Genomic DNA, 288,358 nt, shown 5'->3' on the forward strand with positions numbered 1-288,358 from the left:
GTATGGCATCAAAGTCCTGCCCAGTGTTCGTGTTGCATATGGGTGCCATGAGGTTCTCCTCAGTCAGCCCTCTTCCCTTAACTACACAATTTCAACGTCTTTGCTGTGAAGCTAAGGATAATAGCAAAAATGTTTAGTGTACACTCAACTATAATGATTTAAGAAGACCCACTGGATAGATAATTCATGTGATAGAACAGACCTTTACCGTCTGCAGTTGGTCCTCCAACCCTCATCCCTGGATTCAGACAGCCACACAGCACGAGTATTTCCATAAAATTCCCTCTTACTGAACACGTACAGGCCTTTTTGTTGTTGTTTCCTAACAGCACAGTGTGACGACCACTTGCACAGCCTTTACATTGTGCTGTGTGTCATAAATCATGAGGGGGGGGCGGGGACTTAAAGCATCCAGGAGCATGCGTGCACCTTCTGTTCAAATCCTATACCAGATAATGTAGGCACTTGAGCATTGAGGGTTTGGGTACCTTCGGGGGTTCATGGAACCAATTCCCCAAGGATAACAAAGTATGTGATGATTGTACTTTAAAATTAAGGTTAGCCGGAGTTCAAGGTTGATGGGAAAAAATGAAAGTTAACTCTGATAATAATTCCAACAATTACCTCCATAAATAAATACAATCACAAGTTCTTAAACAGCAATCACAAACGACATCAAAACCACAACACAGAAAATAACCATATTCTCCATGTTAAAAATACACACCCAGTATTTCTAGAATGACTAAAACATCTTGCATTGAATACTTTCTCCCAGGGGCCAGAATTTCTGATGTAACAATTATATTCTAACACATTATTGTAACTTCTCAAAAAGAAATGAAATTTTAAGAATCTATCCTCTACTTTGCAAAGAACACAGAAGTCATCATTCTTTTCTACTTTGTAGACAAATCCCTGGTACGGCAAGATCAAAACTGGTAAAATATCACCTGGGGCTTTTTCAGGGGTATCTCTCAGTAATCTGTGTTTTTTAAGAATAGCTAGAGGAAGCTTCAGGCATTAGTTTATGAAATATGTGCTCAGGACGAGGACACAATACCAGGTGAGATTTGCAGATCACACATGCTGGCCGTGTACAAGGAGCAATCATCCGTAAATCAGTTCCTGATTTTCAATAGCACAAGGAGAAAGGAGATCGTCACAGCAGAGACAGGCTTCATGCCCAATCTGTGAACTTTGGAGATGCAATTTGCACAGAGCCATTGAGAAGCATTTAACCTCAGCCCCAAAGTTTCAGAAAGGAGGAGGTCAAGGAGGGCAGAGTTAAAGCAGGAATAAAGAAGCACTGATGTGATTTTGACAGACAATTACCTGCAAAATGTCCTCAGCCATTGTTGACACTGGCTGTTAGTGTTAAAATACAACCGTCAATTTGGTACCAACCAACTTCCTTCTATATTCAGCTTTTCCTAATGACGGGAAGTCACTGGTTTTCATCTGCATTCTGATTCCCTAACAAACTGAACGCACAGCCACACATAACTATTTCCAGTTTATCCCTGTGAAGAAGAGATCTGGTTCAGCCAGGGTAATGAAATCGCCTGCAGAGGGGCTGTGGATGAACTCACCGCAGCACGAGCTCGCCTGGCGCCCCACGGGGAAGACAGCTTACCTGCCAGGCCGCGCCAGGCAGCAAGCTGGGGCAGGCCAAGGGGGGCAGACCAAGGGGGACAGGCCCATGGGGACAGGCCAAGGGGACAGGCCCATGGGGACAGGCCAAGGGGGACAGGCCCATGGGGACAGGCCAAGGGGGACAGGCCAAGGGGACAGGCAGTGCTTTTCTCTGAGCAGTCCCTGCCCTTTCCTTCACCCCCCGCCACCACGGTGCTTGATGCTATAGTTAAAACAAATCTCAGGAGGAAACAAAGTCGGGGCACCCCTCCCTGTCAGAAGCAGCCACCAGACCCCTTGAGCCTGGTGTCCACACTAGGAAGGCCTTGTCCTTGCCCCAGGTGCCCTCCCCTTTGACCCAAGGCCAGCCCCGCTGAGTGGTCAGGGGTCACAGGTGACCATGACTCCATGGGAGCGTCTTGGGGTGGGGAATTGGTTCCCTTTCTTCAGGGAGCCCAAGAAGCCCCAGTTCCCTTTGGTCCCCACAGCAGGCAGGAGCCCAGAGGTGGCAGTAGGCGTCGGACCTGACGGCCTCCAGACAGGCGAGCCTTGGACCAGAGAGGGTGCGATGCTGCAGAGCACGGGCTGTCAGCAGCAGAGCTGGAACAGAAGCCACCAGCACCAGGAGAGCTCCTGGTCACCTGCAGGTCCCGGACAACCCTACTTGTCAGCGCACACCATGTCCCCAGCCAAGCCACATCCCTTTGTACCCCAACCTGTTGGTGTGTCCTCCCTGCCCCCAAGCCATGTCATGTCCCCTCGTGTCCCAATCTCTGCCTGCTAGTGTGTCTTCCATGTCCCCAAACACATCATGATCCTAAGCCATGGCATGTCCACTTGTGTCCCCCCAGCCCATTGGTGTGCACCATGTCCCCAAGCCCTTCCATCCCCTTGTCTCCATGTCATCATGTCCCCATACCACAACATATCTCCTTGTGTCCCCACGTCCTCAGGTCATATCGTTCATGTTCATACCCCAGCACTGTGGGGACTGGAGTCTCTCAGTAAAAAAGGGCAGCTCCCTGTCTCCCTGCAGAGATGGTCACCGACGTGCCCAGCTGCCCGGGAGACCGCCTTCCTCACCAGGGTGAGGCCAGGGTGTGAGCAGGGACTGGTCCTCAGTGGCCAGCAGGGAGGACAGGAAGAGACCTTCACGGTCTTTAAGGTCACAGAGCCCAGTGGTGAGTCCTTGCCAACAAGTGCGAGGTCCCAGGCTACATGCCCAGCGCCAAAAACATCCCACCAGCAACCGCTGTGTCCATCTTGTGGACGAGGCTCACCTTACATGTGATGCCGTCTTCGACTTCCAGTCTGAAGGCCACCAGGGTCAAATGCCCCCACAGTCTAAACTCCCGTCTGTGCAGAGGAAGGTGGTGTCCTGACCAGGTGACCATGAGGCCATCGCCTAAGCACAGGGCTTACTCTGAGGAGGACGGGGAGGCACCTGGCCCTCGAGAACGAGGCGGCGGGCATGGCTGGCGCTCTCTCTTCTCAGGGACTGGAGCGAGGGCCAGGGTCCTCCTGCCTGATGGGCTCAGCTGCCTGGCTTAGCATGGGTGTCAGGACGCAGCTCCCTCATGCCCCAGGGGGAGCAAGCAGGGCTCTCACGCAGCCTGCGGTGGAGGGGCTCGCTCGACACCCAGGCCCCCGAGGAGTGGGGAAGAAGAAAGTGTGATTTCCAGGGGAAGCTGGGCTGTGCTACCCGATCCACAATTCCCATGTTGAATGAAATCTGTTTTCATCACTTCTCCCCAAGAAAAAATGCTCCGCGAACTTTGCAGTTTCCATTACGTGAAGTTGAAAGGTAATTCTTTGACAATTAGCAATCTTTTCTTTTGAATCATGAGAATAAAGCTGCCATGCACGCAGCTCTGTCAGCAGGAGAGGGAACTTGTGGGGGGTTTTGACAAAGTGCATAATGAAAGCCAAATGAATCCTGGGTTTTCCTCCAAGATGAACTTGAGATAGCTTTGAAATCAGAATTTATTAAGGTGCTCGTGATACTGAAAAGCACAGAATAATAACTGCAGCAGAGTAAAATATATACAATTAGAATCCTCATTTTGAGAGACTTCAATGCAGGTAGCGTTGGTGGCGCTGGGAACCCGAGGTAGTTAAGCAGAGCCTGGAACGTGAGGCTCACGTTCATTAATTGGGTAATGACAGCCGTTGCCGCGACTGTCGGCCTCCCCTGAGCCGCAGAAGTTCCCTTTGCCAAGCATGTAATTTCATTATTAAACACCAAAACACCTCAAAAACGCCTCCAAGCCAGCATTCCACGCTGCACACCCTCCACCGCGTCAGTGAGCGAACACACAGCCCTGCTCTGGCCTCATTCCCACTTTTTTGCCCATTTCCACCAGGCAGGCCCACCCCACCCTGTCCACTGCCCCAGAAGCTGTCAAAGTTTACCAGCTTAACACTGCACCATGCGGTCTTCACGTCCATTCCTCCATCCCTCAGTTCTGAGCCAAGAGTGGAGTTTGCTAAGCTGGGAAAGTGCTCGTTCCATGGACCTCAGCAAGAATGAACTCAGCAAAGCCGGCAGCGGCCGAGGGGAGTCCTCCACCCCACACGGCACGCCCAGCAGGAGCGACTGGCACCCGGGCATGCCAGCCATACCCCCAGCACCCACGCCGAGTTTTCGGCTCAGTCTTCCTCTTTTGTTTGTCCATGGAACTAAATTCAGAGCCAGAAAATGGAACTTAGAACAGCAACGAGGGTGGCTGGCAGGAGCAGGGAGCCCTCGGCAGAAGAAAGCCTGCCTTCTCTGGCTCCCCACGTCCACGGCCGGCCTGGGGCAATCAGGCTCCAGCAGCCTGCTACCTGGGGACAGAACATGACCCTGGAGGAAGCCCCCTTTACAGACTGGCCCCAGCACGGGGCTACGGGCACAGGAATGATGAGGTTGTTTTTATAGTCTGACCTAGGGTGGGACGGCACACATTTTACAATCCCCTGAATGTAACTTTCAGCCAACTTGAGGGAGAATCCAAGTTGCTTTTACCCAAGTAGCAGTTGGTGAGACATCTGTAGGGTCACGTCTACCCCACCTGAATCCCCCTGGCACATTACCCTGCACACAGAACTTCCAAGCTAAGTTCGGCAAACAGATTTCACCAAAAGAAGCCATCTGTGCCTAGCACCAGCAGGCACCTCCCCATCCTCTAGGACTCCAGAGCCCAGCTGCAAGGGCAAACGCAGCCCCCGTGGCCAGCAGACACCACAGAACATCCCCTCAAAACATCTTGCCATGTTGGCTTAGCACCTGTGCTTGACCACTTGTGGTCCAGTCCGAGTCCCTGCAGTTCACAGCGAGACACGCTCTTCCTCAATGCCCCAGGTCTGGCTCTCTCTCTCCCCTCACCACCACCCCCAGGACAGGGCAGATTCACTGCAAGTGTCCCCTCAGCACTTGGCGCTGCCCTGGCCCAGCCCAAGGATGCCTTCCCGAGACTCCTGGGAGCCGCCAGCCTACCTGCCAGGCTCTGCGTCCAGGCACCTCCCTGGCCCGCCGGACCTCCTGTCCTCAGCAGCGCTCCGCCGCTCCTGCGAACGCCGCTGCGTACCCTGTGGCCGCAGGCTGGCTGGCAGCAGCCGCAGCAGCCTTCCCAGCGATGAGCACAGCTTGAGACCATCCACAATTAACCAAATATTGTGTGGCAGCAGCAAATCAACAAGGAAAGCAGCCTAGAGATAAAGCAGAGTGCCTTTCCAAGGGGTGCAGGACGGAGAGCTCCGAACGCTCCACTTCTTCAAGATCCTTCCAGCCAGCCCCTCTGCTATTTTTACTGTACCATAATGCACTAGGTCTGGCTTTTACCCTATTGAAAGAACATGAATATATTATTATCCACACAAAAGAGCAGGTTATTGTTTATGAATTACCAGCCTTCCCAGCAACAAAGGCTATTTTCATAAGAAAACTCAATTTCATTTTAGCTCCAATTTGATTACCAGCTGAAGAAAAGAAGCTCTGCTCCTAACCCTCAAAGGATTTTTATTCATACCATTGAATGGGCTTTATTGCTTCCTTTTCAAAACTGACGTAGAAAGCTTTTAGAGTAAAACATTGACAAAAAATTATTGCGCTGCTATTTTGTGCAATAACAGAGCTGAAGAGGGGCAATGATTTCTCAGTCATCCTTCACTGTACTTCAGGATGGCAGAGGCTGGAATTAATGACAGAGCAGAGAGAGGAGGCAAGCTAAGGTCTCACAATGCACGTCAAATCTAAATGATCACCATACATTGAAAAGACCCCAAAAGCCCACAGCTGATTGATTCGTGGCTTTCACAAGGAAGACAGGCTTGAAGAGTTTATTGCTCCACAATTTGCTCGGAATTATCATAAAAATGAATGTGGAGGCTGAATGTCACCCAGCTCGCTCCAAACACACACCGGGGACAAAGTTCACGCAGGAATTCTCACTGCACACCGCATGCGGCAGAGCCAGGGCTGGGTGGCCGCTGCCCAGCTTCACGGTCACACCGAGCCCCAGGCTCCCTGGGCTCTGAGACTCCTTCCCGCCCACGGGAACGTGGTGGGTCGTCCCATTTTTGAAGTGAGAAAAGCCCACAGCGGTGAACAATGGCCCCCAACGGCCACTCACCCTGGCACCTGGGGCGCCTCAGGCTGGTTGGCCTTCCCAGAGGACAGCGTGGGGAGGGTTGAAGTGGCTGTGGTGGAAATGCTCTTGCTGCGTGCACGCCACTCCTCCTTCCATTACAGTTTTGAGCAATAACGGCTCAGCTCCCGGGTTGCCAGAGAAACCCGCGCTTGGCATTGTGTAAATAGGGTCTGCAGCATAATGACACGGTGCTCGGTGGCCTGGCCTCTCCACGCTCCAGCCTCAGGCCAGAGGGGCCTGTCAGCCAGCCTGGGCTGAGGACCCTCAATCCATGTGGCAGGCGCCAGTCCTCCCGACTCCTTTATGAGGCACGGTTGGGACCCATAAGTGAAGAATTTGTGATCTTTGGGGTTCCATGGTAACGCCTGTATTCAAAAACAAACTCACCGAGCAAAGCTGGAAGTAGCAGTGCCCTCACTCAGGGCCGGACAGACGGCCTCGCGTGCCGGCTCTCCTTCTGCCAGGCCTCTGCCGCCCCTCGCTCCAAACGAGCCTCGCTGCGTGGAGGTGAGCGCTGCTGTCCAGGCTGTGCTGGTGCCGAGTGGCTGCATGTTTCTCAGGAGGCCACACACCTCAGGCCAGGCTGGCCCAGCTCAAGCCTATGCCTGCCTCAGCCCCAACAGCTGTGCACGGGGCCCAGGTGCACCGAGGCTTCTGGGGGTCTCAGGTGGCCACGTGCAGCTCAGTGAGCAGGTATGCTCGTGGCTCAGCGGCCCCTGAAGACAACAAGTCCCAGCTGGAACACCATCTTTGGTGGCCTCCCCTTGCCATAGCTCAGGAGCCCCTGCTTCATAACCACTAGCTCCAGGTCTCAACAACGTCACCACTCATGTTTTTTAAAAGGTAAGTTCCGTCAAGCATCAGGATGCTCTGGATATTCCAGGGCTCAGCTCCTGCATGACCACTCAAGCCAACGGCTAGTGTGTAGTCCACCCAGGGTCCTGGTGCTCCCCACACCCAACCCGGTCACTCAACGGCAGACAGGCCTAGGGTGCAGTACTCAGGGCACTGATGTTCTTACGTCACCGTCAGAACCGAGCTAGCAAACGCCAGCCTTTGTCCAGGAGAGTCCCTGGTCACAGCGTTTGTGCCAACTGCTGCCGGGTAGCCTTGACTCCTACCTCAAGGCACCCTGTGATACCTTAACTCAGCTCAGAGCTCAAAGCACCATAGCCCTCATCTGAATGAACTCATGTTGTACAGACTTGCTCCACGAGGCACACCCTGGCCTTGCCCTCAGGACACAGGAGGGTGCCTCAGCACTGTGTCGGGGCCACCTGACATAGGAAATCAGCAAAAAGCACAAAAAAATGGAAAAGAAAAAATGTGGCACTCAGGAGACTGAAAAGGACATGGCTTCCAGAGCTGAAGGCTGCAGCGTCCCGTGTCACCCCAGCTGGACAGACATGGCCAGCAGTCCCTGTTCTTCACCCTGAGCACATCTGCAAGCAGACACGGGAGCTCTGCAAGGATTAAGTCTGAGGTCACAAATGACTGCTGGCAATTAGGCAGAAGCACAAATACAGGAACCACGAATAGCCAGGGTCAGCCTTTGTAAACATAAGGCTGTGCTGGACTGAAGTCCAGCTGAAGCCCTAAGTCCAGGGTGTGCATTGAAAGGTAGGTAGGGTCAGAGGTCATAGGTGTGTCCTGACCCCCCGGGTCTGAGGCTGTACAGAGGAGGACGTCCACGCGCACAGACACAGTGAGAAGGTGGCCGTCTTCAGGCCAGGATGAGACCATGCCAGGAGCTGGCACGATGACCATGGACACCCAACCTCCCAAACTGTGAGAAAACAGACGTCCCCGGGCAAACCCCTCGGATGAGGCATGGTTCCTGCAGCCCTAGAGCACCAGGTGCAGCAGAGGTGAGGCCCTGAGGGCAGGGGCACCCGCTAGCACCCCTGCTTCTCAGCTGTACCACCGCTCAGCGAGCACAGGCACGCACACACCGGGGGTGCACGGCCTGCATTTGGGGGTGAGGTGAGGTGCTCGGCTGCACAAAGGGTGGGTGGACCATGGGAAGGGAAGCCCACTCCCCAGGCTGGGGAACAGAGTCTGACCAGAACAGCATCCATCTCAGGTAGCTGAGGTCAGCTGCCGGTGTCACTGGGGCTGGGAGGTGGGGACCAGGGGCCCACCCTGGGCGACTATTCCCAGCACGTGCCCTGGGACCTGAGTTTGCAGTCACAGGGGCATGTATGAGCACTAGAGGTCCCGGGGCTTGCCTGTGTGGGCAGGGTTGGACCTTGTTGTAGAGCCCTGCAAGTCTGCTTTTCTAAATCATTACCCCAGAGGGTCCCTAAGAGGGTACCCTCAGCCTTTAAAGGTCAGAACTTCATGCGACAAAAGAATGCACAAAATAGGAAAAACGCTCCCCCGCAATTACTTTATGCTGAAGATAGATGCAAAAGGAACCTCAAAAACAGAGCGAACATTTTCTCCAGGTGGGTTTCCAGAGCCCAAAGAGGCTTCAAAATGGTTGGGTTGTAGGGTCGCGGGCCAGGGTCTGTGTGAGACCACGTGCTGGGCCTCCCAGACGGGGCTCCTCAGCCAGGACCACCTGGACTTGTCTTTGGATTCCCAGTGCCAACCACACAATAGGGCACAACAGAAATGTGAGAACGAGACGGCCTCAGACGTCGTGGACCAGCGAGGGACCTGGCACAGATAAACCTGACTATTGGCTCACAGGTCGATGGAGGCTGATGCTCCGTCAATATGACCATGAGAGATCATGAACTCGGGTGCTATATGGTACCTCTACCTGAAACAGGACAAAACAAAAAAGAGACTTTTAAAGTCATGAGACGCACCTCCATTCTCAAGCAACCTGATGCTTGACCACCATTCAACACCCGGAGCCTGAAGACCACGTCTACTACCTGAGGGTGGAAGAAACACACAGAGATCCTGTGCAACAAGAAGACTTCACCGGTAGGCGACCTCGTCCATCCTCGAGATCAAGGACGTAACTTGGGTTCCGGAAAGTCGGTCTGACCCTCCGGGTGTCAGACTTTCTCATCACTCTCAACTCATGAACGTCAACCCCACAGGAGGACCAGGTCCCATGAAACCCAGGCTTTGCACAGTGACAGCCAAGGTGACAAGGAGGTGGGGGAGTCTCATGCTCCAAAGAGACAGCAGAGCCCATCCCAGGGTGGCCTCCCTGTACTCTCCTACACACACACACACAGCCTGTCCTGGGGTGGCCTGCTCCCCTGCCCTCTCCTACACAGACACACAGCCTGTCCTGGGGTGGCCTGCTCCCCTGTCCTCTCCTACACAGACACAGCCTGTCCTGGGGTGGCCTGCTCCCCTGTCCTCTCCTACACACACACACAGCCTGTCCTGGGGTGGCCTGCTCCCCTGTCCTCTCCTACACACACACACAGCCTGTCCTGGGGTGGCCTGCTCCCCTGACCTCTCCTACACAGACACACAGCCTGTCCTGGGGTGGCCTGCTCCCCTGTCCTCTCCTACACACACACACAGCCTGTCCTGGGGTGGCCTGCTCCCCTGTCCTCTCCTACACACACACACAGCCTGTCCTGGGGTGGCCTGCTCCCCTGCCCTCTCCTACACACACACAGCCTGTCCTGGGGTGGCCTGCTCCCCTGTCCTCTCCTACACACACACACAGCCTGTCCTGGGGTGGCCTGCTCCCCTGTCCTCTCCTACACAAACACAGCCTGTCCTGGGGTGGCCTGCTCCCCTGTCCTCTCCTACACACACACACAGCCTGTCCTGGGGTGGCCTGCTCCCCTGTCCTCTCCTAAACACACACACAGCCTGTCCTGGAGTGGCCTGCTCCCCTGCCCTCTCCTACACAGACACAGAGCCTGTCCTGGGGTGGCCTGCTCCCCTGTCCTCTCCTACACAGACACACAGCCTGTCCTGGGGTGGCCTGCTCCCCTGTCCTCTCCTACACACACACACAGCCTGTCCTGGAGTGGCATGCTCCCCTGCCCTCTCCTACACACACACAGCCTGTCCTGGGGTGGCCTGCTCCCCTGCCCTCTCCTACACAGACACACAGCCTGTCCTGGGGTGGCCTGCTCCCCTGTCCTCTCCTACACAGACACAGCCTGTCCTGGGGTGGCCTGCTCCCCTGCCCTCTCCTACACACACACAGCCTGTCCTGGGGTGGCCTGCTCCCCTGTCCTCTCCTACACACACACACAGCCTGTCCTGGGGTGGCCTGCTCCCCTGCCCTCTCCTACACACACACACAGCCTGTTCTGGGGTGGCCTGTTCCCCTGCCCTCTCTAACACAGACACACAGCCTGTCCTGGGGTGGCCTGCTCCCCTGCCCTCTCCTACACACACACACAGCCTGTCCTGGGGTGGCCTGCTCCCCTGACCTCTCCTACACACACACACAGCCTGTCCTGGGGTGGCCTGCTCCCCTGTCCTCTCCTACACAGACACACAGCCTGTCCTGGGGTGGCCTCTCCCCTGCCCTCTCCGACACACACACACAGCCTGTCCTGGGGTGGCCTGCTCCCCTGTCCTCTCCTACACACAGACACAGCCTGTCCTGGGGTGGCCTGCTCCCCTGACCTCTCCTACACAGACACAGAGCCTGTCCTGGGGTGGCCTGCTCCCCTGTCCTCTCCTACACACACACACAGCCTGTCCTGGGGTGGCCTGCTCCCCTGCCCTCTCCTACACACACACACAGCCTGTCCTGGGGTGGCCTGCTCCCCTGCCCTCTCCTACACACACACACAGCCTGTCCTGGGGTGGCCTGCTCCCCCGCCCTCTCCTACACACACACACAGCCTGTCCTGGGGTGGCCTGCTCCCCTGCCCTCTCCTACACAGACACACAGCCTGTCCTGGGGTGGCCTGCTCCCCTGCACTCTCCTAAACACACACACAGCCTGTCCTGGGGTGGCCTGCTCCCCTGCCCTCTCCTACACAGACACACAGCCTGTCCTGTGGTGGCCTGCTCCCCTGCCCTCTCCTACACAGACACACAGCCTGTCCTGGGGTGGCCTGCTCCCATGTCCTCTCCTACACACAGACACAGCCTGTCCTGGGGTGGCCTGCTCCCCTGCCCTCTCCTACACAGACACAGAGCCTGTCCTGGGGTGGCCTGCTCCCCTGCCCTCTCCTACACAGACACACAGCCTGTCCTGGGGTGGCCTGCTCCCCTGCACTCTCCTAAACACACACAGCCTGTCCTGGGGTGGCCTGCTCCCCTGCCCTCTCCTACACAGACACAGAGCCTGTCCTGGGGTGGCCTGCTCCCCTGTCCTCTCCTACACACACACACAGCCTGTCCTGGGGTGGCCTGCTCCCCTGCCCTCTCCTACACACACACACAGCCTGTCCTGGGGTGGCCTGCTCCCCTGCCCTCTCCTACACACACACACAGCCTGTCCTGGGGTGGCCTGCTCCCCTGCCCTCTCCTACACAGACACACAGCCTGTCCTGGGGTGGCCTGCTCCCCTGCCCTCTCCTACACACAGACACAGCCTGTCCTGGGGTGGCCTGCTCCCCTGTCCTCTCCTACACAGACACACAGCCTGTCCTGGGGTGGCCTGCTCCCCTGTCCTCTCCTACACACACACACAGCCTGTCCTGGGGTGGCCTGCTCCCCTGCCCTCTCCTACACACACACACAGCCTGTCCTGGGGTGGCCTGCTCCCCTGTCCTCTCCTACACACACACAGCCTGTCCTGGGGTGGCCTGCTCCCCTGTCCTCTCCTACACACACACACAGCCTGTCCTGGGGTGGCCTGCTCCCCTGTCCTCTCCTAAACACACACACAGCCTGTCCTGGAGTGGCCTGCTCCCCTGCCCTCTCCTACACAGACACAGAGCCTGTCCTGGGGTGGCCTGCTCCCCTGTCCTCTCCTACACAGACACACAGCCTGTCCTGGGGTGGCCTGCTCCCCTGTCCTCTCCTACACACACACACAGCCTGTCCTGGAGTGGCCTGCTCCCCTGCCCTCTCCTACACACACACAGCCTGTCCTGGGGTGGCCTGCTCCCCTGCCCTCTCCTACACAGACACACAGCCTGTCCTGGGGTGGCCTGCTCCCCTGCCCTCTCCTACACACACACAGCCTGTCCTGGGGTGGCCTGCTCCCCTGTCCTCTCCTACACACACACACAGCCTGTCCTGGGGTGGCCTGCTCCCCTGCCCTCTCCTACACACACACACAGCCTGTCCTGGGGTGGCCTGCTCCCCTGCCCTCTCCTACACAGACACACAGCCTGTCCTGGGGTGGCCTGCTCCCCTGCCCTCTCCTAAACACACACACAGCCTGTCCTGGGGTGGCCTGCTCCCCTGCCCTCTCCTACACAGACACACAGCCTGTCCTGGGGTGGCCTGCTCCCCTGTCCTCTCCTACACAAACACACAGCCTGTCCTGGGGTGGCCTGCTCCCCTGCCCTCTCCTACACACACACACAGCCTGTCCTGGGGTGGCCTGCTCCCCTGCCCTCTCCTACACACACACAGCCTGTCCTGGGGTGGCCTGCTCCCCTGCCCTCTCCTACACAGACACACAGCCTGTCCTGGGGTGGCCTGCTCCCCTGCCCTCTCCTACACACACACAGCCTGTCCTGGGGTGGCCTGCTCCCCTGTCCTCTCCTACACACACACACAGCCTGTCCTGGGGTGGCCTGCTCCCCTGCCCTCTCCTACACACACACACAGCCTGTCCTGGGGTGGCCTGCTCCCCTGTCCTCTCCTACACAGACACACAGCCTGTCCTGGGGTGGCCTGCTCCCCTGCCCTCTCCGACACACACACACAGCCTGTCCTGGGGTGGCCTGCTCCCCTGTCCTCTCCTACACACAGACACAGCCTGTCCTGGGGTGTCCTGCTCCCCTGACCTCTCCTACACAGAAGAAGAGCCTGTCCTGGGGTGGCCTGCTCCCCTGTCCTCTCCTACACACACACACAGCCTGTCCTGGGGTGGCCTGCTCCCCTGCCCTCTCCTACACACACACAGCCTGTCCTGGGGTGACCTGCTCCCCTGCCCTCTCCTACACACACACACAGCCTGTCCTGGGGTGGCCTGCTCCCCTGCCCTCTCCTACACACACACACAGCCTGTCCTGGGGTGGCCTGCTCCCCAGTCCTCTCCTACACACACACACAGCCTGTCCTGGGGTGGCCTGCTCCCCTGCACTCTCCTAAACACACACACAGCCTGTCCTGGGGTGGCCTGCTCCCCTGCCCTCTCCTACACACACACACAGCCTGTCCTGGGGTGGCCTGCTCCCCTGCCCTCTCCTACACACACACACAGCCTGTCCTGGGGTGGCCTGCTCCCCTGTCCTCTCCTACACACACACACAGCCTGTCCTGGGGTGGCCTGCTCCCCTGCCCTCTCCTACACACACACACAGCCTGTCCTGGGGTGGCCTGCTCCCCTGCCCTCTCCTACACACACACACAGCCTGTCCTGGGGTGGCCTGCTCCCCTGCCCTCTCCTCCACACACACACAGCCTGTCCTGGGGTGGCCTGCTCCCCTGCCCTCTCCTACACACACACACAGCCTGTCCTGGGGTGGCCTGCTCCCCTGCCCTCTCCTACACACACACACAGCCTGTCCTGGGGTGGCCTGCTCCCCTGCCCTCTCCTACACAGACACACAGCCTGTCCTGGGGTGGCCTGCTCCCCTGCCCTCTCCTACACAGACACACAGCCTGTCCTGGGGTGGCCTGCTCCCCTGCCCTCTCCTACACACACACACAGCCTGTCCTGGGGTGGCCTGCTCCCCTGTCCTCTCCTACACACACACACAGCCTGTCCTGGGGTGGCCTGCTCCCCTGTCCTCTCCTACACAAACACACAGCCTGTCCTGGGGTGGCCTGCTCCCCTGCCCTCTCCTACACACACACACAGCCTGTCCTGGGGTGGCCTGCTCCCCTGCACTCTCCTAAACACACACAGCCTGTCCTGGGGTGGCCTGCTCCCCTGCCCTCTCCTACACAGACACACAGCCTGTCCTGGGGTGGCCTGCTCCCCTGCCCTCTCCTACACAGACACACAGCCTGTCCTGGGGTGGCCTGCTCCCCTGCCCTCTCCTACACACACACACAGCCTGTCCTGGGGTGGCCTGCTCCCCTGTCCTCTCCTACACACACACACAGCCTGTCCTGGGGTGGCCTGCTCCCCTGCCCTCTCCTACACACACACACAGCCTGTCCTGGGGTGGCCTGCTCCCCTGCACTCTCCTAAACACACACACAGCCTGTCCTGGGGTGGCCTGCTCCCCTGTCCTCTCCTACACACACACACAGCCTGTCCTGGGGTGGCCTGCTCCCCTGCCCTCTCCTACACACACACACAGCCTGTCCTGGGGTGGCCTGCTCCCCTGCACTCTCCTAAACACACACACAGCCTGTCCTGGGGTGGCCTGCTCCCCTGCCCTCTCCTACACACACACACAGCCTGTCCTGGGGTGGCCTGCTCCCCTGCCCTCTCCTACACACACACACAGCCTGTCCTGGGGTGGCCTGCTCCCCTGTCCTCTCCTACACACACACACAGCCTGTCCTGGGGTGGCCTGCTCCCCTGCCCTCTCCTACACACACACACAGCCTGTCCTGGGGTGGCCTGCTCCCCTGCACTCTCCTAAACACACACACAGCCTGTCCTGGGGTGGCCTGCTCCCCTGTCCTCTCCTACACACACACACAGCCTGTCCTGGGGTGGCCTGCTCCCCTGCCCTCTCCTACACACACACACAGCCTGTCCTGGGGTGGCCTGCTCCCCTGCACTCTCCTAAACACACACACAGCCTGTCCTGGGGTGGCCTGCTCCCCTGCCCTCTCCTACACACACAGCCTGTCCTGGGGTGGCCTGCTCCCCTGTCCTCTCCTACACACACACACAGCCTGTCCTGGGGTGGCCTGCTCCCCTGTCCTCTCCTAAACACAGACACAGCCTGTCCTGGGGTGGCCTGCTCCCCTGCCCTCTCCTACACACACAGCCTGTCCTGGGGTGGCCTGCTCCCCTGTCCTCTCCTACACACACACACAGCCTGTCCTGGGGTGGCCTGCTCCCCTGTCCTCTCCTAAACACAGACACAGCCTGTCCTGGGGTGGCCTGCTCCCCTGTCCTCTCCTACAAACACACACAGCCTGTCCTGGGGTGGCCTGCTCCCCTGCCCTCTCCGACACAGACACAGCCTGTCCTGGGGTGGCCTGCTCCCCTGCCCTCTCCGACACAGACACACAGCCTGTCCTGGGGTGGCCTGCTCCCCTGTCCTCTCCTACACACACACACAGCCTGTCCTGGGGTGGCCTGCTCCCCTGCCCTCTCCTACACAGACACACAGCCTGTCCTGGGGTGGCCTGCTCCCCTGCCCTCTCCTACACACACACACAGCCTGTCCTGGGGTGGCCTGCTCCCCTGCCCTCTCCTACACACACACAGCCTGTCCTGGGGTGGCCTGCTCCCCTGCCCTCTCCTACACACACACACAGCCTGTCCTGGGGTGGCCTGCTCCCCTGCCCTCTCCTACACAGACACACAGCCTGTCCTGGGCTGGCCTGCTCCCCTGACCTCTCCTACACAGACACACAGCCTGTCCTGGGGTGGCCTGCTCCCCTGCTCTCTCCTACACAGACACACAGCCTGTCCTGGGGTGGCCTGCTCCCCTGACCTCTCCTACACAGACACACAGCCTGTCCTGGGGTGGCCTGCTCCCCTGCCCTCTCCTACACAGACACACAGCCTGTCCTGGGGTGGCCTGCTCCCCTGCCCTCTCCTACACACACACACAGCCTGTCCTGGGGTGGCCTGCTCCCCTGCCCTCTCCTACACAGACACACAGCCTGTCCTGGGGTGGCCTGCTCCCCTGACCTCTCCTACACAGACACACAGCCTGTCCTGGGGTGGCCTGCTCCCCTGCCCTCTCCTACACAGACACACAGCCTGTCCTGGGGTGGCCTGCTCCCCTGACCTCTCCTACACAGACACACAGCCTGTCCTGGGGTGGCCTGCTCCCCTGCCCTCTCCTACACAGACACACAGCCTGTCCTGGGGTGGCCTGCTCCCCTGCCCTCTCCTACACACACACAGCCTGTCCTGGGGTGGCCTGCTCCCCTGCCCTCTCCTACACACACACACAGCCTGTCCTGGGGTGGCCTGCTCCCCTGCCCTCTCCTACACAGACACACAGCCTGTCCTGGGGTGGCCTGCTCCCCTGTCCTCTCCTACACACACACACAGCCTGTCCTGGGGTGGCCTGCTCCCCTGTCCTCTCCTACACACACACACAGCCTGTCCTGGGGTGGCCTGCTCCCCTGCCCTCTCCTACACACACACACAGCCTGTCCTGGGGTGGCCTGCTCCCCTGCACTCTCCTAAACACACACACAGCCTGTCCTGGGGTGGCCTGCTCCCCTGCCCTCTCCTACACAGACACACAGCCTGTCCTGGGGTGGCCTGCTCCCCTGCCCTCTCCTACACAGACACACAGCCTGTCCTGGGGTGGCCTGCTCCCCTGCCCTCTCCTACACAGACACACAGCCTGTCCTGGGGTGGCCTGCTCCCCTGTCCTCTCCTACACACACACACAGCCTGTCCTGGGGTGGCCTGCTCCCCTGCCCTCTCCTACACACACACACAGCCTGTCCTGGGGTGGCCTGCTCCCCTGCACTCTCCTAAACACACACACAGCCTGTCCTGGGGTGGCCTGCTCCCCTGTCCTCTCCTACACACACACACAGCCTGTCCTGGGGTGGCCTGCTCCCCTGCCCTCTCCTACACACACACACAGCCTGTCCTGGGGTGGCCTGCTCCCCTGCACTCTCCTAAACACACACACAGCCTGTCCTGGGGTGGCCTGCTCCCCTGCCCTCTCCTACACACACACACAGCCTGTCCTGGGGTGGCCTGCTCCCCTGCCTTCTCCGACACACACACACAGCCTGTCCTGGGGTGGCCTGCTCCCCTGACCTCTCCTACACACACACACAGCCTGTCCTGGGGTGGCCTGCTCCCCTGTCCTCTCCTAAACACAGACACAGCCTGTCCTGGGGTGGCCTGCTCCCCTGTCCTCTCCTACAAACACACACAGCCTGTCCTGGGGTGGCCTGCTCCCCTGCCCTCTCCGACACAGACACAGCCTGTCCTGGGGTGGCCTGCTCCCCTGCCCTCTCCGACACAGACACACAGCCTGTCCTGGGGTGGCCTGCTCCCCTGCCCTCTCCTACACAGACACAGCATGTCCTGGGGTGGCCTGCTCTCCTGCCCTCTCCTACACACACACAGCCTGTCCTGGGGTGGCCTGCTCCCCTGTCCTCTCCTACACAGACACACAGCCTGTCCTGGGGTGGCCTGCTCCCCTGTCCTCTCCTACACACACACACAGCCTGTCCTGGGGTGGCCTGCTCCCCTGTCCTCTCCTACACAGACACACAGCCTGTCCTGGGGTGGCCTGCTCCCCTGTCCTCTCCTACACACACACACAGCCTGTCCTGGGGTGGCCTGCTCCCCTGCCCTCTCCGACACAGACACAGCCTGTCCTGGGGTGGCCTGCTCCCCTGCCCTCTCCGACACAGACACACAGCCTGTCCTGGGCTGGCCTGCTCCCCTGCCCTCTCCGACACAGACACACAGCCTGTCCTGGGGTGGCCTGCTCCCCTGCCCTCTCCGACACACACACACAGCCTGTCCTGGGGTGGCCTGCTCCCCTGCCCTCTCCGACACAGACACACAGCCTGTCCTGGGGTGGCCTGCTCCCCTGCCCTCTCCTACACAGACACACAGCCTGTCCTGGGGTGGCCTGCTCCCCTGTCCTCTCCTACACACACACACAGCCTGTCCTGGGGTGGCCTGCTCCCCTGCCCTCTCCTACACAGACACACAGCCTGTCCTGGGGTGGCCTGCTCCCCTGCCCTCTCCTACACACACACACAGCCTGTCCTGGGGTGTCCTGCTCCCCTGCCCTCTCCTACACACACACAGCCTGTCCTGGGGTGGCCTGCTCCCCTGCCCTCTCCTACACACACACAGAGCCTGTCCTGGGGTGGCCTGCTCCCCTGCCCTCTCCTACACACACACAGCCTGTCCTGGGGTGGCCTGCTCCCCTGTCCTCTCCTACACACACACACAGCCTGTCCTGGGGTGGCCTGCTCCCCTGTCCTCTCCTACACACACACACAGCCTGTCCTGGGGTGGCCTGCTCCCCTGTCCTCTCCTACACACACACACAGCCTGTCCTGGGGTGGCCTGCTCCCCTGCCCTCTCCTACACACACACACAGCCTGTCCTGGGGTGGCCTGCTCCCCTGCCCTCTCCTACACACACACACAGCCTGTCCTGGGGTGGCCTGCTCCCCTGCCCTCTCCTACACACACACACAGCCTGTCCTGGGGTGGCCTGCTCCCCTGCCCTCTCCTACACACACACACAGCCTGTCCTGGGGTGGCCTGCTCCCCTGCCCTCTCCTACACAGACACACAGCCTGTCCTGGGGTGGCCTGCTCCCCTGCCCTCTCCTACACAGACACACAGCCTGTCCTGGGGTGGCCTGCTCCCCTGCCCTCTCCTACACAGACACACAGCCTGTCCTGGGGTGGCCTGCTCCCCTGCCCTCTCCTACACACACACACACAGCCTGTCCTGGGGTGGCCTGCTCCCCTGTCCTCTCCTACACACACACACAGCCTGTCCTGGGGTGGCCTGCTCCCCTGCCCTCTCCTACACACACACACAGCCTGTCCTGGCTTGGCCTGCTCCCCTGCACTCTCCTAAACACACACACAGCCTGTCCTGGGGTGGCCTGCTCCCCTGCCCTCTCCTACACAGACACACAGCCTGTCCTGGGGTGGCCTGCTCCCCTGCCCTCTCCTACACAGACACACAGCCTGTACTGGGGTGGCCTGCTCCCCTGCCCTCTCCTACACACACACAGCCTGTCCTGGGGTGGCCTGCTCCCCTGTCCTCTCCTACACACACACACAGCCTGTCCTGGGGTGGCCTGCTCCCCTGTCCTCTCCTACACACACACACAGCCTGTCCTGGGGTGGCCTGCTCCCCTGTCCTCTCCTACACACAGACACAGCCTGTCCTGGGGTGGCCTGCTCCCCTGTCCTCTCCTACACACACACACAGCCTGTCCTGGGGTGGCCTGCTCCCCTGCCCTCTCCTACACACACACACAGCCTGTCCTGGGGTGGCCTGCTCCCCTGCCTTCTCCGACACACACACACAGCCTGTCCTGGGGTGGCCTGCTCCCCTGTCCTCTCCTACACACACACACAGCCTGTCCTGGGGTGGCCTGCTCCCCTGCCCTCTCCTACACACACACACAGCCTGTCCTGGGGTGGCCTGCTCCCCTGCACTCTCCTAAACACACACACAGCCTGTCCTGGGGTGGCCTGCTCCCCTGCCCTCTCCTACACACACACACAGCCTGTCCTGGGGTGGCCTGCTCCCCTGCCTTCTCTGACACACACACACAGCCTGTCCTGGGGTGGCCTGCTCCCCTGCCCTCTCCTACACACACACACAGCCTGTCCTGGGGTGGCCTGCTCCCCTGTCCTCTCCTAAACACAGACACAGCCTGTCCTGGGGTGGCCTGCTCCCCTGTCCTCTCCTACACACACACACAGCCTGTCCTGGGGTGGCCTGCTCCCCTGCCCTCTCCGACACAGACACAGCCTGTCCTGGGGTGGCCTGCTCCCCTGCCCTCTCCGACACAGACACACAGCCTGTCCTGGGGTGGCCTGCTCCCCTGCCCTCTCCTACACAGACACAGCATGTCCTGGGGTGGCCTGCTCCCCTGCCCTCTCCTACACACACACACAGCCTGTCCTGGGGTGGCCTGCTCCCCTGTCCTCTCCTACACAGACACACAGCCTGTCCTGGGGTGGCCTGCTCCCCTGTCCTCTCCTACACACACACACAGCCTGTCCTGGGGTGGCCTGCTCCCCTGCCCTCTCCTACACAGACACACAGCCTGTCCTGGGGTGGCCTGCTCCCCTGTCCTCTCCTACACACACACACAGCCTGTCCTGGGGTGGCCTGCTCCCCTGCCCTCTCCGACACAGACACAGCCTGTCCTGGGGTGGCCTGCTCCCCTGCCCTCTCCGACACAGACACACAGCCTGTCCTGGGGTGGCCTGCTCCCCTGCCCTCTCCGACACAGACACACAGCCTGTCCTGGGGTGGCCTGCTCCCCTGCCCTCTCCGACACAGACACACAGCCTGTCCTGGGGTGGCCTGCTCCCCTGCCCTCTCCGACACAGACACACAGCCTGTCCTGGGGTGGCCTGCTCCCCTGTCCTCTCCTACACACAGACACACAGCCTGTCCTGGGGTGGCCTGCTCCCCTGTCCTCTCCTACACACACACACAGCCTGTCCTGGGGTGGCCTGCTCCCCTGTCCTCTCCTACACACACACAGCCTGTCCTGGGGTGGCCTGCTCCCCTGTCCTCTCCTAAACACAGACACAGCCTGTCCTGCGGTGGCCTGCTCCCCTGTCCTCTCCTACACAGACAAACAGCCTGTCCTGGGGTGGCCTGCTCCCCTGTCCTCTCCTAAACACACACACAGCATGTCCTGGGGTGGCCTGCTCCCCTGCCCTCTCCTACACACAGACACAGCCTGTCCTGGGGTGGCCTGCTCCCCTGTCCTCTCCTACACACACACAGCCTGTCCTGGGGTGGCCTGCTCCCCTGTCCTCTCCTACACACACACACAGCCTGTCCTGGGGTGGCCTGCTCCCCTGTCCTCTCCTACACACAGACACACAGCCTGTCCTGGGGTGGCCTGCTCCCCTGCCCTCTCCTACACAGACACACAGCCTGTCCTGGGGTGGCCTGCTCCCCTGCCCTCTCCGACACAGTGCAGGGGACACCCTTCCTGGAGTCAGCAGCTGCCTGCAGGCTGTCCTCTGAGCTCCCTGGTGTCATGGGCAGCTTCTCTGGACCCTGGAGACACAGGAGAAGCTCCGTGTCACCTGTCCCCGTGACTGTGGGGAAGAACACTGGAGACACAGCCACGCGAACTCCCTCCTGCTTCCCTTGTCCCCTTCATGGTGTTCCACCTGTTTCCATTTATCATCCAGAGGCCTGTGATCTCCACAGGGGACATGTGCTTCTGCCCTCCCCAGCTGCCCGGGCAGGAGGGCCGGCCCCACCCTGCAGCCGTGGGCTCCCCCTCAGTGAGAATCCAGCTGGCAGGAGCTATGCTCGCCTCCAGTGCCAGGAAGACAGTGAGCCGGTTTCCACCCGAGGTGCAGCCTACCTCCTTCAGGAGACTTCATCTAAAGCCCTTCTGGGTTCTAGCAGAACGTTCTGATCTTGGCCAAGTGAAACTGCTCTGGTGGTGGGCAGGAATGGCCCCCGTCTTCTCATGCCGTCCTGAGTTTCCGACAGAGGACAGAGTCCGTCTGTACCTGCCGCCCTGCTCAGACACTGACCAGGAGTCAGTGCGGGCCCCACGGGCTCAGGGGCTCACCCACAGCACGCTCCCATCCCAGACTCCAGCCTGGAGTTCCGGATCCCAGACCACCAGCTCTTCTTTCAGTCTCGGGTTCAGGGCCTCCACTGACCCTTCAGGTCAGCAGTTGTGGAATGACTTGGGACTTGGGGAACGCTACATTAGGGCTGATATTCAAGAGTACAGGTGGGCACATGGGGGTGCCTGGGCTGCAAGGTTGGCCTGCAGGGGTGGGAGGTGCGCTCCTGGGCCTGACCCCCCACCTGGCAGTGTTCCCCATGGGAAGCTCTGACCGCACTGCTGCAAGGGTTCCGTGATTGTGGGTGTCCGGCAGCAGTCCTGGTCAAGTGAGGCGCAGGCAAGCCGTTCCAAGGACTCCCTCATCCATACAGGGGCTGCAGTGGGACCTGTCCTTGACCAGCGGCCTCTCTGTGCTTCAGGCAGCATCACCTGCTTCTGGCCAGGCGGCAGGTCTTTCCCCTAGCAGGGTGTATGGCGGAGGAGCCGGGCCACAGGACTGCAGCTCGTCCTGAACCAGGCCGGCCGCTCTCAAGGGTGAAATTATGCCCGGGGTCTCCCACAGGCTCGCGCACCTCCCAGCCCAGGGACGGATTCCCACTGGGCCTCCTTCAGTTCCCTACTATTTGCATCTGCTTCCACGGCAGCAGTTGGCTTCTCCACCGCCCTGCAGCCTCTCACTCTTGGGGGCTCCGTCGACCTCCAGAAACACGAATGTCAGGCCCAATCACTTGGCAGCTGGCGTCACATCCAAGCCTTAGAATCTCCTTACGTCAGGGGACAAATCAATCGGAAGGTGATCACTTAGTACATCAGGTTCTCTCACTAAGGAAATGAGAATAGAAAAATCTAGAAAAGAAATCTAAAGATGACAACATGCACACAGACAGACAGACACACAGACACACGGCGTAGGAAGTGCCAGGATGGCTTCTGTGCTGCCTGTCACAGCAAGGAAGTAGATACTGCTGAGGGTTTCAGGGTTAAATGGCAGAAGCGCGAAGTCCATTCACAATGTAGGAGAGTAGCTGTCGGTGGGAGGAGGAGTCTAAAGAAAAGGGGAGTGAAGAGGAGGGAGGAGGAGCTGGCTCAGGAAGGCCACGCCAAGTGCTCCGTGGAGGTGCAGAGGCTGCCGGAGGAGAGGTCTGCGTCCTGCCAGGACCCACAGTGCTGACCATGCAGCGGGTCCGGCAGGCTGGGGGAGGCGGCCTCTGCACCCCGGAGCTTCTCCTCACTGAAGCCTTCCACGCCAGGCTCCCTCCCTGCCGTCCACTCAGTGGGGTCACAGTGGGTTCTGCAGAGCCCTCAGCTGACCCACAAGACTGTACCCACTGTGTGACGAGGAACTAGCAGCCCCAGGCCCCCTGGCTGCCTGCACTTCAGTGGCCGGACTCCATGTCACCTCCCAGCTCCAGGTCCCCTAAGAAGCCCCCCTCTGGCCCCAGGAAATGTGAGGGGCTCCTCTGGAGCTGTGGGACCATGGCCTTCGTGTCTAGGCTGGGGCGTGTTAGAGAATGGAGAGGGCCTCCTCATAATCACACCAGGGCCGCAGGCCTGAACCAAACAGGCCAGCACCTCAGCCCTCGCAGAAACCGGCCCTTCCCCAGCTGGCCTCTGGGTGAGCCGGGCAAGACACAGGGAGAGAGGGGCTGGGGTGCACCCGCAGTGTCTGTGACCCCAGCACGACCTGCCCAGCCCACCCTGCAGGCCTCCTGAGTTGAAGGATTGAAGTGTTCAACAGCCACATGGTGTGGCACCGATCACCAGATGAGAAGGACGTGGTGCCACACGGACTCTGAGAGCCCAGACATGGGGGTGCTGCCCATCCGGCTGTTGACCACTGGCCCCAGGAAGTGTGGCAGCAGAGCTGGGGCTCAGCAGCGTGCGGAGGTTTGGGTGGACCGACCCACTCAGGAGAGCTTTCCCTGTTCTAACAACTGATTCAACTGCCCTTGACCACAGCCCTGCAATGAGTCAGGAAGTAGAGAAGGTGACACTTTTGTGGCCTGAGAAACCACACACAACTCAGCAGCTAATTCAGCGCATGCATCTGAGAGCAGTCGTGCACCCGCAGCCCAGCCAGGTCACGTGTTACCCTCAGTGGACTCTGGGGCATGGTCAGCGGACAGCAGCTGAGGGCGGCCGGCGGGCAGCTGGTTCAGTCTCCAGGTAGGGAGGAAGACGCAGGGCCTCTTTGGACTGGGCTCAGAGCAGGACAGTAACACTCCCACCACATTCTTCAGCTGCCTGGGACGCGAGGACTAGAGACAGAGCACTCTTGGTGGGAAAGCACTGCGGCCATCTTGCCTTCTACCAAAACTCAGTGACGAAACCAGGCCCGCAGCCCCCAACCACAGTGGGGCCCGGGAAAGGGGCGGGGGCCTTCTCTTGGGATCTAACTTTCCATCTACAGATTGGAAGGGCTGGAAAGGATGGCTCTTCTGGAAATTGTTGTCTGCCACCAAGAAGGAGAACTTAGGCCAGTGGGGAAGACTTCGATTGTGATTTAAGGTGCTTACTTATGAAATTAACGGAGCCCAGGTGTCGTCTTCCTTCCTGCTTTCAGAGGTGGCTTTGAGAGTTTGTGCCCTGGGCTTGTGTGGGCCTGACTAGCCACTGAGCCCAGTTTTGCAGACAATCAGAGAGGTTGTGTGTTGATTTGACACAGTCACAACTGACGGGCATCTGGGAGATGGGGCTCTTTAACAGAAAAAAGGACTGGGTGGGCAAGAGACCGCGTCCCCAGTGTAGCAAAAGCCGGCAACCTGCAAAGGACGCGTGGGCTCCACTTATTCTTCAGGTCATTAGACCTCTTACAGCAAAATGCAGCCCCTTCATTGCTTTCTGAATCCAGCCTTGTGAAGCCAGAATCTCACTGTCCTGCCGCCTGAGTGTTCTGAGGGGGGAAGAACCCTTCCCAAACTCCCTCTCTTTCCCTTTCATGGCTGCCCAGACCGCTACTGTTGGCCCCCATCTTCCTCCCGGGAGACAGAGGCCTCATTTGCAGGCCAAATCAAGGAGAAAATAAAAGGACCAGGCTCCAAGTGAGAGCTCAGAACCGATGTCCCTGTGTGGAGCAGCAGACCCAGTTGGGGAACTCCACCTGCCTCCCAGACCTTGCAGGCAGACAGAGCCACTTGTAAGCTAGTGTCCAGCCCAAGAGCTGGGAGTGGACCTGGGCCACAGCAATGCCCATCTCCAGGGGAGGGGCAGGGGGAGGGGCTCTGGTGGCAGGGACTGGTCCTGCCTCAGACACCCTGGCTCAGACTGTACCACTACTCAGGCCCAGGCCTGGGGAGGCCACACAGGACGAGAGGAGAGGGCCGGAAGGGCGGGAGCAGGGAGCAGGGGAGGCTTTGAGCAGCAGGTCCTCCAGCGCCCGAGGGCCTCTGCCCGCCATGCGGGGAGCAGGCGGGGGCTCCTCGATGCGCAAGGCCCTCCCGTGCTGTGCTGTCCCCGGGTCCTGTCACCCACACCAAGACTTTAAAGTTTGGGATTCAGGGGTTCCGGTCTGAAGCTCGGCTTCAGGGGGCTGTGGCCCTGCTTCTGGGCTGCAGACCTGGGATCTAGCCTGAGCACGAAGAGGGGCCAAGCCACGGTCCTGACTCCCTCTGTCTGAGAGACGGAGTTGGAAACGGGCATCGGGCACCGCTGTTCACCAGCAGCAGCACTCAGGACCGACAAACAAGGAAGCAGGAGTGGCACTGCCCTCGGGCCAGCGGCCGCCCCATCACGGCCAGAGCCCGCCTGGGCCTTCTCCTGCAGCACCCCCAGGAGAGCAGCACCCAGACTCCATCCCCTTCCTCTCCCTCACTGGCTCCAGCACCAGGCTCTCACAGGGCACCCAGGCGCTTTAGAGTGGGAGGCTCAGGTGCCCTGAGCCACACACAGCAGACAGTCCTCACATTCCAGAAGCTTCTCTGTGAACGCTGCTCCTCAGACCTATGATGCTTGAGAGCAGATTCTGCCGGGTGGCCCCTGAGAGAGCCTTTGCTGTCCTCTGGGAGCATCACTTCCCACCGCACACACAGGCACAGGGACCTTTAAGAAAATCAGGTTATTTGTGTATTTTTTCCAAAAGCTGACCTGCCTGAAGGTGATCCTGTGGCCAGGGCGGCCCACAAGCTCCCCGCTCTCCCCTCCACTCCCCCAGTTCACAATCTCCTTTCTCCCAGGACACAGGCTGAAGCACCAGTGCCAGGAGGTGTTTCCAATGAAGTCCCCACAAAAGAGCAATATCAACATGCTGAGAGCGACTACGTCTGAGAACATCATACTTCCTCTGCCTAGCGACTGTGTGGGCCAGTTACACACAATTAAATCACATACCAACTCAGATGGGGGTGGTAACTCATGGTACCGTCAGTAAAATTAGTATCCAACACACAAGTATTTTAATTGCAGGAAAATATAATTGGGGGTCAAGAAATATTTCAGATCCTACATTAAATATTGCATGAAGATAAAACTGAGGGCAAAATGTAATGGCAAAGGGAACAGGGTCAAATTTGTCTATTAAGGAAGAACTTGTTTGTAGGTATTTTTAAGTGGATGATAGTGACTAGTAGATTGTCACGGTGTTTACATAGTACTGGACATATTTAAAAGAGTGATGTTTTATCTTAAAATGCCAATATTTATGATATTTCAGCAATTAAGTCCTTTGCAACTATTGACAATTAGTATTTCTAGATGTGTGCTCACAACAGAGTGGGGTACTATGGCTGGGGTCCCCAGAGGGGGACGTTGTGGCGTTTCTCCATAAAGGGAGCTATTGGGAGGCAGTGGACCTTTAAGAGGCGGAGCCTAAGGGAAGGTTTTTAGGCCATGGGGGCGTGCCCTTGAAGGGGATTATGGGACCCTGGTCTCTTCCTCTTCAGCTTTCTGGCCAAAGTAAGCCATTTGCTCTGCTAGGGCTCCCCACCATTGCCATCTGGCACCTCCATGAGATGCCCAAGCAATAGGTCTGCCTGGGCTTAGACTGGAATCTCCAAAACTGTGAGCCAGAATAAACCTTTTCTCTTTATAAATTAACCATCTCAGGTGTTTTGTTGTTGTAAGGGAAGCTGACTAACACCAAGGGAAGCTCAGCTTGCCGTGGATCTTCCACAAAGGGGTACAGAGCACAGGTGTCGGGGTTTTTAGCCCCCCGTCTCCTCCTGACCAGCAGGAGAAGCAGGGAAAGCACGCCCCGACCAAGACGAGCCAAGAAAGGTAAAGGTCGACTGGCGGCCCGCACCCAGACCTCCCTCGCCGAGGACAATCAGACTCGCCAGGGAGACGGAAGCAGGATCTCGTTTATTGAGGAAGTACTCACAACTTCAGACCGGAAACCCTAACCCTAACCCTGACTGATCGCCAGGAGCCATCCCAGCCACATGTGCGGCCCCAAGACCAGGAAGCGGGCAGCAAGCCACGCCCTACATCTCCCCCTTTTCGTTTTATTAGCAGGTGTTTGCCTTACTCGAGAGTGTGCCTGTCTTAGGTTGTCCCCCTCTGGGGATCTTACCCGTCATTGACTACCACTCTAGCTCTTCGGACAATCCTACCTGCAGGGCCTGCAGGCCCAATGGGAAGCCTCAAGGAAGGGAGATGGCTCTGCTCCCGGCTTACATCTGCACATCCCGGTAGGGGCCGTGGCCAACCTCAAAGGGTTCACAGTCAGTATCTTGTAAGACGGCGTGTTGCTGCCCGACCACCATCAGTTGAACAGCTCTGGCTGGATCCTTGAGAAACTGGAGGAGCCCAGCAGAAACAGCGCTCCTCCTGTAGGAACAGACACAGTCCTCCTCCTCCGGCGGTAAGCAGGTTTGGAGGACTACCGCAGCCAAGGTGTCGAGCTGAGATTGGAGGTAGTGCTGACAACATGGTGCACTGAGGCCAGCAAGTCCAGTTCCCATCCCCGTGGCCACAATGAATGCCACGAGGGAGACAATGAGGAGTCTGGTCACAACCAGGCAAAGCATCCAGAATGTCTTTTCATTTTCACAATCAAAGAATCACATCTCAGTGCAAAAAGCAACACAATACTTTACACATCCCACCCATAACAGGTCCTTCCATAGAACATCAAATGACATAAAAAAATCTCCAATATGTTCTTTAAGCCTAAAATTACCATATACAACTTTAGAACACCAGATTGATATCATGCTCTTTTAAAGCTTCTACCTTACACACCGTATACCTGAAAGATATGAACATATTAATAGCATCACAATTACATTGATGTTTTTATATTAACCAAATTTAGCTTTTAAAGAAATTACATATTTGGATCCATTTTTTTTAATTTTTCACGAGCACTCCTCATATATCTGCCAATCTTCATACCATGTGTATGACATATGGACATACGCACACACAGACATACAACACATAACACAATAGTAAAGGCCTTGTAGCTTTTCACAGGTAAAATCTCTATTGCAATGTTTAAAAACTCCACAGTTGATAAAAAAAAATAGAACTGGTCAGAAAAACATTAACCTAGACCTGTAAGATCAAAATCATGAGCTCAAAAAATGCAGAATCTAAGAAAAAGCAAGGGTCCTAGAAAAAATGATTGGCCAGTAATTAGTAAATACCATACAATTTACTTTTTGGTTTAATCTAGTTTGAGTTCAGGTAAAAAGACAACTTTACCCACCCACCCCCTTTTTTTTTTCTTGATCCTCAGATCGGTCTCCTACTGAGCTTGCAGGCTTCTCCCATTTGTATTTTAGCTTAAGTCCTGGCTGAGGTCTGGAAGGAGCAGTGAAAACTGCTATTCTGAGCAGAAGCCTCAGGCCTAAGGCCGTCTTTTAGACACACATTCAGCCAACATCATTCCCAAGAAACAATCTATAATATCAACACATTACTGCTGGACAGAGGTGGGGTGATCCTTACAGAGCAGGGAAGGAAGGCGGGAGTTCCCCAAAGCCAAAGGGCTGGAGGGCTTTGGCAGCTGCTGGGAGTCCCTCAGTCCCTCCTTTTACTTACAGGATCAGTTTCTCTGGTTTCTTCCCACCCCAGGCACCAGGTACGCTCCATATCTCCTAACTTTTCAGGAGTCACAAGATGGCGGAGAATTTCCATGGGGGGGTGACAATATGGCGGAGGCGGTTCTCCGTCCTGGCCATCTACCACGTGTCCCAGGAGGTGAGGGGCCAGGGGAGAAACAGGCTTTGAGGGCAGATAATCTCCCTCTTCCTCACCAACTGTTCTGTGTGGTCCCAGGTGGTCCAATGCCCGAGGGCGGAGTGGGACGGGACGGGGGACGCAGATGTCCAGGCGCAGGCGGGGCGCAGGGTGGGCCTCCAGACGGCTGGCTTGGCTCCCTCCCGCAAACTTCTCCCTCCTCCTCCCCTCACCATGCTTAGTGTGAGGTTGCCCCACCTTTCCAGGGACACCCTTACCTCGAAACTCACTTGGCTTGGCTCGCTGATACTTTCTTGTGTCCCTGTTCCGCGTCCGTGTTCGGCGTCCCTGTTCAGGCATCAGATGTTGGGATTTTTAGCCCCCTCCCCGTCTCCTCCTGACTAGCGGAAGAAGTGGAAAAGCATGCCCGACCAGGATGAGCCAAGAAAGATAAAAGTCCCTCCCTCGCTGGAGGACAATCAGACTCGCCAGGGAGACCAAAGCAGGATCTCGCTTATTGAGGAAGGACTCACAGCTTATATACTGCACAGCAGCCAATCAGGATAAAGGTCAGGGGGTGGAGCAAGTTCACGTGTACACCCTCCCATGGTCCATAAGGGAAGACAAAAGCTGTCCACGAGGGCAGAAGAGTCCTGGACCTATCCTGGAGATGGTCTGCCTTTTCCCATCCCCACCTGATCGCTGGTCGCTGATCGCCAGGAGCCATCCCAGCCACACGTGCGGCCCCAAGACCAGGAAGCAGGCAGCAAGTCACGCCCTACACACAGGACCAAGGAGACTTCCCAGCATTTCTGTTATTGATGGACCTCCCGCTCACGCGGCATCTGAGAGGGTGCCACTCTGCTCTGTGCTGACACGGAGTGCGGGAGCTTTCAACGCACCAGGCCAAGAAAGAGGCACCTCATAAGTGTGCTCCCTCGTGATCTTTCCTGGTCACAGTGGCTCTGGGGGTGGGTCCCAGGGACCTCTTCCCCCAGGGTTCAGCTGGTGGTCCCCCAGAACAGGCATCTTGCAACCTGTGGGACTCCCAGGACAGAAAGCCATCCGTAGGCATCGGCCATGTTCCTGACAAGCCAAACAAAGGAGGTGTGAGCCCAGGTGAGGACCTCCTGAGGGTCACAGGCAGAGGACACACCGAGACTTCGCCAGCAGAGGAGGGACCCAGGTGCATCACGGCAGGCCAGAGCTAAAGGATGACCAAGGGCTGTCCCAAAGGCCTTGGGCACTCATCCAACACAGACAGGGCAAGAGCGCCTGAGCTGGAGGCCCAGTCAGACGGCATCGTGAGGGCCCCGGGCAGAGCTAGTGCGCTCCTCAACACCTCGGGAGGCACCAGGCAAGCCCCATGGGGCAGAAGGGCCGGCTCGCCTAGGCCTGGTCCCCAAGAGCCTCTCCCCCGGTGCCACTTCTGCTCCGCGAGGCCTCCCAGCCACGACCCTTCCTCGAGCCAGCGACAGGGCCCCCCATGTCCCTTAAGACCCCCTGCCTCATCCGCCGCTGGTCCTCAGAACCCCCGAGGGTGTGGATAAAGCATGGCCCAGGCTGCCTCTTTGCTCAGGCTTCCTAGGGTCAGTTTGCCTGGGCATTGTGAGGAATCCGAGAGGGACACGTCCTCGTCCCGTTTCAACCTGGGGAACAGTAAGTTCCAGGTCTTCTCCCCCTCAGCAGACTCCCAGGTGCCAGGGCAGGACTGAAGAACTAGGAAGCTCTCCACTGACCCTTCTGCTGGGCGCCCACAGCTTTACCACGTCCTCACTGGACTGATGGACAGAGGCCACTGGGAAGGACGCGCAGGGGGGGGGGGGCAGTGAGCGTGGAGAACATCTCTCCATGAGGCTCCTTGCCATGTGCAGACACGACTTCCAAGGAAAACGAGGGGACACGGCCCCCAAAGTCTGGGTGGCTTTTTAAAAAGCACTTTATTTTCTCAAAGCACTTTTTAAGTGAAACAGGCAGAGTCTACTGTGGGGTGCAGCGGCCTTGGAGAAGAGGAGAGTGGGTTGGAGGGGGCTGCGGGTAGGACCGGCTGAGCCCCGCAGCTCTGCAGGCAGGGGGAGCGACCAGGCGTCCGAGCTCCTGCACACGCGTGCTGTCACCTGGGGACACGCACACACGTCTGCACACGCACGTCACATACATCCTTGCCACTCAGCTCGCCCGCTGTGGCCCGTGTCCCCACATGTCTCCGCCGTGGCCAGCGAGCCTGATGTCAGCCCCTGGAAGGAGGAAGAGTCATCTTGGCCCGGGGTTCCAATCCATGGTCACCTGCCTCCAGGGGTGAGGGACAAGACTCCCTCTCCACGGGCAGCCCATGGCCTGCTTCCTCCAGCTGGACCCTGCCCCCGACGGTCTCCACTGCCTCTATTAACATCATCGTGGAGGAACCCACTGAGGAGGTCGGAGACCCCCAACCAGCCACTCCCTCCAGGCTCACCTCGGCATTGACCAAGCCTCAACAGGAGCCTCCAGGGTACACTGCATATCCAGACCACAGCATGGCCAAGCAAGGACATGCCCAGGGAAGGGAGTGGCTTTCCCAGGAGCACACAGCTCCTCCGTGGCCATGCAGAGACCCAAACACCCCTCGGCCCCCTCCAAACCACAGTCTGGCCTTCACTGCTGCTGCCGGCAACCCTGGAGAGGGCCAGGCCGGTGGATTCCCACAGTGGGTCTGGGTTTAGTACTACAGCCGTCCCTCAGACCCGTGGGGATGGGTTCCAGGAGCCCTTGGATACCCGAGTCTGTGGGACTGCAGTCCCTTACATTGAAGGCCTGGTATTCACAGGGAGTCCCCACGGCCCTCCCTACGCTCCACGGCAGTATGACAGTCCTTCTGTGGTTCAGGGGAAACGGCGAGAAAGCGCCTGTGCGCGGCCATCGTGTATGCGACTTTTTTCCACTATTTTCAACCCATGGTTGGTTGAATCTGTGAGTACAGAACCCACCAAATGGAGGGCCATCTGTACGTTTTATTGTATCATTTCACATTGCAAAAATAACACACGCTTATTGCAAAAGCATTACAATGAGAAAATGCAAAGAAGGTCACCCAAAGAGAAGCGCAGTGAGCAAGGGCAGAGCCTCCTGGCCAAGGGCAGAGCCTCCTGGCCGAGGGCAGTGCCTCCTCGCCGTCTCCTGCAGTTGTCCCTGGCCAGCACTCAGGTCCCTGGTTCCTGTAACCCATGGTCCATCGTACAGTGCAGCAAGATCATTTTAGAGGGAAACTGCATTCACGTGTCTCATCATCATATATTGCTACAACTGTTCTATTTTATTATTATGGTTGGGAATTTTTGCCTGATTTATAAATTAAACATCCTCACAGGTGTGAATGTACAGGGAAACCACGGTGCACATAGGGTTTAGTCCTGCCCACAGATTCAGGCATCCACTGTGGTCTCAGACATGTCCCTGTGGAGGCAGAGTGACTACTGACTGCACAACATCAGTTAGTTCAGTGTGTCGACGTGGCTACACCACGGAGCCCAGACACTTGGCCAAACACCCGTCTGGATGTTGCTAGGAAGCATTATTTAGATTAAACCAACTTTGAAGTCAGTGGACTTCTAGTTCAGCACATGACCCTCCATACTGTAGGCAGGCCTCGCCCATCAGTGGAGGCCCTGAAGTCTGAAGCCCCCGAGAAAGAAGGGTGTGCTTCCAGACCACCTGGGGTCTCAGAACTGCAGCATCCCCTTCCCTGGTCCCCAGCCCGAGGCTCCTTCAGGTCAGTCACGTGAGCGACCTCCTTCACATACACAGTTACACACACACACACACACACACACACACACACACACACGGCCTGCGGCTCTCTCTGGAGAACCTGCTACACATGTACATACGTGACCTCTAGAGAGGCCCAGCCAACGTCGCTCATGGACACCATCCTTTGCTCTGCAACAAACACTCCCCTCCTCCCACCCCTTCAGTGGCTCCACAGAATTCAGCTGCAGGTGGCCAGGGCAGCTGGGCCAGGGCGGTGATGTCCCAGATGGGGCAGCTCCCCGGCTCTTCTGTGTTTCCTACAAACTCCCTTCCGAAGCACTAACAGGCACAGGCACAGGCCCAGCCGGCGGAGTGCCCTGGGCCAGGAGGAGAGTCCGCGGCGGCCCTGAGGTCCAGCTCACTGCCCCAGGAGCCCTGAGCCGCACTGCTGGGCGCGAGAGCAGGGAGCACCCCAACTCTGTCTGCTTCCGGCTGCTCCCTAATTGATGATGTAACTCTCAGGACAGGCATATTGCTGCACACACAGCGCTTTCAACCGTTTATCACAATGTTGATCTTTATTTTAAATATAAATCAGGCAATCATTTATGTCTTTTATGCTCTTTGTATTTATTCAAGAATATTTAACTGTAGACAAAAAGTGACTTATTCATTATTCATCCCCAACAAGGCAAGTGTGGCATTTGAAAAGGCTGACATTTGAGCTTTTTGCCAACACTAGCAAAATTATATCCTTCCCATTGTAAATCAATGAAGTAGAATCATCGTGCACAAAGGAATTAAATTGCCTTGTCACTTTAATAAGGCCACCTTACACACAGCCTTCAACCAGGCCATTGTGCAGAGAGACGGTGAATCCTCCGCCCGGCCGCCTCGCGCAGTTGGATTTCCAATTAAATGAGTCTCCAGGACTTCCACACCACCCCTGTCCTCCCCGAGAGACAGTCCAGATGTCCCCACGCGACTCGGTATCGGCGGCACACACACCTCGGGCGGACAGGCACTCTGCCTTGCATGGCTCTTCCCAGCGCTGCCCACCCGGCTCCACCTGTGCCCGTCCCCACCCTGTCTCAGCGCCTCTCTGGCTCCACGTGACGGAGGTGCGCCCAGGCACACACCAGCACCACCCGCACCTCAGGCAGTGATTCTCTGCCAGTTTTGCTTTCACTGAGGAGCATCTGTGTAGCAACAAAGGACGACGCCTGAATTAAACACCTTGGGTGGACGGTCGGGAGGACCAGGAGAGTGGGAACAGAGAGCCTGGCTGGACAGCAGCACAGAAAGCAGCTCCCAGTGCAGGCCACCGCGCCCGCACCTGCCCCTCTGCCAGCCTTATCACACAGAGGAAGGAGGGGGGCCAGGACAGATGGCAGGACATGAGCACGTCTCCAGAAGGCAGAGCAGACACGGGAGCATGGTAGAGCAGGTGCCTGCCGGGAAGGGAGGAGGGCAGACGCAGAGCAGCCCAGGCCACGGGGACCAGGGCCCTGCACCTCCAGGTGAGGACTGGGGGGCTGGGGAGGGCAGAAGTTGCTGAAATCCCGATGAGAACGTCTTCTGATGTCCCCTTCTCTGAGCCCCCAGGGACAGATGGCACCCCCTCCACCTGTGTCAGTCCCTCTCCGGCACTGTGACAGAACACCCGAGGAAATCAGCGTGAAGGAGGAAAGAGGTCCTGTGGCCTCTGCTCTCAGAGCTTTCAGCCACAGTGGCCTGGCCCTGGTTTCTGGGCCCATGTGAGGCAGAGCCTCGTGGCAGCACCAGTGGTGGAGCAGAGCTGCCCACCTCGTGGTGGCCAGGAAGCAGAGAGCGCTCGCTGTTCTACCACAGCCCTGCCCCAATCCCAGTCAGCTAGGAACCACCGATGAGTTAGCCCTTCATGGGGTCAGAGTCCCCGTGACCTGGTCACACATCCCAGAGGCCACACACCTCTGCACCGCTGTGTGGAGGGCCAGCCTTCAGCACATCATCTTTCAGGGACACTCCTGACCCAGCCACAATAGTTCTCTCTGAAAAGAGGAATTTCACGATGGCCAAGACCAAACATGCTCAGAGCCAAAGGAAGTGATTCTCTTTTGGCTGGGCCAGGTCAGCCAAAGGGCAAGCAGAGCTGGGCTCTTCCCAAGGCTGTGTGAAGCCCAGTGCTCACCCAGCCCTGGGACACGGCCTGTCCTGCAGGCCCGGCCCCTGCCACACCTCCAGCCCAGGTGTTCGCAGCCGGCTTCTGTGGCCCCAGGCTTCCTCCAGCCTTTGGAACGACGCGCTTTCCCTACAGAAGAGAGAGCAGGTCTCACGAGCATTCCTGAGGCCGACTGCCAGCAGAGGGGCAAGACCAGCAGATGAGGGGCTGGGGGCCGACCACCACCTCACACCTGCACACAGCACACGGCTGGCCACTCCACAGGGACCCCTGTCCTTCACCACCAGTGAGGGGTGATAGCCAGGAAGACGGGAGGGTCCTCGGGCTGCAGGTCCTCTCAGGCTCTTCAAAGTGAAGCCAGATTGAAAGTTAGGTAGTCAGTGTAGTTAGGTAAATCAGGGTCTAATACCGAGTGAAATCTAAAATGGAGACCATGCTGGGAATGACTCAGGGAAACGCAGGACAATTCTTGGAATGTTAATGAAGTCCCGAAAAGGCCCTAGGCCAAAGTCCACCTCATAGTCCACCCCGGCCATCGTCATTGTGCCGACACACCTGGCACTGCTCATGAAGAGGGCATACAGAGCTCGGGGACGGCGGGGTGGGGCTCAGGAGACCCCTGCCCAGCACGCCGAAGCCCTGGACTCCACAACCGCATCACAGAGAAACTCACAAGGACCATGTTGCACAACTCCGCAAGCAATTTTAAAACCTAGGTGAAAAGAACAATTTCCTGAGATTTCTAAAATCGTCCCGAATAAAGATAAAAAGCTTAAACAGATCTACTTTCACAGACCAAATAATATCACTGATGAACCCTCTCAGAAGGTGAAGCTAGACAGTGGCATGGGGACCCACTAAGAAACCACAAGGATCTCAGGGTTACAGAAGTGGCTCTAGAGTGTGGAAGGAGGGGACTCCAAATGCAGTCTTGGAGCAAGTGCGACATGGATATCCAAGCCAATAAAAACCTCAAAAGGGAAACTACAGATTTATATTTGTAAGAATATCCATGCAAGAAAAATAAAGTAAGATGTCAGCAAACAGAATCATCATGTCCAAGTAGACCATTCTGCGAATGAGAGGCCGGGTACACAGTAGAAAATCGATACGATTTACCATATCAGTAACAGGTTTAAGGAAAGAATTATCAAACATTATCCATTAGATTAAAAATATACATATGCACAGATATACCACATACACACCTATGTATAGACCACTGTGTTACCTAAATACACACACGACATCTCCAGGTACATCTTGTATAGACACGAGGAAGCACTGGTTTTGTAGTCTCACTACACATGGGTGTGTATGTAGTGATGGCACAAGTATACAATCAATCCCTCAGTCACATGGTTCCCAACAGGGAACAAAGAGGCGCTTCTCACTGAGGTCACAACAAGGCAAGGACCCCTGCCACCTGAGTCCCGACTCAGCTGTGCAGACACGGGATGAAGTGTTTCCTGGGTGAGGAGGGGCCATGAAATGGACATAATCTTGGAAAGAGACAAAACTTGATTTGCAGATGACGTAACAATAGACCTGGAAAAACCAAAGAGGTTCAATTCTGAAAATAACAAACAATTCAAAAATCGGCACATCATAAAATGAACCCACGAAAATCAGTGTCCTGAGGGCAAGCACACACAAACTGAAGACTCGAAGGAGGAGACACTTACCTGGGAGAGGAGCTACAGCAGGTGAGGCACTTAGCAATTTCAGCCAAATGAACGTGAAGGTGATTACGAGCAGAGCTCAGAAGCCCAGGTGAGGTGTGCTCCACAGACAGCTCCCCACCAGGACCTCAGTCTTCCTGGAGAGGATGCGTGGGCTGAACGGAGTTTCCACAGGTGCTCGTCCTGCTCCTAAATAAGTTGGCTTTGAAGTTTAAATGACTAATTAGACTTGATAACAGCCAGAAAAACTGAGGGGCAAGGCAGGCGACACACCAGATGTTCAAATTTAAGAAGCCTCGACCATCAAAACCAGGCGCTGGACAGACCAACCAAGAGCACAGAATCCAAAGTCCAGGGACAAACTCAAGGTGGCTGGAAACACAGGGCCTGACCCAGGCGGCACCCCAACCACTGGGAAAGGCAGGCCTCTGACGGTCCCGCCTGCCGGGGTGACCGCGTAGCCCCCGGCAAGCAGGACGGTCCACGGCTCACACCAGTTCCCGGAATAAGCACCAGGCCAGGGGTCTGAGTGGGAGAGTACTGGAAGGAACAGGGTGAGGCCTGAGATCTGCAGGTGAAGGGCACGAGGAACATCATTCATGATTTAAATCCGTGATTCAAACGTCGCTTAGTCTGACAGTAGAAATGTCTCTTAACTTCTGAAAACACCAGCATCAGATCAAAACACAGGAGAGACCCTGGTAGAAATCACATGCAACACATCTCGGAGGAGGGGCTGATCGCCCCGATGTAGAAATGCCCTTAAGTGAAGGAGACCAGCAAGATCAAACGCCGAGCAGACGCACAGCTGCGGCTCCTGGACACAGCACACGGAGGCCTGTGCCATGGGACAGGACGCTCGGCCCCACGCATACCTGCAGACCACACCACATGAGGAGGCCCCCCTACTCCCCATGCCGGCAAAACCCAGGCAAGGCCACACCCTGATGGGCAAGGGAGTGGACGCTGCACCTCACAGAGCCAGTGCCCAGTCGGCTGCGGAACCTTGGCCTCCTCCTCCCCCGGGGAGTCCTGCCGCTCAGGCGAGCCCATGAAGTGCGCAGTCAGATACAGTGATTTGCTCCGTGTGGCATTACGTGCAATCGCAAACCTCAGTTTCCCAAGTGCCCATCGTGGGCAGAGTCACAGATGACGGTGCAGCCAGAGAAGGAGGACTTTGAGCTACAGAAGGGAACCTATCCATAAAATAATGAAGAGAGATTTCCAGAATGCATTTTTATGTTAAAGCAAAATACAAAAGAGTGCGTGTAGTGTAGTACCTTTGTGCCTGCCAGGTTAAATAAGAAAGACAAACATAGTTTTAAAAAGCGATTGCACACACAGACACAGTAGACTACACACCCACGCGCATTCAGAGAGGAGCAGGGTAAACAAAAGATCATCGCAGCCTCGGGGCTGACTGGGAAATAAAAGGAAAGGAAGGCCCGAGGCCCGTGGATTCTCTGAGGACACTTTTGTCATGTGCTTTTGTCTTCTGAGCATCTACAAGATCAACATTTAAAAATAAGTCAAGAGGGATGTTGAAAGGCACCTCCTAAAACCAAAGAAAGCAGAAGCAGGTGACCCTGAGGCATGACCCCCTCACCACACGGTCACCTAGGAGCAAAACCAATGCCAGCCATCCGGAACCCAGCGCTCTGGCTGCACACACTGTGGTCGGTATCCAAGGACAATGATCACTGCAAAGAAGTCTTGAATTTGCTGAACCTGGTTGTCGCCTCGGGGCGTGGTGAAGTGCCCCTGGTGCCATCCTCAGTACCACAAGAACCTATCTGCAGTTGTGGAGGTGTACTGTGGTGCCTCTGGAGTCACCCTGTGCAGGCTGCAGCCCGAGGAACAGCACAGTGTGGGAGGCCGGAGACCCAGATGCTCCCTGCAGAGGAGGGGCCTCTGCAGGAGGAGCTGGCCGTGGTGCTGCACATGGATTGGGGGGTCAGGAAAGAAGAGTGGCTCCCAGCACCGTCCATCCACGGGCAGGAGCGGCCACACTGCAGTGGACACAACACCCAGGGCCCAGCCCTTACAAATGCCTCTCCAGGCTCAAGTAGGGAAGCCGTCTTGGAAAATCAGCTTGTTCCAGACCTGGGGCAGGATGGACGCAGAGAGAGCGTGGACTGTTTCACGTCCAAGGCAGAGAACACAAAGGTCTCCCGGGCACATCGGAAAGATGCCAGATCTCCACCAAGAGGTTCCCTGGCCACACGTGAAGCACGTGGCCTCAGAAAGAACAAGAGGGCACGAGGCTACACACTGAATTAGAAGAACCCGAGAATTCAGAGAGGGACGGCTCCTCCTCCCAGAAAGGGCCAGGCAGACTGGGAGGGAAGGGTCCGCAGCCCCCTTCTGCAGGCCCTGGGGGACACTGCAGGGACAGGACATCCCTCAGCCCACTTCCACCCCTCCCTTGCTCCAGAGGGGAAAGGCAGTCAGGCCCATCTGGCCCAGCGATCGAGGGGCAGTGGTCTCTGTCCGAGGTACAGGAGCAGGCAGCATCCCCAGGCAGTGTCCTCTGACCCAAGCCTGCCCACAGGAGGGCGAGACGGACACCCTGGACACTTGGCAGGACAGCTGCCTGGCCCCCTGGGAAGAAAAGGTAGAGGCTGTTTTAGGTCAAAGGAAGCAGAGACGCATCTGAGCGAGCAAAGTGTGTGGCCATTATGGCCCCCAGGGTGAATAAAAGGCCCCTTGTGGCAATCGGGCAGGGCAGTGCCACGCACACCTGGCTCGCTGGGTGGCCAGAGTGTCACAGTGAAACTGGACAACGCCCGCTCCTGGAAGACAGAGGCCCGAGTGCTGGCTGATGAACTGTCCCAGGCCCAGTGGAGCCTGCGTGTGCGTGAGCAGCAGGGACATCCAAGGGGGGTGGAGAGAGCTGCTGTGGTCAGCCATCTGGGACACAGGGAGAGGGCCCGAGGCGGGAAGGGCGTCAGCCCGACTGTCGGTAACCAGCACACAACACACAACCTGTGGATGGAGATCGCCCAAGCCAGGGTGCCCGGTTCAAGCCCCGACTCTGCTGGCTGTGTCCAGCCTCTCTGGGCCTCTATGTCCTCCCATGGTGGCAGCAATGATTCCCCCACGGAGGGGGCGGCACAGGGGCATGGTGGTGCACACTGTGGTCCCAGCTCCAGAGGCTGCAGCGGGAGGAGCACTTGAGCCCAGGAGACCAAGACCAGCCCGGACAACATGGGGAGACCCCGCCCCAAAACAAAGCAAAGGCCTGTAGGAAAGGTGCCCGACACAGAGAGTAGGTGGAGGGAGGCACCTGAGCAGGTCAGAGTGCAGGTGGAGGGAGGCACCTGAGCAGGTCAGAGTGCAGGTGGAGGGAGGCACCTGAGCAGGTCAGAGTGCAGGTGGAGGGAGGCACCTGAGCAGGTCAGAGTGCAGGTGGAGGGAGGCACCTGAGCAGGTCAGAGTGCAGGTGGAGGGAGGCACCTGAGCAGGTCAGAGTGCAGGTGGAGGGAGGCACCTGAGCAGGTCAGAGTGCAGGTGGAGGGAGGCCACCCGAGGAGGTCACGGTCCTCTTGTGAGCTCCCTGAAATGAGTGGCCAAACACTCTCAGGGTAGCATGTGGCGACAGGCTCGGCATGGCTGGCGCTGCGTGTGTCGGGGGAGACAGAACACCCAAGGACCTTCCTCTGAAGGGCATTTTAAGGAGACAGCAAATCTCTGTAACGCGGTTACCATAGAGACTGGCCCTTTAAGAAGGTGGGGAGAAGAGATGAGCATCTGCAATCAAGGGCCAGCAGAAATGGGTTGATAGAGGACGTTTGGGGATTAATTTGAAGCAGAATAGATAAGCAGGTTTAAAAAAACCAACTAAAGAAAAGAAAGAAAAGAGCCGGGCGCCGCAGAACAGAGCCACGGTGACGGGCTCTGTGGGAGGGAGGCCGCCTGTCCATGCCCAGGCAGAGCCGGCTGCCCCCAGAGGAGCTGAAACAAGGTGCCCAGCAGGTGGGCAGCAGCAGCCCAGGGCGGGAGGAAGGAGCTCCACGGGGCCCCCCCACTGCCCAGCCCAAGGGAATGGCACCACTGGAAAACTCAGGAGGCAGCCGCCCAGGAAGGGAGCCGTGGGTGAGGCCCGAGGGCGTGGAGGATGCTCCCCAGGTCCCCTGAGTTCCCACCACCGAGTAGGAATTAGGAGAGAGAGGAACTGTCTACAGAGGATTGCTCTGTCCCCTAAAAATACCCTTCAGAAACCGGGCGTCCATACCCTCCTCTCCAACACAGCCGTACCCGCAGCACTGAGTCCCTGCCCCAGACCCTGTTCTGTGTGCCTTTGGTCATGTAATCTCAGGGACGTCACAACATACGGTGTCGATTTAAGAATCATACACTTATGTCAGGTCAGCCTGGCAGATGTCACCTGAGTCACATGAGGCAGCTTCATGGACCCCTGAGAGGTAGAGGTGGGACGTGGCACCTCTTCCGTGATTTCTGTCACATGGGTGTGCAGCCTGGATCTGCTCGTGTGGACGCATCGGTGCCCACCTGGGAACGGGCCTGTGGTCTTCAAAAGGGACCCTCTCAGGCAGCCAGGGGAGTCTGCAGAGCCACCCTGGAGGGGCAGCCCCAGAGCCACGAGCAGGGCATTCCGACCCGGGTTCTCTGGGCAGGAAGGCGCTATCAGGAGACCTGGCGAAGTCTGGATTTCAGGGAGGAGGCAGCCAACGTCCAGGCCAACCTGCTGGTGTGGGCAGGCCAGCTGTGGCCCTGGAAGGGCCCCCTCCTGAGGAAGGACACGCTGTGGCGTCCTTGGGGAAAGGCATGTGGCCACAGCTTCTTCTGAAATGGCCCAGTGGGGAGAAACTTTGTTTTCTGCGAGCTTGAGAGTGCTTCAAAAGCAGATTGTGAGAAGGAGCAGGACTGGGGTGGTGGGTGGGGGCAGGGGACCACCTCTAACAGGTCCCCCTGCCAGCTGACCGTGGGAGGACCCTCCAAGCCAGGCCAGCACAGCCGGGTCCCCAGGAGCAGCAGGGCAGCGCCTCGTAGCACCTAGGGTAGAAAGCTTGTCATTGATTAAGACCACTCAGTGAAAAACCAGAGGACACAGTGTGCCGAAAGCAAGCCCCGAGAGCATGCATCTTTCAAGATGAATGTGCCTGATGCCACTTAGAAATATCAGAGTTGACCTCTTCCCCTTGTCCTTGGCCACCAGGAAGCTCTGCATGAAAGTGTGTGCCTGACTGCCACCCCACACCCACCCCAGGCCACTGTCCCCGATGTCTCGGGCCACTCTTGTTCTGCTCATCCCCACCCAACACAGACTGGCCAGGTCATAATGGTGGTGTGCTCACCCATATTTTCTTTCTTGGTGACTCATCCTTAAAGACACCACATCCTGAACACCCCTTCCTAATCCCAGGGCCAGCCACACCCAGGGAACAATGAGAGTGGGCCTGGACCACAGTGTCCAGACGAGTGTCACCTTGAAGGACACTGGCCCTCTCCACACACAGAGAGAAACGGGGCAACCCAGGCTCAGCAGTAGTAGCTGCCTTCTGACGGAGGCCAAGACGGCGGCTCCTCAGGACGGCGGCCACCCAGTAGGACAAAGCTAGCCAGTGATGATGTCTCTGTGTTTGTCACTGACCCACAAACTCTGCTGGCTCTGACGGGGGAGGAGCAGGGCCTGTGGAGTCCTCACTGCCACTCGTCCCCTCAGCCACCACTGGACACTCTGGGGACACGCCAAGAGAGAGACAGCAGGGCGACTTGTCCAGTCAGCTGCCGCTGGGCCTTCCCCAGAGCAAGTCTCAATAAGCCCCGTCCAGCGCTCCATCTAAAGCCGGTGTCTCCTCCGTCCCTACATCCTGCCTCATTGCCCAAGCACAGCCAGGCTGTGGCCTGTTGCTCAGGTTGCTGACATCGATCTTATGACTTTAAGTCGTGTTGGTACTAGGCCAAATAAACGGCACGGACGTTGATTGTGATGTGCCGAGAGACAAAGACTCTCACAAGGAGTTCAGAAGTTAGATAGATAAAAAAAAAAAAAATCGCCCTCCATGCCTGCACCCAGGGTAAACGCTGACTGGGACTGTATGCCACCTCCTGCATTTACTTCATGGGACTACAACAGGCTGATGCATTCTGTAGAGTTGCACCCCCCTCTTTTGAGTAGACAGGACATCGGAGGATTTTCCATACCATTTCTTGAAAAACGTGGTTTGGGATGACTGCCGCGTCCATTGGCTGTGGCCAACGCCGACTTTCAATGGCGGTTGGCTCTGGTGAGCAGGGCTTTGGAGCACCCTGAACACACACCCAGGTTTGCCCCTCCTGGGACTGTCCCAAGGGGAGTGTCACCTTCTGTTGGAGGTTCACTTTGGAACTGGAACCAGGTGGCCAGGAGTCCTGCTCAAAACAATGACGGGACGGCTCCTGACATGTCATTAAGGTGACAAACAGCTATTACCTGGAGCCATTGCTGAGCATGGTCTGCAAGGTGGCCCCCATACTCAGCGTCTGCAGCAACTTGAAGGCTCCAGGGAGCTGATGACACAGCCTTTGGCTCCCAGGCAAGGCTGCGCCGCCTCCCGTCCTCCCCGCCCTCGGCTGTCTGTGCTCTGGCAGGGAGTTGGTGGTGTGGCCATGCCGTGTCCCACCCCAACAGGCCCCCGAAGAACAAGTGCAGAGTGCTTTGTCCACCCTGTGTTTACAAAGTTCAGGTTTTAATGGCAGCGTGAGTATCCCAGGGAGGGGGGACGATGCCCAGGAGGGCAGCTGGCCACCGAACTGCAAGCTGCACACAGGAGGCGCCAACCACTGGTGTGGAGCCCCACCCCATCCAGAGCCAGGCCCACGTGCTGCTGTAGAGGGCAGCCCCACAGGGCAGGCCAGGAAAGCCAGATGAGGGCTGCGGTCTGAGGTGAGTGGTCAGCACAGAGCTCTCTTGGGGCCTGTCATGAGGAGATGAGGAGAGGGCCACCCTTGGAAGTGGAAGGAGACTCCCGTGGTTGCTGCTGCCGGACACTCTAACAATCCACCCCAAAACGCAGCAGCTGCACACAACCCCATTTCGTCCACTCACAGGCCTGCAGCCTGGGCAGGGCCCAGTGCCCACAGCTCACGTCTGCCCTACACAGCTCGGGTCTCACAAGCCTCCTGGTGGCCCCTCTCCCTGACCAGTGAGGTCTCTCCAAGTGTCTCCAACAGGGAGGCAGCGGGCAGTGGGGGACACCCTCCACCCTGGCTTAGGGCTCTGAGCAGGTCATGACCTTGCCACAGGGTGGGCTGAAAGGTGGGCACATGCGGAGAAGGAAGGACCCAGGGACAAAGCCTCCACAGTCAGAAGAGGCTCAAGGCATTTTTTCAGGAAGTCACCAGGGCCAGGTGCCTGGGGCCTGCACCAGCGGCAGTGGGTGGCTCTAGGGGAGCTTGTCTGCCCAGAGCCTTGGGCTGCTGCACCCTGAAGGGACAGCACCAGGTGCCCCAGTGCTGTTGGAAAGCAGACCCGAGGCGGGTGGGTGGCTTTTCCAAATGGTGTGTCACGTGGACGGGTAGATCCCGGACCCCAGGAGGAACCCTGACGAGGCAGCAGAGCATTTTAGCAAACCTGACACAGGTTCTTCCGGTCGTTCTGTGAGGGTCCATTCTGCCTGGGCACTTGGCCTCACGCTGCAGAATGAAGACCCACAGGTCCCGGGGATGGAGGCATGGGCTCCCGCACAGTCTAGCCACCATCCAGCTGTGCAGCCGGCCACGCGCCTCAGCCCCTCTGAAGTGGCACGTCCAGGAAGTGAGACCTCGGTGCTGCGGCGGCACATGGCTCCAGGAGAGAAAGGCTGCCTCAGCTTAAAGCCGAGCAGGACGCAGCGCACGGGCTTCTCAAGCCAGGCCTGGCCTTCCACACGGCCCGCCTTAGACCGCCCGCACCCTCTTCCTTCCTTCCTTCCTTCCTTCCTTCCTTCCTTCCTTCCTTCCTTCCTTCCTTCCTCCCTCCCTCCCTCCCTCCCTCCTTTCCTCCTTCCCTCCCTCCCTCCATCCCTTCCTCCCTCCCTCCCTCCATCCCTCCCTTCCTCCCTCCCTCCCTCCCTTCCTCCCTCCCTCCTTCCCTCCCTCCCTCCCTCCCTCCCTCTCTTCCTCCCTCCCTTCCTCCCTCCCTTCCTCCCTCCCTTCCTCCCTCCCTTCCTTCCTCCCTCCCTCCCTTCCTTCCTCCCTCCCTCCCTCCCTCCCTCTCTCCCTCTCTCCCTCCCTTCCTCCCTCCCTCTCTTCCTCCCCCTCCTCCCTCCCTTCCTCCCTCCCCTCCCTCCCTCCCTCCCTCCCTCCCTTCCTCCCTCCTTCCTTCCTTCCTCCCTCCCTCCCTTCCTCCCTCCCTCCCTCCCTCCTTCCTCCCTCCCTTCCTCCCTCCCTTCCTCCCTTCCTCCCTCCCTCCCTCCCTCCCTTCCTCCCTCCCTCCCTCCCTCCCTCCCTCCCCTTCCTTCCTTCCTCCCTCCCCCCCTTCCTTCCTTCCTTCCCTCCCTCCCTCCCTCCCTTCCTTCCTTCCTTTCTCCCTCCCTCCCTCTCTCCCTTCCTCCCTCCCTCCCTCCCTCCCTTCCTTCCTCCCTCCCTCCCTCCCTTCCTTCCTCCCTTCCTCCCTCCCTCCCTCCCTTCCTTCCTCCCTTCCTCCCTCCCTCCCTTCCTCCCTCCCTCCCTCCCTCCCTTCCTCCCTCCCTCCCTTCCTTCCTCCTTCCTCCCTCCCTCCCTCCCTTCCTCCCTCCCTCCCTTCCTTCCTCCCTTCCTCCCTCCCTCCCTTCCTTCCTCCCTTCCTCCCTCCCTCCCTCTCTCCCTTCCTCCCTCCCTCCCTCTCTCCCTTCCTCCCTCCCTCCCTCCCTCCCTTCCTTCCTTCCTTCCTCCCTTCCTCCCTCCCTCCCTCCCTTCCTCCCTCCCTCCCTTCCTCCCTCCCTTCCCTCCCTCCCTCCCTCTCTCCCTTCCTCCCTCCCTCCCTCTCTCCCTTCCTCCCTCCCTCCCTCCCTCCCTTCCTTCCTTCCTTCCTCCCTTCCTCCCTCCCTCCCTCTCTCCCTTCCTCCCTCCCTCCCTCCCTTCCTTCCTTCCTTCCTCCCTTCCTCCCTCCCTCCCTCCCTTCCTCCCTCCCTCCCTTCCTCCCTCCCTTCCTCCCTCCCTCCCTCTCTCCCTTCCTCCCTCCCTCCCTCTCTCCCTTCCTCCCTCCCTCCCTCCCTCCCTTCCTTCCTTCCTTCCTCCCTTCCTCCCTCCCTTCCTTCCTCCCTTCCTCCCTTCCTCCCTCCCTCCCTTCCTTCCTTCCTCCCTCCCTCCCTCCCTTCCACCCTCCCTTCCTTCTTTCCTTCCTTCCGTCCATCCTTCCCAGCTCTCGCTCTCAGGACCACAGCACCCCTGCTTCCGCCTCCTCCCATCCCCCGCTCACCTGTCACCGTCCCTCCCTCGCCCGTCCTCCCCACACAGGCCATTGTCCACCATCCTTGCATTAGAACGTCCTCCTGCTCCTCAATGCCCCGTCTGCCTCCTGTCACCGGGCTTGACAGGTGAGCCCTTTCCCGATGATGTCCACTGCTCCATCTGCCCCACCTGCACCCACGCAGCTGCTCGAGGGACAGAAGGGACAACTGTCCTGGCTGGTCTCAGTGACACATGTGACCACTCTCCTTGCCAGTGCTAGAGCTACCTGCTGACGCTGCTGCCCATCCACCCACTGCCTGCCTTCCTGGACCAGGGCAGGCCACTGCCTGCACACCGCTGGGTGGAGACCCTGAAGCAGCCTCTCTGAACTGGGCCTATCGTCCGTTGCCCATGGTGGGCACCGGGGTGCCGCCTCCCAGCAAGATCCTCCGTCAGGAGCGTGTCTGTCTCCCTCGGGCCCTGTCACCTGGGATGCCCTCTGCTACGTCACCACCCAGCAAGCAGGCCCCTGCCTGACGTGGGGAGTCCCAGCTCCAGAGCTTCCCGAAATGAATCTCCCTGTGGACCATCGCACCTGCCTACTGTCCCAGCTGCAGAAAGTGGGCAGTCAGCACCGAGTGTGAGCTGTGGGAACACAAAGGACTTATTTTCACCTTTTCCTTTTCTAGATTTTTCAGATGTCCTCTGGTGGAATTTTTAGGAGGAGGTAACACCTAAGAAGCCGCAGAGCCCCATAAACTGAGTGTGTGCTGCTCAGTTTTGACTGATTGGCGCTCTTTCCCAGAGAAGGTAAGGGCAACGTGTCCTTCTTCAAAGAGGAGGAGAAATAAGGACAGAAATGTGTCCCCAGAGAAGGCCAGCCCAGCACAGTGACGCTGTGCATGCAGCTTGCTCCACAGGGCACACGGAACGCCACCAGTGTGACCCGAGACACCAACAGAACAGCACATCTCATTAGCCCCTGCAGGTCCTGATGCACCACGACGATGCCGTTCTGGATGCACCAGGCTAACAGACGTACTGCTGCACTGTTCCCGATTTCCTTCCCTCGTGTGGCTGCTGCTACCTCTCTGCCCAGTGCTGGTCTGCAACTGAGGGGCTGGGGAGGCCCCTCTCTGGGCACAGCCCTCATGTCCCCTTGCCTGAGTTCAACCCCTCCAGACAGGGTCCCAAGCAGCCTCTGGTCAGCTCTTACCAGGAAGCCCGAGAGCAGGCCCTGTGGGAGCAGCCTGGGGACCTCACAGCCAGCAGCGTCCTGCCTGCCTGGCCACCTTTGGGCTAGGCCTGGGGACCTGAAGAGCCTGGCAGTCAGTGCCCCTGAGCGGTCATCTCTGTGCCAAGCCAGGAGAGAGGGGCGGCCTAAGTCCCCCACAGCCCCCCACTGCCCACCACACACAGCACAACGCACAGCACCCACACAAGCGCCCCATCCACAGGGCCTCCCTGCACCCAGAGGACGCGCCCTGGTTTACCAAGGCGGAAGCCAGCTTGCTGCTTGGCAGAGATGCTGCCAGGGCAGACTGGGCTGACCAAGGAGGGCCCCATGCCCTGGGGACCAGGCTCGTGTGACTTGGGGACCCTTTAAGGGACAGAAAACACCATGGCCAGGGTCATTCCCAGCTCCTTAGCCCACTGGACAAGAGCTCATTAGCAAGTGCCCCAGGCAAGGGCCAAGGGTGAGCTCACATGCACCCGTCCTGTGCTCAGGGGCGCTGACTGCCAGGCTCGTCAGGTGTCCACGCAGCCCACATGCGGCCACCTAAATGTAGCACCCTTCCTTCCACGCTGCGCCGGTCCACACCTGTCACAGCGAGGTCACGTTAGGATCCCAACCTCCTCGAGTCTCTGTCCTCCTCCCGGCTCGTGAGCTCAGAGCAGGGGGGCACTTTACCCTCTCCCGTCCATCCCTGGGCTCGGCCGCTGCTCCCTCTCCTCACCACTGGAACACAGACCATTTGGATTTGTAAAGCCTCAGAAATAATCTAACCCTCATTACAACAGGAAATCTGCTTTTAAATCATGGACACACCCCAGATCAAAAGAATTGATTCCTTCCCCCATCAGGGGGCACCTGTGCTCCTGAGTGCTTCCTGGCCACTCGTCGTTTGCCACTCTCTCTGGCCTGTGCCACGTTGCTCTACAGACGAGGGTCCAGCAGGGGCCACCGTGCAGTCCAGCCATGGCCCTGCTCAGAGTGCAGGGGTTCACATTGGAAAGGGCACCTTGAGGATTTGGAGGTGACCTGCAGGGTCCCCATCACATACTACAGCCAAACTGACCTCGTTTTCCCTCGTTACACCCAAGATAGACAAGAGCACAGGCTACTGTCCTCCACCAGTGTCACCTCCCTCACCCTCCCCAGCCTGAAGCCTTCATAGGCTCAATATGCTCCAGGCAAAGCCTCAGGGGAAAGGTCACGCCCCAGGGAGCTTCCAGCCTTCCAGAGGAACCAGGGGTTCCCATCCTAGTGGAGAACCAGCGTGGCCTCAGGGCTTCTGCCATCGGCCAACAGCCCAGAACTGAGTGTGAACATGGCCCATAAACTGGACATCTGAGAAGTCAAGCTTTGAACCAGGTTGATGCCCAGGGCCAACCCACCTGCCTCCTAAAGTCTCGCTGTCCCACACCCAGACTCTCAGGCACAGTATCCTGGCTGGAGACGGCCACCATCATAAGCCCAAGAAAGCTCCAGCTCACACCTTCCACTCCCAGAAGCCCCAGAGTCAGTCCACACAGCTGCTGTCCTCTCTGGCCCTGACTCCCCAGTTCCCACAGGAAGGGTCAGTTCCCTTAGGAAGGGTCAGTTCCCTTGTTCATGATTCTGCACGGCAGACTTCCAGTCTCAGGACTTTACATGATGCCTGCCTCTGCTGTCCTGGAGGGCGGCCTACCCAGTGCGTCTTAGGACCACTGCTCTTGGTAAGTAAGTAGGTGTCCACCACACCCTCACAGGTACTAGTTTGCACTTACATGCTTCATTAGTAAACTTCCCAAAGCAAGGTCTTCATAAAGGATTCACTGGAAAATTGCACTTACTCTCAATTATTTGGGAATAATTTTGGAAACTGGGCAATGGACACCAGGGGTCCAGAGGCAACATGTGGGGAGGGGGAGGTCAGCCTGCACAGGGTCAGGACAGAGTTCCCCATCCAAGGAAGAATGGAATAGTGGCATTCTCAGCACCCAGCAGAGATTGATATTTCAACGCAGATTTAGTGACAGCAGAGTCAAGGGAGGGACAGAGGTGACATGGAAGGAAATAAGGAGAGCTGGGGGAAAGGGTATACACAATCTTCTGTCCTTGGGAGTGAAGACAGAGCCTGAGTTCAGGAGCACATGGCAGAGAAAGGCCCAGGGCCACAGGATCTCTGCACCGGAGGCCTCCAGTCTTTGATATAAGAGTCTTTTAGGTTTTCTATTTTTATCAGCCTCATCAATATGAAAAGTTACTTGAACATAATTCGTACAACAGTCATAAGTGTGGAAAGCTTTTCTGTTTCTCAAAATTGGATTGTACTGAAAAGAAAACACCAAGAAAGGATGCAGGATGATTAAGAACCTGGAGCTAGTGGTGGAGCCAGTCGTGTCCTGAAGATTTCACGGTTGATCCAAAACATAACAAGAAAGGTTCATTGGGCAGGGAGAAAACAGCACCTGTTGCAGGAGGCAGAGGACCCGCGAGGCCCACCGTGCACGTCTGCCTAACCTGGTGAAATCGTAGGTCCTCAGAGGCCTGCTGCCCATTCCAGAGGGCCACAGAAGAAGGGAGGACCAGGAACGGGACACCTGAGCGCTTGGGTCTGCTAGGCCCAGGAGCACAGCCTCACTGTAGTCCACTGGCGAGAGTGGGGACTCACACAGACCCAGCTGGAGCCTGGGCTTGAGTCTGTCACACCAGGTCCACTAAGATCCCAGAACCATCCTCTGGCAGCATGCTCACAGTGAGTCCCCAGCTCATGGTGTCAAAGTGCCTAGAGTAGGAAAGGCCCATCCCAACTTCAGGGCGGTAAACCAAAATCAGTGCCGTAGCCCAGGCAGGGTCCCCATCCCAGTGCCTCCACCAGAGGCTGGAAACGCACAGCGGTTATGCTCCCATTAACTCACCTCTTGGAAAGTACACGCCAAGTGGGTCGCGGAGAACGATACTACGTTGTTATTACAACTACAGTCAGGTTCTGATGCCAGATAGCTACTTACTAGGACAGGGCTTTTTTTTTTTTTTGGTACCAGGGAGCCGCATTTTTTATTTTGAGACAGGGTCTTGATAAGCTGCTAGGGCTCGCTAAGTTGCTGAGGCTGGCCTGAACTCTCAATCCTCCAGACACGGCGTCTTCCTGGAGAAGCTTTCATTAGCATGTATCAATTGTACACATGAAGGGGTTCCATGAGACAGTACCTATGTGCATACAGTGTACACAGGTTAATTTAATCCCATGCCCAGTGTCACTATGGTGTCTCTACTGAGCAAATTAGCTGGTAGTCACCAGTGACAGAGCTTAAAAACACATGAGAACAGACTGCAAAGCAAATGTTTCTAAACTCATGTAGCCAAAGATGTCAACAGCATTTCCCACACACGAAAACACTACTGTGATCTTCCAGGAAGAGAGTGGCAGATTGTGGGGACTGACTTGCAGAACCGTGGGACTTGCCGGGCAAAGCCACTTCCCGACTTCCGGCAAACTAATTTACAGACTCTGGTCACACCTGCAGGACGCCTTCCCAGGGACATCTGGGTCCTGCTGCACAGTGGGAGGTGTGGCTGTGGAGGAAGAAGCAGCAGTGTCATCAGGGAGGCAGGTAGGTGCTGAGGAGGAGGAAAGCAGACCAGCCAGAGGGGCAGGAGGAGGCGCAGACGTGGAGTCGGGCCCACAGCGGGCGGGGGGATCCACGTGGGCACACCTGGGAAGGAGCCACTGCGGGCAGGGCCGGTGCGAGGCCTGAGGCCCGAGCACCCCTGGAAAGTCCAGGTGACAGCCAGGAGGCCACAGCGAGGCAGGGGAGAAGGAGGGGACAAGGTCCGTCCAGGAGGGGCCGCGGGGCAGGGCCGTGGGGCGCTGGGAGAAGAGCCACGCTAGCCCTGGACCAGGTGGAGGGGGTCAGTAAGCGTGGAGGGCTTCAGCCTCCTGAGTCCAATCAACACTTCAGAGAATGTCTCTCCAGTGACGTTCATTGAAGTCCACACGGAACATGCACCAGAATGTTATGCATTTAATTATTAGAATAAAAATTAATATTACTTAGAAGATTGTTACCTCTTCTAAGTCTTCAAATATGTCAATAAAAGGATCCACACCACACAAAGCATGTTGCATGACAACATGGGGTTAAATCAGAAGTCAGTCTCCAGCATGCATCTGAAAAATCATCAAATAGTTCAAACTAAACAGCACACCTCTACACAGTCCCAGGGCCTGGACAGAACTTGGAAGGGTCCACTAGCAAGTATTTGGACTGAGAGGAAGTAAGACAGTGTGTCCCCCCGAAGAACAGCCTTGCTCACAGGGGATTTCATGGCACCAGTTCTCATGTTAGGAAAGAAGAAAGGTTTCAAACGACCAACTTTAGTTTTCACCTGAAGAAATAAGAAGAAAGGGGCTGTGGCTGTGGCTGTGGCTGTGGCTCAGCGGGAGCGCACTTGCCTGGCAAGTGGTTCAATTCTCAGCACCACATATAAATCAATAAAAGGTCTATCGACAACTAAAAAAATAAAAATAAAAGAAATAAGAAAGAAAAACAAAATAAATCTCCACTAAAAACAAAAGCAAAGTTAAAGATCAGAAGGAAATTCATGAAATTGGAAAAACAGAAAAAAAACATGACCAAAAGCTGATTCTTTGAGAAAATTAATTAAATTAATAGATCTCCATCCAGGCTGATTAAGAAAAGGTCTGAGTAACCCTGGGCGGGCAGGAGACGGGCCTCACCATCTGCGCTGCACATGGAGAAGCCGAGGGAAGTGGCTGAGCAGTCGTGTGCCAATGGATCTGCAGCCAAGGCAGGTTCCTCGCAAGACAAAGTTCCCTCGAGCCCTGAAGGTAGTCCACCTGGGTACTACACACCTGACTCACAACTCCACCTGCGGTTCAAAGTCTTCCTGTGAGCAAAGCCACAGCTCAGATGGCCTCAGGGCGAGTTCCGACAAACACTGAAGGAAGAAACTACAATTCTGTGTGTGCTACTTCAGGGACCTGACAGGGACCTGACCTGCCTTTTGACTCTGTGAGGCCAGCATCACAAGACAGAGACGTCCTTGGAAAGGGAAATTACCGTCCAATGTCCTTCACAAACATGGCTGCAAGAGGTTCATGTACAGCTATAGCAGAATTCCACAGACTGGGTGATTTATAAGGAGAAGGAATTGATTTCTCCCGGTTCCAGGGGGTCCAGGAGCCAGCATCTGGTGAGGGTCTTCTGGTTGGGTCCCCTAGGGGGAAGGAGTGCCATGTGCTCCATGGTGGACAGCAGAAAACCGGCACACTCCCCCTACTGAGCCAGCTCCACAATAGCACTAATTCTTTAGGCAGAGTCCTCGGGCCTGACACCTCCCACTGAGCCCCACCTCCCTTCACCATGGCCTTAGGGACCAAGTTTCCAACACCCAGATTTCTAGGGGACACATCAACCGTATCAGGTTCCAACAGTGTGTAAAAAGCATGATGCGGTGAGACCGATGGACTGAGCCCCAGGAATGGAGGGCTGGTGAACACTTGGAAATCAGCGTCATTCACCCTGAAGCTTCCATCTCCACTGACACAGAGATAGGATCCAACACTGTTTCTGATATTGGACACCTGGTAAACTAGAACAGGAAGGAGCATCCTCAGCCTGGAAAAGAGCATCTGAACCCATAGCTCACAGTGTACTTCATGGCCCAAAAGTGGTCTCCCACTGAGAAGAAGGCCAAAGGTCCACTCTTGCCACTCCACCCCACACCGACCTGGAGGCCCCTGCAGTGCCGAGGCCTGAAGAGGAAGTAAGGACTCCCCACTCAGAAGGCGCAGCCTCTGTGTGCACAGGCGCATGCTGACCCTGGCAGAGCAGCACAGCGGGGGGCAGAGCTGACATCTGCAATCCCAGCTGCCCAGGAGATTGAGGCAGATCCGGGGTGTGCGGCCAGGCTGGGCAACACAGTGAGGCCTTTCTCAAAAAATAAAAAGAAAATCTAGTAAAATCTACTCATGCACACAACACAGTAGCTGCTAGAATGAATAAGTGAAGTTAGCAAGTTTGCAAGTTCAAGAGCATTAAATGATATCAGTTGCATTTCTATTAGCAATAAAAAATGAGAAACTTGAAAGATAACACAATTTCCAATAGTATCAAAGATATAAGCCACTTATGGTTAAATAGGCATTGAAGATAAGTACACCAAAGGCCATAAAACATTGCTGACACAAATTAAAGAGAACCTTGATGAACAGAGGCCCACGCTGGGTCACAGGTCAGAAGACTTGGCATGGTTGGACGTCAGCTCTCTCCAAATCGATGCACAGTGCAATCGATTCAGTGCAAACTCAATCAAGAGATCTCAGCAGGACTGTCGTCAGCACTGACAAGCTGATTCTAAACTTCATGGGAGAACACAAAAACCTCCAGGAACCAAGCACTTTGAAAAACAGCCACAAAGACATGACCTGACTTCAAGATTAGCAAAAAGCCACTGTGTGGGGGACCGTGTCAAGATAATAAGTACGGAAACAAGAGGCAGAAGAGTGTGCAGAAACAGACCAGCTCTGTGTGTTGCCCAGGTTTCAACACAGGGGCAAAGCAACTGCGTGAACAAGAGCTAAGCTCTCCACGGAACACCTGGACACCTGCAGGAAAGGCCTGGTCCACCCACCCATGGTAAAGGTGGGCACAGACCCAAGCACCAAACTATAAAGTATCTAGGAGCATCCTTGTGACTTTGGATTAGAAAAGAAAGATAGCAAGAGAGATAAGTGTGATCCATAAAATTGAAAATTGATGTATTAGATTTCATCCAAATTATGAACTTCTCTTTGTAAGATACCGCTCAAAGAAAAACTGCATACTCACTGGGAGAAAATATTTGTGAATCACATCTCTGAAAAAAAAAAAACGACAGAGTCATTCTCAAAACTCAATAAGAAAAAAACCCAATAAAACAGTGGACAAAAGATTCCAACATACACGTCACTAACAAAGATAAACAAACTTTGTACAAACAATACACCCAACACTGTGGGTAGTTAGGGAACTGAAAGTTAATCCGAATTAGATGACTGGGGTGTGGTGCACACCTGGCTAACGTTGAACCCATCTGTGGTGCCAGGGCTTGGCCAGGATGTGGAGCACCTAACTCTCGGACACTACTGATGGGAACAGAGAATGAGAAACAGGTTGTCAGTTTCTTAAAAAGTTAAATATGCACCTACCATATGGCCCAGCTAACCCATTCCTGGGGATTTACCCAGAAGAAATGAGACCATATATCCACACACAAAGATGACCACAGACGGTCATAGCAGCTTTGTTCTGAGAACCCAATGCTGGAAACAACCCCTGGCAGTCGCCTGGTGGATGAATGAACAAACTCTGGTGTACTCACCTACAGAAACCCACAGTCCAGAGGAGCAAGCCATCGATAAACACATCAAGGGGTGGGTTTCCAAATCCTTACACTGAGGGAAAAAAATCACACAGGAACAGCCGGGTGCTGACAGCCACGGGCGCGATCCACATGGCACCTTTACTAACACAGACCAGCAGCTGGACCACTGGTTTGCAGCTGTCCACCTGGGAAAGTCTTTTTCCAAAGCCTCAGTAGAGCAAGAGGAACCCAGCAGGCAGCAGGCAGCAGGCAGCCGCCCACAGGCCTGCACTACTCCTGGGCCCAGCCTCACCCGGCTATACCCACTGCTCTGTGCCGTCTTTCACTCTTAGAGAGGATAGGATGGTAATTCACCTCCTTTGAAGCCAGTCCGCCTCTTCTGCCATCTTCCATAATGCTGTCCAGAGGGTCTCTGGATTATCTTCAAACTCCCTGCCTACCACTTGGTCCACGGCACTTAATAGCACAGTGAGTGGGAAAGGCCCTGGGGAGTGGGCAGCTCCCTCTACCTCCGCACACCTTGCACAGAAGGGGGTGAACAATGTGGAATCCTGGGGTCCTGACGGGTCAGTGAGTACCAGGCCAGTGGGTAGGCCATGCTGCCATGCCCTAGGCAGCAGAAGCTGTTGCTCCCCGTGTGACTCCTGGAAGTCCCCTGACAGGTGGGTGCCCACCTCCCTGCCTGCCTGAACTCTGCAGGCCATTCACACCTGCCACCTTCCCCGAGGTCTGTTCTTGGGAGGGGAGCCCCTGGCCCAGGGGGCCTATGAAGTCAAGTCCTCCTTGCCCAGATGGCCCACAGCCCATGGCTCACGGCACAGGAGTCCAGACAGCTCCCTTTCTGGAAGCGGGCAGCAGTTCCACTTCAGCCTGGGCCCCGTTGGGGCTGCGGCTCTGTGAGGCAGCTAGCCCTGAAGAGCGCTCCCTCCACGCTCCCACACCCCAGGGTCCTTCTCCCTCCTGAGCCCAAGGTAGCAGGTGGCTCTGCCTAAGGATAGAAATGCCCCTTAGACCTGGAAGTCATGGCTGGTTCCTCCCTCTGCGTCTGCTAAGTCCCTGGGAATAGGGTGTGGACACAAACAGGCCTGCCTCACAAATGACTCACACAATAGCCACAAACGGTCAGCTCCAAGGTCCATCAACTTAAATAGTCGAATATTCTCTAACTTCTTCCTGTGCTCCCTGCTCCGTGAGGTGTCCCTGGGTTTGTCCCTGTGGAACTACATGGACCCTCCACACCTTCCCCAGCATCGTACTCATCCCAGGGAGGCGGTGAGAGAGACTTCAGGCCCCTCACAGCACCCAGGGGACTTTAATGTGAAGCTACAGCTCTACAGAATTCATCTGAATCCTGCTGCTTCAAAGATGGCACCTGAAGGATACAGCTTTCTAGACCACTGTACCGATCAGAATTCTCCAGAAAAACAAAGCTAAGAAGCATTTTTTTTTAAATCAGTGCTGGGGATTGACCCAGGACCTTGCATATTCTTGGAAAGTACTTCCTGCCCAATGGGGCATATTTTATATATATATATAGACAATATTGTACCTGCCTATAATCCCTGCAATGGAGAGGCAGAGACAGGAGGATCATGAATTTGAGGCCATCTTCCATAATGCTGTCCAGAAGGGTCTCCGCCCTTCTGGATGGGGGAGACCACATCACAAAAAAAGTGGAGAGAGCCATTCCTTGTAACAAGTCTTTGTGTTTAGGAAACCACACACAAAGAAGAGACTGCTCATAAGAACTGGCTCAGGAGCCATGGAGGGGCAGTCCCAGGATCTGCCATGACAAGATGGGGGCCAAGGAGAGTCGGTGATGTAAACTCCAGTTCATGTCCAGAGGCCAGCCACCCAGGGAGCCTGGTCAAGTTCTAGTCCTGGGCCAAGTGCAGAGGCAGGAGGCAACCTCTGTCCCAGCTGTGTTGGTCAGCTTCTAGTCACTGTGACCAGAATACCTGGAAGAACAACTGAGAGGAGAAAAGTCTCTTCTGGCTCAGGCCTTCAGAAGTTCAGTCCACGGCTGGCCACTCCATTGCTCTGGGGCCAAGGTGAGGCAGAACGTCATGGAGGAGGAGGGTGCTCCACTCACAGGGGCCAGGAAGCAGAGAGAGAAGAGGAAGGGGCCGCAGGCAAGATGTCCCCCCCACACACACACCTGGGACCCATCTCTTCAGCTACATCCCACCTGCCTGCAGTTATACCCAGTCGGTCCATTCACACCCTGAGGTCACTACCCTCATGATCCAATCATTCTATCTTGCAATAGTCCTGCGTTCACAGGAGCTTTGTGTAAACCATAACAGGCATATCCAGACCAAGTGAGGCAAAGAGAGGAAGTCCTTATCAGCTGTTGGCTGTAGTCAGGCATTCAGCTGATTGGGCAAGACCCACCCACCTCAGGCAGGGCATCTGCTCTGCTCAATCTGTCTATCTAAATGTTCATCTCTTTTGGAAAGCCCTCACAGGCACACCAGAATACTATTTACCAAATATCTGGCAGCCCAGACAAGTGGACACATGACAATGACCATCACTCTCTGCTCCTCTGCAATGTCCAGGCCCCAAGGAGAACTTGGATGGTTTGACATCGGGAACTCTCAGTGACTGGTGCTTCTCAAGGCACAAGTCACCGAGAGCCCCCGATGTCAGTGCCCAGGGTCCTCCTCCAGGGTCCAGCTGGGACCACATGGTCCTCAGGAGCCTCTGGCCAGTGCCTGAGTGCGGCAGGGTCCTGGGGCAGCCCTGTTTCACCCATGTGGGACCCCTACCACGTACAGTCTCTACTCCAGAGCCCCCTGGGCCCAGCAGGGACCTGGAGACCTGGCTCAGCCTGGCGTGCCCCCTGCCCAGCTTCCTCCCGTTTCTGCTCACACAGGGGTCAGCTCCTATCAGAGTGGGGCCTGACCCTCAAAACCCTGCTTTCCTCCTCCTCGGCCCAGACATGTGCTCCAGAGACGCCCAGCACTGCAGCCCAGTGCCGTTTCCTGGGGAGCCATCCCTGGTTCCCTGCTCGCCGTGACAAATAGGAGTGGGATCCGCACATCAAACCCCTCCCTCGGCTCCGAGTCAAGTGCCACCCCCAGGTGGAGGGGGGGTCTCTCCCCCAGCACCAGGTGCCTCCAGGACCACGAGCAGCCTCAGGAGCTCCAGGGTTGGAATCCTGAACTCCTCCTTACTCCTGGTGGGAGCCACACCCAGTCCTCCCGAGCGCAGCCCAGTCTGGCAGCTGCACTACCTCAGGAAACACACAGGGCTCTTCTCAGAGGACCCCAGATGTGGCTCTGGGGCTGCAGGACTTGCCACATGGGTGGCTGAACGTTTTCCGTGTCACCTGATGGTGAGGGTGCAGTGCTGCCGCTGCTGCCCACCATCCCTGGCAGGTCCCCAGGTCCACCAGCCTCCAATGGACAAGATGCTGAGCTGCGTTCACGTAGCCTCCCTCCTCTGCAGTGCCTTCCAGGGCCCCAGAGAGCCTGCTGGCTGCAGAGCCTCCCTGGGCAGCAGCACACGGGGAAGAGTCTGCTCAGGCCACCACGTCTGCAGACCACAGCTGGGCTGGGCCTGAGAGACGGGCACTGACCTGCTTCTGCACGTGGCCACTGCAGGGTCCCTGGCAGGTCAGTTCCTGGGCCCTCCTCTGCCCAGCTCCACCATAACCTTCCTGTCCTTCTTCTTGTCCCACACCCTCAACACATCCAACCCCAAAAGTCCTAGAGGAGGGGCCGGTGGGCTTTCTGGGAACCTAAAATGGGAAGCCCTTCCCTACACTCACCACCACCAGAACAGGGATTTCCCCAACCGTGGATACCATTCCTTGGTCCCCCACAGGAAGTCAACGCTTGCAGACCAGGTCAGAGCCTGGTGGGAGTCACAGCCAGGAGGGAGGGACTTCCCGGGATTCTGTGTGCTGGTCTGGTGCACGGATGAGTCGCACTGTTTACTGCACATCTTATTGAAGCTACCACCACTCTGGAGACGCACGCTCCCAGGGGACAAGCCGCTCCTGTTCAGGAGCTGCCCAGGAGGCTCCTTCTTGCCCCTGGCGGGACGTCAGGCTGCAGCAGACGGCTGGCCCTGCCCAATCCCCCCAGGCCTCAGCACCTCACAGTGCGGGTCGCAGACTGTGAGGCTGCGTGGTAGCCTGGGAAAGGGAGCCTCGGCCACCCCCTTGGCCTCCACATTCGTGATGAGCAGTGAATTCAGGAGTGAGCCGTCCGTGTCCTCCACCCCTCCTGAGATGAGCCACAGCAGGCCTAAGGCCACCACAGTAAGACACAACTTCAAAAAATACCTTTATTCTTTCCCACGGGGATGGCTCCACACACACCCCAGGAGAGGTCACCTGCTGCGTCCCAAGCACCACTTTCTGCCACTTTCCTTCCTCTCTGTGCACGTCAGTCAACTGCTTCGGCTTCTTCAGCTTCTGAGACTGTCATTGTCCCTGGATGGAAAAAAGAAACAGTTCTGTGCCTCAGAATGTCTGGCCACCCCAGAGGCTTGCCAGGGGTATAGAGCGCATCTCCTCAGCAGCCACTGGGCAGTCCTTTACTCAAATGCCCGCCAGCAGGTGGCCTGCGCTGCCCACTGGGCAGAAGCCTCTGCCTCCAGCAGTGGAAGGGTCTGCATCCCTGGGCAAGGTGGGCATGTGTCCTGCAGAGCAGCCACAGGCCCAGCGTGGTGCTGGACGGGGCAGGCAGGAGGTCTCAGTCAAGCCATGTGGGGCAACTGGGGGAGAAGACTGCACACCTCACTCCACAGGAGGCCATGATTTGGGACACCCCTTCTCTAAAGTGCCAGGCTGACAACCTGTGAAAACGGACACACAGCCACACAGGCCTCCTGAGAGTCGGCAACAGGCACGGGGCTGCCTCCCGGAAACCTGGGCCCGTGGTGGCCACAGTCCACACCAAGGGCGGCCACATGGCTCTGCAGTGCCCCTGGGCACCCTGGACCCTGCAGGTATGCCGGGTCCTGCCCAGCGCCTCACTCTGCCACGGCCACCTGCAGTGCTGGCGGCCAGAGCGAGGGGTGCAGAGGAGGACAGTGCCCGCTGTAGAGGCCACTCCAACCCGGGTGGCAGAGGCAGCGCTGCCCCACTCATAACCATGGGGCGCTGAGGTGTCCCCAGAGCGGCCTGGGAGGCGGGCTGGGGTGCGGGGTGCAGGCTGCGGGGTGCGGGGTACCCCCGCTGGGCGCCTACCTTCCCCCTCCTGGGGCTCGGTCTCCCCGCTCTTCCGGGAGGTCTCGCTTTTCGAGGCCTTTGTGGCTGTGTCCCCACCTTGGCCATCGTCACCGCCAGCCGTGCCCTCCTCGGAGCTCCTTATTCTCCTGACCTCTTGAACAATTCTGATGGGAAGAGTTTGGTCACAGCCAGAGAAGGGAGGGATGGAAGCGGCCCCTCCTCACACGGCGCCCCGGTGGAGCGCGGGGGACCGCGGTCAGGCCTGGCCTCGGCCACGTGTTTTGGCTCTAATGTGTGCTTCAAACAGAAGGCTTGCGCGGCCTCCAGACTCCCAAAGGCAACCCGGAGGAGGAGGCGGACATCAGGCAGCGTGGCACTGTCAGGTCCTCTGCGCCAGAGGCTCGCAGCTCCGCTCACCTGGGAGAGCCTCTGCTGCCTCTGCTGGACCAGGCAGACAGCCCACAGAGCACAGCAGCCCCTGCACTCCCTCCACAGAGATGGGAGGAGGGACTCACACACACGTCCCACAGACAGGGGGCACGCCATGGGACAGACACTTGGTCCAGGGGTTCAGTGCCTGCACCAGCCCTGGAGACAACAGGGGCCAGACTATTCCCACTGACCCCCTGGTGCAAACCACAGGACCTCCCTGGTGGGAGGGTAAGGGTCCCAGAGGGGGACAGTCCTGGCTGCAGAGGCTGGGAGGGCACACACGGGAGGTGGAGTACCTGGAGTCCCAGGTGCCCTCTAGGTGCTGGATGTCACCTGTGTCAACAGGAGCTCTAGAGGACACCAGGGGAGTGGGTGGGAGAGGGAGCCAGCCTGAAAGGCACCCCAGACATCCTGTCCATCCCCATGAAAGACACACAAGACTCACTTGTAAATAACGGCAGCGATGAAGGCAACAGCAATGATCACAATCAAGGCAGAGAATACCTGCACATACGCTGCAAAACAAGTGCAGGTGAGCGTGCGGCCTGGGGCCGCCGTGGCCACCACAGGGAGTGTGGGCAGAGCATCCGGGCTCAGCTGGTGAACAGCCAGTCCTGGGCAGAACGCTCAGGCCCAAGTTCGTTAAGAAATAGTCCTTGATACAGCATCGGGATCCAGTGGGCTCACAAGGAGCCCGGCAGAGCCTCCCAGCAAGGGTCAAAGGCAGGAAAGGTGGCCCCCGCCCAGAGCAGCCCAGGCCTGGGGACTGTGCTCCCCTGCTGCTCCCATCAGCCCTCTCTCCAGGGTTCAGGCCTGAGCAGACTGAAGGCTTTGCCCGCTGGGTGCCTGCAGCCCTGACACCCACAGGAGGCCCCTGCAGTCATGTCCTACAAGTAGGTAGGACTCCCGTGCTTCAAACCTGCTACCTTCTCTTCATCAGGGTGAAGTGAGGGTTCTTGGAAGATAACTGCAGATGAAGTTCTTAGCATGGCGGGTGGCAGGCGGCGTGTGCATAGCAATCTCCATTGCTATTATTCTCATTACCATTCATTCTCTAATTGCTTTTTCCCTCTCTCGAGGGAAAGAAATTGGCTTACTCACAAATGCCTAACTCAAGTGACAGATTTGCTCCAACCCCTCACCAGTTACTCTGAGTTGTTTCTGAGTGTCCCTGACAGGAGTAAACAAGGCCAACAGATGTGACTTCCCTGGAAGGTGCATTAGTTTCCAAGGCTGCCCTGAGAAAGTACAGCTCACAAGTCTTAAAACCACAGGAGCGTACTGTGGCCCTGCCCAGGAGGCCCCCCCACTGAGGCGTAGGCCTGGCAGGGCCGCCTTCTCTCAAGGGCCCAGAGATGCCTGTCCTTGCTTCTTCAGGGCTCTGTGAGGTTGCCGGTCGTCTTTGGCATTCCTAGTTTGTAGCTGCACCACACCTGTCTCTTCCTAGGACGCCAGTCCGATTGGATTAGAGGCCTGCTCCAGGGTGACATCATCTCAATTAATCACATCCACAAAGATCCTCTTTCCAAATAAGTTCACAGTCACAGGTCCCAGGAATTTGGATCTCCACGTGGGCTTTGTGTGGACACACTCGGTCCACAGAAGGTGAGCCACAGTGGCAGAAAGCAGCCTCCCGGCAGGTGATCTAGATTCCAGCAGCTCCACCACCCTTGACAGCTTCACAGAATGGATGAGGCCCAGGGAGCCTTTAGGTGGGGGCTGAAGTCAGAAAGCTGAAGGGGGTTAAAACCAACCTGCTAGGGATGGCAGCCCAGAGCCTTGATCCCCCCATGTGGGCGTGACCTCAGGAAGCAATGGGTAGGAATACAGCAGGTGCTCAATGACTGAGAGGTCATCAGGGAGAGGGTGAGGAGAGAACGAGACTCGGAGTCATGTGGTTGTTGGCTAACAGGATCCAACGCTGGGCAGTGGACAGTTAGGAGGCTGCCTGTGCAGACTCAGCCCCGTCAGTCGGTTTATCCCTTTAAATAAAGGCCTTTCTCGGGAATTTGCCTGTGGGTCTCCAGCTCCTCAATCAGCTTGGCCCCCAGTGCGCTCCTCTTCCAGGCTTCACACCCCAGAGAAATGTCCTCCCATGACCAAGGCGGTCCTCTGACTCTAGGAGGCACTGTGGGGTGGAGCTTCGGAAGCTGGCCAGGGAGATCCTGCAGCATCCACCCTGCTTCCTTAAAGCCTGGAGAAAGACAGTGGCCAGGCCATGAGCACTCAAGTGGCCTTCATGACCAGGAAAAGGGGATCGCTGCGACACTCTGACACCCGGACCACCACCAGCAGAGCCAGTCTTCCTGGAAATAACCTGCAGCCCCCACCGAGCAGCAAGTCACGCAGCCTGGGGGCATCCTGAGGCAGTCTCCCTACCAACCAAGTGCAAGTTCACCAGACACCAGGTGCTGTGATGGATCTCTCAGAAGTAATAGCCACTGAAGAACAATCCTTCTCTTGAAGAAATTTCTCAAGAGCTTTCCCCAAATACAGTTAAACAAGAGTTTTGAAATCATCTCAGCAAGTCCAACACCTGCGGTCAAGGTCCTGAAGTCAAACACTTAGGAGAAATGTCACATTAAATAATGGGCCCCCCATTAAGACTGAGGAATGAAGGAAGTCTTTCTCTTTGAATCCCCAGTTCTTTCTGAGAGATCTCATGCTAATTCCCCCAAGTTCGTATTTTTAATAATACAGATTATGCCCTAGCACAATGTGCACTTCAAACCAGCCAATTTAAGAAGTTGGTGAAAGGTTTTCATAACATGGAATTATGTGCACAAAGAACTCATAATACCCTGTCACTGAATACTACAACTTACCCAGCACAAAGGTTCAGTCGCCGTCTTGAATGAGAAAGATGTCAAAGAAATGAAAAATAATTTGAGGGCACAGTGAGAACCCAAGTGCAGGGCCCGCTGCCCAGACTCTTCCCACAGATGGCCCACCCTCCACTGGAGAGACAGCAGAGCTGAGAGAAAGCACGGCCCACACGACCTTTATTACAAGTGGAAGGGTGGAAGGAGGCTAGGACCTGCTCTCCTGCAAACATGATGCACCCACTTGCAAAAGAGGGGCCTCTTGAGCACAAATTCCCGAGAGCCTAAGCTGTTTCCTGAGTTCGTTAAGGACACCAGCAACTAGGTGCAGCGGAAGACACAGTTCACCTTTCCACAGAGTGATAGGCACCCAGTGATCTTTCTGATTCAAGCCATGTGGGAAACAACATTCACAAAATGATCAACATCTGCATGAAACGCAGATGAAGAAACAGGCTGAGACAGCTTGGATTGTGCGTCCTGCCGGCAGGGACCTGCCTCGCATGGGCATTCTATCACACTACGGGCTCCCTGCCTCGTCAGGATATTAGGGAATGGGATGATCAGTTGTCAAAGGTATGAGCTGCTCTGTGACCCAGCCTGGGAACCCAACATCTTCCATATCTTTATTCGGAGAAGGGTTGGGGCTAAAAGAACAAACCTGATACCTCTAGGATGTCCCTGTTTTTACTTTGAGAGCTCCAAGTGGTGAATCTCAGAAAACCTAAGCTGCATAAGCATCCAGGACTCTGGAATCCTACAGGAAGCACAGCTTCATGGTGGAAGGAGGCAGCTAGATTCCACCCACCTGCTGCTCCTCACATGTTGAGATGGGAACATCAGACCCACAAGGCCACAAACTACAAAAGATGACAAGTGAAATGCAGCCGATTATCCAGAACCCCTCTGGAGCCACAGACCCAGCCTCAGGAGAGCCTGCCACATGCTCCAGAGAACATATATTGGGACGCCACATGTGGCCAGACCGCGCTGGGAGGCCAGGACTCAGAAGACCCCCCATTGGCTAGAGCTGGAGAACACCCTGCTAAGTGAAATAAGCCAGACCCAGAAAACCAAGGGTGCACTGTCTTCTCTCGTATCTGGAAGTTAAAGTAAAATAAGTGAGGAAATGGGAGGGGGGCACGGACAGCATAGATATATAGGGAAGATCAGTGGCGTAGAGGAGGAGATGGAGAGGGAGGGAGGAGGACTGGAAGCGGGGTACTAGGGACTGAAATGGAGTAGATCAGATTCTATGCATGTAGGATTTTATCAGAACAAACCCAACTATTATGTACGACTATAATGCCCTCATAAAAGAAAAAGGGAAAAGGTCTCCTGCATACGCCCCTGGCTAAAGGTGGAGGCCCTGAGTCAAGACAGGTGGAGAAGGATGGTTCCTCCAGGAAGTAGAGCTACACCTGGGCCTGGCCCTCAGAGGTTCAGCAAAGCCAGCTATCATTCAGGATGGGATCCACATTGCTGGCAGAGCAAGGAACCCCACCAGTCCTTCCTCCACAGCAGCAAGGAGAAGACTGGCACACACTTTTGCAGAAGCCTGGACATTAGCCACAAGCTTGCAGAAACCTGTTTGCTATAAACGAACAGCTGAATCGCTAAAGGAACAAGCAAGCTTTGAGCATTTAAACTTGCCTTGTTCCCGCCTCTCCTGCCCACTCTCTAGTATCATGGTGGCCTTGAAAATCAACTGTACAGCAGCCACTGGAGGGCAGAGCAGGGTCAGGGCCCTCCAAAGTCCCACTGCCAGAGGACAGCCTTCACTGGATCTGTCTGACGCAGCCCCTGGAGGATTCAGCCTGAAAGGCCTTTATCTGACTTGACCCGCAGCTCCGTTGGTGAGGGCACCTTCCCCAGGCAGTCACTGAAAACTATCCGAGGCAACTTTTTGAGTCCAGGGGCACTGATGGTCAGTTGTGCTGGGCTGAATCGGTGACCCGCAGTGGGACAACAACAGGCCAACCACAGCCTGAGAGAGGAATCCGGGGAGTGTGGACTCCATAGGGAGCTACAGAAAGCCCTGACACCATCCTGGGGACCCCGAGGGTCACCCACGTGATCAGAAGGCCTGAGAAGGCCCTGAGCCTCAACAGTGGCTGACCTTGAGGCTGTAGGTCAGCAGGAAGTGGAGCCCTCTGGCTGGAAACTGGCTGGCCGGACACCCACTTGTAGCCCTTGGCAGGCGGTAAGGCTACGTTTCCAGGCAACCAGGAACTTTCTGTCCAGTCATTAGCTGACCACTAGCCAACCAAGCAGAGCCTTCAGTGTCCACACACCACAAAGGATACAGATTTTGCAGAAGTTGTAAAAAAAAATCAAATAATCACTACAATAAAAGCAGCAATAACAATAAGCCTGAGGAGGGAGGAGAGCCTGATTTCAGAATTGTTGTGTAATATTCCTTTAAGTATCCAGTTGTTAACAACAACAGAAACCATGGAACACGCAAAGAAATAGTAAGGTATGGTCTTACACATGAGAAATGCCATCTATGGTACCTGAGGAAACTGAGGCATTGGGCTTACTAGATGAATACTTTAAGCCCACTATTTAAAATATGCTCAATATGCTCAAAGAACTCAAAAAATCATCTCTAAAGGACTGGAGTATGAGTATAATATTTCATTAAATAGAGAATATCAATAAAGAGATTAAAATGATTAAGAAAAGGATCAACTAGCCAGGCACAGTGGCACATGCCTGTAATCCTAGCAACTCAGGAGGCTAAGGCAGGAAGATCACCAGTTTAAGTTCAGCCTCAGCAACTTACCAAGGTCCTAAGCAACTTAGCAAGACTCTGTCTCAAAATAAAAAATGAGGGTCTGGGGACATAGCTCAGTGGCAGAGCACCTGCCTAGCATGTGTGAGACACTGAGGCCCTGGGTTCAATCCTCAGCACCCACATAAAAATAAGAAAATAAATACAATAAAGAGCCATCAACAACCACAACTAAAACTATTTTAAAAATAAAAAGGGCTAAGGCTTTAGCTCACGGGTAAATTGCCCCTGAATTCAATTATCAATACAGAACAAAAGAAAGAAAAGGAAGGAAGGGAGGGAGGGAGGGAGGAAGGAGAAATTCTGGAGTTGGAGTTGGGGATGTAGCTCTGTGGAAGAGTTCTTGCCTAGTATGTATGAGGCTTTGGGTTTGATCCCAGCACACACACACACACACACACACACACACACACACACAGAGAGAGAGAGAGAGAGAGAGAGAGAGAGAGAGAGAAATTCTGGAGTTGAAAGTACAATAACAGAAATGAAAATTTCATTAAAGGGTTCAACAGCAGATTTGAACAGGCAAAAGAATCCACACACTTCAAGATAGGTCAATTAAGATTATCCAGTTTGAATAACAGCAAGGAAAAAATCAATAAAACAACCGCCATAATGACAACCGTTTCAGAGATCTGTGGGACACCATCAAGTGTACCGAATAGACGAAATAGAGTCCCAAATGGAGAGGAGAGAGACAAAGGAAGTGAAAGATGAATTTCAAGAATAATGGTGAAGACTTTCTAAATTTAATTAGCATTAATGTCCACACACTAGAAGCTCAGCACATTGCGAGGAGTCTGAGTTCAAAGCAATCCAACGTAGACATATGACAAGGGACCAGAAGGCAAGGAGACTCTCAGAGGTGGCACGATGGAAGTGACAGGCACATACAGAGAAGCTGGAGGCTCAGAGGCAGCTCAGCATAAACCACCCAGGCCAAGGCAGAGAGCAAGCGCCGGCATTCCTCACCCAGCAGCTCTACCTGCACATTCCAGAGGAACCAAGGCTGGGGACCAGTGCTCGCAGCTCTGCCTTACAAGGAAGAGTAAGTCAATTCTGCAGGCTGGGGTGAAAGGAAAGGAAGAGAGTACAGCTGAGTTACCAACACACCCCATGTGAAACGCCGGACCCTGCCCCTGTGATGGAGGACAATCAGAGCTAGACAAAGGAGTGGTCAGTTCTTACCTCTGGTCACCACTGTTCTGAGGGTCCAGTTAGAAAAACTAGGCAAGAAAGTGAAAGGTGTCCAGACTGGAAAGGAAGAAGTTCAACTAGCTCTCTCTGCAGATGACATTGAGCTTATATAGAAAGTCCTAAGGACTCACCTAAAGAAACAGGCAGAACTGATCAGCAAATTCAACAAGTTGCCAGACACTAGATCAATATACAAAAATCAATTGTATTTCCATATACCGGCAATGGACAATCTGAAAGTGAAATTAAAACAATTCTGTTTATTATAATGTCAAAAGGATAAAATACTTAGAAGTAAATTTAACAAAAAAAGTTCAAGATTGGTACATTGAAAAATAATAAATGTTGTTGAAAGAAATTGAAGGCCTAAATATATGGAAAGACATCCCTTGATCATGGGTTACGAGAACCGGTATTGTTAAGATGGCAATATGCCCCAAATTATCTACAGACTCAATTTAATCCCTATCAAAATGCTGCATGGCTTTGGGGCTTTTTCCTTGTTGTTGGTTTTTTTGCAGAAATTAATAGGCTGATCTGAAAATCAATACAGAAAAGCAAGGGACCTATAATAGCCAAATTAATTTCAAAAAAGAAAAAGTTGAAGGTCTCACACTTTCTGACTTTGAAATTCACTACAAAGCTACAGTCATCAAACTGTGTAGGGATGGTTAGGGACAGAAATGCAGGTCAGTGGGATGAGCTAGCGTCCAGCAATGACGTTTCCACAGCGAGGGTGTCGACCCAGGGGAGAAAGATGAGCCAACAGTTGATTCTGCTCAGTGGAGAAGTGGCGGTGGACAGCTGGATATCCACAGGCAAGAGAGTGGAGTTAGAAGCCTTCCCGGTCCCAAATGCCAAAATCAACTCCAAATGCGTCCAAGACCTAAATGGAAGAGCTGCAGCTGTCACCTCTGAAGATAGAGATCTTGGTGACCTCGGATTAGGCACTGGCTTCTAGATGTGATGTCAAAGCAAAATAGCCAAAGTAAAATCAGACAGAGGGACGCCATCGCCACTTAAAATGCTGTGCCTGGAAGGACACCACCCAGAAGTGGGAAGACCCCCACGAGGAAAGCTGCGGTTCCCATGTCTGACGGGATCCGAATACAGACTCTAGAGAGAACCCCAACGCCATGGTGAGAAGACAGTCGAGCCAGTCCCACACTGAGCCAAGACCTGCCTGGAATTCCGCCACAGAAGACAGACCAGTGGCCGGCAGCATGTGTAAAGATGTTCTATCATCAGGAAATGCCAACCCAAAGCTCCATGAAGATAGAGGGGCACCATTTCAGTGGCCACCAACAGAAGAACAAGTGGTCTGAGGACGCAGGAGGCTAGAGCCCTGGACCAGGACATGGGGCTGAAGGGCGTGGCCCCGGAGGGCAGGCTGGAAGTCCCTCAGCATCTGCACATGGCGTCAGTTTGTGACCCTCCAATCCCATTCCTAGATAACATTTCCGAGAGAATTGAGAATGTATGTTTGCACGGAAATTCGGCCACAGTGTCAAAGCAGTCTTGTTCCTAAGAGCCAAGGAAGAGAATCCGCCAAACGTTGGCCAATGGATGACTGGATGAGGACACGGCCTCTCAACACAGCGGGGTCGTTCATCCACAGAAGGATGAGGCCCCACCAGTGCTGCACCGTGGATTTGAAAAGCATGGAGAAGGGCACCTGCCATGCGACTCCAAGGTCCAGACGAGAGGCCCCAGAGGCAGAGTGCTGCTGCGGGCAGGGCCAGGAGGGACCGCTGACCGCTGGGGGCCTCCTGATGTGATGAATCGGCAGAGATGGTTGCAGGAGTTTGTGAATTTACTAAAGCCACTGAGGCGTGTTCCTGAGAAGAGTGGAAGTTATGGTACACAGTCTCATCTCAATAAAAACTTAGTAAAAGAGGGAAGTTCCGGTGGCTTCTGTCCACAGAAGTGGGGAGGTGCTGGCAACAGAAGACCCTCTCAGCCACCGAGGGTGTCCACTGTGACCAGTTTTCTCCTTTTCTGGAGGAGCCATGGGTCACCTTCTTTTGCCTGAGCACTAGATCTTCACGGTGAAGCGGATGGTCACCACCCCCGCAAGCTTCATCCTGCCCACTTTCTCCTTGAACTCACTCTGAGGAGCTGGCGTGGGCAGCCCCGACAGGTCACTCTCGCCCCTAACTTCCTGAGCCACAGGGAGCAGGAGGAGGACACACAGGGCCTTGCCTCTGGGGTGCAGGAGGAGAAAGGCAGACAAAGGTTTGGAATCCTCCACTCCTCCAGCGTGCTTTCCCTCACGGCCAGACAGGGAGGGTCCTGAGCGGCTTCCTGAGCCCTGGAGCGGGTAAGCAGTGCCGCAGGTGGCCAGCCTTCCTGGCCTGCAGGGCTCACATCCCCCCTCTCTGAGGGGCTGGAGGGTAGGCTGTCCCAGGAGCTCTAGGGGCCTTCCCCCAGCCTCTGACAGGCTGTAAGCAGGGCAGGGAACACCCACGTCTTTATGTGGAGTTGTGAGGGTTTGGGAATACAGACTTACAACATTTCAGAAGCACAGAAGGCCAGGCTCTGATATGTGAGAGTGCGTCCAGGAGTAGTGGACCTCACCAGCAGCACTTGGCTTACATAGCTCCCCACACCTGCACTCCCACCACGGCTGGTCACCTGAAGTGGCTCTCTAGGGACACTCTTCCTCCTGGAGACTCATGGCAAGTGGGGGACAGGCTTCCCTACAGCTCCCTCGCCAGGCTGGCCAAGGCACCCCTGCCATGCTAACAGCTCCTTGGCATCCCAGGCTGGACCTCAGGACTGGATCTGTTTCCCGTATTATGCTCAAGCCATTCTGGAGAATCCCAGCTGGGTCAGGTCCCTCCACGGTCCTCACAGCCTGTGGCTGGGTGCCAACCCTGCCTGGTCAGACCCTCCCCTGACTATGGCCAGCAGCTGCCTGCCCCTACCTCCCTCGGAGCCAACTTCTGCAAACCCTAGAATGACCAGACTCTTCCAAGGAGGGACATGGGCAGTCCCCTCCCACAGCAAGTCCTCTGGCCTGGGAGTGGGATTTCTCACCCTCCAGGCCACCCCCTGGAAGTCTGCTGCCCTTGCTAATGCACTGAGCAGAGTGCCATGACCTGCGAGCAGGGAGAGGAGGGCCCCTCAGTGGGGACTGGGGGACGACACAGCCCCACACTCACTCGGAACCGCCTTCTCGTAGCAGACGCCCTTGTAGAAGCAGCACCCAAGGTCCTTGCAGCGGTCCCTGGAGACGTTGTAGTCGCAGATATCATACAAAGGAATGTCGCACACTGCAGAGGCACAGACACAGCACTGAGGACTGAGGCCACGGGCGGCGGAGGCAGAGGACGAGCCACTGTGGACTTAGGTGGCCACTTCTCTTGCTCTTTAAATTACATTTCATGTGAATCCCACTTTGAAACTAAGATCTGTAATGAATTAAATGTCTGAACAAAATAATGCCAGTTAATCCCAGCACAATGCAGGGGCCTGGGGGATTGGGAAGATAACACAACTCAGCGCAGCACACATGGGGCCCAGGCTCGGCAAGACCCCGGAGGCCTGTTGTGGAGGTCTGGCTCCCACCCTTCAGCATTCAGGGGTTGAAACCACCAACATGGGCTGAGAATTATGTCAGAGTTTAAAAGTCAATCCAAAGGACAGAAACTTCAAATCCTGTTGTGAATCCCCAAAAGGAGAAAAATGAACACTCGGTGCCGTACTGATTCAAGCAGCGACCTCTAGTTCCTGGCAAGGCACCATCCGCAGCTGTGAGCAACGCAGGCCTCAGCTGGCACAAGGCACCTGAGGGATCACACTGGACGGGTCACAGCTGTAAAGGGATTTCACATAAGCCCAGGAAAGGGGGCCTCTGCAAGCCGAGGCCAGAGTGGGAGCAGGAACCCTGCTGCGAGCCATGCTTCTATGAGGCCAGGCTTGTGTGCTCCCGGCCATGGGGTCTCTGCCATTTCCCCTGCAGACTGTCAGGAGGAGACAGGGAAGCCACCCCACCTTCTGGACCTCTGATGACTTTGCTTTCCTTCTCCTCCCTTTCCCAAGATACCCCACTCTGGGTTTACAAAAACTGTTGCCAGAGTATTGCCCTTGGCCAGAAACCACAGACTCAGGAGGGCCTCTGCACATCCCCAGCAGCAGCTGGCCCAAAGACACCAGCCAGCCAAGAGGGCCACTTGGGTCCTGCAAGCCAGCCTCCCTGCAGGCTACATGGCTGGCACTGCTCTGCGCTCCGTGGCCTGGCACTGTGCTGTGGCATTGGGGATCTATCCGCTGACCCTGTTTCTGGCATGGTCGGACTACTCCCAAAGACCTGGGGACAGAGGGGCAGTTACACTGTGAATGGATGCTGCATCCTGTGCTCACTTTCTCCAGGAAGGTGTGTTTGCAGAGGGGACTCTGCGCTGATCCAGCTTCCAGGAAGTCCAGACATGGGAACCTGCCTCAGGGAGCAACAATCCCTCTGTAATGGAGCACTGTTCCAGGGCAGGCAGTGCCAGGAGCATCCAAACACCACGTCCATACGTGGCTCTCACCAGAACTTCCATCAGCCGGTGCCGATGACAGTGGTGGCAGACCTGTAGCTCCCCTGCAGGCAGAGACCCACGGCCACACGGAGCAGGGAGCCGCATTGGCATAGACTGGCTTCAGACTTGAGTTCTACTTTCTCCACACTGTAAAGCGCCTCCCCTGCCCCACCAATGCATGGGAGAAGTCCCCCACCTTCAGCAGGTACCTCCCCAAAGCATTGGGGATCTATGCGCTGGCCCTGTTTCAGAGAAGCAGGGGGGCCAACGCCTCACTCCAGACACCTGACTCCAGCAGAGCATGGGCAGGAAGTGCCCCGTCGAGGAGGGGAAATAGCCACATGGGGGCTGATTTGTTCTCTTCACCCTCGGCACAGGGTGCACAACACCCAGACATGATTTCTCATCTTGGCCATTTCCGTATCTTTACGCAGCGCTGGCTCCCTGGCTGGTTGTAAAATCCTGTCCTCACCAAGTCTGTCCTCACTTTCCTCTTCAATCCAGCCAGTGGCATCCCGGGCCTCTTGCTTCATGGTTTTCCTTCTCTGGGACTGCTGGGTTTTCAGGTACCTCCCATGTGTTCACACATGTCTTAAAGGCACTGGACCCTGCAGGATCTCTCAAACGTTCCACTCCTGCCGTGACCCTCTGCCCTGCTCCACCGCCCAGGAAGACTTTGGGTTAGGTAAGCTGAGCATCCTGGGCACAAGGCCACTGCAGGGTCATCTTTGTTGGAGATACATCCCGTCTCCACCGTCCCCAGGTCATATCTCTGCCTGAAAGCTCTGAATGGCAGCTTGCTAAGGAGCCTTGGAGGTCACTCATGAGCTCTGGCAGTGGTGGTGTCAGGGCCACCACGTCAGACTCAGGCTGGGGCAGACCCAGGTTATGGGCTCCACCTGAGCTGCCGCCTCACAGAGCCAGGGAGCCAGGAAGGCAGGCCACCCTGCTCTGTGGAGGAGGAGAGCTGAGCCTCAAGACAGCCCCAGGGCTTCCACCTGCTCCGGAGAAATAGAGGCCCACAGGCTTGTGCGTGCCGCAAAAGAAGCTTGCGAGCTCCCCAGGTGGAGCTTGAGGGCCAGGTGGGCAATGTTGTCCCTTGTCCCCTGAGAGTTGTCATGCACCTATGGGAATGAAACAGCAAGTCTCTGCTGCTGCTGCTGCTGCCACCAACGTTATAGAGACCCCTCAAGGACAGGAAAGGGCAGGGGTTACCAGGTGCTCAGAGGTGGCATGGAATGGTCAGTTTTCCAGCCCCCTTGGGGATTCCGTCACTGTGTTTAAATGTGGCTATCCAGGAGGATGGGGTGTTCCCACACATCCCTTTCCGCCACCCCCCTCTCCTTTCTTCTGATCAAGTTACTCTTGCATGACTACTCGGAGAGGAGATGGTAAGATCAGGGACTTCCCGTGATGTGGCACCTCAAATGTCACATGCCAGGTGGGGGATGTTCCCCTGACTCTCCCCCAGATGTCTTCCCTCCTGTCTTAGGAAGGGTTTGACAAGGAACCGAGCCGTAGGAGACTGAAGCACACCTCCTCCCTGCAGAGGAGCAAGAGAGGCTATCCCCCTCCCCGCAGACTGCCTGTGCCCCCCCTCCCTGTCAGCTCTCGTGCACCAGAGGCTGGCCGTGGGAGACCCCCAGTGGAGCATGTCCCAGCATCGCCACAGACACAAGGCTGGTCACAGAGTCTCCACAGCAGGGACAGTAACCATAGGAGACGTGCAGGGGCGGGGCTTCCCCATGAAAGCACAGCCCCTCACTTTGAGGAGGAGAAAAGTGTCCTGAGGAAACTTCTCTGAGAGCTCAGATCTTCCCCACCTTATCCACCGTGAAACCAGGCCAGTTCCAGCAGATTATTGCTGGGCAAGCTGCGAAGGCCTCAGGGCCAAGCCTGTGCCCTCAAGGGACTCGGGCCACCACTGGGCACCCTATGCCCGCCCATGGTACCATCATCATGGAATTCAGCCAGATGTGTTGGAAATGACACTGTGAGTTCTAAACTTCCCACATCAGCTGTCCTGGAACAAGGACACCAGCTCTCTGTGGAGCTCAGGAACCAGAGAAGCGAGGAACAGGGAGACACCTGGGGATCCCACTGGGATGGTTGAGGCCAAGACCCATTCTGTGCACAGAGGCCTGCATCAGCCCAGCCAAAGCCTAGAGTCCTTCAGAGATTCTGAAGTCAGGGCATGCAAAGCGCAGGGCCATAATCCACATGGCTCCAAACAGAGAATTCAGATAAGGGTCTCTTAACAGGCACTTCCGACCAGAGGAGGGGAGCCAGCCGCAGCTGAGTGTCTCCAGGGTCCTGCACATTCCTCAGGAGCCTCCAAGGACAGCAGTGGGCATGTGCAGAGTGTGTTTGCACAGCATTCTGCAGAGACAATTTTAGTTACTTTTCACAGACACATTATGAAGGAATTGACACAAATTCAGGCAGACAGACAGATAGTAGGCAGGTGACTTGTCATAAGCCAAAAGGAAGGCTAAGTGCACAGAGGGGACTCCCGGCTCCTCAGCCTTGCCTCCAGCCAGGGCCGACACCCCATGTGAATGGAGGCTGGTCGTAGCCTCCACACCTGGCCCTGTTCCTGGGAGGCTCTTGCCCTTCGGCTGCTCGTCCTTCCTTAGTTTGGACATTCACACAGACTTCCTACCACACTGCCTGGACAGGGCCTGTCACCTGCATGATGAGAGCCCTGGGGAACGAGGTGGGCAGCCATGGGGCCACTGCAAGCTGGCTGGGCTTTGCCCTGCCCTGGTGATACCACTGCAGCCTCCATCCCTTCCAGCTGCCTGCCAGGGCTCAACACTGCACACTCCTGAGCTAGCCTGACACAGGCCAGGCAGCACTGCCAAAGCCCAGCCTAGGTGCCACGCAGTTCAACAAGCCTAAGACCAACACGGCAGTCACAACAGCATCTATAAGGGATCACTGGGACAGCACAGTCCTGCTCCAACATCACCCGCCCAGTCCCAACAGCAGCAACCAGGAAACAAATGAAGCTTCCAGAAGCACTTGGAAGCAGGGCTTGCTACAGGTCAATGTCAAAAGTGACAATGACCTCCTGCCCCAGGAAGCAGTTCAGGCAGTGCCCTGGCTTTCCTGTGCACCTGAGGCGACCACTTCCCCTGGCCCTACACCCCTTAGAGGGTTTCGGGAGCCAGCCCCAGCACCCCAGGTCCCCTCACAGAGGAACGTGGACAGTGGCCTCTAGCCTTTCTTCAGAGAAGGAGGCCAGGCCTCCAGTTCGTGTCCACACCAGTCGCTGGTTGTCGTGATCCTGAGTGGATATCAAGAAGAGATGCCCATAAGGCCTTGGGAACAGACTTCTTCTTGTCTGTCCTTGTCACTGACTGTCTCCCTAAAATACTAGAAGGCCACAACAGTGTTGGCTTCCAACCATCCCTGCTGCTCTCTGTGGCCCTCCCAGATAGAGGACCCACTTTGCCTGTTTTGTTGTCCTGGATCAGAAACCATAAACAGCCCCTGGGGGCATCTGTCCAAGGAAAGGCCTGCCTCCCTAGATGATGGAGCCTCCTGGGGCCTCCTGGCCTTGAAGGCAGTCCAGAGCGGCAGAGCCCTGGAGTGGGAGGCGGTTTCCTACCTGGCCGGCCTGGGAAATGCTCCCTCACCTACCTTCTAAGCAAATCAAACACAAGAAAACCAAATTCCTTTTCTTTTCCTTCCATTTCCTTTTATTTATTTTAATGGTAATATGTGAATTCAAGAAGTTCAATAACATCCAAATCTGAGCAAGGGAAGGTAGCATTTCCTCTTCTTGCCAATTCCCAGTGGTCATGCACTTCTAGAAGGTCCCCTGGCCTGATCTTAAATGCAATCATACCACATACGCACACAATGTGCTTCCAGCACTCAGGGGCCAGGGTCTGGTGCCAGTGCACAGGTCCCTGTGGGAAGGAAGGTGAGCTTCATCACTGTGAAATGCTTTCCTTAAAGAAGTCACAGACCTAAAGAAGTCACTCCTGAAATCGTTGCCAAGTAGGTACAGCATGTTTGGCACCTGCTGGGGAAATGGCCTTCGCCTGCAGCATCCTGGGGAACACTGGGCATTGCTCTCTCTTAACGCCACATGGGAGCCCAGGTACATCTGCTTTTGTAATGAAATTTAAGAAAACAGATCCTTCCCAGTGTTTTCCCAGGTCATTTTAAAAACTCAGTGTCCTTGCCCCCCTTGCCCAGCTAAGCCTGGTTCAAAACAGGCCCCCAGATGGTCTCTTCTTTGTTACCTGCAAATTTCTTCAGGACATGTGGTGGGGACTTCTTGACTTCTGGCGCATATCTCATTGTAACTTCTGACAAGGGACGCAGGGGTCAAGCGTGCCTAGAAGACAGGTTGGCTCAAAACAGGTGGGCCCCACAGTGTCCACACCTGAAAGGCAGGATGGCTCAGCTCAGTGGGCACTGTGGCCTCCACTGGGGACGTGCATGTGGTGCCAGGGAACGGATGGGTCAAGCCTGCAGGGCTCCACCTGCCCCCCAGTGCGATGATGCTATGACCCACCTGTCTATCATGTCCTGAGGCTGTGTCCTCCAGGCGCCCTGTCTCTCCCAGTTATACTCCAAGTGGGGAACAATTTTCTGATAAAAGAAGGAATCAACCGCCTCCTTCCGTCTGCTGCTCACGACCAGTGGAGTGTGAACCAGACGCAGACCCACCCCTGCCTGCTATGCCATCACATGGAACCATGAGGTCATGTGATGTCACATAGGACTTTATTAGGCTGAGATCAGCGCGTTCAGGTGGAGTGGCCATAGAAGGACTTTATTCAGAGAGGCATGGGATGCCCACCCTGAGCTGTCTGTGCAGAGCAGTGTCAACCACTCTGATTAGCAGCCTGGGTGTGAGGCACTGCTGGACCCCAAGGCCCCGAGTGCCCCTGCGGGGCCAGATCGGCCACAGTCTCCTTGGAGAGACCATTTTTCCTAGGCACTACTGGAATGCAGAAGTGAACAAAAAGGTCCTTTCCTTCCAGGGAAGTGGACAGGAAGCTGTGCAGAGCAGACTGCTGCTCGAGAGAGCCAGCACGAGGCCGCAGGCACCGGGAGCAGGCAGTGGAGACTGACTTTTCACAGGGAGACAGGTGCCCCTGATGAGCCCGGAGTGCCCAAGGCTGCAGGGCCAAGGCCCTGGGGAGAGGCGGGGTGCCGATTTCCTCCTTCCCTCTCGGGGGACCACCAGTTCAGTGCACCCGGCTTCGCCTGCCTCTGCACTGAAGGGCAGCAGACTACTAACTTCATGGCAGGTCCTCACACACCGTTGTCATGGAGCAGGGGCTTCCCTGCATAATTAATTCCCTCACTCTGTGCAGCCGCCAGCTTTTAATTTTGTGATGTTACCACATTTGGAAGAGTTGCCACTTACATACCCACTCTCCGTTATTAAATGTCAACCACTTTTGTTTACAAATAAAGCCACTTAATTAAATGGCACATCTAAGTCAGAAATTAAAACAGCACCAGTGCCAGCTCAGCAGAGCCCGGGTGGTCGGCATGCAGCACGGTGCTGTGGGAAAGCTCCCTGCAGAGCTCCAGGGGCCCAGCTCCAGGGGCCCCAAGCTCCGGCTCCCAGGGACGTGTCCAGCAGCATGCTGCAGTGCGCGTCTCCCACTGGGGGACTCCAGAAACACCCAGAAGCACCCAGCTGCCTGGCGCTTTCTGACCTGGAGAGGACAGTCCTGGCTCCTTCAGAGAAAGCGCCAGGTAACGGCCAGCCTGAGACTCGGGGGCCAACAGCCAGGCCACCGGGGCCCTGACGCCACAAGAGCCAGGGGCATGCTCTGTGCCTTCAGCCCAGCTGATCGCCCCCAAACTTCCTGTGTTCGTTCAACACGTATTTATCGAGAATTGATTTCCTCTTCTATATGACAGGGCCGTGGAAAGGGATGGAACTGGATCTAGTTATTATGGGTTGTGTCCCCCAAGAGGGTCTGTTCAGGTCCTAATTCCCAGTACCTCAGAATGTGACCTTATTTTGAAATATGGTGACTGCAAGTGTAAAATTAGATGAGGTCATACTAGAGTAGGGTGGGCCTGAATCAATGACTTGTGTCTTTCTGAAAGGGGGACATTTCAACCTAGCGAGACACAGGGAAAGCACCACATGACCATGGAGGAGTAACCACCAGCCAGGAACCCTGAAGTCAGCAGCCAACACCGGCATCCTCCCTCACAGATCCTCTCCACATGTGCCCAGACCCTGGACTTCGGGAACTGAAACAATAAATGGTTGTTGGCGCCCAGAGCGGGGTGCTGTGTTCAGCCACACAGGTTTCCAGGCTGGAAAGCATGAGTCTGAGGCCCTTGGGAGGGAGCAGGAAGCCCTGGCCGCCAGCCCTCTGCTGGGGAGAACACACAGGCCCTGCCAGGGAGGCCCAGAGCTCAGCACTGGGGCTGCAAGGGTAGCGATTCAGCTGGGAGGTATCTGAGAGGAGGGTGGGCCTTGGACCAGGCACCACCTCCCACCCCACCCCCGCCAGGCGGCCTGGCCTAGTGAGGAAAGGGAGGCCTGTGCTCCTGCCCGCTGCAGCTATGGCAGGCAGGGAAGCCACAGTGCACCGACCTTCCCACTGTCCCAGGGCGACCCTGGTGTGACAGCCCCGTGCAGTCTGTGAACCGGGCCGTGCCCCCAGCTGCGGGCCAGCCAGGGAAAGCTTCCCACTCTGCTGTTCCTGGTGAGCTTCCTACACTCTGGACATGTTTCATTTTTACACAAACTGCAGAAATTATTTTCAAGATCTAGAAAAGAGGAGGGGAAAAGCAGAGGGTTTTATCAGCACGTCATGGAATCCATGAAACAACTGGGACAACTGAGACCTTTATCCCTTTACCGCGTCCCGCCTCTGTGCGCGAATACACCCATTCCTTTAGGCGTGCGGTTTCTTTCAGTGATGTTTTGTAGTTCTCTACATTAAGGGCCTACATGCTTTCCATTTTATTCATTCCTATTTGATTTTTTTTGTTATTGAGAGATCACATTCCATTTGTTCCTGACTTATAGAAAATCACTTTCTGTATAGATCTTGTAATGGAACACCACTAATTCTGTTCAGTTGTAGATGCTCCTTTGCATTTTCCACACAGAACTGTGTAACAGAAAACAACTTCAGTTTCCTCTTCAGCTGGCGCACCCCTTCTTCCTTCCTGCCTCGTGACACTCGCGCTGGGGTGAATGGCCATCCTCACCCCTCCTCGGGCGGAGGCCAGTATTTGCCTTTAACGTGACGCTTGTATGCTGACGGGCTTTGTGTGTTCGTGTGTTCTCAGACTAAGGAGACCTTTGTTCCCAGTTTGCTCTTACTTTCACCCCCACAAACAGATGCTTAATTTCACCAAATGTATTTTCTGAATCTAATCATACAATCATAGCCTTTTTGATTTTGAAAATGTGGTACTTAATTTTTTTCTCTTAAGCCAACTCGGGGTCCTTGAAATCAATCCACTTTGGTTATCTTCTTCATATGCTGAAAGGTTCAATTTGACATTTTATTTAGCATTTTTCTGCATGTGATTGGCCCTGCTCTATTTGGCATTGTTCTGTCCTGGTCATGTTGGTATCGCATGGCGAATTTCATGAATTTGCAGAGTCAACTCCACTTCTGTCCTCTGGAGTGGGTCTTCTTGCGTGTGCTCCAGTCCACAGCTAGGAACGGCATTTTCACAGGGCCATTTCCCTCACAGTGAACACTGCTATTTTCTGCTGTTCTCCTCATGGGAGTTTTCAGGCATTTTTTCCAGAAACGGGCCCACCTCACCTTCCCGTGCAGGTTCAGTGCATAAGGACCCGAGTCTCCTTGGGCTGCGTTTTCATGTCTGAAGCATGTGTGGCTAAGGCTGGCTCTTCTTTCTGACAAGTTAGGTGTGACCTGCCTTCCTTGCCTGCCTTGCCAGCAGTTCATCACTATTGACAAAGAACAAGTTCTATCTGTATGAACCCGTCTCGCCCCCCTAAGTGCGTGCTGACCACTCACCTGCCATCCATTTCCAGGGGGGTCCTCTTAAAGAACCTCCTATGGGCTGAGGATGTGGCTCAAGCGGTAGCGCGCTCGCCTGGCATGCATGCGGCCCGGGTTCGATCCTCAGCACCACATACCAACAAAGATGTTGTGTCTGCCGAGAACTAAAAAATAAATATTAAAAAAAAAATTTAAAAAAAAAAAAAGAACCTCCTATGAATGGGGCTGCCTCCTGTGACTCATCAGCCCAGCCTGGAGGTGCCCGCCAGCTGGGAACAGGGCCGCCTACTGACCCCAGATGACTGTGGGCTCCTCCTGGGTTCATGCTCAAGCATGTCATGAACTGGTCTCCATGTGGGCATCCATGGACAGCTACCTTTGTAACATCAAGGGCAGGGCACTAGACAGGCATGTAATGTGCGGGTTTCTTCTGAACTGCCAGTGATCTGTTTCGTGTATACATTGATTGGGGGAAAAAGGCGTCTCCACAGGACTGAGTACACTACTGAGATCCATGGTGTACGTCTACATTGAGTGCTTTCTCAGCTCAGTGATGGTCCAGTTTTTAGTATATGCCTTTAATCTCTTATCAAATTCATCCTGAATCCACTCATGTCTTGATGCTATTATAAATGCTAATTTTAATTTATCAATGTCCAGCTATTCACTGTTCACAGATGGTCTTACTCATCAACCTTGTGTGTGGTTTCCCAAGGCTGCTGGGGTACACCACCTCAAACCCAGGGTTTTCAAACATCATGCCTGCTCATCTTCCAGTTCTGGAGGCCAGCCCCAACACCAGGTGTCCACAGAGCCACACTACTCCCTGTGGCCCAGAGCAAACCACCTCCTCACCCCTCCAACCGCCATAGCCCACCTGCATTCACCTCACCATCTTGAGGCCCCTTCCTCATGTCAATCAACCTGTTCCCATCACCACATCCCCACCTGTGACTCTGACCAACCCTGGTGCTTCTGTAGCCCAGGGCCACTGCCTCGCACCCAGGTCCTTGCTCACAACATTAGCAAGACCCCTCTGTCCTACAAAGTGACTACAGGTTTTGGGGATGGGGACTGACATCTTTGGGGTCACTTCTGCCCAGAGGTCAGCTCAGCATGTGGGGTGCAGACCTGACACTTGCACCAGGGCTGGGCAGTGGCAGGAGCAGCCTGAAGGCAAGGGCTGACCTCTCAAGAGAAGAGCGTCACCAGCATTCCTCCAGGGGCAGGTGCTGGTGGCTGCAGGAGGGTGGAGGAGAGGAAATGGTCGAGGACCAGAAGATGCCAGCAGTGATCTGTGCTGGGAAAGAGGGACAGGTTTGGGGCGGGACATCTGGACATTAAAGCCACGAGTGCCTTGAAAGACAAAAGTGCAGTTCTCTCTGTCACAGAAAGGATGCCAGAACCCTGCACCTGGGGACCACGAGGCTATGGGTGGTGGCCTCGACTGCAACTCCTGGATCAGGGCCCTCAGGCCTGTGGCCGAGTTGTGACTGCAGTGTTGTCTTCACTGGTCCTCCTGGGATGTGCAGGGCCACACTGTGTGGGGTGCAGGATCTGGGAGAATGACCGTCACTCCATTTTCTGCATTTCACATGAGCTTGACACTTTACATAATAAAACGTTAAGGAAGAGAAGAAAAGGGCAGCAGCAAGGGAAGGTGTGGCTAAGAGGCTCGTGTTGAGGAGTGGGGGCCGCAGTCAGCAGGTGCAAGTGGCCTGGGCGCAAGAACAGTCCCGGCTCCTCTCCTGGGCTTCCATCTTCCTCGTGACTGTTGGAAACACGCGGAGGGGGAGGGGAGAGGGGAAGGGTTACAGTGAAGGACTTTAAAAGCCACTGTGGAGACTTGGGGGCCAAACTAACTGATCCAAAGAGCTGTGGGGTCATGTCCTCTCCTCCTGCACTCAGAAACCACAGGCCCCATTGAGATGAGCTGGGAATGGAGGACATACTTCCCAAGGGACCTGTGATTAGAGTAGCCTGGAGAGGCTGCAGACCTGCCCGGGGCATCATCTCTGAATGCCCGCTCCCCAGGGCGTCATCCCTAAACATCCTCTTAGAACTAGGCAAGTTACACCCAAATTAAACAGGCCCAGAACGGCTAGTCAGGGCCACACTCAGCTGCACAGCTATGCCCAGGATGCCCACAGCACCTTACAACAGCGCCTGCCTCTCCCACGTCTCTTCAGAGGTGACTAAAGCAAGCTGCAGTGTGGCCAGCCAAGGGGTTTTGTCAAAAACAATGGTATGGTCTGTACCTGCCCACGTGGAAAGGGATCTTAAGAGGCCAACAGAGGCAAGCTGGGGAAGAGAATACCCCACACCACCTTGTTGTAGGAAAAGTCGCACACAGAATGCCACCTGCTGGCCTTTGCTCAAGTGAGGACACAACACTGGCCTGGCCTGTGACTGTGCAAGGTGGAGGCCCAGTGTGTTCTTACTGTTCCTATATGTGGCTTATATTTTCCTCATAAGCAGGTATTTTTATAATTTTAAAAAATTACAAAGGCCTCAACCCGTCTAGTAAGAATGATTCGGATAGGAGACATTGGATGTGCACACGTGTCACCGTGACAACCAACAGAGGTGGTTCCAGGATGCCTACTCACTCTAGTCTGGGGCTCTAGCCCGGCTTCACTCCTGTGCTTGCAGCACGCTGGCTGCTGTGCATCCTGGGTGGCTGAGATGCCAGCTGCAGTGCTGTCCCACCGAGCCAGGCCCTGCACCGCCGGATGCAACTGCCTTTCCACACTGACATCTTCAGCACCGCCCTGTCCAGACAAGCACACCCTGGCTGGGAGCTTGGACCGCAGCGCTGCACAGTGCTGCAGCACAACGGGGCTCCATCTGCCCAACCTGGGCTCTCAACAGGCTGAGCGGCCTCGGAGCCTAAGGAATTCATCATACAGTCTTCAACTCTGCAGGCTTGCCTTCTGAATGACCAGAGAGCCAGGTGCCAGAGCACAGGCACCAGCAACGTCCAGAGAGACCTGTTGCTGGTGGCACGCACACACCTCTTGCCATCCTGAAGTCTGACATTAGGAATTCAAAGTAATAGTTCCAAGTTACCTAACACATTCTTTTAAATCAACGTCAGACACCAGGCAATCAGCTCCATCACCAGGCTCAGGGCCAAGTTTCCAAGGTGATCCACCACTGCAGTTAGATCTAGAATGTCCCCAAAGGCCCTGTGCAGAAGGCATTACCAGGAGGTGGTGGGACTTTAGAAGGTGGGTCCTGGTGGGAAGAAGTCAGGTCACTCAAAGGGGACACTGGGGCCCCAGCCCCTCCCCTGCCTCCCAGCCTCCATCACGCATTCCCCACCGGGACGCACTGTGCCTCTCCTCCTTTTGAGTATCTCAAGTATACTGTCACAGTAAGGGAGGGCCAACTCACACAGCCACCAAATGATCCACCAGTAGTTAGCCACTGTAACCCGTGGCTTTTCTCCCCCTATTCACTGGAGGAAGCAGGCCTCTCCCAGGGAGCACTGGACACTCCTGAGGACACTGCAGGTGGTACTGTAACAGAAAAGCACAAGCAAATTTTTTCTCTTACGGCAATTCCTAGGGAACCCCATGGACACCTTTAAACATGTTTCCATTTATTCGGCTCCATAAAAGGCACAGGGAGCATCTTCTACCATGGAGGACACTCTTCTGGTACAGCGGGCAGGGTGGAGGCCTTGCGCCATAGTGTGAGCATCACTCTAGTTTTCTTTCCTTAAAACATTACTTTCCTAACCCTATGATCTTTAGCTAACCTTGGCTAGATTTTAAAGGCCAATATGACATTTTTCAGAATAAAAACACACTGGAGTTTTAAAATCTAAAAAGCCAAAAGAAAGACGCACACAGTAAATGCATCAAATAAAATAAAGTGACACATTTTGTGAAGTAAGAAAAATAATCCGTTTAATAATTACAACGATGCAGCACAAACGTCCCAGTAGTCAACAGCAGGACACCGTTTGTGATGCTGCAGGACTCCTGCGGTTGTCAGTGTGCCCTGGGTGGTTTGCATGATGGAGGCATGCATGGACCACGCAGGTGTTCAAGGTACCAGTGCCCAGTGCACGCAGACAGCAGACGTGCCCAGGCACACGGAGTTTCAGATGCGACACCGCACGGTCATCTGAGCTGAAAGTGCTTCTCATCTACAGGACAGGAGAGGCTTCGTCTCCTCACCCCTCACAGACAAGCGTGAAGGAGTCAGCAGCCCCAGAGAGCGGTAACCCTTTGTCATTCACATCAGAACCCACCCTCCTCCAGGTCACACAGGGAATGGTACAGTGGTGCACAACAGGCAGGTTTCAGAAAGATTGCTCTCAGACGCAAGGTCTCTGCTCCCTGGAAAGCCTGGGAAAATGCTGCGTCCACATAAAAGGCAGGCATGTGGAGACACTGCCTCGGTGGCACCCAGCCTGGGGCAGGGTGTTAAAAACATGAGAATTCTCACAAAATACTTCAAGCTGAGTATTAAGGCAGGTCTGTAAAAGCATCCCAGGACACAGGCGGCCCATGAGCAGCCATCCCGGGACACAGGACGGCCTTCAGTTAATTCCCAGCAGAGTGGCATCGCAACGTCTCGGGTTGCCACGGCAGAGAAATCGAGGAGAGTTGTTCCTGAGTTAAAATCTGCTACGACAGCAAATGCACTCACCAAAAACACTTGTAAAAACAGGGCTTATGAAAAACAAAACTGATCTTTTCTTTCTCAGCATGGATGGATAAAATGCCAAGTCCTGGAAGTTGGCAATTCTAGCGAGCAGCTCATAGTGAGTGGTCCATGGGAGACGGCTCGGTGTCCAGGTCTGTGCAGGGCGCCGGCAGGGGCAGTGGGGAAGAAAAGGAAGCCCGCCAGCTCAAAGGGGCCTGGCACCAAGCATCCAAAGGCAGGGGATCTGCTGCAGTTACAGGGCAGCCCGGCCACCAGAACATAATCAGTCACGCGTGATACAAACAGGCTGCTTGTGGGGTATGTGACGTGTGTGATGCTACAACCGTGGTTTGGGCGTGGGGCGCATGCCTGTAATCCCAGAGACTGGGGAGGCTGAGGCAGCAGGGTCACAAGTTCCAGGCCAGCCTGGGTAACTTTGCGAGACCCTGTCTCAAAATGAAAGGGCTGGGGTGGTAGAACTCAGTGGTAGAACACTTGCCTAGCATGCACAAGGCTCTGGGGTCAGTTCCCAGCACCACCAAAAAAAAAAAAAAATAAAAATAAAAAATAAAAATGATATAACACTTTCTATGTTAGAGTTTACCTTATTTCAAAACTGACTCAGAGGAAGCAAAAAGACAGCTCAGTTTCTATGGTCATTGTCACTTTCTGCTGGGTTATTCATTCTCCCAAGTCTGCAGGGCCCAGGGAGGCAGCCTGCTGGGTGAGAACAGCCCTCCTCCCTGGTCTCCTGCAGGCGGGCTCCGGTCCTTCCTGTTGCCAGCAGCTTGGGCATTTCTAACGAGCACTGCTCATACAGGCAGACCGATAGCGAAGGGTATCTCAGGGTGAGGCTGGCCTACGGTGAAGCCTGCCCTGAATGTGAGTCTCCAGCAGGCTCCACCTGTTGTCCACTGGCTGCAGAAACTGGCGATCTAGAGCACACGCATGGGAAGGTTCTAGTTCCGTCTCTCAGGGGAGAACGGAATGGCGCACCCTGTCACATCTCCGAACAAGCCTAAGAAAAGTCTGAGCTGCCTCCCAAATGCCGGAGCACACTCCCGTGATTCCAGGATCTGGAGAGATGGCAAGGGCGAACATCCACATGAGGACAGGGATGTGGATGTACCCAGGTTAGGGCTGGTCTCATTCTGCTGAGTGCTGCCCTCCACAGGACCACCAGCCAAGGCTGGAATCCGGCTTGAGGGGAGACATCTGACTGGCGTGGAGTCCCCTTACAGACATAAGGAGCTTTAATCTGCCCAACACACTGAGGTGGGACATCTGCTGGCGCAGGATAATCCAACACCTGCCAAAGGCGTCTCCCCACACTTCTGCTGTTAAGCGAGTGTGGTGGGACCTCTAACCCCACGACCAGAAAGGTCAGAGGGAAACAAGTCCTGGCAGAAGGGCGAGCCCAGACACCGTCACAAATGTGCATTCGATGTGGACTATTTACAAAAAGTACATGAACATGATATTTATGTATCAACTACAAGTCTGAAGAGCCAGGGCTTCAGTCTGTCACCGCACTCACTGCAAAATGAGGTAACTGAGATGTTAGCAGAGGTTAATGCAGCCTGGGTCCTCAGTGTCTATGCATGTGTGGATTCTTCAGTGACAATTTGATCATTTCTATTCACATGATGAAGACAATGTCCTCAGTCCTGAATGTCATCCAAGCTGGGGCCGGGGACCTGGTTTGGCCTGATAACTGGTCTTCAACAACAAGAAATAAGGTCGTCCTTTATAGATTGGTCTCATCCCAGGCAGGATCATTCATGTTCTTTAGCACCTTCCTCACCAGCTTTTCCAGGTCCTTGCGGGCCCTCTGTTCCTCCTCTAAAGACTTCTTCATCTTTTTGTTATCCTGCAAGTCAAGCAGACCACAGCATGTTCACTATCCGTGGCACTCAGCAGAGCCTCTTTCCTCTAAATTACACCCTTGGGGTGACTATGGTAGGGTGGGGGTTAGCAAAGCCGAAAGATCTAAGCACGCACTGCAGCGTGGTGCTCAGTAGAGTCCTTCCTGGGAGCCAGACGGTTCACAGCGGAAGGAACAGCCCCAGTGGCCCTTCCCGTAAGTGCCTAGTGACCGCCTTGATGAAGCATACCATAGAAAATGGCTGAAAACAGCAGCGGAGCAACTACATCCTTGCCTTTCTTGCAGAATCAAAGGAATGGAAGCAACAGAAACTCCGTGAACCAGAGTGAATGCCCGGGTATGCTTAGCCTGGACTGGCAAGCTTATCACACAGGGCAGGGGAGCCCTGGGGGCTCTTGGGAGCTGCAAAGGCACATCTAGCCAGCAAGGCATATCCAGCCACACCACACCCCGGGGCACAGTGCCGTCTCCAGTGCCTGTCCACCTCCCTGCAAACCAGCCCTGGCCTGTGCACACAGGTCCACCCGCTGACCAGCCCAGCATCGCTGACTTCTGAAGTGCACGACCGCCTGTGAGAGCCCGTCACACAGGCACCAACAGAACTTGTAACTAGGCAGTTTTCAGACTGTGTGACTATTCCAACAAAATCTGACATGGTTTATGACATCAAAAACAGGACAGTTGGATGAGTCTTTTGAAGCACACTTCCTGGTCTATATCCCATTCACAGGGGACCAATGGCTTTCGTGCTGGAATTCCACAGTACAAGATCTTTTAGTTTTTTTCTTTCTTTTACTTATAGACAATCACCATTTTTGATAGTGTTTTCCTTTTTTCTCCCTTAAAAAAGTAAAACAAATGCTGACTCACCTGCCGTAGCTCCTGGACTTCATCCTTCAGCGCATACACTGTGTCCACCAGACTCCTGGAACAGAAGAGCATGCAGGTCAATGGGCAGCACTGAGCGCCAACGGAGCCACAGGGCTCTCCCGGCTCGGCTCGGCCTATCTGGTCTCATAACTTTAACCACCCAGACCATTCTGTGCTCAGCAGGTTGATCTCTGCTGAGGTTAAGTCCAGCCCACAAGGAAAGTCTGTGGTCAAGTTCTGGGCCCCAGCCCCAGGGGAGTTCTGACTCCATTACCCACTCCACACACTGGAGACTCTTACTTTTCCTCCATCACTGTCTGACCGTTACTTTTAGTTTCTTCAACTATTATTTTCTCTTCTTCTGGAAGCAAGACTTGTGGAGCAGATCCTTTGCGTGAACCTAGGATTGTTCAAGGAAAAAAAAAAAACCTCAGGTGAATGCCATGGCAGACCCAAGAAAGGGCTCAACTACACACCCTCTACACGCTCCCACAAAGAATGCCCCAACCCCACAAGGAGGGCGCCCCCACACTCCCCTCCACCTCTGTCCACGGCGCAGGCTCTTCATGCCCACGGCATTGCAGAGGGAAACACCAACCTTTCTGTAATGTATTCAACTTTGTGTCTCAATCTAGATTATAATCTTTAAACATAAAAATTTTCAATAGCAAGTAAGTTAAAAGGTTCTGACCACACTGCCCTAGATATTTAGCCAAATTTTAAGTCATTAAATTGTCGCAGAAATTCTAGAAAGACACACAAGATCATATACAGCATATATACTAAGTGTTTATAAATATAAAAACTGGCAATTTAAAAAAAGTTTAACACCATAGCAACTTCTAAAAATAAAGATATGACAGCACATAATTTACAAAAAAATAAAATTCATTATCTGGTTATTTTATAAAAACTTCATTCTCCATTCCCTGGAACTGTTCTAAATAAAAGAAAGTCAAGTGTTCATAATGTCAGAGGAACGTTTATGCCATTCAACCAACACAAGCACAGGAGCCTATAAGGGACAGCCCCAAGATGAATGAGGCGAGGGAGGCACTCAGAAACCAACTCTGAGGCCCAAGTACTCTTTTTCAAAAGGTGAGGGAAGAGAACCACATCCCGTGATGTGAGAAAGAGAAGATTTTCTCAAAGATCACACAGTGTGGAAGCATGCACCACTCATATTTTTGGAAAACTACACCAATACACATGGGAGGAAGGTACGATGTACCACAAACACCTGCAGTGGTTCTAGGGGAAGGGGACATTCTCTTGGAAAAGTACACCTGCCCTCTGAGGCAAGCTGACCGGGAGAGGCAGGGTTTCTGAAGCTGCTGTCTTCCTGAAAGTCTGTCAGGCTGCAAGAAGCACACCTGTTGAGCACCCCTGTCCCCATGGAAACCGGAGGGCGGTACAAGTGTTTTAAAGGCAGAATTGCAAAGATAGCTTCCACAGCACCGTACTATACAGAGGCAAGATGTACAGCTGCTGCCAAGAGGGACCAGCATCCCTGACAGGCAAGCAGGGCTGGCCCTTCCGCAATGGCAGTTCAGAGACACTGCAGCCTAGGGGAACAAGGCCTCAGGCAAGTCTCCCTGGACTGCCCTCTGGGCACCTGCAAAACCCACTCTATCAGAGGGCACCAGGCACAAGCCCCGTGCCAGACCAGAAGGGCAGAGACTGGATCACACTAGGGCGCTGTGTCCACCCTCAGTAAGCTGAGGGCAGAAGAGCACACTCTGGGTAAGCAGCCACGCACAATTCTGCATTACACAGTGTGAGCTCCATGTCAGTCACTTCTGACACCCCTGAGAGGAGAGGCTTCTCTGTGCACTGAGACCAAGCACAGTGCTGAGAATTCTGCCCAAGCCACATGAGCAGGCATGCTGAGTATTCACCAGGAAATGTCTAGACTATTCCAAGACAGTCTTCCCATGCAAGGTGCCCTGTTCACAGTGGTGGGCAGGGGCTGCAGCTACCACCCTTTCCACAGTGACCCAGATCCCAGGGAGACTGAACTTCAGATGCAGTCCTGCAGAGAAACACATTTTTAAAGCATCACCAGGCTGACCATGTCAGCTCCCAGAGACCTCTGACAGGTCCAGCAGACAGGCAGAGACCCCCTCTAGGTGACAAGAGACCATGAGAGACCTCCCGGGACTGCAGGCTGCCTCCTTCTAGGCCTTTCCTGTTAGTGGGGAATGCCACGGGCCACGCAGACCACAAGAGAACTGCAGGGAAAGCACAGGTACCAGCCAGATGAAAAGTCTCCTGTGCCTCTTATCCAAACTTCTGTTACCTGTATTTCGAAGGAAAAGTTAATTCATGTGATATCTGCCCAACAAAACACAGAAGAATTCCAAAGAATCAGATATTTATACCCCAGTGTAGACAACAAAGGGCTCCACTTAATTTTCCCTGTGAAGACAAGTAAGCTGGTCACAGTACACAATTCAGTAATCCTGAGTTTCCTAAAGTTATCAAGTCCCCAAGAGCCCTACTTTGGGTCCAGATGACTGATGACTACCTCAGAGTCAAAAGAGACATCAGTGGGGAATGCATCCTGTTTAACTTGCAATACACATCTTCAAAAGGACCATGGAGAAAGAGGAGGTGGAGAAGTTCTAGGTAAATACACTCAGGCAGATTAAATTCTACCAGTACCATGAGTACACTGCTTACAAACGAGTAAGATAAAGTCACAAAGGACACCACTCTGCGAGAAAGGAGGTGCTATGAGATGTGAGGGCCCCATACGTGCCCCAGGTGACTCTAGTTAGGAGTCTCAGCTCATTACCATCTCTACATTAAACACTGAGGATTAAACATTGTTTTACAACTATTTCTTACCAAACAAATTCATGGATAAATGCCTCAAGTTTCTAAGTAACATAATTAATCTGAGGACCTCAAACCCATGAGGACCAGTAAATGGCTGTATATGCATGACTCTCACTTTTGCAAGTACATTAAATGGCTACAGTAAGTATGAGAATGAATATTACAGACAGAATAAACTAACTAACTGCTCTGTTCCTGAAACACTGCAACATGGATGATGCCGCTGATCAATCTGAGCTGAGCCAAGAGGCTTATAAATCAAGGCCAGAAGTTTGCCGAGGAGTGCATGCAATGCCAATCATCTGTCCAGTTTCAGTATAACATATTTTTATAAAATAACAACAAAAAAAAATCTTTCAACAAAACAATAAATAAATATTTTCTAACCAGGTTTGTAAATAAGTTGGATAATCTCAGATATTATTAAAGTATTCTTAGAGGGACCGTGGCACAATTTTCCTAAATTACCTAGGCTAGGTAAAACACTTCACAGCACAACAAGCAAAGAATGGTCTAGCACTTCATTTAAAACCCCACAACTGGGCTTCAGTCACATGCCCAGGTTTTGGGTGGTTCCAGGAGGGAGAGCTGAGCTTCTCTCTGTGGAGCTGGGAACAGTAGGGGAGGCTCAAGAAACACCATGTTCTGCAGCCGCTGCCTGGAGATTCACCGCGCCCTGCACAGCATTATGGGTTTGCTGAGGTTTGCCACAGCACTCCGCTCCTGGGACGTCATGAACTCATCTGAGTGCTCAACAGTTTTTTCAGCATCCACATTAGCATCTTGGGTTTTCTGGGTAACAGTCTGAGCGGTACTAACTAGCCTACAGACCTAAGTCTGAAAAGACACACAACTGATGATCTGTCCCTGGACTTACTGTTTCTGTATGGAGGCGGGAATAAGAAAAACGTAACACAACAAAACACTACTCTGTACTACCAATCCTGCACTTCCTCATACTGAAGGACTCTAATGTGCCTGCAGGTGCACAGTGTCCACCCTTCAAGGCCTGCTGGGACAGTCCACATGGTCACTTTAGGAGCACTAGTGCCACATGGCAGAGACATGAGTAGCCCCTGGGTCCCCATGGCAGCATCCTGGTGTGATCCTGTGGGAACACATCATTAGCCACATCTCAGAACCTTCCCCCAGGTCCCAAGGACTATGGACCTTAATGTGAGAAACAGATCTCACCTAGCAATTCCACCTTATGGATGAGGTGACATGCTCAGGCTGTAGCAGAGCAGGGATCACCTGGGACTCCACGACTTGTCTGTGCTGTCGTCCTGGCTGCTGGAACACCACTGGGGGGGCGGGGGCGCGGGAGCACACACTGATGACACACAACCACAGAGCCTTAAGGTCAAGTCCACAGCAGGTATGACGTGTGGTAGGCTGAGCCTGTCAGCAGAACGGCTGTCTGTGGGCCAGTGGTCAGTCTGTCTGTCCATCTGGTGCTTTCCCTCTTAGGCCTGTGACCTTCCCAGTCTGCACCAACTACATCAACTAAGGAGGCGACTTTGGGAGGGACCAAGAATTCCACTTAGAAACCTACTTGGCAGACTCTCCAAGTCCACGCAGGCCATGCTGTTCCACGGCTCTGAGGCTGGAGCCCGCTTTTCCTTCCTAGGGAAAGAAGGCGGGCCTCTTCCCTGAGAGCTCTCCATCCACACCTCAGCCTAGCCCTGCACTGCACCAGCGACTTCTTCCTTCCTTTTACTCTGCTTGCTTTCCTCTTCTGAGTCATGGGCATGCACTTTGTAAAACAAAAGGAAAATGCTGACTTTAGTTTAAATTTGAAAAATTTAAAAGTCGTGCTTTTTTCCATTTGTGTCCCCAAACCAATAATGATTCTTTTTTGAAGACAGACCTTCCAGTGATTAAAAATTTGTTTTAAAAAAAGAAAGGGATATAAAACAAAAGAATGGGCCAGGAGTGCCCTTGTATTATCTAGCACACAGCCAGCCTAAGAAAGCCCCAGCTCCTTTTTGGAGGCAGACACTCCAGGCCCACGGCCTGGCCTGCCTTGGAGACACTGTGGTGGGGAGAAAAGTCCTGCTGTGTCAACGGCAAACTGTGCTCTTCCCCTCCCCCACGAAACAAATATTAAAAGCCACGGGCTAGCAAATGCAAAATTTATTTCAACTGTACATAACATGTCTTTTTTTATATAAAACAAACACTTCATTGCCATATGCAACCACAAACAATAATATGCATACTGTACAATACAATGCAACATTCAGATATACATCCAAGTGAATTTTCAAATGGCAGTCATGTACTAAAAATGGCTTTTCCCATTCACAGATAAAGAGCACAATATATAGCTTTTGTCCAAGATCTTATACCACTATATACACATTACTGTGTTTTGGCAATTTTAGGCAAAACACAAAATTAGATAGCGTATTAAATACTTCTGGCGCATGTTAGTTCAATGGGAACATCTGTAGAAGGTCTGACGCTGGCCTAGACCTGCCTCCTAGCCCAACCTTCAACCTTCTGTCATGAAGTCAACCATATCAGAAGGCAGGCTTGCAGAAGCGTATGAGCATGAATGACGTCCCACGGAAGTACACAGGCTGGCCTTTCGATGTCTGTCACCTGCTACACGAAGACCATCTTCCAGGCCTGTGCACTAACACTTCTAACCAGGTCAAAAAAGCCAATGGTGTCAGATTTTGAAATGAATTCAAATAAAGAAAAAGCCAGACTATTATTCTGTAGTGATCTCATCATCAACAAAAATCATCAAGTGGCTTTCACTGATACAAAAAGAAATGATGGCAAAGCATCAGAACTTTGGTGCAGAGAAACTGATGACAACCAAATGAGACTTGGGCTGAAGGAAGTCCAAGTGCGGCGGCTGCACCTCACTGTGGTCTCCCAGCACTAACTGGCAACCGCACCAATGAAGGTACAGCCAAGGCATTGAAGCTGCCGCGTTAGTTATCACAGTCCCAAAGCAGGTATTCTGTGAATTCCAAAAAAGAACATTACTCTGTGTGATATAAAAACGAAATTGCTTCTAAATCCATTGCATGATATTAGGTAAGTATAAAAACTTTGTATTAGACTTGTCAAAAATCTCCACTTGCTATTTGAATACACGCAAACCTCGTCTCTACTATAGATTAATACTGGGTGCTAATTTCAGAAGACTGCTCCTCAACTTTCTTATTTTACTAATTGATATAAAAATATGAAATCTCCAGTTGGTGCGAAAAGCTCTGTGGCTATGGGAACACACTGGTGCCCCAGGGCCCTGTGCCTCGCCTCACTCCGGCAGACATGGCACCCAGCTTGCTGAGCAGCACGCCCCACCAGGAGTTCACTAGCACCGCTGGCGGGCAAGCAGCAGGGCCCAGTTCCCAGGCTCGGCACTGTGTCAGAGCGCACAATGCACAACACTGAGCATGCGGGCTAGCGAGGGGTGGTGGAGAGACGCCACTGCCACCCGGAACTCCAGCGCCCTAGAAAGGAAATAATGTTATTTCCGATTCACCATGGCATCCTGTCTCTGAAGCTGGTTCCAATGGACACGTAAAATACAACCAAGAGGTTCCATTTTAACACCAAACAGCGTGTGAGGGAGAAGACGGTTCTGCCCCCAACGCCATGATCAGGCGTGGGCGTGCTGCTGCAACTGAATGCAACACACCACATTCAGTCTTTCTCAAGCGACATCAGCCCAAGGGAGGCCAGTGAAAACTCCTTACAACCAATCCCAGGAAGGCAGGGTGGTTTTCTCCAAGGGACATGGCAGCCTTGTGCCTTCCCCGACCCACACAGTGAGGCGTCGGGCTAATTCTGCAGGGCTGTGAACGGAGTTTCACTGTAGGTGGCTGCTGGAAGCAAGGGTGTGCTTGCGGCTCTCACAGACAGCGCAGCGTGGATGTCAGGGGCAGCCGCTGTGATGGAAGCCAAGCGTACAACCCTGCACGCTCTGCGCACAGCCTACACTGCAGGGGCGAGATGCTTCCGACTTTGGACCTAAAGTTGTAGTGCTGGGGCTCTGAATAGAGAGGCTCAGCGTTTCAGTGCCATGGCTGCAGTTCCAACAAGGCAGGGGATGTGCTGTAATGATCAGTGACTGCACTGCAACCGTGAGCTCGCCTTTGGAAAGAGGAGCTCCCCGCAAACACCACATGCAGGACACATGAGGGCACAGAGCTAGGGGGGTCAAGACAGCTCTGAAAAATCCAACACCCGCCCTTCTGTGTACCTGCCAGGACCAGAGCCACACAGTACTGCACGGCAGCATGACGCGCATCACTCGCACTCGGAGCCTCATTACAGATGCTCCTCTCAGTGCCTTGCCACAGCTACTTGGTCAAATGTTACACATAAAAAAACCTAAGTTCCTACATAAGGCCAGAGTCTCCTCTGTGTTGCTGGCACTTAAGATCGCAAACCTTGTGGTTCTGGTATAAAATACAAAAGTGTCCATACAGCTGTATCCAAAAAGAAACAAAACAGTCGCTACACAGAAGGAGAAAAAAAAAAAACATTTTGAGTTTGTATAAAACAACGCTCCATTGGGAAAAGCACCCTTGGTACAGGCTCACGTGAACCCACCACCTTCCTCAACAGGCAGCAGTTTGAATGCATACTCAGATTGGCAATTAAGCCTCCACGAGGTACAATGGAAAATACCAGGAACACTCTCAAAAGTTGTTAAAATATCACATAAAAGAGACAAGGAACAGCAAGAAACATCTAAGAAAAGCAGGCTGCGATACAACAAGCATTGGTTAAGAAAAGCTCAGAAGTGCATTAGTTCTGGTGAGAGATATATGAGCAACAGCTCTTACGAGATGCAGAACCCATTCTGTAACTATGGGCTGTCCATATACTGTCATACTCAGAGTCTTCCGAGAGGTCTGAGGGCTCCAAACGAGAAAGGCTACTGCGACGACCCAAGGCGTCTAGACTTGATTGGTCGTCATCAGCCAAGACGTGATTATGCATCAGGTCAGTGCCTTGCCATGCTAAGACGGGGGGGTGACAGGTGCGACAGGCAGAGGTGGGATGAGGAGGACGGACAGGAAGAGCCACAACCAAAACATGAAACACAAGCAAAAGGTGATGGGAAGAGAAGGGAAAGAGAAAATATTGTTAAAAAAATGGCAACAATGCTTATTTCTCCTTATTTATGGCTGGGTTTTAAATAATGAACTTATTGATTACTAGCACAACCCTCAGAACAACACTAGATCAGTTGTTTTGATAAACCTATATCCAATATTATCTCTAATTGCTCTTTTTTTAAGATAAAGCACTCACCTAAAAAATTTTCTACAGATTTGCCCATATCCAAATGATAATTCCATAAACACTTGACAATTAACTACTTCTATTAACAAATGGTCTCAGGACATTATATATAAAAGGTACCATTTATGTAGCTGAAACTACTGCCTATTCAGTGAACAAATGCATTAAGTGCAAAATAATGTCAAATATGTTTTGACTTACTTCTTGATCTCTGCAAGCTACACATCACCAGCAGGGGTCTAAACTTACCTTATCAACCTACAATCAGTGCAAAAGGTTCAGAGTGGAGAAAAGAATTTAAGAGGGTGCCTGGCCCTTCCACTACTGCTTGTGGGGCTTGCCAGAGCAGAGGTCGAGTTTATTCACAATGTTATCAACCTGGTGCAGGCCTTTCCCCACCAGGATGACAGGCATGAACAGGCGATGCTACTATGCTGAGAGGAGAATGGCAGTGGGCAGGGAACGGCTGGGATAGAGAGCAGTGAACCTGGCAGGCAGCTGGGCACGAGAGCATGCAGGGCTGCAAAGGGCCTCCCTCAGGGAGACAGGGCTGTGATGGGGACTGGAAGCCACAGCAGCAAGTAGCCTCTGTGCAGACTGCATGTGAACTAAGCCTCCACAGTCTGTGCAGGTCACTACTTCCTTGAGCAAAAATCAATACTCAGATCCTTGGTTTCTAAAGTCCTGTTGGTACCCAAATGCTCACTGAACTGAGCTGAATTCTGGTAAAATAAACTCCCTCTAAAAGCTGTTGTTACTGCACATTAACATGCCAAAGCTGCTGCACTGTGAGCCATCTCCACTTGGTGAGGAAGGGTGCCCTCCTGCACAGACATGCATGCCTCATCACCACCTGTGCTGGCAGTGTGAGGTCGACGCCTTGGCTGATTATCCTCTCTGTCCCAGGCAGTTCTGCTATAGTATCAACCAAAAGCAAATCAGACTACTGACCAATGCTTTCTTGAATGGGAAGAGTGGACACGCTGACATGGACACTGCACTAAGAAAGGCTCTGTGGAAGCTGCAGGTCATTCCTCTGGCATACCTGGCAGCAGCGAAGCCATAAGGTGGCCCTGTGAGGCCCACAAAGCACACACACCCCTGAGAGACTAGGACCTTCAGCTGAGACTACTAAGTTAAATTTTATTCAAGTAACTGAAATTCAGAGGACCACTTTTTAAAAATCCCAAATTTGAAATCCATAAACTTAATAAACATTTTATAGTCTAGTCTACCTAAAATACAATCACTAACAAATTATGAAAATGTAATACCTTTAATCACAATACTCTGCACTTACAAATGACTGCCTAACTGCACTCGTAGGTGTTCTAGTTTGCTGGAGTACCCAGGCCTTCCCACTTCTTTCCCATCCCTCGATCAGTCACTACAATAGGCACCTTCACCAGAGAGTAGACTTCACCAGAACAAGGACTGTGCTGACCACTAGAAAAAAATCTAAATGAAGACACTAGAAATGTAAAAAAGGTTCAGGCCCACACACATCTACCTGGCCCCTGATGGCTAGCTTATGTTCACAGCCACAGGCACCTCTGACAAAGCTATACCGGCTACAAAGTCCTTGTCCCGTTTCTGGTTTTCAGCATTAGTTTAAGTAGGACACACGCTAAGCTGAAACGCCACAACTGCAGGCATGAGAATGAAGATGGGAGGGACATGCTCTGCCAAAAGCCACGGCGGAAGAACCCAAACTCACCAAGGGGAAGCCAGCTTTTATGCCCAGGTCATATCTGAGCCACCCAGGTCTCCAAGGCCAAGAAAAGCCCCCAAAATAAGGAGCAGCAGGCCAAGAGGCCCACTGAGGTGGAGAGTCCCCCCGGGCCATGCACTGATGCCCAGCTGCCGCCACACTGTGCTGCCCTCACCGTTGCCAGGGAGATGTAAAAAGCCACCTCCTCCCTGTTCACACCACAGACTGAGCAGTTTCTACTTAAACATCATACATAAGACATGGGTAAATTCTGTGGTGATCAATCAACCAAATTAAGGTAGTTTGTGCTTATTTCCAAATATTTATAAGAAAAAGAAAGGGAAGCTAACAGAAGCCTCACTCTAGGTTTATATTTTGGACAATAAACAACAATTCTGAAGAGCTTAAAAAAAACAAGCCCGAGTCCCTACCTTACACCAGCAATGTGAAGGGCTGCACAAGTAGCCTTCTACTGTCGTCTGAACACAGCTAGGTGCAGGCCTTAGGAATGCTGGCAGCACCCTATGGAGAACACTGGCCAGAACACCATGCTGCTGCTCTGCTCAAGCTCAGATCCTGCTCACATGACTCAGGGACTCAGGGCTCCCTGTGTGTTGCTTGATCCATCTCTGAGACCTCCCTCCTCCCCCCCCCCCCCCAGAACAGCTCAGGCATGAAGCAACGTTTAGATTGTGACGAGAACACACATCCCAGCACGCTCCTGTGAGACTTACTTGAGTTGAGGGTCTGCCGGGTCTTGGCGCTTGTGCAGTAAGCCTCGATGACCTTCAGAATCTGAGCATCTTCTTCCAGAGCCGCCGTGCCTGCAGAGAGGTGCAGAGGCATCACTACCAAACACACATCCCACAGCCACACTCCACAAGCTGTCGGACAGGGTGTGCTCACAGGCATCAACTCAGCTGACACCAGCAGGTGAGAAGAGCCCTCCTTTTATTTTCTTGTCAGGCAACTGTTCTCTTAATATCTACAAATGTGTATATTCAAAAAGGATTTTTCAGTTTTTTAATATTTTTATCTGTAATTTATCTAGCAAAGGGCTGCTATCCTTAGCTGTCTTGCTAAGCCATTAAAACCCAATCAACAAATGGGCCAAGGACCTAAACAGACACTTCTCAGAGGAGGACATATAATCAATCAACAAGTACATGAAAAAATGCTCACCATCGCTAGCAGTCAGAGAAATGCAAATCAAAACCACCCTAAGATACCATCTCACTCCAGTAAGATTGCCAGCCACTATGAAGTCAAACAACAACAAGTGCTGGCGAGGATGTGGGGAAAAGGGTACACTTGTACATTGTTGGTGGGACTGCAAATTGGTGCAACCAATTTGGAAAGCAGTATGGAGATTTCTTGGAAAGCTGGGAATGGAACCACCATTTGATCCAGCTATTCCCCTTCTGGGTCTATTCCCTAAAGACCTAAAAACAGCATGCTACAGGGACACTGCCACATCGATGTTCATAGCAGCACAATTCACAATAGCAAGACTGTGGAAGCAACCTAGATGCCCTTCAACAGACGAATGGATAAAAAAAATGTGGCATTTATACACAATGGAGTACTACTCTGCATTAAAAAATGACAAAATTATAGAATTTGGAGGGAAATGGATGGCATTAGAGCAGATTATGCTAAGTGAAGCTAGCCAATCCCTAAAAAACAAATGCCAAATGTATTCTTTGATATAAGGAGAAATAACTAAGAACAGAGTAGGGAAGAAGAGCTTGAGAAGATGACTAACATTAAACAGGGATGAGAGGTGGGAGGGACAGGGAGAGAGAAGGGAAATTGCTTGGAAATGGAAGGAGACCCTCAGGGTTATACAAAATTACATACAAGAGGAAGTAAGGGGAAAGGGAAAAATAATACAAGGGGGAGAAATGAATTACAGTAGAGGGGGTAGAGAGAGAAGAGGGGAGGGGAGGGGAGGGGAGGGGAGGGGAGGGGAGGGGGGATAGTAGAGGATAGGAAAGGCAGCAGAATACAACAGACATGAGTATGTCAATAAGTAAATCAGTGGAAGTGTAACTGATGTGACTCTGCAATCTGTATACGGGGTAAAAATGGGAGTTCATAACCCACTTGAATCAAAGTGTGAAATATGATATATCCTTGAGCCGGCTCTTGGACACTGGCCCTGTCTCCACTGAGAGCAGGCACAAGAACACAGGGTTAAAGCCCAAGGCAGTGGCAGGGGGCACAGGCTCTCACATCAGCATGCACCCAAGAGGTGTTACACATATGGGCAAGCGGCTTATTTTCTTTATCTTCCTCTTTTTCTGTTTTCTTTTTTTCCTAAGATACTACTTGGGTACCTATTTTAAAAGGCTCACCTACTCTAATAGAAAATGTGGAAAGAACAGAAGGCTAAAGTATTAATAGTGGTATAACAATGAAGCCTCAATGTCATTTTGAGAGAGTAAAATTCATACCAGTATTCAAACCCAATATTCACTACTAGACAATAACTCACAATGCAAGAACTTAAGAGCTCCCAAGAAAAGGCCTAAATCTCACTAAGTGGAAGCAATCTTCCGACAGGCTCCTGTAACAACCCACTTCCTCAGAGGCGAGAAGTCCATTTCCACCGAGGGCTCCTGCAAGGAACTTCCAAAGGCAGGCTGTTCCCTGTGGTGGTGCAGGACTGTGTCTTTGTGGGGACCCTCTCAGTCCAGCTGATGTAACCAACTGCCCGTGTGAGACAAAGAAAGGCAGAGAATGAGGCAGGAATCTGAAAACAGCTCTGACTTTCAACAAACCACCATGCTGATCTACCTTCACCACTGTGGGCAGATGCAAGCAGCCAAGGCGGAGAATCACACACTTGCTGTGTGGTCTGAGCCGTTTCATAGACTAGAACAACGCTGGGATCCTGGACGCAATAAAGGCTGAAACAACTTATGAAATCACAGTGGCTTAAAGCAGAGAGGCTCACCTGCACCCGTGATACGTGGCACTGTCACAGAGACCACTTACACAGAATTTCCTTTAGTCCTCTGTCTCACAGGTCCTCCTGACCCTCACATGCGAGGACTGCAGGGCAGGGCACTTGGATACCCCACTGCTTCTCCTCTCCATCTGCCCAAACTTGTGCTTGAAATAACACATCTTCACCCCAGTCTGGGCCTTCCCCGGACATCGAATCATATGTTCACCACCCAACTAATACTTGCTCCTGGACACCTCCTGAGAGCCTCATGCTCTACATCCTCCTGGCTGCCCCAGCCCTGTGCCTGCCCTGTCCATCATGGCTCCTGTAGTGCACCCTAAGGCCACAATGCTGAAAACCACAGGCCTCACATACAAGGATGTGGGCCTGTACCCCCAGCCACCACACTGCTTATCGGCTGCACAAGATGAGTCTGTAGGATGCTGTGTCTCTACCACAGAGGACAGTAGCCCTCACCCAGCTGTAAGGACTAGAATGTCTTCAGACATTGCTTAATGTGCCCTGGGGCAAATCCCACCCAGAGAACCATTACCCTAGGCCCTACCTTCATTCAGCACCCCCACCCAGGACATCTGCCCACATTTTACAGTCACCATCAACCTGGGCCCACTACCATCCCCTCTCACCCTCACTACCTGGGCTCCACTTCTGCTTCAGCCTGTTTGCTCTCATGCAATAGGTGAGGCATCTGGACCCTGAGGCACCCCACTGCCTGAGGCACCTCAAGGGCTCTGGCATCACCAGTCCCTCACTCCCCAGGCAGCCCCTCCTTGCACCTGCAGCCAGGGCTGAAGAGACTGCAATGCCTCTACTCAGATACTGCCCTTGCATGGAAGCCATCCCACCAGCCCCGGCCAGTCTGAGCACTCCCCAGACATGCGCTGAGAGTTTGTCTTGTTTCTCCTCTGTCTTCTGCAAAACCTGAGCTCTAGGAGGTCAGGGATGTTTCCTTCTTTCACAGTTGTGTCTCTCATACCAGCACAAAGACAGGGCTAAGTGTTTGCCATTGACTGACGAGCGCGCACCTGCGTCTATGTCATGGCACCCATGACATAGATGTGTGCTCCACACAGAAGGTGCTGAGCAAATACCTGTTATGAGAGGGCCACCAGACACCCCGGAGCCCAGCCTCATCTCCCCTGCACAGACAAGCAGTGGCAGCCAGGAGGACACAGTGGGCCCAGCCAAGCCTTAGGCACACCTCACAAGGACTGCACACACTGCTCTGGTGGACTGGAACCTGTGCACCAGGGCAAGGAGCAGGCAATACAGCCACCCACACCAGATGACACGCACGAGGACAGGGCAACCGCGGCGGAGCTGCTCAAGAAGCTGCTGTCTCATTGGCTTCCCCCACATTAAAATGTCCTCACACAAAGGATGGAGAAGAAGCTGCTTAGCACCTGGATCAGAGCTGCTGGGCCAAGCTGGCACCTTTCCTGGTGATGCCAACTACCCTCAAGTTCTAAGTAAAAAATCTCTCCCTTGGGCCTTCTTTTGGAAATAAACCCCTTAAGGGTCCCAATGAGTACAGTGAAAAGAAAAGTGACTCCCGAGAATTGCAAGGCCTGCAGAAGACCCCTGCTGGCACCTGCTGGCTAATGTGCTCTGTCCTGCAGGGAGGGACATCAGGGTGGAATGATCATGCCCTGTCCCCACCGGGAGCTTTCCTTCAGCCCTGGACAGTCCCCTAGATGGCTGCATGCTTTCTGCGCCCCTCTGCAGCAGTCACCAGGCCTGATGTGCTGGGTAAGATGAGTCTGTGTGCTCTGTGGATGCTGTGTGATACACCTGGTCTACCATTGAGGGTAGTAGCCCTTACCCAGCTGTGACAACTACAGTGTCTTCAGACATTGCTGTATGTCCCATGGGGCAAGTCTCACCCAGCATGAAGCAGGGCAGGGAAACTTCCCACTGGTTCTTCAAGTGACTAACTTTATGAATCCCAAAGCTATGGCCTGAGCACCTGAGTGTGAGTTTCCCTGTGAGCACAGCGTAGGACCCCAGGGTAGGGCAGAGACTGCTTCCAGTTCCCCAGAGCCTATGAAAGCTCACCTCTGAGTCCCCCAGGACTGTCATCCTGATATGTGAAGAGAACAGGCCACAGCCCTACTGGAGAGGAAACTCCAGGAATCCTAGCATGTCAGGCTTCACGGGCCAAGTGGATAAGAGCAGGTAAGGCCCCATTTACAGCACAGTCCTGCCCCAGCCTCCTAACCCATGTTTCCTGCCCATCTGCTGGTCCCACCTCGAGAAGTAGGCCCTGCTACTATGGGAAGACCATAACTGTTTCTCCAGCCGCTTTTCCACCGTGCACGCTAAGCCCCCACACCCAGTACAGGGACTCACTTTTCCGCAAGGCGAACTCCTCGTCTGAAGGCTTCCGTTCAGGTTTGCGCTTCGGCAGCAGCTTTTTCATGGTCTTGGGACTCTTACTAAGATCCTGGGGAAACACAAAGGACAGGAAACACTGACAGATGCCAAAACCTGTCGGCTCTCCTGGGTGTCAGGCAGTGCCCCAAGGCAAAGCAGCCACACACACTTCCCTCAACTCTCACATGGACTTTGCCAGCTGTGGAACAGTCACGAAAGACCAACAGGTATCTTCAGCATTCACCACTGATCCCCTCAACTCCAAAAGGGACCCTTGTGCTACCTGGGTCTTACCAGTCCTGGGATGGCAAGTGGCAGAGGTCCCCACTGGCAGGAGAGAAAGGGCAGGCAGTGGGAGCTGGGCTTGGCAACTATGGAGCAGACCTGCCTGGCACAGCTGACTAGGAAGAGGTGAGGGAACCAAGGCAAGTCAGCTCCTGCAGCAATGTGCTTGAAGCCTCCAGGGAGAGGCCACACACCCACCGTTCTGGGCCCAGGCACAGCTGTGGCGCATGCACAGCCAGTCCCATGCCTGTTTGGGAGGACCACCTGCCCTGCCCACTTGGCACATCTTCATCCTGAGGTGAAAACTAAGTGGAGGTGATGGGACAGGTGAAGTCTCAACTGCTGAGCACATGCTGGACATAGATACTAAAGAAGGCTGCCCTCCATCAGTTCGATCCCACACTCGGGGCAGACATGCTACAGGACCCAACTCAAAGCACTAAGGGAACAGAGCCTGACTTCTGACGTTACCACTTCAAAATCTTCTCTGTGTAAATGAACATGTACAAGGTCTTCTCAGTGCCCCAGGAATCAGTTTCCAAAGAACCATTTCCAACGTGGGCTCCACTGCTTCTCTGACTCAGAAGAAGTTGCCAAGACCCCTGGAGAGGTCAGTGCCCTGCCCTGCCCAGCAGGCACCTGCACACCAGGGCTCAGGGAACAGGATCCAGCACTTCTGACCGCACCCTGCACCCACCAGGCAGCCTGATGGACAGCACTCCAGGGCTCCATCTTCTTTGCCAACTCTGTTTCTCGGGACGACTTCTCACTAGGGTTTTAAGGCACTGGAAATAACAAGCTATAAGCAAAGAATGAACGCACTTCTCTCTCCCGGCATCTAAAAGTAATTGGAGTGCGACATATCACAACCAACATGCTTAAGCTTGCTTCCGTGACCCTCCCTCACCCTTTCTAATCTTTCATCCAGCAGTCTCCAGTAATTAAACCTCCATCAGTGCTTGCCTGCATTATCTCACTTTTTCTTTATACCACAACACTAACAAAGAACATCAATATCCTTCATGCAGCTACCCACAATTTAAACTTCTGTCTGGGGTGACTCTCAGCAAGACTCTTAATGAGTTAAGAACAACGTAAAGGCTGACTGAAATTTTGCAGATAGTACTCCTGCTTTGCTGGCACGAATGGAAGAAGGGTCTGCCCCAGCAACCCTGGCGATGTGGCCCCTGGCTGGATGTGCAGGCTCCAGGCCAGGATGTGGCACATCACCACACACAACTATGCTCATTTGCACACTCGTTCTTATGCATTTATACCCACACTTGTGCTCACAACTACACTCTAATACTCATTCTCACATGCTCACAAGCTCACTTTCATTCTCACATTCACAAGCACGCTCATCTTGCACACCCACACCCACACTCATTTCCACACATGCTCATAAGCCCATTCTCATTCTCAAACTCATAAGCCCACTTATCTTGCACACTTACAAGTGTGCTCATATTCATGCACATTCATTCTCGCACATGCTTATTCTTTTACACTTACACAATTGCTCTTATCCTCACACACTCATGCATGACTCCTTATCACATTCACACTCACAAGCATGCACATTCTCTGTTCACAAACTCACACTCTTCTCATACGCGCACATCAATAACCAGTGTCCTCAGGTGAAGGCACTTCTCAGGATGCACTCTCAAGGTGTTCCCCTCCTGCTCAGGGCAGGCGCAGGGACAGATGGACTTACTAGGAATGGCACCTGACATGAGGTGCACCTCACGTTTGGAACAAGACCCAGTCAGAATGAAGAAGACTGCAGATTGCACCACAACTCCTCACAAGTTCAAGGAGCATCGCCTGACATGACTGTTTCCATTTTTATTTGTAAATGTTCTCTTCATCCAAAATTGCTCCAGGGTTCATGGATAGGATCTCAAACTAAAAGAATGGGCTAAGAGGTGTAGCACAAAGGCACGCAAGTCATGACTGCTTGGGGCCTGTCCCTCCCCAGCTCCTGCCCTAGGTGCACACCCGAGCAAGTGTGTACACCCATCCCCCATGTCTCCTGAGACCCTAACAGTTGAAGGGAATGGTAAGAGAACCAAGGTGACTCTACTTCATAGCTCTCATGAAACTAATTTGCATTTTTTATGTCAGAGAAACATGGAATTTTCATTTCTGAATTCATTGAAACAAAAACTGGAATGAAGTACAGAACAAGAAACTCACGCAGACAGAATGGCTATTGGTGTGAGCGGCCAAAGGACCTTACCTCCTTGTAGCAGAGTGCAGCTGAGGGCCGGAGAGGGGGCGCAGGCCGTAGGCAGCTCAGACTCCAGGGCTTGGGGGTCTTTGGAGGCTCCAGGGGCCCCCAGCTGATGGTGGTGTGCGGGGCACCATGGTGGGAGGGGTGGGGGAGCGTGTGGTAGGCAGGTGTCAGAGCCATGGGCTTGCTGTCTGCATGCTTGCTGGATGGGGTGACGGGATGCGAGGGGAGCTGCCAGGGACAAAAGTGAGAAGAGCAGAGAGAGCATGAGACCAGCAGAGTCCCGTAAAGGACTGAGCATGTGCACCTCACTCTGCTCCTTAGATGTAGGAGACAAGCCTAGTGGTCCATTTCTGGGCTGGGCAAAGGGTTGCAGGCACTGTCTGCTACAGGAACGCCTTACTCTTGTTAGAAGAAAGCAGTTCTGCACCATGGACTCAAGCCTGGCCTCCCACATTTAGGAAAAGGTTCATCACACTGCAGGAGCGTCAGAATTTCCTAAGAGATCTGGCATTGCCTATACTGGAATGTGATAACAGGGGGAGGACACTCTCCCTAGTCACATGATTCACTTCCTGGTGATCCTTGCACAACTAGCCCAGTGCCTGGTAGGGAGGGACAATCTGCCCTGTCCACTAGGGCCTGGATATTGTGCTGAGGGAGAGGGAAAGGAAGGAGAGAAACATCTCCTGGCACAGCAAGCAGGTCCAGTCCTGTCTATGACCGTTTTCATGTTAAAAGGGCAAAGTTGAGGTGCAACAAGGGTCTATAAAGCCCCAAAGAGCTAGAACCTGGGCCTAGATAGAAAATTGCCAATATCCAGAATAAAACAAAATACAACTTTTCCTGAAAAACTTAGCCCATAGTGAAAACAAGCTATTCAAAATCTGATTTTTATAAGGGTGTGTCATTAATAAGGTTCATATTCCTGGAACACCCCTCCGCCTCCATTCCATCACACTGACAGTGAAATCAAAATGCTGAATAAAGAAGTGGCACTCAGCAGGAGCCAGCAGCCTCAAGTCAGCCAACAGGCAGCACAGGCAGCTAGGAGGAGCGGCAACCTGGGGGCCACTCTCTGAATATATTCATGACATGGGAACACAGGCAAAAGGGGAAGGCCCCATGCCTGGGAGTGTGAGCCGTGGCCTCCTGTACTCTCCAAAGTTGGCCCCTGTGAAGGGGGTGGAACTATAAAAAAATCAGCTGACCGGCACAGCCGGATGACATTATTTTAAACACCCCTTCTGGCAATAATGCCACAGCAGGTAATGTTTGGTTCATTCCCCTCCAGTTGGAAACTCAGAAGACGGTGCTTGATGCTAAATGAGAATAAGACTCAGGCTGCGTTGCAGGAGGCCCAGAGATGCTTAAAGTAGTGAACCACTAAAGGAAAAATGAACCACTGGTAAAACTATCCCAACCCCCCTCCCCATGAAGATGTGAGAAAACACAAATTCAAAGTGCTGTGTAATCCTAATTCATTCTCAAAGATCTGCCCAGTTTTTCAATACTATTTGATAAAGATGATAAGTGTTTTTTGGACATCAATTTATTATTAAACACCAGTACAGAGAGGTTTAAACACTGAAACTTTGGTGTTGATTCATTTTGAAAAGTTCTCTCTAAAGAGCTGCTAAACTTTTTAAAGTGAAAAATAAATTTCTTAAAATCAAAACAGTGACTCAAAAACCATATTTTATGCCTTCAACATGAATCTGGCCATTCTCGTCATTACCGTAATTTACTGTTTTTTGTTGTTTTTTTAAACAAACACAACACACACAGCTAAAATTTCTCATCCATGGACAGTGCTTTCTGGGGATTTTAGTAGCAATACTCCCTCCAGTCCGTCTTTAGGGGCCATTCATAGCAAAGGCCACATGCCCCACAAATGTCAACCAACTCATGAGAATGCCTGACAGAGGGTTGTGACACAAGAGCACCCAGTGCCAGCCCCACCACAGGCCATCACCACTTGAAGCTGGGAGGAGATCTCGGGAGCCCTTACGGTGTGAGATGGCACGGAGTGGGGCTTGATGGTGGGGTTGCCCGCAGATGTGACCTTCGTCTGCTTCTGCAGATGGTCCACCCATTCCTGCAGGTCCTGCTGGTTGTTGCAGGACACCAGTATCCGCTCGATCATGCTCCCTGGAAAGGAGGGAAACAGGCTGAAGTGGAAACTTGGGCAGGAAGCACATACACGCACATGCCCAGAACACGACTCAGCAATGCTTAAACGTCACCCTCCAAAATGCATCAGCAAGGTCTGCGCTCAAGAGACAGGCTGCCTCCCTGGCGGGGACAGACAGCACACACACGGCTTGTGCCTATCACCTGATATTTCAAACGCATTCCTATGATTTTCACTGTCCTCAAGTTTTGTGATTGTCATTCCTGTCGTTGGTAGCTTTCCCTAAAAAAGACCCCCCCACAAAAAAATGCAATTAGTGCCTTTCTAATAAAGAAGTTCTGTTATTAAAATAAATATTAAATGACTTTGGAGGTGGCAATGGTGTCATGCTGCTTGTGGCAGTGCACGCATAATATAAAGAAAACCCAGGTAAGGAATCAGCCTACAGAACGATGAATGTTCAAAAAGCTAAAGTTCAAAAAACAAAGAAAAATTTCATCTGCTCAATTACTCTAAACAAACACCAGGACATAAAAACGTTACCTACTATAACAAAACTAACGTGTATCACAGCTGTTTCAAAGGACACAGAAGGGAGTAAGCTCAACACATGAAGGCAGAGACAGGGTGGGAGATGGGTCAGGGACACGGGCTGCCTTACCAGTTACAACGCAGTCTGCCCACAGCAAAGGGGCTGTGCTAAAGCACTGCAGGGCAGGCAGCCACCCTGAGGGATCTGAGCAGGGAACGTCAGCTGGAGACACACAATGGGGCCAGGCTGATGCCCATACACAAAGCAGAGCTAGCCCCAAATGTCATCCTCCAAAACAACACAGCAGCAAAGGTCTGCACTCAAGGGACAGGCTGCTTCCCTGGAGGGAACAGACAACACTACAGCTTATGCCTATCACATGGTATTCCAAATGCACAGCTTGCCCTGGGCTCACAGACCACACAACTGGACTAAGCCTTTAGGGAAGTTGGGGTCATTCTAAGCCAAGCTGCATGGAGCCACTGTAAGCAGAGGGGCGGGACTGCACCAGCACCCAGACACAGAGCTCCCACAACACACAAGGGACGTCCCCAGACATGTGGTAGTACCACAACATGCAGATGCTCCCAACATCAGGTGGGCAGAGGTCAGAGAAGCAATCACATCCTATAGCATAAGGACAGTCCCCCCATCTTGCCTTCCAAGTAAACAATCATCCAACCCAAAGTGTCAGTGATGTGAGGCTGAAGAGCTATGTCCTGAAGCTCAGCAGCCAAGACAGCAGCTGACTGACACCAAGGCCAGGCCCATCCGGGAAACACAAGACATGCTCCTTTCCCAGACCCATTAGGCACAGGACTGCTGACAGCTGTGAGAAATGCTAAGAAAATGAAGCTGCAGATTCGTGTTTTGCCTGGCACACCACAGCAGCAGCATGCACCTCAGCCCCAAAGCCAGTGTTCCTGCAGTGGGTTCCCTGCGCCTGGGACAGGGATGTCCCTGGGAAACTGTCAAAAAGAAGAAGGTGGGACCCTGCTGGCGAGACACCAAGGCAACAGCAAGGCAGCCTTGTCAGGGGATAAGGCCCACCCCAAGGCCAGAGCAGCACCAGGCTCACCCAACTCTGGAATAAGTGCCACACCTCCTTGACGCCCTAGTCCTTACTGGGACAAAACAAAACACACACCAAAGAAACGCCACCCAGAGAAAACAAGGATGTAGCCTCCCTCGCTAGCACCTCTTGAAACCGGCCAGTTTCTGGAAACAGAGGTGGAGGCATTAGCTTCCATTATCACAGAAAGTCATCGCTGAAAACTGCCAAGGGTATCTCTCAGATACACAGAAGCTACTTAATACCCCCACTGTAAATCAGAGCAGCAGCAGCAGCAGACAAAAGCCCCGCCCCCTTACATTCCATCTCCAATCAGCTCTCCCATTTTCTCAAACAAAACCAGTGGAACAATTAAGAACAAAGGTCCAATGACAGCACTTGTGCTGATATAGCTGGGGGTGCTGTGCCATGTCTCACAACAGGCCCCAGTCCCAGCCCAGCCTGTGTTCCACAGAGCAGAAAGCAAACCCAGGGAGACGGATGGCACCACAGCCATCAGTGTGCTTCAAGGCCTCTCCACCAACACACTTCTTCTTCAGTTTGCTCAGAACAAACGCTGGTCTACATCTGAAGAGTCACACTGACACACAGGCGATGGATGCACACAGCACGGCATGCCTAGGGCACAGCATGTACAGAAACAGGAACTGCTTCATGCTGAAGTTCAGAGCCAGCCTGAAACGATCCTCAGGTCTACCATAAACAATAAAACAGAATTCCAAATGTGTTTTACCTGATAGATGAAACCACTCATCCTGGGACTGCCAGACAACATTAGCAAAAGGTTTGGGAAGAGCAGAAGGTATCTTTCATTCTTTTCCTAATATAAAAAAACAAACAAATCCAAATAACTTTAAAAACACATCTATTTACAAATGTGAACACAATACTTCAAGGCCCTAGGAAACACTACACTATATTGGTTGTTTATATATTCCTAACAAAATGCATTAAATAAATGAAATGGAAACAAAATTATGATCAATTCTATGTTAACCCTTAATATATGAGAGAGTTTGAACACAAAGGTGAAGACCCTGGATTGCTAAACTATTCAATACAAAAAGAAAATAAACTAATCCTGGGTTCACAACACCTGTGAAGCATCTTTGAAAACTAAATAGTGAAGGAGTTCTGCTCTGCCATTAGCTATTTCTAGTTCATCTACAATTGTCTTTTCATGGTTTAGAGAAAGAGAATTTATAAAATTTTAGTGGGGCAAGGCAGAACCAGTGGATTCTTTGAGGTTAAGGAAGGATTGGACAAAATGTTAAAACAAATTCTAGCATTGTTTCCTCGCATTTTGAGAGCTATATGTGCTTCATCCACTTCATAAACGTTCTCTAGTTACACAAATGACTTAAAATAGTATGACCTGTGCACTAAAATTTCTTTGCTTCAATAGGTAACCAAGGCCAGGAATCTCAAAGGAAACAGAAATGGAAAGGCCAGATGGCCCCAAGATGTGAGGCCAGCATTAGAAAGCAGTTTCCCAGGTGCCTTCTCCAGAACACATGGCCACACAACACACCTCAAAGCACCTCCAAAGAGACAGGCTGTGTGTTAAGACTCCTCTGGAAGCGACCCCCCCCCCCCCGAAGACCCATGGTGCACCTGGGAAGCATCCCTCAGACTGTGGCCCAGATAGCCTGGGTCATTCTTAGAGCAACACTCACCAAGGCTGTGGCCATCTAGTGTACTAAAGAACACGCTCTTAGATGTGCTTCCCCTAGGTATCTTAAATAAAGTTCACTTCATGTGAGTAAAGAGCAAACCACTTCTAGACAGGTCTAGGTGTTTTGATCATTGTGGTAAATAAGGAAATTCATTATGGCACGCAGACTAAAGGATCTTGTCTCAGGTAAATTTAAAAAGTCAGGTTAAGAAGGGATCAAACAGTGCACACCAAATTCAGTTATCTAACCATCACAAGTTTGACAATGGGCATCAGCACGTGTTGCTTATATTTGCAAAGGTAGAATCAAACCATAAGAGACACCTGCTTAGTGACCCAAGAACCTATAAGTCACCCACCTGCTCTACTTGCACTAAGTGGATACAGCACAAGTATCTGGTTTGATTTCTTACTTAACAAACTCTTAAGAAAATGGTTTTTACTCCCCTAAGTGAACACCAATTAGAACACATTAAGAGAAAAATGTAAGGGCCTACGCCATCCACAACCACAGACTCCTGAGAGGGAAGCCCCTGGCTGGGCCAGTGCACAGGACCCCAGGGCAGCTGTTTGCACACCCTGGAAACCTGTAGTCCTGCTTCCAGTTCACAGGTCTGGACAAGTGGATCCTGCAGATCTAAACTGGTCAATAGCCCTCTATTGTGCCATAAGCCTCTCTTGTTTCTGTTGATATAGAAAGTAGAGCACAATTACAATCTGTTCTAGCTTGACATCTCTTCAAAATGCTCTATCATGAGAACTTATGGGTGGGTAGAGGCCACAGTGGTGCCCATGCACTTCAGTACCTCACTTCCTGCACACTGGATCATGACCTGAGACATGTAAATGACATTGCCCAGGGTCTTGATGTCATCTCCCTCCCAGCTTCGGATGGCTTCCGTCAGGATCTGCAACTCAAGCTCTTTCCTTTTTCGTACTTCTTGACACTGGGCCTGCAAGACACAGAACATCACTTTTCAAAGAGACAGAAGCCTCCAGAATCTTAAGGTTTGGCTATATTACTTCTTAAAACAATTATTGTTTTGTGTCTGACTTCTTTACTTTTTAGTTGTAGATAGATACAATATCTTCATTTACTTTTATGTGGTGCTGAGGATCGAACCCAGTGCCTCACATGTGGAAGGCAAGTGCTCTACCAATAAGCTACGGTCCCATCCCCTGTGTCTTACTTCTTAAGAAAGACAAATCTATGGAACAATTTGCTTTACTGTCTGGAATAACAAGTTTTAAAAGTATATAATCAAGAGAAGCAAAGCACACAACTCCTCTGAGTACCAAATACTATTAGGAAAATGGCAGATTTTTGCCACTTTTAGGAAGTAGAAATACAGAGTGGGGGGCTGCGGCTATAGCCCAGTGGTAGAGCACTTGCGTAGAATGTGGGAGGCACTGGGTTCAATCCTCAGCACCACGTAAAAATAAATAAAGGCACTGTGCCCATCTACAAAACATATACATATATATATATATACACACACATACATACACAGTGGACAAGACAAATATTTTTCTTCTGGCTTTATTAGTGTCTGCCAACAAATAAGACTGATAAGAGGAAAAAGGGTGAGAACAATTTGCACTATATATAAAGGACAACTTAAAACACAGCTGGAACAACATGACAAGAGAAGAGACAGAACCCCAGCACTACACTCCCCAGAACACCACTAAAGAGCCTGTGCATGGAGGTTTGGAAATGCAGCATTAATTATGCTATGCCTCTTCAAAAGGGAGAAATCATCACTTCATCTTTCTGGTGCCCACAATCTTCTAATGCAAGAGAATTTCCTAGCCATTGAATGCTGTCTTAGTTTTTAGTTCGTCACAAGTAATGTCTTTGCATCTGACCTTTTCAGCTACCGATTCTACATTCATTTGCCATCACATGTCTGTGGAAGAAACCATGGTGTGCTTGCCCACTTACTGCAAGGGTCATTCCACATATATTTTGTGGGTACATTATAATTGTACATAATGGGAGATTCACTGTTACATATTCGTACATGCAAATGTCACAGCAATATAATCTGGGCAATATCATTCCCCAGTGGTCTCTTTTCACTCCCTCCCTTCCTGCTCCCAGGTCCCATTCCTCCACTATACTCACCGCAAGGGTTTTGAAGGCAGTCATGGATCTCTGAATGTCTTGTCTATCAGGATGATAATCCTTTAGATAAAGAAACATGCTATTAGCTTTCACAAAAGCTTTTCTTAAAAGGCCTCTCTCTGTAGCTTGGCCTAAAACCTTTCCAAATCTTTGTCCTTGACAAGCACTTTTCTTCTTAGCATCACAGTAGCAATCCTATTCTTTAAGGGCATCATGGAGTCAGTGGGTTCAGGGGAATAGCCTGAGCAATGGTCAGCAAACATGTTCTGTAAATACAGCTTTGCTGAACACGACCACCTCTATTTGCAGGGCATCTCTGATTCTCAGCTGCAGAGTGGCCAAGCCATGCTCAGCAACTGAAGGGGAGGCCTGAGGAGGCCTGATGAACCATCCGGCTACAGACAGGTTGCCTGCCCAAGTCCAGAGAGTACCTGAAACCTGAATTTGTCAGGTCTGCAACTTGTTAATCAAAATACCATTTGGAAATGAGTTCACATTTTCTAGTGTTTTTTTTTAAATAATATATACCTTTACTTATTTATTTTATATGGTGCTGAGGATCGAACCCAGTGCCTACAACATGCTAGGCAAGGGCTCCACCACTGAGCTATAGCCCCAGCCCCCATTTTCTAGCTTTTGGAAACTGTCCTATCAGCAGTGGTAGATGAGAGAGCAAGAAGGCAAAGCAGCAAATGCTTTCTTACAGAACAAGAAAAGGAGAAAAACTTCATATTTAACAAAGTCATTTTGAAAAATCACTAAGTTACAGATTCTAAACTCTGTGTTGGTCCTGGCTTCTAAAGTGAATCACTAATGATACTGTCCCTGATAGCAGTCTGACCCATGTCATCCCTCCTTGCTTAAGGACTCAGGGTTGGAAGGGAGGCAGCACCTCCATGTGTCTCTCCAGCTCCTTGAGCAGCGTGGGGTATTTGTCCAGGCGCATGAACGGTTTGCTGAGGCCAGTGGTCAGCACCAGGATCCCAGGGCTGCTGGCACCTTTTGTCTCCATGAACTCCCCCAGGTCCTCGCTGGCAACAGGGGCATGGTGGAAAAGAAGATGCTTGGGGTTAGGGCAAAAGACAATATGGCAAGGCTTCTGTTAGTGTTTATGAATGTTGCAGTTTTTACAAACAAACCTGTACTGTTTATCTCAAGACACCAAAGGGAACTCCAAAAAGGTTCCTCTCCCACAGAATACACGCAATTCCATTCGCAAAAGGTCCCCCAGTATGTCACAACATGCAGACCTGTCCAAATGGAAGTTCACGCTCTTAGAGCTGCAATGGATTCCAAGCATTTCAGAGTCTCAAGATAGCAAGAACTGCCATCAAGCTGCTCAAGGGAAAGACACTCCTGAACCAGGTGAGCTACACAAGGGCCACCTGCACCTCAAGTGGCCCAGTGCCACGCACCAAATGCCTTTTCATTGCCTTCTGCAGAGGTGCACCTCCCACCTGCGGGCGTGCACCGCAGCACTACAAAAAAGACCAGGTCCCTGGGCTCTGAAGCAGAAGCAGCACAGCACGCTGTCACCACATTTCACCCTCAGCATAGAGGGAGATGGAAAAACCAAGGACATGCCCATAAATTAGAAACCTAAAAGAAGTCTGAAACACCTTCCTATTCTTCTGCCACCGTCCCTTTACTACATTCACCTAACATTTTCTGTGACTAGTTCTTCCAAGCCATTCATGTCTACAGCCACTGTCCCTGCTCCAAGTTCAACAGGAATCAATGAGCAGGCACTGTGGGGACTGTTGTCACCAACACCTATGACTGCCGACACAGAACAGGTGACCTATAAGGTGCCTGCTAGGGCTCAAGGAGGCTATCCCTCACTGTGTATGCATCATCCAGACATCAGGAGCCCCACAGCTGTAGGTGAGAAAGGGGGGCAAGAATTAAGGGAGCCACATCCTAGGAGACCAGGGTGACATACCCCCTCCCGGTCATCGTACCAAGTCCCTAGAGGCTGGGGTGTTACCCCAGCCACCATGTCATGTTCCAGGAGACCAGGGTAACCTCCCACCCAGTCATGCCAAGTCCCAGGAGACAAAGGTAGTACCCACACCTCAGTTACCATGTCACATCCCGGGAGACCAGGGTGATGCACAGAACTCCTACACATATACATAAATCACACATTTGACACCAAAATCAAAGCAAACCATAAAAAAGGGAAACTTTACATAATCCCAGTTATAACAAATTAACAGGCATAATGCACATTCCCTCAATTCTATATATAGAAGAGGCTTGGTAATTATTTTACTCCTGTAAGATAGAGTCTATCATGATGATACAATTTTAAAAAAATTATCATCAGAGAAACTATTCAACTACTTCTAGGAGTGTGTGACAAAATTATTCAACTACTTCTAGGAGTGTGTGACAAACTTTTTCACAGGCAGCATCTCAACTTCTTTGTGTCTGGTTTTGTGCTCTCTAGACACCCTCTTCCCAGGGAAACTGCAGGGCTGGATTAACTGAAAGTTCAGTGAAGTATGCGGGCCCCACTGGACAGCACCACACTGTGCATCCAGAGGCATGCTGCTGCAGAAGCCAGAGCAGCAAGCAAGGCCCTGGGTACACAGCCACACTGCCATGGTAACCAGAGGCCCTCTGCCACCCTGGTGTCAACCTTCCACACTGAGGGCACTGCTGCCAGCAGACCCTCAGGACAAGGGCAAGAAAGGAAGCCCAGACACCCAGGAGCACATGCTTTTGCTGGCGCGGTGCACTGCCCAGGCTGCTGCTGCTAGCTGAGCCAGACCCCCACCACTGCTGCTCACCCTTGCAGCCCCCAGGGTCTTACTGAGAAAAGCTGGTCTCCTGAAATCACTCATTCTGCCAGTCCCGAAAGCAGGAGTAAAGTGGGAGAAATTTCTATTTCACCAACATTTCTCTAAAATGAACACACACTTAAAGATCAGTTTTTATGAAATTAAAACCGTATTTCAATTCCTTTAAACATAATCTATACCGGGTCTTTTCCATCAAGATAGAAAGCAAAAGTCAAATTTCGTATAGTCATGGCAGAAAAATAAACAAAACTGAACAAGTTATGCTCATCACCTCCCTCAAAACTCCCCTAAAACTAAAAACATGAAGTGAAATTTTAACAAGCAAAAGTAGCTTATTGTAATATCCACACAACATTCTTATGATTCCAGAACATGTGTACACATCCCCAAAAGGAAAGAAAACAGTATAAGCCTTCATGGATCACGCTTCGTTCTATAGGGTTTTTAGTACTATAACAAAGTAGGTGGTTACAGCTATGGGGTAAAACAATGGCTCTTTCGGCACCATTCCTACTGCTGCCAGCAGCCACAGTCTCCCTCCTCTGCACCTACTGGAATGACACCATGGCAACAAGGGAACAAGGTAAAAAGAACTATGTAGCCAAGCAAAGAGTAGCAAACAGCTGAAGGGAAAGCCTTTTTTTTTTTTACAGACCCATTTATGAAGACAAGCTCTGCAGTCCCATGATAATGGAAAGGCATTAGAGCTCTGCAGAACTGGAAACAGCATGTGTTTGCCAGAAAAACAACCTAAAGACTGGGAGCTGTGGGTGCAACCATCTGCGGGGAGGGGGGCGGTGGAAGCAGGTTCCCACACGTGCTGCAACCCGTGCACAGGTAAGATTGTCAGCTTCAACGCACTACACTCACACCAGTCCTCAAAACCTAGGCTCAAGCCTAAGACCAGATGGGACACCCCGCGGTGTGGTAGCTCACAGGCACTCACACTGAAGGACAGACGGAAGAGCTGCCCATTCAGACTTTGAGTATAACAACAGGAGTGCTGACAGCAGCTGTCAGGCGTGAGCACTCACCATCTCAACGAACGCAAGTGCACTTTGGAGCAGGGCATAATCTATGGCAGACAAAGGGGGAACTTTCTGGGCTCAGGGGAGGCAGGAAGGAACACGGGCACTGTGCACTGCTGTGACTGCCAGCACCTGCTGGCTCTGAGGGACTCTCCTCTCTGGCTTAGCCCCTGGGAGCCACCTGCTGCAGGGCTGCCGTCCAGCACGCAACCCTAGACTCCCACTCCATGCTCAGCATGCCAGCCACATGCAGCAGGCCTGGAGGCTCTTGCTCACAACCTTATCTGTACTCCTTCCTCTAAGTACATTCTGATAAAATGCTGTGTTCGCCTTTCAGACACAACAGAGTCGCTGAGGTAACAGCACACAAGAGGGTAGACACAGCACTCCCGTGAGCATTTCTCCTGAAAGGGTTACACTTCAAGATACCCCAAGTCTCAACTGCTCCACACACCCTTGTTTCTACAGGAAAAACCCTTACAAGTCTTTGCCAGGACTGTGCACCCGTCCCTTTCTAAGCTCTCAACCTTCTCTACAGGAGAGCCTCTCTCCAAAGAAGAGGCGGGGGGATACACAGAAAAGATCTTAGAATTTTCTGTAACACTCCACTTGCTTTTTGTAGACCTCTTCCCATCACTGCATCAATAACTTCTGAAGGATTTTCATTCATACAAACCTAATACTTGCTTTTCACTTTTATGGAAATTTCATTTAATTTGTAATTTCCTGAAGTTGATGGTACAGCACATATTTGAATACACACTTTGCACATTTAGGACAGTGCGTGGCTAACATGGCCTCTGCCTGTGGCAAGGATGGGTCTCTCAGATCTCCCTTTCCCACAGCTGCTGAGCATTTGAGCCCCTCGGCCCCTTCCTCACACTGTCAAAGGCTGCTGCTTCACTTCAGGACAACACCAATGGGAATATGAACAACTAATCCTTTTGCATTGAGCACAGGCGGCCCAGATCACTTTACTTCTTTTAAAAGACAACAAAACAATGCACCTTTATCACGTTCGCTCCAATCTGACCAGTCTGTACATACAGACCAGCTCAAAGCTTACTACAGCCCTGGGAGCAGGATTTCCAGTAAAGGGAGCTAAAGCCCAGAGGCACAGGCCCTGGGCCTGCAGGCAGCAGACAAGCAAGGCCAGCACATCAAAGCTGCTTGTTGTGTTTTAAAAGGAAATGTTAAGAATAAGCCGAGGTTAAATTTGGAAATTAGAAGCACAATGGCATTTCTCTTGATGCTACTGAATTTTTTTTTTCCAATTACAGTTTTGAAAAACTTCTGAATTGCCAATTTTGAAAGAAACCATGAAATCACCTCTAAAACATTAATAAAAATACTGTGCTTCTCTGAAACAGAAACCAAATCTCTGCCCTCCGGTCATCCACATGGTCATCCGGCACAAAGCCATCACTAGCGCTCAGCAGTCACTGGAGCCGGGCTGCTCCTCAGTCACTGGGACAGCTACCCAGCTTCCTCTCCCCAGTAACAAGAGACACACATGCCTCATCCCTTTGATAAAATTTACATGTTCTGTTTTACATGTTCTAATGTTGTTACAGTCTGAAAGGCTCAAGGTAAAGGTCTCTAATGCACTGCTCTATCTGCGCAATCAAGTCCTCGTTTGAAATGGGACTCTCCTCATATAGCCTCCATCCTTCAGCTTTGCAACCCAGGAGCACTCAGAGTCCCTCAGCCTTGACTTGGCTGATGGACAAAGCCCCGGTGCTTCCCAGCTCCTCCAACCCACCACCCAAATGGGTTAGGCTGAAGGGTGACTTCAAAAGGACCCTCTTCTTTTACAAACACCAAGTACCATTTTAAAGTTTCTCGAGCACTCATTTTGAGAAGCAATTAAAATGAAATCACCCTGCGTATCACAGTCTATCTGGGAGCACAGAGCTGTTGGTCTTCCCTTTGCTCTGACATCTCAGTGAACAGACCTGTGCTCTGTAAGGACGCTCACGGCAGATGGGTGGTTGGCACAGTAGGCAAGGTACAGGGTCCTCATTTGTGGCATCAGGTTCAGAAAGCAGCCACCAACTCTCTGCTGGGCCTCAGGTGACCTGGAGACACAGGAGGAGACAGCATCAGTGCTACAGACAGGAAAGGGGTTGAATGACAGGTGACCCATGGGTTTAGGCAGGATCACAAATCCCAGACCCATCTGTTCCTACCTCCAACTGAGCAGGCAGGAGGGTCTGCCACAAAAAAAAAACTCCACTCAGGCTCCCTCCTACAGCTCTAGACTATCAGGCTGGCACACCAGAAAAAGCCCAAGTTCTTCAGGCAGTGGGAAAATTTGATATCACAAAGCCTTTAATTTTGCATAAAAAGAGGAGAGTTACCAAATGTGGTTATCTGTTTGTAAAGTTTCCTAGGAAGCAGCATAGAGGCTGGCACAAGAAAAAGCCCAAGAGGCACCTTTCACTTCAGGCTGCAGAGACTGAAGACAGATACACCTGTTAGTGCCCCTCCTTCCCAATCAAGGCCACGCATAGTGACAGCTCATGGCTAAAGGCAGAAACTTGCTAGAACCTGCTGTGGAAGCAGAGACGCAGTGAGCAGTGCAATGCTGAGCAGACCCAACAAGCTGAAGCCCACCTGTCTATCCAGACCTTAGGGTGCTTCTGCAAGCAGGACACCACATGCCCTCCCTGCACCCTAAACAGTCTCTGCCCACCAGCACAATGACAAGAAGGATCATATCCTGAGCTCTGAGGACTCCAGCCAGAGAAAGTGACCCAAAGATATCAATGCTAGGGACTCCTCAACACCATGAGAATCAGCTAGGCTGGAGCAGTGTCAGTCCCTCCCCCTGTGTTCTTAGCATGTGTGCCTTAGTTACAAGGGGCACTTAGCATGCATGCCTTAACTATAAGAAGACATGCAACTACCAACAAGAGATTTTGGGAAAATAAAAAAAAAAGAGAGAGAGAGAGAGAAAATGAGAATAATAAAAACAAAAAAGAAGTGACAGTTACTCTCCAGAGAGCAGAAAAGTTTTTGAAAGATGTCTAATTAATCCAGAAACAAAAATAACAAAAAAAGATACTGCAACCATGAAAAAAAAGGAAAGGATTCTATTAAGAACACTCAAAACAAAAATTAAAAACCATTCTAGCAATAAAATGACAGGAGAATTGAAAAAGTCAACAGGAAATTGGAAAGTGAAATTCTAAAAATCTTCCAGATTAGTAGGAAAGGCAAAGAAAATTAGAAGACCAGAGTAAGCCTTGACACATCAGGATAAAAGTTCCAGACATGGAAACAAAGACAGGTAAGCACAAATCAAGAAATCTTCAAAACAGCAGAAAGGATAAAAGACACATGCTGCATGCCAACTGGAGAAAGTCATGGAATCAGGGAGAACAGAGTCAGACGGAAAGTGCCCCAAGTGTTGCATGGTGGGTGAAAACAGACCCAAGAGAAACACAAACGCCCCAAATCAGGACCCTAGAAACACAGCTACTAAAAGCTCCAAGAGAGAAACACAGGTTCTCACAAAGATTGGAGTCAGAGTTGTTGGAGGTTCCCACCATCAGAGCCCCAAAACCAGTGCCAACAACAGTAACAGTGGGTACAATCCTGGGTCCACAATCCAGTGTCATCTATTAAGCAGGAGGCTGGGCTGACCACCCACCTAGAGGATGTACATCACTAAAACCAGGAATCAGGAAAACAGAGTAAAACAGTAGGGGCTGTGTGTGTGCCCCAGGATGAGGCCCAGCCTACTTGGGCAGGGAATGCAACTTGTGTTCCACTACCCCCTCAGTAAACGCTGTCTTAGTCCATACCTGGTGCCATAACAAAAGGCCTTGGAAATGGGTGATTTTATAAATAAGGACCCACCTCTCAAAATGTCAAAGTGTTGGCAGATACAGTGTGTGGGAAGGGCCTATGTCTACTTCTAAGGTGGTGCCTCATGGCTGCATCCTCACACAGCCCAAGAGGGAATGGCTCTTGAGCCCCTCCTTTATGAGGATGGCAATGCCATCCATGAGGCTCTACCCTCAGGACCTAATCCCCTCCAAAAGGCCCCACCTCCGAAGATCATCTGGTGGAGGATTAAGTCTCAACAGATGAGACTGGGGGACACATCTAGACCATAGCACACTGAGCTTTTTAACTATGCTGCTACCTTGCAGCCAGGACCCAGAACAGCGTCTGCTAGCCTCTGACCCCTTCAAGTCTCTAGACAAGTCTCCTCTGGTTTCCACACCCCAGCAATGGTCCTCTCTCCACCCAAGGCTGCAAAGTACCAACTGGTCAGAGTCAGGAGTATTAGGAAAAGTCTTTCCTTCAAAGCACAAAGCACTCAAAATCACGTTGCCTTTGTTTTCTCCCTGTTGTTCCATAACCTTCACTCATCCCTGTTGTTTACAGGCTCAAAGGCTGTTCCTGACCTACTAAAGCCTGCCCTAGGATGGCTGTGGGAAAGACAGGGAAGTAATACTGCAAGCCCCCAGCACCTCTCTCCTGGCTCCCGCCACTAGCCTTCCCTTCTACTTCAGGAAGTATGTGGTTTTAAAACACACGGCAGAAAAGAGATACTGGTGTTGGACACTGACCGCTGCTTGCTGCTTCTCAAGTGGAAACAATTCACAGATGTAAATACGAAGTTGACAAAAAGCAGAAAACAAAAAGACCTGCGGAGCGTTAAACAGCTGTCCATGTAAAAAGCACCTCTCAGCCAGTGCCTGACTAAAAGGACGTGCCCTCAGTACGCTGTGCCTTAATGGTTCTGCTCTAGAAGAGACAGGTGTCCACTGTGAGTATTTCAAATTCTCATCTTTTTCTTCTCATGGAGTTCTCTTTTAATTGTGTATATAAGCAAACAGGTCCCTACCCAGAGCAGCAAAAGAAAGCTCCCAGGAGCACAGGAAGTGCCTTCGGGGAGTAGCAAGTTCAGTACTATCTGCAATCACAAGGCCATCATGCCTTTAGGGGAGGCTGAGATGAACAGATCCACACACAGAGGGAGGTCTGCCCTCCAGCTTCCTTCAATGTGCTTCTTTGCCTTCCAATTCACTAGCCAAAGATGGCTACCTGAAATTAAATAAAAGGAGAACTCCAGCTTCCCGGTAGTAGCAGCCAGCAGCCACTACACCAGGAAACACCTGCAGGGAACATGCATCCTAGCTCACCAGACCACATTTCCAAACCCTGAGTGGGCCACACACTTAGCATGGGTTTTACGTTTTGATATAGTCACCGTTAACTGAAGTCAAAGTGTTTCCAAGTGTGAGCCACTCAAAGGGGTTCTGACAGCCTCTCAGGACGCGCCACAGCTCCTTCTGCCTGCAGGGCAGAATTGCCACAGCAAAGTAGCTTCAACTACTCATTCAGCACCATTACCCAGCACTGGGGAGAACAAAGCAGAGTAAGAGTAGTCTCTTGCCTTAGAAAAACGAGTGCCATCTTTCTGGAAAATACAAAACAAGTGCACCAGTGAACTGGACAGGAGACAGGGCACGAGAAACGGGTATAGCCTACAGAGGAAAAGTGTCCACTGGGAGCACGCAGGCAGAGTCAGGGGCTCACACCCAACAGAGGCACACGCACAAGGACAAACCAGGGCCACCCGCCCTAAAGATCCACACACACAGACACATGTGTTTTGAGAACAGTAGGTCCTGCCATCTAGCAGGTGAAAGGCATACTCAGACGGGTGAAACGCCAAGAAAAGGGTGGCTTCCAGGATCAGACAGGACCCCAAGAGTTAGCCAAGTGGACTGAAGACTACTGCATAAAGATGAGGCACCAAGGGGCTGAGCATATAGCTCAGTTGGTAGAGTGCTTGCTTTGCATGCACAAGGCCCTGGGTTCGATCCCCAGCACCACCCAAAAAAAAAAAAAAAAAAAAAAAGAGAGAGAGAGAGATGGGGTGCCAAAGTTATAAGAACAATGGCCAGAGATGTGGCACAGGGACAGTATTAGAGATAGATAATCTCACGTGGGTTAAATTACTACAATTGTGTACACATTGCCCAGTAGAGGCATATACTGTTAGGATTTCACCCCCTACCTGGTTCAATGCCACAGCTCTGGATCCACTCAAAAAAGACTACACCGGGGCTGGAGTTGTGGCTCAGTGGTGGAGCACTCACCTAGCACATGAGAGGCCCTGGGTTTGATCCTCAGCACCACATAAAAATAAATAAAATAAAGGTATTGTTTCCAACTACAACTAAAAAATAAATATTAAAAAAAAGAAGACCACACCCAAAGTCTAGATCAATGGATTTCATGTCTCAAATTTGTCAACTGATGAAAATCAAAGAGTAAGTATCAGGCATAAAGGAACAATAACCAGTGACTTTTTCTCTTCTGCTACACTGAATCTAAACTAGAGTTCTGTTACCTATTAGGCATGAACTAGCTCTTAAGAATACAGAACCAGCACTGGATTACTAGACAGCTTCATAATGAATTATTCATCTGGTAAGGGACTCATGGGACAACCAACAAGCTCATAGATGTGAGCACAGAATGTGACTTGAGAACTAAAACACAGCTCGTGGGTAGCTACATAGAAAAGCACCCCGTTAGCTCCTCCCACCTGTAGCCAATGCCATAGTAAAAAGCACGTGTGGTGGTGTCACCACACAGCCAGAAGACTGTGGCGGCCACACACAATGTCTACCCCCATGCCGTTCAGCATAGCGTCAGCAGGAGGTTAAAGAGGAGATTATCTATCTCTAATACTGTCCCTGTGCCACATCTCTGGCCATTGTTCTTATAACTTTGGCACCCCATCTCTCTCTCTCTCTTTTTTTTTTTTTTTTTTTTTTTTTTGGGTGGTGCTGGGGATCGAACCCAGGGCCTTGTGCATGCAAAGCAAGCACTCTACCAACTGAGCTATATGCTCAGCCCCTTGGTGCCTCATCTTTATGCAGTAGTCTTTCTCAGGTATTTTGCTGGGACCTGGCCATTAAAAAAAAAAAAAAAAAAAAAAGGTATGTTTTCATAGCTTTAATTTTCAAAAAAAAATGGCCAGGTCCCAGCAAAATACCTGAGAAACCAGAGAACTTCTATTTCTGCTCCTACAACACCTACTCCTATTGGTCCTGCTCATCAGAGAGAGGAAAGGACTCAGTTTACTAACTGTTCATTGCAGATGAGGCTGAGATCAACAGGAAGATGAAACTAGGACCTGAGTAGACCTCAGTTGTGTCCCTGTTCTCAGTGAACCCAGCACAGTCTGTCCATGTCACACAGACACCTTCAGAGATGAGACTTCACAAGCAGTTTCCTATTTATATATATATATATATATTTTTTTTTTTTTTTTTTTTTTTTGAGAGCCACAGTTAAGTCGGGCCACCAAAGGCCACAAAATAACTGAGCCGCCACAAAGCCTCCACACACACTTCCGGGGAACACACTCCCTCCACCAGGCTCTGCACCAATTCTCAACGGGAACTCCAAAGTAGTTGCGCCCAAGGCAGCAGGATCTGCCCTAATCCCAGAGCCGCCCTATTCCTGGAGCAGGGTCACCTTTCAACCATTCCCTCTGGCAAAATGTATATATATATATATATATATATTTTTTTTTTAAATTGTTGCTAGACCTTTATTTATTTATATGTGGTGCTGGGGATCGAACCCAGTGTCTTGTGCATGCCAGACAAGTGCACTACCACTAAGCCCGAGCCCCAGCCTCCTAGTCTTACTCACAGTGGGGCCACAAGTGCCAACACCATAATGGCCACAGGCCTGGCAATCTGTTGGCAAGTCTGCTCTTGTTGGCCCCAAAACCAAAATGAAAGAATATAATCCCATTTGTCCCAATTGTGGCCCCCAGGACCAGCATCACAATGGCCTCATTTTTGATACTTCTTTGAAGGATGTGTCTCCCTAATGTCTTTCATTAATAGTGGCATTATGTAAACGGTTTCTAGATGGCCAGAGCTTATTCTCTCTTCTGGTAGGACCATTCACAAGCCTCTGAAACTTCATGATGAAACAGTGTCCCATATATGACAATGTGATACAAAGCAGAAGAAAGGAAGTTATGAGACACTGTAATCACGCAGGGTTGTGAGAAGCCAGCTGTGGCCCTGAAGGTCACCAGAACAGGGTGAGGGCAGGAGAGCAGAAAATGAGAGAATGGGGGGGGGGGGGCAAGGGAGAGAGCAGGGTTGCCAGCAAACCCTGCACCCCCACTGACTGCCAGCCTATATGTTGGCATCCATACTTAACAAAGAGCTAGAGAGCTGGTATGTTTTCATAGCTTTAAGTATTAGAAGAGCATTGCAGCCAATACCAAAATAAACACAAGTAAAGCATGGAATGACAGCAAGAACATTCCACAAAGAGAACAACCTGGAGATTCTGTTTTCAGCAGAACTTAACCTGCTTTACACAATAATACACAAGCAAGTCCCCCACTTAAAAGCCTTGCTTTAGAGGCTCTGCCAGAGTCCCACAATCCTCCAGAACTCATTTTAAAGCCACAGCTACATACCCCTGACTAGTGAGAATGGTATCAAAAGAAAAGCTCTTTAAATCACAGTCTAATGTGCCTCCAATAAAGCAAGTGTAAAGAACTCTCCATCACCTAAAGTGATATTTTAAAGGAAAACTGCATTCCCAACACTATACTCAGAGAGCATATGCTGCTTCAGTTCTCCCTACAAATTGCCCACCGAAATGAGGCTGAGCACGTTCCCACTGTGAGCAGACAGCCTGGGCTCTAGACCTGGCTGGGCCTGCGGCTTTCCTCTGAGGCAGCAAGAAGAGTCCACTCCAGGTCAGTAGAGGGCAGGGGTGAGCAGCAGATGGGTAGAGCCCACTGGCAACAATGTTGCTAACTACAAGATTCAAAACCATACTTCAAGACTCATAGTAGGAGGGGCTTCTCAGAATCAGTTCATCCTTCACATTAAGCAAAGGGGAGACCACTTGGGCTCCAAATCAGAGTCCACCATTCCCATGGCCCAGGGCCAATCACCCTGCCCCTTGGGTATACAGACCTTCCTACCTTTACAAAGCTCCCCAATGGGGTCATCTACAGGGTCACATAAGTTAATACGTAGAGAGCAAAGTCAGTGCCTGGGGCACATTAAGAAGATGTTCATAAATGGTGGGCCTACATAAAAAGTTCACCTTAAGGGGCTATTTGCCACTTACAAAAATGAAATAAACTCTAAAAAAACACCTGACAGCAGGTTGTACACATATGGTACTTTACATCCACCAGCTTCTTAAAGGCCAGGAACAAGTCACAATTACAAGACCGTGCTGGAAAACGCCAGCCTTCTTGATCCCCCTCTGCATCTCATGGTGGCGTATGCGGAGCCGAGCCACCTGTGGCCTCCTGGCCAGTTCCTCTGCAGCCTCTTCCTCGTAACCCTCCCTCCCCTTAAAAAAAAAAAAATAAAAAATAATCAACCTTGTCAAGACTTTCCCCTTTCTTTCAAGATCTCTATTATAAAAACTAGATCATCTAAAATACAGCTTTAACTATAAAGGTAGATCTTCCCAAAGGATGTAAAATAAGCAGTTTGCATCTTCAGAAATGTGAATTCTAAAATGATGTTAAACTTGATCCATTTGGTTCCAATAATACCAATCTGAATTTTGTAAACTTCAGCATCTTACTTACTTGGTGCATTCTTCTAAAGACTGTACAAGCATTTGCTGGAAAGAACATATCTCCTCTAGGTTTCCCATTAAATATGAAGTATTTGCTGAACTTAACCTAGAGCCAAGAAAAATAACAGTAAAAATTAGTCAACAGTTTGGCTTGCATTCTCCCGATTCCCAGCCCAGGTCCTAGCAGATACACTGCTGTGTCTGAGGCAGACTCCTCTGCTGAATTCCACTCCATCATTTCAATCTCTATTGCCCAAAAATAAGAGTATAAGAGAAGAGCCTAAGGTAAGGACAAACGGTGCATGCAATTGTCATCTAACTTACTTCTCACTGGTCTGCAATGGCCGTAGGTAAGTTGAAAGCACGGTTTGAAGTTCTTTAGAATATTCATTTTCTGTTTCTAAAATATTCTGTAGCACCTACAATAAATGATGAATAAGCATTATTTGACACTAAGATTTGTGAACTTGAGGACATTCATAACCATTGTTCAATTTACATATGGCTTCTAGGTAATACTAAAGTTCTGGATGTAATTATTCCTTGGATTAACTTCTATCCCCATGTCATAAATTACTAAGGTCACCCATCAGATTTCATCTTCCTGTCAACCACACTTGGCACAGGTATGCATAGAATGAACGTGAATGAATTCCATCATCAAATAAGCAGGGCCACATCTATTTAGATGAAAAGGATGGTCCTCAGAGGAATGCACAGATGACCGTCTACACACAGGGCTATGCAGGAGAAGTATTACATCGCCATCTACACTAAGTCCACAAGCAGGCACGACTTATCTATGGTGACAGAAATCAAAATGGGGTGGAAGATGGGTGGAGAAGGGAAAAGGGACACGGGATAAATTTCTGGATGATTTGTTCTGTATTTTGATTTGGGTAGTGGTTACACAGATAAATGCATTTGTCAAAGCTGTACCTTTAAAATCTATGCATTTTAATATACAGGGTAAGCATAATTCAAAAACCAAAGAGCTCCATACTCTAAAACTTTGTTAGCACACACATGATGTTTGAAAAGTTTCAGATCTTGAAAAGTTTAAAATTTTTGGAACATTTTAGGTTTCAATAAATAATGCTAGTAAAATCTATGCAAATATCTAAAATACAAAATCTCCCAACTCAAACAGTTCATGTCTCAAGCCTTTTGGTAAGAGACACTTATAAGTGAAAAGTATCCCAACTAAATGGAAGACACTTACTCTTTAGATTGGATCTGAAAAACTGAAATCAACTCCTTCGAACTAAAGACTTTGATTAGAGTCTTGTATCATCCTACATACCAATCTACTAAAACTTAAAGGTCTGCCTAAGTAAACAATCTTTAAATAGCTACTACTTTGTTTAAAGACATCATAATAAAGTAACCTTAAATAATAGCACAACTTAAAAGGTCTATGCTATTTAACCTTAAATAATAATAAATTTATTTAATCTTAAATAATAAACTAACCTTAAAATTAAATGTGTGTGTGTGTGCGTGTGTGTGTGGCAAATTCAGCCAAATTTAGTTAATCCCTAAAACCTGGCAGATGAAATGCAAAAGAGTTGAAGCAGAGCAACGGTCCCCATCAGCCATCACCCACAGCAAAGGTGCCCCCCTGGGAACTCCAGGAGGCAGCAGGGTGACCCACAGCCCAGGGAATGCCACTGATCATGGGATTCTGATGGACTGGGTTCTCCAAGCAGTGACACTCTGTACATGCCTAGCACCAGGCATATGGTATCTGTGATCCTTACAAAAACACATTTCCTTCTAAGAAGCCTACCCACATAAGACAGCTGGTGAGCAGCAGAGCCAAAAAGTGACCTGGCATCCTTCTGCCACTGCCTGCAATATAGGGCCGCTCTGGGCACCTGAGGGAAGGAGGATAGGAGTCAGAGTCCCTTCCCTAACTGAACCTTTTTATCCCTCTCTACTAGAAAGTCAGTATTGTTTTAACCAGAAAATCATAGTACATGCATTTTCTCCTTGTGCTATGTGTCTCTCAAAACCAACAGACCTTTCCAAATCCATCACACAAATGAGAGCGTACAGGAGTAATTGAGATACTGAGCACTTGGTTATCTTCTGATAACCTAATGTAGGTTGAGACATTACGTCAGAAGAGTTAAATTCAAACCTCAGCCTTAACACACATGACTTGGGTCATTCTTCTGTCTACTGCTGCTCCTGAGACTGAGATGAGAGCACAGTCCCCACAAGAAAATGCAGACCTCAGTGAACAACGTACACACCAAGCCATCCAACAGGGCAACGTCTGAGGCTTCCAGACTGCCCATCAAAACACTGTTCTGGTGCCTGTGAGGATAGCTGGTGGGGGTGGAGTCAAAGGGGAATGAGACTCAGAACCACACCTGATCAGAGACTATCGGAAAAGTGAGTCAAGCACAATCATCCTTAAACAGAAATGAAAACAAAATCTGTTATGCATTATGAGAAGTCCTTTTTCAACTTAAAAGCAGAGGTCAGAAGGATGAGGCAGCTTCCTAGTTACAAACATTGGAGACCACTCGGCCACACTACTCAGTGCATACACAAAATTGTTTTCAGTCAGAAAAATTCTACTACGCAATATAAAGACAACATCCACTAAAAAATTCCCCTAGTAGAGATAGGAGTAAAATAAAATGACACTTCCTCAATCACAGCACTGAAGCACAGCACACAGGGACAAAAGCTGCCCAGGAAAAGGCACCAAAATGACTGCAAAGACACTCACCCAAAAGCTGGATTCTCTAAGACAGTTGCAGGGGCACGGGCCCTGAGTGGCCAGGCACAGAGAATCGTACAGTCCCGCAGGCGCCACAGAGAGCAGTGGCCTCAGCAGACACCCGCATCCCCACACTGTCAACCTCAAAGCAAATCAGAGTGCAAAGGACTGGCTCCTGTGCACAGATGCACAGAAACTCACCTTATCAGCAATGCCACTGAAGCAGCGAATGAGCTACAACTATGACCACAAATCTCAGTGGTGTTGCATGTTTTATGTGTCATTAACAGTTCTTAAATAAATTAATTAATGATTTACATATGAGAAACAACATTAGGCAATTGTTTTAGGTTCCATACAGATAAAACATTACCATCATCTTAAACTAAAGCCAAATGCCCATAAAATAATCTTAATTATAAACACACAAAAAATTAAAAACGTACAACTATTCCAAACCCTCTTCTGTTCTCTCAACCAGCCCCTGCCTGCAGCCATCACAAAGAGTGAAAAAAGTCACTTAAGTGACACCTTTCAGTCCAGTCTATTTAAATTCTCAAAAGGTTACAATGAGGAAGGCAGGGAGCTCACTGGCTCCATAATCTATGGGTTCCAAGGAAACACAGAGTAACCCCCATTACTGATATAAGCTAGTTTGCTAACCTCCATTTGTCCTTAAAAACAACTCCATACTTAATACCTGTTACTAATATGGAGTCTCAAAAAGATGTGGAGGGAGCACGTGAGCATCTCTGCTTTTTTAGTGTACCCTTTAGAAGAACTGTGTTATATGATATTTGTAAGCTTGGGAGTTCACAGGGTCTTGGGGTAGACTTCTTCCAAGTATTAAAGGTTTATCAAAAAACAGCTACTACAAAAGGGTCCACCATGATGCGCAACGCCACAGCAGGCAGCTGCAGGGCGGGGAGCTGGGTCAGCCTGTTTCTTCTATAAAAAAGGATTTAAAGGATTTATAGTTAACCAAGAGCATCTGTCACTGACTTAAGGTAGGAAGAAATCTTACCAACCTACCCGGACATCTCCTAACTCAAGCTGGGAACCCTGCTCAGAGCCTCTTCCTGAGGGACCCATCTAAGAGGGGGTTCTCTATTTCACAAGACAGCCTTTTCCTCCATCAAGTATTTCTTCACTCACCAAGAGTATTCAGCTGATTCTATCAGGCCCCCATCAGGTCCCCACCACCACCAGAAACTGCAATGCATGCCATCTCAGTCTACATAAAACAAGGCAGTTTCATGAGAACTAAAAGAGCCAAGTCTGCCAGGGAAGACTGCAAGCACCCAGTTCCCACAGAAAACATGGTGAGATACACAAGGGAGCTACTTCCCAGGAAAGCCACAGAGAATCAAGCTGCATGCCTGTAGAACTCCTGGACATGGCAGATAATTAGCCTCAGCAGGACTTAAAAGGAATACTGAGAAGAAAAGCCAAGTAGAAAGTAAAACATGAAGCGAACCAGGACCTAGAACTAGTGATGGTGGGTTAAACCAAAGACATCCTATTACTAGAGTCTCAGTTTTCCTGCTGGCTTGTCATCCAAAGGCTACCAGCAACCTCCCAGACCCCAAGAGAAACAGACAGGCAGAACACTCCTCTGGGGCACAGGAGAAGGTGAGGAGGCCAGCAGTGGTCTTTGTCAGAGAAATGCATCTGCTCTATGTACCTGTAGATTAAACTAGTGGGTCATAGCCTATGCTTCGCATGTGCAGCATTCCAAAAGCAAAAGCCACTCTGCCTTTCCATGACATCAGACATAAGTGCACAGCTGCTAAATAAAACACGACATCACCTGACACAGGACACAGACCTGTCTTCCCAAGTCAGCAGACAAAATAAGAAACTCATTCATCGGGCTGGGGTTGTGGCTCGGTGGTAGAGCGCTCACCTAGCACATGTGAGGCCCCAGGTTTGATCCTCAGCACCACATAAAGATAAATAAATAAAGGTATCGTGAACACTTACAACAAAAAAATATTAAAAAGAGAAACAAACAAATTCGTTCGTCAATAAGGACATGCTCATGGCCAACAGGAGGTGACATAAGCCTGTCCCAATCTCCAGGATGGGGCATTCAGGTCCTTCTGGGATCACCAAGGGGAAGCTGCCTATCATCACACTGTGGTGCAGTAATGAGCTTTCACTATCAGAGTCACCAAGTTCAGGCAATTACAGGAGCAGATCACCCTGGCAACAGGTCTCACCGATCATCCTAAGAAGAAACTGGGATACCTTCCCACAAATGGAATGTAATCCCAGCTAATATATGTCCCCAGTGCTTCTAAGTGCTCTTCCTAGCACATGCAAACTCTGGGGGTCGGGCACTTTGCTGGGTACTCAAAGCCAATCACTGATCCTCCTCATGCTACAAGGCTAGGGCCAGCATAACCAACCACCTCATTTCACAAACCACTATCTGCTCAGGCAGTGGGAGGCTACCCCCAGGCCACTCCAATGCTAAGTGGCAAAGACAACAGACCCAAGACCTGAACTCCTTACCCTGTATCATACTATGGGGCACACAGCAGAGAGCTAAAAGCAAAAGGCAGGGAAGCCCATACACTTTCAGGTCACAATTTTTTTTTTTTTTTTTTTTTTTTTTTTTTTTTGGATATCTGGGATTGAATTCAGGGGCACTCGACCACTGAGCCACCTTCCCAGCCCTATGCTGTATTTTATTTACAAACAGGATCACACTGAGTTTCTTAGCTCCTAGCTTTTGCTGAGGCTGGCTCTGAACTCTCGATCCTCCTGTCTCAGCCTCCAGAGCCACTGGGAGCAAATGTTTTGAGAAGAGTCTAACATTCTTAAAACTGGCAGCACTCCGATATCAGAGTCAAATTCATGAGATGGAGATTGGTAGAAAGAAGGAAAATGAGATGTAGAGGCTGAGACTCAAAGAACAAGCTTGTAGGGGGAGAAAGACCTGACTCACAAAAAAGAAAAAAGAGAAAGTCTACTGATTAGCAAAGGGACATGATGTACAGAGAGGCCTTCTAGCCAGAAGAGGTGAAGAACTGACTTTATAAAGAGGAGGAGCCCTAAGACAGAGGTGGAAGGTGAGAGGAAACAGTGCATCCTGGGCCCATGCCTTTGACAGTGCTTGGGCATCATGAGCACCACAGAATAATCTGTTGAACACACTAAATTTTCCCCACAGCCAACTTGCTGTATAATAAGATATGGCAGCAGCCAGGGGCGAATGCTGAGGAGAGCACCGAGTGTGCAGGACCCAGCACAGGACTGGTGGAATCAATGCAGCAGAATCCACTCAAGTCCAAATATGACCATTCACCATTTCTTAATTCAGGGATAGAAAACAATCATAATAAAAGGGATGCTGCGAAGACACTAATCAGCTGCTACCATACCATAAAAATACAAAGCCCTCATGAGTCCGTGTGTGTGTGTGTGTTGGGTGGGGGGGAGGTTAAACAAAATAAATGCACATTTTCCACAGAATTCAAAATACATGTATGTTTAGAAAGTTTACTTTGCTGCTATCATCCCAGCAATTTAATAGTTTTATCTAATAAAAACTCTACTCCTGGCATATGCAGTTGTTTGGGGACAAAGGGGGATTATGTGATACAGGTGAACACAATAGACATATTATCGTTATCATATTGTTTCAAAATACAGCAAATTTCAAGATCCAGAAACACTTGTCTTTAACATGCATGAAGTCTAGACACACCTCTAATTCCACACCATTTGAAACACAGAAAGTGGGGCCCTAGAGAAAGGCTACACAGAAAAAACAAAATACACTAGAAACTGCATCGATCTTTAAAGTACTTATATTCCACTCCAAATTCAAATAGAATGCAACTTGATGCATATAACAATTTTAAATCATATTCTACACCTTCTAAAATCTCATTTGTGAAAATCTACTTGACGCTATGGGGAGATAATGCTACGCTTTATGACAAGAGCAGGGTACAATTCCAAAACACAATGAAGCACAGCCACACTAGAAGGGGACACTGTGCAGAACCACTGGTGGCTCTGCCTATGTGCCAACAGTGAAAGCTTCCCATTTCCTTCCATGTAGCCCGCATTCCTGGGTTTCATAAATATTTAAGGAGCAGTAGTTACTTGTAAAAATGTCCTCCATAACTTACCACGTTGTAATAGCTCTTGTTGATGGCAGTTGTGTCAAACCCTTTGGGGGGGCTCTTCAAAGTTCCTGATTTGGGAGACACAGGTTTCTCTGGAATAAAAACACAAAGCAGTGTTAGAGGCCAACACCAAGAGATGGTAAAATGTGCTGGCCCAGCCCTCCTGCACCCACGACTGCTCACCCAGCAGCCTCAGCTCAAATAACCAGCCAGAGAAGATGATGAGGGAACGGTCTAGCACCCAGACCAGGCTCCCTTTGGCTGGGTGTGTGGAGGTCATGGCCCAGTTCTTCAGCTGTGGATTGGAAATGACTGAGAAATTATGCTCCACAAGTGTCAGCCAAAAACAAGAGGTGAGCTTCGCATACAGCTTCACAGCATCCTAAATACAAAACATCACACAAAAAAGAAAATGCTGGCAGGTACAGACAAACATCAGAACATCAAGACCCCGGTTCTAGACCAACTCTCGGGACTCCGAGTGGGCAGAATGCACAAGGCTTCCCAACCAGCAGAGAGACAAGAGGAAGGAAAGAAGAGAGGCAAACCCAGGGAAGCAGCACCACGCTGCAGCTCAGCGTCAGACGCAGTCGGGCTGCGGCTGGGACGTGTGAGAGCTCGGCACACATCCAAGACCCCAGGCAGATTAGGAGTGGAGGAGTGTGTGCTCCTCAGAAGCAGTGCGTGCCTGTGTCTGTGATGGTTCCATAGGCAGCGGGCATGCAGGTCGGTGTGTGGTGTCCACCAGGGGTTCTCCGCAGCCTGCCCAACCATATTGACCCATGGCTTGCCTTCAGGTGTGCTTGGCACCCTGATTATTACTGGCTCTGTGGGGAGGGGCCGGTGGTACAAGTCTAACTGGATCTGTGATCCATCCATCACTGGCCCTCTGGGGCTACAGGATAAGGCATCACATTGGGACAGCGGCCTCTTCCATATTCTCTACCAAGAAATTCTTCTGAATATTTCCTAGGGGACTTACATCACAGTCCCCCTCATGCCTCACCTCCCCTGAAAGAATCCTGCTATGTGAATCCTGATACTGGGCAGGGACACATCTGGTCCCTGTGGTGTATGAGGTGATGGCACCTGTCCACAATTCTAGTGGCCCTCCACTCTTCCTCTGCCCACAATCTCACAGGCACAGGGCTCTAGGCAGCACCTGCCAAACTCAACACTCCCGAGCTGCAAGTCCTAAAGTCAACTGCTTGTGCAGCATCTCTAATGTCTTCCAGACACAAAGACAAGCCCAAAGTGCCCAAGAACTCACAACCCTTAACCTTGAGCATGCTTCCCCTGGAGGTGCTTGCTACCTTTCTGAGCACCTTGCTGTCAAGAACAAAACTAAAGATGTCCTTCCCAGGTCAAAGAACTCTCTCAATCCATGGATGGAAAACAACCTGCTTCTAAATGCAAGTAATACACAAAGAAAACGACCTGCTCTATACACACCCTCCTCCTAAACTCAGCTCCTCCTATGCTAAGAAGGTAACTATTAGAGAAGATTGATACTTTTACATGAGAACAATGTTTTTTTCCATCTTCGAAGTCTGCAATTTGGGAGCAAAACACAAAAGGACAATGAAGGTGAAATGGCTGAAGGCCGACTCAAAGCCATGTTAACTCTAAACCACACAAGAAGAGCACATGTATTAGTACTTGTGCCTGTGTGGTTAACTGCACGAGTATAACCTTGAATCTGCTTTATCTTAAAATAATGAATTTGATATTTTATTTAAACTTAAGACATACCTCATTCTCAACACAATAGTTAATTGGACTCAATTTCCTATGAAAACATTAAGGAAAAAGATTTTCAATTAAAAAGGTTCAGGCTACTCATTTTATACAAAAATACAGGAAAGGTACAAAGAGGAAACAGAGACAAGTCAGCGTAATCCCACACAAACTGTCTTCTCCCTCTGGGGCTGCTTACGTGGACAGCACTGAGGCAGGCAGGTCTCCTGATCACATTCCCGAATATGCCCTGCAGTCAGTTCTTAACAGAGGGCTCCAAAGGCCACAACCCCTCCAATGAGTGTCCACAGCAGTCCTACAGGAAGCAGACTACACAAACAGCTGAGGTAGATCCCCTCCAAGGACAGCCAGCAGGCCGCCCCTTCCTCCTGACACAGGAGTCACTCATCTGCATGCTCATGCCAAGTGTCTGGGATCCAGGAATGTCAACCCAGGAGGGGACATATGTCAACAGAACAGGGCAGGCAATAGGCAACCTCAGGGTCCTTTGGTAGCTTCTACCAAAAAATGGAGGACAAAAATGTCATACGGGTGAAGTTATGGTCATTCATAATAGAAAAAAAATGCATATAGCCAGGAAATCGGTCCCCAAACGCTCAACCTCCTTAGTTCCCTGCAAAAACAACATGTTTAGCCCACCTTATAGCTAAAAGTCATTTAAACTCGCTATTATTGAGGTGTGGGGAAATAAAGAGGACAGAATTCAGTGCCACTTTCCCAGGGCTGCCTGATATGGCAGGTCTTCTCTTTCCTGCAATAAACTCAAAAAACTCGTGCTGAAAACAAGAGAATTCAAACACAGATGTGTGAAAGAAAAACACGTGAGGAGAGTCCCGAAGTGCCCACAATCTCACTGCAGCACCTGTGGGAGGGGGTAACTCATCCTGGCCCCCGGCAGGGCCAGAGCCAACACAGGGAGGCAGGGCACAGTCCAGCCCAGCCCAGCCCCAGCAGGGCCAATGCAACAAGGCCTCCTGGGTGGGCCCGTGAGAAACAGCTTCCGTCCACTGGCCCAGAACCATGAAGCCACAGAAGAGATGCAGCCTGAGCCCAGGGCTGCAACAGGCGCAGGAGCCAAGTTCCCAAAAGGCAGAAACGAGACAACCGAAGAAGTGTGTTTAAAATGACAAGGAAGAGAGGGACCAAAATGAGTGAAAAAGGTAACCTGAACATGAAGAACAACTGAAAAAGAATGAAGCAAGACTTCTAGAAATAAATACTATGATCACTCAAATGAACATCTCAATGGACCCATTAACACCACAGGTGAATGGGAAATCCATGAACCAAAGTTTCCCAATTTGAGGATGTATTCAAAATTAACACTGTCTGTGAAACAAACCAGAGAGAGAGAAGAGGGGAGAGGAGAGGAGGGGTGGAGGGAGGAGAGGAGAAGGAAAATGAAAAACTGGTTAAAAACCAAAACCAGGCCTTCAGAGGATCTTCATAAGAACACAGGGAAGAGGAGGGGCAGGCTTCAGCAGACCTTTCCCGAGCCGAGAAGCCTGTGTCCTGCGCTGAGGCGGGGCACCCACGGGCAAGCCACAGCAGCAGCACTGGAAGGTGCTAGCTGGCTGGGCCAGGATGGCCTCTTCCCGCATGGCCAAGAGGAGGCCAAACACAAAACTGCCACGCGGCCCTGCCCAGGGGCCTATTCTCCTGGCTCCCTCCCGGTCTTCCTTGTTCCCTCTGCTCCTCTTCCCCTTGCCTGGAAGTCACCATGTGCCCTTTGCCCTGTGGAGACTGCAACTCCCCACTCACCATCCACTCTCACCCTCCCGGTTCCCAGGTCCTGACTCCATCAGGTGCTGAGTCTCCTCTTCTCTAAGGGATGAGCTGCTGACAGCAATTACTTCTGATTTGTCTCTGAAAATGCTTTAATTGTGCAGTTACTGTTTTCTCCTAACTTTACTACAGTAAAAAGTAGAGCTTACACAGCCATTAACATTTAGCCAATCTTACCACATATTACCCCTTTTTTCTTTTCTGGAAGCAATATACAATCAACCCCAGAAACGGCATCATTTTATCCATCAATAGTTTAATGTTCACCTTGCCAGAGTGACCTTTTTTCAGTTTTAAGCAAAAACCCTACTATCAGGCTATTAATCACATCTAAAAAAAAAAGTAACTTTTAGTCTTTTCTAATGCCTCATCTGTGTTCAAACCTCCTTGTTTTTCGTGACAACAACTTTGGTAGTCAGCTCATTTCAATCAGAGGCCAAACAGCACCGGTGCATCTGACTGAAGCTCCTCTAAGTCTCTTGCATTCTACAAAGTGCCTGCCCTCAGTTCTGACCAGCAGATAGCACAGGGACCACCACCGTCCCTCACCTCAGGCACTATTCAGGCTGCTCCTGCTGTGCCTCATAATTCATTAAAAACCCTGTTGCTTTTCCCACTACGGTGTTTCTCCATTCCTACGAATGCAGAAGGTTGCTCGCTCACATGTGTGCCACCGAATGGGTATTGGTTGTAGTCTCAGAATCAGATGCACTTGCTAACAGTCTTGACAATGCAATATGAAAATATAGCTGACCAAAGACAGAAAGCAGAAGGGCAAAGAACAGGGCCATGTTAAGTCACTGTGTCGCAGCAACAGCGAGAGAGAAGCAAACAATGCTGATGAGACGCAAGATGGCCTATATCACTAGCATCACCAACTAGAGGAATATGAAAGCAAAATAGCATAAGGAGGTAGGAGGAAAAGGCAAGACAGGAGATAAAACCTCCACATCCTCCCTGGAAGGGGGAGAAGAGCCTGAGCAAAGGCTGCCACTGGGCAGGGCCTGGAAGCATAGGGGACACTGCTTCACATTACAAAGGTACTTCCATCCTACATACTATATGACCTGTTTATATTATTTAACATAAATAAGAATAACTTTGGGGAAAAAGAATGCCTCTCATACTGAAAGACTAAGGACCTGACTACAAACTGCTATATATGATCTCATCTATGGGATGCTCCCCTTCAAGTGAGGATGATTGGTCACTGTCATCAGGAGATGGCCGTACAGAACAAGTCACACCACACACTGTGACATCTGTGCTGGGGTGAGTGCACACTGGTTTGTTAAGTTGCATGAATACTTGCACTGGGATTCCAAAGATTCCAAACCATCTAATCCCAGATCCTGATACCTAGCACTGTGCTCTCCACATGTGCCTCAGAGGCTCGAATCTTCCAATCTATGCTCTTAACAAAAACCATCTGTATCTGGATGACTCCTTTATATTCTGGGTGCACTGGGGAAAATACTGTTTGCAATCAGGTCCCTGCCTGGACCCCACCTTCAACAGAGAAAGAAGGGGCTGCAGTATAAGTTTCTTCTGCAGCAGAGGGTGCAAGGTCCTGGGTCATCCTGTCCTGCTCCCAAAACTCAGCAGCATGTCCCGTCACTCTTTATGAAAAACGAGCAGGAAATATTAAAAAGTGGCAAACTCAGGAAGCCACAGTGTGAATTAACATTCAGAGGAAATGCCTCTCCTGCACAACAGATGGGCTGTCCAGAAATGCAAGGATTAGAGTCAGCACGTTTGAAATAACCATCTAAGAGATACCTGGGGAGTGTGTACTACTGAGCACCTCCACTTCACAAACAGCAGAAGTTAGCATCTCTCCATCCCAGAACAGGCCTTGCTGTGTTCTCCCCTTGCCTTCTCCCTTCAATGTAGGGAATTCCATATTATGAGCCTATGTATGTGACACACACACACACACACACATACATACACACGGGTAAAACACATGAGTTTTACACATCCAAAAAAAGACACACAGAAAATAAATGCTAAGTAACAATTAGATACCTCCACAAGACTGTACACATCAGGAATAATCTACAGCACTTTTGACACCAAATAAAGATTATTATACAGACTCGAAAGGTATCTATCTTCAAAGCAGAACTATTTCAAACAAGAAACCATCCACAGGTTAAAAGCAGAAAGCTCAACAAGAACACTTCCGAGTCTAACCACAAGAGGGCATAACCTGTGGCTATGCACACTCCCCACCCCACAAAGCCGAGATTTAGAGACAATCTAGAGACTTTATCTGGAGATAAAGCAGCCTAAACAGCAGAATTTAGAAGCAGCCCTCAGATTTTGCTTACAAAGTAAAACTACTTGGAAATCAACCCAAAAGGTAACAGAAAAGAAAAAAAAAAAAAAAAAAAACCTTAATTGAAGAGAAGTCAGGGTTTTGTTTCACAAGGAAATGATCTAACATGAAATGGCAGTTAGAGAAGTCTGCTTCAAACCCAGCACAATTTTGTTTTCAGCAAATTCAGCACCAATTACACCATGAATTACAATGTTTGAATCAAACATACCTTTGGAAAAAGAAACCTACTCCATCAGAAAGGCAATGAACTATCAAGAAAATTGCAACACTGAATGTAACTGCAATCCTAGAATTTTATCCTCCTGCTATAGTGGGAGAATAAAAGATGTGGTTTCCCACCTTTCTGCTTCAGCTGCCAACATTCGGAATCGGACTGGCCTGACTTTTCTAACAACATACTCGGATGATTACAGAACACTAGATGAGAAGTCATTGCCCTAGGTTCACTGTCAAATAAAGGATAACAAATAATGGTATGTGTCTTATATTTTTAAAAACAGAAAAATTTCAAAGCCAACCTACTCACCGCTCCATTTGGTACATACACTATGGATATGGGGTGGTTCCCTACAAACAATGCATCTTTAATACTAATGTATCATAAACACAGATTTAAACTGGTCACACACACTCAGAAACAAGATACTAACATGGAAATTTAGGTAGGGCAGAATGTCACAGCTGCCCCTGAGGGAGGTCAACACAGAACACTCCTTTCACCGGTCCCTCCTACCTAGCTTCCTCAGCCACTGCTAACCCTGAGGCCTCCACTCCACACTAAAGCGAGGCCTGCCTGCAACACATCAGGACACATGTCTGCAACCTTAATGGGTAACCGCATGCTGTACAGCAAACAGCTACCCACAGACGATAGTGAGGGCATTTCAAATCTATTTGAAAATCACGCCCACAAGGCACCCCAGGACTCTGAGACCCACAAACCCACCTTCAGTGTCATTTCTTATGCTGCATTAACTGAAAAGGCCACAGGAGAAATACCTGGACATTCCCTTCATCTGCAGCCTACTACAATTCAAAATTAGAAAGAAGCAATGTTGGGCTGGGGATGTGGCTCAAGCGGTAGCGCGCTCGCCTAGCGTGCGTGCGGCCGGGGTTCGATCCTCAGCACCACATACAAACGAAGATGTTGTGTCCGTCGAGAACTAAGAAAAAATAAATATTAAAATTCTCTCTCTCTCTCTGTCCCCCTCTCTCTCACTCTCTCTTTAAAAAAAAAAAAAAAAAGAAAGAAGCAATGTTTAAGAGTAGTCAATGTAAGAACCAATGAAAGCCACATGGCTAGCTGATAGAACAGACTGAACAACTGCCTCCCACTGGGAAAAACTGCTTTTCCTGAGTCCCATTCATTTCCTGCCTCCCACTGGGCCAGGTCCTTCCCAAAAGCTCGACCACTCCCTAGCTCCATGAGGACCATTTTCTGGTGTCCTCTCCCAATGGTGGCCCAGGAGGACGAAGTCCCCACATGCTGGGGCTGGGGCTGGCGGGCTGCTAACCTAACCAGCACAATTTTGTTTTCAGCATATTCACAGTCACATACCTGCAGCACTGCACACGGCTGGCTGGGCTCAAAGCTCAGCCTGGATGCCCAGCTGAGTCACAGACCAAACCACATGTCCATCACCTTCACCTACTGCTACTCAGTTGGTTCCACACGTGAATAGCAACTTTTCTAAAGGTTGCAAAAATTTATATGTTTCCTACCCGCTTAAGATCTTAACAATACCTGTCTGCTGGGGTTATGATAAGGACTGAGGTCACATATAAAAAACACTTCATAGTAACCAGAGAATAAGTAGCCAAAAAATCTTTGGCCAAGTTGATTTTGTAGTAAAAATGAAAAATACTGCTTATTACTATTAATAACTATAAAAATAGCAACAACAAGATATGCCCTCATACCCAACAGCATGGCTGTTACTGAAAACATAACTGGAAGAGGATATGGAGAAACTGCACTCACACACTGCTACTGGGAATGCAAGAAGGAACAAGAACTGGAGAAGCACATGGCAGGTCTCAAAACCAAAGCACGTAAGTACCACCTGCTCTGCAATTACATTTCTGGGTACATGATGATGGCTTCTGACCTTAGGAAGGTTTGCATACCATTATTTGACTTTACAATGGTGTGAAAGCAGTAACTTTCAGTAAGAATGTACTCAAGAATGTAACCTGGTCTTTCCACAGGTTAGCATTGTATGCTACAATTTCCCCTCTTCTCCCACCTGCAGGCTGGTTCACGTGTTCTGAGCATGTCTAAAGTAGGCTAGGCTAAGCCATGGTGTTCAGCAGGTTAGGTGGCTTACCATACTGTAACTTACAACTGGTTTACCTAAAGTATAACCCCATCGAAAGCTGAGGAGCACCTGTACCTAACCTGTGAAAACAAGGACTTGACCAGTCACATACCTGTAGCACTGCACACAGCAGCCCAGACGCAAAAGCAACCCAAATGCCCATCAGCAGACAATCAAAGGTAATACACATGCAGAGAAGGGAATTCCGACACATGCTACAACACAGATGGACCTTAAGCACATTACACTCAGTGAAACAAGTCAGTCAAAAAGACAGAAACAGTATGTTTCTATTTATATGAGCTGCTTGGCTTTGGAGACATAAAGTAGAGTAGGGGGTACAGGGCTGGGGAGGGGAGCAGGGTACCAGTGCTCCCTGGGGCCAGAGCCTCAGATCAGGAAGAAGAGAAACTTGTGGAGGCCAACAGAGGCAATGGTTATGCAACAACATGCATATGACTAATGTTACAGAATTACACACTCAGAAACAGACAGAATGGCTAGGTGAATGTTATATACACAAGGTACCAAAAATGAGCAGTAAAACCCAGAGAACTTTGTAACTCACGGTGCCTGGCTGCCTGCTGTCTTACTGAAGTGTAACAGACATCCTTAAAATCAGAAACTTTCAATAAGCCTCAAACTGCTTTTCTTCAGTCCCATTCATTTCCTGCTAACTGTTCTTCAAGTTGTTTTCTCCATCCTGTTTCCCACAGGCAATCACCTCATCTCATGCTGAGAATAGGAGCTAAGAATGCTCCCAAATCCCAGGCCCTGGGCACCAGAGGGTACAAAAACCAGAACTGCCACACAGGCTCACTGGAGGCCACAGCCAGACAGATGCGTATTTCTCAGCTTCTGTTCTACATGACTGTTCCCTCCAGTAACCTGTAATAGGTTGGAAAGGCAGAGCAGTAGTTTCTGGGTTTGGCCAATCTGTGATTAAATTCACTTTTCCCTTTTATATTGTTTTGCTCTCATTCCTGATGCAGACAGAAAACTGAATCCAGTTAGATGGGATCCCAGATTCAGGCCTCTGGCCTGGGCCCCAGTAACAAAAGCACTAAGTTTTCCAAGGTCACTCTTGAGAAAATATTTTACTATCAAAACTCATTTTCACATTTAAAATTCATTTTTTCTTGCTACATTAAAAAATAAAATACCAGCAATGACCACTCAGGGACCCTGCTCTGTATAAGCACTGAGTGCCCACCATACATACTGCAGCTAAGTAGCCCCACCAAGGAACTTCCACAAGCAATGCATAGAGTCGTCCTTTCCATCTGAAATATCTGCAGTTTAGGCCATACCCACCCCAGCACACTATGCCCTTTCCACACATCCTGTTCTCCAGCCATATTGGTAAATCATCTTTCCCAGGGCGGAATCAGAGAAACAATATACTGCACTACTTTCCAAATAGCAGGAACAATATACAAAGTTACAAATGTCATCCCACCTTTCTCCCTACCTTCCCACATTCTTCCCCTTTCTGACCCTCCTTCTGAAATCTCATTGCAAATCTTTATCTCTCACAAGAGCATCTATAACCAAGCTCAACATAAAACAAGATTTACATATGTAGAGGCAATTTAGGCAAGCTCCGTGAAGGCCAGCAGTGCCCAGTAGCATTCACATGACCTAGAAGTCTCTATGGAGTTCCTTCTTAATCCTCCACACTGGCCCATAGCCTGAAGTATGACCAAGAAACACCTGTGTCAGGAAAACATCAATGCCAGGTCCCCTGAACACAGTCCGCTGGCACTTCAGTCGCTGGCCTCACCAACGTTCAACATTCACAGCCACTCCCTCGTCAGCAGATCTAACCACAAGCCTCAGAGAATATTCAACTCCACTGTGCATATCAGCAATATAACTATGCCAAAGACCACCACTCTCTTTCAAAAGAGATCAGCCTCTGAAAGATCAGTTTTGGTCAGTAAAAAAACATCAAAAAAATACAGAAAGCAATACATTTTAAAATACTATTACTGATATAAACAGCAGAAATTATCTTCAAATAGATGATTGGTAAAGTGCCCACAGTTAAAAGCCTGCATATCACAAATTCCAAGCCCTGACCCCAGCCCTAAAAAATAAAAGGATATCTTAACACAAAAGTGTAACCACAACTGCACAGTGGCACACACCTGCAATCCCAGCTGTACTCGGAGGCTGAGGCAGGAGAATCACTTGGGAGTTTAAGACCAGCATGAACAAGGTAGTAAGATCCCACTTCAATTAAAAAAAAAAAAAAAAAAAAAACTTAGCAGAGCATGGTGGTACACACCTGAAATCCCAGCTACTCAAGAGACTCAGGCAGAAAGATCTCAAACTTCTGGCCAGCCTGGCAACTTAGAAACTATCTCAAAAATAAAATGGGATGTAATTCACTGGTAGAGCACTTGCCTACCATGTACAAAGCCCCGAGTTCAACCCTCAGTACCTGGAGGAGGAAGGAGAGAACATTAACATATTTGAGATATTTCCCTTGGAATCTGGAAAATGTCAGGATGAAATGCAAAGCTAGGTTATAACTGTGAAGCCCTTTGTCCAACTCCAATGTTAGGGATTCCACTGGACAAAAATTTCATCACGACAGAGGCACTTTCCCAGACTCTCTTGGAGAGCTAGCACACAGGATGCTAATGCATTCATGGCTGCTTTCTCAGCCTCAAGAACAGCAGTCATCAGTGCCACTTCAGGCTTGGCCACTTACCACTTGGCTTGATCTCACGCACATAGTTGCTGGGGAACCAGCCAGTCCTGCCATTGTGCGTGCCTTCCCACCAGCCTCCTTCCTCCACTCGAGTGACGTGGATGACATCACCCTTCGTGAACGAGAGCTCGTCTTCATTGGTCTGCTGGAAATTGAACTTGGCTCGCACTACCAGCTGATGGTTGCTGTTATCAGTCATGTCCTAAAAAGCAGGTGGGGAGGAGTGGGAGGAAGATTACTTGAGATACAGTCTACTCCATTAAAATAAGTAAGATTATATTTTATAAAGGCAACCAAAACATTATTATAAATGTCCAAAACATTCAAACAGCAGGAAAATGTCTAAAATTAAAAAACAAGTTTCCTGTCACTCCCAGTGCACCTTGCTCACCATTTGGTCCCGGCCCCAGAAGAGACCCTCTCCAGAGCTTAAAGGTTTCATTCTGCAACTGCTAAATCTGCACAAACCGATATACATTCACACACATTTAGAAGGATCAGCGCGCATACTCCTCCAACACTTAGGCCAAGTCAGCATTCTGCAGTCATTCTTCCAGCAATACTTAGAACCAACTAATTGCATAATGCTGTAGTACCCGAAGGTGCCATTATTTTATCACTCTCCAACAATGGGCCTTTAGATTAGTTTTTTAATACACTACATACAGTATTTCTGTCTTGCAAAACAAGGCTACTTTAAAAATTGCTTGCATGTCCATCTTTGAATATAATTAGCCTCCATGTTAAACTCTAGTAAAAGAACACATACTAATACTGTTAAATGTAAAAATAAATTTCTAAACTGCCCTTCAAAAAGGTTCTCCATATTCACACCAAGCAACATGCCCACCAACCATATCTGAAGAGTTCTTTGTCCGATTTTCACCAACACTGGGTATTGTTGAATGTTTATTTTTTTTTCCCCACACAAAAACTGCATTTTTCAAAGTCTCTGGAAGGCAGGAAGAGAAAAGCAGACTCTTGAGTTTCTTCCTATCTCCATACAATCTGGACTAGGCTCTGGAGAGGCCAGCAACCCAAATCCACATGAAAGTCCACAGGGAAAAAAAAACAAGTCCCAGAGAAGCCTAAGGGGCAGCCCAGAGGGCCCATGAGACCACTCTCAGGCCCACAACACGATACAACCTCGTTGAGGAACCAGTGAGGATGGTGTGGTGTTCTCCTGTGCCCCACCACCAGGGGGAAGCCCATTCCACATGCACCATGGTGTCGAATAGGTACTGGGCAAAATGTCCTATGGCCATATAAAACAAAGACAGGACTGGGAGTCCCAGCACCTAGCAGACAACCAGGAGAGACATGCCTGACATCATGTCCAGAAGACAGCAAGCAGATGTCCAGTAGAGTAGAGACCATGCCTGAGACCATGCCCAAGAGACAGCAAGCGGACGACCAGGAGAGAGGACCCCCAAGATGATATCAAGGCAACAGCAGACATGGGAGTGGATGGAAAAAGTTCAGCAGTCATCATAAAGTTTTGAAAAAAGCCCCTACAAACTGTCTTGAAATAGAAAAAAAAAAAAAAAAAAAACAGAGAAAACCTCAGAAAAGAATGGCATTTACAAACTTCACTCAGAAGAAAAGAAACAGAGCATGCTGAAGAATAAGCAGAACCACAGGGACTATGGCATGAAAAGGGCTGCCAAGTGGCCAAGGAACACACCTGGAAAAGCCCTGGAATCACACTGTTACAGCAGGACAAACCCGCAAACATTCAGACCAAATCACATCCTAGCATTAAACCTCTGAAAACAAAAGGCAATAAAAATCATAATGTCAGGGAAAAAAAGCAATCTGCGGATTATAAGACCTCAAAACATTTACATCCCATGTGCCCTTTCTCCAGGAACAAATTAGAGAAAATGTGCTCCTCCAAGACAGGTGAAATGCAAGGGCAAAATGAAGACATGAAGAAAGTGGTGGAGGAGAGCCACATAGGTCAGAAGCACCTCCAAGGAGGACCAAGCAGAATCAGAGACTGCCATGCAGCAGCCTGCAAAACACCAGGAGTGCTCCTCAGGGAGATGAGCAAGAAGAAATCTAACAGGCTTGAATGCAAACACATAGATTCTTAGATCAGGGCTACCATCTGCAAAAAGGACAGGGAAAACAAAGAGACAAAGATAAGTATGCATTCCAGAAAGCATGGCTGCGACATGACTCCACTCTGAACACTGCTGGCTTGGCCACCCTAATGTTCTAAACACCAAACTAACTGAAGCCAGGATAGAGCTTGGCCACAAAGACAATGGGACCCCAGAGCATTGGGGAGCAGGTAAAGGGACCGCGTGTAAAGAGCTCACCACTCTCTACTATGGACATCCACACTGAAAAAAACATTTCAAATTAACCCCCCTCCTCCAAAAAAGGCATTTTCCTTTGACACACATAGGCAAAAGCCTAAAAGAACCACTAGTAAAACTGCAAATGGCTGTCTCCAGCAAGTCTCAGAGTTACTCTAACCAGGAGCAGGTGAACGAGACTACACCCCCCACCATGAGGGAGATCCTTAACAAAGAGTAGCTGAGTAGCTGGCTGGTCATTCTCAAATGCTTAATACTTATCTATCTAAACATGTGTACAAATTAAACATTAATCATAAATTATAAGTATGTATCTAATAATTCAAAATCCTGAATAAATAATAGTTAACACATCTTTAATATCTAACACAGGAGTCTTTTCCTCAACATGTGGCAGCGCAGGCTCCAGCTAACAGCCATTGCTCAAGCATAGCACTCACCACCCCACCAATGGCATGAGCAAGATAAAGTGGCAGCCATGCTGAGAGCCACTGCCATGTAGGAATGACGCATGGCAATTTCTTTGTCAGCCTACCCAATGTTGCTTAGAGGAAGGACTCTCCATATTGGACCCAGGTCATTTGCAGTGACATTGCATGTAAGGTGACCTTGCTCAAGGACCAGGGCGGATCCAGGTTTAGGGCTGTTCCAGGTTTAAGGTGTACCCTGCTGGGAATAGGGTATATCCTGCTGCCTCAGGCCCGCCCGCTCCTTGAGTTCCCGTTGAGTTCTCCTTGAGTTCTCGTGGGATTCAGAGAGTATTTGGGATTCAGAGCCCGGTGGAGTGTGTGGATTTTGGCCAGAACATGTGTAGAGTGCCGGTGTGAGTTCAGGAATAAAGAATTGCTGTTTGAATCTACAAGGCTGTGAGTGGCTCGTGATTTTGTGCCCAGCCAGACTGCGGCACAGCCACAGTGGCACTTGCTCTTGGGAGATGGAACATTATCCAACTCACCATGCCATAGCGAGTCTCCTTCTGCAAACCACCCTCATGCTCACCAGCAGTCTACCACAACCCTACCACCTTCTCCTGTAAAGGTAAAATTTCTAAGCTGATTCTAAGCCGCAAAACCTGAGTTAAAGTGTAAAAGACCGGGCATTGTAAAGTTCCCAAGCTGCAAGGCCTGGGTTAAAAAGTAAAAGACTAGGTATTGTTAAAATTCCTCTGCTACCCCCAAAACCTGTAATCCCTGTAGCTGTTGGGACAATACCCGAACTGCCCAGTAAATATTTCCACTGACTCCCTGGTTGTTTAATAGCTAAGGGCTCTGAGTAGCTGGGCACGTAGGCATCCAGGCCCCAAAACCAATCAGTTTAAATGTGTACCCCACTTAGGAGTGACCAATCACCCCTGTCCAGCCTGTTCCCGACAATGAATGTACTAATCATGTCTCAGAGTTGTTGTTCAATTTTCCCGCGCCTCATGATGATTTGTTCTGATGTATGCAAAGCCCCCCGCCCTCTCCAAAAAGTGTACTTAAGCTCTGCTTGACCACTGCTCTGGGCTCTGGGCTGCTCTATCTTCCTGAGTGAGCCTGGAACCTCAGCATGCTGAATTAATAAATCCCCTTTGCCAATTGCATGAAGTCAGTCTCTTGTGTGGTCTCTTCCTCCGACGCTTCGCCGGACCCTTACACTCCTTTCTATAGCTTAGCCTTGTATAAACATTCACACAGTGATTCTGGTGAGGAGCTCACATAAGATACGAACTGTGGAGCGCAAGGGAGCCTCGGGGTCCATAAGGGGTCCTTCAAGGTCACAGTGCCCAGGACAAGCCCACTGCCAGCCTCCTGTAGCTGCAGCTGGGTGCCAGGCCATGGAGGTCAGCTCCACAGTACAACAGTAGGTGAGTAGAAATCAGGAAATTACACAGAAGGTAAGCTACATTCCCCCTATAGACAGAAAGGTGAAAACAGTACTCTCAACTCAGATGGGTGCCAGGGAAACACCCAAGGACTTCTGTACTTCACAAACAAAGCAATCAGAAAGGAAAAGGCTGTGAAAAGGGCAGCATCCGAGAGAAAGACAAGGCATGCCACAAAGAACAAGACCACTTGGACCTGTGTGACAGCTTCCGCTCAACAAACTCACCTTTTTCAGAATCTTTATGGTAACAGGATGTGGATTTCTTTAACACATCTTTTTACAATAGTGCCTGAAGGGCAAGACGCACCAGACAAGCCAAAGGGAGGGTGTTCCAAGACATCTACATACTCCAGTTACCTGCCGCACAACACCAACTGCAGTCTGGATCACAACAGCGGAGTGTGAAAGCTCCCTTCATTGTCTCTAGTGCCACAGAAGCTAGAATGATTAATTTAACCCTATTTTATCACTGTGGGCTTTCTTCTTTCTCATTTTTAAAAAGATCTCCTAAACAGTGGTTTGTCATCCACCTGGATTCAATGTGACATTCTAGTACTCTTGTAAGGGACCGGCGAAAAGTCGGAGGAAGAGACCACCAAGAGACCACTCATGCAATTGGCAGAAGGGGATTTATTGATCCAGCATGCTGGGGCTCCGTGCCCACTCAAGAAAGGAGAGCAGCCCAGAGCCCCGGGCAGGGGTTGAGCAGTGCTTAAGTACACTTTTTGGGGAGGGCAGGGACTTTACACACATCATAGTCTCCTTTAACAAATCACCATACACCGCGGGAAAATCAAACAACAATTCTTAGACTTGATTAGTACATTCATTGGCGGGAACAGGGCGGGCGGGGGTGATTGGTCACTCCTAAGCGGGGTACACATTCAAACTGATTGGTTTGGGCCTTGAATGCCTACGTGCCAGGCTACACAGGGTCCTAGGTTATAAATCAACTAAATGGCCAGTAGGGCATTGTCTTAACTGCCTCAGGAATTTAACCCAGGCTTTGCAGTTTAGAAGCAGGTTTACAATGCCTGGTCCTTTACATTTTAATTCAGGCTTTGCAGCTTAGAAACTTTACCCTTTCACTCTCTCAATAAAAAAAATGCATTTATATAAAATAAAAAACAGGTGACACTCGTCTGTACTGTTAGAAATCACAATAGCAGATACCCTTGGTGGGGGGGGGGGGGACAATGAAAGCATCCTGAGGCTAGTCTTGTCGGTCTTACTGGATGCTGCTTAGTTAGCAATCTTTGATGTGTGAAAATCCATCCTGCTGTACACACAACACATGAGTTTTTTAAAATGCATGTTATAAGTCAACAACTATTAGCAATGGGAAGGGACTGAAGACTCCCTCCCCAAAGGGAAAAAGGGCCCCCACATGGGCCTATAGGACACCTCCCCTGAGAACAGTCACCTAACCACTGGGCAGGCTCTTCTCCACAACCTTCCTGGCTCCTACAGCCAGAGTTTCATCTGCCAGTTTCTGGCATATTCCTCTTCATCAAGTGCTATTCTACCCACAGTCCTGCAGGCATCCCGACAGTCCAACCCGGAAAAGCCTGCAGCCTTCAAAGCTCCAGATCCTCCTCCATGTCCCAGAGTGCCCAGACTCTCATTCATTGAAAAAAGGCTTGTCACAGAGTCAAAAACCCAATATCTACTCCACAGTTTCTAGTCCCAGTTCTACAATCCTGGGTAAATACCCACCTTATCTAAGTTTCAGTTTCCTCATAATGTATTTCATCTAGTATAAGTTGCCAAAAACTGGACAATGCCCATTGTTATATTATAAAACACTAAATACTATCAATTAAATTACAGAATACCATAAACTATAAGATACATGTTACTTTCAGATATGCTAAAATGTTTTACAGAAAAAGGTCTTAGAATTGACAAAATATGATTCATGATATATCCCATGTTTACTCAAGGGAATTGAAAATATTTAACAAAGCATATATAATAAAATTTGATGTGATTTCTTGCATGCTTTGGACACTTTGTGAACTCGAAGATCGGTACCCAAGCAAGGTCACTCAACAGCATCACAAGGCCAAGGGGCCTGGGGTCCCTGGCTCCTGGAGTGCTGGGGGTCACAGAAGAGGAAATGCCTTAAGAGATCAAGTCACTTCTCCCAGAATGAAGAAGGCGAAGCAGAACTGTACAAAACCCTGTCCCCAATCTCAGAGAACAACACTGGAGCTGGGAGCCATGCTCATTAACAGCAGGTAAAGGCTTAGCTAGTACATAAACCCTGTTCCCAAACTGAGAATAAAGAAGGGAACGTGGGGCTATGCTCATTAACAGCCAATGCAGATGCAGAACATGACAGTGACTCCAGAAGCATCAACAAAAGTCCTTAAGAAAAGAAAGTTGGAAGTCAGAACTGATGAGAAAAAAAACCCAAATCTATGCCCTGGATCCACCACACTCTTGATTATCTCCCAGGTTTCTCCTTCTGTGGTGACAGGCAAGCTGCAGAGCAGAGCTGGACAAGGAGATCTGATTCGCTGAGAGCACATAAAGGGGCAGGAAGAAATCACCCAGAGAAAGGCATGCTGAGGGAGCCATAGGAAAGAGGCACGGAGTGAGGAGGTCCAGCTCCCACTGCAGAGCCAAATGAGCAGCAGCAGCCCTAGCCAGCCTGCACCCCAGGCAGGAACTGTCCTGGAGCAGAAAGATGACGGCTTTGCAAATTTAAAACAAGGTTTTAAAACAACCAGCAGGTGAGGCTGCAATCTGGTGCAACATTCGGAGACTGAAAGGGATGTGGGGGTCAAAAAAGCTAGCTTGAGCAAAGGAGCTTAAACAGTGCCTGAGAAGTGGACCAGCTTGGGTGGGAGTGCCTGCAGTGAGTGCAGGGCTGAGCTTTGTCACAAGATCCCAGAACTGATGCTCCACAACTACAAGGTGCCATTTCAGCTTAAGTTCTTATGGAAATTTTCAAGCATAGGTAGAGGTTGAGAATGATAAATGGCCTTCCATGTACTCATTACTCAGCTATGAACACTCTGCCATCCTAATTTCTAGATTCTAGATTATTTTGAACTCAAAAAAGTTACCTCACAATGCTATGAGTAAACTATATTCAGAAAAATCTAAAGGCAAGAGTCGCTCTCACCTAGCATGCAAGAGAGGTCTGCCATGTCCCATACAAGAGAAGCCAGCACACCAGCAGCAACAAAAAGAACCCTTTCACTCCTGGTATAACTTACCAATTTCTCTAGCTAATGGAACGTTAATCCTGTATGATTAAGATCTCAGTAACATTCATCTTCAACCACATACTTTACTTAATATCATACATATTTCCCATTCTTCCTTTATTCAGTAAGAAAAAAGAAAAACCAAAATGAAAACTTCCATGGTTTGAAGTATTTTTTTTCACTGAAAGTATGTTTTCTCTTACATTTTCCTTACATATTTTATAAAGCTAATTTAAAATGTTTCAAGTTTTCTCCTTAATTTGGAATCATAATGCTCACAATGATAATGCTACAAAACTCCTCCAGCATCACATCCTATAAAAAACTAGACCACATAAGGACCAGGAGGGCTGCAGAAGAGAGGCCACAAAAATATGAACGACTGAGCTGATATAGGCAGATCACAATAAGGCGTCACTACCTGCAGATGCAGAACCTAGGACAGGCTTCTCCAAGGGCAAATGTAAGGACAAGAGTAAGGTTCACTTCAAAACACTTACGAAAATGTAAAAACTACATTTCTCCTGAATCTTATTTTTAACCCTATTCCTTGAGCTACACTCAAATTTATTTCCAACTACAAAATACAACTCTGTCCAAATGAACTTTCACTTCCTGAACGTCACTATTAGCAAAACCTCATAATTTCCTGTGTTACAGCAAAAAGAAAGTGGGGTCCCTAAAATCTCTGAAGATGTGAGCTCTCATGACTACCATTGTAAGATTCTCCTTATACAAGGAGAAAAAAATGGTCATGCCTCTATTAGCAAATCAAGAACTGCCAGCCCCAGGTGGCCCAAAAGACAGCAGGACCTGACCAGGACAGTAGGACCTGCGACCTCCCTGCAGACTCACATTAAGTCCCATGCTCTACCTTCCCCTATGTCATCTCCAGGCACTGTTACAGCCTGTGCCCTTAGCATTTATGAGCAGGTTCTTCTTCCCTTCCCAAGACGACTCTCCACCTAAGTGCCTTTCCTTGTGTCCTGAGCAGCCATGGAAAGCTCTGAAGGCAGGCTTTCAGGAAGAGGAAAAGGCGACCTTTGGCTTCTTTGGTTAAAACTCTCTCTCCTTTGTATGGCTAAGTTCTTCCACACATACATTTTTTCTCATGCTTCTGTGCATAGCAGTTGAGAAAGCACTATGTCAGGGAAATATGTTAAAAGTACATGCTTCTCTATACAAGCAGAATTATCAATCTTAATATAACCCCAGGAAACAAGTTTTCTGAAAGCACTCATTCAGCATAATATCTGAAGGATCTGGTAAGGACAAATACAAAAAACCAGGCTGCAAGAGCAATGGAGGCAAGGTCAAATACCTCCGGGCTGCTTTAGCACTGTTAGCAGGAGCACAAGCATCTTTCCAGACACATTCATACACTCCCACATTCCCAAATGCACTAGAATTTAAATAACAAAACCTCTCAAACTTACCAAACTTCGGTACTGGCCCTGGAACAATTTTGAAGTCCGACTGTGTGAAGACTGGGATCCCAGGGAGTCAAAAGACTTGATCCGATGCGAAGAGGGCCGAGCACATACGGAGTCGCTCCCTAGTCCAATGTCTGAAAAGGTCATGCACACAGAGAAAAAGCGCTGAGAACGCCTGACACCATGCTCCCATGCCACACGCTGGCTCTAAAACTGGGCCAGCAGAGGGACACACCGAATACCACAATAAAGCAGGCCATTTATGCAGTAAACAAAGAGCAGATTCTTTGTCCCATAAATGACTCTCATTCATCCCCAATTACCTCTCCAGAAACTATCTGAAGATGATTGCTCATCAGCATTTCTCTAGTATAACTTTTCAAAAGTTTGTGAAACGTTTTATAAGTTTTTAATACATTTCTTTACCTGAAAAACAAGCTTCTCAAATACAACTCCCCAACAGAAAACAACTCAGTTCTCACTCTCAAAACATACCACAGCACATATGCCACTTCTCCAAGATTATTTCCCATGCAGTGAGCAACAAGAATTATTTTGCAACACAAAGAACTCTTCTCCTTGTGCGTTTTCTGGCCAGAGACCCTTCTGAGTCTTATCTCCTCAAGAGCAAGCTGCACGTGCTCCACTTGCCTCACCCCATTGTTGAGAGCCAAAGCCAGCAGGAATTAATGCGCCCCTCCCCACTCGGGATTCCCACCACAACAGGCCAACCAACAAGTCAATGTCAGCAGCCCATTTCTTAGAAATGATTTGATTTGAAAAAAAGGAAAATGATGATGTGAGGAATTTACTAGGGAAAACATTTTTCAAGATGTATATGCCTTACCCTGTCCTAAAGCCACCTGGGATCCTTCCACAAAAGCACCCTCCACTGACAATCGCCCAGAGCCCGCCCATTTTTCAGGCAAATCTGTTGAAACAGGCTTACATGGTACCTTATAAAGTTCTGAATCAGCTGAAAGTCTGAAGACTGTCACAGAAAAGCCCAGAGTTGCACCTTCTCTTGGCACATTCGGGCTAGAGCTACACAGGATCCATACCTTCTCATGGACAAAATGGCTCAAGGCAGCCAGAACTGCAGAAGATCCAGGGCCAGACCTTCCCACCAGGTCCTACCTTTATGCTGCTGCTGGCATAAAGTGGACATTGTATTGACATTCCCCCTAAAAGGTGCCTGCACTTGTAAGATCCTATGTAGGGACAGGAGTACTTCTCAAGTACTTTCTACTTGAGAAGACAAAGCCTAAATACCACCCCCAAACCAAAACCAGCCACAGAGGATATTTTCCTGGAACCCGCCCGTGGGTCTGTCACCCTAGCTACACAGTGTTAACCTATCCTGGCCTTCAAGAGAATTCTCAGTGCAACCAAGGCATCCTGACTCCTCTTCTTCCCCATCATCAATTCTTCTGGCCAACTGAAAGGCAAAAACTCATCTAAATGCCTTAAGAACACACATGTGTTTCTTTAAGTGACAGAAACAGAGGGAAGATGATGGCAGAAATTTCCCAAAAATGGAACAGCTGTGACCATACTGCATTGAGGCAAGTGTTTAAAGTTGAGAACTAAAAAGACAGTCAATTCCATCACACTGACTTCAATACAATAACCAAGAGCAAGGAACCAACAAACAGAAAAGTAAAAAGCTTTTGCAAAATAGTCACTAACATTAACTAAAAGCTGAAAAGTACCAAATTTATCTCCTAACTTCTAAATATGACTTTATAAGGAAAAGCACTACATATTTTACATCCAATGCAGACCCAAGGACATCAATACACAAGAAATACTTCTACAGGAGGTGGGGGTAGAAAAAACAGTGGCATGTGTCCAAGAGCCACTGATCCCAGTTTGTTTACAAATCCATCATTTCTCTAAAAAAATCTCAATGCCTCAAACCTGGACCGCTGACAGGCATGGGATCCAGCGTGGCCTGCAGCTCCCCAGCACCTCTCCACACTCTATTTTGCTAACTCAAACACTGAGAGAACACCCACAGCAATATATTCACTGGGTCCAGCTGAGGATCACCTATAGATTTTATTTACCAGGGCCACCCCATCCCTGTCTGCCACAGAGACCTATACTAATTATAAAGTCATCATTCACAATTCTGAGGCAGACACGCGCAGCTGCATGTCCCTTAGTGACAGGGCTACATTCTCAAGACTGTGCTATCAGGAGGGAGATCCTGTCATCATGCAGACACCACAGTATGCTGGCACCGACCTAGAGGATACAGCCCTGTGCACACTTAGGCCACATGCTGCACACTGCTGCACATGCAGCCCATCACCAACTAAAACAATCTCACATGACTAGTGACCGTGTCCAAGCAGCTGGTAGATGGACGTTTGCCTGGGTGGATACGGGAACCTGCCACACTCTCAAGATCTCATGCAAGGTCTCTTGTATTAAATCCTGGTGTGAGCTACATCTCCCTGAATTTCATGTAACTGATTTTCTTCCTTACTATTTGTTCACATTACAACTACAATTTTGATGGTAAAGGGACAGAGGATTGCTTCGTGTCTATTTAACCACCTATAGAAAACACCAAATATTCATTTGCAATACATCTTTAAGTGATTAGACAATCTTAAGGATTCCTGTCCCTGGAATGTTTTCTTAGATGGTTCCATCTCAACAGCCCTAGAGGTATGCAACTTTCAATCTCAGAGTGAAGCCCTGAAAACACAATCACATTCCTGTGGAGGCAACCTGCTCTGGGGCAGTGCTCTGTGCCAGTTAGGCCTCACCTCCACTGCACACAGGAGCCTTGCTTTGACTCAGGCTCAGGCAGAGAATGGCTTCCAGACAGGACTCAGAGTAAACATGCGCTGGGAAGTGGCTCAGAGGCCAGTCTCTAAAGGAGGACTTGCAGCACCAGGAACTGAAGCCCGAGTGCTCAGGATAGCAGAATTATAGCAGCAAAGCAGTAGGCGCTCATTTCTAAAATTCAGTAATGCTCATTTTGCCTTACTAACAGAAAACCAAAACCTTTCTCCCTTTAGTACTCCCACTCCCTCAAATGTAATAAAAAAGGAGTCTTACCTGCTGTTACTTTATTTAGAGTCACTAAGGAACTGAGGACCTTGTTAAAATTCTGCCCCTGATACAAATCATTTGCATCAAATGTCTGAAAGGAAAAATTAAACAAGCAGAATTAGTACTGAATCTCATGTTGAATGCAGCATCAACAAGTTCTAGTGTGGGGTTCTTATCCTGAAATCCCAAGAGGAAGCACAATATGCGAGAGCAGGCCAGAGGAAAAGGACTAGAATTCCTGCATGGGGCGCAGTTCAAGCCCTCGGATGAGGACCAGCTGCCTATCCATGAGCACCCAACCAGGGCAGGGGCCACCCAGCTGCATGTGCTTGGTGAAGGCTCACTGGTAGCTTGCAGCCCTCTCCCCCTGGAGTATGCAGAGGCCACTGGATAAGGCACACCCCAGATGTTTTTTCCCAGCATAAAAAGAAGGCAAGATGCAGCTGATTCCAAAACCAACAGGAACAAAAAGAAAATACAGACGTGAGCGAGCACAACGGATGTGAAAGTATAAGGAAAGGGATCAGGTCACACAGAAGGGATAAGGGAGGGACTCATTGGGCAGAGACGTGGCCAGGATCAGGACCATCTGGCACCTCCTCCAATCCAGAGCTGTCTAGAGACCTGGGACCCTGAGGAGACAGTCACATCCCATAGACAAGCACTTCATAAAACACACATGGAGCTGCCACAGAAAGCACATGAGCTCACCTGGATGCAGACAGCTGGAGTCTGTAGTGTGTGTGTGTGTGTGTGTGTGTGTGTGTGTTGTGTGTGTGAGTGTGAGAGAGAGAGAGAGAGAGAGAGAAAGCACACATGTGTTAACACCATCCAGTTGGAGCTAGGAGAGAGAAAGTACAAGACATGATATAGACAACTGGAGTGTGTGTGTGTGCACGTGTGTGAGAGACAGAAAGTGCACATGCACAAGGGTGCACACCAATCACCTGGAGCTCAAAGAGCACACAAGAGATGGCCTGGATTAGATAGCTGGGTACAGAGTCTGTGAGGGTTGTGTGTGTAAGTGTGTGTGTGCATGCACAGATGTACTAAAACACATAGCTCTTTGCAAATACTGTCTGAGGACTACCTGTCACTTTTGATCACCAACCAACCTTATACAAAAACAATTTTAACAGTCAAATCATCCACTACTCTGTCCTAGAAAAATTATGAAAGAAAAAATATCTTTCAAGCCGGGCGTGGTAGCATACACCTGAATCCCAGCAGCTCTGGAGGCTGAGGCAAGAGGATCATAGTTCAAAGCCAGCCTCAAAAACAGCAAAGTGCTAAGCCAACTCAGTGAGACCCTGTCTCTAAATAAAATACCCAAAAAGGGGGGTGGGATGTGGAGTCGGGGATGTGGTTCAGTAGCTGAGTATCCCTGAGTTCAATCCCTGGTACAAAACACACACACACACACACACACACACACGAAACCAATAACAAAAGTATATTTAGAAAACAAAATGAATGTCATGTTAACATAATTTGAATGTTATGTTAACCACTGACCAGAATAAGCATCAGTAGCTGGTCCACCTAGCACCTCTGCCCTCCCCCTGGGTTCAGCTTCTCCCTCTCGAGGACACTCAGAGATACATCAGGAACTCCCTTCTGCTCCCCTACTTCCTGTCCCCCACCCACATCCTTCCCGACTAAGTCTTACTCATCTTACTTCCTGAAGGATCAGCCCTGCCTGGACAGCCTTGTTGAGCCCCCAATGGGCTCCCCCAGAACATGTGTCACAGGAATAGTTTCAGTCAGTTTCTACCATGGAGTATAAGATCCACAGGAGCCAACTGCACACCTCCCAACACCTAGTGTGTTGGATGTGTGCTGACAGATACATACTCCAGTCCATCCACCACCCACCGGGTACTCAATATCACTGTGAGTGAAGTGCGTATCAAGAGACACTAAGAAGTGCAATTCCAAACCTCCAATTGATTGTAAACTGCTCTCTTACACAAAAATCACCTCCAGTTGATAGTTTTCTGTCCACAATTTTTGAAGTGAATAAAAAATAGTTATGAGGTATGTTTATTCAAACACAAATAACAAGAGAAAACTGAGAAGATGGAAAACTCGGGAGACAAATCTGGCCTTGGAACAGAGGCCAAGACACTAAGACAATCAAAAAGGACTAAAAGCATAGCTCGCTGTCTGAAGCTCATGAGAAGAAATCAGATGGACCTACAAACCCTAACAAGCCAGCTGTAAGCACAGCTAGACATCCCATCGCTGATGTGGGTCTCATGAAGCCAGGGTCCTCCTTAGAACAGCCCCTTCAGAGCCATCTATAACACGGAGTCAATCCATATGCTATCCATGATCAAGAAGCAGTCCAACACCAGGGAGAGCTCTACCTAAAGCTGTTCAAGTGCTAAATATGGGTTAAGTTGCACCTTCTTAAGCAATAACCTTAACAGGCCTCAGCTTCATTTATACACAAAACAGTTCCCTTAACTATAAAATGAATTCCCTTAACTATAAAGTGAATTCCTTCCGTTCCACAGTTTAATTCCAGAGCCTGGAAAATTTAAGCTGTGGTTCTACCAGAAGAAACACATATAGAAATGTCCACTAACCTTCATCATGGCAGGGCAGCAAGTCACAAACTCAGAACAACAGGATGTAGAAATGTGAAGTTTCCTGTTATTGCCAGACTATGCATCTTTCCCACTGGGACACCAGGAAGCGCCTGACTGGCCAAAGCCACCAATGGGCTTCAAGCATGATGTCACCACTCCATGAACTCTCTCCACACTCAACAGGAAGCCAAGACAAAGGGATGAGACAAGCACCACTGAGAACACATCCTAAGCCAATAAGTCGCTAGGAAGACTCTAAGAACATTCCCTGGAAGAGGAATATGCTCAACAAAAAGCAAAACAGACAAATCTCAAAACAGAGAAACTTGTAGGAGGGGGGCACGAGGAAAGTCTCACTAGAACTTTTACAGAAATGCCTCTACAAAAAACTAAATCAGTGTATGCATGAGAATTACAATCACTACACATACAACACAAAGAACTGTTCTGAGGCCATTCAGCATCTGGAGATAAATGCGTACTCTTGACCCTACAGGCCTCCCTCCCACCCTAACTGCTGGAGGCTCTGAAAAACAGCAGAGTCTGCTACTGGAAAGGGAAGGTACAAATACGGGAGGAAACAAGAGCCCCATTCCACTGTCACTAGCCTTTCTTTGGTGGCATCTGGGGAAGTGGACATACAAGCTGCACAGGAGGATCTCCCAGGGGGCTAGGGAGAGCAAGATGTCTGAATGACCTCCCAGAACAATGCAAGTAGAATCTGAGGGAAGGAGGGACCCAGAAATCAGAATTTTAACAGATTCCAAGTGACTCTGATGCATGGCCAGGGGCGAGAAGCACTTCCCCTGGGGAGACAAGAAATGGCATCAGGAGTCCTGCAAAGTGGCAGGCTCACAAAGCCAGGATGAACACTACCCTCCTCCTCCCTCAGCACAGGCACCACAGGGACACACAGAAGGAAGCCAAACATCTAGTACCAGCTACAATCTACCTAGTTGGAGTATAACAAAAACTCATTCTTACTTTACATTTGAGTAAATTAAACGTGCCATAAAATAATCCAATATTTCCAAAATAAAATTATTCTACCAATTTTCCACCAAAAAGTTCATAATATTAAATGTATTGTTTGCATTTTATTTTGAACATTTTATGTTTAGTAGAAACAATATTGCATAATGAAATACAATAAATACCAAACCACCCAGAAACCAAGGTTTAAAAGAACTGGAATACTCCAAGTAGAACACAGAAGTGCTTTCTGAAAGCTCCTGTCTTCTCTTGTCTGGAGGACAGGAGAGGACATGTCACAAAGCAGCAGACTGTGGGAGGAGGCGGAAGGTCCTGCTAGGAGCAGTCTATGAGGCTGAAGGACCTGGAAGGTCAGCTCTGCCATCTGCATGTCCTAACCTGTAATAAGATACTGCCCCTTGGGCCTCAGGCTTCTTACCTCATGACAGGAATAAGTGGCAAAGGAGATGTGTATGAGGACCACCCCAAGAATGGAAGTAGCACCTGTACAGGCCTCAAACATGGGAAAAGGGAGACGGCCGGAGCAGACTGACCAACCAGTGATGATATTCTGCCATAGAAAACTTACTTTTAAAAAAATACAAAAAAAAAAGGGGGGGGGGCTGGGGTTGTAGCTCAGAGGTAGAGTGCTTGCCTAGCATGAGTGAGGCACTAGGTTCCATCTTCAGCACCAGAAAAAAAACAAATAAATAAAATAAAGGTCTATCAACAACTAAAAAAAAAAAAATTAATATATGAAAAAAAATCTCCAATGAAAAAACATCAGTTCCACAGAACAGACATAAAGAAAACTCACCCATTACACACAGTTCAATCCTCTTGTTAGAAAGGAAAATGAAGGCTAAGAGTAAAATGGCTTTTCAACTATTCAGAGTCACTAAGAGCCATATATTCTTTGTTAATCCATTAATTAAAAAGCAGAGCACATTAGACTCATGTATTCTGGATGTTCAGAAGAACCTGTTTCTTGGAAACCCATATGTACCGGGCATCATTTAGGAAAACTAGCTCGTCTTCAATGACATACACAGTCCATGTGTGAAGCAATTTTAGCATAAAGAGGAAGACTCCACAGGCTGTAAAAGAAAGAACTAAGAGAAATATTAATGGGGACAGTGGGAACAGATTTCTGCAACAGTAAGAGCCACAAGAATGAGCATCTCGGGGCTAGGGTTATGGCTCAGCAGTAGAGTGCTCACCTCGCACATGCAAGGACCTGGGTTCGATCCTCAGCACTACATAAAAATAAATAAATAAATAAAAGTTTAAAAAAAAAAAAAAAGAATGAGCATCTAGCCTTGGGTTAAGGTGCGGAAAGACAAGGCTGCGAGCCTAGGCAGAGCCTAGGCAGAACATCGGCTCACAGTGGCAACCATGGGGGGTCAAGTTCTGGATCCCAAAGAGTGTGGCATCAATGGGGACCAGTAGTAGGACTTGCTGATTCATCTCTAAAGCATCAGTAATTTTAAAAACAAGGGAATCCCTTCAATAACCCAAAGCAAAATAACACATCTCCAGCATCCTATCCACATCCTCCTGGTGCATTCTAGACAAGCAGCTGCTCTGCACTGGTGAGAAGGCAGGCACCAAGTCTTGTTCACACACCTAAACCATGGACGAGACTGCTACAGGTGGACAGAGGCCTAATGCAACCCCAGTAATGCTATAAGCAGTCCTGGGCTGGACTTCTTTTGAATATACCATCTACAAAGAACATTTGTGGACAATAGGCTGAAGATGTTATAGTAGGCATTGAGTATTTAATGCTGTAAATTGTTCCCTGTTGTTGTTGGTTTCCACGTTTTTTTGAGAGGTAATGGGATCCTGGAACACTACAAGTTCACAGAGGCTCTGCTGCTGAACTACACCCATAACCTAACCCAGAGACGATACACCTGGCTCCACATACAACCTAACCCTGCTCAACTCCAACAATATATTACCACATAGAACAGAGAAGGGAAAACACTGATGATCAGGCCCCGCAGGAACAGCTGGGGGCGCACTCAAGTCCTGCTCACGGACATCAGCTTCTACAGATGACCCCAGAAAGCAGCTCCAACACAGAGGCTCCGAGGACTCCACAGCACTGTAGCAGCTCTCCAAAAATGCATTCAATCAGCAATTCTGCAGCAGCAAGCTGAGAGGCTTGGAGGTTGGAATTAACAATGGATTACATTGGATCCTATGAGATGATACTAAGCTATACATACAGCACAGGACCTGTGACAAAAGAGACAGCTCTTCACCAAAGGCCCCCTCATAGAAGGAAAAGGAATCTACCTCACCAGAAGCACAAGTTGAAGACCTCTGAAAACATGAGGAAAGAAGCAAACAAGTCTCCTGTCCCCCAATTTTATAATCCCCCAATAAAGGAACCCACAACTACTGAAGGGGACAAAATTCTAGAGAAAAACTACAAAATGTTGATTATTCAAATGATTAGTGAGCTAACAGAAGATCTAAAGAATAAATTAAGAGAGAAAATATAGGAGATACAAGACACTGCCAACAGAGATTCTGAAAATAGACCAGTGAGAACTCCTGGAAATGAAAGACACCACGAAGCAGAAAAGAAGTTCACCTGAAAGTATCACAAACAGATTAGGTCATATAGAAAATAGGACTAAAACAAGGCACATGAACTTGAACACTCAGGAAGAAGAGAACAACCAACCAGGATCTGAAAGTATAAGAACTCTGGAACAACAATGAGATCAAGCTTAAGAACTACTGGAACTGAAAATGGCATGGAGATACAGGTTAGTTAGTGGTTCTTGGTGGTATTAAGGTTCTTAATGACAGTAAGAATCCACCCCATTTATTGATTCTTGATTTTATTTCTTGTGCTTCAGGAGTCTAGTTAAGGAAGTCAGGTCCTAAGCTGACATGATGAAGACTTGGGCCTGCTTTTCTTTTATTAGCTGCAGGGTCTCTGGCCTAATTCTGAGGTCCTTGATCCACTTTGAGTTGAGTTTTGTGCATGGTGAGAGATAGGGGTTTAATTTCATTTTGCTGCACATAGATTTCCAGTTTCCCCAGCACCATTTGTTGAAGAGGCTATATCTTTTCTCCAATGTATGTTTTTGGTCCCTTTGTCTAGTATGAGATAACCATATTTATGTGGGTTTGTCTCTGTGTCCTCTATTCTGTACCACTGGTCTACATGTCTATTTTGGTGCCAATGCCATGCCGTTTATGTTACTAAAGCTCTGTGGTATAGTTTAAGGTCTAGCATTGTGAGGCCTCCTGCTTCTTTCTTCTTGCTAAAGACTGCTTGGAGAAAGCCAACAGAATGAGAGAAAATCTTTACCACACACACATCAGACACAGCACTAATCTCCAGGATATAAAGAACACAAAAAAATCAACACACACAAAAAAAAAACAAAACAAATAACCCAATCAATAAATGGGCTAAGGAAATGACCAGACATTCACAGCAGATATACAATCAATCAACAAACATATGAAAAAATGTTCAACATCTCTAGCAATTAGAGAAATGCAAATCAAAAATACTCTTTAAGATTTCATCGCACTCCAGTCGGAATGGCAGTTATCAAGAATTCAATTAATAATAAGTGCTGGCAAAGATGGAGGGAAGGGGCTGGGGATGTGGCTCAAGCGGTAGCGCGCTCGCCTGGCATGCGGGCGGCCCGGGTTCGATCCTCAGCACCACATACCAACAAAGATGTTGTGTCCACCAAGAACTAAAAAATAAATATTAAAAAATTCTCTCTCTCTCTCTCTCTCTCTCTCTCTCTCTCTCTCTCTCTCTCTCTCTCTCTCTCTCTCTCTCTCTTTAAAAAAAAAAAAAAAGATGGAGGGAAAAGGGTACACTGATTTATTGCTGGTGGGATTGCAAAGTAGTGCAACCACTTTGGAAAGCAGTGTGGAGATGCCTTAGAAAACTTGGAATGGAACCACCATTTGACCCAGCTATCCCACTCCTCAGTTTATACTCAAAGGACTTAAAATCAGCATACTATGGTGATTTAGCCACCTCAATGTTTATAGCAGCTCAATTCACAATTGATAAACTGTGGAAGCAAACTAGATGCCCTTCAATAGATGAATGGATAAAGAAACTGTGGTATATATACACAATGGAATATTACTTAGCCTTAAAGAAAATGAAATTAGGACATTTACAAGTAAATGGATGAAGCTGGAGAATATCATGCTAAACAAAGTAAGCCAATCCCCTAAAACCAAAGGCCAAATGTTTTCTCTGATAAGTGGATGCTGATCAATAATGGCAGAGGAGGGGAGTGGAGGAACTTTCAATTGGGCACAAGGGAGAGTGGGAAGGGGAGGAGGGGGGAGATAGTGGAATGAGACCAACATTATTACCCTATGTAGGGGTATGATTGCACAAACAGTGTGACTCATGTACAACCAGAGAAATGGAAAGTTGTGCTCCATTTGTGGTTTTCTTTAAAAAAAATAATAATAATTAATTTTAAAAAATTCTTTCAGTGAAAAAATAGCAGAAAATATTCCAAACCTTAGGAATGTGATGGACATCCACATTCAGTATGTATGCACACAGAACCTCAAATAGACAAGATCAGAAAAGAACCTCTCCAATACACATCTTAATCAAAATGCCTAACCTGAGAATAAGGATAAAATATTAACAGATCCAACAGAAAACTCTCAGGTCACATTTAGAGGTAAATCAATAAAATCCAGGAGAATGTGAAATGGGACAATTCAAGCTCCAAAAGAAAACAACTGCCAACCAAGACTGCTGTATCTAACAAAGCTCTTATTCAGAATCTAAGGAGAAAATGTAAACTTTTCAAGATAAGGATAAACTAAAAGAATTCATGACACTAAGCCAGTGATACAGAAAAACCTTAAACATACTACATACACACAAAAGATCTCAAAAACAAACCCCAGAACTTCTGAATGAGTAAAGCTCACCAGACGAGCAGTTAGGCAAATGAAAATTAAGATAATTAAATATATGAAATAAGTCAAAATGGCAGGGAAAAAAACATCTCTCCATAATAACATAAGTGAGTGACAGTGGATTTAAATATAAGACCCAGCTACATGCTGTTTGCAAGAGACCCATCTCATAGGCAAAGACAGCCACAGACTGAAAGTAAAAGGATGGAAAAAGCGTGTGCAAATGGAGTCCAAAAAGAAGCAGGAATAGCTATTCTCATGCCTGACAAAGCAGATTTCAAACAAAAATTAATCATAGGAGACAAGGAAGGTTACTATACACTGGTAAAAAGAATAATTCACAAGAAGATACAGCAACAGAAACTACTTTTCACTAAATGTCAGTGCACCTAATTACATAAAACACATACCTCTGGACATTAGATCTCAGACCTTCATACAATAATACTGAGGGAATTGTCATCCACAAATAAAATCAATAAATACACTCTGATCTAAATCACACTATAAATCAAATGGATCTATGAGACATCTATAGAATTTCATCCTACAATAGACCAAACTGAATTCACTTTTTTCTCAGCAGTTCATGGAAACTTCCCCCAAATACAGACCATACTATAAGTCATTAAGTGAGCTTTAGCAAATGCCAAAATAAATAAACACACACACATACACACAAACAAACTCACACACACCCTTGCATACTATCAGTTCACCACAGAACAAAATTAAAAATCGAAGAGAAGGAATATAACAGAAACCACATAAACAGAAGTACATTAAACAATACTCTTGAAGGAGGAATGGATCACAGAAGAAAGGAGAGGGGAAATGGATTCCTAGAATCAAAACAAGAAGAGTGATTCAATGTACCAAAATCTCTGGGACACCATGAAGGTGTCTGTAAGAGGAAAGTTTGTAGCATTTAGTGCCTACATTACAAAAAAACAGAAAGATCCCTAATAAAACAATCTAAAGTTGTATCTCAAGGTCCTGGAAAAGCAGGAACTAATTCCAAAACCGGTAGAATAAAGAAAATAATTATGATTAGAGCCAAAATGAATGACAGAGATTTTTAAAACAATAAAGGATCAATGTAACAAAAAGCTGATTCTTTGAAAAGATAAACAAGATTGATGAATCCTTAGCCAAACAAACCAAAAGAAAGAGAACAAGCCCAAATCAACAAAATTAGAAATGAAAAAGGAGATACCACCACAGACATTTCTGAAATCCAGAGAAGCATTATGAACTATTTTAAATACTTTTATTCTAATAATTGGAAAACATTAAAACTACTGAATAATTTCTAGATACATGTTCCCTCCCTACCTGAATTAAGCAAAGAGGACATGAAAAACCTGAACAGACCAATAGCAAGTAACAAGATTAAAACAGTAATAAAAAGCCTTTCAACAAAGAAAAGTCCTGGACCAAATGTATTCTCAGATGAGTTCTATAATGCCTTTAAAACACAAATGCCAATCTTCTTCATATATATATATATATATATATATATATATATATATATATATACACACACACACACACACACACACACACACACATATATATACACACACACATACACACAACCATACCCTTGTTATTATTATTCCATGAAATATAAGGGGGGGGGGGCAACACTCCAAATTTCATTTTACAAACCCAGTATCATCCTGATACCAAACCAGACAAAAACACATCAAGAAAACAACAGATCAATATCCTCAATAAACATGGACACAAAAATCCTTAATAAAATATTACCAACCCACATTTAAAAATGCATTACAAATAGAGTATGCCATGACCTAAGGGGTTTCATCCCAACGATGAAAGACTAGTTCAACATGCTTAAATAAATAAGTGTAACTCCCCATACAAATAAAGGTAAGAACAAAAAATTGTGCAATCATCTCAACAGATACAGAAAAAAATCTAGCACTCGTTTATATTAAAAAACATTCAGAAACTCAGGATAGAAGAAACTTACCTCAACATCATATTGGCTATATACAACATACCCAAAGCCAATATATTATGTGGACAGAGAAAAACTGAAAGCATTTTCCTCTAATATCAGAACACGGCAAGAATGTCCACTCTCACCACTCCTATTCAATACAGTTCCTGAAACTCTAGCCAGAGCAATCAGGCAAGAGAAGAAAATTAATAAGACATAAATAAGAAAAATAGTAGTCAAATTATCCGCTTGCTCATGATGGGATGCTTTACCTAGAAGATCCAAAAACTCCACCAGAAAACTTCTAGAATTGATAAACTTATTCAGCAAAGTAGTAGGAAACGAACAAACAAAATCAACCGCTTTCCTATACATCAATAATAAATGTGCTGAGAAAGAATCAGAATAATAATTCTCAATAGCCTCAAAAATTAAAATACTTGGGAATAAATCTAACTATAGAGGAGAAAGACGTCTACAATGAAAATTATACAACACTGAAGGAAAAAAACTAAAGATCTTAGAAGAGGGAAAGACCTCCCCTGTTCTTGGATAGGCAGAATTAATATTGTCAAAATGGCCATTTTACCAGAAACAATCTGATTCAGTATAATTCCCATCAAAATATCACTAATATTCTTCACAAAACTAGAAAAAAATACAATAAGAGCAGTCCTAAAATAAAAGACCCAGAATAGCCAAAGTCATACTGAGCAAGAACAGCCATGCTGGAGACCTCAATACCTAATTTTAAATTATTCTACAGAGCTATTTTAACAAAAACACCGTGGTATTGACATCAAAACCAACACAAAGACCAAAGACAACACAAAGGTGATCCCACACAGATACAGAAAACTAGATATCCATATGCAGAAGAATGACAGTAAGATTCCTATCTCTCACACTGCACAAAAGTCAACTCTGAGTGGACCAAAGACCTAGAAATCAGACCAGAAACTATGCAACTGCTAGAAGAAAATACTCCATCATACCAGCACACAAACTTTGTTAAGAAGACTCCTAAAGCTCAAGAAATAAAAAACAAAAATTAATAAGTGGGATAGAATTAAATTAAAAAACTCTATACAATAAAGGAACAAGAACATGAAGAGAAAGCCTACAGAATGGGAAAGACCTTTGCCAGTTAACTCTTTCAACAGAGGATTTATATCAAAATATATAAAGAACTCAAAAAATAGCACCAAAAACAAAAACAAATGATGAATACATGGGCCAATGAAGTCAAAAGACATTTCTCAAAAGAAAAAAAATACAAGTGGCCAACAAATATATATATTTTTTAAAAATGTGCAACATGCTTAGCAATTAGAGAAACACAAATCCAAACTACACTAAAATTATCTCATTTCTCTCCAGTAAGAATGGCAATCACCAAGAATATAAATAATAAGCCAGGTGTAGTGGCATACATCTGTAATCCCAGCTGAGGTAGAAGGATCTCAAGTTCAGCAACTTAGCAAGGCGCTGAGCAACTCAGGTAGAACCTGTCTCAAAATTTAAAAACTTTTTAAAAAGAGGGGCCAGGGATGTGGCTCAGTAGTTAAGTGTTCCTGGGTTCAATCCCCAATATTTCCCTTCCTCCCGTCAAAAAAAAAAAAAGAAATATAAATAACAACAAATGCTGGCAAAGATGTTGAAGAAAAGGTACCCTGATACACTGTTAGTGGGACTGCAAAGAGTGCAACCACTTGGGAAAGCAGTGTGGAGACTCAAAAGACTAGGAACAGAATCATCATATGATCAAGTTATCCTACTCCTTGCTATTTATCCAAAAGAACTAAATCAGCATAGTACGGTGATACATGAATAACAATGTGGATAACAGCTCAATTCATAATAGCCAAATTATGAAAAGAGCCTCAGTGCCCATCAAGAGATGAAAGGATAAAGCAAATGTGGTACATACACACAATGGAGTTTTTACTCTACCATAAAAAAGAATGAAATTATGTCATTTGCTGGTAAATGGATAGAAATGGAGAACATGATTCTAAGTGAAATAAGCCAGACTTTGAAAGTCAAGGACTAAATATTTTATTGCATGCAGAAGCTAAAAGGAGGAGGGGAAAAAAAGGAATAAAATGAGACTCTCTTAGTAGGGGGCCTTGGTACACACCAGTAATCCCAGCTGCTCGGGAGGCTGAGGCTGAGACAGGAGGATCTCCAGTTCAAAGCCAGCTTCAGCAACAGCAAGGTGCTAAGCAATCAGTGAGACCTTGGAGGACTCTCAAGGAGCTAATCAGTGAGAACTTGTCTCTAAATAAAATACAAAAAGAAAGGGCTATGGCTCAGTGGTCGAGTGTCCCTAAATTCAATCCCCAGGACCCAAATAAAAAATAAAAACAAAACAAAAAAAGTACATAAAAAGAGACTAACTTGAAAATAGAAGGGAGAACGATACAGTAGAAGGAGATTTGAGAGGGAGGGAAGAGGGGAGGACATGGGAAGGTACTAGGGAAGTCAATATACCCAATTATGTTATGTGTGTGTACAAATACACCACAATGAATCCCACAAATATATTAATGATAGTGTACTGATTAAAATAATAACAACAGAAGGGAAATCAGCTGAGCAAGTGGATCTAGGAAGGAAGGAAGGAAAAGTACTGGAAGGAGTCTTGACAAATGATGCTAACTGTATGCACAAATATGACATAAAGAATCCCACTACTATGTATAATCACACTGCACTCATCAAAGTACACAACAAAAAGAAAGCACAGCTCCTTCCAGTGCAGAGGGTGTCCAGGGAAAGGAACATACCCTACACAAGGCTAGCAACTGCCTGAGGTATATTCTGACTCGGGACCCTCTGGAAGGCAGCAGCCTCCACTTCACCACGAGCCCTCCGCCAAGTCTTAGGCACTGACCTACCAGGCTGCCCTACCTCCCATGGACAGAAAACCAAGGCACTGATGACTGCCGGTGTGAACTCCGACAAGGCAATACATCTACCAACAACTACCTATGCCTGTCTCTACAACTCCTCAGCCAAAGGAAACCAGGAAGTAAAACTATCTAACAGAAAGAAGAGAGACGGATAAAAGTGCCCTCAGCAAGCATATTACCAGGTGAAGATGTGTTCAGATACACAGAGAGTTCAACTCAGCCATAAAGAAGGGAATTATGGCATCTGCTGGTAAATGAATGCTACTAGAGTGTCCCTAGGTGAAAGGAAGATGCAAGAACAGACAAGGCAGCAACACCCAAAAGCTCATCAGAAGAAACTTCCAACAGAGATTCAAGTCACGAGCATATCATTCTCTAGAATCAATCAGAGCAGCAATTGCTATACTTCTCCTAAGGCACCAAAGGAAACATAAAACTGAGTGGAGCACTGATGGGGGACTCTCAAACAAGGCATGGGCTACACTTCCTCCAGGTCTCTCAAAATCATAAAAATGCTATTCCTCTGTTGGGGGAAAACCTGGAATCATCTAGTCCAGGCAGAGAACAAAAACTATCTTCATAAACAAAAGGGCACCCCACGAGCTGGGTGCAGTAGCACATACCTGTAATCTCAGCAGTTTCAGAGGCAGGAGCAGGAGGCAGGAGGCTCCTGAGTTCAAAGCCAGCCTCAGCAAAAGCAAGGCATTAAGCAACTCAGTGAGACCCTGTCTCTAAATAAAATATAAAATAGGGCTGGGGATGTGGCTCAGTGTCGAGTGCCCCTGAGTTTAATTCCCCAGAACCAAAAAAAAAGCACTCCATGAATTTCACCAATGCCAGAAGTAACAATGAGGACTCTCTAGGCCACCTGCCTCAAGCTGGTGGCTGTCTCAGCTACTCTAGGGTATCATCTTATACAAAACAACAACTGGAGGACAAACAATGAAAAATGAAGAATACAAAAACAGCACAGAGGACAGCTCAGTAGAGCCCATTAGACATGACAGTCACTCAGGACATCTATGGGAAGAGCCTTCCTACCCAGATCACTGCTGAAGCAGAAAGGGACTATGAAGTCAGCCTAGGACAGTCTGGAAAATAGAAGGGAAAACGACAGAAAAGCAGGGCCATCCCAGACTTGGTCATCCCGAGTCTCTCTGTATCCAACACCACACTAAGAAGAGCACCTGGAGGGAGACTCCCAAGCACAGACATGCATGCATCACACTCCTCCCATGGAAAAGGAGAGCCAGGACTCCCTAACCAAGTAACCTCCAAAACCACTTCGGGCCCCAAGCCCAAGGGTTCCTCTGACATAATGCACTGCCTCAAAAACCACAACCCACTTCAAGCAAGGGAGGACCAGGATGAAGAGAGCTGGCAGAAGAGAAAACTAGGATGGACAAATTGTGGTGGACGGTGGGGGTGTTTAGAAGTTGGGCCCAGAGCAGAAAAAGAAAAAATAAAAATAAAAACTAACAATAAAGGGTGTGAGGGCACTGCTCTACACGGTGACTCCATCCCCAGCATGCAGATCCAGAGAAGGGTACATCCCATCACAAGCTAATGACAAATATTGTTGCTGGTCCTGCGATGCTGCAGGGCCAGGCACTCAGGAACTCCTCCCCCAGAGACAGAGACCACAAGACCTTGGGAAGAGGCTGAGGCAGGAGGATCACAAGTTTGGGGCCAATCTGGCCAACTAAGAAAAATCCTGTCTCAAAAATAAAAGGCCTGGGACCTGTAACTCATTAGTAGAGTCCCTAGGTTCAATCCCCAATGCTGTCCAATAATAAATAAAAGTACTCTATTTTGACACAGTCCTTATTTAATGGTTATCAGTAACACCCAAATTTAATATCAAGTTCAGTTGCCCAACAAACTCCTGACCCAGCAGTATGATGCCATCAGGATGACCCTGTGTGTGTCCCCAACAGCTGGAGCTTAGAGTCACCTGTGTTCCCAGATGCAAAAACCTCTGGCCAGACAGAAGATGACTGCCAAAAATGACACAAAAAAGAACACTGCTGTAAATAAAGAGGCCTCTGCAGCACAAAAGGACAGACACCAGCTCGAGCAGAAATGACACACACTACACACGCAGGTTCTAAGCAGAAGCGTGACGAGCTATGGTGTTTGAAACAGCCTCCCTGACCTTTTCATTAAAATGAGAGTGATAACAGAGCTGCTGAACTTGGACTCTGGAATACAGATGACACCTGGAGCAGGGTGAAACTCTGCAGCTAAACACCAGTGTAGTAAGCCTCTGTGTGTCAGGTATGGGGATGTAGAACTGTTGGTTACCACAGTGTCATCTCTAGCAAGGAAATCAACATCACCTTCATAACTCTTGAAGGAGAGAGAGAGAATACATCTCCAAAAACATGAAAACAAGACATTAAGTGAAGCATTGGGTCATTCAGAATAAGACAGTTTAACAGAAGATGGTGGAAGTTAATGCCTCTGGCTGACAATGCTCTGCTATTCAAAATCAGACTGTTCTCAACAGGCACTTACCACTCCCTAGTACACAGGGTTTTCCCTTCCTGTCTAAATCCTAAACACAATAATTACTTGACTGTTAATGACTGCTGTCTCACAGAAATTCCAAGGAGAGACAGGAATGTCTGAGCCGGCCCTAAGGAGACTCCATTGTCCTCTCAGTCAACAAAACTGAGCAACTGCAGAAGAGGCCGCAGGCAGACAGAGGAAGGACAAAGGGCAGCCAGAGGGCTCGCCCACTCCCACATGCTGAAGATGCACCCGGTTAACCTCTGGGCACCTGCACTGTGGTACATTTCTACAAACAATGACTCTAAACAACAAACACCTATCACTTCAGTTTCTGTGTCAGTGTTCTGAACAGTTCAGCTGTGTGAATGTGGCTCAGGGTTCCTTGAAGGGAGGACATCAAGGTACAATGGGAACTGAGGTTACCTGGTTTCCCTTGGCTGGGGATCTGCTAACAAGCAAGTCCATCTCAAGGCTGCTGGCAGGAAGACTTGGTTCCTCATGTCCTCACAGGGTGGTTGGCACCCAAAGCATGCACAGAGTGAATGACGCAAGTGCAGGCAGGAAGGAAGCAAGGGCCTGCAAGCTCAGGAAGACACAACAGCTGAGACCTGCCACTCACCACTGGCTTACTCTATTCACTAGGAGAGGCCAGTTCGGCCCACACTCCCTGAGAGGAGAGCAAGGCTCCACCTGCACAGCAAGAGCATCAGAAAACGTGAGCAGCACCACCACCACAGCTCCGCCTCCCAGCCCTACATTTCCCTCTTCAAATTGAGTTGTCACAGCTTCTCATTGGCTATGTCAGGTATCAGAGCCACTATGCAGTGTGAACAACTTGACAAATGGGTTGGGGTTCCCCAAGGCATGAGGATGCTGAAGGCTTAGTGGAATGTAAAAGGCTCCCCTACATACCCTCTAGTATTAGTGAGTTTGCTTCACCTTGGCTTCCAAACTCATAAGCACTACCAAAAATCAGGAATACCTTCCATGTTCTAAAAACATGAAAGCAAACTTTCCATCACAAAATAAGCTGTGTTAAATATCAAATATCATATAATGAAGATCCTGCAAACAGTAAATTATAACTCAAACTGGCCTAAACCACAACAAATAAAAGGACTCAGGCTCTCATGATGAACAAGCTAAGAATGCAAGAGAACCAGCTGCAGCATAGTGAGCCTCTCCTCCGCCCCACAGTGTAGGAGACAGCTCTGGCATGGTCTCCCTCCTGAGGCAACAAAACTCCCAGCAGTCCCAGGTCTGCTGACACCAAGTCAAGAGCCTCCACCTCTGACAAGCAGATCCTGTGGCCAGAGAGACAGAGCAAGGGGAGCTGTGCTAAGTGCCAACTATCACATGCACAGTGTGTGGCAAACCTAGACCCAACATGCAATGCAGAGGGCAAAGACTCAGGCAGGCCCTGGGGCTAAAGACTACAGTACTAGTACCACCCAGACACACCCATGGGACCTGATACAGGATGCACATTTCCAAGTATCTGCATCTTGACACAACTGTCCTTGCACACCTCCCTGATACTCAACAACAATCTCAGCAATCTAGCACACAAATGCAGACTTACTCCCCCTTACCAAGTAGCCCACCTTCCAAAACAAGCTGAAAAGCAGAAAAAAGCAGCAGCAGAATGGTTCCCTGGCTGAGTGCACCCTACAGGCACAGCCAAAAACAAGCACCAGGAAAGGTGCACAAGAAAAGCCTCTCTCCCTCCTAGCACATTCTACCATCTCAACAGGATTGGAGACCCCGCAAAGGGAGACTGGCCCAAGTCTTCCTCAGTTCACCAAAGCTTTAATCTTCTAAAATCCACATCAGCTCACCTTCTCCAATGAGATTATGAGGAAACTATTTTTGACCCAAGTTCTGGAGTGCTGCTTGCAACGTTTAAAAATATAAGTTTGTCCTATCACATTGTCAAATGAAATTAGTGATTTTAGAACAAGAATGAGTAAAAATGAATCTTAAATAAATGCTGCTATTTAAGGTTAATGCAAATAGTCCATATTGCTAGGAATCTGTGAAAAGCAGCAATGCAGCACTGAATTTTTGAAATCTTAGTTTCTGTAAATTTTATACTAAATTCCACCTACTCCCACTCCCCAGGGATAAAATTGTAGTTGATGAAGGATTCTATCCATCTCAGCACTTTCAGCCAACATGCCCCCACTTTATTTCAACTTAAAATAAGAATCAAATCTTCAATCTTGTAGATTCCATTGTATGAACACCCAAACACCAGGACAGCAAACACATACTCGAAACAGAAACAACCAAACATTTTTGGTGGTTTCCAGGAAGGAGTGGCAGAGCAGAGGGGAAAGCCAGGAGAACGGAAGAGAAGCAAGATAACCCACCTTCACCAGCATGGGAGCAACCTCACAAAGGTGCAGTTAGGTAAGCAAAAGCATCAACAGGGAAGGGGCGAGGAAAGGACCACCATGTGCCATGCTGGCATCTGCACAGCCTGGACCTCACAGACTGCATGACAATTTCCTCTTACAGAGAGGAAACGGGAGTCTCCAAAAGACAATGTGGCAAAGGTGACAAAAGCAGAACCAAGTCACAGGCACCAGGGAACACCAGAGTCCTGCCTGGGCGATACAGGTTTCCCACACAGCCTACATGGGGTCCCCTGACTCCACGCCCCTTCAAGTGCTAGGAATGCATGCCTATAGGCCTGTCACCTGAACACAGATGACAACAGGACCTGGGACAAGACACCACACCTGCTTGGACTAACAAGGAAAGTGACTGCAGTTACAGTTACAAAAACAGTAACATTAAGTCACTGCATTAACTTAAGTCAGAGTAAGCATTATAAAATCCAGGCTTGGTGAAACAGTTTGAGACAGTAGACTGCAAACACACACTTACCTACCATTCCTGGCTGAGTTATGCATCATAACCAAACGACAGGGTATGCTGAAAACTAATGCTTTGGCAGACACACATCCTAAATCTTAAGTATGTTTCCTTCCAGCTTTGTAGTGCAGGTTCAAAATGCATAACTGTATTACATGGGTGACCCCTATGAAGATCAATACCCAAGAGGAGTCTATGACCTTCCACCAACACATGGCCATGTGAGAGGCCATCTGTAATATAAACTTAGAAGATGTGGATTCCCCACAAAACCCAGACTCAGAGATCAACTTATATACACATGAGACCCAGGACATGGCACAATCTCTCTATACCTCAGTTTCCTCTCAGTGTCACTTGAGGCAGATCTGGTCCTGAGGAGCAACTCAGAAGCAGCAGCCATGACTAGTAAGCTGCTGGCATACATTTGTTAAAATTATTACATTTCTGATTCTTCTGAATTTCCAACATTTCTTCTCATGCATAAAATAGTTGCCCTATGTGTATTTGTTCCATCCTCCTCAATAACTTTTTCTAATCACACCTGAAGTTCACATAGATCAAATTCATTGATGGCATCTGACTCTTCAGAGTCAGAGACTGACTTCTGCTTGAAAATGAAAAGCATGTAAAAGTCACAGAGAGCTCAGAAGTAGACGGCCATGTTCATAAATGATCACATTATGTTCAGTTTCTGGAAGCAGAGGAATGTTTCTTCCTCTCCCGCATCCCAGAGTACACACAGCCTTCTAGCTCAGCTAGAAGGACGCCTAGCTCCACCCTCCAATGCCCCTTACTGACCAACACTTGAAGTCCCAATACCAAGGGTAGGATCACCTCGAAAGGCCTGAGTACAAGTGACAACCATCAAAGTAGCATGTAACTCAGGGAACAGTCCTCAATAGAGATAGAAGCAGCAGCTGACAATTGTGGAGGTACCCATACAACAGAAACCCTAGTGACCTACCTCGGCACCACCAGTAGTGAAGTGAAGTGATATTAAGTGCCTTCTGCCACGACAGAATGAAAAGCACAGATCATCATTTATGTGAATTCTTGCAGAAAACATTCAACCTGAATTAAACCATGGCTTTGACTGCAGGGCACTCCACAAGATACATGTCTGGCATGTTACGGAGCTTTTCATCACTGTGACCAAAATAGCCAACAAGAACAACTTAGAGAATAGGAAAAGTTTATTTTGGCCCATGGTTTCAGAGGTTTGGTACATGGTGGGTCCAACATGAGGCAGCACATCATGGCAGAAGAATAAGGTGGAGGAAAACTATGCAGCTCATGGCAGCTAGGAAGCAGAGAGGGAGAGGAGAGAGTGACAGGGGAGATGCACCTTTTCAGGGCATACTCTCAGGGACCTAACTCCTCCAGCCACGCCCTACAGTTACCACCCAGTCAATTCATCCTAAATAGGATGGACTGATTAGGTTACAACTCTCACAACTCAAACATTTCACCTCTGAATATTCCTGAATGAACTCAGGAGCCTTTGTGGGGCACCTCACATACAAAACAATACCACCTGAATTCTTCAAAAGTCAAAGTCAAGGGGCTGGGGTTGTGGCTCAGTGGTAGAGCGCCTATCTAGCATACGTGAGGCACTGAGTTCAATTCTCAGCATATAAATAAATGAGTAAAATAAAGGTCCATCAGAAACTAAAAAATAAAAAATTCAAAGTCAAAAATGATAAAGATGGAGGAACTGTTCTAGGATAAAACAAACTAGAGACACATGTTAAGCCAGATGTAATGCACAATCCTTACTCAGAATCTATTTAAAAAAATGCTATGCAGGTCACTTTGAGACTACTGTGGAAACTCGAACATGGATTATAAAAATAATAGATAATAAAAATATTATTAAAACAATGTGAAATGTCTTAGGTATGGTAACCTCACCAAGGTCATGCAAGAGAATGTGCTTTTTTAAAGATATACATATTGAAGTATTCAGAAATAAGTATCACAAGGTCTGTGATGTAGTTTAAACCATTAGCAAAATGAAGCATGTGTGTGAACTCACAGAGAGAGAACATAAAGAGTAGAGGGTCAACACTGCCAAGCGTGGAGAGGTACTAGGTATTTCCTAGGGTAATCTTCCAGTTCTTCTGCAAAATGTTTCAATATAAATATGTGTGTGTGTGTGTGTGTGTGAGAGAGAGAGAGAGAGAGAATATATATATATATATATATATATATATATATATATATATAGAGAGAGAGAGAGAGAGAGAGAGAGAGAGAGAGCGCGCGCGCGCGCGAGAGCGAGCAGATGATGAGGCTCTCTAGTATCTACTTAGCATCTGCAGCCTAACCTTGAAATAGCAAAATAAGAGCATACACTTGTCTTCCACAGGTCTTTCACAGGCAAGCATCCCATGGACAATGCTTCCACTAGGCTGACATCACTTCCCAGAGACCTCTGCTGTGCCTCATGCATCCCACTGCAGCAACCCCACACAAGAAGGCTGCCCTCACTCGGTGGTGAGGGCTGGAAAGCAATGTATTTTCCTCTCAACCTGCTCTCGGCTGCAGGCCTTCTGGCTTCTACAGTCCTGAGAAAATCAGGTGGCTCCCTCCCTAGTTGGGCAGCAAGATCTGGCTGCAGGTCTCAACTGGTCAGCTCTAAACCAAGTCAGCAACTCTCCAGGACCCTGGAGTCAAGATTTTTTCAAAGCTCCCATGCTCTAAACCCCAAGAGTACTGCCCCCATCTAACCTGTAAGTCTTCTCTACAGAGCACAAATCAGAATGCTACTCCCTCAGAGTAAAGTGGGAGAATGTTAACAGCCACAGGAATTAATGCTGCATTTTCACAACAGAACTAAAGAGCCAGTCAGTTTCTCTAAACTGTCAAACATGCAATACAGACTAAATCAGATTTGGACAGAAATACACATTCTGGATAAGAAAGCTATTTTTAAAAACAGTCTAGGTGCAGATTTCACATCTAAATATGGTCTGAGAAGGACCTGGGTTATTTTACTTGCTCACTGGGAATCTGTCCCCTAGCTAGTTCCCAGGACACAGAGGCAATGGAGTCAAAGTGCTTCAGGGCAAGTCCCTGTCAAGAAAAAGTAAAGAACAGCCCCTAGGTTTTCTCAATTTGTTTTCAAATAAAAATATAAAGGTGATGACTAAAAGATAATTTAAAAAAAACTATTTTAGTAGACTTACAAAAGGGTTGGCTCAGTGGTAGAGCGTTTACCCAGTGTATAGAAGGCCCTGGTTTCCATCCCTAGCACAGGGTAGGGGAAAACAAGACATAACGAGGGCTGGGGATGTGGCTCAAGCGGTAGCACGCTTGCCTGGCATGCTTGTGGCCTGGGTTTGATCCTCAGCACCACATACAAACAAAGATGTTGTGTCCACCGAAAACTAAAACAAACTAAATATTAAAAATTTTCTCTCTCTCTCTCTCTCTCTCTCTCTCTCTCTCTCTCGAAAAAAAAAAAAAAAAAAAAAAAAGACATAACGAGGAGACTGCGGGATTTTCCACAGAAGAAACAGGAGGCACACTATTTCAGGATTTCCAATACCATGCCTATAAGCAAATTCAAGATTCACATTGCTCCCATCCATTGGTCATTTATTGCTATGGTCTCATTTTCCATAAAGACTTGTAGGAAAAAATATATATCCAGGGTGAAGTTTTTTCCCCACTCTTGGCTAACATCGACAGCCTAATTCAATATCTAACAGGAAAGTGCTATGTAAATAACACACTCAAGACAGCGCAGGGTAACACACAAAACACCCTGTCTTACCTCTAGAGGCCAATGACTCTGAGGCTAGGAGAAGTATGGTCAGCTGGGCCAGTCCAGACAGGTGGCACCAGAGCAGTGGCAACTTTACCTAAGATGACAACCACACAGCATGCAGAGAACCTCACATCACCTGCACAGCTCTGGGGAACCCAGTCCAGACTTTTGGGAAGTATGATCCACCCCACCTCCTCAAAGAGACAGTCCCCAACTGCCTGCATGAAGCCCTCCTAGCCAAAGAGAGAGCTTCTCACCTCCCTTGGATACCTGACTTGAGCTTAGCTGAGCTCCTTCCAGGGTGAAGGACAAAAGGATACTGAAGCAGCATCATGCATGGACTTCCTCACTATGCATAAGCCACCTTCTCAGGACTCTCCAACATCTCCCTCAGTGGGGACTGAGGGAATGCTCTGTCCCCCTTCAAGTCTGACACAGCTGTGAACCACCTCCTGATGCGTCACCCCCAACTCAGAACCACCATGGGCAAGGGAAGAGACTACACAGAATTTGCACTCTGTCCTGCTGCTGCCTCTGGGGGATCTTATCAGTTTCTCTTATCCCAGACATAAAGAATTTTGCCAAACCTAATTTCTGTCCATGCTAAGGTCATCTCTGACTCTAAAACACTACAGCATTAAGTCTCCAGGACCCCAGATCTCTTCACTGCACTCCACCACAAGTAAGCCAGTACCAGTAAGTCAGCAACCAGCCAGGCTACACAAAACAACGAGCAGCAAGCCACCTAGCAGCTGCCTATCCTCTCAAACCGACTCCACGGTGGTGACCAGCAGCACCCACCTGGTAGAATGCCAGAGTCCAAGCTACCTGACACAGAGATAAAGAGGTTGCTTGTTCAGTTATCTGAGTCAGAACCAGTTTACGAAACAAGGCCCTGAAAGAATGAGTGAAATATGAAAACTGAGTAGGGTTGAGAAAGAACAGCAGAGTGTGAACAGGGTAGGAAGGATAAAGAGAAAAGTTGAAATTGTGAGAGAATGTAGAAGGAATGCCAAAGCCCCTCTACCACCTGTCCCCATGATCCCTAATGGGTACCCCCATGACCCCTGGATGGGCATTCCATGACCCCTCATGGATATCCTGGGGCCCCTAGCCAGGCATTCTGTTAGGCTTTTACCAGTTCAACAAATGTCTATTCAGTTCCTATTCTGTGAAAGGCATTACCATGCCCCCAAGAAGCTTACAAACCAGGTAAGGGAGAAACAGGTATTAAATACCACAAACAGAAAGAGGCAGAGAGCAGAATCTGTACAGAAAGAAGCAAGAAGTAGAACAAACGTGTGTTCTGAGCTGGTTTAGATAAGGATTCTACAGATGGACAAAAGGAAAAAAGGTCACTCCTTGGGCAGATAAAAAGGACATGGGCTACAACCAGACTCAAAAGCCTGGCTTCATGCTCACCAGCACGGGTGCCCAAGGGCTATCTTCACGACCTCTCAGTGTCTCAGTCTCTAGCCAAATGACTTCTGAGAGCTGATGTTCATGAAGCTACAACAACTAGCACAGAGTACAGGAGGTACAGATCACATATCAAAAATAAGCCAGCCCATGAACACAGAGGGACATCTCAGATAGTGTGGTGCGACCAGAACCAAAAATCAAGGAGAGCTGAGTGGGACAACAGGAGGAGAGGTCAGGCCACAAGGATGCCACCCACTACAGTACAGTCAGCTCCTGGCCATGCTCTGTCCTGTTGGCACCCTCCCAGAGGTACAGTTAAGCAGGAAAGTGACAAGGGGCAGGCTGGCAGGATGCTGGCCCAGTGGTCACGTGGGCCATCCCACCAGGTGGCAGCACAACCTGAAAAAAAAAAAGGAGAAGGAAGCATAGGACAACCCAGGGAAAGGAGCTGCCATGAGTCCTAGGGCCTGCTGTGAGCAGGTCAGGAAGCAGGGACCACATCAGAGAGGTCCCACGTCACCCACGCTCTCCAGAAACAAACCTGCCCTCAGACCTCAACATGCAAAGTAAAATGACAGCAGAAACATTACTGTGTACAGCTCACTCTTCACCTTGGCAACATAGCCATCCTCCAGCAGGGCACTGGGAGTTCAGCTCAGAGAATCAGCAAGTGTTCGGCATGTGCAGGGGCCTGGATCTCAATCTCCAGCACCAAAACAGAAAACAGAAGTCCCCCACAATGCAGTTTCTTGCAGCAATTAGAATAAAACCCACACTTCCATCCTTGGCCTCCAGAGGGGCAGCAGAGTCCTGGGGAAGAGTGAGGTTCTAGGACCAGTCTGCAGCCCATGGTGTCCATGAGCATTTGGCCTCTGTGCCTCCATGTCCTCACCCACACAGGGGGACAGTGCATCCACAGAGTTATAGCAAGGGCTCTGTGAGTTAATGGGTCAAGCACTCAAGGCAGTCCTGGAGAGAGAACCCAGTAGAGGCACCTGCAGCTGCAGCAGCAGAAGCTCATGTGGCCATCAGGCTCACCTCCTTCAGCCCTTCCTGAATGACTGGCCTGTCATACACAGTGCTCAGCTCCACTTCCAAGCCTCTGCACTAGCCATTCTACTGTCTGAATAATCTCCCTACCCCTCATTTTCTTATTTGTTTGTTTCTTTTTGTTTATTTCTTTGTTTTGCAGTGCTGGGGGCTGAACCCAAAGTTGCTTTACCACTGAGCTACATCCTCAACCCTTTTCTTATTTTGAGACACGGTCTCCCTAAGTTGCCTAGGCCACGAAGGATATGGACAATAGGCCCGGGGGGGGGGGGGGGGGGGAACTACCCTTACAGTTCCCCTACCTGTCCTCCTGCCCCTCCCTAAATTAACTCCACCATCAAAACTCCTCCTATGACCTGGCCCCATCTGCCAAAAAGCCCACCAAAAGTAACTAACGTCTCCCATGATGTGGCTTTGCTAAGTCCCTATAAAACCCAGACCCTCGTGTGACCCAATGTCATTTTCCCCCAAAATATGTGTCCCTCCAGGGCTGAATAAAGCATCACTGGTCCATGAAGTCTGCCTCCATTTTCTTTTTGTATTCTTTCATGTGCTTTCAGGCCAGACTCTCCCAGACTGGAGGCATGTGCCACCATGCCCAGCTTCACATGAAACTTTCTGGGCTAAAAGATCACCCAAGGAGTCCTGCAGGTGGGGGGGGGGGGGGGCTTAACAACATCTGCCCACTCTCTCACCACCTTTCTCTCTGTGTCCTCTAGACAGGACAGAGGGGTAGGAGGGGAAGGGCGGGGACATGGGGTAATAAGTACATATATGAGGACACGAATGGATGTGAATATACTATGTATACAACTAGAGATAGAAAAAATTGAGCTCTATATATGTAATAAGAATTGTAATGCATTCCGCTGTTATATATAAATTTAAAAAAAAGATAAGGAGAAAAGTCATGTTTATCCTATAGGTAGCAAGAACTGCTTGAGACCTTCCATGGCAGGTGGAGATTCTCTGAGCTTGAATGGTAACAGTGCTGGGTGACTGGATAGCAGAGCAGGGATGGAGGGGACCTCACTCCATAATCCCACTGTGCTGAAGCTAGAACAGATATCACTCACCACAGTGGTTAGCAGAAAGGGCCGCAGCCCAAAAGCAGGTCCGGGTGAAGGTGGACCTTGCAGCTTGGTTCTCCTACCATTTCAGCCCTGCAGGTTTCCCTATCACCAGCAGGAAAGAAGAGCCAGGGGAGCTAGGATCAGCCTCAGACCCTCCTCCACCCAATGCAAGAGACCAGCAGGTCAGAAAGAGAGTACTCTGACACCTTGTCCCCCTACCAGAATTCCACATGTGCCTCAGAGAATATTCACACCTGTTCCACCTCACTTTTACTTCCTCAGGTTTCCCAAGGAAAAGATGGTTCCAACATTCTGTCTCTTGAATACTTTTCATTCATTCTGGCTCCTGTGTATGGTCCTGCTATCAGGCAGAGGAAGTTGCTAGAGGATGATACATGAGAATACTGCTAGGGTGACTCAATTTCTGAAAAAGGCGAGTCCATGAGCACACTGGCACACACCGGTGCTTCAGGGAGGCAGGGCTTCAAGTGTGTCTCTCACACCTGTGACAGCTCACCATCACAGAGTCATCTATACGTAAGACACTGGCTAACTGGCATGGCACCAAGGGGTTTCATGTCATACTTCCAGGAAAAAGAAACCGAAACATTCTCCTGAACTGGAGGAAGGGGATGTTGACAAAGGGAAACCTATAGAGCTATAACCTCACCTTAGACAATTAATAACTAAAATTAATAATAAAAAAAAACAGTGGACAAATACTATGTAGAAACAGGGAAGGAGAGACCAAGAGAAATACCAAAAAAAGCTTGCCTTTGGGGTCAAGAGGGAGGCAGGAAAACTACACTTCCACCTGAGGCTGTAAATACAATTCATCTTTCAAGATGTGTATATGTCTTCCTGGATATATGACATCATAAAGCACAACCTGATGGCACTGTGCCCTTGGCCCCTTCTAAGCTCATATACATGCAGCCAAGAGAGCATGTCACACTACTTGACCACAAAGTCCATCTCCCCAGAGTACTTCCTCATGACTGTCTGACAATAAGGAGGACCTAACTACCATGGTGTTTAATGAATGTCATCCATGTGTCTGACCTAAAAACGAACCAGATGTTTACTCAGGACATATGGCTGGCTCTGCCAGAGAGAGGAGCAACAGCCTGCACACCCAGCATGGAGAAGGCACAGGACTAGCTCCATGCTCCTCCCTGCCCCACACACTTCTTCCTTCAAACTTTCTCTTTCAACCGGACATCCAACCACACCACACCTACATCAGCAAGCTCTCCCCAGTTCAGACTACATTCCTAGATTCCTACCACCCTGAGAAGGCATTAATCTAACAACCCTCCAGCCTTTCCCCTGAGCCCTCTGCTCTCATCCACACAAGTTCACTGCGCCCACGGTGTGCTCCTCTGCCCTCCTGGAGGATGCAGGACCACCATGTCCAAGAAGCCCTCACTCAGACCCAAACCATCTGAAGCTCTTCAGTATTTAAGTCTTACCCTCAAGAAGCACTTGTTTTCTCATTACCTATGCATGAATCCTGCAGTTCATCTCCTTCACCAGATTTAACCTTGCCAGAGACTCCAGCCATCCTCACCCCCCAACCCCCCCGCCCACAGTGTCTATCCACATCTGGCACACACAAGCACTAAGACAGCTAAAATGCTAAGGACAATCAACAATTATTGAGTATCAGACTACTTCAATCAACCCTTAACACTGCTCTGGTAGCTACTGGTCATTTCTCACCAAGTTTCTACTTACTTAAAAAGAAGAAAACAAGGCCCAGGGGCAACATAGCTACTAGGTGCAGAAAAAGAATTCCACCCTGGATACCAATCTCCTAATCTGAGGAATTGGGAACTGCTCCTTTCCTTCAGAACACTGTGAGGATCAAGCAAATGCACATGGACACCTCAGGCAGACTGGGCACACAGCTTTTCTCAGCAAATGCTGGCTTCATTCCCCACTCCTCACCCCTGCCCACCTCTCGCATGACCTAGACTCCACTGTGGCCTCTCACCACCAGGGCTATTGAGCACCCACAATATGGCTACTTCAAACCGAGATGTACTGTGACTGTAACACACACACATCAGATCTGAACAATTAGTTGTGATAAAAGAAAGCAAAATTTTTCACTAACATGTTTATATAATCACATTGAAATAATAATTTTATGGATATAATGGCTTAGAACAGAATGCATTACTAAAAAGAGCTTCAAGTTCCTTTTTACTTTTTTAACACAGCTACAAGAAAATAAAAAAGCATGTGTTTGACCCACATATTTCTATTGGATAGCACTGATCTAAACAAACAGACATCCCAGAGATCTGAAATCAAGGGAGAAGTCTAGACACCTACACAAAAAAGAGTGGATACAGAGTTGATAATATATGCTCACCCTACACAAGCTTGGTAAAACACCGAGAGAGAATACAGAGAGCAGCCCTGGATACTACTGCCTGGCAAAATTAAAACACAATTACAATGTCTAAGTAGAAATGGTTTTGCTTTTAAGTACCTACAAAGTGAACTACTACTGCTCAATTCTTCTTCCAGATGACACTCTCATCAACTAATTTAATTCAACTTCCTTAAGTTAAGTTCTGGCATGGGCATGAATAAACTCACTAAGAGTTTATTCAATAAGTCAGCTAATAAATACAGTTTCCTAATCAAGCCTACCAAGATAACAGCACAGAATGAGTCCAACTTAAATAAAGAATGATGTGTGACCTCAAACATACCCCTGATGCTTCCTCAACCTTCAAAGCAAAGTTGCAGTCAATGGCTTAATCACACACCTATCTGAATCCAGGATGAAGATGACACCTGGGTGGGGCATCTCAGTCCTAGAAGAAAGCAGACTCACTTCTGGTTGTATGTCAATTAATTCTGCATCAACAAGTTTTGACTAAGTTTCAGTGTAAACAACCTCCATGTTTCAATTCTTCCAACAGTGTTTTTAATTATTATTTGGGGCAAAATCTCAATTGTAACTTTGGCAAAAATATATAGAAAAGAATAGAGCATTAAGCAAAGCCACACAGTAAGCAAAAGATTCTGTCCTTCAGAAGTATTGAGAAGAAATGGTGATTTAGGAACAGATAATGTCACTCCTTATCCAAAACCTCACTCTCAATCCCTCCAGCTCATTACACAGCTGGACAGCCATCTTCACTCCTTCCCAACTCTTCAGCTTTAAGGGCAGAAGATGAAAAAACCAGCAGCAGCACAAAGGAAAACTAGCCAGAGCTCTACTTGTGCAGAGCAGCCCAGCGTCACCCTGTCAGCCCCTCACCCAGGAACTTGTGCCAAGCTGGAAGGAAGCACTGCAAATTTCAACTCTTAATTCCTATTCTAACAGCTTCTATTTCACATCCTCCTCCACTAAATCCAATGCAGAAAACACTTGAGTTTACCATGTACCCAGAAATGTTTGTACAAGCAAGGTAAGAGGTTTTACTCCCTGAGAGACAGGCACAGGCAGGCACAGGCAGGCACAGGGCAGCCTTGGAATAAACATTCTCATATATTGCTTGTGGCAAGGCAAAGTGACAAAATTTCTCCAGACACTATGGTAGCAGGTGTTCAAAGCCTGTAAAAGTTTCTACTTTTGACCCTACAGTGTCCCATCAGGAAATCTACCCTATAAAACTAATAAAAGACAAAGGTTTTGGTAAAGAAAAAGTCCATCACAAACTTCACTGTTCACAGTAGTGAAAACTTAAAACTACCTCAACATTCAAAATTGGGGATTATTAATCAAGAGGCAGCATTAAAATTAATAGACAAATATTCAACATGCCAAATCAGTCACACTATCAAGTTAAAGCGTTACAAAACATTATGTATACTATGAGGTCATGTGTATTTTAAAAGTATATTTACATATGTGCAATGGGAAAAAAATAAACTATAACTATTAATTTTAACACTGATTATATCCAGATGGTAGCATTATATAATTTTTCATTTTTTCCTTACATTTCTCTGTTTCTGAACTTTTTATAATACATATGAATTACTAGAAAAAAACTTAAAAACAAAATACACAACATGGTTCAAACAAAAAAGAATGGTAGTGATTACAATAATAGCTAATTTCTATTTAGCATCTCAAACCTGAAGAGTACTCTTCAAGGTGCTTTATATTAGTTTACTTATTCTCACAACACAAAGGGCAGGTATTATTTCCCCATTTCACAGGTGGCACAGCTAGCAAGTGGCAGAGCAGAATAGCAACCTGTGAAGGAGCTCAGGGCCACTGCACTAATTGCCCACTCCTGCCGAAGCCAACCCTGGCATTCATGGACAACTACTAAAGGCAAACAATGACCCTGAAAGTCCCCAGAGTTTGCTGAAGACCAACACTACAACAGCCAGCTGCAAGTGCTCTGACCTACCATTCGGCACCCACAGCACTACAAGTCTGCTTCACAATTCTTATGAAGTGACTGATTTTAGTTTTCTGTGAAAAATTACTCTGAGAAGCTACCAATTATTGTAGATGATGACAGAAGTGAAGAAGTTTAAGAAAGTAATGATTTCTAGCTAAAAGATGCAAACTTGGTAAAAACAAGCAAAACATCAGAGTTGGCAAAGATTTAAATCTATGACATGAATGAGACCACCCCTGTAGGCCAGGGAAAAAAACCTGAAGCCAAAGTGCTAGCCAAACAGCTCTTCCTTCTGCAATCAGAAAAAAGAAATGCACGCTCACCCACACCACTTCTATTCGACATCGTACTGGGGATACTAGACAAGCAATTAGCCAAGAAAAAAGCATCCAAGGAGTAGGAAAGAAAGAACACCTCTGTTTGTTAATGGCAAGCTCCCACATACAGGAAATCCTAAAGACTCCACCAAAAAATATACAGTAAAGTTACAGAATACAAAATCAACGTGTGAAACTTAGCAACTCATCTATATAGTAATAATAAACTATCTGAAAAACAAATGAAGAACACGATCTTACTTACAATAGCATCAAAAAATTTACAAATAAATTTGACCAAGACAGAAGTCTGTATATTGAAAACTAAAGTGGTAAAGCTGAAAACAATATAAATAAATAGAAAGACATACTATGTTTATGTAGTGAAAAAAATATTAAAACATCCATGCTACCCAAAGCCAACTAAAGATTCAGTGAAATCCCTATCAAAATTCTAATGGCATTCCTCACAGAAATAGAAAAAAAAATTCCTAAAATTCATACAAAACCATATAAGACCTCAAATAGCTAAAGCAATCCTGAGCAAAAAGAACAAATCCAGAGGTAGGTTTTTAAAAAAGCTTCTCTACAGTGAATGAAACAACCACAGAGTAAAGAGAGAACCGCGAAAGTGGCAAACAGTATTTGCAAACCACATATTTGACAAAGGGCTAAGATCCAAAATATAAGATACTCACACAGTGAAACAACTCAATAACCAGAAAACCCAATCAAAAAATGAGTAAAACACCCAAATAAACCTATCTAAAACTATACATAAATGGCAAACAGATATATCAGGGAAATGCAATGTAAAACATCACACCTATTTGTCAGAATGTCTATCATCAAAAAGACAAAAGATAAGTGGTGTGACAATGTGGAAAAAAGGGAATATTTGTGCTCAGTTGATGGGAATACAATCTACAGCAACCATTATGAAAATCAGTATGGATTCCTCAAAAACCTAAAATTAAAATTACCATATGATACAGCCATCCTACTACTGAGTATATATCCAAGGGAAATGAAATCAGTATGTTGAAGAGACACCTGCACTCACACGTACACTGCTGCATCATTCACAAAAGCCAAGACACAGAAATAACCTAAATATGCATCAATGGATGGAGAAAGAAAATATGATACATATATACAATAAAATACTATCCAGTCTCAAAAAAGGAGGAAATTCTGCCATTTGCAACTACATGGATGAACCTAAAGGACATCATAGTAAGCAAATAAGCCAGGCACAGAAAGACACTGCATGATATCACTTACATGTAAAACCTAAAAGAGTCTAACTCAGGAGAAGAATTGGCAGTTACTAGGGGCTGTTAAAGGCTAGGTGAAAGAGGAGATGTTGGTCAAAGAGTACAAAGTTTCAGTGAGGAGGAATAAGTTCCAGTGACCTACTACTGCACAATATGGTGACTACAGTTAATAAATATGCATTACTGCTATATGTCAGGACTGCTAAAAGAAATTTTAAACATTCTCACCACAAAGAAATAAGTATATGACAATGAATATATGATTAACTTAATTTAATTATTCATATACCACATCACACTGTACTCATAAATACATGTAGCCATATATAAATTTAAAAAATAAAATATATATGTGTGTGTGTGTGTGTGTGTGTGTATATATATATATATATATATATATATATATATATATATACACATACATACTAACAGTAAGAAGCTAGTTGTAAAGCAAACTTTATATAATAGCTGGTCTACATTTCATACTAATAATCTAAGATCAAAAAACTAAGCAAAATTTCCCAAGAATAAGGGTGAGAAAAGAACAAATTTATTCTAAACCATCTGTGACTTTGAATTACTTCCACTGATGTACAAGAACAGTTAAATTGATTAAAAAAAAAAAAAAATCCCAGGGCTGGGGTGTAGCTCAGCGGTAGAGCACCTGCCTCGCATGGGTGAGGCACTGGATTCAGTACCACATAAAAATAAATAAATAAAGATATTGTGTCCATCTAGAACTAAAAATATAGTTTAAAAAAATCCTAAAGCAACAGGTAACTTGAGTATTAGGTAGTGTGCCAAGTAGGTAGGTGGAGAGGTCAATGAGAGAGGGTTAGCATACTACCAGGTCAAACATGCCAATTCCAGAAAAGGCCCACTTGCATTTGACAGATTTCCTATATTTCTTCTTGACAACCCTAAGTTTTACCTGAAGTATTTTCTTTTCCAAAGCAATCATGGTAACATCGTATGGGAATCCATAATCAGTTCTTAAGCAGAAAAGCTTGGGCAACATTAAATTATCTGCCAAGAGTCCCCTTGCTAAGGCAACCAATCACCTCTTGCCTTTCAGGATGGCCTAACCCAGCTGGGCAGAGAACAGTGCCAGGAAAACTGGAGGGGTGGGGATGTCAGTACAAGTCAAGTTCAGCTCTCACTTCGTAACTACAATTTGAACTTTTGAGTAGCTTGAAAAGTCAATAAACTGACATACTGCATTTATAACAATGCTAACATCCATCTTTCCTGTCAACTTTTCAAAATCAATAACTAAAAAACGGTATTACACTATCTCTGAATGTATGAATATAACTAGTGAGAAAAACAGACATTTTTCTTCAACAACCAAAATAATATATAATATAATATAACAGCTATATTATATTACATAATACTTTGCTGATAATATCCTTGAGGTTACACTGGTTTGGGCATAAATTAATAATCCACCATATAGTCAAATGGAATCATATGTTCTTAACTTTGGGTCTTAGAATGAAAAGCAGTCAAACATGCTACACATACAATGTTTTAACCAAATTCAGCTTTCCTGGGAAGGCAGCCTCTGCTTCTGACAGTTACAGCTCACCTGCCTCAGTAGATTACAGATGCTTAACTACAGAACACTGTATCATGAGAAAACTGTAGCAGCGAATGCTCTGTGATCATTTGAAGCACACACAGCCTTATGGCTGCAACACTGAGTAAGAGTCCAGGAAGTAACACAGCAAAACCTTGGAAAACAGATTCTACTCCAGATTTCTCTTGATGTGAAGAAATGATCTACAATTTGCTTGACTAGCCTTAGTCACTTCATAAACTCTAACTCATCATCATCATTTTGGTTGTTTTTTTTAAATACAAATGGAAGGAAACTGGCATTGCTGTGTCCAGTTTTTCTGTCCTACACAAAAAAGTTTCAAAAAAGACAAGCTAAGTAGCAAATAAAAAGTTATAAGAAAATAATGAGGTCAACTAAGTTGTATGCATTGCTTTCTGGCACAGAATTGCCCAATTTTAAAATAAAAAAAATACAAATACAAAATTTTTTCATCTTAAAATGTACACTACTTCTCAAAGTTTAACAATAAATGCAAACTGCACAATATTCCTTTAAATTATAAAACTCCTTTCATAATCAGAACAACCCATTGGAGGACATCTGATATTTTTCAGCTAATTAACATGTTTATGCATTAAAGAAACTGATCTAGCAACAATCACTTTCAGTGAAATTCTCTTTTCAAGAAATTATTAGGCAAGTTTAAACTGGTAATAAACTAGAAAATATACATACAAAAAATAGTCCAAAGACAATTCAGACTAAAATAACTCCTGAAAAGAACCCTGATATTAATTAGGACCAAAAAAAATATATTTTATTTTGTATATGTTTTCAGTCTCTCACCCTTCAAAATTTGGTAGAAATGGAAAGTGTAAATCCTAGAACACATGTCAAGATCATAGAGCCCTGCTCTCCTAAGTACTGCTCTGTATGGGAGACAGGACCTCTTAGAACATGCCTATCTCCTCAAGAATGGGAAGCCCAAGTTGGAGCTAGACAGAGTACCTTCTTTGAGAACTTCCAAAACATCATCGCAATTACACAATTCTTCATGTGCTTTTTACTGTTTTTGCTTTTATTATCTCAGGTAATTAGGAGTTTTAAGCATAATGTATTGAATTTGAAAGAATGTTAGTATTGCCTCTGCTGAACTTTAAATTGACTGGAAGAGACAAAATAAGTCGATTGACTTTTTCATTTTAAAAGAAAGCTATTGCTATCAACGTCAAGCTTATTTGACCAATAACAAATACCTATCAAAGGCCTATTCTATGCCAAACATTGCTGTAGGTGACTGGGACATGTCAGTTAACAAATTCTTCTACAGCCCCTTTATATACATTTGTAACATTAAAAACAGGTACCAGGGCTGGGGATGTGGCTCAAGCAGTAGCACGCTCGCCTGGCATGCGAGCGGCCTGGGTCTGATCCTCAGCACCACATACAAATAAAGATGCTGTGTCCCCCGAAAACTAAAAAAAAGGAAAAGAAAAAGAAAACCCAGGTACCAGGGCTGCGGTTGTGGCTCAATGGTAATGCGCTTGCCTAGCATGTGTGACGCACTGGGTTCAATTCTCAGCACCACATACAAATAAATAAAATAAAGGTTCATCAACAACTAAAAAAATATTTTAAAAAAATAAAAATAAAAAACAGGCACCACATCACATATCAACAGGAACCTTTGGGAAACTAAAATGAGGGTTTAACATTCAACTTCCTTTAAGTCTCATATTGAAGTTATGATCTCAATAAGCAAGCAGGTTTTAAAATATGGTAACACACACAAAACAGTAGTCTGAAAAGGATAATAAAATGTTACAGCAAAGGTCAAAGTAAAGTAAAAACTGCCACTAACAAAGCATGTTATCACAACCTAATAAGGAAATTTAACCATGAAAGACAAGGCAGATACAAGAATGGGAAGATCTATTCAAACAATGTCTTTCTCCCTCTTAAAGAGCCATAGGGATTTGTGAGATCTCCCCTAAGTACTTCTCACTTATTTCACTTATTTGTAATATTTCCTACCCACATCAAAGGTAAAATACATTTTTTACAATCATTAACAAAAACAGTAGTACTTTGGGGCTGGGGTTTGTAGCTCAGTGGTTGAGGCCTGAGGCACTGGGTTCGATCCTCAGCGCCACATAATAAATAAATAAATACTTAAATCCCCATAAATTCCTATGTGTCTAATTTCAATTAAGGAAATTAATTGATGGCTTCTACGTTTTTTCCCCCAGAAACCTACTATAAGAGACTTTCAGGAAAGAAAATCATCTGTTTGGTAATCAGATATGTTTTCATACATGTGCTGATATCTGGGAGCTTGTGTTAACCTACCTCATTTCTCAGATAAAAAACAAACCTAAGCATGGTAAGTAGCAAAAAAGACAGCAATTCTATCAACCTGCTGCTCCCAAGGAAGGCCAAGCTAGATTTTTGAATCTTATGCACGAGGCTTGCTCCCCCAAATCACGTTTTGAAACCCAAACCCAGGTCCATAAGAGTTGTCTAACAAACATGAAATATCAGGAATCCAGTAAAACCACTTAATGACTGGCCTGAGAAAGAAAAGGCAGAGAAAAGAGCGAGGCCAGCAGGGTTTGAGGTCCGCTTCATTTCAGTCCAGCCTTGCCAGATCACTGCTGAGAACCAAGCCACACGTGGACTTGGGTCCTATATAATCCCTCAACCAAGAGCTCAGCCCCGGCAGGTGCCCAAAACTCCACATCACCCGCAGGCGGGAGGGCAAAGCTGGGCGCTACAGGCGACGATGACCTTCCGGACCCCGTCGCTGGCCCCCAACCTCACGAAGCCCGCACCCGGCCTTCCCACAAGCACCCGGACGGGCGACCCTCCAGGCCCACCCGAGTCCCGCCTTTCACGAACCTCATCTCCGACCCCGACCCTCATGGACCCCCATCGCTGGACGCTGACCTTTGGCTTTCATCCGCGAGAGTGACCTCACGGTCCCCGTGTCCGCCCCTCACGCTCACGCCCCCACCCTGGTCCTCGGAGCCCTGACACAGGCCCCCACGGCCCCGCAGTCGGCCCTGCCGCGCGCACCCCGACCCTTCAGACCCCCATCGCCGACCGCCCCGCGGCCACCGTGGGCCCTCACCACCCCCTTCACGAGCCATGCCCATCCCCGACCCTCCCGCGCCCGCCTTGGGCCCTCACGACCCCCATCCCTGATCCTCGGGACACTCCACTTTCCAGACCCTCACGAGCCCTCACCCCCCATCCTCCCGGTTCCATCTCGACCTCCTGCGCCCAGCGGACCTCGCGACCCGCCTCTCCCGACGCCCGGCCCCGCCCCGCCCCGCCCGCCGCCGCGCTCACCTCCAGGCGCAGGGAGGCCCCGCAGGCACGCAGGAACTCGCGGATGTTGCTCAGGCACTCACTCTCGCTCCGAGGCTCCGGGTAGACCTGCAACACATAGCGCGGGCGCTGAGCGCGGCGGCAGGCGGGCCGCGCGGCCCCGAGCCTCCCGGCCGCCGCTCCGCTCACCCTCTTTCCTTCCTGCGGGAGGCACCAATCTCCGTCCCTGCCCTCACCCGGAAGTGGGCCGGCGCCGGAAGTGACGCCGTCAGACCGCGCCCCGCCGCCGCAGGGGCCTCTTCCGGCCGGCGCCGGGTCCGGGGCCCGCTGCGCCGCCGCTCTCGGCCGGTCTGCAGCGCCTGCTCCACGGGCCGGCGTGCAGCCCGCCCGGAGGGAGCCGGGAGAACGGCCGAGCATCCCCGACGCCCCTACTTTCTCACCTGGGCTCATGAAGAGTGCGATTTTAGTCTCCTGCCTCACTTGAAACGGTTAGCAAGGTAATTAACGCGCATTGGGCTAAAGTGCGATGTCCTCTTTCCCGAATGCAGGCCGTGCGCTTCGTGGGCGATTAGCCCCAACAGCCGCCTAGGCCACCGCCCGGCGGCGCCGAGACGCCCGCGGAGCGGTGGCCGCTGCGGGGCGCCGAGCGGAGGCGGCGCCCGGCCGACCCGAGCCGGAAAACCTGCGACCAGGACCGCGGGGGAGCCCGAGACGTCCCGGCGGCGGCTCGTTTTCAGACCTAAGGGTCATTTTTAAATCAGAACCTTTCCGTTCTGAACTGCGTCAGAACCGAGCGTTGCTATTTACACTTACACATCGTCCAGACTTGCAGCGTGTGGAGCCGCTGCCCTGTGGGGAGAAATCACGGCACTCACTCCATCGGGCTGCTCAGAAGTCCTGTGCACACGCAGCGGAGTGTTTGGGTCTTTTAAAATTGCCAATCAAAACCAGCGTGTTCATCGATGCCATAAGAGAGAAAGTGAGGTTTGAAAAGCCCTAGGAGACAAGGCTAACACGTTTCCCTCCACGCTGAACAGATTTGTCAGTGAAAGAGAAGAGTAGAACACCAAAACCAAAGCCGCCACCTCATGCACTGTGCTTCTCTCTACCTGGAAGAATTTTCTAGGAATATACATCACATGTGTAGTTGACATCTGAATTTTCTTGCCGTCGTTTAAAATATTTGAAAGGATATAATTTCCGACATTCTGATAACAGCATTTTAAAATTCAGGTTATACCTTTTTAAAAAAATACCCAATGGAATCTTAATTACAGTAGAGATATGATACCCATTCTCCATCTTAAGAAATTTATGAAAAAACTCTTCTTTCAAAGGCAAACATCATTTTCTCCTTTAAGTCATTCCTATTCTATTCATCCCACAGAACTGTATGCTAATGTATCTTTATGCTTTAAAGCCTTACTGATCACAGCATCTTTTTTTGCAAGACACCCATACATATGTAATCACAAAATAAATACTCATGGCACATTCTCAGGCATTTATGGACAAGTGCAGAGCAGTGAGAAACTCTAATCAATTTGTGTGCATGTCCCAGTGGGACTTTAAGAAGGCCATGCTCTGCTTTCTTGTTAGTTCTCTATTAACAATATCATTTACACTATAAATAATATCCTTTACCCAGTCTAGGAAAGGTTTTTTGATTTTTGTACCTTCATTTGGTGATTTTGCTGTTTTAAATGGCCTCCAAGAGTAGTGCTAAAGTGCTGCCTAGCATTCCTAAGCGTAAGAAAGTTGTGATGTGTCTTACAGAAAAAATTCGTGTGCTAGGTAAGCTCCATTCTAGCATGAGTTATAGTGCTGTTGGCCATGAGTTCAATGTTAATGAGTCAACAATATGATACATCCAGAAAAAGGAAGAAGATATTCGCAGGTCTGTGAGTGAGGCTGCTCCAGAGAGCGCTAAAGTAAAATCTATAGTACGTGACGAAGCCATGGAAAAGCAGCTAAATTTGTGGATTCATGAGATGATGATCAACAAAAAAAGTATAGTGGGAAGCATTGTTGTGAGGCTGAAAGCCAAAGAAATTTACAGTCACGTAACCCAGGGTCAGGAACATGTTAAACCCTTCTCAGCTAGTGCAGGCTGGCTTGCACATTTCAAAAGACAATACAGCATGAAAAACTTTAAACTTGCAGTCGAGGATGGTTCTGCACACCAGGAAGCTGCAGAAGAATTTTAAAAAGTACCGTTGAGTGTTATACATGAAAAGGGTTATGTTGAAGAGCACGTTTTCAATGCCGATGAGATTGGCTTTTTACAAGAATGTTGGCAAACGAACTTGATGAACGTGATGCAAAAAGCTTCCCAGGATCCTGATTCTAAAATACTCAAGGATCATACAACCTCGCTGCTATGCACCAATGCTAAGGGTGACTTTAAATGCAAGCCCCTAATGGTGCACTTAAAGGGAAGAACTTGAACTGTATGCCAGTCCACTGGAGATGGAACCAAAAAGCATGCATGGCATCTGAAATATTCTGGGATTGGTTCCACAATTGCTTTGTCCCAGAAGTAGAATGCTATCTCCAGAGCAAAAACTTTGCCTTTAGGGTTTTACTGATTTTGGATAATGCCCCAGTTCATTGCCATGAAGAACTAGAAAATACCCACCCCAATGTGGAAGTTCTTTTCATGCCCCCAAATACTACATCTCTCATCCAGCCTCTCAATCAAGGCATAATAAAAGCTTTCAAGGCACAGTATATGAGAGAGCCGTACAGTAAAGCTTGTGAGACACTTGCTGCCAACCAAGAAGCCACCATGTTAAATTACTGGAAATCAGTGACTATCCACAATGTTATTGATTATGTTGGCACAGCTTGGGATAACATCAAACAGACTATTATCAATAACTGCTGGGAAACTGTTTGGCCAAATTGTGTGAAAACTTTTGAAGGTGTTACAGAAAATATAAAAAACATAACATGTCAAAAACATAATGTGTACCGCACAACAAATAAGTGGAGAGGGTTTCAATGACGTGAGGGAAGAAGATGTGGAGGAAATTTTGGCAGAGAAGGCAGTAGAACCCACCAACAAAGATCTGGATGAGATGGCAAAACATGGTATCAGAATCAGTGATGAAAGTCAAGACAGTGATGACAGTCAGCCCATGACTCCAAGAATTATTCCTCTTACAGCAGCCAAAATATCAGAATGGAATTCTGCCCTGGAAAAACTTTTCAGTGAGATGCAGGAATGTGACCCTATGCTTGAATGCAGTCTCACATTTAAGCACCTCACCTCCACTGCATTTGTCCCTTATTCAGAAAAGCTTAAAGATTTGAGGAGAAAAGCCAGGCAAACAAAGCTGAAGCAGTTTTTCTAGCCAATTTTTGGGGGGAAAGATGCAAAATATAGAACTGCTGGATCACAACATACCATCTCCTTGCTGTTTCCTCTCTCCAGAGTAAGATCCACCTGTCCACCATTTGGTCTTCACAGGCAAGCCAAGGTCTTCAGGTTAAACCACACCTCCTGCAGTTCCATCTACAGTAAGCTGTTAACATTTTTATACAATTTTAAATGCCTAACTTGCTCAGTGCTTTTTTCAAAACTTTATTTGCATTTCATATTATATAGTATGTGTTCACAGTGCTTTGCTTACTGTCTTTATGAGCATTCTGTATATATGACTCAGTGGAAGAGTTCAACTAGTACAGCCATGGTAGAGCATATTATATATGCTGTAATTGAAACTGTGTTTATTATAAAGAAATCCTCTCTACACCTGTTTGTAATACATAATAGCCATCTTTAAACAAAGATGTATTGATTGATTGACAAAGTATTGTCACCAGACTCTTAGACAAATGTAATCCTGTGTCTCCCCTAGAAGCAATGTCTCAGTCATGGAGAATATAGTGATTGAGATAACTATGGAACAGAGCTACCACAATAGCAAGAATTTATTCTACACTTAAGATTTTTCAGCCGAAAGGACCTCATTGATAAGATTTTTCTTCTGACTTAACTATCATGAGTACACAAATGATAGAAATGATATACTGTAGTTTTTGATAATTATTAAATATAAAAAGCAAAACAATTGGAAATGTGTATCTTAATGAGAAATATGGGGCTTCCTCTTTTAATTAACTCATTTGCCCAAGGACAATTATTACTTTCCTGCTAGAATGAGATGTGGTCTAACATCAGTGCTTGCCCGACTGGGGCTTTTTTTACACACATGAGAAATTTTGTTCACAAAGATAAGCACATGGATATGAAAGTAATTTTGTGATGTAACTTAATTCATTGAAGCCTTCTGAATTAGGAGCTCGGGTGTAGCTCAGTGGTGAGCACACTGCCCACACAGAATACATGCTTATTAGCATATGAGTTCATTCCCAACACCTAAAAATAAAACAAAGCTGAAGCTTTCTGAATTGCATGGCCAAGGTCCAGATATGACCTATCATAAATGTTTTTAAATCATTATTTAATAACTTGACTAGAGTCTCCTTCAGTTTATGTGAAAACTAAGTAGTGGAGACTCCAGAGTTGCAAAACCGTCACTGACACCTCAGAACCCTGGATATGTCTAGTTATCCCTTTGTTATGTGGCCTTCAGGTTTTCCATCTTGCAGCACCACACCTTAAGAGGACAATAAGTGGGTGAAAGGTCTGCCTTTTTGTGCAAAGTGAGAGAAGGCTATTATGAAGAGGAGGCAAAACACCACAGGCACCATCTCACACCAGTCAGCTGCAGATAAGTATATGCAGGCCAAGGGTCTGGAAATTGACTCCCTGGAAACTATGCAGTGCCCACAAAGCTCTTAAAGTCTTCCTGTATGCAGATCTGGGTGCATATAGCTTGCTACTTCAAAGAACAAACCTGTTTGGAAAACTTATATTAAAGATTCAAACTTTATAGTAAATAAGTAGTGCCTGGCTCTCTAATATGTCATCTAGGACAAGTCATTTGACCCCCCCTGGATCCTTACCCTTAAAAAAAATACCCAGCGAAACCTAAGTATAATAGATAATTTTATAATACCTATTCTCCACCTTAAGAAATGAGGCTAACAGGCTTTCTCATTGAGATGTTGGGAGAATCAAATGTATTACAAATTATCAGCAATATTTCTTGAGCCCTGACTCCATAGCAGATCATGTTACAGGCACTAGGAATGCAAAGCAGAGTGAGACAAGGTCTCTGACCTCTGTGAGGCAAGAATACACATGCAGGTGCAGGTGCAGCCACACAGAGGCACACTTGAAACCATGGAAGTACTACTGACAGGGTGGGGCTAGAGGCTTATCCAGCACCAAATGTGATCTCGAGCCTGGTAGATGAAAAAGCTAGTGGAACTGCATATTCAATTATGTGACATTTTAAGCTGGGCATGATGGTGTGCATCTGTTATCTAGTGAGGAGGCTAAGGTAGGACATCACTTGAGCTCATGAGTTGAGCTCATAGCAAGACCCTGTCAAAGTGTGACATATTAGAAGTCTATGGAATGTTCAAGAAAGGTACCTAGTCAAGGGCACCTTAACTCATGAGTAAAACTACATTGAAAAACAGTGGAATATTATGATACAGAACAAGACAGGTAGAAGTCCTGTCTTTATCAAAGAAGATGTGCAGGGAGCACATTATTAGTTATCCCAAAAATGCAAATTAAAATTACAGCTAAAACTACACACCCACCAGAATGGGGAATGTGGAAAATGCAGACAATATCCGCTCTTGGTAAGACTGAAAACAGTTGGAACTCTTATACATGACTTGACAGCATACTGTTTTACCTGAAGAACGGGCAGTTTCTTGCCAAGTTAAACTTAAACCCTAAATTCCAGCAAGTATTTGCCCAAAAGTGATGGAAACTCATCCACAAAATGCCACATAAGAGCATTCACACCATTGGCAAAGCCTTCACAACTGAAAGTAAGGGCTGTCCTCCATGTACCTCTAGGACTCAAGTGACCACCAGCTCTGCCCAACTTCCCAGAAGTTCTGTCCCAAACTCTCCATTGATAATAAACTCCGGGTTTTTTCATTAAAAACTAATCAGACCAAGACTGCTTTCCAAACAATTGCAGTTTCCCCTAGAAATATAAAATTATGCTTAATATTTGAGGAATAGTGTGTCTTGCATGAAAATTGGCCACATAATCTCAAAGCAATGCTAGGATCAAATTCTAGAAACCTTTGCAGCTGCCTTCTGCATTCAACAGCTGCCCAGGGACAGTTGACTCCACCCAGAGTCACTGCAAAGCACCAATTAAGGCAGCTGCCTTCTTCCAGTCAGACTTGGAAAGTGTTTAAAAAGAGTGAGAGCCATGCACAGTGGCATACACCTGCAATCCCAGCAGCTCAGGAGGCTGAAGCAAGAGGATCACAAATTCAAGGCAAGCCTCAGCAAGTTAGCGAAGCCCTAAGCAACGTAGTAAGATAGTGTCTCAGAATAACAAGGGGCTAGGTATGTTGCTCCGTGGTAAGTGCCCCTGGACTCAATCACCTGTACCACATAGTTTGAGGACAAACTGCTTGAGAAGTAAGGACAGGCAGCATCAGCAAGGTAAATGAATGAGCAGGCCTGGTGCTGCCTTAGCAACCATAATGAAAACAACAGAACCACCAGAGTTCCATCTAACTCCCTACCAGCCCTGGTTCCCAGTGGCTCTCACTGCAGTCTTGTGTGTGTGAAATCCCCCACCTGCTTCCAATCTCCAGTGGGATTTGAGAACCACTGGTGTGGAATAACATCAGAATCAACTGGAGGAACAGCTTTAGGTGGAACCCAAGAATCTGAATTTCTTCCAAGTTCATGGGAGATATTAATGATACCAGGACCAGACTTCAAGAACTAGTGGTATATGCCAACTGAAAGTAAGAAAGTGGTGTTTCTCCCACTAGAATAACAACTTCCTTACCACAGAACAAAGGTCCCCAGGTCTTTGTCATCAACAGCCTCATCAACCAGCTGGAGAGAATCAACTGCTTTGAGAACCTGCATCCTGGCTGTGGCACCTATCACATGATGACCTACTTGGGCACAGTTCAACTCCCCATTAGACATCTGCTCTCTAGTGGCAACCCACAGGCACCTCTTGTTAAATAGTCAACCAAGTAACCTAACCAACATGGAACACCAAAGTCACTTATCACAGAGCAATTGAGATAACCTTCAAGTGGAAAGGTAATAGAAAACACTTCAGGTTGGTCTGTTACTTAGTGGTGACATGACTGCTCAGAATAACATGCTGCATACGTCATTAGTGCACTCTGCTCTGGGAGGCTGCTCTTGGAGGGCCACATAACCCAGGCTCCCTGCACTGTGGCCTTGGGTTTCAGCCATTAGGAGACCATGGCTGGGAAGGAGGGGCACCTCCTGCTAAGTGCTGGCTGTGTGCTGGTATAGGTTCACAGAGCTGGCTGTGTCTCACCCCTACTCTGCTTTCAGTAACATCACCTTGCAGCTTGAAATCAGCCACAATGGAAGTATTTATACCTCAGAGATAGTAAACACTGCACATCAGAGCCTCCACCCAGAAAGCCAACCATGTTCCTCTACTGACAACAGCTCCCATTAGGAAGCCCCTCCTGCAGCTACAGCTTTCCTAGCTCTGGTAGTTTCCTGCTTCTCCCCACCAGTCCCTGCACATTTAGGGGCATAATGGCTTCCAGGAGACTGCCCCATCTCAGGGGTTCTACTTGTCCCTGCCCTCACTTCATACATGGTCTCATTAGTCACTCCAGCCTCTGTTTGGGGGCCATCTGTTTTCTGCTGTGACCCTAACTTGCAGAGCTTCCTGGTGGCAGCAGAAAATAGAGTAGCATGTAATTCCAAAGATAGGAAACCATTTAGAAAGCAGATTAAATGGACTACAGTGCTTCCACAAAATGGACCAACAACTCTATACAATCTCTAGGTTACATTAAAATAAAATCTCTAGGATACCAAAATGCAGTGCTGGGTTTGAAATCCTAAATTCACCTTTAAAAGCCTACTTAGCGTTTAATGGCTTGTCTAATATTCAATTACATGGTAGTCACTGCTTTATTCTAGTTAGGCTACTGCAGTCTCCTTTTCTTCATAGTGCTCTCTGCCTGTTATTCCATAGGACATGCTGTGAAGTGGAGTGAAATACAGGTGAAAGGAGCCCACTTGGCCATCCATCCACTGGACAGGTCTTCCAAATCCACTGGAAAAGAAATGAAGCATCAAGCAGAAAATTAAGATTTGGTTGCTAAATATCAGATAAGTAAACTACTTCTCAAAAGTATATAGCCTACTACCCAGTAGTTTGCTGAAAGACAATTAAACTTTTAATAATGTGCACTTTCTTTTGCTTGCTTTCTTCAACATACCCCAAAACCCAGCTCCTATATGGAGTGCTAGTCACATAGGGAGAAACAAAATTTTTTCCACTAGTTTGAAACTGGCCAGATTTACAAATATGTAGAGTCAGATATGCCAGAGACGTGACACATGGAGGAGATGACCAAGGCTGCATTGCTTAAATTAACTCCTATCCCCTGAGGCTTAGTTCCCATAGACTCCAAAAGCATGTGAAGTCCTTCAGAGCTGGTGGCAACTGTCCCAAATTCATGCCAATGCCAAAAATGGATAAGAAAATGTTTAAGGATAAAGCACCCATCACATAACCTAGAATAAATCTGTCCGCAAGCTGCATGTTTTCCCAATAATACTAGATAAACACAGGAAGCTGCACGTTAGCTGGCAAGTGAAAGCCACCTGGAAAGGACAGAGGTGCTGCCATGGCTGGAGGTCAGCCCCTTGGGGATGCCGACATTGGGCAGCAGCTCAGCCGGCAGAAGGCATAGCAGAAGCTGGCTGTGCTCCCTCAGTGGAGGACCCCGACTCAGGAAACAAAGAACAGTAGAAATTCATAAGAACTCAGACTAAGTCTTGTGGCCAGAGATTGTCTTCAAAGTTCTACCTGTTCATCATGGCCCAGTCACCCTCCTATGCCAGTCATGCTTGTAACTTAACGAAAACAGCCCAGGGGTTACAGCACAGCATTTTGTGAATCTGAGCCACTCATTCCTTGCTGCCTGGGCTCCATTCTACTTGACTTCTGATCCCATCTCAGAATAGCTGATGGTTCCATTTCTAAAGACCCACTGTTGAAGAATACGTGGAGAAGGCCTGTGGCCTTCGATGGAAAAGGGGGTCCTTGCCGTGTGTGCTGGTGGCAACAGTGTGAGCACATGCATCCCCGCTGACCAGGCATACCTCACACACATGCTGTCTGCTAATAACCACCACCCAACATCCTGGGACAAGGGAACATCCCTCCTCCAGCAGCCCCTGATGGCATTCCACATTTAAATTTCGTTCTCAGATGTCTCAGGACTGCTGATGGCTGCCCTGCCATTTCCCATTTGGTTTGACTGCTACTCAGATTCACTTCTGAGAACTCTCCCACACACCCCTGCACACACAGTGACACCATCTGTGACTGGGCACTCCAGGCAGTAGCCTTTGTTCCAATCCTTCTCAGCTGAAGAACCTGTCTGTGCTTTTTAAACTGCTCAAGAAGCTGCATTTATGGCAAGGAGAAGCCTCAGAGCCATATTACAGAAGATGGGACATGACCACTTGGGAAGAGTTCCATTTTGGTCCATGTTTGAGAGGTTACTGAAGGAGTGTAGAGAGCACTGGCACATGGTACAGAGGAGCCAGTGAAGCAAAAGGGAGGCCTTCACTCGGGAAGAAACAACTAAGGGGTTGGGAACAGCAGAGAACACCAGGGCTAAGCACATCTCTATAAATAGCAGGTAAGCCTTGCCCTAGCAAGGATAGCCAAGAGCCAGGAGGAGGGTGAGGAACAGCACTAGCCCAGGGTGCTTGCAGGAGGTTAAGGAAAAAAAAAACTGCAGGAAAAAATTCAGAGCCAATGGGACTTTCATATTATCAATAAGTGGCCAAAAGCTGATGGGAAACCTCATTGCCACCCAACACTCAAGTTATTGGCAGAATGTGACCTGAGTAAATAGAGCACAGTTATTAATAAGATGCGCAGCAGTCATACTTGAGGAAATAAAAGTTTTAAAAACCACTTAGACAAACTGACCTTCATTAGTTGAAGATAAGGCTGCCAGTATATACACAAGAAGTCTGTTCATATTACTATAACTGAGGTATCTCACTGCTTATTTAAACATCAAACCAGAAGTTACATCACTTCTCTGCCCAAAACCCTTAAAAGTTCCACTCTTTTTCATGCAGAGAAAAAGCCAATTCCGATGAGAGAATGAGAAGACAAACCACAGACTGGTAAAAGAAGGATCTGCAAAACACACAGCCAAAGACTTGTATCCTAAATATACAAAGAATTCTTAAAAATTAACAATAAGGAAAAAAATAATGGGCAAAAGAAGCCAGGCTTGGCAATACACACCTGTAATGCCAGCAACTTTGGAGGCTGAGTCAGGAGACTCACAAGTTCAAGGCCAGCCTCAACATGTAGCAAGACTCTGTCTCAAAAAATAAAAAGATTTGGGGGTGTGGTTTTGTGGTAGAGCAGTCCTGGATTCAATCCCCAGTACCACCAAAAAAAAGGGGGGGGGGGGAAGACCTGAAGAGACAACAAAGAAGATTCGTAGATGCCAAGTGTGTTAGTCAGCTTTCTGTTACTGGAACAAATACCTGAAGTAAATCAGTTTATAAAGATGAAGGATTTACTTTGGCTCACGGTTGAGAGGTGTCAGTCCATGATCATTTGGCTCTTACTGCTTTGGGGCCTGTGGCAAGGCAGGACCATGTGGCAGAAGGGGCCAGGATCATAATACCCCCTTCAAGGACATGCACCAGTGACTCGACTTCCTCCCACTAGGACCCCAACTGTTAAAAGGTTATACCATCTCCCAGTAGCATCATAGGCTGGGGCCAAGCCTTCAACACATGGGCCTTTGAGGGACACTTTCCCAAACCATAGCACAAGTAAACATGTGAAAAGATGCTCCCTATTATACATCACCAGGGAGATGAAGATTAAAGCACAGTGTCACTACACACAGATTTAAATGAACAGAATCCCACCGACAACACCAAATGCTGGTGAGGATGTGGAGCAACAAGAATTCACATTCATGCCCGCAGAAATACGAAATGGTACAGCCACGTTGGAAGGCAATTGGTGGTTTCTTATAAGCTAAACATAGTCATACAAGCCTGCAATTGTGCCCCTTGGTATTTACCCAAATGAGTTTTTTTTTAAACATTCTTCTAGTTGTTGATCTTTATTTTATTTATTTATATGCGGTGCTGAGAATAGAACCCAGTGCCTCACACATGCCAGGCAAGTGCACTACTGCTGAGCCACAGCCACAGCCCCCCAAATGAGTTTTTTAAGAACTTAGGTCCACACAAAATCTGTAAGCAGATGTCTTTATCAGCTTTGCTCATAATCTCTAATACTTGGAATTTACCAGGACATGAATGGATAAACAAATAATGGTATATCAAACAACATGTTATTCAGTGATTAAAAAAAAAGAAGTGCACCATCAAACTATGAAAAGATGGAGGAACCTTAAATGTATATTGAAAGAAGCCAGTGGGAAAAACTATATGATTTCAAATATATAACATTCTGGAAAAGACAAAGCTGTGGAGACAGATCAGTAGTTGTCTAGGGCTGAAGGGAGGGAGCGTAAGGGGGTGGAGGATTTTAGGGCAGTGACACTGTGCTATACAATACTATAAATGGATATGTCATTTACATTTATCAGGACCCAAGCAATGTACAAGATGAACTACCATAGGAACCGTGGGCTTCAGTTCATTGCTGTGATCTGAAGGTCCACTCCAGTGCTCATGTTGAAAATGCACTGCCGCTGCCGCTGTTGGGAGGCAGGACTGTTAAGCGGGTGTGTGGTCATGGGGGCTCTGCCCGGTGCACTAATTCATGTCATTATCACAGGAATGGGTTCCTATTAAAAAGCATCAATTTAGCCTGATTTGCCCTCTGTCTCTTGAGGGTGTGTTTGCCCTTCTGCCATGTTGTGATGTAGCACGAAGGCCCTTAGCAGATGTGGTCCCTTGACCTTGGACTTGCAAGCCTCCAGCACCCTGAGCCAAATAAATTTTAGTGTTTGTCCTTCCACCAGTCCATGGTACTGTTGTAGCAGCAGAAAACTAGATGCCGATAATAAGTCGGTATTACCAGTTCTAACAGGTATGTCATTCACACCAGATGTTAATAATCAGGAGAGCTGGGGATGGAGGGAGAATATGGGGACTCTTTTTCTGCTCAATGCTTCTAGAAACCAAAAATGGGTCTTTTTAAAAAGCTGCATGATAGGGGCTGGGGATGTGGCTCAAGCGGTAGCGCGCTCGCCTGGCATGCGTGCGGCCCGGGTTCGATCCTCAGCACCACATACCAACAAAGATGTTGTGTCCGCCGAGAACTAAAAAATAAATATTAAAAATTCTCTCTCTCTCTCTCTCTCTCTCTCTCTCTCTCTCTCTCTCTCTCTCTCTCCCCCCCCTCTATCTTTAAAAAAAAAAAAAGCTGCATGATAATTATCAAAAGCCCTTATAGTGGCCTACACAGCCCACCCCCTTGCTCCCTCCTTGACTATTACCAGCTATTGCTTACTCACACTGGCTCTGCTCTTCCTGGACTTGCCAGTGACTCCTGCCTCGGGACCTTTGCCCTAGTGATCCCCTCTGCTGAAACACTCTCCCCACTTTGCTGTGATCATCATCAAATCTCTGTTCAAATGACACATCTCAAAAACCCCAAGCCAATGACCTGACAAACAGCTGCAATGCCACCCTAGTTGCTTCGTGCCCCTACCCCATGCTGCTTTTCTTCCACTGGGGAAGATGCTATCCAATGTGCCTAAGTGCTGCATTTACCAGATTTCTCCCTACACCATATAGATATACTCTGCAAGCAGAGGACTGGTCTGAACAAATATATCTCATGGTGGCCCATCTGGCTGCTGATGGGTTATTTGTTCAATGAGTCAATAAAGTAAGGGCAAAAAATAAAAAAATAAAGTAAGGGCATGTGCCTAAGGCACTCTACATCACTTGATTAAACCTACCAAAAGTGATGTTGATGCTGTGGTATCTAGAACCAAAATGTGACATACAGTCACTGGATATGGCCTGAAACATGATTCCGTCATGGTGTGCACATCAGAGTGTACTTGCACAAATCAAGACAGCCGCCATGCCACCATGTCACTCCATGATATCGCTTATGGAACCTCTGTCATGAATGCAGTCTTGTTGGTCAAAACAGCAAGCACATGACTGTACACTGCTGGGGATGGAAGACATGAGACGGAACTATCCTAAAACTTGGAAATATAATCATTATAAGAAAAATGATGGAGAAATCAAAGACTCATTTTGCTTTTAGACCTTAACCCCTTCCCATCATGACATACATACATACACCCCGTCATATCACCCTGCCAGAGGCCAGCTGCCCACCTGCTGCCCAGCTCTCCCAGGACTGCCCACATGCAAGGCCAGGGCTCAGCTTTCCCTGTGTGTGCATCAGGGCATCAGTCCATCAAGGGCTGCACAGAGGAGCTCTGGTTACAGCTCTCATCTCTGTCACTGAGGAAAATCACTGGCTCTGAGCTGGGTCTCCACAACCAGCTGGCCTGCTCCCTCGAGCCTGGCTCATTTCCGTCATTCACATTTCATGCAGGCATCCCTAATATCCGTGTGTTCACAAGCCTGCATTATATTTGTTTCCTAAGTTTCACAAGGGGGCTCTAGACCTCATGTGATTCTGGTATTTCAGAGTTGAGAGACGGGAGGAAATTCAGAAAGAGCTAGGGAGAGACAGACACACAGAAAAAGAAACAGACACAAAGAAAGGGGGGAGAAACGGACACACAGAGGGAAGTGGTGAACAGGACCCACACGGCATACATGCATTGCTGACAAACATCCTTTCAAGGGCACTTCGGGGGAGGGCACAGCCCAGCAACTTGCTGCATTTTCCTCAGGTTTCTCAGGCCTGAGTTCTCCACTGGTGCTGAGCACATTCATGCATTTCCTCTGTCCTCTCCACTATTTCTGGCCCACGCAGTGAGTGTCACTCGGGTGACTCTGTCCTTCAGTTCTATAACTTCCACTGGGTTCTTCTTTACAGTTGTGTCTTTGCTGAGGGTGTCTATGTTCTCATCAACATCCCCTCTCAAAGCCACGTTATGGTGCCTGCTGGGCCCCTCTGTGGATAGCTCCAGCACCACCCATGGGGGAGAAACACGGCTAGCAGGGCCTCAGCGACCTCTGGCAAAGGAGTTCCCATGCCCACCAGCCTTCCCTGCCTGATCTAGTGTTTTCTCCTGCAACTAGTCTTGGGGCTGGAAATTGTCAAAAATGTCGATGTTTTCTCCGACTATGAGTAAAACATGGATTCTCAATTGGCAAGTGAATAGAAAGCAGCAATTGGAGTGACTTCCACAGCATGTCTTGGGGTTGATTGGAAGGACAGGGCAAATCCCAATGGCTATTTCAGATTTCAGGGAACCAGGTAGCCTGGTGGATGGACGAACTCTGCATCCCTTAGAGGCAGTCTCAGGAGTGGCAGCCAGCTGAACACCATGAAATGAAATGTGTCCTTAAGGAGCAATGGTAGGAACTGGCTGCAGGGCTGCTCCCTGGGGCTGCTCCCTGGAGACTCTTCCCTGAGGTTCCTCCCTGGGGCTGCCCCTGAGGACTCTTCCCTGGGGCTGCTCCCAGACCCCATAGCCAAGTCACAGGGTTAAATCCTACACTTTCCTGGAAAACCCCAGTACTAAAGACACCTACAGTAGCTCAGGGTCCACCTCATCCCTGCAGCTGCTCCTAGCCCTGACCCGAGTGTTTCAAGTGCCTTGACGCCTCTAGCTAAGCTTCATTTCACCAGACCTTGCCCAAACCTCCTGAGCTTGGTCTCTCAACAAAGATCATGTTTCTCTTCCGTTTTAGAAGAAAACTTCTGTGCAGATGTGGATCCCAACTTTTCAGGTAAATTCCGAGTCCCCTTCCAACTTATGTGGGACTTTTTTCTCCAGTCTTTCTGCACCGTGTTTGAATATTGCAGACCCACAGGGAGGCAGACCTCAGGTGCTGTACTGCCTGAAGTGAGAAGGCACTGGCTGGGAAATGCACCAGATGTAAGGGCCACCTGTGGAAGATCCCCTGGGAACACAGCTGGGCCCCACCTGCAGTACTGCCAGGTGGCTCACAGTGGTCTGGGTCATGGTTCTCAATTGTGGTCCCCTGGACCACCAGCATCAGCAGTCCCTCAGACCTCAGAGGGATACAGCTTCTCCACCCTAGCTTAGGCCTCCTGCATGAGCAGCTCTGAGGGTGGAGACCAGCTCTGTATCTGCACATGCTCAAATTGAACAGCCACCAATGCAAGACAGAAACACACAGAGAGCAGTTAGTTTTTGGCAATATCTCCATCCTTACCTAAAATCCCGCTCATTGTCAGATAAGCCAAAGGGGAAAGATGAAACACCCAGCATTAATGCATTCAAAAGATGAGGATGAAGGTCTTAGAAGTTCTCAGGGTGATGGCTTCTTGTGCTCAGTACAACACTTATTGAACTCAAACCAATGGACTCATCCACTGAGAAGGAAAGAAGCACATTTCAAAACATGGGAAATGAACAAAAATATGCTAGGCATATTTCCCTGAAACTAGTGGAAAGGACAGTTTTCTAGAGTCTCCTTTATCCAGAAAAGCATGCCTGACATCCACATCCTATTAACAAAGGTTACAGTGAAGTTGCTAACCCATTGCTGCTCCTCCACATGCCTGTGCTGGGTTTTCATGCGCCTAGCCTCAGCTACATCTGTGGGCTCAGCCATTGTCTCACCCCACAGCTCTGTCTCCAGCACTTTCCAGTCCCCACAAACCTGCAAGCTCAAATCTCTCCCTTTCCAGAGACCCTCTCTTCTGTACTAACTCATGGGCCCTGACTGAGGTGACCAGTAATGAGGGTGGCTCCATATCCAGGTTTTCCCAGGCCCGTCCAGCTGTGCCCACTGCCCTAGACCAATCATGAGTGGGCCTTCCCTCCCCCCAGCTCAGCCAGCACTGACAGGTCTTCAGTGGCACACACTCAGACTCTGGCAGCACACCAGTCAGCCTCCTCCCCACCTCCTGTCATGGTGCCCTCTACTGACTAAGCCCATTGGCCACCCCTCTTAAGTCTCCTGGGACCGTGGGCACTGCTAGGTTATTCATTTCCAAGTTCCCCCAGCTGAGTCTGACCTTCACACAGTAGCACCACAACTCCTGGTGAGAAATCTCACCACTTCTACAGCTTCAGGTCAGAGCTCTGCACTGTGATTCCCCGGTGTATAATACAGTCCAGGTGTCCTCCAGGCTCTCAAAGCTCCACACAACCACACTCCAAGTCATGGAACCCATTCACGATCTCCATGCACTAGCCCAGGCCACATGCAGGATTCGCTCAGAGGTGACCCTGCGCCTCTCCTGCTGTGCAGTCAGAGACTTGGGGGTGGCTCCAAAGGCCTTTCCCAAGTCAACCCATCACAAGCCCTGTGAACTTGGTTCCTGGAACCCCTCTCAATTCTATCATCATCTCTTTGGCATACCTGCTCCACCCGAACCCCAGGTCTCAACAGCTCTCTGCAGACAATCCCATACAATTTTCTACATGTTGTTTTCTAAACATGCAGCTGATCATATTATTCCCTCCTTAAAACCCTGGGAAAGCACAACTGGCCCACTAGGCCCTCTGCTGCCTGGCCCCGCCATCTCTCCTGGCATCCTTGTTCAGTCAAAGGCCATCTAGGCCTCTCCAGGGCACCCAAAGCACCAGGGATCCCCCAAGCCAGGCCACCCCTCCTGCATTATAGAACCCCATCCTCCAGAGCTCGACTCCAGTGCCACTGCATGACAGGAGCCTGCCCTACCCCATCCCTGCCCCATCTGCCAAGGTTAGCAGGTCCCTCTGCTGCACGTATGGAAATCCGTCTCTCGCCTTCAGAGCACGTCTCACTCACAACATAGCCGCTCATGTCATTTCTTTGACGTTACTCTCCTCCACCATTGGGTTACTTCTGCAAGTCATAAATCTCCAAGGCCTTGCATGATTCTTGAATACAGTGAACACCCAATCAAGATTTGAGGAGAAAATAAATAAATGAACAGATAAAAAGATGAGTCTCTGGTAATAAATCCCTTTCCCCATAAAATGTAAGTACACTACACATGTTTTCTAGAATCACGATTAGGTTCAAAAGTAGAAGACAGCCAAAAAAAATCATTTGACAGGTAAAAACTGACAAGCCCCAGACTGAGGCACCCCCCACACACAGTGGCCTGTGGTCTTTCAAAGGTGCAGTCTGACAAGCACCAACATGGGTGCACCCTCACGAAACCCGTGACCACATCTGTCCCTGGCTTCGCAATCACCTCCTCCATCCCAGGTCCCCAAGCAAGGCTCAGCCCACTGTCACTGAAATACCGCGTATCTTCTGGAAGCCCACATCAGTAGAACCACACGGTGTGTACTCTGCTCTAGTTTCTGTCACTCAGCACAATATTGAGGCTCAACCATGCTCTGGGCTATTCTCTCATCTATAGTAAAGATATACCACAATTTTAAATTCACCAGCTAGAAACATTTGCTTATATCTACTTTGTGGGTATTAAAAATAAAACTACTGTGAACATTTGTGAAAGACTCAATATGGAGACACCATTTTCTTGGGCAGATACCTAGAAGTGGAATGGCTAAAACATTTGTTAGGTGTATGTTTAGTGTTTTAAGAAACTCGTGACCTGTATTTTGAAGTGTTGTCTGATTTTACATTGCCACCAGCTGTGAGAGTCCAGCTCCTTCCTGCACTTGCCCACACTTGACATGATCACTCTTCCCAGCGGTTGTGGTAACAGATATATAGTGTGCAGCCCTACCTCACTGGGGCTTTATCACTAATGGAGTCGAGTTTCTTTTCATGTGCTTATTTGCCATATTGATATCTTCTTTGGTGAAGTGTCTATCGAGACCATTTATTTCCTTTTTAAACTGAATTGTTTGTTTCCTTATTGAGGTCTAGGAGTTCTTCATGTATTCTGGATACAAGTTCTTAAACATACATATGATCTGCAAACATTTTCTCCCAATCTGTGTTTTGTCTTTTCATTCTCTTAACAGTATCTTTCAAAGAACAGAAGTCTTTCCTTTTGACTAAGTCCGATTCATCAACTCTTTTAGAGATCATGTTTTTGGTGTCATATCTAAGAAATCTTACCTTGCCGAAGTTACAAATGTTTGCTCTTGTGTTTTCTTCTGGTTGTTTATGGTTTAGGCTTTACATCTAGATCTATGATTCATTTCAAATTAACTTTTGTAAATAGTGGTTTCTAATCATTCTGGCACCATCACTGAAGACAGCGTGCTTTCAACAGTAAATTGCTTCTGCACCTTTGCTGAAAGTTAGGTGTCTTTTGTGGGTCTATTTTTGCACTCCATTCTGTCCTGTATATTTATTGCTGTGTCTTTTGGACAGTGCCTCAAAATTACTGGAAACCACATCCTCCAACCTTCTTCCTTCTCTCAGTTCTGTGGCTATCCCAGGTCCTTTGCATCTTCATATATATTTAGAATTGTTTGTTAAAGCAGGTGCAATGATGCATGCCTATAATCCCAGCAGCTCACGAGGCTGAGGCAAGAGGATCCCAAGTTCAAAGCCAGCCTCAGCAACTTATCAAGATCCTGTCTCAAAATAAAATAAAAAAAGGACTAGAGACATGGCTCAGTGGTTAAACACCCCTGGGTTCAATCCCTGGTACCAAAAAAAACAAAAAAGATAAGAAAATCATTTGCCAAGGTCTGGCCAAAAAAATGCTGGGATTTTGGTCCTGATCCTGTTGGAGCTGTGGATCAGTGTGGGAGAACCAGCATCTTAGCACCAGAGAGACTTCTGACTCAAGCCTCAGGTCCTCTTCCATGTCACCCATCAGCATTGGGCTTTTAGAGAGCACACATCTTTCTTATTGTTGTTAGATTTATCCTCAATCATTTCTCTTTTCTTCCTTTTCCTTTTGCTATTGCAAATGTATTTTATTCCAATTTCTGATCATTTTGCTATATATAAAAATATACTTGCTTTTTTTCCTTTTTTCTTTCCACACATCACAATTGATTTTTGTATATTAATCTTATGTACTTCAACCTTGCTGAACTCACTTAGTGGTTCCTGTGTCTACTTTGCGGATTCCATCCAATTTTATGCACAGTGCAAGGACAGGTTGTGGGTTCCTTTCCAACCCGGACGCCTTTGATTTCCTCTTCTCTTTCCTCAGGTATCCAGTGCAAGGTTGGACATCCCAGTATTGTTGCCCGTCTCAGGGAAATGGTCCTTCTTCCACATCTGGAGTGCTGCCCCCTTCACCAGGAATAGATATTGGGTTTTATCAAGTGCTTTTCCCTCATCTATTGAAATAATCCTGTAGTTTTCCTCTTTTAGCCTATTAATATCATAAATTGTATTGAATGATTTTCAAAAGAGAAACTAACTTTGCTGTCCTAAGGTCAATCCCTCTAGGTTATGATGTATTACCCTTTTCATATAATGCTGAATTTGATAGGCTAATTAAGTTTTAGATCTATATTCATGGAATTACTGGTTTATGATATTTTTCTTACAATGTCTTTACCAGGGTTTTTATTGGAGGCGGGGGATGCTGGGGATCAACCCAGGGCCTTGTGCATGCAATGCAAGCACTCCACCAAATGAGCTACATCCCCAGCTCCGGGGTTGTTTTTGTTTTGTTTTGTTTTGTTTTAAATCAGGGGAAGGCAGACTTCATTTAACAAGTTGAGAAGTATTCTCCAAGTCCAATTTTTTAAAAAAGTTTATTGAACTGCCATTATTTTCCCCCTAAATGTATAGCAGAATCCAGCAGGGAAGCTATCCTGCCTAGAATTTTCTTTATGAGAAGGTTTTACCTATAAATGTAATTTCTGTAATAGACAGGACTATTCAAGTTACCCATTTCTTCTTGAGTGAGCTTTGGTGGTTTGAGTTTTCCAAGGAACTTTTCCATTTCATCTACACCACAGAATTCACTGGTACATAAAAACACACCCTTTTTATGCAGCCTGCAGAATCTGCAGCCACCCCATGTCAGTGGTCTGTCTCCTCCTTTCCCATGAGTCCCGCTAGAGGCTTATCATTTTTACTGATTCTCTCAGAGATCCAGCTTTTGGTTTCGTGGATTTTTCTTAGGAATGTTCTCCTTGTTTCATGGACTCCCTTTCCATTCCTTACTATGCTTGCTTCTTCCTCTGGGTCTAATTTCCCCACGTTCTTCTTGTTTCTTGAGGTGGAAGCTCCTTCACAGATGACTGAAGACTGGCCTAGGTGAGGTGAGCAGGGCCTCACTCCCCAAGTACCCCGGAAGCTCACAGGCCACGAGCAGAGCCGTGCTTGCTGCTGCCCCTCAAGAGCCAGCCTGGAGAGCTGCACAGCATGGCCACGGGATGTGCTTGTCAGGGTGCCCTGAAGGAACCGTGGATGACAAAGCTGGAAGTCTCCTGCCCCTTAACAATGTGGCCTCTGTGGTGCTTTCTGGAAGCTTAACCTTCGACACAAGTCTGTAAACAATTCAACCATACGCTATTAATAGAGCCTGTTTTCAAAAGAAACAAAAATACATTTAAAATAGGAATAAATGTAACCACAAAACTCATTTCCGCTAGGAGAAATCAGCTACCAGCACCAGTGTGTCGTGGGATTAGTTATATAATCACAGATCTTAAATAAGGTGATTTCTTCAGCACACAGAAAAGCCAGAGAGAGATTGCTCAAGAAAACTCTGGGAAGGCTGGAGGGAAGCTGGTGCTCAGGCAGCCTCCGGTTCCTCCTGAAGAGCCCACAACAGAGGCAGTCAGAGCCAGAAACATTCTCCAGAAACTCCTAATTTTCTGTCAAAATCACTATAACGTTCTCCCTTAAATTGAGTGTTAAAGTCATAAATCTTTTGGCATGTGTTCAGAAAGCAATTGGCTTTTTCAGAAAATCTGTCTTTCTAACCAAAAACTTCTGAAACTTTGCTAGCTATAAATGGAAACTTAATGCCACTTATGAACTTGAACTCTATCAAGGACAGGAAACTGGTGGAACGTCCCTGGCACAGGGACTTAGTGGTGAGACCCTTGGAACTGAGGGAAAAGGGCCATCGCGGTCCTCAGTATTTACAAATCAGCTAAAACTAGGCCCTTTTAAAAAGGCGTGTACAAAATAGAAGACATCCTGTCAGAACCAGACTTCATCACAAGAAGCTATGCAAAATCAAGACCAACTTGGGACTGTGGACTCCCACTTTAGACTTAAGCCATTCAGTGTAAACTGGAAGTCCCAACTGCGTTTACATGTGCTCTTCTCAGGATCTGAAGTAACATACAGCTTCTTCAGAACAAAGAGGGGAATGTCATCAGCCCCTTAAAAAGAAAACTGCTCCGAGTGTGATAATAAAGCCCCGTGTACCACACCAAGCAGCAAGGAGAGCCGTCTGTAGATGACCTACCCTGTGGGACCGCAGGATCATCTCACGGCTCTAGGAGGATTCCTCCAAGACACCAGGAGAAGGAACACCAGCAGCCCCTTCAGCAGCACCAGCCGCCACTTGAGGTCAGGACGTAGAGGCCTGGGCCACCCACCCAGCCCTCCTGGCCACCTGCAGCTATCCAGGCAGGAGTCTGAGACGTATTCTAGGGGGAAAAGTGAACCAAGGAGACCCAAGACTTGGGAGAGGGCGTGGAGGAAGGCCACGGCAAGGCGGGTCTCCCTGAGGGCCTGCAGTCCTTGCCAGGGGCCTCAGAGGTGACCACCCCACAGGCACAAGCCTCCCAGCCCTGCCAGTGGGCATGTGGCTTGCTCTTCACCCATCACCAGTGATCTAAGCAGTCTCCAATGTGGAAGCCAAATTCCAAGAGACAGCCAGGCAGACCTTGATGCACAGCTGGGACGAGCTCCAAGGTGGTTCCAGAATTGGCAGGGAGACCAGCCGGGGCTGCGGCTCAGGGGCAGAGCATTCCTAGCCCAGGGAGGCCCTGGGTTTGATCCTCAGCCCACATAAAGACCAACAAAATAAAGGTACTGTGTCCATCTATAACTAAAGAATATTCTTAAAAAAGAATTGGAGGGTACAGAGAGAGAGAGGGAAAGGAAGGGAGAGAGAGAAAAAAAGAAACCAGATATTAAGAAACAAGGAAAACCAGATATTTAAACAAATTTTTAAATTTCTAGGTAGAAATTTAAAAATAATAGTCAAAGTAGAGACAAAACAAAAAAATTCAGTGGAAAGTTTAGAAGATTTAGAAGTCAGAAAAATAGCTTTTGGGAGGGGGAACACTCTACCACTAAGCACAGCCCAGCCCCAGGCTGGCTGGTGCAATTGGACCGGGACGGCCTCTCCAGGACCCAGCTCTCCTCCATCGGGCCCCTCAGCCAGCTTCCAGGCACCGGCTTCATCCTTGTGGTGGGGCAGGGCCTGAGAAAGGGTGGAAAGCTCAAGGCATCCACGGCTGGGCTAGAAACTAGCACTGGGCGCTTCTGCCACCCGGGTCAGACCAGCTCAGATTCAAGAAGGAAGCAAAGAGGCTCTGGATGGGGGCAGCGATGGACAGCGGGACAGCTGAGCCGCTTCTGTGCTGGACCACACCCTCCTTCCCTCTGAATCCCAGGAGGCTGTCTCCCTCCACAGTCCTGGGAGCACCCTTAGACTGCAGGACTTGCCCAGCTGAAGGCAGCTGCCTCAGCCAGCCCTTCTGCATACCAGGAGTCTGGGCTGGGTGACCACTATGTCCCTTCATGCTGAGACACTTTACACTGAAGGCCCTGCTCCCTCTCATGGCTGGACAGGTGCTCCACACACAGGCACACGGTGGCCTCCCCAGCATGCATGTAACAGGAACCCCACGGACCCAATGATCATAGAAATGAACTTTTTTCTTTTCTTGAAGTACTGGGGGTTGAACCCAGGGGCACTCTGCCACTGAGCTACATTCCCAGCTCTAACTTGAGCTCTATCTTAATCTTGATTTTGAGACAGGGTCTCCCAAAGTTGCTCAGGCTGGCCCCCAACTTACAGTCCTCCAGGATAAAGCATCCTGCTAGGGTGACAGGTAAGCACCACTGGACTGCATTAAAATAGGTGTTTGGCCAGGCGACTAGGGAGACTGAGACAGGAGGATCACAAGTTCAGATCCAGCCTCAGCAATGGCAAGGCAAGGCACTAAGCAACTCAGTGAGACCCTGTCTCTAAATAAAATACAAAATAGAGCTGGGGATATGGCTCAGTGCTCAGTGCCCCTGAGTTCAATCCCTGGTACCCTCCCCTAAAAAAGGTGTGTTTGAATCAAATTCTGCACATCTTCCATTGGCACAGCCCTACTGTCCTTGAGCTACAGACAGCAGCAGACACACACCACTCTGCAAAAGTGGGCAGAGAACCGTCAGGAGTTCAGAAGGAAAACTGAAAACACAAAGGCATTGGGAGACAGATGCCCCTAAGCCAATTCTGCACACCTGGTGACAGGGAAAGTGGGGAAGTTGCTGGGGGCAGCCCTCTGCTGAGAAGGCCAACACCCGGCCCTCCTTTCCCATTCGGCACTCCTGGCCTTTGACCTTCATGAAACCTTGTCCGATGAAACCTGAGTGCCCAGGCCCCACCCTCCGGCCCCTTCCAGTCTCCACAAGCCACGCAGCTGTGCCATGACCTGGCACTGACCAGGGGTGTCTGGTGGTGGGGAGGGAGCTACAAGAACCTGCTCTGAGAATAAAGCAACCTTCCTGGACCTGAGTGGCTCTGAGGCTCAAATCACAGCTCAGCATTTCCCAAACCCAGTGGAAAGTTCCTCAGCGTCAACTGATAAAACAACAGCAATAGCACGTCTTCTCATTTACTGTGGGACACCCTATCGCCCCAACAGGCCATTCCCATCAGCAGAGAGCATTCATATCCTCCTAAGAGGAGGAAACTGGGACTCAGAGAAGGCAGGCAGATTGCTTGAAGTCACACAGCAAATGACTGCAGCAGTGAAGCCAGGTCTATCCAACCCTGGAAGACAAACAAGGTCTTCAGGTAGGGGACCTGTGGCTTAAGGACCACCAGTCCTGGAACTGCAGGAGGCACAGTTGTGTGACCAAAGGAACTGTGTGCCCTTACCCCCCCTGCCTGAAGTGAGGGACACCAGGGGCAGTTCTCCAACTCACGGGAGATTCCAGTCTAAAAAGCTGAGAGCATCCCATGACGAGAATACACAGCTCCACACCCCCAGGCAGCTCCGTTTGTTATATCTTACAGTCATTAGTTACCTCTGCACATTCCAGGAAACACCTGTGTGGCTCTTTAGTTTTAATCTATGCACATATGCGTGTGCCTCTTGGTACAAATGGACACTGAGTAAACACTAAGAGGAGGAAAGCCCCGGGAACCAGAGTCAGGTGGGGGCCGCCAGCCCAGAGCTGGACTCTGCCCTCTGTGATGCCCTTCCTGCAGTGGCTGCAGTAAGGGTACAGGGTGGGATAGGCATGGACCATGTGCAGTTTCCAGAGGCACCCCTAGGACAAGGAGAGGCCAGCTCTCTACAGGACAACCTGAGCCCCTGCCAGGCGCCTTTGGGGCTGTTCCTGACCGGGAGGGGCTGGGCACACTTCCCAGGGAGCCACCTGCACATGCCTCCTGAGGGTGCCCCACAATGCCCATTCTTCCTGAGACCCCTGCTGGATGGTTCACACGACCTGATCCTTAATTCCATCTGCCCAAGGTGCCCACATGTGCTTGCCCTGTCTTATTTCCCAGTGTGGGCTGCAACTCCTAGGGGCCAACTACCAGCTTCCTCTAAATGCAGTCCAGGTGGCAGGAGCAGGTCTGACATCTGGGGAAAGGTCACAGACCTGGGTTTGACCCTCCTGCCTCCAGCTGCAGTGGGGGACTCACAGCCAGCCTTACCGCTGCGTAACGGCATCTGTAAAGGAGGTGAGTACTTGTAAAGGAGGTGAGCAATTTGTAAAGGCGCCTGAGACTCTGGACAGATGGCGAGTTTCGTTTCGTTTCTTCTCTCTTCTTTTCTTTAAAAGAGTATTTTTTTTTTGAATTTTTAATATTTATTTTTTTAGTTCTCGGCGGACACAACATCTTTGTTGGTATGTGGTGCTGAGGATCGAACCCGGGCCGCACGCATGCCAGGCGAGCGCGCTACCGCTTGAGCCACATCCCCAGCCCTAAAAGAGTATATTAAAGTGAGTAGAGCAAGCAGGGAAAACAGGCAGATTCTAGGGTTAGGTCTGCTAACAGAATGAGAGCCTGGTCCTGGGAGAGCACACCTGGGACTGAGCGCTGCCCCAATGACACACCTCCTGAAACAGCATGCCACCAGCAACACCCCAACCACCAACCCAGAGGTGTGTGTGCATGTGCATGGATGTGAGTGTGCATGCATCCCTGCACATGTGCACATGCACCTGTCTGCACACCTATATTTGTGCACCCACATGTGTGCTCATGCACATGTGAGACACCAACATGAACACCATAGTGTTTTCAATCTGGCTCTCAGGAGCCCTCTTCTGATGTCCCTGGTTTAAACTGAATTTGACTTTGTGTGCTTCATTTTGAGAGAACCAGCAAAGACAGCTCCAGCTCTGCTCTTCCCCAGGCCTAAAGCCTAAGTAAGAATCACACTGGCTCAGGGTCTAGATGGACTTCAAAGTCGCATGCTTCAAAAGTGAATGTTTATCAGCCAGGTGCAGTGGCACACGCCTGTAATCCCAGAGTCTCAGGAAGCTAAGGCAGGAGGATCACAGGTTCAAAGCCAGCCTCAGCGACTGAGCAAGACCCTGTTTCAAAATAAAAAGGGCTAGAGATGTGGTTCAGTAGTAAAGCATCCCTGGATTCAATCCTGGGACCCAAAAAAAAACATTTATTATTGTATTATTGCAAAATCAATGATTCTGAGAGCTTCATTAGGGTAGGTTGATTTATAGAAGAGTCTGGATATAACTGAGAATCCTGATTGCAGGGTTTTAAGGACCTTAAAAATGGCCCAGAGATAGTCTGCATCCCAACTTCTCCATGAGTGATTTATCAGTCAATCAATGCATCTTTATGAACAGACATCAGGCATAGCCTTCCTACATGACCTGTTCTGGTGGGACCCCTCAACTGTCCCACGCATCACTGACCACATGCTGCGGAGGCCCAAGGGCCCATGAGAAGGCACAGTCTTTCTTGGGCACTTCTAAATTCTTCCCTTTCTTTTCCCACCCCAGCCTTACCCACTCCAGAATTTTAAGCTGGGCAGAAAGTAAGTCTTGAGTCCACTGAGAAAGTGCTGCCTCAGATCTGCTGGTTTCTACACATCCACAGAAGGTCTCCTTGGTCTGGGGAAACACCAGATTCTAACCCACACAACAGGAAAAATGCAAATCTGACCTGCTCATCAAATGCTGGTCTCCTCAACTTACCCCGTCCTCCCCGTCTATCCCCTGCATCACGATTTGCTACTTCCTCCTGCTCACACTGCGGTCCTTCCCAGAGCTGTGTTTTCTCCTGTACTCGACCTGCTGTTTAGGGTTTTATCCCCCATGCATCATGGGAGGCAAGTAAGTGCTTCACAGGTTAATTTGGTTCAAATATGTTATGCTACCTGTTGGTCACGTTGTTCCCCAAGATTCTTGTGTTGAAATCTAACTCCAGTACCTCAGCAGGTGAGGTCCCTGCAGAGGTGATCAGTAAAGGTCATACCAGGTAGTGTGCCCCTGATCCAACAGGACCATGTCCTTAAAAGAGGGGGATTTGGACAATGTGGAGACCACAAGCCCAGGCGCCCCAGACCCCTGAGCGAGGCCTGGATAGAACCTCCCCCACGCTTCAGGGGAGCACAGCCTTACCTACACCTTGACCCCAGCCTCCAGGGGCCAGACCATGAGACAGGTGTGCACAACCAGGACAGTCAGGGGTGGCCTCTGACTTCTGACTACATCCTCCAAACACTGGTGGCTCCAGGTCTCCTGGGGAGCACACTGCATGGGTTCCACGGAGCTTCTGTGCTTTTGTTTCCTGGGACACAGAAAGAGCCACATCCCTGGAGTTGTGTGTGGTGAAGTGGCCACTGCTGCACTCAGAGAGAGAATTAGACTGTCACGTTAACATGTGTTTATTAAGCTCCCAGTCACTTCCGTCCTCTAAAAGACCCCCTCAAGGTTCCCCCTCCTTGGGCTAGATCATCTAGAGATGTGCACGGTGTGTACTTGTGAGACCTGTGCTGCCCGGGCTCAGGGCACCTTGGCCTCAGTGTTTCAGAACAGGGTGTAGGGAGCCAGCCTGGCCCCGGGAAACCCAAGGGCAAGAGTGTATACAGGAGCACTGGGAAGAACACACTGGCAATAACGCAAAGTGCTCAGGGGACGCTTACAAGTCCCTCTCTCTCTCTGGCTCCACTCTACCCTGAAAGAAAAGTGGAGGAACTGCATCAGGGGAACCTGAACCCATGGCTCTAAATGAGCAGGAGTCCAGTGAATGTCCTCTCTCCCCTCCACCCATCCCTGCTCTGAAGCACACCGACCAATGGGAGAAACATGCACACAAGGAAAGCCTCTTCAGCCTGTGCTTACTCCCAGGCTCAGGGCTGGCCCTAGGCTGTAAGCTTGCACAACTGAAGTCACAGGCTGCTCACCACTGCCCAGCAACTGGGGCCCCCCTTCCAATTCCACGGGGACATTCAGTCGCCAACTGTTCCTGTTTAAGGGAAAACAGCCTCGGACTCACATTTCCACATTCGAGTAAAAGCCATCCGGCTTCATGTGTGCTTTGTGGCACATACTGTTGTGTGCAAACATGTGTAAGCACACAAAAAAGCAACTCTTAGGAAAGGGAGACTTCTGAAACTCAGAGTTCAGAGGCAGAAAATGGCTAATATTTTATTCCCCAAACCTATCTTTGAACCAGAGAGCCAGTAACTCTATCCATAATTGGTGCCTTTACCTTAAACTTTCATTGTGATAGAGTCAGTTTAAAACAAACCAATCAGGGCTCACGAGAACAAAACAATGGCTTCAACCTAAGAAATTTCCATGCAACTGTAGTTTCAGAATATGCATGTTCCAATCCAGCTGCTTCAAACTAAACATTTTATTCATTCCTGTCTTTGTTGTTTTAGAAATGAAAAGAATGCTACATTTTTCTAAGAAAATCTTTCCAAAAGTTAAAAAAGAAAATTATTGAAGTTTGCCAATCAATATATTAAGGCAGTGAATATGCCAAACGACATCATGCTTTGAGGGCCACATTTTTATCAACACAGCTCATGAAGTTACTTAAAGCTTCACTCTTTAGAAATGGAACAGCATATTTTAGTCTATTTTGGTAAAGTTAGCTTTTCAACATCTGTCCTTTATTATCAGAGGTACCAATATCCAGATGACAACAGGGCTCTGAGTGCCTTGAAAGTTACATCCGCTCCTCAGCCCATCTTAAATCATCATCTAAGTTTCACTTACAAGCAACATTCCTATTTTATGCAAGGCAGTTGTTTATTCTGTTTTCATAAATATGTTCCAAGTCAGAAAAATACCTAAAACTAGTATGCACAGCAAATTCATGTTAAAATAACATGTTTTCTGGCCTAATTTTAAATCTAGCACCATAACATGCAAACATGAATAAAATTACTTTTTCAAATCACTTAACCTTTTAACAAACTGTTTGTCATCCTGCCTGGGGGTCAATACATCCCGTTAAAAATGCCACAGTTCTTTCTAATTATGGTATGCTTGAAATTCTATAATTTAATGCCCTTTAAATAATTGCTGATCTTATTTTTAAAATCGTATATTGGCCAAAAAAAATTAGAGGCAAGACCTCAGTATTTTTGACGTATTTGGGCGCGTGGTTCTCAGAAGCTGGTCCCATCCCCTCGCCCTGCTCTTGTGGGAGATGAAAACTTTCATCGCTGGCAGACGCGGGTCAAGGTTCACGCTCCGGCCGGCCGCAGGGGAACCACCAGCGGAGCATTCCGCTCAGATCGGTGTGAAGTCGAGACGAATCTGGGATTCTAAGCCAGCCCCGGAGAAGGCAGGGCTTTGAATCCCGGCGTGCCACCGCGCCGGCCTGGGTGAGAGCGGAATCCTCGGTGGGGAAAGTAGTAAGTGGCTTCGCAGCCCAGCCCTCGGCGACGATGGCTGCGCCTTTTAAACGCGCACAGCAGCGGGCCCATGGAACCGAAGGGCGAGAGCCCCCTGCAATGCCACCGACGAAAATCGTTCGAACAAAGCCATCTCGGGAAGCTGCGCGCGCTGGAACAAGGTTTTGTGACCGGTCGCCGCCAGCGAGCAAAGCCGACCACCCAGCGCCGTGGAGCAACTCAACGTCAGGGCGGAGCAGAACCCCCTCTTCTCCGCAGGCAGAGCACTCTCCTTCCCCCGACCCCGACCCCGCCGCGTCCCCCCCGGGCGGCCGGCCCCTCCCCCGACCCAGCCCGCCCCGCACACAATGGCGCCCCCCGAGCTCCCGCCACCCGTCCCCGCGCCCGCCGCGCCGCCCGGTCCGCGCACAAAGGAGGGCGCGCGGGGCCGGGGACGCGCCAGGTGCTCCTGCGCGCATCGCGGGCCGCGCGGGGCCGGGGACGCGGGCCGGGCCCGACCGGGCTGGGGGCACTTACTTTCTCGATGGTCCCGGGGAGCAGGCGCTCCAGCAGCCTGCAAAGGACCACCCCATCCTTCAGCGACGCCTGCAAAAAGCCCTCCGGGTCGGAGATGGTTTTCTTGGGCGACTCTAGCACCCCCAGGGTGATGAGCCACGTAACGGTCTGCTCGGCGGAATTCATCGCTGCGGCGGCTCCGGCAGGGCGCAGGGAGGGGGCCCGCGCGCGCCGTTCACCTCGGAGCGGAGGCCCGGCCCGCGGCCGCCCCCGCCCCCGCCGCCTCCGCGCCCATGGGGCGCTGGGCGCCGGCGATTGGCTCGGCCGGCCCAGCAGGTCCGGCTCGGCTCCGCTCGCTCCGCGCGCCCTGGCCCGCTGTCAAGTGCCTTTTCATTAGATGCACAGGAACCTGCGGGCGCCGGGCGCCGCCCCCGCCGCCGCCCCCCGGCCGCGGCCGCAGTCGCCCGATGACATCACCGCCGGGAGAAGAAAGACGCGGCCGCCCGCCCGCGCGCGCCCCGCGCAGCTCCGCGCCAGGCCCGGGCGCACGGCGCAGGCTGGGCGCGCCCCGCGCTCACCTGCGCAGCCCGGCCGCGCCGCCTAGCAGCCGCGCCCGCCAGGGACTCTGCGCCCTTTGTTTATATTCCAGCAAGAGGCTCGCATTATTAAGTACTTCCCAGAATGCTCTTTTTATTTCTGCCGGTCTTATTTCGGGGTGGGGGCGGTGCTGAAAGCCAGACGTTTGTGTCTCGCTACCTTGCAAGCCAGTAATGACGGAGCCAAATGCTAATTAAATCTGTAACCAGATGGGTCTAATTTGGGCAGGAATTGATTTTCCTGAGGCAGCTGCGAGCCCTGGGGGACGTGGGCGCCAGAGCGCGGCGCAGCGGGCGGCTCGAGGGCCCCCTGCCGGGGGGCGGTGGACGCGGCGGAGACCTCAGCTGGCGGAAGCGGGTGGCTCGGCCAGCTGCGGCCATCGGCTAGAAGCCCTGCGTGGCTCCGCGTTAAATTGGTGGTGACGTTTCAAAGCCTGTTGGAGCAAGGTCAAGAAAATAGCATAGCCTAAGTGGGCCTGTGCGCAGCGCGAGGAAGGAGAGCGGCGCAGTTAGACCGACCGGCGCTCGGTGGCGTCCTCCGTGGAGCCCGGCAGCCATCGCAGACCCCACGGAACTCGGGCGTCCGACGGTCGCGTGACGCGCAAGCTTCTTCCAACAACTAGTGACCTTACTCCTGTGTGAAGAAGGACGGAGACCCCTCTCAAAGGACGTGTATTTCCGTTTACACCAACCACCGGCCGCGCCTTCGCCTTGGCTTGCTGTGACTTCCGCGGCAGTTTAAAATAACATTTGTGATCACCTATGAGATCTTACCATGTGCCAGGCACGAATGCGAATCCGTGTAATGACAAAGGCTAGAAATCTATAAAGATTCCAAATTAAAGAGGCGCACTCCTCTTCCTCTGACTTCTCCCAGTGTATGTGATGGCAATCGTTAATTGCATTTAATTCCAGCTTCCCCCAGTTAAGTGGTTAAATTTTCTTTCCAAATACAAACACAAAATTCAAATAGCAGTATGAATTCTGAATCAGGAGGGCAAGCTATTCCGTGGGAACAGCTGCCATTGAGAACAGCTGCAGTTGCCAAAGAAGCCCTTGCTGTCTGAGAAGTGCTCTCTGCCTGCGCGGTTCTGCTCCGTCCTCAGAATGGCGGTGTGAAGTAGCTCCTTGTGCCCATTTTACTGGTAACACACCAGTGGTGAGTTGGAATGCAGATCGTGGCTCCTCCTCCAGAATCGGAGTACCGACCTTTTCCATCCAGCTTCCCAGCAAACAGTAGTGCAATTGAAACTACGTCAAATTTTGTTCCTAGAGAGTCTATGGATGAAAGTTCTCAGCCCACAGGTAGTTGTCCATTGAGATTCTTATTTACTCTTATTAACTGATTATTTGCAAAATAATTCAGAATATACTCATTACAGTGTCAGATCCTATTATAATCAAGTAAAAAAAGTGAGATTCAAATTGATTCAATCAATGGCCCTACAGCCGCCATCCATCCCCAGGAACCTGGGAGACTCCCAGACCAAGGATTATTAGCCAGGCTTCTTGGCTGGAGTCCCTGAACTTTTAAATGCTTTACGGTTACTGGTTGCATTTTTGTTTTGTTTTGTTTTTTAGTTTGGCTGACCTAAAGGGATGTGGAGCAGCTTTGAGGGAAAGCCTTGTTTGGTTCCCTCATTTCCCCAAGAGGATTCTGGGTCACACCCACCATGGCTGTTGTCAGTGGCTGTTAACCACTCCCATGTCGTAGTTAGGGTATCCCCACAAACTCAGCTGCCAGTACCTCCCAACTATCCAGTGGAGCCATGCTACTCAGTTTGTGTGGGACCCCGCAGAGCATGGTCACATGAAAACATGTGAGAATTCACTTCAACCTCAAGCTGGACAGCCATGTGGACATTGGCCTGGGCTGTGTCATAATGACTCCTATCAAAATGGCTTTTTTTTTTTCAAATGGGCCCATCAACTAGATTGACAAATGCAAGAGGAAAACCATTCTATGTGGCTTATTGCAACTACTGTACCTCACTGGAGGTTCTCATCTCATGAAAAAGTGTGCCATTTATTTGGGATAAATAAGGTCATTTAGCATTTGCTAGAAATTAAAGATACAAGCAGGAAAACATAGCTTATAAACATATACGGCTTAAAAACTGCACAGGATCAGAAAATGTTTTGCCACCCTAGGATATATGAAACACAGCAATTGGGCACTTGCCCTAGTTAGGGTCCCCCAGACGCAGTTCCTAAGCCAACAATGTTGAGAGCCACAGCCAAAGGGGCCCCAGCAAACTTCCAGCTGCCGGCTGATGATTGGTTCACAGCGGGCCCAGCAACATCTAGCTGATTGGCTCCTCTGCAGTGATGTTCATTGGGCTGTTTCCCCGCCCTTCAGACTGCCAGCTGATGATTGGCTCACAGCGGGCCCCAGCAACATCTAGGTGATTGGCTCCTCTGTGGTGATGTTCATTGGGCTGTTTCCTCGCCCTTTCAGACCACTGAGCTGCTCATTGGGGGACTTCTTTGGCTCCGCCCACAGGACCCAGCCAATCGGCCTCCAGAGCAGGAGGATTGTGGGAGGTGGAGAAGCTGGTGTGGGGGTGAGAGGCTTGTGGGAAGCCGGTGGTGGCAGTTGGGCTCTGAGGGTTTTTTCCTGAGGAGCTGTTTTGTTTGGCGTGTGTAGTTCTAAAAATAAAGTTAGTTTCTTTTGACAAGTGGCTCCTGAATTGTGCCCAGCCAGACTGGGCACAACTTAGATGCAACTGGGTCACTGGGGGGAGACCTCAGGAAGGTCCATGGAGATGGGGAGAGAAGCAGATGGGGTGGACACAGGGTGTGTAAATGAGCAATCCACTCCCTTGGGGAGCTCCCGGAAGCAGTGGAGCAGGTCTCAGAGTCGGCAGATCAGAGGGCATCCCGCGCAAGGCCCTCCCCAGGTGATAACTCTGCTTCAGCACCGGGGTTGTTGCAGGAGCCAGGGCGTCCAGGGCACCTGCTCCTCGTTCTAGTTCCCCACAGGTGAGAGTCACAGTCATTGTGGAGGAGTGTTGCCACCAGTGGGCACCCAGGTGCTTGGCTAAACACCCCCAGGTGTCGGAGGGTGCTTTCAGGTGAGATGAAGTTTGGACTAGGCACATGTCTCCTGGGTGGTGGGCCCCACCCAATCCGCTGAAGGCCTGAACAGAATGAGAGGCCTAATCTCCCCTCCGCCCTAAGGGAGGGCAGTTCAGCTGGGGCGGTGGACCTCCAGGCTGAAGCTGGAGGCCTTGCCAGCTCCCTACTCCTCTCACGAAGGTACCCGTGTGCGGACAGTGCGCATGCCACAGACAAGGCGAGGGCTGAGAGGCCCTGCCTATTGTTGGATATCTCCTTGGTCTTGTTTCTGTGGAGAACCATGATGGACACTGCATCCTGTGGCCATGCCATCTGGCTGGCAAGAGGTGTGTGTTCAGAGTCTCCTCCTGGGCATCTGCTTCCTTGGTTCCTTCTGTCCCACTGCTGTGGTTCAGGGCCTGAAAGCAGACTCTCTACGGGGGTCAGGTGGACTACTTGTGGGGAGGCAGTCACCGGGCGCATGGAGGAGGAGGAGGAGGAGGCCAGGTGCAGCTGCAGTTGTCAAGTGGCAGCCACCTAAGGGGGGGGGGCAATCCCACTGGACCCTGCCTTGTTCCTGGGCTGCTGACAACCTCACATCCTGGGTGGTCCAAGCAGCAGAGGTGTATGCTCTCACAGTCCAGGAGCAGCGTCTGCATGCAGGGTCGTCTGCAGTGCAGGGTCGTCTGCATGCAGGGTCGTCTGCATGCAGGGTCGTCTGCAGTGCAGGGTCGTCTGCATGCAGGGTCGTCTGCAGTGCAGGGTCGTCTGCATGCAGGGTCGTCTGCAGTGCAGGGTCGTCTGCATGCAGGGTCGTCTGCAGTGCAGGGTCGTCTGCATGCAGGGTCGCAGGGCTGTCCCTGCGGGAGGCTGAGGGAATCCTGGTGGGCACAGTCCTCGGGGCGCCTTCTCCAGCTTGGAGAGGAGTCACTCCAAATTCCACTCTGTCCTCACACGCCCTCCCATTTTGTGTCCATGTCCCATCTTCCCTTTCTAATGGGGACACCAGCTGCTGGGTTGGGGCCCACCCCACCTCACCCAGGACGGCCTCTTCTTGACTTGAGCACATCTGCAAAGACCTTCTTCCAAATAAAGTCCCATCCATGAGTGCTGAGACTCAGGACTTGAACGTGTCTTTTGGGGGACACAATTTAATTCACAGACAATGTGGGAGTCACCAGGGCCCTGCCTCATGAGAGGGGGGAAGCCGAGCTCCCTCTGGCTCCACTCAGGTGCAGGGCCGGGACCTCTCTGGGGCTCTGGTGTTGCCCCCCATCTGTCCCTGTGGACCCTGCCGTCACCATCTTCAGCAGCCCTCCCCACTCCTCCGAGACTCTGTGTTCCTCTTGGGCTTGCCCAGTCTTGACAGTCCCTCTGTCAGTCATCAGCGGGGGTCTAGAAGAGGCACTGTTCTCTTCCCCTACCTGGGACACGGGCACGGAGTTCCTACAGTAAAGGCAGATAAAAGCTCACGTGTTTTCTGCCGTGCACCAGTTTACAGCACAGTGAGTCGGTGCTGCAGCCTGCTACCAGGCGGACCCGTGGCTTGGGAAGTGCCGTTATGAATTCACGGAGTCTGAAGAACACACTTGATACCTTTCAATTTGTTATTTCCTCTCCCAGGTTCTCTCCTTGTATTGGGGGACCTTTCCTGGGGAGTCCCTGGCATTTCTGAATATCTCACAGAGGTGCTACAGATTTCATCCCAGACTCTCCTTTCAACATGTTTTACAGCAAAAAGCCTTGAATGATACAGATATTTCTCCCCTCCCAGACAGAGGGCAATTTTCTTGCTGACCGGCACATTTAAAACGATGGCCCTATGTGAGATAAAGTTGGGGCAGGCTTGCCTGCAGTCCCTCGAAAGGCTGGGGTTTCCTAAGGCCCTGGGCCGGGGCACAAGGCCACCGGGCCTACAGCCTCTACCTGGCCCCTCTGCCTGGCCTCTGTGGGACTCAGGAGAAGGGGCCCCAGTAGGAAACTGCTGCTGCCTGCACAGCTGTGAGCAGTGAGAGCCTCGTCCCTGGTCCAGGTCTCAGTCTCCTGCAGGCAGTCACAGAGATGCTGCTGGGGATCAGCTCTGGGCAGGGCGAACTCTCAGGCCCATCCCTTCCTGATAGTGCTCCACTCACCTCCGGGATGCAGAACCCCTCACTCTTCCTTCCCAGTGTGCCCCATGAGTTTTATTACAAAGCAGAGTCCTGTGTTCTGTTTCACTGCATCCAAAGGGATTTATAATTTCTCTTTTGATTGTTTACTTTAACCAAATCTTTATATATAGGAAGATATGTCTTACTTGCCAAGAAATTGAAACTTTGTTGACCTTGGATTCTGATTAGGCAATTGAGCTCATAAATTCCTGCTTTCTAAGCTTTGCTAAGATTTTAAATGGCCCATGAACACATAAAAGAATGCATATACTCTGCTCAGGAAAATATGTATTCACAGTATGCAAGTTTCTGTGCTTCCTTTAAAAACTCTTTGTTCTGAAATACTATTACACTCACGATATGTTTTTAAAAAGTACAGTTTCTTTGTGCTGAACACCCACCCCCCTCAGTGACAATGACCCACAGAACCAGGGCATTTTTTCAGATCAAGTACACTGAAGTTAGTTCAACATTCCTAAGCAAGCTAAAGATACTGTTTGGGGTTTTTACCCGTGTTTCCTTACCTTGGTGTGCCTGTGGCTTTCTGAATCCCGTCCCAGGATAGATTCATGACGTTCCACAACCACAGGGGCCCCCTGGAGGGATCTGTGCTTCAGAGTGGCTCCACCCACCCAGCTTCCCGATCCTTTCTGCCCCCACCTTTTTTATCTGCTAGATCTGTCGATCCACAAAGACGTATTTTAAAATGAAATTTCCCTTCAATTCCACATAGTGTTAGGAATGTATCCATGATACCAAATGCCCAGCTTGATTGGAAACTTCTCTATCTTTTGCATACATTATGCCTTCAATCAATTCACAGCTTTCTTTGGTCCTGCTTCTTCAATCTTCAGCTCATTTGATAATATTTTTTCATTCCCATTTCTTTTTTGCTTGTATTTACCTGACATGTCTTTGCCCAAAGGCTAATATCCAACCTTTCTTCATTACCCTAAGTTTGGTGATGTAAATAGCATGAATCGGGCTACTTTATGCCCATTTGACAGTGTATCTTTTTAGAGCAGAATACATCCACCAACATTTAGTGTACTGACTGCCACACTCCATTCCACCTTCTTATCTTAAATAAGTTATTATCTGTTTTTTCATCATTGTCTTCTACTTTCCTTACGATATTCTTGTTGAGTTGTTCAAACTTCTCTTCCTCCCACTTGTTGGACCTTTCGTTAAAACTTGGAGAGCACATCATAACTTTGCACGGATCGTGTGGTCATCTTTCTGCTTGTGTTTCTCCACTGTCCAGGGGGCCTCGTGGTGCTTCCTCCCCCCTGGACTTGCCGTCTTCTTGCAGCACACAGCCACCAGCAAGATGGGCCTTCAGAAGGCTGTCTTGTCCTGCCATTGGCCCATCCCTACTTCACAGCCTAGCTGGGCAATGAAGGGCTTTGGCTCCCCCTATTTTCTTCACCCTAAATTCCTACATTTTTTTCAAGAGTTTAGTTATTTTAAATCATGTTAGAATTCCTCTTGTAGAATATCCCCTCTTTTCCAGAAGTTTCTATTTAGCACTCCTATTGCACATTCTTAAGCAATTTAAATCAGGATTGACCTCTCTGTCTCCGTTCTTTCTCCAACTGTATATAAGTTATATGGGTGGGTGTGTAGGTGGTATGTCATTGCTCACCTGTGTGTGTCCTGCGTTGAGGAGACTCTACCTGAGGGTGCCTGTGGGGGCTTGGCCCTGGCCAAGGTGTGAAATAGCCAAGATAGGAATCAAGGACAGGGAAAGAGACTTGTCCTTCTGTGGTCAAGCCCTAGATAAACATTGTCTTAAAAATAGGTGGTGCTTTGAGTTTTCTTTTAAAACACTATTTTTTTTTACTTGCACTTCATGCAAAACTTAGAATTATCAAAAAGTACTTTTTGAAATAGAATTGTATGCCAGCAGGTGACTGCCTGGTGACAGAGCTGCTGCCGCCCTGTGCACAGGGAGAAGCCAGGTCAACCCTCTGTGGAAGCCTTGCTCTGTGAACGACTTCATTCACTGGTGCAAATTCACTTCCAATGGGAAACGAGTTTAATTGTGCAGTTTCTGCTCTTTGACTTATTTCTAAAAATAAAAAATAAAAAGGCTCATCAAATGAATTATGGCTTTGATTAATTGGAGTCCAATTTTAGAAATCACAACTTAATGAAAATGCAGAAGTCCCTTAAGAAATGGGCTCTGTATGCTTCATGGGCTTGTTCAAGTACTAGATGTTAGTACAGTCCACCTGGGAAGAAGTCCTACTCCCCACAGAGCCACTCGGAGCGGGGTGGGGCAGGAAACCAGGCAGAGATGAAGTCAAGAAAGTGAAACTGTGGGTTCAAAGAAGAGCTAAGAAAATGAAGAGTAGAATGACCAAGGAAAGTTATCAATTATAAGGATTCAGAATGAAAAGTGGGAGGACAGAAAGACAAAGAGGAAAGGTGCTGGGAGGAGGTGGTGCTCGTGAGCTGCCAGGCGGGATGCCAGGGCCGCGGAAGGCCAACAGTGAGGCAGAATCAAGGCCCTGGGTTGAGGAGTGCTCCAAAAGAAGAAAAATGACAGGCGCAGTGTTTTCCCAACAGCATGATTTGATTGGTTGATTGACGAGGCTAGGGCAGTGTTGGGATGGAACCCAGGCTGAACCAGCTAGGCAAGGGCTCTCCCACTGAGTGACTTCGCAGCCTGGCATGACATCTTAACGTTGGACAGTGGAAACTCTCCACAAGGAAAGAGCGTGGTAGGCTCGAGCAGTAGCTCTATGGATCATGTGAGATCAGCAAGATTAGAAATGTGAAGAATGTGAAGTGTATGAACTAAGACCAGAATTATCTACAGCAGAAAAGATCAGAGGGGACCATGACCAGCACAGGGAAGTGCCACATCAGGGCACTGAGAAGGAGCATTTGCTTCTTGGTGTGCAGGTGCCTCTGGGGCTGCCATGGAGGCTGGAGACCCAGCCTTTCCCAGGATGTGGTGGTGATGCTCTTTACCCTGCACATTCAGTATGAACAAGGAAACTCCCCAGAAGAGGCTCACGTCTGTTCCAGCACCATCAGCTCTCGGCTCCCAACACAGCCTTCCACACTCTGTTGGGACGGGCCCTGCCCCCTCTGTTCTCCTTCCTGGCTGGCTTCCAGTTATATGCCACCAAGACTGGGTACCCAGAGTGGGACCAGAAGCTGAGCAGGAAGAAGAGACATGCTCCCTCCGCGTGCATGGGTGGCCCTGCCAACCATCCACTGCCAGGGCTCTCACGGTGGTCTTCAGTGTTTCCTAACTCCCTGGAAGCAAGCCCCGAAGCCCCCAGAGCCTTCTGCACCAGCTGGGCAGCACCCTCTCCCAAGGTCTGAGCCCCACAACTAGGTGGCATTCTCCAGATTCCAGGGTTGCCAGCCCCTGGCAGTCCCTCCTCCCAGGGCTAGGGCCCCAGGTCTCAGAGGTCTGCCCTCCCCTGAAGTCTGATGGCCCACCCCCATCCCCTGCTGACAGCTGTGTCCTGCTGGTCACCTCTGTGTAATCTCAAACCCCTCTGCTTTGTGGCCCTCCAACACCCTGTATTAATCAACCCCTTCCTTGGGTTAAATTCTGTCTGCTAAAACTACCAATGTGGCTTCTGTTTTCCTGATGGGACCCCAACTCATCAAGGACACCAGGCAAGAGGAGGTGGCTTCCATGCAACGAGCCAAGGAGGGTTGCAAGGGAAATTAGAAGTCAAGAATATGTGGCGTGGGACAATCGGCTCATGAGAAAAGTCACCAGGCAAAGAAAGGAGAAAGAGAATGGCATCTCAGGCAAAGGAGAAGGGAGAAGCAGAGCTGCCCCCAAGTCCAGGCCAAGAGCCAGGGGCACTGAGAATGGCACAGCATCACTGCCAGCCCTCCACAGGACATCCCTGATTCCGTGGCACACAGACCAAGACACCCAAGCTATTTGAAGAATACATTATAAAAATTTCAAGTCTTCCTCCTTCCTTCCTCTCCCAGATATAACCATGATAAGCATTTTCCTTTATCCTTCACAAACGTTTCTGCACAGGTTCTATGGTTTGAATGTCTATCCCCTTCAAAACGTGCCTTGAAATTCAACTGACAAGGTCATGGTGTTGGGAGTGGGAGGTTTAGGAAAGTCAGGCCATGGGGCCCTGCTAGGAGCCACAAGCAAATAATATGATGCATGGCACTTTCGGTTGTAAGGTGACGCCAGCTAGCCATTGAGATGATATGACTATGTTAAGATTTACATTCATATGGAAATTGGACTCCTGCTGTTCACCTTGGCCTGCTACGGGACTCATGTTACGGGACTCCTGGAGAGTTCCCATTGGTTGGGGAAGGATAGTAAGAGGGAATTCGGGGGAGGTCCGGGGCCCCCGGCTCTGGTAGACGCGCGCGTGGGTGGACCGGTTTTTGGCTTGCCGGCGCGTACGGAGTATTGGCGGCTTTTTCAAAAATAAAGTTTTGTTCCTGCTTGAGTGGCTCGTGATTCTGTGCCCAGCCAGACTGAGGCAATTGGTGGCCCGGACGGGGAACGCCTGAAACTTAGAGGTGAGTAAAATTGCTCGCCCCTGAGGGAAGGCGACAGAATGGGTGACCATTTCAAAAAACAATGTGTTCTTGTTTTGATTTATTTTGTTTTTATTTCAAGCTCCCTAGCCCTAGAATTTTCTCAGGCGAACTGGAAAAAATGGTTGGCTCAAGGTTTGAAGTTATTCGGCCCTGAGAAAGAGAAAATTGATATAACCATTCTCTGCTCCGCTTTTGTTTCATTCTGCTTCGGCTTTGTTTTATCCTATCTTATTGGGTTACGTTACCTTTATAGTAGATTAGAATCTAGTAAAAAACAAACCGAAAAACTGTTAAGTAAATTGTTAGAGGTCCAAACTATGGTAGAAAAAACGCTAGGTCAAGCAAAAAAGAAGGTCTCTCAAGCTAGTCAGACAGAGGAAAATTTAAAGAAAGAAAGCTTAGAGGAAAAACAGCCATCAGGTGGAGAATTACAACAGGAGGCTGCTACTAACTCCGTTCTATCACCAGAGGGCGTAATTCAACCAACAGCTCCATCTACAGCTGAGCGGCCCTCAACTCCCGTAGTTGATGGACGGAATTCTGAGGCAGGACCCCAGAGATTAGCATGCCCTGTACTTGAGCAGGCAGGAGGGCAACGAATTCACCGTGCTTTAGATTTCAAAACAGTAAAGCAATTAAAGGAGGCTGTAACAACCTATGGGCCGCAAGCTCCCTTCACGGTAAGCATGGTCGAATCTGTTACCAACTTGGACATGACACCAGCAGATTGGGCTAACATGTGTCGATCTGTGCTAAATGGAGGACAATATTTGTTATGGAAGGTTGCCAATGAGGAATTTTGCATGGAGACAGCTAGGCGAAATGCAGCAGCCGGTTACCCTCAAAGAAATCTAGATATGTTATTAGGAAAGGGACCTTATGAGGGTCAAAGACAGCAAATTGAATATGACCCTGGCGTATACGCACAAATTGCTGTAGATGCAGTTAGGGCATGGAAAACTTTACAGGGGCATGGAGATTTACAAGGTCAATTATCTAAGGTAATACAAGGAACTAATGAACCTTACAATGAATTTGTAGATAGGCTTATTCAGACAGCCTCTAGAATATTTGGAAATACAGAACAGGCAATGCCATTTATAAAACAACTGGCTTATGATCAAGCAAATAGTTGCTGCAGAGAGGTCATTAGACCATGAAGACATGAAAATTTAAACACATATATTAAATTATGTAGAGACATTAATGAACAAGGGCAAGTCTTAGCAGCAATACAACAGGCTTTAGATGCCAGGCCAAAAACATGCTATAATTGTAATCAAACAGGACATTTTAAAAGGAGTTGCCCCATAAGAGGAGGGTTTAACAAAACTAGGTATCAAAGGAATAGAATACCGGGTATTTGCCCACGATGCCATAGAGGGAAACATTGGGCTAATGAATGCTGTTCTCAAACCACCATAGAGGGTATTCCGTTATCAAAAAATGGACAAGGACCAAGTGTTTACCCACGATATCGTGGAGAAAGGTATCAGGCTCCATTGCCAAAAAACGGACTAGAGGGCCCAATGCCCCGGGGCCCAAAACCACAAATATACGGGGCAATGGAGGAACCCAGCAGCACCATCAAGGTAGTGCCCAGGACGCATTATCCATTAAATCTCTCATCAGACAAACTAGAGGGAGCGCAGGGTTGGATATCTGCGCCTCTGCCAGAGCAGTACTAACTCCAGAGATGGGAGTTCAAATCATTCCCACAGGAGTAAAAGGACCTCTTCCCCAGGGAACAGTAGGCTTATTATTGGGACGCAGTTCTTCTACACTAAAAGGACTTATGATAAGTCCTGGGGTAATTGATCCTGATTATGAGGGTGAAATAAAAATTATAGCTAGTTCTCCAAGAGGTATATCAGTAATTTCACCAGGAGATAGAATAGCACAGTTATTAATAATACCCAGCCTGCATGATAAATTTTCCAGTTGTAATGTAGAAAGAGGTTCCAAGGGATTAGGCTCCACAGGTGTAGATTGGGCTATGCTGTCTTTAAATTTAGATTCTCACCCAATGCTAAAATTAAATATTCAAGGACATGACTTTAATGGGCTGCTGGACACAGGTGCTGACCTCAGCATCATATCTCGTCAAGAATGGCCAAAACATTGGCCATTACAACAAGCCACTCAAACGCTTCGAGGCCTAGGAGTGACAACAAATCCCCATAGAAGTGCGATGGTATTAGATTGGAGGGATCCTGAAGGATGTGAAGGAACCGTACAGCCCTATGTATTGGATCATCTTCCCGTAAATTTATGGGGACGAGATGTCCTAGATCAATTAGGATTGACATTAACAAATAACATCAATCCTAACACGCCCACTACTAGGGCTAAACAAGGCTTTAGGAAAGAAAAAAGATTAAGAGAACCAGAACAAGGTATGACAGCACCTATTCAAATAGATCAAGAAATAAATAGACATGGATTGGGTTTTCAGAAAGGGCCACTGAGACAATCAAAATTACTTGGAAATCAGAAAGACCAGTGTGGGTTCCTCAGTGGCCCCTGACTAAAGAAAAGATACAAGTAGCCCATGACTTGGTCAGACAACAATTAGCGGAAGGACATATACAACCTGCCATATCCCCCCATAATACTCCCATTTTTGTCATTAAAAAGAAATCTGGTAAATGGAGATTATTACAAGATTTAAGAGCCATTAATAATGAGATGGTTATTATGGGACCTGCTCAATCAGGGATTCCCCAATTGTCTGCTTTACCAAAAACCTGGCATGTTTTAGCTATAGATATTAAAGATTTTTTTCTTTTCAATTCCAATTCATCCTGAGGATAGTCCACATTTTGCATTTACTATCCCTGCACTGAATCATGAAGGTCCTGATCAGAGATATGAATGGAAAGTACTCCCTCAAGGGATGGCTAACAGCCCAACTATGTGTCAAATTTATGTTAATAAAGCAATCCAGCTACTTAGAAATCAAAATCCTGAACTACAAATATTTCACTATATGGATGATGTGTTATTGGCACATAAAGATAAAAACACATTGCTAGAATGTTATGCCACACTTACAAACTTATTGAAAAATTATAATCTAGAGATAGCAATAGATAAAGTACAATTAAATCTTCCAATTAATTATTTAGGAGTTCTATTATCCTCAACCATGGTCCGTCCACCAAAAATTCAAATACGAGTAGATCAACTCAAATCACTTAATGACTTTCAAAAGTTATTGAGAGACATAAATTGGATAAGGCCTTATCTAGGCATACCAACAGGAGAGTTGGGACCTTTATTTGATATTCTAAAAGGTCCATCAGATCCAAATTCACCCCGCATGTTAATGCCTGAAGCAAGAAAAGCATTAAAAATCATTGAAACATATATGGAAAATATGCATTTGGATAGAATTGATATAAGTTTGCCTTTATTATTTATTGTACTACCAACAAAAAATATTCCTACAGGAGTATTTTGGCAAGAAGGTCCATTATTGTGGATACATTTAGCTTATTCTCCTAACACTATTCTTACTAGATATCCTGAGGCTGTAGGACAATTAATACTCAAAGGAATAAAAGCAGCAAAGGGAGTGTTTGGGATTTCTCCCAATAAAATTATTACTCCATATACTATGGATCAAATTGATGAGTTAGCTAATGAGTTAAATACTTGGGCAATAATCATGTGTAAAACTAGTGTTTCATTTGATAATCACTTACCATCTAATCCTTTGTTGTCTTTTTGGTCTAAGCATCCTGTAGTTTTTCCAAAAATGACAAGAAAAACCCCTATCATAAATGCTCCAAATATATTCACTGATGGGTCAAACAATGGTACAGCATCAGTAGTTACTCCTGATCAAACTTTTACATTTTTAGTACCCAAACAATCCGCTCAAAAGGTAGAGCTTAATGCAGTATTACAAGCTTTTATGATGTTTAAAGATTCTGTATTTAATTTATTTTCTGATAGTCAGTATGTAGTTAATGCTATAATATCCCTTGAAGATGCTGGTAGGATTTCCCCTTCCTCTACTGTTTTCTCTTTGTTTTCCGCTATACAAAGTCTAATCTGGGACAGAAAAGATCCATTCTTTATAGGACATATCAGGGCACATACAGGATTGCCTGGAGCCCTTAGTATGGGCAATGAACTAGCAGATAAATCTACACATGACATACATATTTTCTCCACAATAGAAGAAGCTATAAATTTTCATAAAAGGTTCCATGTCAATGCTAATACTTTACAAAAGCATTTTAAAATAACTAAAGAACAAGCCAGACATATAATAAAACAATGTCAAAATTGTGTGACATTTTTACCACAAGTTAATCTTGGAGTCAATCCTAGAGGACTGATACCTAACCATATTTGGCAGATGGACGTCACACACTTGCCAGAATTTGGAAAATTAAAATATTTACATGTTACAGTTGATACTTCTTCCGGATTTTTGATGGGCTCCCTTCATGCCAGAGAAAAAACTAAAGATGTTATAGCTCATTGCTTACAAAATTTTGCCACTGTGGGCGTTCCAAAACAGTTAAAAACAGATAATGGCTCTGGCTATACTTCTACCTCTTTTAAACAATTTTGCTCATCATTTGGCATTACTCACATAACAGGAATTCCATACAATCCACAAGGACAAGGCATAGTTGAAAGAGCTCATCAAACTATTAAAATGTACTTATTAAAACAAAAGGAGGGAATTGGAAAGGGGTATATATATCCCCCAAAGATAAACTTAAAATAACCCTTTTTACTCTAAACTTTTTAAATTTGGATTCATCGGGACTTAGTGCTGCGGAAAGACATTTGTATCCAAAAAATGTACATAAGCCTAAGGTACTTTGGAAATATATTCTAACAGGACAATGGAAAGGTCCGGATCCAGTGATAGTCTGGAGTCGGGGCTCTGTCTGTGTTTTTCCACAGGAGGAACAGCAGCCGATTTGGATTCCAGAGAGATTAACCAAAACAATTTCTACAGAAAAAGAAGATGATTTGACTCAAATCCATAACAGCTGATATCCAGAACTCCAGCTTGGCTATTCTTACATCTTCGACAGTGATCAACCAGGATGCTTTTTTCAATATCTATTTTATTATTGCTTTTCCCACATCATAAAGTTCCATTTTAATTTTGAGCTCATACAGACGTAAATTAATGTTTTTCTGATCAGTTTTATTTTTTGACTATGGAGTTTTTAAACATTGCAATGGAGATTTCACCTAGGTAATCTACAAGGCCTTTACTATTGTCTTATATGTTGTATGTTACGTGTGCACATTTCTGTTTTGTGTTGTATGTCTGTATGTGCGTATGTCCATATATCATATATGAGGAGCGCTCATAAAAATATGGATACCAAATTTTTTTATTATTCACGTGATTTTAATGATTTAATTCAATTTGGGTAAACAGCTGTTGAAGACTGTTTTAATATGTGTACAAATAAGCAGGTTAACAGATCTGTTTGTTTACTTTCACCTTTCCTTTTCATTATATTTAATAATTCTGTTCAGGATAATGTAAATTGTTCTAAAAATTGTTTTCTTAATATCTGTTGAAATGTTACATTTTTTTTCTCTTTTCTTAACATCATTGTCAATCCCTATTTTCATCCCAGTGCCGGTGAAGAAAAAGATGAAACCAAACTACAACTTCTTCAATAATTATCACAACAAACTGTATAAACTGATGCATCAATGAATAATAACTCAACAAGTAATGCTCAATCACTGAGTCAATTTATTTTGGGAGGAAATGGACATATTGATAGATTCCTCCACTTTGAACTGCTTACAAAACTTGCCTGGACTCTGTATCACTTGTATGCATTGTGCTCTATCTGTTGATGCAGCGAATTATGGTAGTGCTGGCGTATCTTTGCTGATGTGTCACCAGTGATGCAATTTTTCCTAAAGAGCCGTCTATTGACTTGATGTCGTGGCATTTCTGTATCCTCCTCCCTTCTACTAGTGATGGTCTAATTTTGGGGGCCAACTGAGGTGAGGCAAAGAACTCCGATGACGGGTAAGAACCATATGTTGAATTGGACATACCTAACAGGCACGGTCCCTAGCCACATTGCCTGTTGCTTAATTAAACAGAAGGGGGCAGATGCTAGGAGCCACAAGCAAATAATATGATGCATGGCACTTTCGGTTGTAAGGTGACACCAGCTAGCCATTGAGATGATATGATTATGTTAAGATTTACATTCATATGGAAATTGGACTCCTGCTGTTCACCTTGGCCTGCTACGGGACTCATGTTACGGGACTCCTGGAGAGTTCCCATTGGTTGGGGAAGGATAGTAGGAGGGAATTCTGGGGGAGGTCGGGGGCCCCTGGTTCCGGTAGACGCGCGCGGGGGTGGACCAGTTTTTGGCTTGCCGGCGCGTACGGATTATTGGCGGCTTTTTCAAAAATAAAGTTTTGTTCCTGCTTGAGTGGCTCGTGATTCTGTGCCCAGCCAGACTGAGGCAGGGCCTCTCCCATGGCCCAACTAAAGTAGTAAAGCGTGAGTCCAGTCCCTTTGCCTCTGTTCCCCGCCTTCTGCCATGCAGACACATCAGGACAGCCCTTGATCTTGGACTTCTCAGCCCCCAGAAGAGTGCCATCATCCATTTCTGTTCTTTGTAAGTCACCCAGTGTCAGGCATTCCCTTGGTAGCAGCAACAATAAGCAGCTGCTCTTTCTCTGCCTTAGTGCTTTACTCCTGGGACCAGCTCAGGAGTAACCACAGCTCACGCTCCCATCATGCCTTGAGAATGCAGCAAGAGGAGTCTGCTGTGCTCTGGACACACAGGGAGGGGAGGTAGTGCCACAAAAGAGCGGAGGAAGCCAGCGCCTACCCTGCTTCCTACTTGCAAGGGCTTTCTCTTGCCCAGGGACCTGTCCATGCTCAGATCTCCCCGAAGGAGCCCGAAGGAGGCCGAAGGAGGTTCAGTGAGCCTGGGCACATTCACAGAGGAGGGTGAAGAGCCGTTTCAAGCCCAGAGTTAATGGAAATTGGGAAAATATTAGGTTCATTTTTTCCAGGCTGGACTGTCCACTGAGATGCATGTGGTGCAGACAAAGCCATAGAAGGCAGGATGGCCCCTCTGGAGCGTCGGGTGCCCTCCCAACCAGGCTGGTGCTGGCAGAGCATGCCAGAGGGAGAGTGGCGTCTCAGGCAATATCCACACGTGCAGTTGAATCTCACAGTTTCACAGGGATCTTGTTGCTGCCTCTGCGGGGAGGTGGACTGTCGTCAGGACTTCTGGCCAGCTGGTGGAGCTACTCCAGCTGCCCCTTCCTCGGTGTGAGGCACCTGCCTCAGGTTACAGGCCTCCTCCTGCCTGAGTCACAGCACTGTAAGTCATGCCTAGCAACCCCACAATCTGAAACAGGGGGCTGGGGGTGCCAGCCTCACCAGTTCCCCTCCTCCAGGTTGAATGAGGGAGCTGGGGGGAGGGAGAGAGCGTTTTTCAGAGGGGCACAGTGATTGTCCTCCCCACATTTCCTCCACAGCCAGGGGCCAGTACTTGGCCCCACCCAGCCAAGAGCCCCAGGCCGATCCCTGGGTCAGTGTGGGGGCACTCACACCCTGTGTACAGTGGGGCAGGAGTGTTCCTGTGCCCCAGGCTCGACAGGGCCCTGTAGGGGAATCCAGACTGGAACCACTTCTGATGTGGACATCGGGAGAGGGGTTGGACTTCAAAAGAAGAGTCAGGGAATTTCCAGTGCTTGGGGGCTTTGGGAGCTTCAGGGCCACTTGGTGGGAGGTCCCTCAGGAACACCCACAGCTAAGAAAGCACCTGGCTTGGAAAAAGGCACCAGTGCTATGTGCAGAACTTTCCTTCCTCACCTGTACCCTTCCTGTCCCCTGGGGTGGAGTCAGAGGCTGCATGCAGGGCGGAGAGTGAAGAGGCCCAACATGTCCCACCCCTACCCTACCCCAGTCCCGAGTCCAGGCTGGGACAGAGCTGGGAGAGGAGAGAAGCTCAATACTAAATAAGAGTGTGAAGGTTTAATATTAGCCTGGCCTGGGATTTTTTTGTACCTAACAACTGTGATGCTTTGTTAACACCTGACAATGACCAGGAAGGCCCGGCTCCTGCCCTAGATCTCCTGAGCACTTCTGGGTGCCTGTGAAGAAGGATGGAAGCTCGGCTTCAAAGGGCTTGGTGAGAAAGAATAAGGCTGCTTGTTTCTGCTTTATCCCACCGAGGTCAGCTTGTTAATAGACCGGCCACTGCTCTGTAAATAGGACGCTCGGATAAAACGCCTGCAGCTGGAAAGTGGAGCCCATGGAGCAAGAAGTCAGCTTGGACTCCAGGGCGTGAGACTCGCAGGGACCCCCGTGCTGTCGGGACTCGGGGCACCAGTTGTGTCTGCCCAGGGCAGTCACACGGCATCCCTCTTGCAGGGGTGCTGGCAGGGGGACTTCAGGGGCTAGTGGCCACACCCACCCTGCGCTTCCAGCAAGTCCAAAGGGCCACCTATTCCTACCCCCGTCTCTGGCAGGTTTGATTCATTTGAGCCTACCCCTTCCTATACACTGCCGAGCTGCTGTGTCTAGTCCTGCAAAATTTAGATCCAGACTTCAAAACAACATTTCCACAAATAAGTTACCACTGGGTTAGTGGTCTAGGGCCACCATGACACACCACAGAGCAAGTGGCTTCAACAACACACCTTGATTTCTCACTCTTCTGGAGGCTGGAAGTCCACGGCCCAGTGCCGGCGTGGTTGGGTCCTGGCCAGGGCCTGCTAGGGCAGACAGCTGCTTTCCCTGGTGTCCTGGCAGCAGTCTTCTTGTATGTGGTCGATTCTATGGGATTAGGACCCACCTTTATGGCTTTCACCTTAATCACCCACCTTGATTTTAAGCACCTCCAAAGGCAGTCATGCTGGGGTTGAGAGACACAATCCAGCCCACCCCCAATCTCCCATGCGATGGGCTTCCAGATCCAAACGCTCCTGCGCTCTGTCCTCCTTAGACTGAAAGTGCCACCTCCTACAGCTCCTCCTGCTCAGCTTGACATTTGCCTGGTTTCAGTTACTAGAAAATCTGGAAGTCAAAAATGGGATCAGCCCTTTCCTGTCCTGACTCTGGTGTCTCCCTGCTGAGTGGACCAGGGCCGAGTCCTTCCTGGGGAATCACAGACAGCAGGAGCTCAGACGGGCGGCCACTCCTGGTCCCCCGCTTCAGGCTGGTGTTGTGGAGCGCAGGTGGAGGGGGAAGCAGGGATGGCTGCAGCCTCGAGGGGTGTGTGCTGCATTCCACACGGGCCAGGTGCAGCAGAGCCACTGTGGGCTCATGTCACACCGACTTACAGGTCACGCTTCAGACGGCCCCAGGATGCCACACCAGCAGGACCAGCAAGTGCCAGGCTGCCCTGCACATCAGACAGCACAAGGACAAGCCACCGGGCAAACCAGGTGTTCTGGTTTGGATGTGAGGTGTCCCCAAAATCTCCTGTTAATGCAGGAATGTTCCGAGGTGAAATGACGGGACCGTGAGGAGCCATGACCTAATCAATACCTCCCAGTTTGGATGGACCCTGGGCAGTAACTAGGCGGGTGGGGCAGGGCTGCAGGAGATGGGTCACTGGGGGGAGCCCTGGAAGACGCATCTTCCTGTGGCCCCTTCTCCCTTCTCTCTGCTTCCTGCTGCCTGGACTGAGTAGCAATCCTTCCCCACGCCCTTCCGCCTCGATGCACAGCCTCACCCGGGCCACAGCCGTGGAGTTGGCCGTCTGTGGACTGAGACCCCTGAAACTCTGAGCCAAAGCAAATTTTTTCTCCTCCAAGCTGTTCTTGTCAGGTATTTTGGTCAGCAGCAAAAAGGACCAACATGAAAGGACGCACCAAGTGAAGATGTGCAGCTCATTCTTACATCAGGAGTTCACTGGCAACCCCAGGGTCATAGAATGAGATCTTTTACTTATTTACACTGACACTCTAAAATCACTCCCAATTTATCTGTATATTTTACATCCTGATCATGTGTGGTGCTCTGTGCTCAAGATAACCTACTAAAACTACAAGATACACCCTCCACAGCTGCATTGGCAGCCACCCTGAGGCTGGGAGCCACCTGGGAAGTTACTTGAGGGGGTTTGGAGCTCTTGCACTCCAGAGAGCAGGTCTGCCTGGAGTTTTGCTGCCTGCCTGCCAAATGCCCAAAGACAGCCACAAATACCTATAAGCTGGAGCAGGTGGTGGTGGGGTGTTGTAGCCTGCATGGTTTTTAATTGACACTTAAAATTTCATCATAAGTTAAAATGGTTGCAAAGGATATAATCTGAGTGCAGTAAAGGCATTGACTGAAGCTCACATCATTTCTTTGTACCCAATGGAATCTGTATGCCATGAAAATCTTGTAGCACCCTCACCCATTTAGTAATGCAGCCAAGGTCTTCTAAAAAGTCTGAATTTCACATTCTGCTTTTCCCCTTAAAATTGTATTTTAATATACTTTTTCCATGGAATGGATCTTGATGTAACGTACTTTCGTTCCTGAAGTGTGATGACTCTAGCATACTTCTCTGCAGCCAAAATACATATGTAAGTAGAAACATGTACGTTTTAGGTGTGATCATAAAGCTCCGAGTGTCAAAAGCACTTATTCTAGACTGTGCTTTTTAAACTTTTACCAGTGCATGATTGATAAAACAGTGCAGCATGCCGATTTTATTATCGAGAGTTACATATGAAAAATGGTTCTGGGGAGATTGCTAGGATGAGGCACTGGGGCCACTTCGCCTCTGAGTTTGTTGGCGTGTCCACTGTGGCTCAGTCCCTGTGGCTCAGTCTCTGCGTTTCCCTGTACTGTGGGAACCCGGCTTTGGCTGACATCCGGCTCTTGTCCCCTGAGATCATCTCAAGGTGACACTACCAGGTTGGGGCCCTGCATGTGCCCTGGGAGCATGAGGGTGAGGGATGTGGGGGGTGGTCACAGGGCAGTGACCCTTCCTACTCAGCACACCCCACCTGATGCTGTAGGGGGGCTACCCTGACGTCTCTGAGCCTCACAGGCTGCCAGGGTCTCAGCAGATGGCCCCCTCCCAGCAGGAAAGCCCATCCACCAGGCTGGGACCCCATCAGCTGAGAAAGGGCGTCACCTAAGCCATTTGTGCTGCTGTAAAGGTAGCACAGCAGGCGACTCACAAAGACAGGAAATCCATCTCACCATTCTGGAGGCTGCAAGTCCAAGAAGAGCTGCAGCTGGCATCTGGTCAGGGGCCCAGGTGGGAGCACAGGACCTCTCCTGCATGGGCCTTGTCCCATTCACAGGGAGACCCAGTGACCCCTTAGAGGCCTCTTAATGCGTCACATTGGCAACACCTGGCTTTAGAGGGGACATGCGCAGACCCAGCAGGGATCCAGCCAGACTGGACAGAAACATCAAGCCCATGTGTGGGAAGTGGAAAGTTCCTCACTTACACCTAGAAGTAAAACACTTGCTGTTCTCCATTCTCTTCAGCAATAGCTAGAGTCAATCGCCAAAGCAGAAATCTAAAGAAATGAAAGGTCTAAAGATCTGGAAAAAAATTATTTGATCTACATATGATATAACTGTGTGCGGAACCCTCTGCCTCCTGAAGTCAGGACTGCATTCAGTTCATAGCCTTTGCACAAGTCTAAGCTCAAGCTCGTCAATTTTTTTTTTTTTTGCACCAGGGATTGAACCCAGGGGTGCTTAACCACTGAGCCACATTAGGATCTTGCTAAGTTGCTGAGGCTGGCTTTGAACTTGCTGTCCTCCTGCTTCAGCCTCCTGAGCTGCTGGGATTACAGGTGTGCATCACAGCACTCAGCCCAAGCTCATCAAATTTTAAGACTGAATACATACAGGGTTTCTGTATATCAATCACACCGAATAAAACTGTTTAAATAGGAAGCCAGTCAAACCAGGTGTGGTGGCCCATGCCTGTAATCCAAGCTGCTCAGGAGATAGAGACTGGAGGATCACAAGTTTGAGCCAGCCTGGGCAACTTAGTGAGACCTTGTCTGCGAAAAAAAAAAAAAAAAAGGGTGGAGGCTGGCAATGGCAATATATTTCAGAGAGAGAATCTACTGAGAGAGTTCATATCCCTTGAGGGACAGATATAAATCTGTTCACAGCTTCAACATCCTGGGCTTGCTCATTGCTCCCAAAATAGCAACAGGTAAGGCAAACCTGGGAACCTGGAAATTGCCTCGATAAGGAGGTGAGTATTGTTTACAGTGGATCTGTCACTTCATGCAGAAAGTTGCAAAGAAGTTATCTGAATCTGCCTTTCCATCACAGTGTGGTTGTAGTCACTGCAAAGATTTCAACACAGCTATCCCATGAAATGTGATTGGCATACACGCAGGCAGATGGACTTAAGATCACTAAGCTGCAAAATGCACTTTTATCACCAAAACTGTGGAACATTGGCCCGAAGTAGCCCCATGTGCCCCTGCAGCCCCAACTCCCTCTCGTCCCCCAGAGGTTAGGGTAGGTGACCTGTGCTGAGCAAGTGTAGTTATGTGAATAGAATGTGGGAATCTTTACCGTGTTCAACAAAACGGGGGATACAAGTGGGTCTATGCAAGATGGCAGCAAGCCATGTTCATCAAACTCTCCTGTTTAGGAATGCATACAGAGGGAGTTCTAAATATTTTTAAATTCTCATGGTGATCATTCAACTCGGGTTCTATGGTTAACATATTAGAGTTCCAACTTCATTGACGTGTGCATGAGAATACAATCTGTATGATATCACTCTGAAATTTGTGGAGACTGGCTTTATGGCCTAGTGAAGAATTTTTTTAAATGTTCCACGTGTTCTTGGAAAAGATGCACATTCTTAAGTTGCTAGGGGTGGAGTTCGAAGCGTGGACAAAGAGCAAGCTTCCCCGTCTTTCGAGTAGATGGCTGCATCGTGGGCTCTCTGTTCTATCTGCGGATGCCAGGCAGACGCGCGGCCAGTTCCCACTGCAGCGCTAGGAGCAGAGGTGGGCTTGCGCTGGGTCCCTGTGTGCGCCTATCAAGTGCCACCCGTGAGCTGGCCTGTTCAGGAGGGACTCCAGCGGCCGTGTGCAGCCACCTGACGCTCTCTCTGCTCAGGGATGCGCTCTTTGCTTCTTTCTAGCCTTTTCCTCCCATGTCCCATTTTGGACACTGCATATCATATTTACTGATCTGTTTTTCTGCAATGTCTGATTTGCCATTAATCGCTGTGATTTCCATTTCTGGACACCTCATTTTGGTGGTCATCGTGCCTCCTCTTGCCACGCCTAGTCTGTCCTTCAGCTCCTGAGCAAACAGAAGGTACAGTCCTGTTTCAATGTCGTCTCCTATTCAGTCTATCATCTGGATCACTTTGAGTTGATTTTGATCTACTGGTTTTTCTTCTTGGCTCCCGTTTTCCCGCTTCTTCACATAGATCACAGACATTGCGAGCTTTACCCTTTATGTGTGGATGTTTTAAAATTCCTGTCAACATTCAGTGCTTTGTTCTGCACGCAGTCAAGTCACTCAGAAGCTCCGTCCTCTCGGGGCTTTTCTCAGACTTCGTCAAGTGATACCAGGGGGACATTGACTGATTCCAGTGACACTTTTCCTCTTGAAAATAAGTCCTTGAGGGGTTTTTTTCTGTCTTATGCATCTTGAGACTCCCCCACCCCCCCACCCCCGCAGGCAGGACAGGACAACTCCTGTGTGGGCCCTGGGCTCTGCATGGGAGCCTAGACCAAGATAGGCTCAGGACTGCCCTGCCTACTGGCAGACCCACAGCAGACCCAGGGCTTGACCACCTCAACCTTGGGACACTGTAGCCATCACCATAGCCCTCCTCACACAGTAGGCTCCACCCTGGGACAACAGATGGGGCCTGGAGGCAGCTGCATCTCAGAACAGGCAGCCCACCTTTCAGCCCCAACTCTGAAAGTGGTTGCAGCCATCTTGGGTCACCCCACTGCTATTTGAGTCACCTCTGCTATTGCCAGAGGTAACTTTACTTGCAGTAGCATTTATACTGGGACACTGACTGGGTACTAGAAGCCCAGCACCAAGGTGAGGTACAGGTTATCTGCGTGGACACTACAAGATTATAGGTCAGAAACTGTCATAACTCAGATCCACACTGAAAGAAAGGGAGACACATAGAAAGCATGAAAAAACAAGGGAGGAAAGTGCCCCAAACAAACCAGGATAAATAATAGAACCCACGGAGAGTGCGTTGGGTGAAATATCAGACCAGGGGTTCAGAATGTACACGATTAAAATGATCTGTGAATTAAAGAATGACCTAAGTGAGCAAATACAGGCAAAAATCGATCACTCCAAGAAAGTGATAAGAGAGCAAATACAGGTAGCAAAAGATTACTTCAAGAAAGAGAGTCTGGGGGAAAAAAGTCCAGAAATCCTTGAAATGAAGGAAACAATTAGCCAAATTAAAAACTCAATAGAAAGCATCACCAACAGACTAGATCACTTGGGAGACAGAACATCAGATAATGAAGACAAAGTTTACAATCTTGAAAATAAAGCTGACCACACAGTGAAGATTGTAAGGAACCATGAGCAGAACATCCTAGAATTATGGAACAGTATTCAAAGACCAAATCTAAGACTTATTGGGATAGAGAAAGGCACAGAGATTCAAACCAAAGGAATGAACAATCTCTTCAATGAGATAATATCAGAAAAGTTCCCACACACGAAGAATGAATTGGAAAACCAAATACAAGAGGCCTATGGGACACCAAATGAACAAAATTACAACAGATCTACACCAAGGCACATTGTAATGAAAATGCCTAGCATACGAAATAAGGATAGAATCTTAAGGCTATAAGAGAGAGGAGTCAGACCACACACAGGCAGAGACCAATTCGTATCTCAGCAGACCTCTCAACCCAGATGCTCAAACTCAGGAGATCCTGGAACAACATAGACCAAGCTCTGAAAGAAAAGGGAGGCCAACCAAGAATCTAATATCCAGCAAAATTAAGCTTCAGATTTGATGATGAAATAAAAACCTTTCATGATAAACAAAAGGTAAAAGAACTTACAGTGAGAAAGCCTGCATTACAGGGCATACTCAGCACAATGTTCCAGGAGGAGGAAATGAAAAGCAAAAGAAAATCAACAACAGGAGGAACTACACAGAAGGAAAAACCACTAAAGGAGAAACCAAGTCAAGTTAAAAACCAAAAATAAACCAAAATGTCCAGGAATACACATCGTATTTCAATAATAACTCTGAATGTGAATGGCCTAAACTCATCGATTAAAAGACATAGACTGACAGATTGTATTTTTTAAAAAGACCCAACAATATGCTGCCTCAGGAGACTCATCTCACAGGAAATGACATCCACAGACTGAAGGTGAAAGGGTGGGGAAAAACATGTCACGCACATGGGCCACTTAAACAACAGAGGTCTCCATCCTCATATCAGATAAAGTGGGTTTCAAACCAAAGCTAGTGAAAAGGGACAAAGAAGGACATTTCATAGTGCTTAAGGGATCCATACATCAGTAAGACATAACAATCATAATATCTGTGCCCCAAACAATGAGTCATATATGTACATCAAACAAACCATTCTCAACTACAAGAACCAAAGAGACCACAACACAATAATACTGGGTGACTTTAACACACCTCTCTCACCATTGGATAGATCTTCCAAACAAAAATCAAACAAAGAATCTAGAGAAAGCAATAATACAATCAATAAGTTAGACATACATAGAATATTCCACCCAACAACAAGTGAATACACATTCTTCTCAGCAGCACTGGATCCTTCTCCAAAATAGACCATATGGGGCAGAACAGGATGGGCGGCCCGCCAGTGTGGTAGACACATGGCCCCGGTTGGGGGAGGGGCAGAGCCGCCGCGTGCCTGCAAGGTAGGCGGACCTGCAACCCACCGGCAGAACAGACCCAGCAGCCTGCGGAGGGGCAGAGCTGCTGCCCGTGCCTGCAAGGTAGGCGGAACTGCGACCACCGACAGAACAGGCCCAGCGGCCCACAGAGGGCAGAGCCGCCGCCCGCGCCTTCAAGGTAGGCAGACCTGCTACCAACTGTCAGAACAGGCCCAGCAGCTTGCCGGCATGGTAGGCATATTGCCCCAATTGGAGGAGGGGCAGAGCCGCTGCCCGCGCCTGCGAGGGAGACTTTGCAACTATACAAAAGCAATATAAATATATAGGGGGTTGGGCTGGGGATGTGGCTCAAGTGGTAGCGCGCTTGCCTGGCATGCATGCAGCCCGTGTTTGATCCTCAGCACCACATACCAACAAAGATGTTGTGTCCGCCAAGAACTAAAAAATAAATATTAAAAATTCTCTCTCTCTCTCTCTCTCTCTCTCTCTCTCTCTCTCTCTCTCTTTCTCTCTCTCTCCCCTCTCTCACTCTCTCAAAAAACATTGAAAATGTATATATATAGGGGGAAAATTCAATAACACAACAGTTTCACCAAGCAGAAAGAAACGCGAACAGTATGAAGAGACAAGGAAAGAAAGGACCACAAGCAATGCAGGTCAATTCAACATTAGAAGAGGTAATATCTGCAGCAGATGGAATGTCAGATAAAGAATTCAGGAGATACATGCTTCAGATGATCTGGAGTCTCAAGGAAGACATTAGACAGCAAAAGCAGACAATGAAAGATCACTTCGACAATCAATTACATAAACAAATCCAGGAAGCAAAAGATCAACTATACAGGGAGATAGAGGTTATAAAAATCAAACAAACAGAAATCCTAGAAATGCAGGAAGCAATAAACCAACTTAAAAACTCAATTGAGAATACTACCAGCAGAGTAGAACACTTAGAAGATAGAACATCAGACAATGAAGACAAAGTATTTCAACTTGAAAAGAACATAGACAGCTCAGCAAAACTGTTAAGAAACCATGAGCAGAACATCCAAGAAATATGGGATAACATTAAAAGACCAAACTTAAGAGTCATTGGGATACAGGAAGGCACAGAGCTCCAAACCAAAGGAATGAGCAATCTATTCAATGAAATAATTCGAGAAAACTTCCCAGACTTGAAGAACGAGACAGAATCCCAAATCCTAGAAGCCTACAGGACGCCGAATGTGCAAAATCATAAGAGATCCACACCTAGACACATTATAATGAAGATGCCCAACATACAGAATAAGGAGAGAATTTTAAAAGCTACAAGAGAAAGGAAGCAGATTACATTTAGGGGTAAACCAATCAGGATAACAGCTGATCTTTCAACACAGGCTCTGAAAGCTAGAAGATCCTGGAATAACATATTTCAAACACTGAAAGAAAATGAGTTCCAACCAAGATTGTGTATCCAGCGAAATTAAGCTTCAAGATGGAAGATGAAATTAAAACCTTCCATGATAAACAAAAGTTAAAAGAATTTGCAGCTAGAAAACCATCTCTCCAAAAAATCCTCGGCAAAACATTACAGGAAGAGGAAATGGAAAATAACAATGAAAACCAACAGTGAGAGGTAGCACAGTAAAGGGGAGGGGGAAATAATCAAAGAGGAAAACAAACCATGCTTAGTAACATAAATAAACAAATATGGCTGGAAGAACAACCCATATCTCAATAATAACCCTAAATGTTAATGGCTTAAACTCACCAATTAAGAGACACAGGCTAGTAGAATGGATCACAAAACAAGACCCAACAATATTCTGCCTACAGAAGAAGCATTTGAAAGAAAAGACATACATAGACTGAAGGTGAAAGTTTGGGGAAAATCATATCACTCATATGGACTTCGGATACAAGCAGGAGTGTCCATATTCATATCAAATAAAATAGATTTCAAGCCAAAGTTAATCAAAAGGGATAAAGAGGGACACTACATACTGCTCAAGGGAACCATACACCAACAAGACATAACAATCATAAATATATATGCCCCAAACAATGGTGCAGCTATGTTCATCAAACAAACTCTTCTCAAGTTCAAGAGTCTAATAGACCACCATACAATAATCATGGGAGACTTCAACACACCTCTCTCACCACTGGACAGATCTTCCAAACAAAAGTTGAATAAGGAAACTATAGAACTCAATAACACAATTAAAACCTAGACTTAATTGACATATATAGAATATACCACCCAACATCAAGCAGTTACACTTTTTTCTCAGCAGCACATGGATCCTTCTCAAAAATAGATCATATATTATGCTACAGGGAAACTCTTAGACAGTATAAAGGAGTAGAGATAATACCATGCATCTTATCTGATCATAATGGAATGAAACTGAAAATCAACGATAAAAGAATGAAGGAAAAATCATGCATCGAGTAACCTGCTGAATGAAATAATTACAGAAAACTTTCCAGAATAAAAAAGGAAACGAATATACAAATTGTAGATGCATACAGGACACCGAGCACACAAAATCACAGTAGACCAACGCCAAGACACATTGTTATGAAGATATCCAATATACAAAACAAAGAGAAAATATTAAAAGCTACAAGAGAAAGGAGGCAGATTACATTCAGGGGTAAACCAATAAGGTTAACAACAGATTTTTCATCACAGACGCTGAAAGCAAGAAGATCCTGGAACAACATATTTCAAACACTGAAAGACAATGGATGCCAACCAAGAATTCTGTATCCAGCAAAATGAAGCTTCAGGTATGACAACGAAATAAAAATCTTTCATGATAAACAAAAGCTAAAAGAATTTGCAGCCAGAAAACCAGCATTGCAAAGCGTCTTGAGCAAAACACTACACGAAGAAGAAATGAAAAACAATAACCAAAACCATCAGTGGGAAGTGCCTTGGTAAAGACAGAGGATGAGAGGAAAGCTAATCATGGAGAAATACAAACTAAATTAGAAAAAAAAGATAAATAATCAAACATGGCTGGAAGTACAAACCATATATCAATAGTAACTCTAAATGTTAATGGCTTAAACTCGCCAATAAAGCAACATAGGCTGGTAACATGGATTTTAAAAAAATCCAACAATATGCTGCCTCCAGGAGACACATCTGATTGGAAAAGACATAAACAGGCTGAAGGTGAAAGGTTGGGAAAAAATATACCACGCACACGGTCCTCATAAGCAAGTAGGGGTGGCCATCCTCATATCGAATAAAATTGACTTCAAGACTAAGTTAATCAAAAGGGATAAGGAAGGACATTATATACTGTTAAAAGGAACCATTCACCAACAAGACATAACAATTAACAATATTTATGCACCAAATAATGGTGCTGCGACATTCATAAAACAAATTCTCCTCAAGTTCAAGAATCAAATAGACCACAACACAATAATTATGGGTGACTTCAACACACCTCTCTCACCATTGGACAGATCCTCCAAACAAAAGTTGAATAAAGAAACTATAGAACTAATTATCACAATCAATAACCTAGACTTAACTGACATATATAGAATATATCAACCATCATCAAGTGGATATACTTTTTTCTCAGCAGCACATGGATCCTTCTCAAAAATAGACCATATATTATCCCATAGGGCAACCCTCAGTAAATATAAATGGGTGGAGATAATACCATGCATTTTATCTGATCATAATGGAATGAAACTGTAAATCAATGATAAAAGAAGGGAGGAAAAAATCCTACATCACATGGAAAATGAACAATATGTTACTGAATGATCAATGGGTTACAGAAGACATAAAGGAGGAAATCAAAAAATTCTTAAAGATAAATGAAAATACAGACACAACATATCGGAATCTATGGGACACAATGAAAGCAGTTTTAAGAGGGAAATTCATCGCCTGGAGGTCATTCCTCAAAAAAAGGAAAAACCAACAAATAAATGAGCTCACACTTCATCTCAAAGGCCTAGAAAAGGAAGAGCAAAACAACAGCAAATGTAGCAGAAGGCAAGAAATAATTAAAATCAGAGCAGAAATCAATGAAATTGAAACAAAAGAAACTATTGAAAAAATTAACAAAACTAAAAGTTGGTTCTTTGAAAAAATAAATAAGATCGACAGACCCTTAGCCATGCTAACAAAGAGAAGAAGAGAGAGAACTCAAATTACTAACATACGGGATGAAAAAGGCAATATCACAACAGATGCTACAGAAATACAGAAGACAATTAGAAATTATTTTGGAAACCTATATTCCAATAAAATAGAAGATAGTGAAGACATCAATAAATTTCTTAAGTCATATGATTTGCCCAGACTGAGTCAGGAGGATACACACAATTTGAACAGACCATTATCAATGGATGAAATAGAAGAAGCAATCAAAAGACTACCAACCAAGAAAAGCCCAAGATCGGATGGATATACAGCAGAGTTTTACAAAACCTTTAAAGAAGAATTAATACCAATACTTTTCAAGTTATTTCAGGAAATAGAAAAAGAGGGAGAACTTCCAAATTCATTCTATGAGGCCAACATCACCCTGATTCCGAAACCAGACAAAGACACCTCAAAGAAAGAAAACTGCAGAACAATATCTCTGATGAACTTAGATGCAAAAATCCTCAATAAAATTCTGGCGAATCGGATACAAAGGCACATCAAAAAAATTGTGCACCATGATCAAGTGGGATTCATCCCTGGGATACAAGGCTGGTTCAATATACGGAAATCAATAAATGTTATTCACCACATCAATAGACTCAAAGATAAGAACCATATGATCATCTCGATAGACGCAGAAAAAGCATTCGACAAAGTACAGCATCCCTTTATGTTCAAAACATTAGAAAAACTAGGGATAACAGGAACTTACCTCGACATTGTAAAAGCTATCTATGCTAAGCCTCAGGCTAGTATCATTCTGAATGGACAAAAGTTGAAGGCATTCCCTCTAAAATCCGGAACAAGACAGGGATGCCCTCTATCTCCACTTCTATTCAATATAGTTCTCGAAACACTGGCCAGAGCAATTAGACAGATGAAAGAAATTAAAGGCATAAAAATTGGAAAAGAAAATGCAGAGAAAGCATTTGACAAAATACAGCACCCTTTCATGTTCAAAACTCTAGAAATACTAGGGATAGAAGGAACATACCCCCAAATTGTAAAAGCTATCTATGCTAAACCCAAGGCCAGCATCATCCTAAAGGATGGCAGTGCTAAAAGGAAAATTGTCTTATGTAGTTCAATAGAGGAAAATTGGAAGCCTTCCCTCTAAAAATAGGAGCAAGACAGGGATGCCCTCTCTCACCACTTCTATTCAACATAGACCTTGAAACTCTAGCCAGAGCAATTGGACAGATGAAAGAAATTAAAAGAATACAAATGAGAAAAGAAGAACTCAAACTATCCTTATTTGCTGACAACAGGAACTACACTTAGAGGATCCAAAAAAACTCCATCAGAAAACTTCTAGAATTAATAAATGAATTCAACAAAATAGCAGGATATAAAATCAATGCCCATAATCAAATGCATTTCTATACATCAGGGATGAATCCTCTGAAAGAAAAATTAGGAAAACTAACCCATTCACAATCTCCTCAAAAAAAAAAAAACTTGGGAATCAATCTGATAAGAGAGGTGAAAGACCTCTACAATGAAATTACAGAACACTAAAGCAAGAAATTGAAGAAGACCTTAGAAGGTGGAAAGACCTCCCTGTTCTTGGATAGGCAGAATCAATATTGTCAAAATGGCCATACTACCCAAAGCGCTACTCAGATCTAATGCAATTCCAATTTAAATCCCATCTTCATTCACCTTACAGAAATAGAAAAAGCAGTCATGAAATTCATTTGGAACAATAAGAGATCCAGAATTGCCAAAGCAATCCTTAGCAGAAAGAGTAAAGCAGGAGGCATCAGATTACCAGAACTTAGTTTATACTACACAAAGCTATAGTAACAAAACAGCATGGTAACAAAATAGACATGTAGACCACTGGTACAGAATAGAAGACACAGAGACAAGCTCACATTAATACAGTCACCTCATACTAGACAAAGGTGCCAAAAACACATAGGAGAAAAGACAGCTTTGTCAACAATGGTTTTGGGAAAACTGTAAATCCATATGCATCAAAATGAAACTAAACCCCTATCTCTCCCTGTGCACAAAACTCAACTCAAAGGACCTAGAAATTAGTCTAGAGACCCTGCACCTGATAGAGGAAAAAGTAAGCTCAAATCTTCATCACACCAGATTAGGCCCTGACTTCCTTAACAAGACTCCTAAAGCACAAGAAATACAATCAAAAATTAATAAATGGGATGGATTCAAACTACAAGGCTTCTTCTCAGCAAAAGAAACAATCAATGAGGTGAAGAGACAGCCTACATTTTGAGAGCCAATTTTTGCCACACACACATCAGATAGAGCACTAATCTCCAGAATATATAAAGAATTCAAAAAACTTAACACCAAAAAATCAAACAACGTAATCAATAAATGGGCTAGGGAGCTGAACACACTTCTCACAAGAAGATATCTTCTTGTCTATCAACAAATATATGAAAAAATGTTGAACATCTCTAGTAATTCGGGAAATGCAAATCAAAAACTAAGATTTCATCTCAGTACAGTCAGAATGGCAGCTATCAAGAATACAAACAACAATAAGTATTGGTGAGGATGTGGGGGAAAAGGCACACTCATACATTGCTGATGGGACTGCAAATTGGTGCAGCCAATATGAAAAGTAATGTAGAGATTCCTTAGAAAACTGGAAATGGATGCCCTCTGTGTGCAGCATGCTTTTTCTCTGTTCTTCCCGCAGCAGTGGGATAGCATTGTCCCGGAGGCAGGCTGGGCAGTGCCCATCAGTGCTGCCGTGGTTATAGGAGTATCTTGTCCTCCGTGGGTTCACTGGGGTTGGGAGCCTCAGTTCACACACTCGTGGACACTGGCTCTTCAGGCAGTGTCATGCCCCATTGTCTTCTTGTCCGGGATGCCACCTGCACGTGTGCTAGCTGGTTGGCGTGGCCCACTGCGCCTGCCGGCGCTGAGCTTCCTGTCTTGTGCACTTGGAGCTGTCTCGTGGTCCATCCTCATGTTCACGGACTCTTCCCTGCCCCTGCAGACGCTCCAAGGAGCCCCCGCAGGGCCCTCTTGTTACCGTGCATCTGTCCTAGCATTTCCATCTCATTCTTCCTGGAACAGGGGAGCAGGACCGTCACAGGGGCCAGCAGTTTTCTTCTTGCCCATGATCTTACTGCCCCCAAAATGTCTACATGGAAAGCCTGCAAGAGGCTCAGCCCTGCAGGCCCACTGGCCCTCGGTCCATTCTGAATGGCTTTAGAAGCGACTTGAGGCCACACATAAGCCAGAGCCAACAAAAGGCCCAGGTATCACTCAAAGAATTCTTGCCACGGTGAAAAATGGCTGGATGACTCTTCAAACTAAGTTAGACCCAGAGCTGGCACAGTGGCACATGCCTGTGATCCCAGCAACACAGGGGGCTGAGGCAGGAAGATTGCAAGTTCAAAGCCAGCCTCAGCATCTTAGTGAGGCCCTAGGCAACTTAGTGAGAAACTGTACCTAAATAAAAAATAAAAAGGGCTGGGGATGAGGCTCAGTGGTTGAGTGCCCCTGGGTTCAATCCCTGGTACCAAATAAATAAACAAATAAAATTAGACATATAATTGCCATATGACACTGCAATTCCATTTCTGGGTGTACACCCAAGAAAACTGTAAGCAAGGGCCAGGTTCTAGCAGCACTGTTCACAACAGCCAAAAGGCGGAAGCAACACAAACATCCATCAATAGAGGATAGATCAGCTAATGTCGCAAGTCCATAGAGTGAGTAGCACTGAGCTCATGGAGGGGGACTCCGCAGGTGCTACATCGTGGGGGGACCTTGAGAACATTGTGCTCAGTGAGATGAACTAGTTGCAAAGGAACAGATGCTATTTATGTTCACTTACATGATGGTCTAGAGCTGTCAAACTTACAGAGACAGAAGATGGAATGGTGCGTGTCAGACGGGGGGGGGGACAGGAGCAGTTAGTGTATAATGGAAACAGAGTTTCAATTTTAGAAAGTGAGAAAGCTCTGAAGATGGCTGATGGTGAAGGTTGTGCAAGAGCATGAATGTACTTAATGCCTCTGAACTGTGCAGCTAAAATGGACACGCGGCAAACATATTTACTGCAACACCATAGAGTCCTTCATTTACAATTTACTTTCTTAAAATGGGAAAAGTCCTTCTTTTGGTTCCAAAAAGCATACTTAATCAGTTCATTTAGGTAGAACCTGGTCCTTGTGGACTGGCTTTCTGTGGGTCCCACAGCTATGTCCCATGGCCACAGATCACCCTCACACCTGAGCCGGGAATCCTGCAAAGCATAGCTGCCCATCACCCCTGCACCCATCTGGGAAGATGCAGTTGTGACTATGGCTACAAGATGAACAGGATAACATCTGAGGAGCAGCGTTTATCCTTGATAAACCAGCCGGTGACCCCCAAAGAGCCACTGTGTACAGGTTGCCTTATTCAGAGTACTGCCAATCTGGTTCCCTCAGCGCAGGGCAGAGGTCACTGCCAAGGCAGGAGCAGCCATCATTAAGAGATGGTAGCAGTAACTGCCTCTTCTTGAAGAACATCTGTGTGGGGAGCCATTCTGACACGTGATTGGGTGACTCCCGTTAAGGGCCTGAGGCACTCTGGCTGTGTCGGAGTTATCCCGACCCTTTCCTGATGAGAGAGCCCATCCGTGTGGGGGTGTGCGTAACCACTGACCCTGGAGACCCAATCACTGACCCTGACCTTGGAGTACAGCCCCCCCTCAACCTTCATTGGATGGAATTCTCCCCTGAATCTCTTGTTTCCCCCAAATAAAAGGCTGATCCCCGGCGTGTTCGCTCTCTCTCTCTCCTGCTAGCCCAGAGTAATCCTCGCTGCCCTGCTGAGCGGCTGGAGGCAGGGAAACAGGGAGACCGAGCCGTCTCGGACCTAGCATTAAAATAAGGTACTGTCTGTGTGTTTTATTTTGATCTCTTCTAACTAACTGAATGCCAGAACCTCATTAATGAAACCACTGCGCAGGCCGCGTGGTAGAATTGGCGCCCAACGTGGGGCATTCTGAATTAGTTAGATTGAGTGGGAGCGCGCGCTAAAAAGATTAAGGGAAAGAAATAAAGAGAAAGGAAGATAAGGAAATAGAAATAAAGAAATAAAGAGAAAATAAAGGAAAGTAAGGAATAAAGAATAAAGAAAAGAAAGAGGTGACATTTGGGTCACAAAAGTAATAAAGAGGATAAAGAAAATAAGAAATAAGATAAGAGAAAGGAAAAAATGACATTTGAGTCACAAAAGTACCAAGAGATATTGAAGGAAAGAGACGTTAATTTACTTAAAATGGGAAATTCTACTTCTTCGGATAAGGAAATGTATCTAACTATTTTAGACAGTATAATTAATCAGAAAGGAAAACAGATAAAGAAAACTCAGTTATTGCAATTCTTAAAGATTGTAGGTGAATATTGTCCTTGGTTTTGTGACCAAGAGTCTCCAAATTTACTTACTTGGGAGAAATTAGGAAGAAAGTTACAGAGAGTTTGTCTTTCTACTGAAATACCTGGAGGCATAAAGAATATACAAAAAACTTGGACGGCCCTAGACCAGAGTCCGTGGCCGCCAGAAGAGCTTCTGAGAGGTATTCAAAGAGCCATTAGGTCTATTCAAATGGAAAATCAGCCTGAGGCTAAGTTAATTACCTTTCCCTTGAGAACAAAAGCACTAGGGACCAAGGTTAGAAATGTGAACTTAGACTCACAGCCCCATGCGGAGGATTCAAACGGCGCGGATCAGCCGGCTTTCTCGCCGCCGCCGGCATTTCCTCCTGGCGGGAGCCCGGGAATTCCAGGGACGGTCGCACAATGTGACGTCACTAGCGGCGCCGACCAGGACAGTCCGCGATTTTTACCGGAACAGAGACATGGATCACAGACAGTTTTCTTAGGACCTTCAGAGACAGTTGAATTAGATCCTGAAACGGGACCAACACAAATCCCTACTGGGATTTTCGGGCCGCTTCCTGAAAATACTGTAGGTTTAATTTTGGGGCGTAATAATTTAAAGGGAGCTATTGAAGTAATACCTGGTGTGATAGATTCAGAATTTAAAGGGCAATTATATGTCACTGTAAGATCCAATTATGCCCTAAGACTCACCCCAAAGGATATTTTTGCTCAATTAATATTATTGCCTTGTGTCTCAGAAAGGCACCTGCCGGCAGATTCAGTTTCTAAACCGCCGGACAGAGTATATTGGTCCCAGTTAGTGCGACAAGAACGCCCTTTATTAAAACTTAAAATTAATAATAAAAATTTCCTAGGAATAATTGACACAGGGGCTGATAGTTCAATATTGTCCAGCCGATTTTGGCCCAGGCAGTGGCCTCTGCATACAGCCTCAGCTAATCTAGAAGGAATAGGAAAAATTTCACAGCCTGCTCAAAGTGCCAACTATCTCCGTTGGGAAGATTCTGATGGAAACAGTGGAATATTTAAGCCTTATGTGTTAGAGTCTTTACCAGCTAATCTATGGGGAAGAGATATACTAGCCAAAATGGGACTGCTACTAGTCACCCCAAATTCTATAAGGTCAGTTGAAGAAATTAATCAGAGGTATTTTCCTGGAGATGATAGGGAAAACTTTCAGGAAGAATATCTGTTTACAAGCCAGTCTACACGGCAAGGATTAGTAAATACTTCAGGACAAAATTTTTATTAGGGGCACTGAGTACTTCCCCGATCCTTAAAACAGCTGAAAAAATTACATGGCTCACAGAAGAGCCTATTTGGATTTCTCAGTGGCCCATCTCAGGGGAAAAGCTTAAAATAATTCATAGATTAGTTGAGGAACAACTTCAAGCTGGTCATATTGAACCAACACTTAGCCCTTGGAATACACCTATTTTTGTTATTAAGAAAAAGTCAGGAAATTGGAGATTATTACAGGATTTAAGGGCAATAAACCAGGCAATTCGGCCTATGGGATCATTACAGCCAGGACTTCCCTCCCCCACAGCCATTCCTTTAGATTACAGCTTGATGGTAATAGATTTAAAAGACTGTTTTTTCTCTATAAGGTTACATCCTGAAGATTGTGAAAAATTTGCTTTCACTGTCCCAGCAGTTAATTTTAAGGAATCTGTTAAAAGATACTGCTGGAAAGTCCTTCCTCAGGGAATGCGTAATAGCCCTACACTGTGTCAAAAATATGTTGATCAGGCAATAGATCCCATTAGAAATAGCTTCCCTGATGCATACATTATTCATTTTATGGATGATATATTATTGGCCCATGCTAATTCAGAAGTACTTTCAGAAATTTTTACTCAGTTAGAGACCTCACTTACAACTATGGGTTTAAGTATAGCTCCTCAAAAAATTCAAAAGGTATCTCCTTTTCAATATCTAGGTCAGATAATTCAAGGGAGTACAATCCGTCCTCAAAATCTTCAGATAAGAGTTAAGGAGTTACGTACCCTTAATGATTTTCAAAAACTATTAGGAGATATTAACTGGCTAAGACCATCCTTAAAGTTAACTACTTCTGAGTTAAGTCCTTTATTTCAGATATTACAAGGAAATCCTTCTCCAACCTCTCCACGTCAACTAACTTTGGAGGCCAAAACAGCCTTAAGGAAAGTGGAAATTGCAATTAAAAATGCACAGCTTACTAGAATAGATCCTAAAGAAATACTGTATTTATTAATATTTCCAACTGAACATACCCCAACAGGAGCCATATGACAAAGATTAGGAGTTATTGAATGGATCTACTTATCTCATTCCCCTCAAAGAACATTAATTCTTTTTCATGATTCTACAGCTCAATTAGTGATTAAGGGTAGAACTAGGATTTTACAATTAATTGGATCTGAGCCTGATATCATAATTATTCCATTTTCTGTTCAACAGATTAATTGGCTTTTTCAAACTTCTAGTTCATGGCAGATAGCTTTTGCAGATTTCCCTGGCCAGATAGATAGCCATTATCCTCGTGATAAGATTGTACAATTTGCATCATTAACATCACTTATTTTTCCAAAGATTGTACTTTCCCATCCAATAGAGGGAGCTTTATCGGTGTTCACAGATGGTTCCAGCTCTGGTAAGGCAGGTTTCTTCAGCCGTGTTCACACAGAGGTAATACAAACTTCTTATACTTCAGCTCAAAGGGCAGAACTTCAAGCCCTGATTTTGGCCTTAGATTATTTTTCAAATGAGCCTATTAATATCTATTCTGACAGCTTATATGCAGTCAGAGTTACCAAAAATATTGAAACCTCAGTTATTGGGTTTACTTCATCACAGGAGTTATTTGAATTATTTCATAATTTACAAAAGACAGTGCTAATGAGGAAGTACCCATATTTTATTGGACATATCCGAGCACATTCTAGCCTCCCTGGACCTTTGGTTGCAGGTAATGATAATATTGATAAATTAGTAGCTTTTTGTCAACAGATGTCTTCATATGACTGTGCCCTAGCTTCCCATTCCTTGCATCATCAAAATGCTTCTAGCTTACGTAAAAAATTTAGTATTACCAGAAAACAGGCTCGTCAGATTGTAAGCCAATGCCCTAAGTGTGTTATTCACACTCCATCTCTGCCATCAGGGGTAAATCCCCGTGGTTTAAAACCAAATCAAATATGGCAAATGGATGTAACTCATATTCCTCAATTTGGTAAGCAATGTTATGTGCATGTCATAGTGGACACTTATTCTAGATTTATTTTTGCCACAGCACGTACTAAGGAAAATACTCAACATGTAATTTCTCATTGCTTAGCAGCTTTTTCCGTTTTAGGGTGTCCTATGCAGATTAAAACAGATAATGCTCCAGCTTATGTAAGCTCTGCTTTTCAACAATTTTGCCAAGAGTTTCAAATTAATCATAAAACAGGAATTCCTTATAACCCCCAAGGTCAAGCCATTGTAGAACGAGCTCATTTATCTATTAAACTTCAATTACAAAAATTAAAAAGGGGGAATAAGATAATGACTCCCCAAAATAGCCTTAATCATGCCTTATTTGTTTTAAATTTTTTAAACTGTGACACAGAAGGTCACACAGCTGCTGAGAGACAAATGTCTCCCTCGGTGACAGGCCCTTTAGGCAGAGTTCTGTGGAAAGATTTACAGACTGGTCAGTGGAAGGGCCCAGATCCGGTAATATCATGGGGCCGAGGGCATGCTTGTATTTTTCCAGAAGGTGCTTTTCGTCCTATCTGGGTGCCTGAACGTGCTATCAGACATGGAGGAGATAGAACCCAGACTCAAGCGACTGAAGATAGACACGGAGGAGCCACAACCCAGAAGGAGGAGATATCGGAAAAAGATGAAGAAAAACCAGATTGAACCAGCCGAGAAGCTGATTTCGTGGAAAGATGTAAAGAAATTGACAACCCAGGCTTCCCAAATACTTCGACGCCTAGGAAAGAACAGGACACCAGTCTTGATGGTAGCGACAGTAATTGCCCTACTGGGCTGTCAGGTAAAAGGGAATCAAGTAGACACTTATTGGACATATTTCCCAGATCCACCCCTGGTACACCCAGCTGTGTGGACTGGAGAATCTATTCCAGTATTTACTAATGACTCATTCTTGATGGGAAGATTTACAGATGCTCATATTACTCCCAATCATGTGACTAGATTTAATTATTCTGGCTACAGTGCCCAATTACCTTTATGTTGGTCACATGATAAACATGCTGGCTGTCTAAAAGTATCATTTGAAGAAAAGACAGCGATTGGTAAACCTAGACTGACAAATAATTCTATTTATGGAGACTTAAAACCTAATACTAGATCAGTAATTAAGATGGGACTTTCCCATAACAAGCCAGTCATTTCTGCAAAACCTCCACCGGTACCCCACTGTCCAAATAGTTCTACAATTGAAATTGGCACCTTTCCAAAATGGATGGATTGTGTAAATACCTTTCCTGTACAACATAAGATGTCTAAAGCTAGTGGGTATATTTTAGACTGGTCTCCAAAAATTGATGAGAGACAATTACAAAGAAATTCTGCTATGACACCTGCAGGATTTGTTAGTAATATTTTGACTTATAGTGAAGGAGGCATTCAAAGAGATATTTGGCGTTTAATTGCTGCCTCAGAGTATTTACATTTTACAGATAAACCTTTACCAAAATTTGTTGGCAAGAACTGTAAAGAGGGATCTTGCTATGGCTTAAGAGCCTGTGTCCAATCTCCTTATGTTTTAATTATTGGAAATGTAAAAGTTAGATGGATAGGTGATAGATATTTTGTTACTTGTAATAAGTGCAACCTAACCAATTATATTTCTAGGTATAATGGAGGAAAAGGAGTGCTGATACTTCATCAGCCCTCTTTTGTTTTATTACCTGCTAATATTTCAGAGCCATGGTATGCTGATGCTGGTTTACAAGTCCTGCAGCAAATTCATGCCCAGCTAACAAGACCTAAACGTGCTATTGGAGTCATAATTGTTGGTGTCTTAGCACTGGTCTCATTTATTGCCTCAACCGTCTCTGCATCTCTGACATTGTCTCAGAATATTCACCATGCAAAATTTCTTAATAATTTAGCTCAAAATACTTCCAAGGCTCTGCGTAATCAAGTAAATATTGATGAAAGGATTGAGACTAAGTTAAACGCCTTAGAGGCGACTGTTATTAACATTGGTAATGAACTTTCAGCCTTAAAATTTGAGGAAAGGCTTAAATGCCATGCTAATTATAAGTATGTATGTGTTACAGCTGCCAAGTACAATGCTTCTCTCTGGGATTGGGAGAAGGTTAAAAACCATTTATTAGGCATTTGGCAAAATAGTAATAATAGCTTGGATATTCTGGAACTTCATCACCATATCCAAGACATTCAGAATAATAGAGCTGATTTTTCAGATCCTTCTTCTTTGGCTAACCAAATATTGAAGGAGTTAAATGGATTCAACCCTGGAAATATTCTTAAGCACTCCGCTTGGTACCTTATTGGATTATTCTCTTTGCTGTTAATTCTCTTTTGTATTGTAACTATAGGATGGCGAGTCTTCCAATCAAGAATCCGGGGACTCCAGAGAGTGAACCGCCGCCTCATTGTTAAGAATAAAAAGGGGGAATATGTGGGGAGCCATTCTGACACGTGATTGGGTGACTCCCGTTAAGGGCCTGAGGCACTCTGGCTGTGTCGGAGTTATCCCGACCCTTTCCTGATGAGAGAGCCCATCCGTGTGGGGGTGTGCGTAACCACTGACCCTGGAGACCCAATCACTGACCCTGACCTTGGAGTACAGCCCCCCCTCAACCTTCATTGGATGGAATTCTCCCCTGAATCTCTTGTTTCCCCCAAATAAAAGGCTGATCCCCGGCGTGTTCGCTCTCTCTCTCTCCTGCTAGCCCAGAGTAATCCTCGCTGCCCTGCTGAGCGGCTGGAGGCAGGGAAACAGGGAGACCGAGCCGTCTCGGACCTAGCATTAAAATAAGGTACTGTCTGTGTGTTTTATTTTGATCTCTTCTAACTAACTGAATGCCAGAACCTCATTAATGAAACCACTGCGCAGGCCGCGTGGTAGACATCTGGACTTCTTAAAAAAGAGAGGGTATAAGAAAGTTTTGCCTCTTGGAGTTCAGAAAAGGCGCTCTTCCTTCGCCGTGAAGAAGAGTGCTCTCCCTGGGAGTCTCTGTGAGTCCTCGGTGCTCATGAGGGGACCTGAGCAGGACCGTAGCCCGTCACTGTGCTTCTCTTCTCTGCTCACACCTGGGGTAGGAGGTGGGAAGAAAGGTCCCTCAATGCGGGTGGCCTCTGCACTCTCTCCTTCCCACACCGTCATTGCTTCCTGATTTCATTTTTAAACATCCCTGGGAAAATGCTCATTGCCATCCCACGACCTCCTCCAAGACAGAGAAGTGGACAGGTCCCTAGGCACCCCTGGGCTAGGAGAAGACGCCTCCCTGGGGTGGTCAAGGAGAGGCTGACTTGAGAGGTTGCACTCCCTGTCACCCTAACATTGCTCGTCAGGACTTGGATACTGATCACGTAGCCATTTAAACTGAACGTGGGCTTACTGTGTGTGAGAAGAAAGGACAGAAATGCATCTACCACACCTCTGTTGTGGATGGGGTATGTGGTTTCCAAAAGTTCCTGAGTTGATGCAGGAATTCCAAGAGGTTAAATGATGGGATTGTGAGACTGTCACCTAGTCATTCCCTCATTGCTTGAGTGCACAGACTAGGTAGTAACCGTAGGCAAATGGGTCAGGGCTAGAGGAGGTGAACAGGCCCCGTTAGGGTTCATCTTCTCCATGGTCACTCCCTCTCTGATTCCTGGTCACCATTCATGGAATAACTTTTATCCATCACATTCTTCTGCCTGATAATCTGCCTCACCTTGGGTCCAGAGCAATGGAACTGGCCAACCGTGGGCTAAGCCTCTGAAACAGAGAGGCAAAAATAAACTTTTTGTCAGATCAGTCGGGGCAGGCAATGGCCAAAGGAGGCAGATTTAAAAGGGCTGCTGAACAGGCTTTATTGAGATATCACTCCCAGGCAGAACTCTATCAGACCCACCGAGGGGACAGGAGAAGGGTCTGAGGAGAAACCGCGTGGAAGCTCGACCAGACTGGACTTTAATGGGGCTTACAGCAGGAAAGGAAGGGCTTGGGACAGGAAAAGGTGTTTCTAGGGTCCCTTGCCCCCTTGAAGTTTGTCAGGGGAGTTGGCTGAACTTCAGGATTGGCCAGGGGTATCCTGTTGATTGACAGGCGTTAGGAGATCTGGCTGATTGACAGGCATTTCCGCCAGCATCTGATTGATGTTCTTTTCTGGTGCGGGCTGTTTTGTTCTAAGTTGCCACCAAGTCGCCACCAAGTCGCCACCAACCTAACACTTTTCTCCTCTAAGTTGTTTTTGTCAGGTATTTTGGTCACAGCAATGAAAATCTGACTAACACGGAAAGTGATACTAGACGTGGGGTCATTGCTGTGACTAACCTGACCATGTGGTTCAGAGGCCATAGACACTGGTTTGTGGAAGCAGTTGGAAGAGTTTTGAGATGCAGGATGGAGAAGCCTTTGAATATTGTAAATCAGAGCTTAAAAAGTCGGTCTGATCATAGCTCAGAAGACCAGAATGCCAATGGGAGTGTAAACAGGAAAGACTGGGCTCAAGAGTATCAGAGGGGAAAAAGGTCTGTATGGGAAACTGGGTGAGAGGACATTCATTTACATTTGGCCAAGAAGTTGTCTACATTTTGCCCATGTCCTGAGATTATGGCTGAGGCTGAATTTAAAAGTGATGGACAGATTAATCTGGCAGAGGAAATGTGAAGGAAATGTGAGGAAATGTGAAGACAGCACAGCATTTACATGGCAGAATGAATATTGTTAGCAGCTATTTTCCAGCTGGACTGCAGCACTCCCATAAGAGAATCCATCAAAGAAATGTCAGAGAAGGAGTTCAGGATGAATTTAGTAAAACTGTTCTACGACTTAAAGAATCATATAAGAGAGCAGGCACAGGAGTTTTGCAGTAAAATAACAGATTCGCTTCAGGAGATGAAAGATCACTTCTGTAAAGATATATCAGAGGTCCTGAGAAGAAACAAAGAAGAAATCCTTGAAGGGAAGGAATCACTAAACCAACTTAAAAGTTCAATGGAAAGTATCACCCACAGACAAGACTATTTGGAAGATGGAACCTCAGGCAATGAAGACAAAATATATAATCTTGAAAATAAAGTTGACCCCACAGAGAAGATGATAAATTGCGTGACATTCCCTCACCCAGATACCATGCCTGAACAGCAACTGCTAAAGCCAACCGAGTGGAGCTACTGTGACTACTTCTGGGCTGATAAGAAGGATCCTCAAGGCAATGGCACGGTGGCTGGGTTGGAACTGCTGCTCCAAAAGCAACTAAAGGGCAAACAAATGCAGAAAGAAATGTCTGAATTTGTCCAAGAGAGGATAAAGATTGAAGAAGAATATGCAAAGAACTTGGCTAAGCTCTCTCAAAACTCCTTGGCTGCACAGGAGGAAGGCTCCTTGGGAGAAGCCTGGGCCCAGGTGAAAAAGAGTCTGGCAGATGAAGCAGAGGCTCATCTCAAGTTCTCCGCCAAGCTTCACATCGAGGTAGAGAAGCCCCTAATGAACTTTCGTGAGAACTTCAAGAAAGACATGAAAAAGTGTGACCACCATATCGCTGACCTCCGCAAGCAGCTCGCCAGCCGCTACGCATCGGTGGAGAAGGCCCGGAAAGCCTTCACAGAGTGGCAGAGAGACCTGGAGATGAAGACCCAGCAGCTGGAGATCAAGCTGAGCAACAAGACAGAGAAGGACATCAAGAAGGCATGGAGAAAGTCCACACAGGCTGGCGATGACCTCATGCACTGTGTGGACCTCTACAACCAGGCACAGTCCAAGTGGTTTGAAGAGATGGTGACCACCACTTTGGAGCTGGAGCGGCTGGAGGCAGAGAGGGTGGAGATGATCCGGTAACATCTGTGTCAGTACACACAGCTGTGGCCTGAGACAGACATGTTCAACCAAAGCACAGTCGAGCCTGTGGACCAACTGCTTCGAAAAGTGGACCCGGCCAAAGACAGAGAGCTGTGGGTCAGAGAGCACAAAATGGCATGTTCGCCCCGTGGACATGGAGATCTAGACACGCCTGTGCGGCCCCGGGGGTCCTGCCCAGGAGAGGGGCTGGGGGTCCCGTGGAGAGGGGGTGGTGGCTCCCGCTGGGTGAAGCTGCCCTCCCACCCACTCTCCTGTCCACTGAGGAGAGAGGAGAGAGCTGGCATGCCGCAGTCCGGCTGCAGCAAAATAACCGGGGGGTGACGAGCAACTTGTGTAGATTGATACAGCAGGAGTGGGAGCCGTTTATTGTAGGACAGGAGGGGTATTTATACTTTCCACACAGCTTATCTTAATTAACATAAACTAGATACAGCAGTCAACCAATAAGGAATCTCCACACTTAATGGCTCGCTGGCGTTACTTCACAAACCACTCCCTCTGGCATTTTGCCAGGCGCCATCCAGACTTGTTTACAGATTCTAACACTGGCAATTCCAGAAGGGTGATCTGGATGGCCCAGCTGGGGAATCCCAAATATTCCCAGGCCAAGAAGACAGACCTGCAACCCCGCCCTTGTCTCCAAGACTGAAGCTCCCCCAAACCCCATGCCGTGCTTGTTGCTCCGAGAACAAACTGAGGCTGGAAATTTGTGGTCCCTGCTGAGTTCCATAGGGGTGGCCGTCACGTACTTGTGCCCTTGGATGCCCCAAAGCCCATCCTCCAGCTGGTCCCTTTATCTCCGGGGCTTTGGAAGATCAGGGAAGGGCTGTCTCTGCCTCCAAGCCAAAGTCAGGATCAGAATCCTGGATAGAAGGTGCCTTCAGCTCAGCCTGCACCTAGAATCCTTTATGGCCCTCTGTTTTTCTCATTGCGTTCTGGGAGCCCAAATCTGGCTTTTCTTGGCCACTTTTCATCCCCGTGGGTCATGGGAAGGCCTGTTTTCTGCCTTCCCTGACCAACCCTGCCCAGAGAGATCAGGATGGAACTACCTCATTCTGCAAATTAGCCCCAAGTCGGAGCATTGAATCACGGTTCCTATCAGACCAGGCATCATCTCTGAAGTCTCTGGAAATCCCGATCCCTCCATTCCTCAGCTGCTTTCTCAAGGCAGTCCCCACCCCCACCCTGCCACCCTTGCCCAGTCTCACTAGAGGGAGCTTTCCAAAGTTCTCCGCCAGGGAGACCCCCTCCAGCTGTGTGCATGTCCAGAAGCTTTGAGAGATGGAGATGAGCCAGAAACCACATGGGTCTGTCTCCCATGGTGTCTTGTCCAACATGGGGCTACCCTGACTCCCGGTCTCCCAGGCTGCCCACCAAGGGCTTGATAGGGCTAGGTCAGTCCCACATGGGAGACAGGTTAGGGCGAGTCTTTGTCAGACTCCATCTGCTTATGCAAGACAGGGTTGGGACTGCTGTCCCTTGTATGGGCATTGCAGACTCTCGTTGCTACCCAGGCGTGTCCTGCCACCTGGACCAGCTCCTCTGTCCATCTTCCCTGGAGAAGCCTGAGCCAAGTGTGACTCGGGAAGCTTTTCAGCACTACCCCTGGGTTCAGCCCGCCACTTTCTTTCTCGACTACAGCAAACACCATCTCCACCATCTTAGCCTAGAGAACCAGCCTGAGGGGGCTGGGAGAGAAAATTGACCCGGTGAGCAAGGAACAGCTTCTAGCCAGAAACCCCTGCTCCGAGAGCCCATCTTTCTTCATCTTTCCCCTTGATGGCTTTCGGCTTGACCCTTCCGTCTCCCATGGGGGCAGAATTCTACGAGCCCAATTCACGGGTTTTTCCCTCTGTTTTACATTGCTAATAATGGATGTTAATCTTGAATCTTTCAGCATCTCTTCCATTGAATTAGAATGGCTTTCTCATAGTTTATTTTAGAAAGATGTTCAATATACTAAAGCAAACCAAAAATAAAATAAAATAAGGTGTATTTGTAGACATTAAAGGAAATTAATCTTAAGACTAAAAGACACATTAGTGAAAAAGTGATAAAAATCCTATAAGAGCCAGGCACAATGGTACACACCTGTAATCCTAGTGACTCTGGAGGCTGAAACAGGAGGATCACAAGTTGAAGGCCAGTCTCAGCAACTTAGCAAGGCACTGCCTCCAAAAAGGGGGGCGGGGATGTGGCTCAGTGGTAAAGGGTCCCTGGGTTCAATCCTCGGCACTCCCCGCCCCCCCCAAAAAAAATCCCATAAGATGAAGGAGCTCAATATCTATTTTGTAATAGTTGGGTTGAAATTTGGATCCTAGGCCTGTGGTTGTGAGCAGGCCTGCTGATTGGCACCCCTGCTGCTCATGAGCTGCACGTGCAGGCGACGAGACTATCGGGTGCCCCCGACCCACCCTGGGTCGCAGGAGTCGGAAAAATGAAAACGCGGTCTGAGCAAGTGCAGCTTTGTTCCCGAACATTCCCGAACGTCTCTCTGACTTTAACTAGTCCGGTCCGGGTCCGGTGCTCACAGTGACACAACCCCGCTCCCCACCGAGAGCCCCAAGTGGAGTCGCCACGGGAACAGCGCGACCAGGATCGCGGCTGCAGTTCTGGCTTCTCTTTTCAACAGGTACCGCCAGGCAGATGTGCCCGAGAAAGTGCAGGTGGCCCCAGCCGGGCATCAGTCGGGGATCCGGGTTCTGCGGAGTGAGTTCCCATCCCGCTGCCTCGCCTTTTGTTCAAAGGCCCTGTGGCCAGGGGCTTGCTTCCCCGTGGGCTTCCCTCCGGTGTCCGGGCTCTGGGCTCCCTGGCTTAGTAACATCTCGCTGGTTGAGGGGCGTTGGAATCACCAGGCTCCTGCCAACCCCGGATGCTGGTCCACGGTGGCCTGACGACAGGCCGGACTTGCACGTCTGCCCATGACTTCTGAGGGCTCCTCTCGGTGGCCGACCTCCCCCAGACCTGCGCGTCAGGCCGCAGGGCACAGGCCTCTCCTGGGCCGCTCTGCCTCCTCTGCACTCTGTCTCTGGCCCCTTGGAAGACCTGCCTCCTCTATTGGGTGGAGGCCAAGCGCTCTCTTCCTTGGATTCCCCTTCCATTTCCCCTCTGATCCGAAGTCTCCCTGTCCGAATTGGCCCCTGTTGCTCTCCGCGTAGACTGGCCTTGGGATTCCCCCCAAATTCCCTCCCCTCTTAGTCTATTCTGGCTACTATAGCAAAATTCCCTAGAGCAGGCACTTGATAAAGAAGAGAAAAATTATTTCTCCCAGTCTTGGAGTCCAAGGCTGACGGATCCAGTGTGTCCTCACTTAGAAGGGCAGGAGGGACAAAGGGCTCCCTGGCCCCTCTTCCAGGAGGTCACTAATCCCAGTCATGGGGCACCATCTCCTGATACCGTTGCTTTTGTGGTTTCAACATAGGAGCTTTGGGAGGACACAAACACTCAAACTATAGCAGCCTCCACTCTGAAAGCTCTTGATGTGGAAGTAAGATGGGGTGCCGTCCTGTTCCCCAGGCCCTGGCCTCCAGGACCTGAGAAGGTGACAGCACCTAGAAACAGGCCTTCAGCTGACCCAGTGTGAGTCCTTTCACAAAGGGAGATTAGGACTCAGACGTGAGAAGAGAGGACCACCACCTGGAGAAGAGGGCAGAGATCGAAGCAAGGCAGCCACCAGCTGCCATCGCCCAACCCGGAGAGGCCAGGACAGATCCTCCATGGATTCAGAGGTGACTTCAGGCAGCATGCATGCATGGCTGGGACAGGGGTGAGTCCTGGCTTGGTACCTACAAGACGGAAGATTCTGGCAAAGGGTGTTTTCTCCTTGAGCCTCATCTCCCAGGAACAGAACAAGCAGCTCCTAGCACACAGGGTTTCGGGCGAACTGAATGACCTAGCAGGGCCCCCGCCACAGGAGTGGCTCCACCTGCTCCATGCAGAGTGAGGAAAATAAGTGCCTTTCTTCACATTTGTGAACCCTCCCAATTCCTCCACACATGCATGATGGACCGAAAATAACCAGGGGACTCTGTGAGGACAAGGGGACAAGGCTGGCATTCCTCCTGACACTTCAGTTCAGGGCCTTAGGTGCTGAGGTGGCGTGGGTGAGACTGTCAGGGTGGAAGTTCATGTGGCAAGTGAGCGTGGCCTTCCAGCATATTCTAGGCTGAGATGCAATCCTGCGGGAGGAAGCTGGCAGAAGGTTGGCCACACCCACATGGCTGCCTTCTTCCCCCTGGGGGCGAACCCCAGAGAGGAAGGAGACCAGGAACGCAGCTGGTGCCTTGTGGTCTGTAGAGAGGGTGTCCACACAGACCACTATCTGATTCCTCATGGGGACCATGGGTCACTCTGAACATGTTCTACCTAGCCCAGTTTAAGACACCAGTTACTCAAGGACCTGCTCAGGGCTCGACTTGGTCATCCAACCAGCTAGAAACACAAGTCTTCTTTTCAATTGAACTAGAAAGAAGAGTAAGGCAATGTGGCCAATGTGGCCTGTAGGAGAATGGAACCAGGATTCTTAACTTGGCAAGGATACTCGACATGGGTGGAACCCATGAGCAAACCCCACTTGAGAGCAGCCTGCAGAGCCCATAAAGGAAACAAGGGTCCTTTTCTCCTTTTAAGCCTGGGGTACTGGCTACTCTGCACCCAACCTCACGAGTCTCGATGGTGTCAGGCCTGAAGGGTCAATGCAGTTACAGGGTGTGCTTATGTACTAGCTCTGTGCCAAAGCCAGGAGATCTGTGCTGCCACTGGGTGGTGACGTGAGTCAACGCTGCTGCTTTTAGTTCAGGACAGAGCCATGCAGCGTCTCTCAGTTAGGGACCTCTGGCTTCCCTCGGTGAGCTGTGTTTCCAGGTCACTCATACTGTGGCTGCATCCCCAAGACAGCTCCCCTGGGACCAGCCAGAGAATCCAGGGACACATACATAAATGTCTCCACTCGTATCTACAACTTTGGCATTCCTAGCAAATGGGCACGTGCCTTCCAAGTCCACACTGCACATTCCTGCTTCATGACTTTGTTTGCAGAGATGAGATTCATGACGAGCTTTTCCATAAATAGAGGGCTCAGTAGCCTGTATTCCTGGAACATGTAGACACTTAACAAGTGCCATTGACTGGCTGATTGAACAGTCACTTTTTCTTTTCTTTTTTTTTTTTTTTTTTGCAGATGGTAGAGGCAAGACCTGGGGACAACATGATCATCCAGACAAAACAGGACACAAGGCTGGCATTCTTTTAATATTGTTTTTTCATTCACATGGTAGAAAATTCCAAAAACACAAAATGGTATTATTAAAGTTACTCTTTTTGTAAAGAGGGGTTGCTTCCCTCTGTCCACGCAAACGCCAGCACAAGGACCCACAGCACTGCACCTTGACATTGTCTCATAAGAATACAGCTGGGACCATTCAAGTTCAGATGCGCAGATCAACCTAATTCTTCTTTTACCGTCTCAATACACTTTATTGTGAAATATTTTAAAAATACTCAAAGGTATAGAAAATATGACAAATAATTGTATACTCATTACCCATCTTAGACAAATCAATACTTTACCACATTTGCTTAAGAAATTTTTTTCCAACGAGAAAAGACCACCTACATTGCCCCATTTTCCTTCCTCTCTCTCAAAGTTTGCATTAATCAAAAGCATATTTTAATTTTTATATCTGCAACACAAATCTGTGTTGTGTGTGTGTGTGTGTGTGTGTGTGTGTATAAGCACATCCATAAATAGTATGTCACGGAGGTGGGCAAACCTATTCTACAAAGAACCAGAGGTAAATATCTCAGGTTTTGTAGCCGAATGGTCTCTGCCATGATGGTCTGACTCTGCCCCTGTGTGTGCAAGCAGCTGCAGGCAAAGTGTGAATGCTCTGTTCCAATAAAACTTTATAAAAACAGGCAGCAGGTTGAATTTGGTCCTCAGGCAATAACTGGCCAACTACCAATCTACTGTTTTTAAATGCTGAATTAATGGTGCCACACTTTATTTCCTTCTCAAGTGGCTGCCTCACTGTAGTATTTTGGGCACACTCATGCTCATGGACATAGCTCTTGCCATTTCAGCTCTCTGTGGACTAAGGTAAGCCCAGGTCCCATCATCTCAGGTCTCTGTTGGGGCACTGTGGACGTGCTTTGCTTTCCGAAATGCTCCTAACTTTGCTATTGTTAGTTTCACCTTTTGTACCATCCAGCTTACAGTTCATGGGGAGACCTCAACTTCAGCCCTGCTGATGCCCTGTTCCTGCGTCCTTTTTCTGACCCAGAAGACACTGGTCTTCTTTTTTTAATATTCTCTTTTTGAATTTGATTTCATAGTTATGTTCTTGGAGCAGAGAGGTTGTAGCAAAGCTTGAATTACCAGAGTTCTCATAATTTGGACTCCGTGTCCTGCGTGTGTGTGTGTGTGTGTGTGTGTGTGTGTGGTGTTCAGCCTGCTATAATATATCCTGTGCATCCCTAAAAGTAACCAAGCTGTGCAGTCTAACACATTAAACCCCACAGGGCAACAGTCAGATATTTCATCGGCAACACATTGGAAAAGCCTGATGAAAACACGTTATCACTTCCACATGAAACACACCCATGAGTATCTGAATATTCCCCTCCCCCTGCAAAGGCCTGGTGACTTCAGTGAGGGTGGGCACAGGAGGGTGGGCCTGGAGCTGCTGTGGAGTGTGGAAGCAGAGTCCCCCAGATCACATGGGGAGTTGGGTCAGAAAGGAAACCTGTCTTTCTTCTCTCCATCCAAGGTTCATGCTGGGGCCCTGATAACAAAAGACTGCCGCAGTCTGGCTGGGCACAAAATCACGGGCCACTCAAGCAGGAACAAACTTTATTTCCAAAACTCCCGCTAATGCCACGCATGCGGCCTTCTCCCGGGACACACTACCCCAACCATAATTCCCTCCTACCGCACTTCCCCAACCAATGGGAACTCTCCGCGAGTCCCAGGAGAGCTCCAAAGTAGCAAGCGGAGGAGGACAGCAGGGGTCTAATCGCCAATTGAATGCACATCTTAACATAATCATCTCAATGGTTTGCTGGCTTCACCTTTCAACCCAAAATGCCATGCTTCATTCCTACTTGGCTATGGCTCTCAGCAAAAGACAGATTAAAACAAAAGCATACACATTCATTTAAGGTACACTGTATCTGTTGAATAAGTTTTAGGTGACAGGGAAGCCTCCACAATGAACCAAAGACCCCTCCTCCCCTGTGTACGAGGAGTGGAAAGTCATGGGGAATAAATGGGACAGGATGGAGAAAAGGACGGGCTGGGGGTGGCTCGCTGGAACTGAGGTCGCTGCTGAGGCACCACTCCTCCTCCTCCTCAGTCTTTGGAGACAGGCTGCTCCTTTCCTCCAGGTTGAGGGAGGGCATCTCTCATCCAAAGGTCTTACAACCTGGTGGTCAGAGAGACCTTCCGCACCTGCCTTCCTCAAATCCTCCCGTTTGAAATATCCAGCATGCAAGGCACCATTTTCCAGGGGTGGCATGTCAGGTGCTGCATCAGACAGGGTGGGACGGCTCACTGGGGCAGCACGAGGACATCAGGAGCCCGAGCCCGAGAGAAGTTTGGCATTCCCATTGATCTCCGCTCCAGCAGGCACCCGTCCAGAGGCAGACATAAAATCTGCACGTTGACAAAATTGCCCCCTAGTATTTCGGAAGTGCTGAAACAAACTTGCCTTCTCAGCACTTCACCTCCTCCCTCCCCAGGCCAGTGGGCAGGAGGGCGCCTCCTTCCCGAGGATCAGCCCTGGCTTTGCCTCTGCCGCACACCGTGGAAGACACTAGCGGTGTCTGCCCGGGACCTGCAGGAACGCAGAGGCGGGCTCTCCCCGGGTTCCGGGGCTTTCTCTCCAGAGCCCGGAGGAGGAGAGCCAGACGCTTCCAAACTCCAGACAGGCCTCGGGCTACACTTCCTTTCCGCGCCCCAGGCCGGCGGGAGCTGCGGGTGAGCCGGGCACGCACGCCGCCCAGAGCTCACCGGGTGCGTGCACGGCTCGCCCGGGGCCACTTCGAACGCTCCAGTCGCTTCCGGAGGAGCGCGGCAGGTAAGGGCGCGGGCCGCGAGGGCAGTGTCGTCGGCAGGGGGCGCCCTGGCACAGCTGACCGTCGCCGAGCACGGAGCAGGTACCCAGCGCAGCAGGTGTCCGGTGGCCGCCCGTGCATACGCGCACCCGTGCACACTCACACCTGTGGTCCTGCGCTTCCGCGTCCACCTTGACCCCAGGCCCCTTCGTGCTCTGAGCGGACACGCAGCCGCAGCCGGTCCCTGACGAGCTCCGGGCGCGCGATGCCGCAGGAGGAAGCGGGAGGATGCGGCCTCGGACCTCTGTCAGCTGCGAGCCTGAGGCCAAGAGCAGTTCCACTGTTCTGCAGGGATCTTACAGCTGCCAAGAACTGAAGACAGCCCGGGTGCTACCTGGTCAAGAAATGCGCGGGGCTCCGGATTTGCTTGCTTCTTAAGACAGGGCCTCCCTATGTTGCTGAAGCTGGCTTTGAACTTGCAATCCTCCTGCCTTGGTCTCCCAAGCCGCTCGGATTACAGGCGATCGCCACCGCGGCAGGCCCCAGCTGCCTGGATTCTGGGCCTCTCTTCCCGACTCTGGCAGGGTAGAAAATGACCTCCTCAGGGCCAGGCAGGCCGGACTCCAGGCTGCCCTCCAGAGGCGCAAGATCAGCTTGTCACTTCCCGTTGGGGGAATTTCTCTTACTTTAAGAGCCACCCTATGTCCTTTGTGAAAATTTCTAAAAATATAAAAAATAAAGGCAGAATTAAAACAATCCACAGTCCATTACCATTTTGCTACATGGGCATCATCTTTACTCACTGACTTCTTTATTTCATTATATTTTTTGTATTTGTTCTAATTAGTTATACACGGTAGCAGAATGCATTTCCATACGTTGTACACAACTTCTCTGGATGTACATGAGGTAGAGCTGCACCACAGGTACGGAGAGTAATGATGTCCATCTCATTCCACCATGAGGTAAGGATTTATTCATACCGATTTGAAAACATGGCGTTTGGTTGGCCCAGGCTGTGTGCAAGGGATGAGACAGGAGGTGGAGAAGAACATTGGGCCTCCTCAGCAGAACTGTCTGGGCCAACAGACAACCCTGTGATCCGCAGAGCCCTATAATCAAATCTCCACTTTGTGCTTCTGGAAGGTGACTCTGGTGACACTGCAGCAAATGGACTGGAGGAGGCAAGGCTGGGACAAGAAGGCTAGTGTGGAAATGGTTTGTTGGGCGGGGAGGTGGTAGCAGCCCAACACGTTGGGTCCCCAGGCACCAGCAGTGTCCCAGACAGGCCACACAAAGTGCCCAATCCTCACCAGCCCTGCTGTTGCCCTTCTTTACCAATAAGGAACCAAGGTGCAGAGAGTCAGACACACACGGCAGCACTAGGGCCTCCGCATAGTGGTCAGCTTCAGAGTCGGGGTCTCCAGCTACAGTCAGCTCACATGGACAAAGGCAGATGTGGGTGGCAGAGCCCCTTCTCTGTTGCCTGTCCATTAACTGACAGAGCACCTGCTCTGTGCGGGCACCCTGCCAGGAACTGGGGAGAGGATGCTGGTCAGGGGACCCAGGGACACCCTCACGGAGAGCTGAGTCCCTTATCATGGGCTTCACACTGTCCATTCAGTTCTCATTTGTCTTCTCATTTCCTATGTAAACTGGCTGCTTTAAGAATCAAGGATATAATATCAAATTTTATGTACTCTTAGGCAAGCCTGTGCTTCTCTGATTTGTTTTATCTTTATTTTTATTTGTTTATTTTTATGTGGTGCTGGGGATCGAACCCAGGGGCTCACATGTGCGAGGCAAGCGCTCTACCACTGAGCTACAGCCCCAGTCCTGCTTCTCTGTTTTTTAATATCTTGTAAAATTGAGAACATTTGGAGATTTTTCCTCTAAAGATCATATCATATTTGATATGCAGGGTCGCATAAATATTTAGAGGTAATTAGACAAGTGTCTATATTAAATAAAGACACAAAATGTGCTGGATTCCATTTTTCTGGATTAAAAAGGAAGAATAGTAAATAAATGATTAAACTTGCTACTTTTCAGCTTTTCATTTATGCTTACTCTTCGTAAGGCAATGAGATGAAGGACAGTCCAGCCCTGTACCATTCAAAATGCATGAGTCATTGTCATAGAGACTCCAGCCTGAAACCACAGGGTGACATCCTCACATCAAAATAGAGGGCTCCAGTAAGTGGGGGAAACGGAGTTGCTGGTGCAGCGGTGTCCTCAGAGTCTTTCTCAGCAAACACTTGAGGAGGGACGGGCACAGAATGTTCTGAGAACTCACGTAGCCAGGGCGCCCAGGCACTGGGTAAGGAATCCTGAAACGTGAATGGAGAGCAGTGCCCAGGCAGCCGGCTGCCGCAACAGCTGCAGCTCATAAAAGGAAAGCAGCCTCAGGGGCCCAACAGGTGCGCCTGGTACCCGTGGCCAAACAGCAGGCGCCAGGAGCCAGCGAGAGTCACGCGGATGGCCGGACCCCACTGCCGGCTTCCATGTGGCCCGGCCCAGTAGCCAGTACCCTTGTCCATCCTCACCCTCAGGTTCTTGTGCTCAGGGTTTGAGTGCTTGGTGTGCAGGTGGCGTCTTGCTGAATACAGCCTGTTGGGAAACAACCGCAGGCTGGGCTCAGGCCCTGGGCCCACAGCCAGAGGGACCTGGCTCAGTCTCTGTGCATCTCCTGACTTCCAGCCCTACGCTGGCTGGAGGCCCCAGGGACATTTGGGTCTCCTGGAATCAGTGTCAGTTCAGAGCCAGATCCAGCAGTCCACAAAAGGTCTGATGACTGCCCTTTCCCTGTGCACAGTCACCCTGCTGAAAGGCCACAGGTCCCTGGGGACAGCTGCAGGAAAGATTAGCAGTCAACTTTCAGTCGTGTACAGGGCCCAGTAGCCCCAGCTCCTGTTCACTCAGGGGCTCTGGTTCCGGGACTGATGGCAGAACTGACATTCTGTTTCACGATTCTGGTTGGGCTTTTGGTCACTTGACCTAGAACCCCTCCATCTATCCAGAGGGAGTCTGAACTCAGTAAACTTCCCATCTGTTTCACTTCTAAGGACACCAAGAGCAACTCCCAGTGCTCTGGTCTCTGTGGTCAGACTGTCCTAATCAGCTGGGCTTCTGCTGTCCATCAGGGAGCCAATGTCCACCCGCCTTCTGCAGTGGAGTGCCACACAGCCCACTGCTCCTGGGGTTGCAGTGACAGGTAAGGAGAAAATCATAAAAGCCACCAGACAGTGGGACAGCAAAGTAAGGACCCCCAGCTTCTCATCGGAAAAAGTTTGGATAAGAAGACAGTGAAACAATGCCTTCAGCATGCTGAAAAGGAGGTAACCTGTCAACACAGAATTCTACACCCAGGAGAAATCCTTGTTAAAATAGGAGAAAAGTAAAGATGTACCTAGATCAATGAAAGCTGAAAGCATGCACCAGCTGCATGCCTGTGCTGTAGGAAATGCTTCAGGAGGAAGGGAAATGAGGCCAGAGGGAGGAAGAGCACAGAATTTGGGAGCAGAGGGTGAGCAACGGCTTTCCTCGACACATGAGCCTCTCGCAAACAAAAGCCATGACACCTTCCTGTGTGTTTATAAGTTATATAGATGTAATAGATTTAGCAATGGTAGCATAGAGATCAAGACGGCAATAAATGAAAACATGTGATTGCAAATTATGTTGCATCTTACAAAAAGTGGCAAAATAAGAGTTCTAAGCAGCCCATGGGATAGTCAGAACCTGTGTTGCCAACTTTACAGCAAACATGGGGAAAAGTATATAAAGAAGTTTGTGGGAAAATTCAAAATAGAAATAAAAAGACAATTCTAAAAAAAAATATTCAATTATCCTCCCATCTCCCCCAAAAAGGAACATAGGAATGCAAAAAATCATGAGCAGGGGCAGGAAACAAATAGCAAGAGAGTAGACCAAAATCCAATCATGCCAACAATCACATTAAGTGGAAATGGGCTCAGCACTCCAGAGCTGTTAGATTGGATCTTTTTAAAGCAAGGCCTAAGTCCACACTGTCTATAATATGTGCCTTGTAAGAAAAGGGAAAATTAGTAAGTTTAAATAAGAAGATAGGAAAATATACATCATGGAAATGGTGTTAGAACTCTGGAGCGGCTACATCCAGGTAAATAGAACGTAAGACAACGAGGAATTTCTGGTACAGAGACATTTCACAATGGCAGAAGAATCAAGAAGACATAGCAGTCATAAATGCGTGCGCTCCATGAGTTTCCTAATACATGAGACATACGGTAGCTGAATTAAAAGAACAGACAAACTTGCAGTCTTAGTTGGAGCTTTTAACATTTCTCTCTCGATAATTGGTGGATCAGCTGGATAAACTAGGAGAGAGAGTGTGGAAGAGCTGACGGCACCGTTAGCTACCTTGATCAAGCTGACATTTCACAGCGCTACATCCAACAACTGGGGAACACACTTTTTAAAGCACACAATGAAAGTTTTCCAAGACAGCCCACATGGGGCATGTGAGGTAAGTCTCAAAACTTCTAAGATTTGGGTGCTTACAGAGCATTTTCTCTGACTGCAGAAAACTGAATTAGAAATAATTAATAATGTGAGTAGGTAATGTCCACATAATTGGAGGTTAAACTGGACTGTGCAGGTTCATGCCTCTTATGGACTTTGTGTCATTTTTACTTCGAGTCGTCTGAGCAAATCCTTTGGATTTAATTCTTGATCATCACGTGGTAGGCCTCAGGAAAAGCAGACCTGTGCTGTAAGCATCTCTCCACTACCCACACTGGCCTTCTTGGCACCTGGCTGGGGGCCCTCAGCCTGAGCCTCAGGGCAGTGCCCTCAGCTCTTGGTCCAACCCCGACCCAGATAACCAGAGTCTCACCTCTGCATGGACTCCACTGCCCAGGGCTGCCTCGACCAGGTATGCAGCCTTGTCCAGAACACAGAGACACAGGAGCTGCCCTGGCTCTCGAAACTCCATCGAGATTGTATGCTCTCTTCGTCTGGACAGACACAAACCCCTTCAAAGACAGAGCCTCAGGGGACCTATTTGGCCCCAGTAGGCACGCCTGTCTTGTTCGTGAGAAATGTGGGCTGCTGGCAGGCCTTTGGTATCAGGGGGTTTCATGATGAGCTCGAGAGGTTCCTGCCTCCAGGAACCCCAAGTAAGCATCACAAATTTGTCGAAAAGCCCAGATAACCCCAGCTGGTACTGTGGAAAGGTCCGGCTGCCCCGCTGGAGTGTCGTGTGTTATGAAGTCAAAGAAGCGATGATGAGTGGCTACGGCTCCAAAGACACCCCAGCGTTCCCTGTGGGGGAAGAGCTGCTTGTGTGGGCTGCATTCTGTCCCCCTCAAATTCATAGGTTGAGGTCCTGACCCCCAGCACATCACGTGACTGTGTAGAAACAGGGTCAGTGTAGACATAGCCAGTTGAGATGAGGTCATCCTGGAGCAGGGTAGGCCTATGGGACTGATGTCCTTATGCAGAGAGGGTGTTTGGACACAGCATGGGAGGACACTGCGTGAAGGTGGGGGCAGACTGGGTGACACAAGATAAGGAACACTAGGGGTTGACTGGAAGCTGGAGTAGGCTCTCCCCAGAGCTTCAGAAGGAACCGACTCTGCCAACGCCGGATCTCAGTCGTGAGGCCCCCAGATGGTGGGACGACAGGTTTCTGCTGTTCCTCGTGAGCCTGCTGGCGGTACTTTTTCTGGCAGCCGCAGCCTGCGAACACACTGCTTAGGACAAGGACTGTCCAGGCTGGTTGTGTGTGTTGACCCCTGAGCTCGCTTTCAGGTCGATCACCAGGTAACCCTCCACAGTCCCCGGGGAGGCACTGAGGCCATCCTGCTTCTACAGAGGAGTAGACTCAGTCTCCCAGGGTCAAGGAACTGGCCCCAAGTCACGCAGCCAGCCAGCGGTGGGCCAGGACTCAAGTCCTAGAAGCCCAAGAAGGCCCCTTCTCCTGCATGATCCCACCACAAACCAGACTGTCGGGAGGCAGGCTTTCCAGACGTTCTTTAAATTTTTATTTTGAAGCAATTTTGAGGCTACAGAAAAGTTGCAAAAATACTAAAAGTAACTCCTGCTGAGCACCCACCGCAAGATTCCACCAGTTCCAAGTTGGTTGCAAGGAAGGACCTAGCCTAGGACCAAGGTTGCACCCAGCCACCCCTCGTGGCCTCAGTCTGGAACGTGTCTCACTCTTGATTTCAGTGGCCCCGCATTTCTGAAGACCACAGGCTGGTCGTTTTGCAGAAAGCCCCATGGCGTAGCCTGTCCCACCCTTTCTCATGATCAGACCCAGGCTAGGCATCTCAGTGGCAGGTCATGGAAGTGACATATCCTAGAGGCCCTCTGTCAGGGGCACCTGATGTCACCTGTTCCATTGTAAGGGTCCGGCGAAGCGTCAGAGGAAGAGACCACCAAGAGACTGACTCATGCAATTGCAGAAGGGGATTTATTGGGGATCCATTCCAGCGCGCTGGGGCTCCATGCTCACTCAAGAATGGAGAGCAGCCCAGAGCCCAGAGCAGAGATGAAGCAGAGCTTAAGTACACTTTTTGGGGAGGGCGGAGGCTTTGCATACATCAGGACAAATCATCATGAGGCGCGGGAAAATTGAACAACAACTCTCATACATGATTAGCACATTCATTGGCGGGAACAGGTCGGGTGGGGGTGATTGGTTATTCCTACAGCTGGGTACACATTCAAACTGATTGGTTTGGGCCCTGAAGTGTGTACGTGCTGGACTGCACGGTTTCTGGGAGGGGGTTGTCTTCACAGAGCAACCAGATGGTTAGGGGAGATTTCAACATACATTTCAGTGGTCTTTCCGGGAATTATTTTTAGCTTCTACATGAATTGCAGGTTCCAGGAAAACAGGACTTAATTTCACTTCAGGAATTTGCAACTTAACAGAACTTTTTAAAAAACTTCACAGAACTTGAAACAATCTTATCCTTTATATTTTGACTTAGGCTTTGTAGTTTAAAAACTTTATCCTTTCACCATGGCTGTCACCATCAGCTCTGGTATTTGATCAACACCCTGTATTTGGCGGGGGGCAGGGGGGGGGTTGCTAAAAGACTTTCTTTTTATCCTTTGTAATGAATGGTTCTTTTGTGGAGAAGAACTTGAGACTGTACGTACCCCTGACAGGCCCCGAGCTGCTGGTTTGATGGTGGAAGTGGCTGTCAATTATGTTTTATTTTAATATATATATATATTAATTGTAGTTGGACACAATATCTCTATTTTATTTTTATGTGGTGCTGAGGATCGAACCCAGGGCCTTGCAAATGCTAGGCGAGCTCTCTACCTCTGAGCCACAACCCCAGCCCCAATGATGATGTCTTAATTCCATTTTCCCCGCTACTTTAAGAAAGTTTCTGCTTCACTCATTTAGATAGTTGTATTTGTTTGTGTCATTCAAACTAATTTTTAAAAGATTAAAATGTATTGAACAACACGGGGCTGGGGTTGTGGCTCAGCAGTAGAGCGTTCACCTAGCACGTGCAGGGCGCTGGGTTCAATCCTCAGCACCACATAAAATAAATAAATAAAATAAAGACATTGTGTCCAACTACAACTAATATATATAGATATAGATATAGACATAGATAAATGTATTCAGCAACAAATTTGAAAAATTTAACTGCATATTTAAAATGTTCTAGCTTGACTATAATCAACTAATTTCCCTACAAAATTTTACCTGAGAAAGTCTGACCTCAATATTGTTGATTTAATTCATTTCTGTTGCCCTCATTATCATCATTGCCATTCTATCCATTATTGATAATAAATCAAAGTCATTGTTGACATAGAGAGAAATGTGAACAGAATATCGCTACAAAAAAATGAACCTTTGAAAGTAGCATTGAAAAGGAAGAAGGGTCTTATGCCATTTTCTTGTGAAATAGAATATATAATGCCACAACATTTACTGAATGTGATTTATTTTTGACTGAATTGCAATTAGTATCTGTAAATAGAAAAAAAACATTAGACTCATATCCAACTTATATAGAAAAATTATTCTCGAGGACTGCCTCTGCTGACCCATGGGAGCCCAGGCCCACGTTAGGTCCAAGACAGCCTTGCCAACCAGCAGCCTCACTCTGGAGCCCAGGTTCAGGCCTACGACCACTCCCACCACCTGTGCAGGACCACAGGCCCAGGTCAGGCCCAGGCCCGAACCCATGACCAGCAGACCTATGTGGGAGCCAAGGACCGGGCAGGCCCAGCATCACCCCACAGGCTTACCTGGGAGCCCAGGCCTAGCCCACCTCCATCTTGGGACACCGTAGCCACCGCCATAGCCCTCCCCAAGCCTCCATGTTGCAACAATACCTAGCCTAGAAGCAGCTGCATCTTGGAACAGGTAGCCCAAGCCATTGTAAGGCCCACCTTTCAGCCCCATCCCTGAAAGTAGCTGCATCCATCTTGGGGCACCCCCACTGCTATCTTTTTTAAAAAAATATTCACTTTTTAGTTGTAGATGGACACAATACCTTTACTGATTTTTATGTGGTGCTGAGGATTGAACCCAGGGGCTCGGACATGCTGGGTGAGTATTCTACCCCTGAGCCACAACCCCATCCCCTCCACTGCCATCTTGAGTTACCTCCACTATTGCTGCCAGCACCTTTGTTGCTATAGCATCCATCATGGGACACTGACTGCCGCAGTCCGATGCTGAGAGCCATAGCTAAGTAGGAATGACGCATGGCAATTTCCTTGTCAGCCTACCCCATGTTGCTTAGAGGAAGGACTCTCCATTGTGGAAATGGGCTTGCCTTGGACCCAGGTCATTCGCAGTGACATTGCATGAGAAAGGTGACCCTGCTCAAGGACCAGGGTGGATCCAGGTTTAGGGAGGATCCTGCTGGATTAGGATGGGTCCAGGTTTAGGGTGTATCCTGCTGGGAATAGGGACTATCCTGCTCCTTGAGTTTAGGGCGGTTCCAGGTTTAAGGTGGACCCAGCTGGGAATAGGGCATATCGTGCTGCCTCAGGTGCCCGCCCCCTCCTTGAGTTCCCATTGATTCAGAGAGTATTTTGGGATGCAGAGCCCAGTGGAAGTGTGGATTTTCCCCAGAATGTGCTTGTAGAGTGCCGGTGTGAGTTCGGGAATAAAGAATTGCTGTTTGAATCTACAAGGCTGTGAGTGGCTCGTGATTTTGCTGCAGCCGGACTGTGGCAACTGACTGGATACTAGAAGACCAGCACCAAGGTGAGGTACATGTTATCTGCGTGGACACTACAAGATTATAGGTCAGAAACTGTCATAACTCAGATCCACACTGAAAGAAAGGGAGACACATAGAAAGAATGAAAAAACAAGGGAGGAAAGTGCCCCAAACAAACCAGGATAAATAATAGAACCCACGGACAGTGCGTTGGATGAAATATCAGACCAGAGGTTCAGAATGTACACGATTAAAATGATCTGTGAATTAAAGAATGACCTAAGTGAGCAAATACAGGCAAAAATTGATCACTCCAAGAAAGTGATAAGAGAGCAAATACAGGTAGCAAAAGATTACTTCAAGAAAGAGAGTCTGGGGGAAAAAAGTCCAGAAATCCTTGAAATGAAGGAAACAATTAGCCAAATTAAAAACTCAATAGAAAGCATCACCAACAGACTAGATCACCTGGGAGACAGAACATCAGATAATGAAGACAAAGTTTACAATCTTGAAAATAAAGCTGACCACACAGTGAAGATTGTAAGGAACCATGAGCAGAACATCCTAGAATTATGGAACAGTATTCAAAGACCAAATCTAAGACTTATTGGGATAGAGAAAGGCACAGAGATTCAAACCAAAGGAATGCACAATCTCTTCAATGAGATAATATCAGAAAAGTTCCCACACACGAAGAATGAATTGGAAAACCAAATACAAGAGGCCTATGGGACACCAAATGAACAAAATTACAACAGATCTACACCAAGGCACATTGTAATGAAAATGCCTAGCATACGAAATAAGGATAGAATCTTAAGGCTATAAGAGAGAGGAGTCAGACCACACACAGGCAGAGACCAATTCGTATCTCAGCAGACCTCTCAACCCAGATGCTCAAACTCAGGAGATCCTGGAACAACATAGACCAAGCTCTGAAAGAAAAGGGAGGCCAACCAAGAATCTAATATCCAGCAAAATTAAGCTTCAGATTTGATGATGAAATAAAAACCTTTCATGATAAACAAAAGGTAAAAGAACTTACAGTGAGAAAGCCTGCATTACAGGGCATACTCAGCACAATGTTCCAGGAGGAGGAAATGAAAAGCAATAAGAAAATCAGCAACAGGAGGAACTACACAGAAGGAAAAACCACTAAAGGAGAAACCAAGTCAAGTTAAAAACCAAAAATAAACCAAAATGTCCAGGAATACACATCGTATTTCAATAATAACTCTGAATGTGAATGGCCGAAACTCATCGATTAAAAGACATAAACTGACAGATTGTATTTTTTAAAAAGACCCAACAATATGCTGCCTCAGTAGACTCATCTCACAGGAAATGACATCCACAGACTGAAGGTGAAAGGGTGGGGAAAAACATGTCACGCACATGGGCCACTTAAACAACAGGGGTCTCCATCCTCATATCAGATAAAGTGGGTTTCAAACCAAAGCTAGTGAAAAGGGACAAAGAAGGACATTTCATAGTGCTTAAGGGATCCATACATCAGTAAGACATAACAATCATAATATCTGTGCCCCAAACAATGAGTCATATATGTACATCAAACAAACCATTCTCAACTACAAGAACCAAAGAGACCACAACACAATAATACTGGGTGACTTTAACACACCTCTCTCACCATTGGATAGATCTTCCAAACAAAAATCAAACAAAGAATCTAGAGAACGCAATAATACAATCAATAAGTTAGACATACATAGAATATTCCACCCAACAACAAGTGAATATACATTCTTCTCAGCAGCACTGGATCCTTCTCCAAAATAGACCATATGTTATGCCACAAAGCAAGTCTTAGAAAACACACAAAAAAATAGAGATACTACCCTGCATTCTATCTGACCCTACTGGAATGAAATTAGAAACCAATGATAGAATAAAACATAGAAGCTACTCCAACACCTGGAGACTAAGCAAATGCTATTGAAGTATGCATGGATAACAGAAGACATCAGGGAGGAGATCAAAACATTCTTAGAGGTCAATGAGAACTCTGATACAACTTATGGAAATCTCTGGGACCCTATGAAGGCAGTGCTAAGAGGAAAGTTCATTGCATTAAGCTCATTCATTAAAAGAAGGAAAAGTCAACAAATAAACAACCTCACATTACATCTCAAAGCCCTAGAAAGAGGAACAAACAATACCCAAAGTAATAGAAGACAGGAAATAATTAAAATCAGGGCAAAAATCAATGAAATTGAAACAAAACAAACAATTCAAAACATCGACAAACCAAAAAGCTGGTTCTTTAAAAAAATAAAAAATTGACAAACCCTTAACCACCCTAAAGAAAAGGAGGGAGAAAACTCAAATTACTAAAATTTGTGATGAAAAACGAAATATCATGACAGACACTATTGAACTACAGAGGACAATTATTTTGAAAACTATTTTGAAAATGTATACTCCAGGAAAATAGAAAACCTCAAAGACACTGTGAAATTTCTGGAGGCATATGATCAAGAGGACATACACAATGTAAAGAGATCAATTTCAAGCAAGGAAACAGAAGATGCCATCCAAAGCCTACCAACCAAGAAAAGCCCAGGACTAGATGGATTCGCAGTTGAGTTCTACAAGATCTACAAGGAAGAATTAATACCAATACTCCTCAAATTATTCCATGAAATAGAAAAGGAAGGAACCCTTCCAAACTCATTATACAAAGCTAGTATCACCCTGATACCAACACCAGGCAGAGACATACTAAGAAAAGAAAATTTCAGTCCAATATCTCTGATGAACATAGATGCAAAAATTCTCAATAAAATTTTGGCAAATTCCATACAAAAAATATATTAAAAACATTGTGCAGTATGATCAAGTGGGGTTCATTCCAGAGATGCAAGGTTGGCTCAACATATGTAAATCAATGAATATAATCCATCACATCAATAGACTTAAAGATAAGAATCATATTGTTATATCAATGGATGCAGAGAAAGCATTTGACAAAATACAGCACCCTTTCATGTTCAAAACACTAGAAAAACTAGGGATAGAAGGAACATACCCCCAAATTGTAAAAGCTATCTATGCTAAACCCAAGGCCAGCATCATCCTAAATGGAGAAAAAATGGAAGCATTCCTTCTAAAAACAGTAACAAGACAGGGATGCCCTCTCTCACCATGTCTATTCAACATAGTCCTTGAAACTCTAGCCAGAGCAATTAGACAAAAGAAATTAAAAGAATACAAATGGGAAAGAAGAACTCAAACTATCCTTATTTGCTGATGACATGATTCTATACTTAGAGGATCCAAAAAACTCCATCAGAAAACTTCTAGAGTTAATAAATGAATTCAGCAAAGTAGCAGGATATAAAATCAATGCCCATAAATCAAATGCATTTCTATACATTGCAATACTCTGAAAGAGAAATTGGGAAAACTAACCCTTCCACAATCACCCCCCCCCAAAAAAAAAAAACTTTGGAATCAATCTAACAAGAGAGGTGAAAGACTTCTACAATGAAAACTACAGAACACTAAAGCAAGAAATTGAAGAAGACCTTCGAAAACGGAAAGATTTTTCATGTTCTTGGATAGGCAGAATCAATATTGTCAAAATGCCATACTATCCAAAACACTATATGGATTCAGTTCAATTCCAATTGAAATCCCAACATCATTCCTTATAGAAATTGAAAAAGCAGGGCTGGGGCTAGGGCTCAGTGGTAGAGCACTTGCCTTGCACGTGTGAGGCACTGGGTTCGATCCTCAGCACCACATAAAAATAAATAGACAAACTAGAAGTATTGTGTCCATCTACAACTAAATATGTGTGTGTGTGTGTGTCTATATATATATATATATATATATATATATATATATATATATAGAGAGAGAGAGAGAGAGAGAGAGAAAGCAGTCATGAAATTCATTTGGAAAAATAAGAGACACAGAATTGCCAAAGCAATCCTTAGCAGGAAAAGTGAAGCAAGAGACATTATAATACTAGACCTTAATCTATACTACAAAGCTATAGTAACAAAAACAGCTTGGGATTTGCACCAAAATAGACATGTAGACCAATGATACAGAATAGAAGACACAGAGACAAATCCACATAAATACAATTATCTTATACTCAATAAAGGTGCCAAAACATGAGTTGGAGAAAAGATAGCCTCTTCAACAAATGGTGCTGGGAAAACTGAAAATCCATATGCAGCAAAATGAAACTATACCCTTCTTTCTCACCATGCACAAAACTCAACTCAAAGTGCATCAAGGACCTAGGAATTAGACCAGAGACCCTGTGCCTAATAGAAAAAGTAGGCCCAAATGTTCATCATGTCAGATTAGGGCCCAACTTCCTTAACAAGACTCCTAAAGCACAAGAAATAAAATCAAGGATCAATAAATGGGATGGATTCAAACTAAAAAGCTTCTTCTCTGCAAAAAAAAAAAACAATCAGTGAGGTAAAGAGAGAGCATACATTTTGGGAGCAAATTTTTGCCACACGCATGTCAGATTGAGCACTTATATCCCGGATATATAAAGAACTCAAAAAACCTAACACTGAAAAA

General features: G+C 48.6%; 1 protein-coding gene, 1 long non-coding RNA gene and 1 pseudogene across 10 annotated transcripts; 2 read left to right on the forward strand and 1 right to left on the reverse strand.

Annotated features, from left to right (window-relative positions):
• Positions 1–85,234: 85,234 nt before the first annotated feature.
• On the reverse strand, positions 85,235–223,786 carry ARHGEF7 (Rho guanine nucleotide exchange factor 7). 8 transcript variants are annotated; one of them, XM_081294017.1, is made up of 22 exons: positions 221,757–223,786; positions 192,105–192,191; positions 155,115–155,199; positions 152,043–152,173; positions 143,199–143,400; positions 132,278–132,366; positions 125,723–125,817; positions 125,409–125,504; positions 117,742–117,864; positions 112,844–112,982; positions 111,952–112,011; positions 110,630–110,776; positions 108,882–108,968; positions 106,748–106,826; positions 106,422–106,561; positions 104,417–104,641; positions 101,863–101,956; positions 97,274–97,363; positions 94,366–94,542; positions 87,008–87,107; positions 86,708–86,762; positions 85,235–85,822 (listed from the first exon to the last, which is right to left on the reverse strand). In XM_081294017.1, the coding sequence occupies exons 1-22, from the start codon at positions 221,919–221,921 to the stop codon at positions 85,700–85,702; spliced, it is 2,589 nt and encodes an 862-aa protein (XP_081150143.1). In that variant the 5' UTR covers positions 221,922–223,786; the 3' UTR covers positions 85,235–85,699. The 8 variants fall into 8 exon arrangements, 7 of the variants coding, with proteins under 7 accessions (XP_081150143.1, XP_081150142.1, XP_081150145.1 ...); XM_081294016.1 differs by lacking the exon at positions 221,757–223,786 and adding an exon at positions 192,273–192,693; XM_081294019.1 differs by lacking the exon at positions 94,366–94,542 and having other exon boundaries at positions 221,757–223,780.
• LOC308648930 lies at positions 192,465–204,504 on the forward strand. Its single transcript, XR_014021939.1, has 3 exons — positions 192,465–192,580; positions 195,520–195,605; positions 200,183–204,504. It is a non-coding gene; the product is annotated as an uncharacterized lncRNA (long non-coding RNA).
• Positions 223,787–265,781: 41,995 nt separating the features above from the next.
• LOC308652570 (growth arrest-specific protein 7-like) lies at positions 265,782–266,688 on the forward strand (annotated as a pseudogene). The gene has a single exon. The product of its transcript is annotated as a growth arrest-specific protein 7-like (transcript).
• The last annotated feature ends 21,670 nt before the right edge of the window (positions 266,689–288,358 follow it).

The sequence above is a fragment of the Spermophilus citellus genome (genome assembly GCF_964194105.1).
Source record: "Spermophilus citellus genome assembly, chromosome: 1".
Taxonomy (NCBI): Eukaryota; Metazoa; Chordata; class Mammalia; order Rodentia; family Sciuridae; genus Spermophilus; species Spermophilus citellus.

Coding starts and splice junctions, on each gene's coding strand:
- ARHGEF7 (XM_081294016.1), bottom strand. CDS start 192,533: ATGAGCCCAGGTGAGAAAGTAGGGGCGTCGGGGATGCTCGGCCGTTCT. Junction 143,401..152,042: donor AGGGCCAGTACCGAAGTTTG/GTAAGTTTGAGA, acceptor CCTGCTTTTTAG/GACATGACTGATAACAGCAA. Junction 117,865..125,408: donor TCTTTAGAAGAATGCACCAA/GTAAGTAAGATG, acceptor CTGTGTCTCCAG/GTCACCTGAGGCCCAGCAGA.